Source organism: Venturia canescens, chromosome 7 (genome assembly GCF_019457755.1).
Source record: "Venturia canescens isolate UGA chromosome 7, ASM1945775v1, whole genome shotgun sequence".
NCBI lineage: Eukaryota > Metazoa > Arthropoda > Insecta > Hymenoptera > Ichneumonidae > Venturia > Venturia canescens.
Window position 1 is genome coordinate 16,013,117 of NC_057427.1, and position 274,695 is coordinate 16,287,811.

A 274,695-nucleotide genomic window follows, 5' to 3' on the forward strand; every position below is an offset into this window, starting at 1 on the left:
ACATTTCGGGATTGCGAGGGTGAAAGTTCCACTCAACCGATCCTGGGAGTTGAAACACTGTAGAAATATTGGACTTTCGAGGGCAACCGTGTTTGTGCGATTAAAACTTCTGGCATGAGGTTCGGTTTTTTAACTCCTGTTCAGTTTTGTACCCGATGATCTTGCTCTTTCTCAGATGTCGATATATACTCTGAATGTGACGGAAGGGAGTTTGAGAATGACGAATTTTCAATTTCTACTTAAAATTACATTTTTTCAAAGCTCTGAATATAATAAATTTTCTACCGAGAGCAAAACTTCATGTATTTTTTTTATCAGTCACGTATCCGTAGGGCGCACGCACGTGTACTGCAAAGTCCCATCTCACTAGCTCCACACTCCTGGAACAATCATGTTGAAACTTTTACCCCGTTCCATGAACCGGATACCGCTGCATGGTGATCGAATAACGTCAGTTGCTCTATGTGCATTACGCTACCGGACGGACGATGTATAACCTTTCAGCAACGATTACACTAGGCAAGCATATCTCGGGGGTTTGTACAGTGGATTGAAATGTAAAAAATAATAATTAAATACAGAAAAGTCTGGTAGGAAGGAAAGAAAATCGTCCGCACGAATTTCACGAGTGGATTCTCCATCGAATGAGCTTTTTTTCGGGCATGAAAATTATTGTCTTTATCAACGGGATTCAGGGAAGAAGATCAAGAATAATTCATTTTCGTAACTCTTTCCCTGCTCCTTTGTGGGAATGCATTCAGTGCCTCGCCACAAAAAATGGTTCTTCAATTCTTCGGTATAACTATGAGCAATAATTTTCGAGCACTTTTTCAACTTTTCTACTCTCGACCTTCCCAAGTTTTTCTATAGACCAGTTAATGCTTTTGTTACGGACGTCTTGAGCTCTTTCGTCCTTGCTACGCGTACACAACCGTGGCCTCAGGAGGCGAAGGAACTTGTGTGTGTGTGAGTGAATGAGAAACGGAGACAAACTTGAAATGTACGAAGGAGGAGAGGGCGAAGAGCTTTCGCCTTACCTGAGTTAAGTATAATAATTCTAAAGCTGTATGCACCGAAACAATGAACGAGCATGATCATACTGGGCTCTGCATTGTACTATAAGTTCGTGTTACTCCTGTCTCACAACATCCGACCCAACCATCATTTCGACACTGCATTGCGATACTACTGGGGGGTAATAAACACCATGAATTTGCGCATTCATGAGGTAAATTTAATGCTCAGATGCGTTTTGTATGACGTGCATCTTAACGCTCTGTCATTGGAGCAAATCACTTCCACTTATCAGAGCTTCGACCAGACCTGAGAATTCCATGAGAATTCCATTTGAAAAGTGAATTAATCCATAAAAAAGAGACGAAGATGGGTCTGCGTCGCAGATTTAATGCCGCGATTTTTTGAAGGATAATATTGAGAGTGTCACTGCTGGCCAGGGAGGATCGTAGTAAAGCCCTGAGAATGAAGCATAAGAGTCTGAGAGGATAAAAATTGCTTTGGATTTATTTCGACGTTTAGAGACCCCATTTATGTCGATTGGTTTTTTATACTTGACATTTTCTTGGCCGTTCGGTAACGTTCGCGCATTTGAATGATATATGTATTAACTGAATAGGTCAAATCCACAGTGCGATTCTATATAACCGGCGACGTAATCGATATTATATCCAGCACGTACTTGTACGATAATGTATTGTATCGCGGGCCCTTTTCCTTAATTTCGTTCCGTAGCCATATTGTCCGAAGGGCTTATGCGAATGGAGTATCCTCGCGACAGTATCGATATCGGCTTCGTCCACCTTTCACTATTCTATACAAACTCTGTGTGCGCCGCGGCCTGCGTAAATGAGGGCTTAATTAAGTGTACACATTAATTAAAGTTCGTCACTGCGCTGTTGAACTAGATTATTCGGGCAACTGTTCGTATTACGGACGTCACCTGATAAGCTTAACACAACATTACGTTGAAATATATATATAGCCACTCGCTCTGTGCGCCTCCGGTAAATGCACTGACACACCCGCGCGTCTATACCGAAGCATAAGCGCATATCTCAACTTTTCATGTCGAACGACTTTCGCTGCCTAACGGCGTACACAGAAATCATCGGTGTCTCGTGTCTCGTCTCTATATCCTAGGCATATTTCCGATGCGGGGACAAGAGGGTCGTCCAATGTCCGCTCTACATAATGTACATCCGGGCACCCAGCAGACGCCGTTATTGGATGGGACGAGGACAGAGGTTAAATTTCGATAATGGAAACGGGCGGCAGAAATCCCGGAGGCGCGCCTTCTCAATGAAGCTTCTTTTCTCGCTCTCGCCCTCTTCCTCTGCCCCGCTCTCCGTCATTCTCTCCTGCAGGGATTCTCCGGCTGTGCATGGCTCCTCATTACCACGGCGCATTGATTAACGTTAATTGATTTTAACTTTCGGCGTCTTGGGCCATTCAGGGCGCGCGGTTTCGATAAGAAGAAAAGAGGTAAATTGTCTAGTCCTCGACCTCATTCGGTGCTCTCAGCTTCCCTCGCTTTTGATTAGCCCTTTACCGCGTACAAAGCCCAATGTGATTTCACGAGATAACCTTTTTTCTTATTCTGCTTTTATTTTTTTACTCAACTTCGTTCGAACTGTAAAACTTTTATTTTGTACGGTTAAATTGTCTTTTATAAAACTTAAAGGTTTTCGGTGTTTCATCGAGGTACGCGTCGACCGGGCGAAATTTTTCTTTCAGAATCGCGTTTCTCGTGGCGCGGGGAAAGTCTCACTCGGGCTCATAAGTTTTGTCCGATTTGAAAAAATCGATTTCTAAGCAACTCGATCTGCAAAACATTTTTCATTGAGAAAAATCAAATCCGCCTATAAACTTTTCATCGCAACTATAATTTTATCGATCATGCACAACCGTCCACACCGAACTCACCGTATCACCGCATCGCGCCAAGCGACTCATGCCCCGTCTATCTGATACGTCGAAACAAAAAGTTTCATTTGCATCAGAGCGGTAAACGCTTCTTCGGTATTATGATATCCATCCGCGTAATGCTCGTATTATAAAAGTCCCGGCATAAAAAGAATTCTGAAACAATGATAACGATGAAGGGCACAACGATGCCAAAGGACGATCGAAAATATTCGCGATCAACGATAAAATCCGTTTGGACTGTTACGAAAGTGGTGAAAGAACTTTATGCTCGAAAGTCTTGTATAGATTGAAAAAATAAATAAAAATGTGTGTGTGTGTGTGTTTTTTTTTAAACTCAGCTCTTCTCAAAGGGGACCTATTTAGGGACCATGTTAATGAAAAAAAAACTCAGAGATCGGAGGACACTGTTGATAGTGTCGATATAAAATTTGACAACATTTTGTTGTCCGTTATTGTACGTAATCATAAAGGTTTATTTTTTTATATGAGAATCGAAGCAAGACGAACAACTTTTGTGAGGTTGTTACGATAACATTCCTTTTACGAGAAACGCTCTTTATACCTTAGGGAGAGGCGTCTCGACTCGGAATCTTTTGCTTTGAGATGCAGCTTTATCGCCTGGAGTGAGACATTTTTAGCGAGAAAAAAGGTTACGACAAGAATAAAGAAAGTGAGAGAGCGAGGCGGAGATTAGGGGGTGAGATGGAGACCGAGGGAAAGGACCCACGCTAACAAGACGATCTTAAAGCAGAAAAGCGTTTCCCCAATCATCAGTGAACATCTTTGTCTCGTACTTCTGAGACTGGCTTGTGAATATATTCATGAGACTGAGTGGGAAAGAGCGAGCCAAGTTGAAAGGGGCTGAGAGAGAGAGGGAACGACACTCGCATAGAAAGAGAGTGGGATAGAAATCGTCGAAAAGGCGACGTAGGAAGCTTGAGAGAGAACTCGAGTGGATCCAACGTTGGTTATCGACCGCTTCGTCGAGAACCTGCTGCTGGATTCGTCAGTCGTTTTGTTTGCCGCGCTATTACATGACGAAGCGAAGATTTTTAATTGGGCTACTGCTGCTATGATTAGTGGCTGATAATCAATTGTCAATCATCGTATTTTGTCTCGCAATCGTTTTAACGCTTCGTGCGGATTTCAATTTATTCGATATGAAACTACAGAAGCACCTTAATTCGTTGTAACATTGATAGCAATCTCTGTACTGGAATAATTTCAAATAAAATACTATCATTGATGAAAATAATGGGGAAGAATAATGCCAATTATAATCCTCGATGAATCAAGGTATCGAAATTTAAAGGCCTGACGTCAACAAGCTGCAAATTCAATATCAATTGACCAAGTTCAGACACTCTCCATATCGCAGTATCACAGAAAATAAGTTTCTCGATTGTTGCCTCCGAATAATAACGCTAGTCAATAAAAACAGTGGAGGCATAGCGCGAGCACGTCAAAACATTGAATATTGTGTAAATTTGATAAACTTGCATGTTCTACGAATATATTGCTTATTCTCGAGTTTTCTCAGTTTCCTTTATTTTTTCACAGGAGGTGCTGGCTTGCTGAAGAAGTTGTAGGAACCTCAGTCGCGAAGAGCGAAACTTTGTCGGCAGTACGCTCATGGCTTGTAAACTTTGAGTGTTGGAGCATCGCAGACTTTTAACACGAATGGAGCAGATGAAAGGATGTTGGTACAAGAAAATCGATATCGACGTGTACCGTGCAACGAGATGTTTTTTGGCGCAGCACAAAACTGGGATGGCGCTTCATAATTCTCGTTAAATACGATGAATTCATAGACGGATTCGTGACGTGGAATCGCCCTCGAAAGAACCTCGTCGGCGAGAGCATCTGTGCTCGCAGCTTATGATAAGATTAAAATTTATCTATTTTGAAACGTGGAATCTCGCGTGCGCGTGAGATCTATCGTTCGAATACTCATCCCCCAAAGTGCTCGAGCTTTGAAGAGAAGCGGCCAACGTCGTCGTCTGTACGAGAGATAGAGGAATAACAGCTCCTTATTGACTCGCTTCGTGGCCCTGTCAATGTTGGCGGATGGCTGTTGAACGATGATCTTTTTCTCTCTCTCTCTCTCTCTCTCTCTCTCTCTTAGCGTCGTCGTTCTCAAAACTCTTAGTACAGATAACATATTTGTTTTGTTTGGTTTAGTCGCGGGATACGTCTGTGTGGACAGAGAGACCGGCGAGAGTCTACTTTAACAGGAGACTCGCGGAGAATCGTGAGCAAACACGCGCACGTATCGGCATCTCTAATCTTCGTGCAATAACAACGCTGGCTGCGGTTATTTCGAAAATTATGCCACGAACGGTGTGCATACCGAAGAGGCTTTATTTTTTAAAAAATACTTTCAACATCGCGTACGTGCCGGATTATTATTTCAATGGAATTTCGTTCAAATAGACACACGAGCGCGGACAAAGGTCATGGAAACCTCTATATATTGATTATCTGATGAAACTATTTTACATTTTAAATAAACTAAAACGACTCTCTTTATTGAATGTAAAGAAAGGAGAGGCCGAAGGAGTGGAAGCAGGACGACGTTGGGGAGACGACGCTACTCCTCGCGCACAAGAAGGTGGGGTATCAATATGAGGCGTGGTGCCCCCGCTGCAGAACACTTCGTGAATGCTCTTCCCACACACCTATATAACAACCGACTCGGATTTCGTCCTTAGAATAGAAGCCGTTGCACCGTATATTAATGCAGGACAGAGACACTCACACATGCGAGCACGTGAGAAAATATAGATATAAATCCATGCCACATGGCAAGTACACAATGTTTCCGGCTGTGCGCTCGCGTTAAACGAGTGTGGAGAGAGCAAACTTTTACGTGCTCGCTTACCAATTGTATTATACCATAGTCGCTACATCGAGATACACAGAAGCCCTAAAAACTTTTATTTTTTCAATATTCCCTCGTAAACCCTCCGAGAAGGTAGACGCTTTGGTTCCTCGTTGGTGGTTTTACTCCATTTATCCGATTTTTGAGGAGGCTCAGCGGAGGCTGCTTGCTGCTGCTCGCAGCGAGTTTAAATCGACGATTATTTGAAAACGAGGAAAATTGCTTTCATTTTTTTTTAATAATAATTGCTACTGTTAACGGAGAGCAATATTCGAATGATTTTGTAGGTTTTCTCGGTTTCATGATTCGATATCGCGCGCGAGACTACGAGAAATCCGGCCTCCCATTGACGACGATCGATGCATGAATCTCCACACGGCTAAACGTTCACCCATCCGAGTACTGACCTCAGGCAGCGTTACTTAACCCGGGAGACCACCGAAGCCACACACCAACCACAAACTCATCGCTGTTGGTCAGAAGCCCTATTTACGAACATGCGATGCAGGTCGCGAACGCTTATAGTGCGATGTAGAGTCAAGTTCAGTACCGAAATTCGAAGGGTCGATAACTCGCGTGTCGTTTCCATTTCTCATGCCATTGTTGTGCGATGTGTCCCGTTATTTTACCGTCCGTTTCTACTTTGTTTACACATTTTATCTAATAATGAAATATTACTGTTTATTATCTAAACGATCGTAAAAAATCGTTTATTTTTCCATATAACGAATGAACGGTTCTTACGAAGTTTCTGAAAAAGTACACAATAACGATTAAGTGTATAATGAAAGTTTAGGAAAAAATTCGAGACGATTGTCTTACTGGTAATAAAGATATATTACCTTAAAGATTGAATGAAATTGGTAATGAGCGCTCTGTCTTTTTATCAATACTTTTTTCTTTATCCTTTTTCCTTTGCGCTAATGCGATTTTTTACATAAAAAACTGCAACATTTTCGCCAGGGACGAGTGAAATTCCAGGTTCGATCGGTGATGGATCCCCAATGAATTAATGGCTTATCATTTCGTTCGCCAAAAGATAAGTTGAAAGAATGTATTTACAATTTCAAATTAATAACTCTGACATTAATTTAGAGCGATTGCATCTTTAATAAGAAAGTAAAAAATCGATGAAATCGAGACACCCATAAAATATGATAGTTCGGGCATGATCTACCTTAAGCTTTCTTATTATCCACTGAGGTTTGCGTTTTGGCTCCGGAGTTTGTGAGCAAGCTTTCTAAAGCGAAGAATAAAAGCGGAAAATGGTAGATATGGACGACTCGTCGAGCCTTTCCCAGTCGTATTAGGATTCGCACTCGGGTCCTCACACCGAAAATCGAAGTGAGACGAGGTTCGAGCACAGCGTTGTTACATTAGCAGTCTCGTTTAGAAATTACATTATTCCTGCTACGAGAATGAATCGAGCATATGCGGAGTTGCCATTCCAGTCCGAACAGTAGCAACGACGATACTAATAACAGTAATGAAATTGTCTATTGAATAATGGGGCGGCGAATAGCGAGAGCCCAGGGCAACAAACTCAGCCTAAGGCGCCTCGAGGCATGCCAGCAGCGGGAGCTCGTTTCTTTCGTTCTTAACCGACTGCCCGCGCGTCCCTGTACAAAGAAAATCTGAAAAAAAAACGTTGTTGCGCAGTTTATGAATTGCTGTCGATGCAGAAACCCGGAGCTACGTCGCCAAGCACAGCAAAGCAGTCGGTACGAAATGATCGAAACGACACGAGGCGTGTGTGTACGTCGCCCTACCCGCAACGCTGCCCCCCTCGACTAAGCAACAACTACTTCGTCCTACAATTATATATTAAACGCTTGATATTTTCCTCCGCGCAAACGGAATATTTCAATTGCTCGACCCCCACGGAGCACCCTTTCAATCTCGCTGTCCAACAACGCCACTGCGTTCGCGTTCCCTGACGCTATATCTCATACATAATATCTGCTATCCATCGTTTTACTCGATCATTGAAAAAGCTGAGCGTAAAAAACAAATAAAAGGTTCGGGAAGCATGTCGCATCGTTAGAAGAGAAAAACCACGCACGGTAAGTGCAATGCGGCGTATACTTTTACCACCGATATTGTTTCACTCCCGGGTCCTTGTACACACGTGCGGAGTCACGCTTCTAAAGAAGGTTCGACAAATCTAAGAGAGTGCACGCCATAAAAGCTGCGTAGCACTTTCCGTATTCCAATCATTCGTTGCAATGTCATAACTATTATTTCCTGTACGAGCCTACGAGCTCCAACTCCCTCTGATCAGAGGTCGATAGAAATGAAATATGCGTCGAGCTGGGAGAATGGACGGTGCTTGGAGCACTCGCTATCAGTGGCATCGCGATTGTATCAGCGCGCGTATTAGCGCGGATACAGTGCAATCTCGAAGCAGTATATGACACTGAATCAAAAACTCTTTCTTGCCTTCGAGACTCTCTGTTTAGCGCATACGAAATATATTACCGATGTTATGCGGTGAAGTCTCTGTTTTATGAAAATCTTTCATCAGTCTGAATGACAGCAGAAGATTTTTTTCTACGAGCATACGAAATACAGAGTCGGTATAAATATATTTGTACGATAATAGTGAGAGATGCGAATACGATCGAGTGGAGGATTTTTTCGGAGGCTGAAGTCAACGCAATATTACCAATCCAATACGAAGCCTAAATTCATTCAAGGATCCAGGAATATGGAGGGGATTTTTTTTATTTTTTATCTTGTAAGAAATGAAACTCAAGACGCACAAGAAAGTTGATTCGATATCCGCGTATGAGAAATATTTCTGATAGACGAACATTTTCCGTGCGAGAAGGTCTACATCGAGATGGAATTGCGGGGAGGCTGCGCTGAGAAAAGTCGATTCGTTGCATCGAACAACGAAAATTGTAAGGGAGCGAGCGAGGATGGTTTATTGGTAGATATACAGCGCGCGATGAATGGGAAAAAGGAAAGGAAAGAAGGACTCGGAGTGTGCTGGCAGTTCTCTGATATGTAATACGTTTATATTCGATAGGAACGAGTCGCTCTTCAGCGTGAATCAAGTATTGATTCATGGCCGCGTGTGTATGCCCCGTCCATCTTTATGAATTCTTGGTGTCTAGACCGCCTCGGGCCAATACCAAATCAAGTTAGCCTAATATGGTAAACACAATTTACGCGACGATTCAATAATACAAATTTCGATGAAATTGAAAGGCTCTCTTGAAATATATCTTTTGAACGAAGGCAACTCGTTTTAGGAAGATTTAAACACTGAACATTTCAAACTCACGCTGTACAGAGACTGCTGGGAAAACTCATCTACGATCGCTGCGGTTCGTATTTTCAAGTTATTCCAAAACTTAGGCCACGCTGAGTGAGGCTCCAGCTCGCAGCGACTCTTGTTTAGAAACTTATCAAAGTTGCCTTGTCTGAGCATAGTTCAGCGTGTCGAGGCAGGCGTCGCTCATCAATATATGTCAGGTTAGGAATCGGCTCTGGCAAACCTAGCGGCTTTTGTCCTTTTCTTTGAGCCCTTCTCTCTCGCTCTCGCCTCTTTCTCCTTCCGTCGGCGATTCTCGTCTCTCGACTTGTAAAACGAGAGCGATAAAACGCGTTTTTCAGTTTTTGCTAATGCTCTGTAATGACTGCTATATAGACAAGTTGATCCTCTTTACGCGCTTTTTCTCACCACTATTTTCCTTGGGAAACATTCCGTTAAGAACGAACCCGAGACTCGTGCACCGCAAACGCCTCGGCACGATGCCACAAAAAAATTCCTTTATATACTTGATGATCGCGAGCATAAATAGCATCTCGAATGCGTTCTGTGTTGAATTACCTGATTTTAGGTATCCACGATGTTTTGTACCGACGAAATACCAAACTGCTAAATAAAGTGGATGAAATTTTTTAAATATTTAAAGAAAATTATTTTTTTTTTTTTTTTTCGTTTTCGATTATTATTGGCGCTTCGCACTCTTCCTCGATGACAAAATTTCTTATAACTTTGACGTAGAACAACCTGTACGCGAGGATTATTAAATGATATCGCGCAGAGTAACCGGTTGAGAAGCTTTTCCGTCTTACTACTAAGATACTCTCTCGGTAATACTTGACGAGAATAAACGTAATTTCTATAAATGCCTTATTCTCTGAAACCTTTCAGTAGCGAGGAAGAGAAAACCTGAAGGACACATAAACTTTTGCGATGTTCGCAGAGAGTGGGGATGAGCTCCGCGCCGTGGATGATTGGCCCTCGAGAACAAGTGAAGTGCACCCATTAGCCCCTGCTGTGAGCTATTATATTTCAAAGTTGCCTCGGCTCTTTACACTTTCTTTTTCTCCTCATTCGATAATGAAAATAAAAGTAATACCAATTTCGTACGAAAACCGATAAAAATATTTCAACAAAGTAATCACCGATAATTTTTCACACAAAGCATTAAAATCTAATGTAAACTGACAGTTGCGTTGAAAGAACGAGATGCGAAGGGTGAAAAAAATTTCTAAAAAACCTACACACACAACGAGCAAGTTGGATTCTCACCCAGCGTAGAAAAGCAATCTGAAAAATGATTGTTTCCAGGAGAAATTTACTTCGAAGCAAAAATTCCCCTCCGCTCGACACTTTATGACCAATGTTTAAAACAAAAACAACTATATATAACCAGCTACGGAAACGTGGAAAAAATATTGAATCGTATTTGCCCCAACGAAGTGACTTTTTTACATAATTTACAGTTTTATAAGTACGGTAGAGCGATCTAACTTTTAGCAGCTGTAAGATATATCGCGTCGAGGATGATACCAAGCGCAGAGATTCTTTTTCGCTGGGATATAGCATCGGGCAAGTACACATAGTTTGCTCGGAAACGTGGAAATGATACAAAGCGAATGAGAAATGGCAAAATAAATGAACGGGCGACCTATTGAATCGTTGTGGTGGGGGGTCTCTTGAAACGGCGCACTAACCTTACGGCGTCGTAAGTGGCGACGTTAATATTGAATCCACCTTGTGCTGGCTAGGGCAGGGATAACTTGTCACAGATGAGTGTGTTGGCGTTGGTGGATAACCAGCACTTATGGATGGTCGATCGAATACGTTATTCACCAAAGCGGAGAGAGCTCCGGAGGAGGCTTTATCTTTGTAATGTTTTCAACTCCGCAGTGTGTATCCTCGGTATAAAAGATTTCTCGTGCGAGCGAGGCAGCCCATTAGGGACTATATACACGTCGAAAATATCTCTGATAAAAAGGAACACTCGGGACTAAGACAAAGCCCTGTTAGTCAAGTGTTTTGAGACATTTAATTTATGGTTGAGCGAGATATTGATCTGGTGACTGATCCCACGAGCCCGAAGCCGCAGTCCGAGGCATCTTATTTGTGGTACGTGGTACAAAGTGATATTCGATCATTCGAGTTAGGGATTAGCCTCCTCGCTCTGCTTCCAAGAACCCGCCCATTATCAGGGTTTGATTTTCTACACAAATCTTCAAAATCTCGGTATACAATTCTCAACAACCGGTCACCGGTGCATCGAACCGCATGCCTGGAACAAGGTCCCACGCTCCCTTGGGACAAAACATGATCGAAATGCTCCTTCGTACGTAAAATGTAAAAACAAGCAGTCAACCACGCGATTGCACATAAAGGAGTGCAATAAAAGGCAAGGTTGATCGAAAAGCTGCTGGAAAGCAAACGTTCGTGTGCAGCAAGCATAGAAAACCCGGGCCACACGTACAGCGAATCGTGTGCAGTATTCGAGTCCTTCGTCTCGTGAGAAGGGGGCTTTCACTATGACGATAAGAACGCTCTCGTGCGCGCATTCGCTGGATAGATGTGCGGCTTTCTTATTATATGTAGCCTGCATTCCGAGACTTCGCGAAGCAGAAGCACCTTAACGTACACATGACGAACGGATCTCGCTGCACGTACTGCCGTGTGCTGAAAGACTGATTCATCGAAAGATAATGGGCTTTCACCGATTCTGAATAAATGTTGAGGCTACTATTTGAATAAGAATTGTGTCGCGGGGGAGATAGGAAGCGATATCGGTCGCGTTACAGCGCTCGCTGCTTTACATGCGCGGAGCTTCGTGGCTTGACGCTGCACGTTAGAAAACCTCGTGGAGACCACCGGGTCAAAAAAACCATTCGAGTTTTTAGTTTTTGTTGCATTTCGACAATTGATTCTCCGGAAATCGTGGATTTCGGTGTAACTCTCTTGAAGAGTCTTTGCAGATGTTAACAGCCGGCCATTGTGATTTAGGTGGAAAACACATGCGCATATTCAAACGTACGAACGCATGGGGTATAATAAAAAGCTCTCGTTCATTCCTCCACAGCTCTGTTTGCCGCTTTGGAGAAACCCCGAGCTGTAACTGGAAAATGTGAAAGAAAAGGGATGAAAAAATAAGCGAGCTGACAACATTTACATTATAATACGGAAGCGTAGACACGAACGACTCCCTGGAAATCGAATCAAATTTCAACTGCTAACCGAGAACTTGGTTAATGGGTTTAGGCGAAACTTCGCGAGAACATGTGCGGGAAGGCTAACCACGTAGAGCTCGCCTAACGACTTTTACAATCAAGGAGAGGTAAGAAAAGGCCGTCAAAAGCTGTCCTGGTATAAAAGTTTATGAAACGAACGCTGTCTTTTCTGTTTTGTTTTTAACGAAACGGCGCGAATGTTGAAATTTGAAGAAAAGTTTGTTCGATTGTTTGCTCAAGACTGGAAACAGCATCCGTGCACTTTGATTGTGCGAAGTCGATCCCAAGCAATAAGCTGCTTCCACGACGCGGAACGAGACTCGATCCATACTTTGCTTAGGCGCCGAACTTGACGTGTTTCTTGTACAAATGAAAGGGTGAAAAAATGAATCTCCTTGGGGTAGTTGGAGAAAAATAACATTAAGCCCATATGAATAATGGCGATTTGTCACGAAGTTAAAATTTTGTAAAAGGGGCCAGACGTTTTGAGCATTCGAAGAGGTATGGAATACTTAATGTATAAACCATGACTCAGGGCTTTATAGTGTAGAACGCGAGAGGACCAAAAGCTATGCTACGTATATATAGTGTTCCACAGGTACGCATGAATATGCATGAAAGTCTCGCGACTCTCTCGCTCTCGCCCTCTCTTCATTTCTTTCTCTCAACGCGTCGTCTCTGTTCGACTCACTCCCATTAATATCCTTCGCTCCTTCTGTCTCTGTTTCTCAACGTTTCCTACGTTGTGCGCGATGTGGCGAGCCGAGCGTTGAGATACGAGCGCTATACCGCACTTATTCATGCACCTTTTAATATTTAACCCGACGGTTTACCGGGCGTCTCTTCGCGCCAGTATAATTTTTCTGATATACCCTCGGCGCCATCCTAAAATCTAGAGATCTTTCGTGTTTGCTGCACTGCCTTCTCTCCTCTGCTCCTCCCTATGTGCGTCGTGTGTACCAGTTCTTTTCGCAGTGTCGCAGCTGTGTGATTATATACACACTGTCCAAGAGGGCGAAAGAGGCTGGGAGGGCGAGAGATGGGAGTCTCTGGACCGTCAGTTCGAAAGCAAGGTACGAGGAAAATAATTCACGTTCCCAGGGCGCGTATGACGATCATGTATGCAAGAAAACGAGGCAGCGTGCCCCATCGCGAAAGAGAAAGATAAAGATAAAGAGAGAGAGAGAGAGAGAGAGAGAATTCCGTATCCTGGAGCCTGCCGGTGCTGCTTCTACGGGGATATATTATATGGTGAGCTGCTCCGGTGTTACGGAATAAGCTTTTCCCTCTCCCTCGCTCCCATAAAGTTGCCTGAGTGCACACCCAAGTTAAGGGAACGCTCGGGCTTTCCGGACTTCGTGTAACTCGCACGAATTTTCCTTGTACCAGGGAATACTCATCCTCGTGCACCCCACGCTTTTAAGCACTGGCTTCCTATACAGGGTGTCCCGCGTTCCGATTTTTCCTGGCAACGTGCGACGCGGATCGAGCCAGAGCTGTTAAAGGCACTTTTGCTTTTGGCGGCGCCGCAACTTCACAATTTTCTGTTCGTTAAAGCATCGACGAATAGGGCCAAAATAACAATGACAACGACATTAAATCGCCCGTAGTTCCGGAGAATCGTAATGTCCCGTAGAAGCGATTGACAGACCTTCCCCTTGGGGTCTTCGTGTTTTTTTTAACCGATCATTTATTTTTCTTGGTAGCATCGATTGAATGTCGGGGCGAAGCGAACACGTCGCATTACCGAAGGTCTAACTGGGGTAGTTTTTTTTACGAGGGCTGCTGCCACCAGCAGGCTCCATTGAAATATCCAACGCGGTGCTCAAATCCTGCTAAAATCCTCTTTGATGTCGCTGCATCAATCTCTGCATCGTCATCCACCAGTCAGTGATGAGCAGTCGGAATATTCGGATTTTAACGCTTCCGTAGTCAATCGTGGATGGATAAAGTCCGTGCTGTTTTAGCGATCGGCGAGCGGGCTAATACGGAGCGCTAAAAAGAAGGAGTTCATCCCTCGAAGCGGAGCAGTCCCGAGGTGTGTGGGTAAAACAACGCGTGGAACATTCCCTCCCAGGAGACGCGATCCCTACGGTCAGCGTTTGACGTCAAAGGGTCGTGAATTCGATCCGCAATGAACATCGCGTTCGAGGGCAAAGGGCGGAACCCCTGAAATGTCACGTCATAGAGAACACACTATCGTCGTATGTGCTACTCGCGCTGCGAAGGATAACGCCGCTGTGACAAATTTGAAAAATTGATTTTCACACCGTCACAGTGGTTTCGTCCCTTCGACCATCGACGAGCGCGGCGACGACGACGGCGCGTATTAAAATAACTCTACCGACGAGTTTCTACACGGCCGTTGCAATGCGGCGACGATAAATAGCATGTAATTAAATTAATTGGCCGAGGTAAAAAATACACTTCGGAGCTGCGATTAAACGCCGTAAGCGCGATTGCGTAAATAGTGTAGAAAAAAGGCGACGCTGCGCGATTGAAATCGATGACTGTCGCTTTTATGTTGGCGTCCGCGGATATTTTGAGGCTTTTATTTTTCACGCCTGCGGCTCTCGTCTAGCCAAATGCTGCTCCCACGCGTCATTCTCCTCCTTGCTCATTCTTTCGCATGTCAATGGATTTGCCAACGCGGATGGGTGATGGACCGCAATAAGATTGTTAATACCGTTATTACAACCTCCGAATGATTTATTGACTCAAAGTTCGCCGTTCGATTACTCGTCAAAGCAACCTCGCTCGAAGCTCGCACGGGAAAAGCAGTGGGCGAAATTTACGTGTTACACACTATTTGCGCTCGATCCACGCCGATGGAATTTATCATTGTGCAATGAACGACTCTGAACCAGCTCAATTTCGTTCCCAATGAGTACGCGAATACAAATATTTCTCATGCAAATTTACTGTAGCGAACGAGTGATTTTTTATTGCTATTTTATACAAACAAAACAAATATCCAATGGCTTATGATGTTTGAAAATATGCTCATGCTTCAAAATTTAATTTTAATTACTATATACGCGGAGAGAATGAAATTTTAAATATTACCGTGAGTATAACGATAGTGCGGTGACGAGCCGCGGTTTTCTGGTATTATTATGCGAAAAAAATTGAATTTTCCTATTAATTAAATTATATATTTTTGACACTCGTGCTCGGAAAAGTCGCTTTTTCCATGGTTATAAATTTTTCAGTATAAATTCACAGTTTTCCCAACTTTTATGATTCCAAACGAAAAGTTATTTTTTGTTTACAGACTTTACTTTTCGTTTACAAAAGCTGACTTTATAGTCACGCTTTGAGGTTTGTTTCTCCACAACCGTTCGAAAGTGTTCAAATAAGATGAATGTAGTGAGGGAATATTCATAAACTAAATGTGGTTTTTTGGGGGTGATCTTCTTTTTTTTCCTGTTCATTGCGGGTGTGTTTTTTTTTGGTCTGCTTGCTGTTGTCTTCGTTCGTGACTCTCGTAGAATGAAAAGAAAAACTTTTCTGTATTCATTGTATTTTGTTCATTGAAGAAATAAATTAACGATTGGTTCCTTTTTCAACGTGTCAGCATTACCATTTATTGAATAATATCAAGATCAGAGAATAATCACTCGGATTGATTAACATAAGTCAGCAATCTCCTCCTGAATAACCCAGGTAACTTTATTTACTCAATCACATTAATACAACTACTGACATGAACATATTCTGGATTAAGAATTGTCTGTCGAGCCTTGAGGAGAGTTGATTTCGCTCGTCAGACATTTTTCTTAATATTCAATTAAAAAACCAACCCAATATTTTCATGCAAAAACAGTCTGAGAATTGTGTTCGCTAATGGACTTATTGGCTCCTTGTGCTTTCACATCTTTTCATCGTGCAATTCCGCGTTACTCAAGTAGTCTGGGTAATTTTCGCTCATAAATCTATACCGAGACTTTGTTTCATTTATGAGCCGGCTACTTGAGTGACCAAAATTGAGTCAACCAAACAATTCAACTCACTCATATGCAAATTGCTTTACACAAGCCTTTTCAGAGCTGTCATTCGCTTGTGTAAACGGTTAATTGACCTACAATTATAATGAATGTCTTAACCACTGTTTTTATTCCAGTCTTATTCTATCGGATCGTTATTCTATTTAATTCTGTATTTTTACCGAACCAGGTATCTAACAGAAAGGTATCGCGATAGTTACGTTTTGGCCAATTCGGTGTTGTTATCTTCCTCAATACTTATCTAGCTAAAAACATCGATCATTTTTCTGTGTTGTGTCGATAGAATTTTCGATATCTTTATTGATATAACTAAACCAGAAAAAGAGTATAAACGTTATGTATTCACCGTTAATCGCATTACCAAGGGGAGAAAGAGCTAATGAAAAAAATGTTTTTGTTTTTTGTACCGTTTGAAATACTAAAGAAAAAAAAAACAATTTTTGTAAGACGACAATAAATAATCGTTTCTCAAACATGTGTTTTTAATATTTTCATTTAAATCTCATGTATTTTACTCAATTTTTTCCCGAAGAAGACTTTTCCACACACCAATGTCAAAAAATAGTGTAATTTGCACGAACGAAAAAAGGGAAAAAGGGAAGTTCCAAGTAGGAACTTTTACCGGAGTATTTAGTAAATTTTGACGTCCGAACTGCAATATTTACTGTTACGAAGCTGAAAATTTCGGAAAATCTTTGAAATTTGACAGTGCGTTACAGGAATGAATACTTTTCGTTAACTCGTCTCTGCAGTCAAATACATTCATGGTCAATTTAACAGTGAATTAACTATTACCGTTTAACGAGACGATTCTTTCGAGTTTTGTGAAAATCGATTTTATTGCAGCTTACATAGTAATCGAAAAGCACGATGAAAAATTGAGTCCTTCGAAAAGTTGAACATCGTTTGAGCAGCCGAGTAGTGTCGCGTCCGGGCAATTCATATACCGTGACGATCTGAGAGCAGTTTGTAATGCAAGAACTGCGCCAGGAGAATCGATTGTTTGTCGAATTACGCAACCGCATTGTATAAAATTATCGTGACGAGCGTACCGAGTTTGTAAACTTTCGATACTCGACTTTTCCCCGCATGCATTGTGCGAGCAAGAGGCACGACGCATCGTCGGATCACCGAAGCCAGCAGAGAAATCGGAATTATTGTCGTAACGAAATTCCGCTCATCGTCTACGGTTATTGTTGTCAATTAAACGGCGGTTCGATTGTTTTGGAAACTTTTGAAAATCGATATTCACGCGCATGCGTCGTTTTGCTTGGCTTCGAATCACAAACAAAAGGTATTGTTTCGTCATGTTGGTTAAATCGAAAATTTTGTAGAATTATGCAACGATAGACTGCGTCGTTTTAATTGTATATTATCGACGAGTCCAAGTCACACCGTTGCGCAGAATCCTCCAGATGTGCTTGGGCTGTGAAAATGAAGAATGCGCCTTTTCCACTGGCGCATTGAGGCAACAGAAACAATACATTGTTCGTGATGAACAGCGGATTTTGAGTGTGTTTTCGCGACGTACTGATCAGCTCATCCCCTGAGCCGTTGAACCTGCACATTATTCATATAGAAATTCTTGTTTTAATCAGCCCCCAAACAGCGACTCGAATAATCTCCTGAATTTCGTGATCGCTCAAAACTACACGGTGTTTTATATTTCAAGCGACACATCAAAAGTTTCAGGATTTTTGTAGCAGTTAGCCACGAAGTTCGAAAGATGTGCAGCCCGTATAAATAGTCGGAGAGGCAGAAACAATGGACCAATTTTCAATGTTGCATGCTCGCAGCATTTGCTTAATGAATTGCCGATTAATCTACACATTTGTGCGTCTGTCTTGTTGTGCATTTGTTTGCTTTTAACTAGAGAGCGCAAGAATCAATGAAACTTTGGCAAACTGGATGCGTCTGCGTGTGCCTACTGTGTCGTAATATTCCCCATTAGTGATGTTCAAACAATCCTTCGCCGGCATACACTGCCGCATTGTCATGCGCTACCAATTAACAAACGTATGAGTAAACGTTTAGTCTGGAATGGATTAAAAAATTCCTCAAACAAAAACGATAGAACTTTTTTGGATTGTTTGAATGACGAAAATTTTCACGGAGTTATAGTCGAGCGGAAGAATTCATGCGACAAAAATGATTCGCTATTTTCATAACGTGGAAATTGATCGTCCAGTTTCTTGCCAACGATCGAGAGAGACCGTGCTTTGCCTGGTTTGAGAAATATTTGAAAGTTTATGAAATCGAATCCATTTCATTCGATGTTGTAAAATTGAGCTACACGCGAAGAACGACGTCTTGCGGTATACTACGCGAGGAATCTCTGCGGAAAGGAGAATGGTCTAGCTGCAGGAAAGTGTGGAACGAGGCGTTGGAAAGTGTGTTCCCTGGCTTTATTAACCATCTCGAGAAGCCATGAGGACACGCTTCGAGACTTGAAGGAAATGCGAAGAAGATGGATGCTGCGTTGTCAGCTCGCTGCGCGCATTCGCACATAGGACCCTGCACGTCCTCAAGATTAATATTTGCAGGGAACAAAGAAACTCGTGGACTTGGGATACGAAGCGTTATTTGTTTGACAGTTTCATATTCAGCTCCGAATAGCCGTGAACACGATTTTACTTTATTCTGAAACGTATTAATTCTACGAATCTTTATTTGACGAACAACATTATTCGTCTATTTACTTAAAGTTTGATAACCGCTCGATGCACACGGAGTAAACGAGGCCGAAAATTCTAGAGAAAAGTACCAGGAATATAGTATCTTATTAGGGACTTTACGCACTGGATTGCAGCATTAATTCGAAGAGCAGTAATAATAATCTATCCACCATAGTAAAAAGACAGTAACCATAGTAAAGCGGAGCAAAAAATGTTTTCAGTCACTTCAAATGTTTATATTGCAAAGTATGCCTCGGGCAATCCCGAAAAAAACAATACGTATAGTAAAATCTCACGTGTATTCGATGTAAGTTCGTGTATTCATAGAATTTACTGTGCCGACAGTCAAAATTTGTGATTTACAATACTTGTCAGTAAGTGCTAGTCTGAGACGATGAATAACACTCGAAAACAAAACGAAATATAGTTCTGACGTGCATCACTTTTTGCTATGCACATAAAAAGCTGTTTAGGAAAATTGAAAAAACACCATGCTGTTTGTAATCGGTGGCTCAATACTTTGAAAATTCTCAAAAAATAATAAACTCCTCACTACACAAAACAAATCCATTCTCTCCATGCAAATAAACTTCGCAATAGGAGATTCAGCCAAAATTTTAACGCTAAGAAAGCCTCTCGATTTATTATTGTATTATCCAAATTGCAAATTTGTATGCAGTCGATTACCGAATTGCATCGATCCAACCGCTCTCACACAGGGACCGTTCGAACGCAACGAGACTCGTGCATCGCGTGTATCCGCATTGTGTACTTATTTGTTTGAGCGCTGGGCTGTGTGATATGGACATTGATGTTTTGCCAGGCATATTAGTCTCTGGGTTGCCTATTAAAACGCGTGTTTTCGAACAATTAGATTTACTTCTGCCACACTTCGCGCAATGTTCTCTGTCGAACGTGGGGGAATGGTCACTTGAGCATAATATACGTACATTAGAATTCACGCGTGTATGTGAGAATGTTTCTATAGAATGTTCGACAGCATGCATATATCCGCGCGCGCGCTCATGTTTTTCCACAAAGCAAATGATGGAAAACACGGAGACCAACAAGTCCTCCAATTCGCTTGCTCCCGCTATCACGTCACAACTTATTTGTTTTGCTCTCTAGTCCATTACTCGAAAACGTGTATAGCGTTATTGTACGAGTTCTAACAACTTTGCCACCGCACAGTTCACCTTGGAAAAACACTTCACTACGGCAACGCAAACATACATCGCGATTGAACTTTCAGCGTCTGCTTGCTCATAAATTCCTCCGTGTTCAACCGCGATTCGAAGCTTTTCATATGTTTACGTACACGCGTCGATCATTGGAAGCTTCAAAGTCGAGGGTTGCGAGCTGATATTCATTAGGAGACCGCATATGGATGTCAAAACTCGAGAATGTCACTTGATCTTGTTTCTCTTAATTGGGCATTAGGTCCACAGCTTCCATGATGAGGTCAGTTCTATGGAGTAGTTATCGAAGAGTCTCGCTTGTTGGAATGTATGCACGGAAACTTCTTTCGTGAAATAACATATGCATGGAGCTGAAGACTGAAGGGAAAACAACGGTCAAACGAATGTTCAATAAAAATTCTGTAACTCCTGCTTCTCACTCAAGTTTTTTAAGGGGTTTACTCTTTATTGGACGGACTATTTTTACGAGTTTTTTTTGACGTATATATGAATTAAAAATATGGATATAAAAAGTGTTAGGCCTGAATGATACACTCTTGAAATATACAAAAAATTTTTTTTTGCATTGATTTTACTCGGTTTTTGTACAGGAAAATGGGGGGGAAGACAGGTCCAAGAAAAAAATGGGTGTGCGCTGTTGATAAAATCTCTGGAATGTGGATGATCGGAGAAAAAAATAAAAATGATTTTAGATCCAATAGGTCAACGATTATAGCGCATATCGTACGATTTTTGATTATTTCAAAAATTACAAAATGCCGGCCATTTTTCCAAAAACTATGAAAAAGCACGTTTTTTTCGTCGTTTTTTGCAAAAACAAACTAGCTCCGCTCAACATTTCGAATATAATAGTCGTAAAGAACACGCGGTGAAATTTTGGTAAGGATCGATCGAATATTTATCAGCGAGCCGTCGAAAAACGTAAGTTTGAGAAAAACGCGTTCGAGTGCAGGCGCAGGTACGCGGTACCTGAGCGTGCTCGCAGACAAGCGAGTAAGCGTCGTTCAAAACTATACGCTCAGACTGCTCGAATCTTTTAAACGTGCGTACTTTCGAAAAATGTAATAAAACAAATCGATCTTTTGAATAATCCAAATTAGAGTTTTCCCTTAATCAGCCCCCGCACATATTAACTTTGTGCGGAAACATTTTCGAAGTGGATCGCTCTCGGATTTTGAGACAAAGTTGTTGGAGCGAGGGCGAAAAGTAATTCCCCAGGATCACGCGTGCTTTCGTAGTTGCCAGTACGACTCGTGCTGAAAAAATGAGATTAATAATAGAAAGAAAACAAAAAACAAAAAAAGAACACAACTGACGAAAGAACGGTGGAAAAAAATTGTATGAGGAAAAGAAAGCTTCGTGCCTGCGAGCGATTAGGTATGCATATTCCGCGCAGGAGTACTTAATCATTTCAACGTTACTATGTACCAAAGGGATCGGTTCGCATTACGCCCGCCCGCATAAATAGAGTCACGCCAAGTTTGTACTCTCGACGTATAACTGCGAATGGAAGAGAGAAAAAGAGAAAGAGACGAGAAATAAGCGGTCAGGGGAGGGACAAATATTGAAAGAACGAGAGAAACAATGAACGCCCCGTGGAGAGAACGAAAGCACAGATACTATAATACGAAATTAGGATGTGTACAGTTGCTGCTGAAGCTCCAGATTCGCTTCAGCAACGTACGCGCCTCCGTACTCGTTTCCTGATGCTATTTACGTGCTCCTTCGAGCTCTCTCTCTCTCCGACACAATGCAACGCCACTGTGCATAGATTATTTCCAGAATATGAATGACGATCGTTAAACAAGGTGTCGTCGATTCGGTAAGGGCCCAAGTACGTGGCTGCAGCGAGATATGAATTGAAACTCAACGGCGCGCTCGTGTGCATAGCTCTGAATAACTGCACTTGAGATAAAATATGGCAATGAATGCGGGACGCGTGGAAGAAAATTATGATTTCACGAGCGACTGCGGAACGCACTCGGCGATCAGGCACCGCTTTTTGTAAACATTAGAAAGACAAATCCCCAAAATTCGTCCGATTTATTTGGAGAGGGCCGATGCGGAATAGCTCACTTCCACTGAGCTTGTTGTCCAACGGTTTTGTGGCTTTGCAGCAGGATTTATTCGAGAGCTCGGTACAGCACTTCGACACTTTTTTGTGTTTCCCTCTTACGTGGTGTTACCTCGCGCGTCCGTATTTTTTGTTAAGTGGATGAGGGCGAGTTCAGCAATCGAAGTGGATGAGAATTAACACCATTCGGAGACGCGGGCGGCCCAGGATATATAAAATTGTCCTACCATTGTAAGAGAACGCTGTTGAAATTCACCGGAGTCCTGCTGACGCTGAACGGGAAAGTGATTATTTGCAGTAGTTGACTTTGCAGTGTTTGCGGAATTCAGTAATTGGAAAACGTCGATACGGAAACGCCCACATCGACGAACCGATGAATGCTGTTGGTAAAAAGGCGAGGGCTCGATCGCGCGCGGCCTTTCTTCGATGATTCGACGGAAACACACCGCCGGAAATACTTTCCGGTACATTTAGATGCCCTCGAATCTGTACGAGGAATTAACTACGTAAATAATATCGAATTTCTCCATATTTATCCTGGGAAGCAAACTTACCTAAGAAAGGATTCTGACGTTTTTCGATCAATGGGGACGTCATTTCTCTTCGGGAGAAACCCACTGCTTCATAACCTTTGTCTCTTCCCACTGAAGTGCAATAGAAGAATAAAACTGCTGGTAATAAAAGAAACACGTATTCCATATTCCAATCCGATTTTGCATGACCTCAAACCACCTCGTGAGTTACGCAGTGATTAGAACCGAGGGAGCTTGTCATTCGTGCATGGGAACAAAAAGGTGCGAGAAAGTTTCGGCATGCTCCTCGTAAAAACGGTGCGAAAGAGTCTTTGCCCGTTTTCTTATGACTGATAAAACTTGTAACTTTTTCCAACGACGAGAATAAAACTGCCACCACAGAGTGGGAGAATTACCGACGCCGTTTGTCTCTGCCACATAATTTCTCAAGTTAAATGAACCCAAAGAAAATTTCAATAATTCACGATCGCTGAGAAATTTTAGTTTCGAATTGTATCAAAACACGAAGCTAATTTGGAGCTATAATAACGTGGAAAAATAGCCTGCTGCGAGACGAAGCATTCAATTTCAAATTGAGCCAAAAATGTCTGTTCTGTCCGAGAGGCGAACAGCCCGCCACAATTACGGTGTATTTTTGCATGTTATTTTTGGCAAATATAAAAAGCTACGATCGGGTAGAGCCAAACTGACTGTCAATCCTTCGTATTTTTACATCTGTCTCGTTTCGGATACGTACAAGAATAAAAAATGAATACACACCGTTTTCAAAATTACCACGCAATCGAACGCCGGTGTTCCCTCGCCTGCTGTTGAAGTTCCGCGTTAAATAGTGAAGCTTTTGCATAACGCAGGAGCTAGTCAATCCCCTGGAATCGAGCTTCGCGAATGTAGACGAACTGTCGACTACATTTACGTGCGTGTACTTAAAAAAAAGCGCTGAAAAAGACATTGAAAGTTTCTGGAATGGGCGATGAGAGCGCCGAAATTAAAAGGTGTGAACGGGAAACACTTGTTTATTGAAACGAGTCGTATTATCGATTTTCCTGACTAAGAGCCTGCTTTGGAGAGACGATAAGAGAAGAGACATAGAATGGGCGGAATGAGAAAGCGGGTAGAAAGGGAAAGACGAACTTGGAAGGGGAGTATAAAATTATGCACGAATCTCAGCGACTTTTTCACCTTTTCTATGAAAGGCTTTGCACGGAGAAAAAAAAAGAGTTAATGATCGGTTGAATTATTACGAGAAAGCCTCCAACAAGATGAGAGGAAAATATTTTTTTTTACGCAGGAAAATCCCAATAAACGAAATAAAAACAAGCAGGAATAACGATCCTAATATGATTCGATTAGCCAGGTCACGAAAGCTCTGGAGATATGCTCTGAAACCTGACAAAAAGCAGTGTTATATTTCGAGCAAACGACGTTTCACCCATTTTAGAATACCCCTGAGCATTTTGGACGGACGCAGCGCGGCACAGCGAGCTGTCGATATTCGAATAGCAGGGTATAAACCGAATCGACACGTAAATGTCGTAAGTAAATTTTTTATTTGCGTCGTGAATGCGAATTTCGGTATTTCGTCCACAGACTATTTTTCTCTTAAATATTCTGATCCGCGGACTGGAAAAATCCGGAAAGCATACGATTTGAACGAAGCATCATCGAATTTTGCGTATATATATGGGCGATTGAAAAAATGCGGGCCAAAGATCGTCTATATGAAAGGAGAGTCGAAAATATACGAAGATTAACCCGTGCAGACTGCACTCCCGTTGAGGTCACACACTCACCGCACTGGTGCAAATCTGTACTTGGGCTTTTCAAAACGTTTTTATTTCATCAATGAATGTAAGGAATTAATCTTACAAGGATAATTTTTAGGGGTAGCAATTCCTTAGTAATCGATTACAATCATTTAAAAAATTGAAAAATCAAGTTTTATTATGAAAAAAAATGGCGAAATTGAAGGAATTTTCAAGTTTCAGAAATATTCGCGGGTGAAAATTTGCACCAGTGTCGTGTCCGCGGGCTAAAACTTCAAATCTCAAAAGCCGCGATCAGTTACAAATAAGTTATACTACCTCGAACAAAGTTGATGAATCCATGAACAAATAAATAAAATAAATAAATAAAAAATCAAAAAAAAAAAAAAAACAAAGCTGCTGCATCCGAGTACAAAATATAGAAAGAGGGCGCAGTAAAATTTTCCCTGATTTATCACGAAAGTCATGACACAAATTCGGGCTTTTCCTGCTCTTTAAAATTTCCCTTTCCAGGTCAAGATTAACGACGATAGTCAATTTTGTCAAATGGTTTTGGCCCGTTTATTTATTTTATTATTTCTATGTATACACGATCTATAATATGCTATACCGAGATAAGGCGCCGAGTACAATATACACAACAGAGCGGTATGGTGTGTCTCATGCCGCCGTAATTTACACACCGGGCGATATATACGTATCGTCATTTTCGGGCAAACCTTTGCCTGGGGTAACAGATCGCGATTCAGCTTGTTTATGCGATACTCGAGATAGGGTGGCCTCTTTTGTCCGGGGGTGGCTGCTCTCGACTACGCGTATATACGCGCGCTATTCTGTATGCGTGCTGGTGCTGCCGCTGCCGCCTGATTTTCATCGTATTGCAAGAAGACAAGAGAAAGTGGGCGCCCGAGAGAGCTACACAAAAGGGGAAGAGAAGGAAAGAGATACGGGCAACAATAAATTTATCGCAGGACGATACCTTCGCTCTCTGCCTCACCGTTACTCCCGAAGACCGCCGCCGCCTCGCGTCTCTCTTTTTTTCAACGTATATTTGGACCCACGAGCACAGAATTGGGGTACGATACTACGCCACGTTTTCGACGACACTCGAGCATCTCTCTCTCTCTCTCGCTCTCTTGGCCTCTGCCGCCAAATTCAACTCGCGCGAGTTTTATCGTCGAGATTTTTTGACTATACAGATTGCACACCATAATAAATGTGATGACACATTGCACGGAAGAGTGGATATTTACGGTGGAGGACGAGGCGTGGTAAAACTCGGTGTATACAAGCCCACAGCCCTGGCGACATTTGCGGCTATTATATATAACTGTGTGCATCGCGCGGATGGATGGAAGTCGACAAACTTATTATATCACGGGATCGCCAACGAAATTTTCTCCGGGTTATTAATGGGGAAAAAATAGTTGGGCGAGCCTCGCGCGCGGCGAAGCCCGTGGAACAAAATATCTGCCATTTTCTCTAACATTTTCAATTGCTGCTTTGTAACGAATTTCATTTTCTCGAGAGTCAGATTCACTCGAGTTTTATAAAGCTTAGAAATATTTTAAAACTATTAACAAAAAAGGCTCACTTTTCTTTTTCAATTTAACATATGTTTTGTCGGTTGTATTATTTCGGTGAGCACGCGTGAATGTGGGGAATTTTAAAGCTGAGATTTTTGTCGGTGTCGTCGTCGTCGTTTCCGAAATTCCGAACAGATCTTGTACTCAACGAAGGTTTGTTGCAAGCAGATTTTTTTTATAGTAACCGCTCCTTGGCAGATCCTCGTCGTCACGTTGTCTCGTTGTCATTTTTATTCGTATATGTAAACGAGTTCGAACCGATGTTGAGCTCAAACATTTCTTTCGTATTTTTTCTAAACGATTGTTCAACCGTACACGCCACTTTGGGGGGAAACAATCAGTTCGATTCGAACTTTTTGTTGGGTCGGTCCGTTCCTTATTCGGTGTTTGTTCGATATATTCATCAACGATATTCAACAAATATGTCGGTAACGTTTCAAATTTTTGCTATCCCTTCTCCAAACGGGGTGCTGTCCAATATTTTTCATTTCCGGACTGCGCTCGACCATTCGTGTATTGCGATTCTTGATTATACACAATATTTACATGCACACGGTGCATCGATGCTAAAATATTATTTGCCTTTTTCATATTGCAGCAGGAGAAGCGATGAATTAAAACCGTCCGAGCCCTCGGCTCATTATAAAAGTGGAATTTCGATAATTTCCAAGTTATATTTCGCGAATTTTTATCTTAAAATCCGCAAGTTGGAAAAACCTTTTGCAAAAGCGAAGCACGAGGACGGTTGAATTGCCAGATTCGATGGAGCGCCTTTCGGTTTGTCCGCCCACCGAAAAATTAGCCGCGGTGGTCAGAGCCGCGCTTGCGGTCGCCGACTCATCTCCGCCGTTCTATTTCCATTATTGAGAGGATCCAGCTTGTAAACAGAGAACAAAACGAGATCGGATCCGGAGCCGAAAAAAAATTTGCAGAATTGCTAGCACGCTGTCAGTCCAAGAAGGGCCGATGCCGCATCGCGAATAGGTGGCAGCACCTTCTCGAGTGCGATTCCGTGCGCGAACGAGAGCGTGTACATCGGGAGGAAAGCGAAGTGAAGAGTCACGATCGGAGCGAAAGTCACGAAAGGCGCGGGAGAAGCGTTCGAAGCCCGCATACCTAATATCATTTCCCGGACTTTCCAAATTAAATTCGTCCGATGGACCGAAATTCACATGCTCGAAAAAACAGAAAAATAAGCCGCTCCAACCTCGCGATTATTCCCGATCGCTGCTTGCACAAATCACGCGTTGTCTCGATAATAAAGAAGTTTTTTTAAATCCAACGTTCCGTGGGTTCTCGATGAAAAATGGAGTAAAAGAGCGGAGAGTACAAAATCTATGACACCGAGAAATTACGATTTGACATTAAATCCCCGCGGACGTGAGTCACCTCCGCGATTCGTACTCGAGGTGACGTGCGCTCCTTTCGCAGTGAAATTGTCCGCATAAGCTCAAAAGCGCCTATTAATAGCACGATGTTTCATTCTCTTCTAGTACGTCTAAATTTCGTAGTAACGGCGGAAAGCATCGCGTTTCAACCGGTTGAGTCAGCTGTCCGTAGATCCGGGGATTGCTGGGAGAGTGCGCAGAGCCTCTGAAATCTGATAAAAGTAACCGATCGTTTTTGGATGAATCTGTGCTGGTAGTAAAAGAGAGTTTATGGCGTAGATGTCCGAAGGCTGAAGGCGTGTCGTAGGTGGCATGAAGCGGCTGGTATTGTCGCCGCGACTCCAATTGCTAGTGGGTCTAAGCGCCGGAAAAATGAAGAATCGCTCCGGATTCGTAGTGCGGCGGAGGGGCGCGCATTAGCGAAATGAAATTCCGTTTAGAAGTTCGAGCGAGGCTCTCGCGCGTTGGGAATATTGACAAACGATAATTGGAGCGTGAAACCCGTCGATGGCGACTAATAAGAAAAAAAGATGAAAGCGAGCGGGTGAAAAGTGCGCTCGTACAGGAGCGATTGTAGCGAACCTCAGCGAGTTTATGCGCGCGCGGCCCCACGAGTTCGAATAATACCCGAAAAAGTGCGTATTCGCCTCATTGCGAGCGTCGAGCGCACTGGCAAACGCGCGTGAAATTTGAGCACAAACTATTGATCTTGGAAAGGCAGTTCTCTCCCGCTAATATATGAGGTAGCAAAAAAAGTGTAGCGCGATGTATATTTCTACGCTGGTCTCTCGCAGGCAGGATCTGGCACGTTTAACTTGTATCAAGCGCCTATAGGTTGACCCGCGTAACCTCCACGTCCGCAACAACGTGTGCGGCAGACCGTCGGTGAGCGAGTATCAGCACAGAAAAGGTCGAGAAGAAAGAGGGAGGACGAGAGCGAAAGAGTGAAAGGAAGCGAGCGCGGGAGAGAGCAAAAGGTGCGCAGGTATATAGATGGATGAAAATAAATATACACATATACAAATGCACGATAGAAGAGAGCGAGAGAGCGAGAGAGAGAGAGAGAGAGAGCCAGGACGGAGAAGAGGCGCTCAAGGGAGCAGCGGCCGCGCGGCGGCAGCAGCGGCGGCACTCACAATCGGGTTTTGCACAGGGACCGGGCGCCGCCGCGCGCCGGGAGGGGGGGTTAGGTACGAGGGATGCCAGGGATTCACGTGTTAGGGGCAGTGGGGAGGCTCCGTCGAAGGACCGGCACCACCGCGGGCATACAGCGGGAGGGACCAGGGGAAGCGACAGTGCTTTCGGGGCAGGAGGGGAGTCGCAGCGACGAGGCTTCGGCGTGGTAGGAAAGAGCGAGGAGCTACCCAGGCTTGGAGCCGAGCGTGGTGGGGGGGCCAACGCTCCGTCGCCCCTTCGTTCGTTAGTTTCGCCGCTGACGTTGTCGAGAGCGGATCGAGCCTTGTCTTGTTATTCCCACGCGCATCGTCCTCGCATTTTTCTCACACGATATACGATCTCGCGCGCGCGCGCGCACACACACACACACACACTACGGGGCGAGCGTCGTTTCTCCCTCTCCGGCTGTCGATCCGTGTATATAGGATACGTTTGAATGTAGGACTCGTGAAATCGCACGCAACGCACACACATAATTACACATGCGCGCAGGTACATGTGTAAAACTCGCGAACTTGTAAATCTTACAGAATGTATACGGACGCGCATCATCCACAAGGGTGCATTTGAATTCGTCAAGTTTTCACTGGAATCGTACACTCGCGCCCTCTCTCCGTTGTGATGCCTCGTGATGGATTATTCATTTACCTCAAACTACACCGATAATTCGTGTGCTCTCGGCCCGAGTCGACGGATGGAATATCGCGCTAGAGGCACACCGATGCTCACACGTCCGGGACTCGTGGCCCACTCTATGAGTTCGGGATACTTTTAGTCTCGCTGAAATTATATCGTCGGTGCGAGACACTACGCGCGACGACTCGTAGACGGTTTGTGCGTTCGGATTTACCGCTGCTCCATCTCTTCTTCTCTTTTTTGTCGTCGTTGGTTTTTCCTGCGCGCTTATTCGACACTCGCAGATCGAAAAAGTTAGTGAGAAAGATTCGAGACCGGGTTTTGTGCTGGTGAATGAAATAACTGCGGTCGGCGTGCTGCCAGTTGAGCCTTCCAGTTGTGCTAGTTTTTTTGTTTATCCCTTTAATTCACCTCCTCTCGAACGTGATACGTGAATACCGAGTTCAACCGAGAATGTGAAGCGTACGCGATACTCCGCGCGTTAAGAATCTTATACATATCCTCACTTATGTATATCGCACCGTGTCCTCGGCTCACGGGCTTGGAGGATTTTCCGTGGCAAGCATTACTGGATTATTCGATCTATCGGGCTTGCCCACTCGAAAGTGTTTAAACGTCCACCGGATACCTGCCGACTGGGGCTAAAATCCGAGCAGTTTTATACCCATGTGTGCGAGTGGTGCGACGAAGTATTTTACTTTCAGGTGTGCGTGCGTGCCTTCTTATGCTCACGGCTATACACCGATGCGAGCGATCTCGGCTCGTCCGAGTTTATTCACTCGCCAACGGCTTTTCTAACTACAACTGTGGTGAATCGTGATTTTTTTCCTTTTTTCTCGCCCGCCCTCCCCGCTCCCTCCGCACCCGTTAACGACGACTTTTCGATCTAATCGAGCGTCGATTTCGCGAACGAGTTCGAATGACCTACCAAATAACGACGTCGCACGACCCTCTGAAACGTCTTCATCGCCCTCGTAAATGTGCACCGACTACTACTACTACTACCGATTGTGGATAATACGTGATCGTGCGCTTGATAAATATATCTCCAAATATCATTGTGATAATTTTCTTGTGATCAGTGTGACGCTGCTGGATTATATATCGTTCGGGCTCTGCGATATGTGCCTGCATTTTACCGTCGGATCCGTACTGCCTGTGAGTACCAACGTCATTATTTTTTCTTCCAACTTCTTGGCCTTTTCATCCCAACTTTTATCATCTTTATTTTCTTCTTTATCTCTTAAACCGTCGATGATTTCGTATCGATTTTTTCGATCGGAAAACCCGAAGAATTTTATTCTCGCAAGCCTCTGAAATCTTGCCATCTTCGCGATTGAAGATTCGTCGATTATCCCAGCACTTTTTCTGACAGATTCTTGACACTTGAGACCTTGAAGGAGGAAGACATTTCGATGCCTTCCGACACTCACCATTTTCTCGTTCCTTCGCCGTCAAAATTGAGACAATTTTCACTCGGATCTTTGAATTCGTAAAGATATCGATCGCGCACTCGACTCGGAAAGCTCGACTCGCTAAGGAATAATCGATGACTTTATCGATCCGTTGAAAAGAGTCACCGTTCCAATTGTAATTCAAAGTTAACGAAATCCTCGACGAAAGGGGACTTTGAATTCATGCACCATTGACAGAGCTTTGTTATTTTACTTGAAAAAAAAACGCGTTGAAAAAAATGAATTCCGATCCGTCATCGAATCGGACTGCATCATCGACTTTTTTCTCAACCGACTTAATTGCGGGAAAACTCGCTTGACCTCGCCAACAACGGGGCAAATAGGTGGAAGCGATTCATTCGAGATCTCGTAAAATTTATCGCATTATTCAATCATTCCATTTGACATCGAAGCGCGCTTGGGCCGTTGAGCGTTCGAGAGTGACGCGATAGTTTCTCGTCACACACTCGCTCTGTCGGAGCAAACTCCAATTTTTCAAGCTTCGCTTCGAGGAGCCGTTGAACACAATTCTCTGAGAAATTTCAAATCTTTCCGAAAGCATGAGCGAAAATTGTGAAAGTTGAGAGGAAAAACACATTTTTTCACTCGCCAAATCGGAAACGTCGCGAACTGAAATTGTCTGAAAAAAGACTCAAACGCTCCTCGCGATTCCGTTCACTTGCAAAACTTGCGTTTTGACACTCAATTATTCGTCGGGATCCATTCTCCTCGTGATTCAATAAGTCGGCATCGAAATTATCGAATAATACATTTTATTTATTGCACTCGCATTGTACCGCGCGCTCTTTAAATTCATTCTTTAATTCGACGTTGAGAACATCTAATTGAACATCATATCGCGCGAGGCCGGGTCATGGATCAAACGGTAGTGGGGTAAATCTCGGCGACGAAACGTGATCGGTGAACGTACTCGTTTCTTTCGCCTTCTGTGAGTTTGAGCGAAGCGCATATTTAACCGACAGTCTCTGCTTGTTCGTGTCTTTTGATTTCCTTGAAACAGGAGTCGAGTGTTTTTTGAAGTTGGCACTTTTCGAATCATTCTTCGTGATCGGCTCATCGGTTTTGCGTCGAAGCGAGCGGTAAATATTTTCACTGTTTTACCATTTTTACTCCAAATATGACAAACGTTTGCAATAAGGAAGATTCGCTTCGCGAGATAAATTTTCGTGCGGATGCGAAGAGCACTCTGATCAATTGCGAACGAGGGATTCTTTTTCGAGGATTTCAATGAATAATCGGCTAAAAAAAAACGCGAGAACGCATTTATTATTCGCTCCGTAAATTTCTGCACGCAGCGCGGCTTCGCGAAGTGCATAAAAATGGGGAAAAAAAAAACGACGAAAATGTAATTTCGATCGAGTTTTGTGAGCTTCGATGCAACGCGGAGCTCGAATTTCCACCAATTTGCAAAAAGCTTTCGAAACCGCTCGGCTCCCGCGAGCGATTTTCAGCCGGCCAGAACTTTAATATGGAAGAGACGAAGGGAAAATGGAATTAATCAAGAGTAATGAAAAATTATTACGTCAAAATGGCGCAGCGCTTGATTCGATTAGCGGAGCGAAGCTTCGGAAATTATTGACTGAGATTATTTTGTGTCGAATCGATTTCCCACAAGATAAAACGAGCGCGTTTGAGGAAACAAAAATTTCTCGACAATTTGCGTTAACGTTTTTCGAGAATCCGAACGAACTGGTTGCGCTAGCATCGAGCACAAAGTTTATAAATCAAAGTGCAAATATATCGCGTAGGCTCTGCGCAAAGCCGGCTCAAAACTCACTCGATATAAAAGCATGAATTCGGAAAAGCAGCGAATATAAAAGGAAAAACATATACGCCGACGATAAATTCTACGAACGCGCGCATATTTTAGCGTGTGTATCCGAGGCTGCCAGGATTCCTTCTCCAAGTGTTTTTCTCAAGGGTCTTATCCTCGGGTATTCAAAGGCGCAAGAAGTAGCAAAACAGGGGTCTCATCCCTCGCTGTAATCCAAAAAATATATGCGAGCCAGCCGGCTTATGCGGTGTTACGATATCGTATATACAAACGTCACCCGCCGCGAGAGAACTCTTCTCGATACGTTTTTTTATTTTCCCCTCTCAAAATCTTTCAATTGAATTTCCAACATTTTCGCGTCTCTCCATGTTTCATCAAAATATAACGTCGTTTCCTCCCGGAGCGTTTGATTTTTCAAAGATTTTCTATTGTCTATCACTCCCGCTAATAAAAACTGTGAGAATTTACGAAACCTTCGTTGGAGCGAGGAAGAATAAGGGGAAAATAAAAAATCACAATCACGAATAAAACAATTGCATTCCTCGGTTATTCGGTCGAAAATTTCTGATAAAAAGAACGAATTATTCGCGTACTCGTGACAAACGCGATAAGGAAATCGTCGACCTGATCTTCTTCTTCTTCTTTTTGTCCAGCGAGCGATCTCTGCTGCCGAGATTCCGCGATAATCGCGCAATGCATTTTAATTCCTGTAACACGAGACTTGTTTTTCCACGCTTGACCCTGTTTACCCGGAATGCTGTTTACAAAAACAAAACTGATGATCGCTTTTCCAAACCGATCTCTCGTTGAATATTATAACTGCACTTTGCAACGGCTCTCACGAGCTGTCATTCCATTCGCGTATCGACTAAGTACAGAGTGCGCGATCACGATACTTGAGTTGCTGCGAGTGGATGAGACGAGGGAACACAGAAAAACTCGATGACATTTGCCTCTCTGTTGAGAAAACGAATGAATGACATTACCGAAGTTGCTTGGAGAGCTAGCGAATTCTCATTGATCGCTTTGAAAAGTGATAAGGGTTCTCTCGGTCTACTGCGCGAAAAAAGCTCGAAATTAGAGAAATCCATCAAATGTGACAAGAACATGACAAATTACTAAAGTTATTGAAAAAGTCTCATACCGAAACGTTCTCGTCATCGTTGATAGACGCGCGTCGATAGACGTTTGATTCGAGGGAAATTTATTTTTATCTCGACTCGCACTAGCGTGACTTTCGATTTCGTGGAGATTTATAACGTTTTTTAACTTTTTAAGTATTTTGTCAAACTTTATCGCGAGGGGAGAGTGAAATCATTTCTTCATCGGCGCAGAAATCTCCATGCGTCAAAATATACGTGACGTGATTTTATTATCGATGGCGCAAGTCCAAGGGGATTTTTTTATAAAGTAAATTCACAGCCGAATCTAAAATCCGGTGGTTTTAGTGTTTTCAAAACCATTTCGGAGCTTCCACCGCGCTTTTATGTTAATAAATTTTTAAGCTCGAGCGCTCGCCGGGGATGCGTATAGTAAATGGACTCGTGGATGATGCTCAGAGCGAGAGAGATGAGTGAAAAATGTTATTTTTCAGTAGATCGGGGTCGCGCGCGGGCTTCGCGATCCCAAGTATTGTTTTTATTCAAAATGGCAGACGAAATGTAGGGAGTAAGCTCGCTTGATCCTCCGCAGAGAAAGAGCGACGCGACGAGAGTTATGTGGCAAATGTTGAAGGGGGGGGTCGCGAGGTAGACTAAAAAATGTATTGATTCCGATATGCGCAGATGACTCGACTCCGGAAACTTGGGAGAGAATAACGATTAGCGTGGAAACGATCAAAGAGGCGTTTAATAAAGCGAAAGAGAGTCTCGAGATGATGAAAATATTCGACGTTATCTTCCTCAATTCCCCTCGGTTTAGTGCGCGAGGGAAAACTTTTATATCGACGTTAGATCGCGGGCAAGTTGGATGCGAACAAGTTAGAAACTCGTAAAAAGTATCGTATCGGTGAGGAATTACATCGGAGTGACACATTTGGCTCAAGCTCTGTCGATCTTTGAAAAAACTTTTTTTTTACATTTTTACAATTCTTAATAAGCTTTATTCGAACAGAAAGCATCAAAAGAGGCGCGTTTTGCTGTTTATTTATTTACGATTATGATTGTGTAATTGAGGGAAATTAACGCATTCGCGCGCGTTTTTCGAACGGCAGTTGAATATATTTCGAGATAGAATAGGCTATATAGGGGGCTCGTTGAAAATACTTGGATCGCTCTTTCCCAACGAGTTTATTGTCGACGTGTTATTTGTTAATCCATATTGGATCGAGTCGAATCTTGATGTATTTTATTGGCCGTGTTCGGTCAACTCCTGTTCCCTGCTCGTTCGCCCTCTCTTTTCCTTGTCACGAGCGACAATAAACTCTTGCACATTTGCATCCACATTTATCAGATTAACGAGTGTATATGCGGGTCGAAGCACACACACGAACGCGGCGGGGTTTAGCAAGTGGCTGGATATTTGCACAGACGCGGGCAGCCCGCGATCGATGGAGAAATAATTGAACTACTTTCAACGTAACAAATCTTTGATCGATGCTTCGCGATACTGGCTTTAATTCTCCGAGTGAAACGACCTCCGCTCGAGGAATTCGCTCAAATATTCAAACGAAAAACAAACGTTGATACCGGCTCGTGCAATCGAAATAAATCCATCGGAGGCAATCGTTGTTGGATAGCATGGAAAAGTATTCGCGAAGCTATTCTCACACTCCCGCGCGCATCCAATTATTACGAAAAGTTTCAATTAATCCCCGCGGATTCGCGGATTAAAAACAGCCCGCGTAATCGCAGCAAAACTTTAATTACGTTGTGTATTTAATTACTCTTTTCACCGTGACGATGACGGTAAATAAAAACTTGCAAAGAGTCTTGTTCCACACGGACAATCGAGCTGTTTGCTGCAATACCCAATTACAACTGTTTTCGAATCATTGTTTCATCAACTGCCGAATATGTATTTTCCGAAACGCGTACGAAACACAATACAAGCACGAATTGCAAAGACAGGGGACAGTCGTAGTACCATCGGCTGCTGGGAGCATGCAGCGGCGACACACGTACGACTCTCGTACACATCATCGGCCTTCGGGACAATTCCATCGACACGAGTGTCGCGTTTCTCGCACGAGCCTCGGCCTCGTGCATGAGCAAACACCTGAATTTCGATCACTCACGTACTTTTCGTGCTCATATCATCTATTTTATGCACGTTCTAACCGACGATACGCACATATTTATTTATACCTTCCATATAGATTCTTGAATGAAATGCCGAAGACGTACGTCAAATTACTATTCGATCAATTGAATCAAATGAATAACAATTGATTCATCGAATTACGTGATTTATCCTACTTCACTTGCCAACGTGAATTCAATTTTTGGGGAGACTTTCCACAGTCAGAATAATGTTCTTATTGAAAATATTTGCTTGTCCCAGTAAACGCCTGTCGATGAGTTCAAATTTGGCAACCACATTTCGCCAAGTTTATCACATTTTTTGGGTGGTCAGTTTCTGCCTGGGTGGTTTATGGGCCCGCGTAGATTCACAGGCGGAAAGTCCCGGAATGAGAATCGGGCTCGAAACGACATTGGGAAGCGAAGGAAGGACTCTAATAGCTCGGGTCATTTGTACAAACGCGGTTTGTCAAAACTCTGCTGTGGCAAGTGCGAAAATTGTCGTCTCCGTGCGAAACAAAAATTCGCAGAAAAGCGAGCCAATAAGGTGCGAAATGCGGGGGGGAAGCGACGGGACGACGAAGTCGAGTGTACCAGCAATTCGTAATTCGTTGAACTGAAAATCCGTCGAATCCGTATATATTCGGTGGTGCGAATTTCGAATGAAAAAACGACTAAGTTAAAAGGCTCGAACACCCATCGGAGGCTCATAGAGGGAGCGCGCAGTTGTTTAGTTTAGCCGTTGAAACAAACGTGTCGAACGCGTAATCGGCCCGTGGGTTGATGGAGGATCAAGGTGAGAGCGCGGCACGCATGCACACGCGCTCGCTCGTATATGGGTGTACGCGAGCCACCCCTCTGATAAAGTCAATCCTCTCGTCCTCTGCTCCGAGCCCATACACACGTACACGTATATAATGGTGGAAAAATTACTGCGATTAAGGCGTGCACAGAGCATCCACCTCGGCATTCGCTGCTTTCTCACAACACCTGCGAATTACGGCGCGTAATTGCCCCGCAACGTTCTTCTACCGTCTCTCGAGGCTCTCCAGGTGAGTTTTCTTCTCGCTCGGTCCCCCCTCGTCGTCCCGTTGGCTCTCTCGCTCTCCGCAGTTGTGTATTCCTTTCATGGGAACTCGCGCGGTGGGACCGATTTTATTGTCTAACACCGAGCGAGGGAGAGAGCGCGAGAGCTTCTTGGCTTGTAGGAACGCGCGCCGCCCGCGCCTACCTATATCTGTATATTTACCGAGCAGAGCGATATAATAATCCCCGTGTCGAATCGAAAATTCGCAACTCTCGCGCGCTCGCGTTTCCTCTTTGTTCCCTCGCGAGTTTCGCAGTCCTACCTTGAACTATGTCGGTGCTTGTTGCTACTTTTTCCTCCTCTCCGCGCACCCTCCCTCCCCCGACACACGTGTTGCCCTCTTTTCGCGCACAATATTTATACGAGCGAGTTGACCGGTACGGGGCGCGAGAGCAGTAAAACCCTTCACTGCATTCCTCAACAATTCAATCGCACATGAACATCGTCGCTTGTATATCGTCCAATTTAATCGTTTAATAATATTCGTAAATGTCTAACCCGCGCTGCTCCAGCGCTCAGAAGAAACGGAGCTTTTTGTACCTCGCGCGGGTGTGTCGTTCGTAACTGATCGCCGCTCGAGGGGCCAGCCTCTGTGAAGCTCCGCGCGACGCCCTGCCACGACGCTACAAAACCTCTTTTACCTCTGTACACCCTCAAATCCGCTCTTTCAAGGGAACCCAAGGGGGAGCACTCAATTCCTTTGATTTAAACGCATTTTTCGATTTAATGATAACAAGCGATATACACACTGCGATTTGTGGAGGCTTTTTTCAGTTGTGCAGCGCACAAAGGATTATGACGTTTGATTTATGGAGGCTCGAGAATCATTCAATTTAACCTCGGACACTCTCCGGCATCGGAGGATTTTTTATCGCTCTTTAAATTACGTTTATTCATAAAATATCAAATGTGTATGTGCGCTGCGTCGTTTCTTCGGTTGTTGCTGTTCTCGAGGTACACATTTTCAATGAGAATCATTTGTTCGTACAGTTTTTTTTATCATTGTTCCCTCTCATTAGAAAGCCAGAGAATATCTCTGAGCTCGACTCTCGTTCCACTTTTCATTTAAACTTTTGATGAGGAGTTTCTTGACCGCGTATTTATGTGGCGTTCTTCGTCGGATTGATCCCCCCTGAACAGCGGCATTGTTCGTTCCAACTCTTCTCGCGCGGCCTCGTCAAAATTTCCTTGGAATCCTTTTGTATTTCCGCAATGTTTAGTGAACAACTCGAAATTCGTGCTCACCGATCGAAACAATTTTACTCCTCTCGTAGCCCAGATCGTTATTTCGTATCTTCACTGAGAGAAAAAAATTATTGAATTTGAGAACATGTATTTACTTATTATTAAATCAAAGTATTGTTTCGATTATTTATTTGTTGAACCAGGCGAATCACTGTTGATTTGAAAACATATTTTCATGGATCTATTACTTCAATATATATGTTAAACTCTTATTTAATAATATCAATTAGATGCGTGATAGATTTGATTAAATTTTTTTTATCGTATCAAAAACATTAGATTATTTGAATCTATGAAACGACTTCAGTACGAAATTGCTTTTTTCGAACAAATTATTTTCTTGCAATAAATTCATCACTATTTTGTTTCTAAAAATATTTTTATCAAAATAGATTTGATTAAATTTTTTATTGATTGGATTAATTACATTTATCGCATCAAAAAACATTAGATTATTTGAATCTACAAAACGACTTCAATACGAAATTGCTTTTTTCGCAAAAATTATTTTCTTGCAATGAATTCATCATTATTTTGTTTCTAAAAATATTTTTATTAAAATAATTAATCTCATTATTACTATTAAACGAGAGTTCAATATAATGAAGTGATATAGATCCGTGAAAATGTGTGTTTTCAAATTAACAGTGATTGTCATGGTTCAACAAATAAATAATCGAAATATAATACTTTTCGCAACTTATATAATTCCTTTTTCAGTTTATATATCTAACAATGTCGTGGTAGTCTAGTCGATAGCGTGCGTATACTTAGAAAGACGTAGGTACTATAGGCAGGTATCGAATCCCCATGCAGGTAGGAATTTTTCTTCGATTAAAACGATTTCGGAGATGTACCATAAACTGTGATGACCATTACGGGCAGTGAAAAATAATTTTGCAATTGATAACGTAATATAGTTATAATACATAAACAACATAATATACTTAAAATCATGGTTCATAAAAAGAATAAGTAGTTTCTTCAAAAACATGCATGTTTTGAATGATAAAGTGTTATTGATTTAAACTACATATTACATATAATTGATAAAAAATTGTTAGATTAAAGCAACTACTGTCATTGAAACAAAAATTTATGAAATTGACTGAAATAAATGAACCAAGTAAATATATGAGGGAACCAATCTCTAATATGTTTTGGTGACGATGAAATAAATGATTTTTTCGCTTCAAAACTACATTTTATTGGTTCTAGTAATTTTTTATCTCTGTCTTGTTTTCTGAAAATAAAAGTTGGTCGCTTCCCTATCGCGCTCTGTCATGCACCGATGTCAGCATCGAGACCGCCCATGCGCCGTGCATTAATTCCCGCACTGTCATTAACGCTCCGCGCTTTTTGTTTGTCATATCTCTATCGAATTCTGTCGATCTCATGCCCGAGTGATAGCTGATACGTCGTTCAAACTTGCTCGTTTCGGATGCTCGCACTATTCCGTTCTGTGAGCTTGTCACAGTCCCACCGCGAGGTCATTACGCATTTGTTTGCTTGTTCCCGAGTATTTCACCGTGGAAAGACGCGATGTAAAGGCCCGTGAAAAACGGCACGATTCTTTATACGAAGAGAAACACCAGCACCGACGCTGGGGGCAGTCCTTCAAAATGTTTTCAAGTGCACTCGCCTTCGCTCTTTATAAACTAAATCGTAATCAAGGGACTTGGCGGAGTCCTCAACTTTTCTCGGATGGCGAAACTTTGGCAAGTATTCTTCAACATCGGGAAGCTCTCGTCGCGTCGCGTTCATTGGCCAAGCATTCCCTCTCGCGACGCGTGGGAGCTAAAATAAAAGGGACAAAACGAACCGGCCCCGGTTCGCCAGGGAACGGAATCCGAATATTTTCCAAATTCTTCATCGCGTCCATCGATTTTTCTGCAAAGTGAAAGAAAGGATTGGTAAATTTGTCTCACCAAATGCGATCAACGAGAATGTGTTAAAGTTGCTCAAATCCAGTTTAACTTGAACACACGTAATAGTTTCAACAATTCCATATTTCTTTGGCCACCCGTTATCGTAGTTTTGGGTTGCAACAATTCAATTTTTATTACGCTCAAGTTTGCACGTTCGAGTCCAACGAAATGATGTAAAAAAGCCTCCATAATAATTCCAGTAATTCTCCAAATTTGCAATTGGTAATTTTTCAATCTGCACCGATACTCGATGAAATAAAAACTGGGTGAATTACAAATATGTTTTTGTCGTTTGTGTCGGTCGACTCGAAAGTGGCGCAACGCTCGTTAATTTTTTTGAATTTACCGATCCTTTATTCCAGTGCGATAAAGCTCCTGCATCTGAAAAACCAATGAAAAGATACGATCAACGAGCTTTTTTCCCGAGCTCCTTGAGACTTTTTCGTTTTAAAAAATTCTTTAGAGTTGGCTGCTCCGTAAAAAGCAAACGGAAATAATCTTCGAATGCGCGGTAAAAGAGGAAAGTAGGTACGCATAATTTGAGAAATACGAGTGTGCGAGTACACGAAAGTTATCATCTCCGAGGAGTCGCGCCGGCATGCAATCGTCGGCCAAAGTAGTAACCAGTTGGTGAGGCTAAAGCTTTATTATTTTTATATCCGAATAATTTTTATCTATCGAAGGCGGCTCGCGGGGAGAAAATAACCGGGGAGATATAGAGCCGTGCACAGAGAAGAAACGACTCTGTACAGGTATCAGCATGCATTTGTGTACGATGGCCTATAAGCTGGGTAATTGTCGTGCGTGCAAGCGACGAAGGCCGCAGGGCTCTCGAGGAGCCCGCGCGTCGTGTGAGATCAACAACAAGGTCTGCCGGTTCTGTTTGCTGGTTGTTTCATTAATGGCCGCGTACATACGTATGTGCCCCAATGGGCCGAGCACACCGCTCACATATATCTACTCTGCTTTTATATCGCGCGCCTCGCTCTTTCCATGCGAATATCAAGGTACGCGTGTGAAGGTGCTCCCCGCTCGCGGACGTGTAATAAATGCAGCAGTCAAAGCGACCCGTCGCCCGAGTGACGCTCGGAGAGCAGGCTAATCTTCGTCGCTCAGCTTAATTCGCATCGGGGAAGCGTCCCAAACTACAAACGCTTTGCTGTTCCATTGGAATTAAGTTTTTGCGATACTGACGGGATCAATTGGCTCGCGAACGAGAGTCGCCCTCGCCGCATCGCAATAATTACTTGCTAGCCTTTCTCGCGAGACCTGCGGACGTCGTGCGTAACTCATTCGTCTTACGTGTTACGTTCCTACGCGAGTATCCTTCCGCAATAAATCAATGGAGCTCGAGTCGGGAGAGAATCGTCGTAACAAAAGTGTCAAAATAGTTCTATCGAGTCTGCAGAAAAAGTCACAACCTTTGTTCTCGTAAATATGACTAATATTCTCCTCGACTCGATCTGTTTCAATCCTCCCAGTCTGCTCGTCGTCACTATATGTTCTCCGCAGCAGAGAAAACCTCTTGATCCGTCAACGGTCAACGGTCCATAGGCGATCGAGAAAATTGACGATCTAATCTGATTGCCGCGCGAAGAATCCGGAAATATTTGATTCCGTAGATCAAACTGATGAAGGGCATCGAGTTAAAAAAGGACGTTTTTTCTACGAAGGATTAAAAGTTACGGAGGCTCGGGGGTGAAGCGTCTCGCACACAGGTTTTACGCTCGCGCGCGTGTGTTCGCGCGTGTATTTCGGTGTGCGTATTTGTATGACGAGAGGCCATCTCGCGCATCCTCTCTCGAGGGTATGCTATTATCATAATTGCCGCCAATAACGGCCCATGATTGGCGCACTTCACGCCCTCCGAGTGTTCTTTTTCGGTAGAACCACTCCGCGGAGCGAACGCACCGCGCGTCGCTCTCGGAACTTGCGCTACGTAGAGATGTATGTGCGCGTGTATATATTATAATAAAGCGCACCACCACCGATACGCCTTTGTACGTTCGCTTTTTTCCTCCTCTCTTTCTTTCTGCTCTCTCACTCGCTCTCGTGCTTTTTATTTATATCGTTTTCTCGCCTCTTCGCCGCCCAGTCTGTATGCACGTCGGACTCACGAGGACTATCCCCATTGGGTTTGATAATGCTGCAGCCTGCTGGCGAGGAGATTTCCGATCTTTGGTGTTTTTCTTCTAACTCATCAGGCGATGAGGAAAATGCGGTGTCGCGTCCGGAAAATTCGTCGCGCTTGCATATCACTTATTGTTCCTTTTTTTTCTGTGGTTGATGCGCAGTCTCGCGGGGAATCTGAAGCTCGAAGTTTGATAAGTGATTTGGTCCAAGCTAGTTTTTCAGATTTCTTTTGAAGAGTCGACAACTTTTTAGCGAATAACGGAATTCGTAGGAATTTATTATCGGAAAGGAAAACGGGGATTCGCTTGAACAGGAAATTCTTCTCGATCGAACGGTCTTCCGCGATAACGCAAATCGTACGCGTTTCATTAAAATTCACTCAATTTCCAACTCAAAACAGGTCTCTCGCGTCGAAATAACTTCGTTCACTCTAATTACAACGCACGCAACCGCTTTTTCTCCACCGTCGTTTTTACCCCGATGAAATTTTTTCAACAAATTGTTTAGTGCGATTCGTTGCACGCGAAACTATAAAGGACGCGCTCAAATGATACCGAAAAATGTAATGTGCACCGCGCCACGGAAATAACACATTCCGAGGGAATTATGCCCCTCCCTTGTATACAAATGAATTTTTCCCACAGAATTATATTTTTAATCACGATTATTACTTTGCCAATATATAAAGTTAATTGCTTTACGAGGAAATTTGTATCCCCCCCCCCCCCCAACGAAAGCTGCTTATTATTCTGCTCAGCTTGTGCGTATACGCAGCCCAATAAAATCTCGTGCTCCGGAGATTTCATTTCGTTCTCATATTTAAAAACAACAATTTCAAATTTTCCTCCAATCCGACTGAAAGCCTCTGAAAAAATGGTGCTTTGACAGTCGAGCAAGAAACTTGCAATGAAAATTAGCTTGAGCAACCTTTCGATTTGTCGGATACAAAAAAAGTAGATCAACTCGATTGATCGAAGCTCTATGTGATCGATAGCGACGACCGCGGCGACGAAGCTCCACTCAACAATTCGCTTTCTTGTATTTCCTCTTAATTTTACTTTTATTCAGTCTTATATCCCCGCACGTTTTTCTCTATTTCTCTTGGTATCTTGAAAACTTGGTATTTTCCCATCCTCTCATGGTTTTATGCATTCTTGCAAGCCGATTACGAGCGCTTCAACACACCATCTCGAGCTTGATTGGGAGGTCGGTGTCTGCATCTCTTCTCGTTCGAGAGGAGCAGCGCAGGATGAACGACAGATATATAACGCAGCCCCGCAGGCTGCGGAAGAGTCTCGAACTCGGTGCAGTAGTCAGTTGGCACTCCGGAGCTCCCATGTAGAAAAACTCGGCACAATTAAGGAAACTCGAGAATTTCCAAGTCCTCTGTACACCCGGACGCTGCGTCTCCCGCCTCTAAATTCTCCTCGCTCTCTTTTACCCACTCGAGGCACTTCCCCCTCGCATCTGATGCGTCTCCTTGTGCTCGCTCTGTCTTTAACCTCCGTTCAAGAAAGCTACGTCCACGCGTTCATATCTCTCTTCAAGTGTGTGTGTGTGTGTGTGTTTCTTTTGGCCCACTCATCCGCTGACTCGAGTACGTATGGGTGATTTCGTGCTGCGGAGTGTGCACGTCCTCCCAATTCTTTATTCGCCCCTTTTCAAGTATTATCAAGTAGTGCTTTGACACGGGCCATCCGGTAACCTGGTCACTCGCGTCACTCGACTCGGAATTCGTATAGCTCGGGCGAGGGACACAAAAAATGGGACCCAATACGGTTCTACTCGGTGAGGTTTTACTCAAATTCATTTACACTCGCGAGCAAAGACGGAGAGCAAAACTGTAGAGGAGATATTTTTCTGAATTTTTTCATTCGAGGCGATTTTGACGCGGGTTCACGCGGTGCAGCGGAGACGAGAATTCGGAAGAATTAAAAAGGGAAAAGACGAATGAATCCCCGACGTAGAAAAGCTCGTACAGAGTACGCGGGCGTCTCTATTTCTCTCACATTCTTCTCGAGCTTCCACTCGTTTCTTCGCTTACACACCGCACTTGTCTCACCCCCGGCCCCCTCCCTCGCGCTCAACGCCCATGGGCTACGGAAAACTAGTGTCAAAGTCGAACGCGCTCGCTGTGTGCACCAGAATGTATAACTCTCTTTCCTCTTTGCATTTCGCTCTCCTCCTCTCTGCTCTGCGAATTCACCTTGTTTTCGCGGGATATAAATAAAAAAACAAAGGGGAATCGGGTGGGAGTTGTAACTCGAGCGGGATGGAGGGCACATCGCGTTTCAGTGCCATCTATAGACACAAACGTCTTGCATAATATAAAACGTACGCGAATTCGTATACAACGGTGTATTATTCTTGGGATGCGTGTGTTCCACAATTTCGCCAACTTTTTTCTCACCGCTAATATATTTTCACCGAAGTATTTTCAACGAAGTACGAATTCAGCACTCAACGCGAATGACTCGGTTCGATAAATCTTCCAGCATCCACTCGCGGCTACTCCGTATACGTAATGCGCGTTTCGTGCTCAATCTTTTGTGCTTCTGCATGTTTGCGTATTTTTGTGAAGAAATCGAAGCTCGTGAATTATACGAAGAAGTAACGACGCTGAAGTTTGCAGCGGCGCGTTCGAGTCCGACGAAACGAAGGGAAAAAACTTTTGTAATTCACCAATTTTTTATTTCACGAAGCACCGCGGTGCAGATTGAAAAACTACGAATTGCAAATTCGACAAGGAACAAAATTGGAGAATTTTTGGAATTATTGGAGGCCTTTTTACATCGTTTCGTTGGACTCCAAAACACGTTGCGAACTTCAGCGTCATGAAGAACCAAGTCAGGCGTCGATCTCGTTACCGTTTTTATCGAGTCTGGTTAATCGACTTTCGAACGAAGCCGAAGTCGCATATTAAGGAATTAAATTTTTCATAATCCTCTCACATTAAATGTCGCGTGTCTCGTGCACTTGATGAATAAACGATGCGAAGGATCTCCCCAGTTCTGATAGGAAACGCTTTTTTAGAATCGTAGGGAGTAAAGTTTTTTAAACTCTTGAACGCTCCCGCTGGGAAATCTCTCATATATACACGACCCACGATACAATGATGTTCGTTGCGTGTAGTAGTCCTTAAGCGTTCGAGCCTGCTCGCGATGCTCGATATAACTCACCGGGCGCGAAGCATCATGCCCATTGGCTTTGCCCGCACCCCCTTTTTCATTGATCCTTGCGTTCACGCCGTACATCTGCTCGAATATTTTTTTTTTTTACACCGTCAAACGCCATCTATTGATGAGCGAATAAATCCCCTTCGAAGCTGCCCTTCGTTTTCCGCTTTGAAACCACGCATCGATATCGCGAATGGTTCCCTGCTCTCGGGGCGGCCACCTTCCGAGACCGAATTCTAAACCGGATTAGTGACGGCAATTGAAATCTTTTTGGTGAAAAAAATATTATTGCCGGGGAGCAGCAACCGTGACGGGAGAATGAACATTTCTATGGGGAATAAACACCGAAATAATGAGCGTGACGAATTTTTATGATGGTTCAGGGAGCTTTGTCATTTGCACGAATTCTAACATTCTACGACAAAGTTCATTCGTTTATTTAACGTTTAAATACGACTAAACGATCAACGTTAAAAGCTCATACTTACCATGTTCAATTGGCAATGTCACTGTGGAATTAGCACGAAGCTGCGATTATGAAAGCGTTTTTCTACACGACTATCCCGTCGATAACATTTATATCTGGTAAACTCGACCGAAAAAACTTTATTAGAGGGCTCTCTTTTTCCAATGGGAATTGCCTCGAAATCGCTGTATCGATGCCCTCTAAATGCTCCTCGTTCTCGAACCGGTAGTTTTTATTGATCAGCTTTGTACAATACACGTGCACGTGTGTACAAAGGACGTATATATACACGAATGCCTGAGAAAAAGCCGCGCGCGTTCCTATGCTCGTGTAATCGTTAAAAACTTCATTTAGTGGAAAACGAGAAAATGAGAGAATCATTCGGACGAATTGATAGATTTTTTCAACGACCGGTCACGCAGTTTTACAGGCTTCGTTTCTCGAGCCTGTGACATTTTTGTTTTTTCAAATACTCCCTCCGTCCAGTGACAATATTGGTGTTGAACATTTTGTGCAACTTTAAGGTAGAACTCTTCTCGCGTTTACCAACTGCACATGGAGTTTAGTTTCTGGTTTTCAATTTACATGAAAAAAAAAATGACGATTGTGTACTTTTTATCTTGACAGTTGGTTCATATACCAGTGTTCGTTTCATCGAAAAGTGGCTTTTTTGGCAGTAGTTTATCAATGTTTTTTTTGCGTCTTTTACGCTTTTCCATAAGATCCGATGTAAAAAAATTAATTCAATTTGCTCCAGAAACGGTATGGTCGAACCCGTCAAAATTTCGCGTACAAATAGTTAACGCACATTTTCGAACGTGGCTAAGAATTTGCACGAAAATCCGTCTTTTTTTTGTTTTTATACATGCTACCGTTCGACCTTAAATGGCTTTCTAAGCACTCTAGAAAATCGCTCGTGTCGCGAATTCGGAGTACGAACAAACCGAAATTCTCGATGTGGTTTTCACGAAAATCGAGCGTATAGCGCGATGATGTCGCTGTGGGAAATGTGACAGGGAATTGTGGACGCTCATTAGTTCGAGCATAACGCGCGGGGCAAGACGAGTTATCTACGTGTACCTGGGAGCACCTTGTCATACACATACATTAGAAATGACGCGTAAAAGTAATGAGAAACTCGCTCGATTGTGAAGCGCGGACGACTCGGGCTGGCACGTCCGATTATAGAGTGTGATTCCGACGATAACGCGGGCGCGAGCGAGCAGCCTGCGGAGAATCGATTTTCCCCGTTCCTTGTCATCCTTCACGCCTATTTCTTGGAATCGCTGAATTTCCCATTTTTCTATGTTCTACCATGCGATTTATCAGGCCCTGATCGCTGCGACAGCTCGTGTCAAATGTCTGATTCGTCAACATTATTTGTCACGATTATTTTTCCGCTTCCGTAGCTCTTTGTCTTCGCAATCGGGGGCTTTTTTCTCTCGGTTTCTTCAAAGTGCCCTCAAAGAATAAATTTTATCGACGAACTTTCGCTTTCGAGTCTGAGAATAAACGATTCCGTCGCGAGCGCGTTTACCCTCGGGACAATAATAATGATAAAGAAATTATCATACCGTGGTCAATGGCTCGTGAAACAGTGCGAAGATTTTTGACGAGCCAGAAAGCGATCCTAGAAAAGCTGGACGACGCGTATAGCGCGCCAAATCCAATTTACGTACTCGCACTCCCAACGAAGATTGCTGAACCCGTCAACGCAGACTGTCGCGAGGGACCGATAAAAATGTAATATTCAAATGCATATGCGCTCTGAAAGTGTGCCGAATCATCGTCGCGTAGGCAGTCCTTTTACGTCATATTTTATAACGCATTCGGTGAAAAATATTCTGCAGCATAAAAAAAGTGATCTTTCTCCATGAATTATTCGTAACGGGTTCGCACGTACTTATTACTTACGACGCACTGGACACGACTCATAGCGCATAGACTCGCGGAGCATAAAACAGACGCGAATGTACCCGCGACGAAGGCTCGGTACGTCGGCATCTGCTGGAAAGAGCTCTTCGCTCGTTCACGTAGGAGCAGAGAAAGAGAGCGAGAAGCGTCGCTATAAGGACGCGCGTATTCGTGCGCGTGTATATGCGCCACCAAAAAAGTCAAACACGCCGTCCGTCCGCGCGACCTCCGTTGAGAAATCTCCCCACCATCGTCGTCGTTCCATTCCTTTTGCTGTGCGTAGCCTCCTCACTGCTTTCTCTCGCTGCCTCTCTTGACTCTATATACTTTTCGTACAGCGAGCTACGTTAGATCACCGAGACGAAAGCAGCTGCGTCGCTTCTTTTCAGCTATTTGACGATTTACGTTACACTTCTTCCTTCGCGTCTTGCCAAAAGTTTGAGCGCGTATACTCTCGAGCAAGCACGCTCCAGACACTTGGACAGATGCGTACAATTGATGTTTGTCTCTTCAAGCCGAATGCCGCGTGTCTTTATTTATGCTTTCGTTTTTAATTCAGACTCACTCATTGGCCGTGTTGGTATGTGATCCCACTGCATTAAAAGCGCGCGTGTGACGCTGCGAGTGCTGCCCCTGAAAAATCCACTTCGATCGCATGCACCGTGAAGAATGCAGCGGACACGCGCGCGCTCGTCGTTTTTCAGGGGGAAACAAAAGTTGCCGGGATTACTGAATTCAAATGAGTGGTAAAACAGCAGCTGGCTCTCGGCCGAATTTTCGCTTTATTTATAATCCTAACGATACCGCAATATTTAAAAATCGATCGTGATTCTCTATCGGACTCGATCGCTCTTATTCGATCGTAGTTTCCGTGACCAAGACTCCGCCGTTCAAACACTCGTCGATGTACAAATCGATCTATCGAATCTCACATCACCCCCGCATACGGACTCGCAGCTTTTCCGAGTTTACAACTCCAGAGGGCGCCACTGCTCCCCGCGAGGCGCGGAAACCTCCAGAGGGAGATGCCCGACATCGTCGTCAAGTGCAGTTTCTGTAGCGTAATTTCTATAGCAATCCGAGTCCCACATTCGAATCGGTCTTTGCGCTCAGAAAATCGGTAAAAAGTGTACTTACGTGAGATACACGCTGGGACAGCCTCGACATCGAGCGTTGTACGCACGCGGCGCGCGGTAAAGTACAAGCCCTCGGAACTTGGAGCGCGGACACGCCATTTGCTTATTAGCTATTGGCGCTAATGACACAAGCCGAGTTTGCAACTCGCACGGGGGAACGTTAATGCCGGGGAGCCCGTTTGGCGCATGTTAACACGCACTTTTTTGCGTGTGGATTGTGTGCCGCTGCAACGCACGTGCGTATTGCTCACGCGCGCATGTGTGCTTCGGACGCTCTCTCGCTCTCTGTGTGTTGCAGCCTGAAACAAAAAAAGAAGCTCGCTCCTTCTCTAATAACTGTCTATGCGCCGCATCGACTCGAGAGCCCGTAATTTATGATTGTTTTATTGCCCCTGAGAAAATAAGGAAGTGCCCAATTAAACGAAAAGAGGACGAATATATGAAAGAAATATACATGCCTGTGCTGGCTTCCGACGATTCAGAGAGCCACGAGACGAAGATTTTCAATCTCGTTGCGGAGAGTCAGCGTTGCAGGAAACGCGCTTTCGAAAAACGGCTCTCGAGCTAACTTCGTTTTCGAGTTCCGAGTCCACTTAGCGACATTTTTGTAGGCTCGGGACGTTATACGAGTTGTACGATGGGAGCGAAGAGAAAAGTTGCTACGTCGGACACGAAAATTTGGAGCAAAACGACCCGCAGTCGAGGAAATAACGAAGCGGACGCGTCGGCGCCTCTGCAGTTTTGGTTTTATAAAATCCTCTCGTTGTGTGAATACTCCGAGTTTTCCAGTGGATCAATAATTCAACAACATTCCTGAATTTTTTGAGCTCACACGAACTTTTCACAATTTAAATCACCGCGGGGATACTCCGAAACGCGGAAGCAGCGCCAAGGCCCCTCAGCACAAACTACTAACGAAAGCATTTTTCACAGCTCCCCTTTCGAAAACTTTTCGCCGAAATTACAATCTCGATTTTCACCGATCTCTTCTGGTTTCTGGATCAAGCGAGTACCGGAGAAGTCTCAACGAGTGCATGTGGCTCGTATTTCCCACATAACGGGCTGCCGGTACATCGCGCGTTAATGGGACGAACGTGGCGCGGATAAAGTAGGACTCTGCGCCGATTCTCCCAGGGCATGGCACCGTGGACGTTGAATACCGCCGGAAAATAAGAAACAACGACTTCCGGCCTCGTTTTTGTCAATTCGGTCCTCCCGATTATCGGGATTCAAAAAATCGATGATCCGACCTCCGCGAGGAAGATCATACTTCCTTCGCTTCCTATCAATTTCAAACCACTAACGCGTTTCGAATGCCTGCGATAGACCGTGCAAGAACTTGTGTTACACAGTATAATCGAATACGCGGAGGGAAGTTTTGCGGGAGAAGTTGAAGAGCCTTGGCTCGAGAAGCATCAATAAACTGCTCGTGTGCAAAAGTACAAAGGAATTCCACCGATCAATATTTCGCAGCATTGATAGTAGCATTCGCGATAAAATATGGCAGCTGCGGCACATCGAAAAAAAAAAATAGGTCAAACGTAGCATTGAACAGAACTAAGATATTTGACATTTCTTCATGACACTGAAGTTTGCAACGTTGGAGTCCAACGAAATGAACTGAAAAAACTCTCCAACGATTCCAGCAATTCTCCAATTCTCTTAAATGCTTAATTTGCAATTCGTAGTTTTTCAGTCCTGCACCAACGATTCGTGGAATAAAAAATAGGAGAATCACAAATGTTTTTTTTGTTAATTTCGTTGGACTCGAACGTTGCAAACTTCAGCGTCGTATTTCTTCACGATCTTCAAGTTTCGTGGGAGGCGTCGATGGGACGAAAACTCCCCCGTAAAATCGTAGTAAGAAATGAAAATGTAACACGCACGTTCGTTATATATATGTTGAGTGTGTTGCGTTGAACAAACGTTTTTCTGCTTCGCCATGCAGCCATTTTCTTTCTCAAAGGCTGGCTCGTAGATGTCGCTGGTTCAGTGCCGTGTGCGACGATTGAGTATTTTCTTCGAAAAACCTTTCGCCTCTATAGCCCCCCGGGGCCGAGTGAAATCCTACCTGAAGGACCTTTCCTATTGGAATGTTAAATCCCACAGCAAATCCATACACGCGCTCGATCAAGGCAGCCTCTGTTCAGGTTCGTTGCCTGCAGCCGTTTCCTCCTCCTCCTCTTCTTCGCCTCTTCTGCCTCCCCATTCTTCTCCCCGCCTCCTCTCGCACAATCCCTCCTCTGGATAAGCGGATTTCGAGACCCTCGGTTTCTTGACCCGGGAATGTAGCATCTCTTTCCGTTTCGCTTGCGTCCTGGAGATGCTGCAACCTCAGCATCCTTGGCCCTCTTCCACAGCGTCGTCGCTAATGCATGTCTATAGCATTATTTTCACGGTGCGGCTGAGAGTATGCCACTCGCTCTTAGCGTGCCTTGTGCTGCGTGTTACCTTAACCTGTTGTCGTCGTCGTAGCGTATCCGCACTGTAAAATCGCCTTGTTTCCCTTGCTCGGGAGCAAGCGCAAATCCGAAAACATGGCCAGCCATGAGATTAGGCCCGACACCTTGTCATTGTGTGCTCCTCCCTGGCGGAACGGGGGCTCTAATGCCGAACGTATATAAACGCTTTTTTACGCTAGTTTGTCTAGCGGGGCCCTGGCTTATTACGGCAAATGGGACAGCGAGAGTGTTCCCGATATATACTTTTCCATAATTCGTACCGAAAGTTTTACTCGTAAGCATAGTCGTAAAACCAGATGTATAATGATTTCCGTTTAAGGAGGCTCGGAAGGTCTGCGCGGGAGATGAAAGACCCGGTAAAAACCCACGACGAGGTTAAACGACTCGGTGCGCTTTAACTGTAAACGTTCAAAATACGGAGTTTTTCGTCACAAAGGAACATATTATTATTTGGTGTCATTATGAGACCGTATATATAGCCACAAAAACACAGTTATTCTAAACGATCAAACGAATTCGACGCTGCTTTTCCGGTGGGAAAACCCGCGAACTATTGCCTCAAAGTTTCTAACGTTGAGTTAATTCAATCGCTTCAATTTTAGGTCATTAACTTTTTTATCGTTTGTTTTTTCATATTTACGCACATGGCATGAATATCGTAACGCGTGTCTCAATAATTACGACATCCGCACGACAATCCTGACTCCATACAAACCCCGACTAAACGCGCGGACAATATAAAACCTCATCGAAGCTCTACGACGTACCGTAATTCTTCCTTTCCATATGTTCTCTCAGTACAAAAGACTGTAAACTTGATAATTTATTGAACACACAATTCATAAGCTCGAACGATGCTAGAGACGCGTTGCTGGGAGCACATTGTTTTATTATTAAAAATCCTTTGGAGTTGGAACACTTTCTCTCCGAATATTTCGTTGACATTTTATTTCTAAATATTCAGCGATAAGTAGATTCGTAAACCCTGAGTAACTTCAATGCTTTTTCGAATATTTTATGATGGAAACGCGGCCCATTTGTATTGAAGCAGCGAAAGAAAATAGAATGCTCCTTCGGTGCTGCTGGCTTTCGGTAAATTGCCTTAATACTTTGAATATTAAGCTTTCTCATCCTAGCAGCTTTCATAAATATTATCGTACACTCTCGCTTCGTGCGCAACTCAAGTAATGCCTTTGATGATACAGAAGCTCTTCTTTCCCCTTCTCATTACATCCAGCCGTCTTAATTCACTGTCCTCGCGCGCTCGCAAACAAAGATGTGACGATGCCTTTTTTAATTGGATCTAATAAAGGCCGCTTGATAATGCTAGAGCGCGTTACCGTAGCACGAGAGATGTGTGCGCTCGTGCGTGAGAAAGAAACAAGGCGAGACTCAGCAGCAGAAGGACAAACATTCTCAACCTTGCTGCGATTATTCTCACCCGCTTGAGATCCTGCCATGAAAACCTGTAACGATAAGATTCTTCCTCTCTCGCTCTGCCTCGATTCCCCCCCCTCCACTCTTTTGCATCCACAATACACATTCTGATTTTCCTGTTCTCTCCTCTCCTTTCGTTTTACTTGTTTTGCAAACAATTTGCACGAACGACTCTGTTCTACGCGCGACTGGCGCCGATGACGGAGTCGTAAAATCTCCTGCATTCTCTAGGCTGCGCGAAAAAAAGGGTTTCGCTACACTGACAATGCTATCTCGAGCTCATCGAAATCGATTCATCTTCCATAAAATGTTTTACCAGCGTTTTAGTGACAAAAAATGTATTCATTTATGAAGGCAGTACACCAATTTTTTTTTTTCGAAGGAAACTCGACGGTGAAACTCAATCAGGTGACTTTTATTTTTATTTTTTGAACTTTCACCTTTTTAGATACTTTGCAGCAATCGTTTTCGCTCGGAAGTTTGCAGGAACTTGAACTGTGTAGCTTTTTGGATTCCAGAACTCGAATAGCCCCTCAGGCGAACTATGAAACGTAAGCGCACTTTCATCAATTCTCGCCGCTCTATTTCACACGGACTTCAAGTACGTGGCGGCCAAAGAGTACAAACTCGAAGGATTCGAGCTTTTAAATCTACAATCTGATCGTAAGAGTACACGGAGACAAGAAAATGGTAAGAATTACTATGCCGGGATAGCGTTATAGGGTTCCATATCGCCCATTTTGGAGGTTTTTACCAAAAACGTTGTAACTTTCGTGTCGTTTCCAAATGAAAATTTCTAAATTGGTTATTTTACAGTTGAGCATATATAGGACAATTCCAGCAAGAGCTCGAATACAAGTATCGCCGATCGGCCGAAATGTTTGGAAATTTTCTATGCTATGATAATATATAGGTTAGGGTGATGCGAAAAATCGGTATTTTTTTCCCCGGAGCTCCAACGGAAATCGTTAGTACGTCAAAATAAGTAATTTTCCCAAAATTTCAGATTAAAAAAAATCGCGAAGCAAACATTTTTTGTTTGCTTATTTATCTAAATTATATTATTTAATAAATTTATTAAAATAAATAATTTTAATTCTTCTTGTAATAAAATTAAATTTTTTATTGAAAAAATTATTCAATATCGGTCCACTTCCGATGTGTACATATTTGTTTTGGCATCACACATCAATTTTCATCGAGTTTTCGCTTCACAAAAAATTACCCTATTCTCGCAAGAATTAATAAATACTACGATATAAAACCCTTCTCCTATGGAACCATAGTAGTTTTTACTGGAATTATCTCTCCGCGTATTTGGTACATTAAGAAAAAAAATGTTGGTGGCAGCGCATATTAATAAACTATAGTCATTCAAATAGCCTTCAACGTTGTAAGGAATCTTGGAAACTACCATATAACGATATCCAGATCGTTAAGAAAACTGGTTTCGTTAATATGCACCTCTAAGTGCGGCGAACACTGGGATCACTTGGGGAACAACCAAAACAGCTTTTTTACGGAGAGCGGGTGCACTGGGTCCTCGCCGCTATAACAAAGCAATATTATTCCCAATTGGCGTTGCAGACCGGACCGGGAGACGGGACAATGTTATAAATTTATATTTACTTCGTGTCCTACGGATTTTGCAAAAAATTTGGAAAAAACAAACGCTCCTTTTAAGAAGGGCAATGATCGATGGTGCAAGCATAGAGCCCAAAAAAGCGTTCGAATCTTGTTGGATCGTCAGGCTCCTCTGATTCTATCATCAAATCAATTATTGTTGGGACTTGAAATAGAAATTTCGAAAAGGATTGAATCGAGAAAAATCCCACGGATTTGCGCGACCCGGAATTCTTATCCGGATCAGTTTAATGACTCTCGGCGTGATGGGCAGCAGTACTCAAAGGACGTTTTATGCGTGTTTCTAGTCATTTGAAAAGATGTCATTTAGATCTTGCTAAAAGCGATCTGCCATAAAGGCGAATTCTCGCAAACGCTCGTCCACGAAGCGATCGCGGCCATACACGTCGTATCTCAGATATAAAGTCACGCTGCTCGTACAGTTTTTGCATTCCGTAAAGTGGCACCCGTTGATGCACGTTTATGACACAAGACCGAGCCCGGCATAAAGTTCTGATTTCGGGATTGAGGATGCTGCCGAATATGTCGTGAGTGTGTGCGTGTGTCCTGCAGTTTTGTACGAACCTGTTTTTTCGCCAGATTCATGAAACAGCATCGCCGTAGTGGTGGCCAAAAAAATCGACTTTTTTTCCCTTCGTATCGTTCAGGCATGCACTTTTGGAAATATACTCTCCAAATATAATATGTGGAAAGTCGAAAAATATTCCAAGTTTTTTCCCAACCTGCGAGACACCATTTTTTTTATAGGCGGCAGGATAGTTCGAACTGCAGCTGCCAGAAAACGAGGATGCAGAGCATTCGACCACTCAGTTTCTAACGAGTTTATCAATCATTTAACGCGTACGATTTCTTTCCATTCGAATATATATTCACTTTTCACTCGTCTCCGAGCGTACAATTTATTTAGTTGTCATAGAAATTATCTCATTCCAGAGCGTTCAAAATGCGTTCAAGCACTTCGTCATAATCCATTAGCGTCCGGTCCCCGTAGAAACACATGACAGCGAGGCTGTCAACTGAGTTCTTGGAAATAAACAACGTGAATATATATCGCCGGGGCCACGTTCTTACCCAGATGGTCATTCCCGTAAACCTAAACTCAGAATATCAACTTCGAAGTCGGAAAGTAATTTACTGTTTTTTTATAGGACCCCCTCCGACGAGTTATTAATTATTAAAGTTGGACGAACCAGCGGCATGCTATGACTAGGAGTGCGTCGGTGAGCGCGCGGCGCGTTCGAGTATTGGTGAGCTCCCCATTGTGCGCCCAGCAGCAGTAGGGGTATCGTTCGAAACGCTTGCACGAGTGTGGCTCGCGCGCACCAGGAAAAAAAAACGGGCCGATCGATCGAGCATTTTTCATGTACCACTGAATCGAAAGAGAATCTTAAAAATGTGGAATATTAAGAGAACTCAAGTTATTTGACGACACGTCCAGGGAAAACAAACAAAAAGTGGCAAAAGAGAAAAATTAATTTTTTATGTGAAAACTACTCGAGATGCGGCAGAAATGAGGGGTCAAGCTTGCCGAAAAGTCGAATTCTTTCAACCAGCTTATCTACGATCTTTTGACCGTAACGACCGCTGGAGACGGAAAATCATATATTTTACAGGATAACGAACGGGGGGCGGTGGTGTTGAACGAAACTTATCAATCTCCTGAAAATATTGTTGAGATTCAACATTCTCAAGCCTGAGTAGTTTCGTGTATTTTACTTCTATAGATTCAATCAAATTTGTCAAAGTTTACTTCAGATACGCGATCGTGAGGCTCCCGCATCGCAGGACGCGCGCGATGCTTTCCGGCTATGGAACGACGTCCACGAAAAGTGCTCTGTAGCGTGTCCTGTTGGCTTCCGAATCGATATTTCCGGCGCGATCGGCGACTGATACCGCCGAAAGTTATTAATACGATTGAGTCCATCGTCGCGAAATGTGCGTAACATGAGAATATTTCCGCAGGCACAAAATTATCGTGTACTGCGCCAGCGAGGCAGAAAAACTGGAAATGTGAACGTCGCTAAAGCAGGAGGCGGCGACGTCGAAGCACATTTCGCCTCGTCGACGCGTACAGATCGCGGTTATCCACTGCTAGTCCCTAGCTGGCTCGGGATGTGGTAGTAGAAAGAAAGATGAACGGGCCGAGCGAGGATAGAAACGGAGAGAGATATTGTTCGATCCAATTGCATGCCACGAGCATATTAATCATCGGTGGCCTGACGTGCCCTCGCCCCTCTGTTTTTCGCCTTATTCGCCGCACCCCGCCGCCCCAACACCCGCCGTACACCTCCTCGCTTGGCTAGCATTGTCCCTGCTGCTGCTCGACACGCGTCCGCGAGAACATCGCGCGGTATCTTCATCGCCGATACAACCCCCAACGGAGCCAGAGTGACCCAACATCGCGGCGACCTCTTTCCACTTTGCTGTTGAGGAGGAGGAGATTGCGAGCATGCGTATGCCCGACTCTTTGGACGACGGATGTGCCTCTGGCCTTCTCACTTATATCGGCTTGTGTGTTGTGTTTTTTTCGTAACTCTAGCTCCTGTCAGATGTGCCATATGGAGGTTCTTGTGACTCGATACTGATGCACGCAGGTACGTGATCAGGATTATTTAGGTTTTTTCATCATAGAACCGAGCGGGCCACCCCTTGCGGAATTCTCGTAAAAAAATACCTTGGAAATTAATTTGAAAATGCCACGTAGCTCGAACTCGGGTCCGCTGGGCTGGGGGAGAATCGAGCACGAGATCGAGCAACATACTCGCGGCATACGCTTTATCATTGATCAAAGCCAAGGGGCGATGTCTGGAGGAACGCGAGTGAGGGATCTTCGTTTTAATTCGTTGGTGCCAATCCGTGTAGGCGCATGTACACTCGAGAAGTACAACGCCTTGGCGAAGTATTGATTCGTCGATCACAAAAAAAATGAGGACGCACGTAAAAATACGCGAAATGCTTGATAACGGGGCGCCTCAATGGTTGGGAACGAATCGTACGGTGTTTAGAAAGTCTTTGGATTTTGCTCGTACATTCGTGGCTAATCCAGAGATTAATTATATAGATGACACTGAAGTTTGCAACGTTGGAGTCCAACGAAATGAACTGAAAAAACTCTCCAACGATTCCAGCAATTCTGCAATTCTCTTACCTGCTTAATTTGCAATTCGTAGTTTTTCAGTCTGCACCAACGATTCGTGGAATAAAAAATAGGAGAATCACAAATGTTTTTTTTTGTTGATTTCGTTGGACTCCAACGTTGCAAACTTCAGCGTCGTTTATATAGGGAGGAATTCTTCAACGTTGGTAATCCTCGATTGCGTTGAGCTTCGAGAAAATTGGTCCAATAACACAGTTTTCTTTCGTTCATGACATTTAATCAAACTTGTGACACCGGAACGTTGCTTTGTATGAGAACAAGCTGAAAAATTATACGAATATAGACCGAAAATAATAGGTATTTTCGAGTTCATAACAGTGCTTCGGTTGCCTTTTTGACTCGATAATTTATAAAATCATTGTTGAACTTACTTGACGGTTCAGTTAAGGTAGATCGTGCCCGAAGGATCGAATTTTATTGGTGTCTAAATTCAATCGATTTTTAGACATATCGCTCTAAATTAATGTCAGCGAGTTATCAATTCGAAATTGTAAATACATTTTTTCAACTTATCTTCGCAGATCCATCGCACACTGACTGAACCTGAAATTTCATTCCTCCCTATTGTAAATATTGTAGCTTTTTACGTATAAAATCGCATTAGAGAGCGCAAAGGGTAAACACAAAGGAAAATGGATCAAGAAAAAAGTATTAATTAAAAAGAAAGCTATGACAGGAATGAGCCAAGCCAAGAAGAAACAAAATGCCGAAATAAGTAAATTTGAGGTTATACGAGTGCTCATCATTACCAATTTCGTTCAATCTTTAACTTGATATATTTTTACTACCACCAGTAAGACAATTGTCTCGAATTTTTCCTCAGACCTGCATTATACTTCATTGTTATTGTGTACGTTTTTCATAAACTTCGTATAAGAAGCGTTCATTCGTTCTATGGAAAAATAAACGATTTTTTACGCATAGTCCCTGTAACTCTGTGCAATTTTCTTCATATTTAAAGACATTTATCTCAATAGCCAATAAGACGAACCCTTTAAAATTTGATACGCGTGTCAGTCGACTACCCGTTTAAACTCTGTAAATTTCAAGACTTTCTTAAGAAAATCGTTTCGTGCATAAACTACCTTAACATACTTGACGATTCGGTTTAAAATCCGAAAGGTGAAAATGAATGTTAAACAAGAGATCCATTTCCTCGCCGTCACAATAACTCGAATCAGATAAAACTTTCACTCTTATGTCGTTAGAAATCCTGTTTTCCATGGCTTCATTACAATCGTACTACGAGCTTGATAGAAGTAAAAACAAGAATGAATATCGTCTCCCTTGTACTCTTTATTCATACAAATCCGGATGGCCTTCGCTCGAAGCAGAAGCAAAAGTACTTGAAGCGCGCTCGCACCGGTACTCGCGCAAAAACTGAGTTGCTCTTGCGCAAACGCGTTTCCTGGTTACACAGTCATTGATTGAAGTGACCTCAGCACCGCGAATGACTCTCTCACAAATTCCTGACAGGAACATTCGGATGCTATACTTATATACTGACGCTCGCATACGCGTGTATATATATTCGTCGTCTGCAAAGTTTATGCATGTATAAATACCTTCGTTCTAAACATAAACGTTTGTAAAGTTAAAACAAGTACGTACAAATTGCACATAAAGTTTTGCCTCTAAGTAACTTTCCCGCCTGACGCGCGTCCAAACGTGCTAGTATTCTTAGGGTTTCTTCTCTGACACTTGATATTTAGTTGGGAAAGTGTAAGATAATTCACACCACCTATTTACGTGACAAAAAGACGATCAGGAAAATCAGCAGAAACAATTTCTAGCCTGTGAGGTCGCAAACACACCAACATTTACAAATCACAATGACAAATGCGGTCTGATATTCGTCAGCTTTTAAGGGTTTACTTATATAGAGCTTGGCTCGTACATTTTTTCTCGTCCTCTATTTCTCATACATCGCCATTCTATAAAAGGCTTACACACAGTCCCATAAAACAATCTCGCCGCAGTGAGTTTTGCTCAATCAGTTGGTGAGTATATGCCCAAAATTGGTACGAACGCGATACTTCTGATGTGTTACATCGCGCAGTTGCCTTATTTCTCTAACGATCAACATTCTCACGGGCTATCGCGCGCAGAATTGAGAACTAATTTGCCTCTTTTATTACGAGCCTTAGTGGAACTCGCTAGCACGCAGAGCGCGCTCGCACCGATAAACTGTGCCAATAAGTGTATTTCACTCACAGAAATTTAAGGCGTTGTTTATATGGAAAGAATCAATTACTTGTTCCGCGATGACGAACGTCGTCGTCGGAAAGTCATCGTAGTTTGAGAGACGTAAAAATATTCGGAATCGCCGCGCGTCGATCGGCCCCGAGGCGCATTTTATAAATAACCAACGATCTCACGGCCAATGAATTTCGCAGAAGTTGCAGCGAGACCAGTTCGATACGCGATTACAATACAGAGCTGAAAGCCCGCCATACAGGACGCAGCGCTCCAGCGTACTCTCGCGCAAAAAGAGCGAAAAACACAAAGAGCAGAAGAAACGGTGGGCACTTTCTTGCCATACGCGGGAGTAATGCGCTGGATATATAGTAGCCGCGTGCACATGCGCTGCCGTTTCTCTAGATGCAACGATTAAGAGTGATTCACGATCCATCCGGGGCAGATGGCGGTCGCTTTCCTAATGAGTTGTAATTAATGGTTTAGGTATGCGTCTACAGCGACACGTATACACGCAGTCACACTTTCTCAGAAAACGCCGCTCGCGCCCGCGGCCGCGCTTAACTTTCATAGGTATCTCACTCGCACTTAAACTCGCGGATTCTTCATGAAAGTATCCTCCGCCGATCGCACATGCGCCTGCCCTCTCTCACGTATCGAACTGAGACGTTGCTATTTTTACGGAACAAGACAAATGTATCGAAACTGTGTGTACGCGAGCTCATGCAGTTTAACTGCAAGTGTGAGAAAATAGTAAATTTTCTCGATTGCAATCGTAACTCGGTGTACGTATCCATCCACGTGTGTATAGGCTTTTCACATATTTCCTGTACCTCTTGCAATGACACTTTGTTGTCGATGTTTTATAGCCACTTCGCCGCCCCGCGTTTTATACCTTTATGGGGCTGTTCGTAACCGATTTTCCCTAGTCCACGTTCCGTCGTCGTCGCGGGATCTCCAATTTCGGCTGATTTATTACAAATGCAACACGCAATTGCTCCGTTTACAACGTGACTCTCTTTTCGAACTTGGCGCGAGAAATAAATTGATCGGAATATAAAACCGAGAATATATATAAGTAATCTTGTTTCATTTGCGAATTCCGCCTCGCGATTACTCCCCACACTTTTATGCATTTTATCGGCACAACTTCACTGAGGGGAAACTGGAAAAATTCAGTTAAAACCAAAAGCTTTGGGGCTCCCACAAACACATGGATGAGGAAAAACATTTTCAGAGCGCTCGTAATACAAAATTCACTTTTTTCGTTCACCTCTGGCGCGCTGTACAAATATAAAAACATTGGAAAAAACGCGATTTAAGTCGAAACGTGGATTTTCTGATTTTTCATCAACGAGATAAATCGTGACGCGTGTATACGCGAGTGTTTTTTTTATTAAAGCAACGAAAAAAAATCATCCGATGCAATATGAAAATATTGTACCCAGCGAAACGATTGTTTTTTCGTTCTTCCGTCCCTCCGGGTGCTACGTCGTGCACTGTAAATATGTATATATGAAAGACTCTATAAATGTACGGAATGAGAGGAAAAGCAAACGCAATGAGCGAAGAGCCGAGGCCAGACCGGAGGAGCGTTGTATGACTAAATTATTTTAATTTCATGACCGCGGTGCGCGCCCCGCATTCAAGAGACCGTTTCTTATTCCCGAATCTATTCTTCCGGTATAATTGCAGTTTTAATCTGTGTACCGGGCCGAAAAAGTGAGACGGTTGTTAAGCCCGCACGCCGCTCTTTTGAGCGCTCGCCTCGTCCGCTTTGTCTCTCGTCGCGCGCGCGCGTTTCGCTCCTCTCGCCCTTTCTTCGGCTCTCGTGCGCAAATACCCACGATCCTATGTACTATTCCAAACATATATTTGGTCTGCTAATCTCTTGTAATTGAGAAGTTATATATTGGGGCTCCCGCGTAGAAAGTGAGTTTGGCGCAGTGCAAAACGTGTTTGTATATTTGATGAGAAAAAAATTTAACACCCGAGACGAGGAGAAAAGTTTATTCTGACGAAACGAGACGCCGGATTTAATTGATCCATTGTTTCCTTAGCCAACCGCGCAGTAATGCGCTTTAATACCATTCGGTCGTAAATCGGGAATGTAAAGATAAGAAAAAATAAGTATGTGCTGGAAATCAATAACCGCTGACGTCTTCCGATGCTTCGCGCTCTTTCGAACGTCTCGATACACACAAATGAAATTCCATCGCATTTAATCTCCCGAAGACTTATACCTTTATTGATTTTCGTGGAATTCAACATAACCGCGTGACACAAAGCTACTATATGAATTATCTACGTCGCTGTATAAACCGCGCGCGAGAGATGCCAAGTACGTTACCTTACTCCGCCTTATCTACCGCGCCGCGTCTCTCCACTTTGTAAAAATAGATTAACGCACTGGACCTAGTTATGCTCGCGATAGAGGCATTTCAGTTTATCGTGAGCTCCAGTATTTCATTATTTACAAACAAAAGCACTTTTGTCCATTTCATGGATGTGAGTCGCTTACGAAATTCTCCAATTTAAGCACTTCCAGTGACTCATCGCGAAGATTTCATGAAAAATATATTTTTTTTTCTCCCCATATCTTTTGCGATAAGATGAAAAAAGAGTTTCGCGTTCCAATTTTCGCGCTATAGGCCAGTCTACTCGAAAGTGTGACAACGTTTCCAGTAATTCTACAATTTCGTTCCCTGCCGAATTAGCAATTCGTAGTTTTTCAAGCTGCACCGATACTTGGTGAAATGAAAAATTGGTGAATTACAAACGAATTTGAAAAAGTTGTATTTTTTCGTTCGTTACGTTGGACTCGAACGTTGCCAAGTTCAGAGCGTCGCCTCGAAAGTAGTTCGTCGTCATTTTCATTCCTTTTTCACCCTCTGGATACGTCTGAAAGGATGACGACGAGCCCCCGGTTAATCGTGTGCCGTTTAACCATCGTCTCATGAGTAAGAATCGAAAAAAAGGAACTTTTCCGTCGGGAGATAATAGGAAATAGGAAGAATGATGAGACATGTTTAAGAGTGCAGTTAACAACGAGCAGCACGATGAGCATAAAGAAGAAAAGAAGGGGCGGAGGGATGCTTATGTGAGTTTAGCCAAGAGAAAAAAGGTTGCAGGGGAATATAGACGCTTTCTCTCGCGGTCTGCTGCTTCTTTTAACGATAATCTCCGCGGTGAGATTGAGGTATGTGTTCATCTGCAGGCATGTGGAAGAGTAGCACGGAGAAAAGTGATGTGAGCGCGCGCGCGCGGATGACGTGCTATGGTTGAGACTCGCTAGCTATACACGTTACTTTGCTCTCTTTTTCCGGCATACCTTGCAAAAGCTATTTCTGTCCTCTGGGGTAAAAGTGTTCTGTTAATACGTGAAAAGCGCGCTACGACCCCTGCGTCTATAAGCCGCCACAGATTCGAGCTCACACATGCGCGCTCGCACACAGCGACTCGCGTTTGTGTACGATTATATGCGGGCACGCAGAGCTTTTTCTACTCCGGACAAATCTATGATCAAATATTCATCTTGTTTTATCCCGTCTTTTAATTTTTCCTTCCGCCTCCTACAAACGATCATTCGCTGCTCTGGAATAATCGTCTACAGAGACTCGACGATTGCGAGCATGTTTTCCAATGTCGTTTCGCTACTTGAATTCCTTTTTCAAATCTAAGTTCTCGTCGCTTGAGAATTCGATACTCTAGTCGTTTGCATAAAACCCCTCGAGCTTTTCCTTTACCAAAGTGTTGGGTTTCAAATATTCAAGCCCGCGATCGAGTCGAGACGTAAATGATGGGCGGGGGGGGGGGGGGGGGGGGGGGGGGGAATGTACAAAAGCTCGAGAACTCTTCCACGTCAAGGTATCTCAACTTGAGACTAAATATTAATAACTTAATTGGCCGCGTCCCCGCTCACAACTTTGCTCAATATACACAGCCGAATTGAGACGGGGCACGTATATACGTAGGTCGCGCGATGTTCCGAGTCTCTTCCAACCTCTGGAGCCAAAAGCACTCGGCCATTTGCCACCACGCCGGTGAATCCCAACCACAACAGTCTCGTCCGGCTGACCACAAGCACGCCACTGCGCAGGTCACGCATTTCTCTTTATATACGTTCGATATTGCAGCACATAAAGCTTGATTATACGCGCATACATAGAGAGACCTTCAAGAAGAAATTACGAATTCGTCGAAATTCTGCTGACGCAGGCACAAACTTCAAAGTCAGTTTACTCATCCCCGGACAAACGAAGCGGTTACCAGAGCGGTTTAGGGACGATGGTATCGTCCATAACTGATCATATGCTCCATCACCTCGATGAACTGACGGACAAATCATTCGTATTTTATCACTCGCGCGCGCGACTCGCGAGCAAACCACACTAACGGAGAAAACGAGGCCGAAGATTCTAGAGGGAAGTATACTATAGGAACAACGACGCTAAAGTTTGCTACGTTGGAGTCCAACGAAATTAACAAAAAAAAAACATTTGTGATTCTCCAATTTTTTATTCCACGAATCGTTGGTGCAGACGGGAAAACTAAGAATTGCAAATTAAGCAGGTAAGAGAATTGTAGAATTACTGGAATCGTTGGAGAGTTTTTTCAGTTCATTTCGTTGGACTCCAACGTTGGAAACTTCAGTGTCATTAGGAACATGGTATATCTCGGGACGACGCTGAAGTTTGCAACGTTCGAGTCCAATGAAATGAACGACAAAAACATTTTTTGGAATTGACCCATTTTTTATTTCACGAAGTATCGGTGCAGCTTGAAAAACCACGAATTGCAAATTCGGCAGGAAACGAAATTGGAGAATTACTTCAATTATTGGAAGGTTTTTCACATCATTTCGTTGGACACGAACGTTGCAAATTTCAGCGTAATATCTTGGGGACAGTATATACGTACTCTGGATTGCAGCATTAACTCGAAGAGCAGTAATAAGAATTGTTTTATCCACCATAGTAAAGATACCAAACCCATACCTTTTATTCAAAAGACTCAACAGTCTTTTTCTCTATAAGCATGGTAAAAATCTTTTCAGTCACTTCAAATCTTTATATTGTAAAGAATGCTCGGGCAACCATAAAAAAAAAACCATATGTATGGTAAATTAACTATATTGACAGTGAAAATTTGTGATTCACAATACGTTTCGAATCACACTATACAAAACGAATCCGTTTTTTCCGTGCAGAGTCTCGCCTCCTCAATTTCCGTATCGTAAACAATTAAATAACAAAGCCATGACACCTGGGATTGCGTCGAGTCCGTTTGGACAAGGTGTATGAACAGCTTCATAAGTGCACACCGACATATCTCTCCACAAATTATATCTGTCCCATCGAGCATAACGGATAAACGCGAGCACATATGTGGCCGTCGTTATTAAGACACCTAATTCCTGTACATCCCGAACTATCTATAGCTCCAGTTGTGCTGGCTTGCTGCTAATTGAGAACGTAACAATCGCGACGAATGCGTATGGAGCATCGAACAATCGGATGAATCGATAGGATGATATTCCCCTTTTCATGCTCTCGTGCAACTCTGCGCGCAATTGACCCTTCAGATTGGCGTATGTTGAAATGGGAAAAAAGGAAGGCGAGCACCTCTTTTTGGTATCCTGGGAGTACAAAAATTTCACGTGATAAAAGGCAAGCTCCGAGTTAATTCAGAATTTTGCTTCTCCAGCGGTGCGGAGCGAACTTTAATTTCAGATTATCATCGTATGCACGAGGTGGATAAATCGCGTCCGTGCGGAATTATTCGAATCTGTTGTACCTGCTCCGGAACGATAGCGATCGGACTTTCTTGTACGTTTTCTTTTTTCAAATAGAGAGGCCAAACGCTCTTAAACGGAAAGAAGTTGTACTTCGTATCTAATGCTTTATAAGTACTGAGATTTACGATTTACGTCAAATATTTAAGTCCGCACAGCTTCTAGAACGCGCCTTCTCCCGCCGCGCGTTTCTCCGTGATTTACCATGTTTTTGCATGACTTCCCAAGATGTGTAAACTAACGGGTCCTTCCCCCTTAACGCTGGATGATGCCGGTATATATTATCCGTACAAGGGTCGCGTGCTTCATGAAAATCTGTGCTCTCGCATCGATCTCGCCACCTTTCCTGTATATGTACGCTCCGCTCGCCCCACCCACCGCGCGTTGTATGCAGAACGCGCGGTTTTTGCCCTTTGTATATTCTCCCATCGAGGGCGTTAAAACGACGCGCTGCATTTTGTTTTCAATTCCCCCTGAGTTTTCGCGTGCGTGCAATGAAACGGCGTATTTCTTCTGGTCGTCTCAAATTTGAAGTCTCTACCAGGGAAGGTACGACAAAAATCACAACGAGAATACAAAATTGAATTTCTTAAGGGGGCTCCTGCTTTTAGAGGTCTAAAAAACCGATCGTTTTTCGGAATGTTTTTAGGATGGACGGAAACAACTCGGCATAGCGAACTATAGTTTCAAGGATATATTTCAAAAGTACAAAAACGCATTTTTTTAATGTGAGAAATAATAATTTGCACATGGTTCAGGCGCAATAAAGTCTGATTATTGTCGAAATCTCTCAACTGTGTACAATGTGTGGAGATCGTAATTATTGCCTAAAACGAAAATTCCAATTTTTTTCAAAAATTCCAATATTTTCCTTCCATATGACAATATATAGTTACGATCTCCGCGCATTTTGTGCGCAGCTGAGAAACTTCGAGAATCATATTAGCATTGCTCACATTAAAAAAATATTTTCGTACTTTTGAATAAGTATCCTTGAAACTGCACCGAAAAGTTCGCTATAATTGCGTAAACATTTTGAAAAATATGCCTGATGAGTCATGAACGAACGGTTCAACGAATTTCCATTCCAAGATTCCCACATTGCCTCGACTAAAAAAATAATGTTCCATCGAGGGTTTTCTCTGGAAAAAAATTTTCCAGATACGTGGTCGTAGATTAAAATTACAAAAAATTATATACAATTACGCCGTCGCTATTATCCTCCTTCTCGGTATAACATCGATTAAAAAAAATCAAAATTGCTTGGCCTGTGAAGAACGAAGGAGTTAGTCGGAAATGCCAGTAACATCGGTTTCCACTTACGTTACGATTTTGCGACCTACATCGGACGTACTTATTCCGAAGTGCGCTCTCCGCCCGCCGCCACTGTTGGCTCGAACAGCCCCATTACGATCAAAATAATTGTTTAAAAAAAAAAAGAAAAAAGAAAAAAAAAGTCCGATAAATTTCTATATGTAAGCACCAAATAGGTATTCGAATAATGGTGATACGAGAACCAACTGCGTGACACCCCGCTGAGAAACAAGTCTCGCGGTTTTACCGCAAGAGAGTCGACTTATGTTAAATTCGTGTCACATAACGGTGTACATCGTGTACCTCGGTCGTTCTCACTAAGAACTCCAAAGTTCAGGTCACGCGAGGCGCCCGCGCGCGCGAGAGCAGAGACCTTATCGTTGTAATGTGCGTTCGAGAGCGCGAGAGAGGGTTGCCATTGCACACTTTCATAATTTGCTATTTTATTTGCTGAAAAGCAGTATCTCGAGCATCTGGAACAACAATCATTTAGAATCGCGGGAGGAGATCGTGTGTGAAGCTGGAACGATTCGCGGTCGATCGATTATTTAAATAAAATAAGAAAGTACCACCGAGATTGTTGGACTGCAGAAATTTTGAGTGATCGACGTGGGCTTTATTCTCATTGAATTAAATATCCGAGAAAAAACGACGAAACGAGACTGCGACTTCTGCGTGGATTTCTCTAATGCAAACGCGTCGGGAGCAGTATGGCCGAAAAAATCATGTGGAAACTCACTTTTCACGGTGCACTTGACAAGTTTTTCGAACGATTCGCGAAACGGCGACATTATCTCGGAGAACGGTACGCGTCTGAAGACTCTCTTACTCAGATCGTAAAACGGAAGTTAAAATATCGCGGGACCTCCCTTATTTTCTTCTTTTCATTGTCTCTTTTATCCAGCAGCACGCAAATCTTGAATATTTTAATCAGTTATTATGAGAATGCTTAGAAAAGGTGAAGCAAGTACGGGCTACTGGTAATTATGAGCGCGAACAACCCGCAAACGCGAGCGTGTGCGATGTTATATCGGAATGCTCGGGAGATTCGAAATCTCTTGGAGAGCGAACGAATTCTCTTCTCTTTATCGAGGTCTTACGTCGTGGCTCTCATCAGGTATCAGGGCGGAGAGTCATCGCGAGGAAACTGTTCCCATCTGCGCACGGTATGAGAACGGGGCTGCGTAGAAAATAAAATGCAGAAAACCTTATTACGCTGTTGATTATCGGCGCCGAGCGTGCTGTATTTCTCCAGCTTCACAGATTCATTCTTATAAGGAGATAATAGGAGAACCTCGCGCAACAGACCCGCGGTCACGCGGCTACGTAACGACCGACGCGTATGGAAGGCGCCGATTTAATTTGCTTTCCTGAAAATTCCAGCACAATAATTTTTGATTCTCGCGATTTTCTTGAGACTTGAGCGCAGAAACGATCATTTTATCTCGCCAACGTGGTTTCAAACTCGGCAATTAATCGAGCTAATTCTTCCTCGTTTTCTTTCAAAATATGTTTCAGGCGTAGTTGGAGTCCAAGGCCTCACCATGGAGTGCGGCAAGGGTCGACGGAAAAGCCTCCTCGGTGGCTTGATCCTTGCGTGGCTGTTCATGAATACGTGCATCGTGGCGGCGAGAAACATGGGTAAGTCAATCGAGGAAGATAATATTTTGGGTTAAATCTCCGTCAGGATTTATTCAGCGTGGCATCGAAATACTCAAGGAAACGAAAATTTTTAGGGGAACGGAAGACGAAAAGGTTACTCGCCATCTCTGAAAAGGGTTTTCTCATTCCCGCTGTTTGATAGGGCCCTGGACGTTTTTTACTGCCCTTTCTACGGCTGTTTGAACAATGTCGTACGTGGGCTCTCGCGAAAGTCTTTAAACTGAAGCGCTCTTCTAACCGATTTTTTTCATTTTCGTACCAACCGTCCAATCATTTGAGACTCTGTTCAGTTTTCCTGCGCGCGTTCTCGCCCTCTCCCTTTCTCGTCTTTTTCTCACTAACCTCCGTCGTGTAACGCCAACCTTGGAGTCTCATCTCGCGCTCTCCAAGGGACGCCTCTCGGTAGCTTTTCTTGCCAGTTTTACTTGAAAATTCATAACAGTTACTTACCGTAATTGCCGAAAGAGTGAGGTTGTTAAAGCGAGGGATCTCGTGCAATGAAAATTCAACGAGCAAGTTACAGTTAATCCCTTGGCAATGATGAAAATTCATCAAGCACTTCCGGAGATGATGATCCCCGGAAATGGGATTTACGATGCATTGTGATGGCTTTTCACAGTAGTAGGAACATTCATTAACAAATAATATTGCATTCGAGCTGACATCAGTACAGTGACAAGCCGGGTACGAAGGACCCTCGAAAATTTCAAAAGAATGAAAACTCCCCAGGGAAGAACTTGCTGCGTATATTAAAAACTTATTTTTATCCGCGTATTTCCGATAATGGTGAATCGTAGGATTTTTAGAGGGAAGAATGAAAAAGCTTCCTCGTCGAGATATTCCTCATCATCGATTGTTGAGTACCGTGCGGTGCGCCCGATCTGTGCCAGAGCTCGTTCCGCCGCAACTGCTTTGTTCTCTTTCCCTCTTACACCCACTTTTTCAATTCTATTCCTTCCGCCATTCTCGTTTGTCCAGTCCGCTCGATCCTTCGCGATAAGCTCCATTCCGTGATGCGCGCGTCCCGTGTATTTATATTCGCAAATATTAATATTTCCATGCCATGCGAAAACTTAAATTCCCTTCACAGTAAGCGAAGCGCGTGTTCGTTGTTTTCGTCTATGAATACAAAATTTATTTGCACTCGGGCTGAGACTAGCTCGTGGCGTTATGCGGAAGTTGGATCTTGGAAGTATTTTCTTATCGACTGAAGAAGAGTCGAAGGTTCGAGCACCCTCGACGATGAGTTCATTTTTCACAATATCTCGGTAAACATCAATTCGTTACTTTCTGCGTCACCAACAGACTGTGCGATCCGGAGAACTATGATCGCGAGCTTGCAAGTTTTCCAGGAGTTCCCGGTATCGCGTTTCAAGTTTCGAAACTAAAACTTCTTTGGAGATTATTGGAGCGACGATGATTCAGGAAATATTCATCACGGTAATTCATCAAGGTTTCTTTTTTGACTAATTTTAAACGAGACCATCCTTCTTGATGCCTGAGCCGATTCGGGCACCGCACCCATTAGCATACCGCTATAGCGACTACGGGGCGTCATCCACCGCCCCTCGGTCACGCTATCCCATCGCCCTGCTCCCTGCCCCCTGCCGGCGCGTCCTGCGGGCACTCCTCATTGGCTAACATTAATAATTTAACAACTAATTACCCGCTCGCTCGAGCGGAAATGTGCTCAAGCATTTTTTCCGTATTTAACGAGGAACTTACCCTTTAGAGATTGGATTTCTCGGCTCCGAATACCGAAGCCATCATTCGCCAAAGAAAGAGCTAAGTGCGCGCGTGACAATTCACTCGCGAAAATTTTCCATCCAGTTTCCAAATTTGAATCCTCGAATCCCCGTTCTTTGAAGCGTCGCACAGAAGTACTATGACGAACCGAGAGAAACACAATTGACGAGCGTACACGGAGAGAAAATTTCACTAAAAACTACTATGCTGCCATAGAGAAGTAGGGTTCTATATCGGTAATATTTATTAAGGAAGTTGAGACATTTGAATGAAAGTATGATGTCATCGCTTTTAAACCGATTGCATCTTATAAAGTGAAGTGTAAAAAAAAAATCAGTCAAATTTTCAGACAGTTTAGGAGCGTCGTTGCTGAGAAAAATCAATAACAATTTGGGCCAAAGTCAAGAGACACATTCGGTGATATCTCCGTTAAAAGTGATGCTAAAAATATGAAATTTTTTGGGCAACATGAACAAGGATTGCCGAATAATGTCAATTTTTTTTTTCAAATTTATTAGGAGATTTGCTGAGATTATATTAATAATAATCTGTTTCCCGTGCAGCTTTTTGAGGCTAGGATCGTCACCGTCCGTGTTTTCGACCGAGCTTTCACCAGTTTTTCGTTTTCTTTTCCCCAACTCTTCTTTAAAGTGTATGCAACATTGTCAAACTGTAAATTGGCCTAACTTTTGGGTAAAAAAAATTACTGTACAGCCTCAACTTCCTTCATTCTTATACGAACATACATAATTATTTTTTGTGTGTGAAGCGACTCGATGAAAATTGATGAGTGATGTGTCAAAATAAATACATCGGTACACATGTATATCGGCATGCGCATCGTACAATCGCGAATGAAATTCTCTTATTTACCAGAATAAATTTCTAAACACTTTATTGGCGTTTGATCGATGCTTGTGTTCGAGCTCCTCAAATTTTACTATGTTCAACTGTAAATTTAAATTGTGAAACCAGTACTAAGTATAGCAAAACAACATAACAATTCTACTCGACAGTTCATCATCGAGTCAACATATATTTTACAACGTTGGTTTTACAACTTGGTGAACTGTGTTAGGAAAAAATAGCACAGTTTGAACCTTTGTCGCAGCAAAATACGCAATTTAACCCTACACCTCATGTGCCTTTTTTCATACCCTCAACCTCATGACCGGGGTTCGAACGCACCCCACTTTTTTTCTGCTTATAAATCCGGTCCTACGATGCTAAACTGACTTTATTCTACACCATTTTCTTCGTTTTTTTATAACGAAAAGAATGATGTACGATAAAACTAATTTCAATTGAATTTATATATAAAAAAATCCGTCGATAATCATTCGATAATGTCGCTTGTTGGGACAGGAGCGTAGTTTGAAGTTCGCGTGGGGTGTGCTCACACCCCAGTCATGCGTTCTAGGGTTAAAAATGTTCATTCAGAATTTACTTGGAAATGACAATATTTTTGGCAAAAACTTTCAAAATGGGCGATATATAACCCGCCCATACCATGGCAGTATAGTAATTCTTGCTATTTTTTTCTCTCTGTATATACGAAGCCGGGAGTGGGAATTTACTAAGGGAGAAAAGTTCGCACTTGCATTCGCAGTTCAAAGCGATTTTCACTTGCCAAAGTTCTATAGGAGCACTGGATCAAGAGCCAAAGGAAACTCAATCAATTTGCAAAGTGCATCGAGCTCGATGACTGCAACAAACGTCGGAAAATACACAAGCCCCATGGACCAATATCTGTTGCCAGTTTCCGTATATAGGAGCCACAGGAAAAGGAGGAGAATACGGGTTTAATAGGTGGAGTCGAATAGCGTATGCGCGGTGATATATAGGAAACGTTGGAGGGCGTAGGTAACAGAATCTGCCTCTGCGTCGGTTTATCTCGCGAGATTTAAAAACTCGCGGTTGTGTACTTCGTCAAGCATCTCTCGATGCACGGGAGTTGAATTTGCGCAATCGAAACGCCGCGTACACAAATGCCTGGGGTAAAGCCTGTTCATACATCGACACAAATTCGATGATCGATCCACTGGAGCGACTCGGATCGCCGGAGTGAGTTCAATAATGCCTGAGCCGAAGTTCTAGTCCACATTGACAGTGTGTTACCACCTGCCCGAGGGTGAATGTTTTCCCGTGGTTATTCGCAGTTTCTGTCTATTGGAGCCACCTCGAGAACTTGTTTGTTTGGATTTCGGGATGAACTTTGCGATAAATGAAACAAAGCACGCTGTCAGCTCGAAAGCTTATAACTGAAAGTGCTCACGAGGGAAAATGTGCCACGAGCACCAGCAAAGGAATGTCGATGATTTTAAATACACGAAAGACATCGCGACGAAACATGCACGATCGGTCATCGTCCTCTCACCGGCGGTGTATTTGTCGGAGCAGCCCTGCGCCGCCGTTAAAGTCGCTTCCGCTTAGATGCCTCTGCAAATACCTATGAGAACCCCGGACGACAGTGTGCAGGTCAAACTCACAGAGCACGAGCTAACCCGTAGCGGTAACAATCTGCCCGAGAGCCTAGCCAGTCATGCAGAGCGTACTCACAAGCTCTTTCACGACTAAAGCCCCACACTGAGGTTCGCAATTCTGACTCTTCGAACATAACCCTCCGCTAAGTATCGCTGAGTCTAACTCGTTTACTCGCTAATCGTGCTTTTTTTATTAACCTGCAACTCAGCACACTTACACATACCACCGTTTCCACTCACTACCCTTGACGATTGCAATTCAGCCTCTGCTGTCCTCTCGCGGAATATCGCATGGAAAATAAATTGGCGTGTCACGTTAATGGTGAATCGGGAACGCCGTTGATCCACACCCCCTAATCAGCACAAATCTCCTCGTTCAATGCACTCAAAAGCGTAGCCCAGTTTGCTCCGTAAGAGCTTAAAATTTATTTTACAATAATGTTTGAAAGCTCGAAAACTCTCCAATTTTTAATGTCTCTCTTTTCATCTCAGATAAACGAAAATCCTCCGGAATCGCGTATGGAGACCGTGAAGAAACACGACATGGGATCCTGTGAAGTACTTTTACACCGAATTAACAGTTTTGAAGTTTTCGTAGTTACTCGAAGCTCGATATTTCAGATGAATTTCGGATGGTTTCACATTTAATCTCAATGGTTTTCGTAAATTTACCACACGTTTTTGTCAATCGCAGTACACGCTCGAATTACGTAATTTTCTCTCTGCTCTCATCTTTTGTGTCTTTCTTTGAATGGAGATTCCGAATGAATTCGTATTCCCAGTTCAGACTGATGCCATGACGAAAAGCCATCCGAGGAGAGATTCGCAAGAGAGTTAGCCAGAGATATGTTCACTTTATGATGAATCGCGGTTAAAGCGCTGCATCCATTCATGTCATCCATAGGAGCTTAGATAACATCGAGGCTATTCAAATTTAACCTCGGTACGGAAACACAGCAGTCATAGAACGCTACACAGACGACCGTGTTACGAGGGTGGAACGAGCAAACATGGCACTCGTATAATTATCGTAATCGTGATGTTTTTTTTTTTTTTTTAATTTTCTTTTCCTCAAATACGTGAAAAAAATTAGCTAATTCGATATTTCGAAAATGGGCTTGTTGACGGGTTGAGTATTTGTAAAGAGAATTGTTATTCTGTTGTGCTTACACTGGCTATTTACGTGAGTCTACATTTCGATAACGAATGGCCGTGTTCCTATTTCAACGGCGAGCTTTAACTTTTGTATTCGACGGAAATCTGACTAGGATAATTGGAGAAATTCTATCCATTCGAAAATCGAGAGCTTCATTTGTTTTCGATTTCCTACTATTATTCGAATCTGTGTACTTTTGTAAACCGGTAATAGAATGCTCGTGTTCCGATAGCAAAAGGGAATATTTTCGCGTTGCGTTTAACGTCGCTGATATGGGTTTGATTGGAATAATCCGTTAGATTTTTTTCACCCGGGTCTTTGTTTAATTACGTTTTCGGGGTATTTTTGGATGCTACAATTTTCACAATTCAGTGACTGAAAAGCGCGCAGAGCAATTTCAACTTTGAATTTTCCCGTGCAATGCGTTGAACAAAGCTTCGGAACGTTAATTGAAACTGTTCCAACAGCATATCCGCGACTACGAAACTGCTTTTTTTTTTCAATTTTATCGTGTGCGTTTTTTTAGGAATCGATTTCATATTTATAAGACAACGATCGGTGACGCGCGTTCAACGTGCCGGCTCGCTCGAGACGAGAAATACCGAGAGCTGAGCTCTGTCAAGAGCTTAATGGAAAATCGATTCTGGGCGTCATATCTACACGCAGCCTATTCCCCCGGGCAACGAAACATCGTTTGACGATTCCCTTGAATTCCATCTATTATTGAAATACTCGGGTCATTATCAATGTTTATATATTTACTATTGGGTTATCGAGGATTTAAGGGAAAGACCAAAACACTATATGAGAAAGTCGGTGCGGAAGAGACCCACGATAACGGACGCATAAACGATAAAGTTTTGAATCCCAGGGCGCTGTGCGTATCGTTAGGTTTAGTCTGTACTTTAGGAGCCAACGGCGTTTCAAAAGCGAAGTTGAATTATTGATCGATTGGGCCTGCGCTTGAATTGATAGTCGAACAAAATATTTCGTTGCACACTAACGCGATCGAGGGCTCTCCGAATAATTTTTCATCGTTTTCCCAAATGAGTAAAAACCAGCGGTGTTACATCAGCTTTATTATTTGATCCCTTTTATTATAAAGTAAGGTTGTGAGGCGTGAATTAGCTGTTCATTGTCATCGCTTTTCCGCGAATTCGATTGTGGTTCTTGAAACACGAGCATTGTGGGGCTAAATGGGCTCTTTTGCTCGACTCGATTTCTCGAAAATTCTTCGAATTGGACATTCTTTCAATAGTTATTAATGACTGTTGAATTATTAATCCGGATAAAAATAAATAGAAAATTATGCTATGCAAGAAGATGACGTGCGCGGAGCGCGCGTCTGTGATTCGACTCACCTAGTGAAACACAAAAAATGGGGCTTGTCCAACTCCAGATATTCCGAACAATTGAATTCCTCGAGAACAACAAAAAACGAGGTTGTGAAAAAACAAAATGAGGTCTCGGTTGATCGGCGTGAAAAAATGAATAGTTTTGTGCACAGAGCACACATGCATGATCCTGAGAGCTTTTTCGCTTTTGACGTTATTGACGAGGTTTTGCATGCCTCTATTCTGTGCAAGCACAATTCGAGGAAAATCTCAGGTGCACGAACCACGCGCTTTTTTTCGATAATCACTCGAGCCTAGAGAGAAGCGGGGCACACTCGGTTCGGTTGCTCTACCGAGCAATTTGCATCGCCTCGATTGTGCTGTGTAGATTGAAAAAAAAAGAAGAAAAGAAAATAGAAAGAAAAAAAAATGTGACAGGCAACCAAAAACAAAAGAGAAGCGAAAATAGGGAAAGCGACAATGAGACAACGTCCCTGCAAAACTGGCAACTGAGAACGCCATTGAGAAAAAGGAATATAAAACTAAGGGATAAAAGTTGAACGTCGCATGAAAATGGAAGCTCGAGAAAGCACCAGTCGAATCTACGGAGCAGAAAAAATAGGTCGAATTCCGAAGGAGATACGATGAATGGAGAGAGTGAGAATGCATGAAAATGAGAAAAAAGGCACCAAGTGAAACTGAAATTTTGGGATAATAACGAGTCAGAATGTATCTGCCATGTTTTTCTTTGTGCGTACGTTACTTACAAACTGTTACTTGCGAACTGTCACGAGGTGCATTCGAAACTGTGCAAAATTGTTCGAACGTCTTCCCTCCCTGCTCCACTATATTGCACCAAGTTTTTGTCATCCATTTTATTCTCCGTTCCTCCCAGCGTCATTGATAACAGTCTTCGCAAAAAGTTACCACTGCAATAATAGTGCTAAAGTAATGGCACAAAATGTACAAACAACTTAAAAAATACACGGTTTATAGTATATGCAACCCAATTTCGACGAGGAAACGTTGTGACTTTTCCACACTATTTCTCCTCTCTGCTTCGACCTCATCGTATGAAGATGAAAAACTGAATTTTCGAGGTGCAATTATTCGACATTGAAAGCGGTGTTTTCTGAATTTATAATTGGGGGCAGCTCGACAAACGAGTGTTTTTTTTCCGGACGGGTGAATCGCTCACCTTTCGTAAATTGTAGTCAGTGAAGATACTCGACCGTGCTATTTTTATAATTGATTATTATGGTTTCCTGCTGAACCAGCCTGAGCAGCGATACGATATTGTTTTGTTGTTGAATCCTATTGATAAAGTTTGTCAACATTATTCAGCGGTGAATTAGCACAAATCTTGAAAAATTATTAGGATGACCGTGGTATAACGAATTTCGAACGGAATAAAACATGGGATAATTAATTGCAAAAGGCACCGCCGAATCCCCTTCAATGCGGATTTATACCAGCGTGTGGATTGACATGCTATTTACTGCTGAAATAGTGCATGAATCGTCATCTCCCATTAAATCAGCAATTCTCTCGCATTTGCTCCTTCGCACGATCAGTGAAATGCAACTGACATTTGTGATCGGCTTTGCGGAATGGATATATATTTGCATTTAGATTTTACTCCGACAGGTGAATGACATTACTTTTGAACTATAGTGAGCGATCAATTAAAAACGGTTCAATTGTTTAAGGTTGCTGATTAAAATTTTTGAGGTGAACAGATGTCTATAAAAATGTTTCTATTCGTTGATGAATATTTCCTGAATGTACTGTTTCAAGGAAAACTGAGCTCACGGAACTATTTTGGAGCAATTAAATATCGAAGTTGAGTAAAAATGTCATTTCGTTGCATCGGTTGAATTGAACGAAGTCGTTACCTTCATACTTTTTTGCTTATATCACTCTTATTAAGGAAGTTGAGGCATTGGAATGAAAATGATATCATCGCTTTTAAACCGATTGCATCTTATAAAGTGAAGTGTTAAAAAAAAATCAGTTAAACTTTCAGACAGTTTAGGAGCGTCGTTGCTGAGAAAAATCAATAACAATTTGGGCCAAATAACATGTAACCTTGTGAAAGTCAAGACACATTGCAGTGATATCTCCAATTATGCTAAAAATATGAAATTTTTTGGGCAACATGAGCAACGCTTGCTGAACAATGTCAATTTTTTCAGATTTATTAGGAGATTTGCTGAGATAATAATCTGTTTCCCGTGTTTTTCGTCTTTTTATCCCAACTCTTCTTTAAAGTATATGCAACATTGCCAAACTGTAAACTGGCCTAACTTTTGAAAGGTACGGCTCATCATAACTTTTGGGTAAAAAAATGACTGTACGGCCTCAACTTCCTTAATGATTTCCTTAATTCATTTGAAAAACAACAGTTCGGATCAGGACGATATGGAGAATGATTTTACTGAAAAGAACGCATAGTTTACCGCGACTTGAATGACAAGAAATCACCGAAAATATGTAACTGCATCACGATAATTTCGGGTTAACTGAGATTGCGGCGTAGAAATGCGGCAAACGTTGCAACTACGAGACCAACGGGAGCAATTCCTCGACAGGCAGTCGTTGACATAATAACCTCCAAAAACGCCGGGCGAAACAAGTAACACGTGCACAGAGGCACAGGGCTCACTGCCTCCAACCCAACAGTTGAGTACGAAGAAATAACGCAACGTTGCCAAACTTTGTCTTTGTTTCAACGCAATTTTTAATTACCGAGAATAAATTTTCTATAAATCTTAAGTGATTAAAATGAACATGAATGCATTCACGCACCTGAAAATTTTCGCGTTCTTCGTCTGAATGAATTGCAATCATTCAGTATCAATAAGGTGGCATTATTGACGTCACTCAATGTATTAGCACAAGAGCTTCGTCTCTTACCCCCCCACCCCCTAAAAAGATTTAGCAACAACCTTAAAGTGATTATAATTACATGGGAAATTCAATGAAGAAAACAAAAATTGTTGGATAACAATTATCGTCGTCGCTGAGTGTACAAAAATAGTTGATCATTTAACGGTTAGAGTTTTTTCCGGGATGAAAATGTTCGAAGGAAAAAACTGAAGCCCGTTGAAGGGAGAGTTTTTTCACTTGGTCGAGTACTTGTACGGCATCACCGTCCTCATATAGTTCGCGCAGGAGTCGCAAAAAACGACACGACTCTTCGTCCAGATATCATCATCTACCTTCTGCAGCAGCAGCAGCAGCAGCAGCAGCGAACTCTGATGAAATATATAGGCGAAGCTCGATTGAACCTTGACCAAAAAGATCGAGGACAGAGTTGCGATTTGACGACGATATCTGCTGACTCGGGTGGAATTGATCGGAGGAGAGTGCGAGTCAGCGACGCGAGAGAGGTGGAGCGAGTGCTCTTTCGAGCTCTCCTCATATTCCTCGGGTTCTTCAGCGCTGTAATGGACTCGAGTCTCGAGTCAAGTCTCTTTTTAGCCACTTAGCAGGCGGAGCTCGTAGGATCGGCTGCTCTCGTGCGCTTGTTCATAGTCGCACCGAGAAACGCCCAAGCTCCATCTACCTTAATCGCGAAAGCGGCCTTCTCCGTCGTCTTTACCACCGCGCTCGCGTTGCGGGACGTTTTTTTCCGCTCAACTTGGATTCATCCCTCTTAGCAACCACCTCACTCGCATCCTCTTCTTCTCAAAGGGTGATATCCTTCGTCACGATGGCAACCTTTCCTACAACTCTTATCCTCGACGAGAGACAGCGAAAGGAACGGGCGTCCGGACGAACCCAGTCAGCCTCTTCCTCTCTTTCGAAATCGCTTCTTCACCCTCGTGGCCTCTCGAGCGCTCGACTCGCGTCCCACTCTTCTTCGCTTCATAGAAAAAAAAGTGATCCGCAGCTTGCACAGCTTTTCGCTTCCGAACGCTCAGGACTCGAGGAACGCTTTTCCACTCGGGTGACCTGGCTGTCTCGGCTCCACCGGCGTGTTAGCTGCTCTGCACCCCCGCCTCTTCCCACCTCAGTTTCTTTCCCTCCTCATTCTTTTTCGAGCCGTTAGGCTACATGAATAAATATCAGAATCTCGTGGGATAAGCCCCGTTTTACCTCGAGTTATCTCCCCCCGCATCGATCCTCGTGTATTGAAACGGACGACGTTTTATCTTATGTAACGTCGTACGAGGCAGTAGCCACGATATCTCTTCCCTTTTCATTTACGCCCTTCTCCCATGTACCGCTAGAATTTGTTCCTAGTACGCGAGCTCAATCAGGACACGATCGATAAAAAAACAACTCTGCGGATATTGCTAGAAATTTTGTTTTATTTCCTAGAAATTTGAAACTATTTCAGTTTCCATACAGCCTGCGTTCGTTATTAACTTCTTAATTCTTAACTTATTTTACGAATACTCCCGTCTCACGAATATACCGAACGCCAGCAGTGTTTGCGACGGAATCGTAATTATTTGTCGCTCGCCTGTCAATGATTCAATGCCGATTTATCTAAAACTGATCGATTTACTGTGACACGTGTGTTATCGAAACCTGAAGATTAGTTTTCCTCTCTGCAAGTAGAAATGAATGGCTGTCGAACCTATCGGATATTGGATGACGAACTCACTCTGTCGCATCTTGACTCATCCTGTTCGGAAGCTCGACGCTTATCCAAATCTCTTTAAAAAGTATCATCATCAACGTCGAGTCGCTGCGCAATTGAAAATATCTTTTGATAATTTATTAAAAAGTGTGTACCGGATGTGCGTGTTTCCGAAGCCCCTCGATCCATTAAAACGTCAGCGTCCAATGTCGCACACTCGTTTTCATTGGTAACTCTTTAAACCTTGGTCCAAAAGTCTCGCTGCTCTCTCGGATGCTGTACTGCAGCAACGGCTGCTCCCGATTCCCGATTCGTTGTGTAGACACAGATGTTTACTAGGCTTCGACTCCTCTCATGCCTTCGAGCCTTTCGTGTTTTATAGGGTTCGCCGCCTAGTTTTGTTGGATCGAACCTAACGTCATAAATAATAAAACATTATCCGAAGGTAAGAGTCCACGAATCTATTCCGTTACGTGTCCGTGGGTGTGTTTAGTGCGCGATCGTATTAGAGAGGATACCGATATTTCGATCCATTGACATTTGGTCCCGTTAAGGTTGTCCGTGATCGAGTCCGCAGACACGCTTTGTCCCTTGCATGTTTTCACATGTTCTCACTAATCCGATAAATTCATCGATACACACAAAATATTCGAGTACTGATGTTGAACTAAGTGAGTGAGTGAAAGCAAACATCTTCACGGCCAGGCATCATCGGAGACGCCTGCGCGAATCAGAGCCGGGAACTAATCACTCCATCTCCGCATACACTATTTCGCATTTGTTCTGTACACCCCGTGGCCTAATTTCCTGCAACAATCGCAATGCTTGTTCGAGCACACGAGAAATTTAACGTAAGCAGATGAAGCCTATGGGCCCAGTTGCACGCTGCTTGCCAGAAACAGCGCATAAACACGTGTACATATAACAAAGCTTCATTAGCGTATATGCCTCGTGAAGGTTAGCAAGATACGCAATATACGGTTAGAGAGCAGCAGCATATTCATGTATCTCTCTACCCGGGGTATACGCAACTCTATATATTTATATGCAGATATATCTTTGAGCGTACAATACTATACACGATGCAGGAAACATGTTCCTGTATCCAGTAGCAGGGCATAATAATAATCACAGCGAGCATTGGAGTTTGTACTCCAATGGAACTATTCGTTTATAGTTCCAGCTGATATGATCGTCATGCGATGATGGATACTACGTCAATAAAAGATGCTCGCGAGCAGGTTGCCTAGGGGCGCGTACACATTCATCGAGTTTACGAAGTAATTGCTGACCGAGACCGCAGGGGCATTGAAGAAATGTCGTACAAATGCGCAATAGAAAGCATTTTATTGTAAATGAAAATTAACGTATTTTAGGATTCATCGAACCAAGTGCACTCGATCTCGTTGAGACAAAATTGATATTTCATTATTTTCTACTCGCTCGACCGATCATCGATATTATTCCTCGTTTCAACTGCTTTTTCAATGCCTCGCAGGGGAGAACGAAGTAGTTGGTTCAGTTACGAGGAAGGTTTACGTGCGAATGTGCAGTCGGAGAAAGTGACGACGAGGGATGGAGTTTTGTGCGCATTTATAACTTTCGATATGAAACAAAAGGAGATTTACAGAGTTGGTAGAAAACCTTTTTCGAAAATCACTCTCAACTATCCGCCACACTTATTTCGCATTATCGCTCGTGAGACCCTGAATTGCCACGAAGACGGCTCGCTCTTCTCGTTTCCTCAATAAGTATAACGACGCGGAGCTCTCGATTCCACAACGGCACCGGATTACTTTAATGTCGATGGCTGGATGTAACTATCCCTCAATTTGTACATCCGCTCCGTACTCTCTTGTGACGCATCCCTTTCATCCACTTTTGTTTCACTTTAATCGACTCTCATAATATCCCAACTTATTCTCTTACTCCTTTTTAAATTCTTCCCTCCCCTGCGACAACGAGGGGGATAAACGTGCGCGTTAATGTTGTACGGAAATCAAGCCATGGAGATGCTCGATGTCCTACGAAATAACGTGAAACTTTCAGGGCGAACACGCCCCTCAAAAACGTGATCACAAATCTTGCAGAGCTACGATTATGCAATTCCTGACGAAACACCACGTGGGTGTGCACCGAAGTTGCACATACTGCTATTTTCTAACGTGTTTTTTTTTATTTCTCTTTTGCCGTGAAGAAAGAACCAATCACCGACGATAAGTGGCAAATGAAATCCTCCAAGGATTTTCATCGTCCCACATTATGCGCTCACGTTGCTTGTTTTTTTATTTATTTATCGTACAGTATTTCACGCTCATATTTCCATACACATTTTCTCGTCATTCTCACCGTTCTCCATAAAACCGTTAATACGAAGGAAGCGAAAGAGAGAGTTTGAAAGTGAATACTGCTAATGATACATGTCAGATGGACGTACAGTAAATTTACTATTGCGTGTGCATGTGATGTGCAAGACACAACACCAACGAGGATTGTAACTTTTGCCCTTTCTCGCTCGTGGGTCGTCTTGAAAAACAATAGCTCGACGAGCCATTAAGAATTAACGTCGCTTCAGAGTTCGGCCACTCTTTGCAATAATTTGTCTTGGGTACCAGCCCATTTTGGACGTTACCTCAACACCTTTTTGGGAGGAAATTCCTTTCGGTCGAGTGTCTCATATTTTATTGAGTATTAATTGTTTTTTTTTTTTTTTTTTTTTTTTTTTTATCAGCAATGAAGCATTAGCCAAGAATCGTTGTGCTCATTTTCATTCGATGATCGAACAAAAGTTCGATTGAACAAAGTCATGATTCCTCGATCCGTCGTTGAGGCAACGTTCCATCGAATGCAGAAAAAGCATATTTTCGTAATATTCAACGGAGTGAAAGATTTTTTGAAAAAGCCCAAGCGCATTGTAGCTTCGGTTGAATAGACTCGAAGGTTTTTTTTCAGTAAAAAAAATAAATTGAAATCCGTGGACTCCGGGGATAAATGGGAGTGAAAAAAATTCAGCCTGATCTCGACATGAATAAAGATACAGAATATAGGAAGCGACGAGATCACGCACACTAGCATATCGATCCATTGTGCTTGGACGAATAACTCCAGGAATCCTTATGGATATAACAGCGTGCGGGCACCATACATTTCCATTCCGCCTGCAGTCCCCGGTGCCCGCTGCACCAGTGGAAAAATGTATTTTCCAACAGTAAAAGAATTTATGACGCTCGGACAATAGAGTAGAGCGGGAGCCTCCAGGTTCAAGCTACGTTCCTGATGCTAGAACTTCATCTTTCCTCCAAAGGTGTAAGGTGCGGCCTTCTTCTTCTCCATCCACACACTTCTCTCTGAATCGACTCATACATCCCGTTGTTCCTCTCGCACGTTCTCCAGCAAATCATATAATTATATGATTCCATACCAAATATCGGTAACCTCGGAAAATTTTCTAACACTGTGAAAATCATTATTATTTCATTTTCCTCACAATAAATTAGACGATGGCATTCTTTTTCTCAATTTTTGTCATCTTAATTTCTTTGGTCGCAATTTGTTTTCGTAATGTTTTGTCTTTGTATTTTTTGTGTTTGTCGTTTATCGCGCGTCCAATTATTCTCCTTTTATCATTTTTTTTTGTTCGTACACGTGTTTAACAACTTCTGCATTTATATTTGACACGACGTTTTGGTTCTTGAATCGAAAGTCTTACAATCGTTGATTTCCATGATTTTATAGATCACTGCTCAGAGGGCATAAATTTACTTGTCTCCAACTTTTTAATAGTTTCATTTCCCCCAAAATTTCTTGGGTTGAAGCTCACTATTTATGTTATTTTCTCGAATTATTATCCCAAGAAAAATCGAACTATGCTCGATGCAATTAATAATAATTCAATAATGGGACTACAACCATTGGTATCGAGGGAGAAATCATCAACGTAGATTTGTGGCTACGTGTTCTCCGATACATTTATCATCCCTGTTGAATTCCAATAGCATCGACTCACTCCACTATCGAAAATGTATCTATGATTACCTGGAAACGGTGAGTAAGACAGATTCGAGATTTATAAGCCTGCTGACAGTTTGTTTTTTCCTTTATCGTGAGGTACACGATAGTCTAGAAAAATGTACGGTCAGGTATCGATGTGGTTAGATGGCTTATCGATTGGCTTCGTGAGCCTAATATAGAAATTACTAACTTCCTCGAGACTGCCCACATCTATTGGGTTCTCTTTATTAATATATTTTTGAATGTTGCCATTATACAAGAACGATAAACATTTTCCATCATTCGAGCATCCCGTTATAGAGACTCGTATCTGTTATTGAGTTGCTCTGGCGTGTATCAGCGAGCAGTAAAAGTTCATTGAAGTTGATAGTGTACCCGAAAGTTCAAATGGAAGAATGATTTTGTTGGAATCAGCGAGTGGAAATATTGGGGACATGAGAAGTTGTTGTCACGAGCAAACAAGAGTTGTTTGTTCGTTGAAGTCCATGAAAAAGTGTGTTCCGTGTCACTGGCATCCTCGTTTTCATTGGCTCACTGAAAAAGTCCTTTCAGTCAAACTGAAACCTGTGTGAAGGTACGAAACGTATATGAGATGATAGGGACAAAAAATAGAGAAGAAAAATAATGTTGAAAAGGGATAAACGAGATGGGTAAAAGGCGAGCTTACGCGGAGGTTGGACGTCGAGATTCTGCTTCTGTGTCTCTGTTGATTTTTTCCTATTTTCTTTTTGTTCAACGTTCGGCCTTATCTACTATACGCTCGTAGAGATCGGAGCGTGAGTGAAGCCGCTTTGAAATTCAGCTTGGCGTACGCTTTGTGCTTAACGTGATCGGTCCATTAGACCACAACCCCCTTTAACCAGCCTGTTCTATGAGTAACATTAGACTCTGTCACCATGACCAACCGACGCGGCGGGCTTGTTTTGCACCGTGACAACGGCGCTGCATCGTTTTCTCTCCTGCTGCGCCTTTGCCTTTCGTCCTATCTTCGCGTTTGACCGGTTCAATTATTTCAATGTTTTAAACACCGCCGTCATCTTCCATGCAGTTTCAATGGAGCGTCTTGGAGCCATTTTAAAAGGATGAAGAATTACAACACCGCTCCACAGACATGAGCGAACTTCCAGCGCGCCACGAATTCCATTCGCGCAACAGAATGAAACTTCTCATCGTCGACCGAAGGCGTTTCGCCAAAAATCCCAATTTTTCTACATTTTTATTTCTCCGCGCCCACCAAAACCACTCCGGAATTACCTCGAAATTTAGGGTACAAATTTAGCGTCACGAAAAAAAAAATGCACAATCATAGAAAATATTTACAAAAAACGTGGACTTTAGTTCCAGAATTGCAACCATCTTTTTTCAGCTTTTTGAAATATATCGATGAGATGTGCTGCGCGGAGATTAGAACGAGAACCGGAGACGATACATTTTTTTTTAACGGCCCGCGGCTCGCTCGCATCGGAAGCTCGGCTAATGATATCCGAGCGCTTTTTTTTTAATATTACTTTGCAAGAAACTACGAGTAATACCAAGACGATGAGAATGATGAAATTCGGCTTAGGGCGAATGCCAGTTCACTAACTTTCTCGCGTCGAGTTATAAGCGCGGACTTAGCAAGCCTCATTCATCCCGTCCTCGGACTATGAATAGGTGCTATTTAAAACAACCCCCTTCCCAGTCTCGGAGAGGATCAGAAACATGCAGAATGCACGAGAGCGGTGAATATGCGCGATGCAGCATTCTTAGCAGCAGCCTCGCTGCTTCGCATCTCGTCGACGGGGGCCTTAACGATCCCTTGACTCGAACGATAGACAATGGACGAGCCTGATTTTCGAGCGCAGCAACAGAACTGGACTCGTCAACTTTGACGAAAAATATAATCGAGAATCGACGAACCGAGGCTTCGTTCGAAACGCATTGAAAGAGCAGCAAGATTATTCGGAGGAAAATTCATTTCGAACGAAAGATGAATCACGACCACCGTTTTCAGAACCTGAATTACCAAAATTTGTCTTTTTTCTTTATCCTCTCTCGACTCCCGAGTTCATTCCACCCTCGAATAACCGATCGCTAAATTTTACAGCAAACTGCTATGCGAGCCCGGGTGCGTATGGATAGAGCGAAATCAATTTTACGGCCGCAGGGAAATGAAAAATTCACGCAGACGCGGAACCGTTATTGTTTCAATTCGGAGTTAATGGACCTTGAGGCCTTAATCCTTTGTTCATTTCTTAATCTTCCCATCCCATCGTACCCAGCACTCATCGACAACTGTTCACTCGCTATTAATAGAATATATATTTCTGTTTGACTGACATCTGTACGTGATTAAATGTGGCATTATTGAAACTAATGAGTATTCTCGCACCGTGCATTCTGCCATGGGCTATTATTGTACCCCCCCTTTCACGAGTCTTGCCTATAGTCCGATTGTTAGGTTTTGCTCATTACGTGACGCAGGCATTACGGTTCGAGGAAATCTAATTGAATTCAACAACAAAAATGATTTTTTCACTTTTCATGAAAATATCGATAACATCGAATTCTGCTTCCTGCGAAATCTGCAGGTGCCGAACAATTTTTCATCGTACGCAGTTGACAAGACTCGATACTATAGAACAACGCTAATTTCTATCCTGCAGTTGTGCATTTCTCAACTAATCGCAGCCAATTACTTGTCAATTATAAAAAGAGCCGTGATCGAGCGTTCTTGATGCTACTTTTTTCTGGTTATTGCGATTCGTTTAAGCTGCTGCCTCTGCGCGCGGAATCGGCTTGAAATTTTTAACTGCCGCTACACAATTATGAAGCGCTGTACGTTAGCGTAATCAAGCAATAACGGTATCTGCAAATTTGTTCAGGAAATTGCTTTCCAAAGCCCTCCATTTCCTTTCGTGTTATTTTTGTCGATACGCTCTCGCAGTATTCCATTCACCAGAGATATACGAGTGTTACATGCGCGTTAAAAAAAAGCACGAACCGTTGTTTATCATCGCAGACTGAGATAATAACTTTTATAGAGTCCCGGGGTATAGGTATGTTTACCAAATTGTAATCCCAAGCCGCAAGCTTTATAGTAGAACTGCGCTCTCGGTGGCGAACGGATTGCTCGCCATAAACAATCCTATATTACGCGATACGAACATTTACGTTCTGAAACAGGGGGATAAACAGCGAGAAGCATAAGTCAGAAACGTTGAACGCCGAATGCACTGCGAGCGCTCAGGGTTTGTTAAAAAATCAATCAACTTGAAAATCTCTGAGGACAAAGCGTCTCGGCGTGAAACTCGTTTTTAAGTTCGGTGGATAAACTTCCAGAGTGCACAAATCCATCTGCTGGATAAATTTAAACGTGGGGGAGAGCCCATGCAGTTTTCCTTTTTCACATATAATTCTCGATCTTCGGCTAAAAAAAGGTGCGACGCTGGATTACAGAATTTTGAGGCGCGATTTCTTTTTCGTTTTGGGGACATCATCGAAGGAGTTTAAATCCTGTTGATATACCGAAATCTCATAAACGACTATTGTTAAGTTTGATAAGCTTGTGGTAGGAAAATACGAACTGAAAATCTTGTTCTCAATAAAAAATGCTTATACGCGTGGTAAATTGAAATGTCAGTGAGTTCCGGCAAGTTCGACTGATGAAGAACAAGTGGTTGGAAAGTTTGATAAGAAAGAGAAATAATCCAGTATTTCCGCGGCTAAATCTCAAGTAGCAGGTCGAACAAAGTTTGAGGGAACGCGTTTCCGAGCCGAACGATTACGGCAACTCGGAGAAGCGGTCTCGAATAACCGACCCTCTATCCTACTCAGTTAACTGCGAAAGTTCTCGAGCTCCGTCGACCGATGTCACGCTGAGATCGACCTCGCTTTTTTTTCTTTCCACGCGGTGGGACTCTCGGGGTGATCGGAGCCTCGGAGCCTCAACTTTCTCCTGATCAGATCGTTGTCTTTACGATACCTGTTATCACCGTGTCAAGGGTCATCCGTCGTCTCAATTTTTCTGCCATTCACTTTCGACATGATCCACGCGTCATTTTCTAAGCGTGTACTTTCAATGCTGATCGGTGAAAACTTTAATTGTGAATGCTGTCAGATGAGAAAGGGGAGGACCGTCAATTGGACGTGAGTGGGAGACGATTTTAGCCACTCGAATGTACACAAACTTTGGCGAATTTAGTGAAAAAAAAACACCTGAAAATCTGCAGTCCGGAGTCGTCGTATTCGCGTAAAATCGTAACTCCGCGTGTCGTGTGCTCGTAGAAACAAGAAAATATAAGTTTTCACGCGTTCGAAATATTTACGGGCATATTCACCTGCGATTCAGTGGCCGTTGGTTCGCATGGAAAATTTACGTTTAGCACATTCATCAGTATGGAAGTATAAGAAAAGAACGTACAGCCAATGAGGCCCTTCCTAGCCGGAAGATGAAGAAGGAGTCAAATAAGTTAACATAAAACGAGCGTATATGTACGCGAAGGAACCCAAGTAAAAGAGGTACGAAATACAAAGGATGGGAAAAAGCTAGAGAAAGCCAGTGAATCCGGAATGAGTGTGCGCGAGTGCGGCGAGTCCAGCCAATCTTAGAGGAAGCACGCGCATGATATACTGGCACATGGGGAAATTACTCCGTCACGTAAAATTTCGCTCTGCCCTCGCAAGTTAAAGAGCGTGAGAGAGAGAGAGAGAGAGAGAGAGAGAGAGAGAGAGAGAGAGAGAGAGAGAGAGAGAGAGAGAGAGAGAGAGAGAGAGAGAGAGAGAGAGAGAGAGAGAGCATGCGTCAGAAATGTGAAGAAAAAAGGAAGAAAAGGGACGCGGGGCAGGAGAGCAAAAAAAGGCAAACCTGAAGGAGCACCGAGAAGAAGCCAAGTAGCAAGTGGCATAAGCGAGCAAGCGAACGCACTTTGTTCGCTTACTGGTTATCTATGTTTCAAGTCATAATTAGTAAATGAGAATTATACCAAGCGTTAGCTTCTTAATAAGCCACGCTTAACCTATTTTTTCTCACGATCGGTGCCGCGCTTGGATACTGCTTCTGCACGGGCGTTGTTTTTTTACCGTTTTTTCATAGCAGAATCCCCCGAGGATTGTCCTAATGATATTTAAACCCAAACGTCCAAAAGGGAGATAAATTTTCGGAGACCCGAAGACAATACGTCTCGAAATCCTAATTCCAGAGCTATCGCTACTTCACCAGTGGCCACGACACAGATATATACTCGAACACATCCCTTGGGATTCTCATCAGCAATTTTCTTATCCGTCGCGCTCGAAGATATAAGACTTTTATCGGTCGCACCCACACAGCTCGGATTCCCCCTTTCTCCCCGTCGTCGTTCTCTCTCTCTCTCTCTCCTTGGCTCTCTTCTCCTCCCCCCTCCCCTCTCGCATCTCCTTCGGTTATATCGTTTTTTCGGACTCGTCCGCCAGCTTAAAATGCATATTATAAATATTTCCGAACCCGTTCTCCGAGTCAACTCGGTTATATACGAGGCCTCGCGCGCTTCTCTGCTCGGTTACACGCGGCGGTTGACCGTGAAACGAGGATTACTCCATGGTCACTCGCGCCGTATCTCTTCAAATTATGCTCGTGTTCATGGTGTAACGGATAAGTTGAAGCACATACACTCGCTGTGTGTATATATGTATGTATGCGCGCGAAGCATGAGGCCACATTAGTATCTCGTAGCTCATTGCGACGCGTTACGTTCGCCGTTCCACTGTAACTGCTTTTACGAGCAGGACCTGAGCTATACGAAAGAATGATTTATTTCGTTAAAACTCATAGAATTTCGGCGCTCGCGCTCCCTCGAGCTAGTGCACACCGCGAGTTATGGATGTCTTCCCAAGATGTTAATTTTACCTGTGAACACTCGTGCACCAGAGCACCTTAAACATGCATGTTTTGTTGTACTAAGAGAAGGAAACTATAATTTCGTGCTATTTTTCATGCTCTTGATCATACACCTATAATACGTGTCCATTTTACTCGCACGAACCAATTGCCCACCGTTCTCATATCTACAGCAAAATAGTCTAGCAGCCGCGTTGACTTTCGATGAACTCGCTCAAGTGCCTGGAAATTTTTCAACAGGCCTTCCCTGTACTTCCATCAGACACGATCGTCGACTTACATTCCGAACCGGAATCGCTACTTTCACCAGAAACAATATATATTATATTTCGTTGAATAATCTTTGGCACGAATCCTCTCTTTATTTGACGTTTCAAAAGTCATATTTGAGCGTTTGCTCTTTTTGTATGAAAAATAAGGGCTACTAAACAGCTGATTCGAAAAAACTTTTTGATTTTTTTTCAACAAGAAAATAAATGTTTATTGAAAAACTGTGAACGACATTCATTGGTACACGCACGTTCATGTACTTATTGTGCAATTTTTTTCATCAAAAAATTTCTTAAAACGGCGCAGCTGTATTCCAGTAGCACCTTTTTTTGAGCATCAGTCGCGGTGGACATGACAATTAAAAAACTGTTGATCCGATCCATACCAAATTTGTATCACTTATTTATTATAATAATAGCTTGGGCCTGGACGAAGAATATGAAGAAATTTTGATTTTTAAAAAAATGGCGACAGTTTTACCAAAAAATTCATTTTTGGAGGTGCTAATTTTTCAATTTTCTCATTACAATTTTTTTTCCCAACAAAATACGAAACGCTTCGTCCAGGCCTTGGCTGCTATTATAATAAATAAGTGGTATAAATTTGGTATGGATCGGATTAATAGCTCTTTAGTAATCGTGTCCACCGCAAAGGTATTTGAAAAAAAAAAAAAAAACGATTCTGAGATAATCGCGTTTAAAGATTCAGTATTAGACGACCACGCGCACCGGGCGGTCGGTTGAAACACCCATAGCTACGAATCCAATGCTCCGATCATTATGAAATTCTGGTGAGAATATTCTTCAGAGATTGTACTCGAAGAATATCTAATAAAAAAAATGTCGATTTTTCCGCCCATCACAAGTCTAAGACTCGAAGAAAATGCTCTCTCAAGTGACGTCAAGATAATAGAGCGCTGCAGCAACCTTTGCAGTGTATATTTTTCAACACGAAGAAACCGCGCTCTCTTTCTCTACTCATTTACACAGTGAGCTTTTTTCCAGTCTCGTGCCCTTTTTTAATTCCATTCCGGCGAGCTTCTTTCCTGGTTTCCCATCTTATTTATTTATCTTTTCTTTCTCTTTAGCGCTTTAACTGAATTTCACGCAAGCTTGCTCTCGGATATTCCGCACGGATCGAATATTCTGTAGCTCCACTGGGTGCTCACAGTGAAGATTTTCTGCCTTAATCAACTTACGAGGCATCCGCAAACTCATAACTGATTGAGAGCAACGTAAAAATCTGACCTTATATATATACGCGGTTAAAAAAAGCCGATGGAGAGCACTGGATCGTCCCAACGCTTTTGAGCAGCATTCGGTCCGTAATAACTGAAACATTTTCTTTTCAATGCTCGCCATCAAGATCGCGCGAAGGGTTCCCTCCAGAGTGTTGGGATCGTCGATTCTCGCAGGCTGTGGAAGCAAACCACAAGATTTCTATTGATCTCGGAAAATGTTAGGGCCACAGAAATGCTTACGACGGAGCTGAGAACCGTCCAAACAAACTTGTGTAAAAAGTTGGACGTCGTACCTTAAGCACGGCGTGTTCCGCATGCGACTTCCATTACACCCGGTGGTAAAAAAAAGTCTGGGTTTATTTGTAGCTAGACTTTGCTGCGAGGCTCTAATTCGCAAATATTTATCTACGACGATTCCGCAAATGTATCGACCGTAAAGATCTGAAATGTGAGAAAGAAATGATAAAAAAAAGCGATGACTAAAGAATATATACTGAGGCAAAGGACAGATCGCGCATAAGATCTATGGTGAAGGAATTCTGAAGGCGAGAGATCTCTTCTCTCGAGCAGGGTGCACTCAACGCCGTCCCGAAGAGTGCCGTTTCATGAGGCGAGCATCGCGAATAGAAGCTGCATGCATGTGCCATGAATGCAGGTAGTCGGAGCTCGCTTCGCAGGATGGAAAGAGCCGAGGGAGCGGGGCGGAGGGGGAAGAAGCGAGATAAAAGACGAAGACGGAGAAGAAGGCGAACGGAGAGCGTCTCGAAACAAGCACCGAGCCTGCGGTAAAACCGGTTTCTCGTGTAAGTGAGCTCTCTCTCTCTCTTCCCTTCTTCTTTCTCGTTGCGGCCCCGCGCCGCGTATACGCTCCGTTCGTAGCGATGCAACCTCTAACTCTTCTCTTCTTGTCCTATGGCTCGCTGTACTCGCCTTTCCTGCTTCGTTCCTCTGTTCTCTTCCAATCCTCTCTCGCCGGGCCGCGCTCGCTTTCAGATTCGTTGCTGTACTACTGTTATGCCGAACACACGAGTTTAACAGACCCAGCCAAGTTCGACAGCATTTCGGTTCCCGTGTGCCAGAGAGGTGCGCGGGCTGCTCCGCGCGCAACGACGAAAGGTGCCTGACGAACAAGCGAAATTCTTAGATTTTCCTCAGTTTCTTACTTTCGACGGGATTCCCACAGCGCTCTGTACAACCCAACCAACAAAATATTTCTAGCGAGCACGCGTACCCCGAGGAATCCTCTGCTGGCTTTGCTTAGTCCGAAATATCATCGGCTCGAGTCCAAGCGGCCTCGGCAACGCGTACTCGACCTTTCCGTCGTGCACTTCTTCCCGGAAGAATTTTAAGTCTCTTTTATGAACGGTAAATCATCCGGTTTTGTTACCTTCGTATATACTATACGTACAATCGCGGGAAAGAAATGAACGAAGCATCTGGCACAGCAGACGCAACTGCCGGATCAATAAAGCCTTTTTTTAATGTTTCCTACATCCGAGCGGACCGGGTACGATACTATCCTATCGCACAGACACCCCAACTTTCTCACCTCCGACTCCCAATAACGCGCTAACACAAAAAAATGTTGTCCGATGATTTTAGAGACGAAGCGTGATCGATTTCACTTTTCTACGGCGCGACCTATCGATCGACGTGACACTCGAGTCCATTTCGTGCTTCATTTGAAACTCATCTGGTAGCTACTCGTTGCCGAAAGCCTAACTCATCACCGGATGTCGAAAGATCGTGGGCCCGTAGTCGAGATTTTCACCAAAACATCGGCCGGGACGAAGCTTAGAGAGAAAAATAACGAAACATTGCACCTTGCGATGTCACAAAGCCATAAAGCCATCGGGGCGTCAATGCAATAATAGTGTGATTGCGAAAGAACTAGCAAATGGTTTCGCTGTTCCACTTGAAAAGCTTATCCGCAATAACACACGAGCCAGCATTATTTGTTCACGGAACGTCGTCGCACGGTTTCGAGTGCATTGTATTCGTGTGGCATTATCGAGACCTAAAAGTGTATTATCGAGCTTCAATATCGGTAGAAAATTAGCAAAACAATCGATAGAGTGTCTACATTTGTGATGCTACTTGGAGCCCTAAGACGAATATATATCCAGACACGTACACAGCATCGGCTTCTAGGCACTCGGCAACCATTCCGCAGGCGTAGCATAAACTCTGCATGGAAATTTCGCTCGTTGCGTGACGTACCTCCATTTCCGGCGCAAGTTGTTGGGAGAACCCGCCACTCGAACTAGGCTTGAGAAACTGTAAGGGCAGAAAGAAAATTCCTTCGAGAAAAAAAAAATGGAACGTTACAACGCCGCGTCGTACCAAAAGCCACTCTCTTATCCACTTATTTTATGGACCCGGACAATAAATAATAGCGCCTTCGTTATCTGTGAATCTATATAAAAAAAATAAAAAATAAAAAAAAAAAACAAGAAACATTCCGAAAGTTTTTTCGATCGAACAGGGCATTGGGGTCGCGGAGATATTGTTTGTCGAAGCTACCCGAGGATGGCGCGTGGATCGTTGCGAGAGACCCATTCGCCATATATAGTAACGTTCGACAACTATACCGTGACACCACAATTAATTGCTGTTCGAGTCATGGCTCAATCACCGTGGCGAAAGACTCGGCTTTTTAAACTTCATTTTAAAAACGTTGTCATTCCCGCATTCGAATAGTGTCGGTTATATTAATTTTTATTAGATAACCAATTTGTAAATGCCAATCGACGCGCACTATTAATCAACGCGTTTCAATATTCTTTCGTTCTTCTCATCGTCAGATTTCGTCACGCGGTCAATGTTCATGACGGAAGTATGTTGTAGGACGAAAAAAATAATGTTTACACGAAAATTTAAGACGAATTTTATTTCGAGTTTTCAAGAATTAGCGAACGTCTCGCCACTTTGATTAATTGCATGGACGAAGCGACGAGCAGCACACCGACCGAGAAAAACGATGACCCGAAATTATTCCGTAAATATTTGCTTCCCAGTGTGTCACCGGCGTTGCGACAAAAACATCGAATTTCATCGAATTCATCGAATCGATTCCGTTGACCCGATTCCCTATTCTATTGGAATAAAAGCATCTTTTCTGTCGTAAACAAAAGCGTCGTCCAGCTCCAAGGAAAATGAAAGCGGGGGCACCGCATTTGTTTCGGATGCTTTGTTAAACGCAGCGAATCTCTGTCCCCAGTGCATGAGGAAAGTTGGCAAGTTTTAGGGTAAATTCATTCCCGCAGCGAAGATCGAAGGAAAGCGCTCACTTTCGTATATACATGCATACCCGGTGCTATTCGCTTTCTTGCACAGAAGGTACGTGAATGTTTTACCGGCTGAGCACTCAACATAATGAGATAGTTTTTGACGTCCTGAATAATCCGAGAGTGCTTTGCCAATTTGACACGCGACACGTTCCTCTGCACTGCTAACATTGCTAACTGCAATAACTCAACTTAAACTTATACTAAGAAACTTTTTGAAACGAATCCCTCGAGTTTTTATGAACCGCGCTGCCTTCCAGCATGTTTTTTATGCATCCGAAGTCTAACGTTAGATTTTCTCAGCTAATTTCCCACGTCAATGTCGAATTCGGTAGCAATTTCGTACCGTAAAACCGGCTCTGTGAGGTGAAAAATTAAACACGAAAGCGAAGGAGACCGACTGATATTCGGACAATCGCAAGAAACTTCATACCGCGTTACTACAATCCCACAGCAACAACTCTCCGTATCTTGAGATATCTGTAACAGAGCGAGGGACGCAGAGCGAGCATAGTCCCATCGTACTACATCGCGTGATTATACCAGACGCTTCTCACAGAAAGCCAGGATTAGACGTTAAAGTCGTAACGTGCCTGATTGAATATTCGAAGGGTGTCTCGGTAGGTTAGCCGACTCGCAGAAGCAGGGGATGGAAATTGAATGAGGTTTGTATGGAGAGTTAGCTGATTGCGAGAACTGCACAACGAAGCTCGCAGAGTTTCTGCTGGGCTTTAACCTATCGCAGTACAAGCTCTGCTATGCTTCTCCGCTCGTCGTGTTTGTTCCGCGTTTTAAATGGTGCGAGCTTATAGGACTGATCATATAATAGTGCTGGGGAAAGTGAAACCGATAACGAAACGAATAAAAAGCTGAATGCCAACGAGCATAAATTTTCGTCGTACTTTTGTCAAGCTCACTCTAATTGGAGATGATCCATCGACGTATCCGTCGCTCTCCTGGAGCCCCACTCCTGGCGAAAATGTTATTCAGCCGAGTACTGGCAACGTTGTTCCAATGAAATTTCAACGCCACCGGGAGTTCGAGTGTGTATTAAAATATGAGGAACACTGGGGATAGTCGTAGCTCTTCAAACTGCAGCAACCTCCCTGAAGATTCGATCCGGGCTGCTCTGGTACGAGCTTCCTGCCTTTTTACTCATCATTGTCGATATAAACTAAAATATATAGCCGAAATGAAATTCGTCGTGGCTCTCAAGCGTACGATGATCGGTACTGTGCACAAAAATTTGAGAATAATCGATGATCGAGACGTAGCGTAAAGTGTATGATACGGTACGGCTCATAGGTATTGGCTGAAAATGAATTCCATCGCAATCCATCAAGATTTTATGAGCTATTATGACGAATAAGAGAACGAGGGTTAGGATGTAATTGGCTATATGGATGTAGACAGATAGTGCATCGAGTTACGGTTGGAATATAAGCTGACTGGTATGAGAGTGGGTATCCATGTCGCGGTACTAGCAGCGCAATGCACAAGGTGAGCAGGAAGAAGCGAAAGGAGCAAAGAGTCTCCTCTCGTGAAGAGGAGGAGGAGGAGGAGGAGGCCGGTGGGGGTAAGCTCTTTCACCAAGATGGCCACCTCGCATTCCAAGCAACCGAGTGCTCAAGAACGTTTCAAGACTCCGAGAACTCGTATGGTGAAGAGAGGATGGAAGTAGACGAGGAAAGACAAGAGAAAGCGAACAAGCGCGAAACGATACGGAGACTCTTCAACGCTGTTATATCTTTGATCGCCTCCAGGCTCTCCTTGATCTCTTACGTATTGCGCACACTCCTTGCAATCTTCAGCTCTGTTAGATTCACAAATGGCAAATCAGGATACCCAACGATACATATGCTAGGCTATAGATCCCTGTATATAAGCATCGCGTGTGAGTGTATGCATAACTGTACAACGCCGCGGATAATCAGCAGACGCGTACGTGTGAGCATACCGTTGACCGTTGCCTTTGATTTTCGAGGCGAATATTCGTCAACGTGCTTTTTTCACCTGCTGAGCCTGTTTCGCGAGGAGTCAAAGTTCTTTGGAGAAGGGACATTGAAGAGCTCGGGCTTGGGGTTGTACATTACAAATCAATATTTTCATGATCGACTCGAGAGAACTTTCCACGTGATAAACAAACGATATATTGGTAAAGAAGATTTAGTCGAAGAATGCATTATCCTCGAACGATTCATTTATTCCTAACTTCGCACCGCCTCACCAATTTGCATTTACACTGCTCGCGAAAGGGGATCCCTGAATAATTTACAAACGGAATATTAACTGCGATTAATCTTGCAGCGAAAAATCTTCCGGCTGTTGGACTATTGCAGTCTCGAATGGATATTTAGGCTGTTAGTAGCAATTAGATGGAAATGCACTCGACACCGTCAAATTACACTCGCTGAATAATTAACGAGGGTTTATTGTAACTAGAGCTCCGATTCGTTTTCATAGTGATATCTGATAAAACCGTTCCAATCGCGTTTCCTCACGATCCATGTGAAATTTGCTTAGCCATGGAAAAACTTATGATTGGAAGGTCGTTAATTTTCAAGTACATTGAATACATTCCCCTCGTAAATGTATTCACGTTCAATTGGCAGGTGGTTAAATACCGTTTCCAATAATTTCACAATTCGATTTTCAAATGAACTCCTTCACAAAGCCGTAGTAAGTGCTTTTGGTCCGTTTATTCGACGAATCCAAGCTCACACGACGACTCTCTCATTCCTTCAACTTTTATAACGAATAATAACTTCACTGGTAAAATGCTCGAAAGTCTCGCTGCATAATCGAACCCCATTGTTCATTTAATATTATTATCGATCAACGAGTGCAAATATAACAATAAGATTATCTTATGATACTCGCTGATAAATTCAGGCTTTCGAGTATCACAATCGAGCTCAAATCGCGTCGGAGAGTGTACTCCGGATATACTGGCTTTCGAGAGGATCTCTGATAAAAGAGGGAGCACAGGTGATCGAGGTCTCCGCCGTACGCCTTGAGCCCGCAAAGACTCGATAAAGGTGGTACATCGGCTGTGCGTCATAGGCGCATAGGCTACGTGTACAATGCTAAGATAATAATAAATAAAGCCCAAAGAGCCATTGAAGAATTTGATCTTGGTGATAGAAACACACTGCCAGGCTGCATGCTAAAGTTTCTATAGAAAACTTGACAAATATGTGATAAAAGGGAAAAGAGAAAAAGGGGATTGTGAATAGTTGCTGAAGAAAGGCCCTACAGGGGTCTTCTCTCCGTTGGAGTTTGTGACCAGGCTTTTTGTTCTCCCGCGTGGTGAATCTCAATCAGTTTTATTGTAGCGCCTATTCCGTATACTGCCTTTTGTTTATTTCAGACACTTGTCCAGCCCTTTTCACCTGTCTCTCCTTGCTTTGACATATTATAAATAAAAAAATCAGCACGCTCGATGCGAAATATGATTTAATCTTGAACCGCATCATTGCGCCACCACGCGGTCCCGTCAAAGTCAAAATAATCTTTGCTCAACGCTTAGAACGTTCTGACGTCGAAGCACGTATCGCTTGGCTATTAATTAAAAGTCCAAAATTATGCCCCGAATAAAAAGTCCTTAATGGAAGGTTTTCAGTTTCGGAGGCGACAGGATCTCAATCCAGCCTTGCTCCCAACGTCACGGGAATTCTAACTTCACATCTGTAAATCTCCGAAGCCCTATATTTAACGCTTTGAGTGCTATGGATGTATATAACCGTGCAAAAATTATAGTGGCCATCCAGCTGGATTCTCGAGATTATCCCTTCCCTCTGTGGGTTATAAGAATCTGACCGGACATTCGGCGGATTGACTCTCAACACCGTAACGTCACGGCTGTAAATTCGATTCCAATATAGGTATCCGACTGGATTTCTGATTGTGTCTAGCCTCTGGCCTATCGGATATACTCGAGGAATAGTATAGGATGTGAACAGGATCATGTGGCAAGATCCTATGGGACGAAGAATTGGGATTTTGCTTGGTACGAGGACGTTACGATATCTCTATCAGCTCATATAAAATAGATATCAGATCCAACGGATATATATATATAATCATCAAATAAATCACATCGATATCCAGCATTTACGAATTGAATATTATCAAAAATCTGATAGCATTAGAAGAAAAGAAATAACGAAACTTTGTTCATCGTTCCATTGCGTTTAGTGTTGAATCCGTTCAAAGAAGTTCACGCAAATCTAATGGAAATCGAGAATTCCAACTTTAAGAGTTGAAATTTGGAGAAATGTGAGAAGCGTACAGCGTTGCATATATCCCCGGAATTATTATAGAATCTATCGCCTAGTTGTCGAGAAAACAATTAACGAAAGTAGAAAATAGTTTTTAGATGTCAATGATGTCCTGAGAAAGCCTTGTTACCGCGGTGGAAATCACTTGGGAATGGGAAAGAAAAACACTTGTTCGAGGTTAACGAGTAATAACGTCATAAACGGTGGAAGGTTTGACAACGCCATGAGCCAGCTGGTTTAAGGATATATTGCACAGGCGATACAATGTTGCCATGCTAAACCATGCTAAAAACTTAAAAAAATTCAAAATGATCAGAATTTTATAAAATTTGGTGAACATATTCTTTAGTGCCAAATTTGACAATACAAATTTTTTAAGATTTTTCTTCTGTACAGTTATCGAGTAATTGATCACTAAAGTTCACGTGTATAAGCATAGCGTTTCCATATATATAGGTATACATTCCAGGCATAAGAAATCTGCTTTAATGCGTAATTACTCGATAACTAAACAGAAGAAAATTTTGAAAAAATTTGTGTTTTCGCACTTGATGTTGAAGAACATTATCACCAAATTTCATCAATTTCTAATTATTTCGACTTTTGTATCATTCACCCTTAAAATATAGATACACGTACGCATATAAATAGAAAATGGCTGTTGTCACATTTTGCTTGACGATTTTGCTACGAAAGTATTTTAACCGCTATCATTGTATTAAAAATTTATCAATCTCGACAAACAAGTTAAACATAATTTAAATAATTGCGAGAATAAATTTTAATCGTTTCTCTGATCATCAAAAGAGCAAAAAAGTTGTCGATTCTCTTAAGCAACAGCATTCGCTTAGGCAACAGCATATTCGAGTATGGTGTAAGCACATGCAGCTTCGAAGACTTGAAATAAAAATGATTTTGAGATTAAAGATTCGGAAGTTAAATTGTGGACGGAGAAGTGGGGATGGTAAATTGTGCGAAGGATGTGAAAGAATATCTAAAAGATGGAGATATAGGAGAAGCAGTAAAGGAAGTGGATTGGGAATAGCGCGGAGACCGTTGAAACATGCAATAGCCACAAACTATGCGAATAGATGATTCTCTCTTTTGCTCGATCAACATAGCATCAAAGACAGTTACACACGGTTGCCTTCCACTTTCTCGCTCTTTCTTCCCTACCTCGATTTCTTACCCTCTCGTCCTACCGCCGCGCGCTTTCTATTTTCAAACGAATCCGATTAACCTATTTCGTCTATCACTCACTTGGTTCGATGGATCCTGTGATAGTATGTCCTATTGGTTCCCAGAAACTCGATCTCTGATAATCCTCTGAGAAGCTCGGAAAATTTTCGGTGTATCTCTGTGTGTGTCTAGCGACGAGCAGAGGCCTCGAGTATATATGTTTATTAATCGATTCATATTTGTATATATAGATTCGGAGTAGTCTCCTTGGCAATTATCCATGGGGTAAGATCTGAAAATATTTGCTACATAAAATCGTTCATCCGTGTATACGAGGATAAATAAGACGGAGTTGAACTGCCTTAAAATTGGAGTAAAAACTGATGTCGGAAGAGATGAGGCATTGCCGAATTGAGTGAGATTCAATTACTGTTTCATTCGAGATTGAAAGACTGATCGGGGAAAAAAACAACATCGGATTGAGAGTACTTGACGAAATTAAGGAGAATGACGACGCTCGTGCGGCGACGAGCGCTCGACGATTGCGATGCTTGTAATGCAAAGCTAGATGCCTCTGGGACCAGAAGAATTACAAAGCCCACAGCTCCGTTCATCCGTGAAGTTTCCACTCTGTTGACCATTCCATCCGACCATGTCTCGCCCATGATCATAGGCGCTATGCGCGAGTCCGTATATTCGCCGCGACACCTTCACCTATTTTCTCGATGCAGAGCTTCGGGAGCTCCAGTTTTGGGGAGACGCATTAAATATACAGAGGGAAATACCGAGCAACGGTTTACAATTTTCTTCCTACGACCTCAAAATTCATGTGCAAACGGACCTCAAGTACAAAATGATTTTTTTTCGCGAATACCCCTCAATAATGGTGCAATCACTGTTTTTGCAAAGGAGAAACTCTTTGAATCTCACAAACTGAATAAGAAACGACGCGCATGCTGCTATTTATTCCCCCCACGTAGTACTAGCCCGCGCTGTAACATTTTAAGTTCGTCAGTACAGACAATAGTTGATGAGAACTTTAATACTTTTACACAGATACCTTTTACGGTGTTCCAACACCATCAGCGTTCTTATTATTTCTATTCAATTGCGGGTTCTTGGTATAAAAATTTTTACAAATGTGCGCGATCGCCCTTTCTATTATTGAACAAACGATTGCGTAATCACCGGCAAAACCTTTGGGGCAACTCGTATGAAGACGGATATAAAATGACGAAAAATCAAGCAGAATTTTGCAGAGTTTAGTGAAACCGTTGTTACATAAATTTTGTTGAAATAGCTTAAAACAACCAGAATAGTGACTGCAGGCCTTAAAGGAGCTTTAAAAAATGTTCATTCTTTAGATTCGCTTCGTTCACTGAATTTTTGTATGTAAACGTTCATCCTGGTCGTAAAAAAAGTGGCGAATTTCAGATTTTTTTGCTTTACTTCGATGCAAAATATTTCGTCTCCAGGTCCCGAAAATCCAGTGACTCATTTCCAAGTTATTATGCAACAGGCAACGTCTAATAATTGTCCATGAACGAACATGAAAGAGAAGACGTATTCGAAATGTGATGTGTTCACATTTTGCAAAAAGCACATAATAGAAAGTGAAGAAAAAGAAAATATCAAGAAAAGTGGCAGTTTTGTTCGTGAACCTCGAAGAAGGAAGTCCCTTAAAAAACAAACTATTGTAACTCGCTTGAAATTGAATTTGAAAATGAAAAATTTTGAATTTATTACATTCGTTCCTATTTAATTTGAAGTTAATCATTCGAAAACTACGAATTACGTCGTTGTGTATTAATTCGAAAAAAGTTGTGCTCTCTTTCCATAAAAGCGCGTTCAAAGCTGGCGCGTGATAGCCCGAGGAAACGCTCTGTTTGTTCTGTTTAAACAGCGTAATAGCGTAGAAATTTTGCTTCAATACAATGTGAGCAATGTTTTCGTAACAGTATGAACCAACGATTGAGACAAAAAGTATAAAAATTACATTTCTAAACCGCCGGCGTAGCTCGAGCTTCTGAAGGAAACGAACTCGACAAAACTACAAAAAGTGTATTAAAAATCAAAGATCGCACATTTCCTTTTCTTCAAACCCGCCACATATATAATCACGAGCACGAGCGACGTCGAGTTTCACTCACGTTTAACGTAACTGCAAAACAAAAGAGTTTGAAATCGCGAAACGCGTCTCTAGTCGACGTGGAGCTGCGAGTGGAGAACTTTACTGTGCTGGCATATGGTGTGACAAGCTGCCGATCCAATCAGAATCCTGCGCTCGGTATCACGAAGGTAATAAAGAAGCGCTTTGTAGAAAAACGATCTGCCAAGGCGACCCAGCAGTGACACGTCCAGAAATCCAGCTGTTCTTCTGGCAGAAAACTCTCATGCGAAACGTTGCAAGAATTCGCAGTCGATTTTGGAAAAATCTCAATCGCATTCTGGCCAGAATCAAAAAGCTCAGAATATGAATTTCCATTTTTTTTGTGAAAAGTGAAATGGCTGAAAGTGAAACAGAGGAATGGGCCAAGCCAGGAAGAAACAAAATGCCGAAGTAACCAAATGCGAGGTTACACGAGTGCTCATTACCAATTTCATTAAACACGTTTATCTAATAAATAACCAACAAGACGAACCCTTTGAAATCTCATATCCGTGTCAGTCGACTACCCATTTAAACTCTGTCTAAATTTCAAGACTTTCTTAAGAAAATCGTTTCGTGCTAAAATCAGTTATTTGTAGAATCAGGCGTTTTGTTTTAGCCCAAAAACTTAAGCTCGAGTCTCAAAAGCAAGCGAACCCTAACGGGTTAAGTAGTCCGTACACGTATCTAAAAGTTACACATATGCCGGGCGGCTCGACATCAGGATCAATATGCCGCGAAGTGAGTAAGAGTGTGTGTACACACGTGCATATCGAATGCCCTGTAGACAGGATCTGCGCTCTATACTCAACCAATTACGAACTCTGTAGGATGGGGCGGGAGGAAAGGGGGGAGGGGCTGTGATCATGGACAAGAGAGGTCCGTCGAGAGGTGTGTCGGGAAACACGCGGAAGACGTTATGGCTCCGGTACATGCACGCCGATTCGATCTGGCGCCGCACCTCCGCAGGAACTAATGATTAGACACCTTTACGTACGGATTTCGCTTACCCTTTCGTTCACTTTTTCACAAACTTTTCTCTCGCTCTGCTCCCTCCTCGTTTTCCCATTTCGTGTCATTTATATGCACGTGCATGTGCTCATTGCTCTCTCTCTCTCTCTCTCTCTGCATACTTTGCGGGCATATATAGCGATATGCATTGGAGCTTACTTTGTCTGCGCCAACTGACCAGCGTCGCGACTGGAGCACAATCTCCCTAATTTAAAATCAATATTACGCGATAAAGGATTGCGTGGCTTCTCTGAGTATATAGCCGTGTCGATAACGCTGGATACACTTGGAGCGAGGCTCGTGTGAGAGCTAATGATTAATACATGTTACGTGGGTGCACGCGCACGCACGAACAATTACCGGCCGACGAATTAGAATCACACTCTGTTGCATCGTCGCATCGATTTTTTGAAGAAACGAGGAAATTAAGAACCTTGGGAATAATTATCGTATCTTTCCTCGTTAGATAAAGAAGCTTTGAAAGATTGTGGGATGAGCGATACGTACTGCGGGTCTGGGTGAAGCTTCGACGCCCCGAGGACGAATTATGGGAGTGAGAATCGTCTTCGATTTGAAAACAGCAACACACGCGAAGATCATTCGAAACATTTGTTGCTTGCAGCAAGCGTTCCAGAATGAATTCCACTGGAAAATGTGTTTTTTTTTTGTAGCCTGCAGATGTGCACCATCCTTGAGTGGGTTCACGATCGTTAGAATGTGTACAGACATTCGTGACTATAACCGCACGATTTCGCGTTACGATAATTGACAGTGAGTCTGTTGCATACTTAATGGTGCTAATCGCAGATTACGTTGAAAGTGGGCATTTTTTTCGTTCCACAAGATAAAGAGGGAAAGGGACCGAGAGATTAACACGCAGACATACTACCCGAGCTTAGTGAGGTTTGATCGAAGCAGGGAATGAGTATGAAGGATGGGCGTGCCTGTGACAGAGCCCCTACAACTTCTCTCACCTGCTCTACAGACCGTCGCGTCTGTAGAGCAGAAAGCGAAGGAAGAACGGAGCGCGATGTGGTCAATACAAGCAGATGTGCTCGGAGCCACTATAGGACGCCTTGTAATCAAGCTACGGATGCCGAATTCATCTTTCATTCCCGCACCAGTTCAATGTACACTGGATCATTTTCGTAAGCCTACAAAAATATTCTGATTACGCGACGAATCTCCCTGTCAGACTTCGCAGGAGCACGACGAACGTGAAAAATTCTCAGTGACCAACTGACTTCACGATCTCTCGAGTGGAAAAAGCTCGGAGCTTCTACGGGTATTCAAGTTAATATTGATCGACTTGAAAAACGATTCGAGTGTGCGGGGGTCGATCGGAGTCTGAAATATTGTGTCTTATTTAATTAAGAATCCTCTCAACTCTTCGACTAAATTATTGGGGAAATGAGGACCCTCGAAGAATTAGCAAAGCGCTGATAACTCTCTCGATAATTATAGCGAAGGCTTGAGAATGAAGAAAAAAAGAATCGGATATTGAAGCTGAAAATTCACAAACGGAATATTCCGTCGGTGATGGGCAGTTCTATTTTAAACGTGCCCTCGCAAGGCTTGACGATTACACGATTCGAAGTTTAGACGTCGCATTGTGTTCGCTTACTCGGATATCAATGCAAGTTGAGGAGACACTTTCGAATACGAAATTTACGAGGAGCACGAAAACCAGTGGGATGCAAATCACGAGAACGGTCTTGCTGGTAAAAATGGAGGTGAACGACGCTTTTCAAATGATTCAAAGATCTAAAAGGACGTTCGACTTATGAAACTCCTCGACCTTCGTGCTGTAATGGAATAATTGAATCCGCAAACATTCAGGGTCTCAATGAATCGAAAATTTCTTCATATTTTCTCATTATTTATCGTGCACGCGTCGAGACGAGGAGTTCAAGCCACTTCGATGCGACGCTGGCCACGAAATTTGGGCCACCGAAGCCAAACGATTCGCGTGCAAAGAAATTACGAAACACGCATCACCGTGGCGAACGACTGCAGGCCGAAAAAGCAGCAGCTGAAAATCCGTCCTGATTGACGACCGGAGTTTCATTTAACTAAACTCAGTGATATTATTATCATTATAAATTGGTTAATCGAAGATCGAAATCTCGAGGAGAAATAATGCGTTGCAGATAGCCAATCTCTCGAGAAGGATACTTTCAGGAAATACAATTGAACATTTTCGTATTGTTCGCAGAGCTCGTAAAAATAAACGATTGAAACTTTCTGTACGAATCATTGGGATCGAGCTATCGATGGCACAATGTAGAAAAATATGCTCAAGGACTCGTTTCGTAAAGCCTTCGAAGTAACAAAAAAAAACGACTTTCTAACACCCAAAGATTCACACAAACTGCACGCATGACTCAGCGCAACGTAAAATGAATGGAAAAAAAATTTAATTCCTCGCTGTATTTACGCTAGTCCGATCAGTGACACAATCGCTCACCGATCTCTATCCTCGAATCAGCGTTTCGTATTGTACTTTTTTCTTCCCCCGGATGTTTCAATTGGAAATGTTCGTTCGGTAGATCACGCGTGATATAACGGACGCGGGGCGACTTCCAGATGTTCTTGCAGTTTTACATTGCGTATGCTCGTCAGGATCAAGATCCGAGCTCATGGTTGTGAAAATAAAACTGTCCGGAGCTCTTTAATTTCGGGAGATTCATCAGCCACGCGCCCAAAACCCTGCCTCGAATAAACAAACGTCGATCAAATAAATCTAAAAGTTTGTGATGTAAAGCGTGTAAGTTAAGGAGCTGTGTCCCAACAAATGAAAATAGCATAATTGCAAATTTGTTATTTCCGGGGCAATTGTGCGACACTAAATCGAAGGAAAGTTGAAAATTGGAAAGAATGTTTCGACGTAACAGAGAATCGCACTCGTCGCTCAAGCCGAGTGTCTACTTTAGGCCCTCTGGATCTCGTGCTGGCCACTGACGATTTCCCAGACCATTAAGGATGCAATGTTGACAACAAGACAAGCTTAAATAACGAAAGACGCGGCGAGGAGTATGCAAGTTCGGCATATCTCATGAGCAACGTAGTGCACTTTAAAGAATGCGAATAAACGAGCCGAAACTGTCTGACCGTTTTATTACCGGCTATAGAGATATTATTTGTGGGTGTTTTTTTTCGTAATAACTCTTCGCCCGGACGAAACTTCTTTGATGCGTTTCTTGGTCTTTTTTAAGTCCGGTCGTCCTTCGCGCCTCCTCTCTCTCTCTCTTTCTCCTTCTGGCAGGCGTCGACGGAGAACCACGCAGAAACGAAGAACGCACCCTGAGGGGGTTGAGAGAGAAGGAGGATAGTGTGTATACGCATGTTCGATTTCTTTTCTCTTCACGCGCATTTATCGAGACGGGAATGGTCCAAGTTTGGACGGGGCATCCGTAACTAATGATCCTGATAATCTTGCTCCTCGGCGTAACTTCTCTTTCTCATCCGCGCTCTCTCGCGAAGAGGGTAGCGAAGGTAAATCACGTTCTCGAGGGACCGCAAGCAAACGCGTCTTTCCCTTTCTTAGTACAATTCGTACCGTCACCACCTTTGTGCTTTCGGGTTTGCCATCTCCCTCTCTCTCTCTCTCTCTCTCTCTCTCTCTCTCTCTCTTTCTCTCCGCCCGTCTACGTCCTCCGTACTCTCCTTTTTCCGCGCGCAGTTATGATTCAAACCCACGGATTGCGGTGTCATGAAACGAATCTCCTTTCTCCTTGATTATTTTCCCACTCTTCTCCGGCCAGGCAATGCGAATCGAAAAGCTTGTTATCTCAAATGATTCTTCCTTTTGACTTGCAATCTCTCATTTCTCAATCACTCTCGCACTATCTCATTTTTCATTAACCTCCCCACTCCGACTTTATTAAATGTTTATCGATTCGAAGCGACGCCAGCAGGTTAAACTTCGTTTTTGTAAAACTGTCGCATTGAGAAAGTGCACTTTGACGGATGCTGCAAAAAAATGTTTTTCAAGCTTCACACAAATATCTAAAATTCTTGTGCTCCTTTGAATTGATGGAACGCTGCAAAGTCGCGAAAGAACTTTGTGCGCTTCGCTCTCTCGTCAACTTCCACGACGAAACTCATTTATGTGAAAAGAGCGATTTTTTTTCAATTATAATTACATTGTACATTGTACATAACACGAGTCTTGGGAGAGAAGTTTAATAACGAAGGAACAATGTGCAACTTCATTATCTGCCCGCATTTTTTCTGCATTCCATTTTAATAACTCAAAGGGACCGGATTTTATCAACGCTCCAACGTTTATTGAAAACGAACGCCCGGACATGCTCGCTCTCTAATTGCACCTAATTTTGTCAGACTCCCATTTATCGGAAAATTGGTGAACAAATTGTCCGGGATCGACAAATTTCCTTGCTCGTGAATAAAAACGTTTAAAAATTCAAACTCTCGTAAATAAAGGTTGCGATTCAATCTCAATAAAAATTCAAATCGTTCCGCGTACATTTTCACGATGCCACCGACTCAAACGCGCTCAGTTTGCTTCATTGGACGCTGCAACGTATTCGTACACAAAATATCGCTCTTCATCCAACTCGATGCTTACGATCGTTCCTCTCCCTGCTTAGAATCCAGCCCGTCATTGGATTCGATTCCAACAATGAAACACATCCCAGTTGTAGTAAACCGGATCCCAATGCGGATTTTCTATTGGATTACAAGTTATATCCTACCTGAATCCTAATGTTTCCACAGAGGATTCGCTGCTCCTCGATGCGACGAAAATCCCAAGAGAATCTTACAGAATAGTGAGAAAAAGCGTGGCAGAGAAAACACAGTTCAAATAAATTTATTCGAAATACACGGAGATAATTAAATTTGAAAAATTGACGATGACGAACTGCAATTCATGATATTACGATGTGAAAAAAAAATGAATTTTCTTATACATTTAATAATATATTCATTATTAAAGGTAGGAACTTTTATCGGAGTATGTCTAAAAGTACACGGAGAAAACGAAGCCGAAAATTCTAGAGGGAAGTACTAGGAACATAGTATCTCGGGGACTATACGTACTGGATTGCAGCGTTAATTCGAAGAGCATTACCAGCAGTACTAATAAGAATTATTGTTCTATCCACCATAGTAAAAAGACCAATATACCCATACCTTTTATTCAAAAGACTCAAATAAGAGTATATTTTTCTCTATAAGCATAGTAAAAAATCTTTTCAGTCACTTCAAATGTTTATATTGCACCAAAGTCAAAATTAGTGACTTACAATAAATTTTCACTTATCAGTAAGTGCTAGTCTGACGCGGTGAGTAACGCTCGAAATCAAAACGAAATAAATTTGCATCACTTTTTGCTATCGACACAAAGCTGCTTATAGAATTCAAGGAACGAAAAATGTAAAAAATTCAAAAAATACTATGCTGTTTGTAATCGGTGGCTAAATACTTTGAAAATTATTGAAAAACAATATATTCCTCAGTATAGAAAACGAATTCGTTTTCTTCGTGTATGTCTAAAAGAAATTTCTGGTTAAAGGTGCCGTAATTTTGAAGATAAATTCAATATTTTTTTCAAAATATTACATGAACGTGACCGTGAATTTTACTGCGCTGCACTGTAAAAATTTCCGTACGAATGTTTATGACAAGATGCGGCGATAATAGTAACATAACAGGGGTATTTTGTCGCTACATCGGCCTATTTCCCCATTGTTTTTATATGCTCAGCCCTTTGTTGAAGTGTGTAAATCACCGATTTAGTGTGCTATGAAATTCGGAAGCGAGTGATCGATACCTACATTGGGGCAAAGACAGTTAACCGTGATGCACCGTAAAATTTACTAAACGTTTTGTTAATTTTAGCAGACGTACCGTAAATTTTATTATCTGCAATATTTACTGTTATGAAACTAAAAATTCAGCAAAATATTGAAAATTTTACAGTCCTTTACAGGAATTAATTTTTTACAGTGAATTTTATTCTCTCCGTGTATAAAACGAAATAAATTTATTAAATGTATTCAAGAAAAAACAACAGATCGATATGTTATCGGGTCATAAAAAAAACTGAAACTTTCCAGAAAATATGAAATTTCTTCATAAATTGACGAAATTCCAGGCTCCACTAATTTGGAGTTCGCCATGCTTCACGTGGCGTAATCATCATTAAAAAATTTATTTCCATTGAGTAATCAACGTGCAATTCACAAATAAATGAAAAAATCCGTACAATATTGCATCGTCCTCAATCGTTATTGCCTGAATCGAGTGCACTAAAGATGACAATAAAATAAATTTGCATATTTTATGTTGCAGAACGTTACGACACAGCGTACGAGTGCGAGGGAAAGACATTGCGGATAGAATGTGGCGAGGGAGAACTCATACATCTCATACGTGCGAATTACGGAAGATTTTCGATAACGATATGCAACGAGCATGGCAATACTGACTGGAGTGTCAATTGTATGTCACCCAAGTCGTTCCGGGTTCTCTACAACGTGTAAGTTGATCCTTTTTTCTCTCTTTCTCTTTGTGCACCACTCCTTTTTCAACGTTTATACTATTTTCTGTGAGAGTTGTGCTACCACGTTTATTTTACTTTGCACGGAGAAATATGAACACTCGACAACGACTTATGAGAGTTTCCGTATGAGAAGAGAGAGAGGGAGGGAAGCAGGGAGAGATCCAGAAGGATCTGAGTGAGAAAGAGTATAAACAAAGGCGATAAAAAATGGGAATACTCGACCGGATATCATGCAACATATTGGTCATACGTTCGGGCGTTTGTGCTTCGGATATTGACAAGCGAATGGACAGAAATGGAAGGCGGACTGCTAGTTTCCGTGGCATTTCCTCGCTCGTTGTCGAATGTCGCAGCGAGAAAACAAATATCGTTTCATTACCTTCGGAATATTCCCGATCACTTATCAATTTCCGGATCTCTCGTACTTTGATGTATTGGCACTCGAAATTCGGCACTTTATCGCTTCGAAAAATCGGATAACTGAATCGGTGATTGCGAGTTCCTATTGATTATAGATAAAGGAGACTTTGTTAGACATTCGGACACGCGACGCACTCGTGACAGTCTTTATGCTTTCAGAAGAGCTAATTTATCACTTTAAATACATGGAATATGCTCGCGATAAATTCTCGTGGGTGCCAGTCGCAGCAAAATCTTCTCGGGATATAAAAACGGTTGCGCATATTTAAGTTAAATGCGACGAGCCACAAGGGAGATAAATAAAAATCAATCGACACGATAAAAGGCAGACACTTGGAATTTTTCATACAATCGCACAGGAAAGTACGATAATGTCTCGGAGACTTCATAAAATGCTCAATCCCGATACGTGATCCGGCTTCGCAAGGAGGCAGAACTTTAAGAGGATGGATCAGTCGGTATAGCGCAACCGTGAGTGCGAGAAAGATAGCTGCAAATTTCGAAATCGAAATTCTTTGACACAGTTTGACGTTTAAAAAAAGGCTCTGTCAGTCGATTTTTGCCATCCTTCTGCGTAGGCTGACAGAGCCTTTTTTTTTAATCGGTCAAACCGTCTCAGAGAATTTCAATTTAAAAAATTCCAAGTGAGGTTAGTCGACTGATCCATACTCTTAAAGGCATGAGCTTTGCTCTTCCAGTTCTCGTACCTCGACTCATCCCCTCCTCGTTGATCTTTCTTCTGTTAATAACTGGCATAAAAAACGAACAGAAAATAAAAAAGGAAATGCAGATAGAGTTTGAATAAACTGGAAATATTGCTCCGGAGTCCACGTGAACAGCAGGGTGCTGCGAGAAAAATATTTTTCTGTGACGCAACAAACGTTGTTAGTAGGATTTCAGTAGCCCGAGTTTAAAGCGGGATCGCGTATCGAGTGAGACTGCAGTATTGTAGTTGAAAAAAAATGTTTTTAAATTTGAATGTGTTTCATAGAATTTCGAAAGCTTTGCCCTTTTTTAACTGCGCGTACGAACTTTGTTCCCGTTCAAAGCAAAAAACTATGAATAACCTTTGTTTCGTTATTTGTTTTATTCTCGCTTGGTCCTCCTCCGTCTGTCTGCGCGCCCTTTGAACCGCTCAGATGCAATCAGCAACAGAATTGCAGTATCGTTGCGTCAACATTGCAATTTGGGGATCCCTGCCCGAGCACTCTGAAGTACCTCGAGGCTCACTATCAATGTTTATCCGGTAAGTAAAACGGAAGAGTTAACTGTTTTTTTCACACAATTTATCATTTATCATTTTCACACAATTTATCAAGGAGTGGGACGCTCGTCGTGTCCCACTCCTTGCGAGCCTGTGCCAGAGGACGGCACACTTGTCAATGTTCGTCGTGTTGGGAGCTCGCAAAATTTAATATGCGCAGGACAATCGAAAAGTTTGAAACTCTCCCGGCACACGCGGTGTTCTCGCAAACGGTGATTAAATTCAGTGAAATATTTACAGCTGCAACAACAACGACGACATCAAGACCAAGTCCTCCATGGTTGATTACTTCGCAACCAAGCGTTTGGAGCACCGGCAGCCCCACTGTCAGACCTGTAGCGAGGTTGACAACCCCGCCAACTGCGAAACAACCTCCGGCTATTTCCACCCTTTTACCGCCGATACCAGCCTCTGAAACAAGGTCAGTTTACACAACTAAATATATCAACTTTTCATTCTCTCGATTTTTCTTTTAAACCGGCATTATTAACGTCACATACGACAGCTCGAACGTTCGATGCTTCCGTTCGTCCTTTTTTCTCAAATAAACTTGATCGAATTCAATTTTTTGAGTTCTCGGCCTCCCCCCCCCCGATCTCTGCTAACGCAATGATTTTCACATTTCATCTTTGCGCAGCCCGACCTCGACACCATCTGGTCTCGACAGCGAACTCGTCGACGAAGAACAAAGTATTTATCCTCCGAGCGAACGAGGCCCACCGTCACTTCTTGGCGTACCGGACACCACTCAAACTCCAGTTACCACGACGTTTGTTCCATGGAAAACAAGTCGAAGACCCACAGGTATTTACGAACACGTTACTCCCGTTTTCGGGATAAACGGAACTCGGGTTTCCGGGAACAAAATCCCTTCGAGTTCTGCTTCGTACTCGAGGGAAATCTCTTTGACGCGAAACAATGTTTTTTTTTTTTTTTTTCTAATAATTTGTTTTTATTTGCAATAACACGATTTGTCATCGACTTTTCACAATTTTGGGATTCCGTCTGGGAAGTGTCTATGCAGCTCTAATTTCAGATCAGAATACCGAGAAAAGTCTAATGCAATTTTCGAATCGAATTTAAGCCTGGCGAGTTATTAATCGGTACGGTTGACAGCCCGCTTTCGTTTAAAATCTTGTTAAAACCGCGGTTGATACCAAAATAATGCCTGGGGTCAATGCTACGAAGCATTTTCTATAAAAAAAAGCGCTCGTCGATTTATCCTTCCATCTCGAGTATTTTTGTTTCGAGAGCAGCTTGGATAACGTGATCCGGGAAGGCGATCCGAACTGTTTCCGATCTCTGTTTAATTGGTTTTCAAAAAAGGAGCTACTAAAAGTGTCGGATCGTCGGTCGAAACTTTTCCAAGAAGTTTGATCCCCGACAATAATGCTCCCAGGAATTCTCGCTTGACATCCAATCGTTTGAACGACGTTCACGATGTAAATTCATGAATATTGACTTTTGGATAACGCGTCGGATGTCGAGGCGATTTTCTGCGTTCAATTCGATGCTCCAGCTTGCGAGGCAGCCCCTCGTAATTCAAATTTTTTTCAAATCAATAAGATTGATATGAATCGGTCGTCACGCGCATAATTTGCAGGTTCCACAACGCAGAGTCCTGACACGAGTTCAGGCAATGGCCAATGGAACGAATACAGTAAGCAAATATGCCCCCACGTAGCAGCTCGTAACCTTTACTGGAACGCAACGAGGGCGGGTGACGTTGCTGTGCAAAGTTGTCCGGGAGGTGCGAACGGTTTGGCGCGATGGAGATGCGTAATCAGCGAAGAAGTAGCAAAATGGCATCGGGACGCGCCTGATCTGAGCGAGTGCCGCTCGCTCTGGTTGACCTCGCTCGAGAATCGCGTTATCGAGGGCGATATGATCCTCGGTATAAGCAGCGATTTGTCACAAGTTACGAACAACAGTCGCGTACTGTACGGCGGTGATATGATGATTACAACTAAAATCATAAAAAACATGGCGGAGAAAATGGCACAAGACATAAGGACTTACCAAGACGCGAGGCAGCGTGAAGTTAGCGTCACGGAACTTCTTCAAGGTGTCGTTAGAACGGGAAGCAATTTGTTGGACAAGGCACAAATGGCTTCGTGGAACGATTTGAGTCATCAGGAACAAATGCGAGTCGCCACCTCCCTCCTCATCGGCCTCGAGGAAAACGCTTTTTTACTTGCTGACACGCTGATGCACGAAAAAACAATCGTTCAGGAGGGCAAAAATATACGTGAGTATTATTACGCGCGTGCGATGGTTTTGTGTTGCTATGAAAGATTCTCGAAATGCCAATGAGCTCAAAACTGGCTTTGACTATCGAATGGTCGATAAAAATTTGCAGCACTTGAGCAGCTCTAATTAAACGTGCGAATCAACATTTGTTTTTCTTACTTTTTCCAAATGGTTTCACAGTCATGGAAGTTCGAGTCCTCGAAACCCGCAAGATCGACAGGAGCGTGGAAATTTTTCCAATCGACTTGCTCCAACAACGATGGACCGCCTCGAACGACTACGTCGAACTGACGAGACGTTCCTTACTCGAAAACAGCGACGACGGGATCGTACGCCTCGTATTCATGGCGTTCGATCGCCTCGAAGAAATCCTCCAACCCCAAGACGAGGAACCATCGGTCGTACTAAATGACGAAATACAACCGAGAATAAAAAAGAACACTAGTCGAATACTCAACAGCAAAGTTATTTCAGCCTCTTTGGGAAAAGGGCGACACATCCAGTTATCAGAACCCGTGAGAGTATATTTTCAACACCTCACTGCTGATAATGTTACTAATCCTAGATGCGTTTTCTGGGACTACATCATGAGGTGAATTTATTTGAGTTTTTATTCTCCTGATGAATCAAAATTTTAAATCGAATCGAGACGAGTGAACTCACTCCCCTCCCCCAAAATGTTCCTGTAAAACACAAGAAGCTTTTTCAATATAAAACTTGGATAAAATTTTGCGAGGAAATCTCACAGTGATTGAGCAGTCGAAAATATCAATTCAAGTACTTCGAAGCTTATGAACTTCTCATGAAAGATCTTCCAATGAATCGTAACGATGGTTACGAAACGATGAAATAAGTAATTATGAGGGAGTACAAAAAAATGTGGGTACCCAAAAGTTCCATAAAAAAAAGTTACAGTTGAAAAAAATCTTTTGAAATTTTTATCATTTTTATGAAAGAGTGAATTGTTTTTAAATTTAATTGACAGTCGTTGCAAAGATTATGCGTAAAAAGAAAAACGAAGAAAAATAAATTTTTTTGGCTCTCTGCCTAGATTAGTTCCTAGCTCTGTAATGCTAAGCCTCAAATTAATAACATACTCGTCGAATGTTTTTAAACACAGTGCCTGGTCGGAAGAGGGTTGTCACATAAGCAAAACAAACGACACGCACACCATTTGCGAATGTAATCATCTCACGAATTTCGCTGTGCTGATGGACGTGCACGCCATCAAACTCGACGTGGCACATCGCGTTGCGCTACAAATCATCACGTATATCGGCTGCATCATCTCCGTTGTCTGTCTGGTTCTCGCGATCCTGACGTTCCAACTCTTCCGAGGTCTTAAGGTGAGTCGAATGTGAATCGACTCTCAATTCCCTGGAAAAAATTCATTTCCTTTAATCATATTTTTAGCATATTCTCATCCATCCTAAAAAGTTATTGGGAAGTGCATAAACTTCCAGACAAACGAAAACTCGCTTCCGCAACCATCTTTACTGCAACCCACAGAAAAATTCTTTCCAATCGCTTCACCCTTATTTTATATCATTGACTCTGTTCCTGGACCTTCAAAACTTTAATAATTTTTGTTCACAGTCCGACAGAACAACGATTCATAAAAATCTGTGCGTGTGCTTGCTCATCGCTGAGGTTCTCTTCGTATGCGGCATTGCACAGACCAATCAGAGAATCGTTTGTGGAATAATAGCCGGGCTTCTACATTTCTTTTTTCTGTGCGCCTTTGCATGGATGTTCCTCGAAGGTAAGCACACATCTTGCTTATTAAATCACCAGCTGAATCTCATTTTAGTTTAAAGTCGTTGGTCGATGAAATTTTTTCTTTCAAATCAAGTTTGACGGGTAAAAATTTGAGAATTTTCTTCAGACTCGTTTTCTCGGGTAATCACTCTATCGATACGTCAACTAGGACAACCCCCAAACTCACAATTTTTCTCTTCCCAGGTTTTCAACTGTACGTCATGCTGATTGAAGTTTTCGAAGCTGAAAAGTCCCGTCTGCGATGGTATTATCTGGTTGCTTATGGTGGTCCGTTACTCGTGGTTGCTATTTCATGTATAATCGATCCACTGAGCTACGGCACCGATCAATACTGTTGGCTACGAGCTGACAACTACTTTATCTTCAGTTTCGTGGGACCCGTTATACTCGTTATTTTGGTAAGTTTATATCAGCCATTCGACTCCGTTTCAATCTGGCGTTTGTGAAACTTTTCCCGTGACGTCGATAATGCAGGAATATGGATAAAATGTCGCGATTAATCATTCGTTCGTTTAGCTCCGTCGCGCTGAGTGACTGAAACCAAAAATAGGGAAGGAAATTATAAAAAATAAGCAAAGCCTAGAGAACATAAAATAGAATGAAACAAAATGAATAAGCGCTGAAATTCACGAAATAATGCAAATTTTAAGTTGAGTTTCCCAGAGATAAAACTCCATGAGAATATATTAATGCACGGATGGAATATGACGTACCATAGCGATTTATGGGCCTATTTTTTTGCTGAAGATTATAAAAAAATATGTTTTTCCATTTTCAGGCTAATCTGGTGTTCCTGTCAATGGCAATATACATGATGTGTCGTCACACGAATACAACGGTGTCGATGAAGAGCAAGGAACACTCGAGACTGGCCAGTGCAAAGTAGGCAACTATTTTCTATACTGACTTACGCGTTATATTATTTTTTTTATCGTTTCGAGCAAGTAAAAATTGCTCATTTTTACAATATCATAAAACTCGGGAAAAAAAAAAAGAATTCTCGGGAGCATTGTAAATTATTTCCGAGTCTCCTAGTTTCAGAATAAATCATTCGTGCTTAAACATGTACATTCTTATACGTAGGCTTAACGTGCTTTTCAATATACACTGACAAATGCGAAATTTAATTATTCAACACACTACTATTTATGGTTTTGACATCGATTACTTTCTGTTTTTTTTTTTCACTACATAACTCGACGATTTTGTTTTTTTCTTATTCAACAAGTTTACAGCATTACAATCATTGCTTTGTCTATCGTTGTTAGACTATCTTTGGTTGGAACATTAAAAAACTTTTCATCGTGTCTTTACGAATATTTGTTCAAGTCTCAAGTCTGTTGAAAATTATGGAAACAAAAAGAATTTTTCGTTTACACCGTATGGGCGAGCAAACAAATATTCATTTACTTTGTGCATTGGGAATCGATACATCGATAAAATCGATGGACTTTTTTATAATAATGATGTAGCGCATTGACTGATTTTAAAACATGTCTGATGAGTAAAATCTTTTACCTTGGCACAATTCCAATTATTCAGCGAGGACATAATCAACGCTGAGTGAGTCGATGAATAAAATTTTTTTCTTCATCTGCAACACATTACAAAGGAGATAGACGCAAATTAATTTAATCACTCCCATATTTTGGACGGTTATTGATTTTCTCAATGGCTTTATGACGGTTTTCGTAACTCGATTAGTTTTTTAGCGTGACCTATAGATTTTCAAATTCATTAAAAGAGTGTTGAATTTTTCATGAAACTGACTTATTCAAAAGTGGTTATGTACGTTAAGCATCGCTCGAATAGCAAAATGACAAAAGAAAAAAGAAATTTAAATAAGTATTTGCAATGGTTAAAGAGACAACGACCTAACTGCTGTCTTGTTTCATTTTTTTGTTATTAAATCTTCTACCCACTTCTGTCTACACTATTCTACATTCCTCTGCATGGCGTGGTTGGTTGGTAGTGGAAAGGAAGAAAATGCTCTTCCCAACAAATTGCAAGCGCACTTGTAAGATATTTACTATTTTTATTATCATCAACTTTCATCATTATACATTTATCATGATTATAAGTTAATCACTAATGTCATCTATGACTCATCGTTTCATTTTTTTTCATCATAGTTTTCTTCACACACAAACATTCGTGTCATTGGTACTTTTATTATCAAACGTATTCGAAAACCTACTCAAAACTTGTATTCAAACGTATCAACTGATTCAGAAATTATGCGAGTTCCTTTTTATCGGATAGGGATTGACTTTGAATATCGGACACTTCATTATTCTGCATACTGATTCGATAATGACTATCGAAGTTCACGCCGAAAACTTCAATAAATATTACTTTTGACAGTGCTTTACATTTTTCAATGAAGTATCTTCAATTTGGGTCGAAAATAATTTGAAAAAAAAAAAATCAAAATTCTTAGACACTGAAACGACTGAAACGATAGAAACACAAAAGTAACCTGCAAAAATCGAGCCTCATCACCCACAGTCGAGATTCATGATTCAGGAGAAAAAACTTTAATAAAACTCTTCATGGAAAACTACTGATGAACTCTAACGCACTAACAAACACTATTCGTATGCAGTAAAATTTAATAACACGTAGTCGTAGTCATAATTACTCATTGCTTAGTTAGTTGCGAATGGTAAACAGATTTAACGAGCCATAAATCATAATTTTCTATAGCAACCACATTTTTAAAGAAAACGTTTATTTTTTTTTTTTCATGATTCAAGTGCTATTACGACACAAAATAGACTTGTGATTTTTTTTTTACCAATGAATTTGAATAATTTGACGTCAGTCAGAAACTGTTGAACCTTCCGAAATTCACTGTTCAGTCGAAAAAACTAATTTGCTTTTCCAGATTCACAGTTATGTTTCTAATTAGCATTAAATATACCAAGCGCTAATAGGCTTAGTGGTTTCAAGTACGAAAATGACGTTTTCATTAGAACCATTGAAACCGTACTAATTAATAATATAGTTCATCGGTAGTTCTCAGACAAAACTCTAACATTTGTAAGTGAAACAGCTTATGAATAGCTTCAGAGAGATGAAGGGGTGGAGTCTCGGAAAAAGTTTTCTAATCTCTATAGGATCAATTTCCGGAAAAGCTTTATGGAATTATGGAGATAACGAACAAGTCGCGTAGTTGGGTAGTTGCTCCGTGTACGTACGAGCTATCAAGCCGCACGCACGACGTATATATCAGCATGTATCGCGGCCTCGCGTATTTTGCCAACGAACTCTAATCGTCGTAAAATTAAACAAATAACTTTTTCTCCGAGATGTTTACAATCAACAGACATTACGTGTAGCTGCATGTATTTTCTTTTTCATTTATAGTTTTGCTTAATAGACGACATTCGTGAAAAAAAAGTGAAGTGTAGAAAATATTCAGTCTCTGTTCCTCGGAGTCCATCACTCATCCCGATCATCATTGCTTCCTTTTCTATTTATATAAATTTGAATGAAAATAGATATTTTTTAATCAACAGACGATCAGTGTTTGCACGCAAATCGAGTCCTCGAATATTCTAAACTATCGAATCGGATTTCGAAAGCTGTTTCAAAATTTCATCGGTTTTCTGTCATTTTCTCAAAATGCAAAAAGGACTCTCATTGATTAGCGAATGCTCATCGTATTTACCGACGATGGATCAATGTGTTAAGTTTTTATTTCGTTACCCAGAGCCTGGCTGCGCGGAGCAATTGTACTGGTGTTCCTGCTCGGACTCACGTGGACGTTCGGACTTCTCTACCTGAATCAAGAATCCGTCGCGATGGCTTATATCTTCACCATATTGAATAGCCTCCAAGGACTATTTATATTTGTATTTCATTGCGTACAGAACGAAAAGGTAAGAAACTGTCAATTCTTGAACTCTCTCATGCTTTTCCTATCTATAACACTTTTTCTGCTTCGAAACCCAGTTTACGAAAGAATGATCCTTGACGGTTATTCGAAGTACTTGCTACAAGAAAACTCGACGTTTCTCTTGTCCCTCTCAGCCCGACATCAATCCTGCTTACCTGAAAATTTATTTCTCTTCAAAACTGTTGAATTAGCCCTTTTTTTGGACATGTTAAAAACCGACTCGGTCGGGGATTGGTTCGTCGTTTCTCTCGTTCGGTTTAACAGGTTAGAAAAGAGTATCGTAAATTCATACGGCGACATTCGTGGCTGCCAAAGTGTTTGAGGTGTTCGAAAACAGTGGCTGGAAGCTCCGGAGGTTCGTCCGGTACTAGCGGAGCTGGTGCTGGCACCAACGGTGGCAAGGATTTCACCTCGCACAACACCTCGTCGAATCCATCAGCACCGACGACCGACAGCTCTGGGCTATCGCCTCACACGACCACCAATGTGGGTACACCGCCGAACAATATCAGCAACCTGACTACAGCCGCTAACAATACAAATCTTTCGATAAACGTGAACCTGAACAATTTGTCGCTGAGATCACCCAACGGGGCATTCCAGATGCACATGATGGCACCTAACAACCACAATAGGCATCCCGCCCAGCAAGGTATCCAAACGACGCCTTAATACACCAAACCGAGGAACGCATACTTTTCATTATTATTGAAAAACATTCGATGAATAATTCAATTGTTTTATCGAGAGACCCCTACGTTTTTGTTGATCCCAGCGAGATACTTATAGTCAATGCGTTAACGTCACGTACGTTTTTGTTTTTATGCCCTCGATACATATGGACTCTGCGGTTTTTACAACAGATTCTTTCAAACTTCTGTGGTTTTTTAGGCATTTGTACAACGAACACCATTTTTTGTAGTACTCTTTTCATTGCTCTTGGCAACTTTACATGCGACAAAGAAAAATTTATTTTTTGTTGACCCCAACGCCACAGAGGGATTTGAATTGTTTTTACAATCGTTTCAGGAGCGTCGTGCCTCAATTATCTTTTTGTGATGATCAATCAAATACAGTTCATGTGCAACTTTACGCCCAAACTTTGGTTACCCAGAGCTGCTTCCCAACTGAACCTGTTCAACTAAAGTTTTCGATCTCACCTAATTAACAGTTTTGTTGAAATTTCCGGTAACTCATTCTCTGTCAACGCTCCAACTTTCTACTCAATTTAACGCAATTTCTGCATCCCGAAATTTATTCAAAACTTTCATCGACCACTGAAAAAAAAAATTAAACTCTGAGTATTTCGCTCGTATTAATTGATGCTATGAAAAAGTTTGATGGTTCGAACAAAGGATAACTGAGGCTTCTCAGGACAAAAAAATCGAAATGAAAATCATATTCTCCTTTTGTAAATTAGTATCTTCGCTATGAATGCCCATTGGTCGCTCGCCGCACATAGTCACACGCGTTTTAAAGCTTGTGTCATTTTTATTGATATTTACTGATAAAAATGCTCCATTATCCATCATGGTGATGCCGAAAATATTGAGCCCACAGAATATTGATTCTGATTCAATATTTATAAATACATTCCCTATGGAAGCACTTCCACGTTTGGTAAATCGAGTTGTATAATATTATCGGTGATTTTTATGGTTGTACTCAACGACGTATCATCAATCCAATTTTCTTGCTTTCATTTTACTATGCTTTCTTATTTCGGTTTTTTTGTTCTCTTGAGTTCCGATTTCTAGATTAATACCAGTATTCTCACTGAAAAGTAGCTCGGAATAAATTGCGGCAATCATAATAGCAAATCAAATTCTGTAGAATGTTGCTCAACTTTTCAGTAAATAATAAACTCGGCTAAATTATTAGAATCTTCAGTAACTGGAGAATTTTGTAGAAGTTGTTAGTTCGAGTAAATTTACTGAACCCTCTCAGAGTATTTGGTGTCATGCGACTGTTGCAAATTAGTCCATTGACTCACGAATATTCAATCTGCAAAAAGAATTTCGAGAATGTTTCCTAAATATTTCCATCCAAACGTGATTTCAAGTGAATTTGATACAAAAAAAAGTCTTTTTCCAAAAAAAACTTCCTTCCGTTCGCAGCAAAAAATATGATGATAAAATTTTTGGGATTTTAATTTTAAAGACTAGTAACATTAAATATAAAATGTATAATTGACTGGCGATTCGAGGGTTTCAGTAGCATTCTCAAATCTTTAGTAGTTCGACCATGTACGAAATATTTGAAAGGAGAAAAGTCTTAGAAAGTAAATGAAGGGGCTGCGCGAGAGGTAGACAAAGAATAAATATTGCTGGCAACGGTGTGTTTCAAATGATAAGAAAAAAGCTAAGCGCGGCGTAGAATCAACAGTGAAAATCTTTATAGACTGCAAGCATGCATATAATCTACATATCTCGTATTCTCTACTTGTCAAACACTCTCTGCCCATGATATAATTATTATTTATTTGTATTTTCCATATTCAAATCTCTCTTTGCCTCAATCTTTATACCTCCAAAGCTATTATTAGTTCTTTTAGATACTAAAGCCAAAAAAGCACATTTCAGTATCGCGGCACAATAATTACAAACACGTACTGACTGTTACAAAATTGCACTTGTTTCCAACATGTTGTATCTTCGTATAAGTTTTCACCGTTAAGAAACAGAGAAAAAAACCAACCAACCAACAACAACAAACAGAAAAACGCTGAAAGGTCTCTACTAACAAATTTGGTGCTTTTCTTTCATAATCACTCGTATGCGGGGTTTGGTGTACGCGGCTGTCGGCTACTTTGCTCCGCGATCGGCGCAATAAATATACGCAACATCTGTATGATTTTTATTCCGCAACTCTGGAATTTATCAATCACAGACTGCGCGTATGTTGTAAAAAAAAAAAACAGAAAAAAGAAAAAACAACTCCGGCATTTTGGTATATCGAAAGACGATCTTTTGATGCTATGTCTAAATATCAAGACTTCACGTTCAACGATCAAGAATTATCATTTAGGTGATGGACGGTTGCGCGGTTCGCGGCTCGAAAGATTCGTAGTGTGCGTGGCTTCAGAAACAACTTTACGTCGTGGGCTAAGCATGATGGACACTTGCTTCCTGTGTTATGGTATACTTAACAAACTGTGAGAACAAACAAAAGTAGTTGAGCCATTTAAGTTTCGCCCACGAGTATTTAATTAGTATGTAAAAACACGTTATTTTAACACTTGTTCAGCACGTAACTCCATCCTCCAATCTTGCTCATGTAAACGCAAAAGCGTAGTGCTATATCTGCCAAAACGAAACTCGTTCGCTATTATTGTTCTTTTTTTTTTTAATGCATTACTGAGCGTACGTTTTTTTGTAAAAAAAATGCTTCGCGTCAACACATCTACACAAACCCAACGTAAAATTTGTTTGCATCCAATTTCTCTGAGTATCGAACGCCTCGCGTTTCGAGCTCGAATTAACGTTGATTTCAAGTGAATTCAATTGCTGTGTGAGCAGCGAAACGTAGAAGCTGTTTTGGGCTTGAATTTTGTAAATGGTCGATTTTAATTCTAAAGCCGTTCGAACGGGTTTCATTCCCTCCATAAAAATGAAATTTTGTAAAAATTTGAAAAAAAAAACTGATCCAAATTATTCTCAGCACTAGCTTCCAATGCTAAAAAATCAATCGAAATGAAAAATTGCTACCACAAAGGAACGATGTGGAATAGTAAACATAAAATTCACTCTTCCACTCTCCTTACGGACTGAACAAACAGAACATTTCTAACAACGAATTATCTTGATTGGGGAAAAAAGTAATAAGTAAAAGAGACAGGTGGTTGGTTCACAGTACTTGGTGTCCGGGCGAGGTTGGCCAAGCACGGAGAGACAGTCAGCACCCAATGAATCCTGCACAACGTTGTCAGATGCTCACGCAGTGGCGACACTGCCGCACGCCCGACACGCATACTTCCCATCAGCTTCTAATATCCCTAAATCTGCAACTGCCACTTGGGGACCTATTAACAAAAACCTCATGTGGAAGGTAACTAATCAATGATGATTTCGAAGGCTTGCTGTACTAACGAACTATCGCTGTAACCATAAATCTGCTCTTTCCATCTGTGTTAAACTTCTGTTCTCTGTGATCGTGTAACTGCTGCGATGCCGTGATGCACGCAGATCTCCATTCAACGCTGGTTTACCGCCATTGGGTCATTTCTCGACCCGCGAAAAACTCACCATTTTCGGGTTAAATGGTGCACGATTTTTTCAAACTTCTACCGCAGTGAAACAATCGTTTCTCAACGTCGAGTCAAGGGGTCAAGAGCTCCGTTTCGCATTGTTGAAAAGAGATTTTGAAAAATAGCAGCTCCTTGAAGAGTTACGAGCACGCTAAGTTGCCTGGGTCATTAAGATCCGTAGCAGTGAGCCAGAGTTAAATGCAAAATGTTCTCAAATAAGACCCATTTTGGAGTTACCTTAACCCTAAACCGCTCACTTATGCTTTTCTCACTTTAACCACTGTACTCTGCTTCGTCGGAATATCATTCGAATCTGCTTTACAAAATACGCTCTTAAACGTCGGCATAAAAGTGTCTCTGCTTTCTTCCTGACAAAAGTGCATACTTCCTCAAATGCTGTAAGGTAAAATGCATCGCGTACATTCGCCTTTGGTCTCTGGGATCCCAGCCAAATGCATCTAGAAAGCTCAGCACTTGACCGATGAAAAAATGCAATTTTTCAAAAAATTCATTCACTATTTTGCTACGTGAAGTTAGCCACTCTAGACGAGAAGATCTAAAATACACTCGATGGTCTCACAGAGCAATATGATCTTCAATGATCATCCAATGAATTAGAATTTTATTTTGAAAATACCAAAATTTGAACAGAAATCAATTATACAAGAATAAAACCAGCATTTTCGTAGATTTCTCTGCGAAAACAATCAAGAATTGAGTTAAAATTGTTCAAAATCGTGATTCAAGATACATTTCGCTAAATTCTCAAAATACACGGAGAGAAAATTTCACTAAAAACTACTATGGTACCATAAAAGTAGGGTTCTATATCGGTAATATTTATTAATTCTTACGAACATCGATGCTTGTGTTCGAGCTCCTCAAATTTTACTATGTTCAACTGTAAATTTAAATTGTGAAACCAGTACTAAGTATAGCAAAACAACATAATAATTCTACTTGACAGTTCATCATCGAGTCAACATATATTTTACAACGTTGGTTTTACAACTTGGTGAACTATGTGTTAGGAAAAAATAGCACAGTTTAAACCTTTGTCACAGCAAAATACGCTATTTAAAAATTTTCATTCAGAATTGACTTGGAAATGACAATATTTTTGGTAAAAACCTTCAAAATAGGCGATATAGAACTCCAATACCATGGCAGCATAGTAATTCTTACTATTTTTTTCTCTCCGTGTACGAAAAACGAGATCGAATGAAACTGGGACGAAGCGTGTGTGAAAGATGCTGAAGGAACAGCAATTGTTGTGGTAAATTCTGTGTAGATTATACACAAAAGTGTCAAGAGTATTAACGAGTGCGTTGTTTTTGTTATTTCCACAGAACATTTCTTTTAAGTCTTACTCCCGGGATTCCGGGCACGGTGGTTCGGAGCAGGAGGAATCACCACGTACGCACAATGCATTGACACTGGGGCATGCAGTGAGGACGCGGGAACGTCGAGTTTTGGGCGATGGTACTGAAATGGGTAACGGTCGTTCGACGAGTCGGCGAGCAGCATCGCCGTACAATCATACTTACACGGAGATAAGGGACGGTAGTGTACGAGGCGGAATTTATCAACAGGGTCAAGTGACATATCACCAGAACCATGAGAACAATCACGGGCACGGTTCCCGGATCATCGGGGTCGACGACGATCCGGTTTACGAGGAAATCGAGCGTGGGGGCGAGATGCAAGTTTCGGATTTGTCGGACGAGGACGGTAGACGTCAGAGCGACATGAGTAGACAATCGTCGCGAAGTTACGGGGATCACCGACCCTTGATACCGTATTCACCGGCGAACGATCGAAACCTCATTCATTACGGACAGACCCTCGAGCGCAACATACTTCATTTTGATCCCTCCCAGTGCAGTCCGGCTCAAGAGAGGAGCTTGAACGCGTGCTGGGAAAAATTGCGCAGACAACCAGCCAAGTACGAATTGGGTGAAATCGCTGCAAGAATGCCCGCCAATTACGCAACGTCTCAACCGGACCACACGAGAACAGTCGCCGTTTTAGACGGCCACACAGTCGTGTGCCATCTTCAACCTCAAACCGACATGTACACGGGTAGAGGAATGCCACCGCCCTCGTACAGTGAATGTTAAAAGTCTCCGGTAGCATTTTCCTCGCGATAGACCGAAACCGGGACGGGGAAAGGGGAGGGGGGAGTGCTTCGCGGCCATGTACAAGTTGAAACTAAATATTTCGGTTCTGGTTTGTCAAGCCTCCGGATTTAGCTAGGACTTTCTCCCTCCCTCTCTCTCGGAGCTGAAAAATTCATGTTTCCAGTAACTACGAGCGTTCGTTCGCCATTTACATGGAAAAGGTGTGTGAATGTTGGAGAATAAGAGGGAGGGAGTGTGAAATAGTGAGAAAAAGGTATGTAAGTGTGTAATAAGTTGATGATTAAGACGCTCTCGTCGACGCGTTACGTATGAATGATGATCCGGGTCAATAAGCCCGTATAGATCCTCTCGAAACTATAAGCAAACCGACTAAAAATTCTTGCCGCAATAAACGTCTTTTTTCTTGTATGAAACGCTCAATTTCGTCGAAGGTCCAATCGCGGGATGAAAGATTTTTAAGTTGATATTAAATTATAAGAGATAACGTTGTAGACTAATATTTTCGCGGGTCGAAATTCGAGAGGAACTACTCAAAATGGCGTGTTTGTTTTTTTAGTGGAAGTTGGCGCGTGTAAGCACGCGCTAGCTCGAGTGTACGGAAACGAGAAAGGAATAAACGCATGGACAATTGTGCTACGATGCGCGCGTGACTTTAATTTAGCTAGAATTTGTACCATTCTCGCGTACGTGTAAAATAATCGTTTATTTGAATAACAAACGAAACGAATTACCGCAGGAGTTTGAAATGAAAAAACGAGTCAAAGGGAATTCGTGTGACTGCGAAATAACGTGAATAAACTAAATAAAAATGGATTCGTTAACGAAACAATATCAAGTGGATTTAGGAATGAATGCGCGCACTGAACCCTCGTCGAATCGCATTATCGTATATCAAATTATTCTACGTCGTCTAAAGAGGATCGAATACTCTCAAATATTCATAAGAAATCATTCGCGCCCCCAAAATATCCTCTTGACACTTGTGTACTAAACGCGAAATACCCAAACGCCCAACGCTCTCCAGTTGGCTCAACTAATTTATTTTACAATTACGATTAAATAGAAAGAGAAATCGTGCACTGACCCTCGAAAAACGCAAATTAACGTTACGATTAACCCTACTCTGTTGTGGCCAAGACAACTTTTCTCTTCACAACTCCGCTCCGAATCCTTGAATGCGTCCTTGAAAATCTCTGCTCTTTAAAACACCGTTTCTCTACACGTACTTTCTCATGTTTGGTCCCGCATCGAACTAATGAAAATTGTACGAAATTTTCAATTCTCCTAAATTTTTTTTTAATTATTCGCGATTGCGTGAATTTGTACGAAAATATGCATACAAAATCATTTTGAAAAAAGGGAAAATTGTTATTCGCACAGAATCCAATGAAAAATGTCAAAACTTTAGACACCTTCGTACGAGCAGGCGAAGGGCTGATGGCAAACTTCTGAAATGACGTGTTGGGAAGTAGAAACGTATTTCTGAGCAGTGATTTTAGGAGCAGGACTCTTATGGAATGGATCTGTTGAAAGAAACGTTGTTTCACCCTGTTGTGTCGAAAAATTAAGAGAAAAAAAACAGTTTTGATAAGTAACTGACAATGCGATACTCAAATGCTCAGTTCCCTCATGATTATGTGACGAGTTTCAATTATTTTTTAATCTCCAAATAACAAAAATGAATTTTGTATTTATCTCACGTTTCTCATTCTTCGACCCAATGCTCAGTGGTATACTTCAACGTGATATTCTTCACGAAGACTCCAAGATTTTACTCAAATTCGAAATTTTTATTGTTAATAACAATAAGATTGTCCGTGTGACGAATGAGACGTCACTTCGAATAAATTTCTTCAGTTCGAATGACTGGATCTTCCCCACTTTGGCCTCGAACGATTCATTCAAAGATTTATGAAAGAAGCACACACAGTGGAGTAAACGAAAGCTTGCCAGGGAAGAAATGGCCAATTTTTCGTTGTACGATGGAATGAACGGAAACCCATTAGAAAGCACAAAACCAGTAAACATATCGACACCACCTCTGTGGTATTTAACGAATAAACACGCTTAATCACGTGGAATTGAGTGTCATTTCGGCACAATGTCGTATGTACGATTTCTGAATGCCACTGTTTGTACCATTTTCTTTCCTTTTATATCTACGAAGGATGGATGGTTTTGGTATCACGGTTACGTACAACTTCATCGTCGCTCTTCTGATCGGTGCAACTCCCCCTGACCGCAAACTTGCCTATGCTTACTTGCCGAACGTTTTTTCATCTTCGAAATATTATTTTTTTTATAAACAACAATGAAACTTGTGTGTAAACCTTCGTGCGTGCGTTCTCCTTTATCAATGTTTCTCCGTACTTTTCAAAAGCAAACACCCACTTTAGTCATTATTCCATATTATCACTCATTATTACTATTATTCACGTTGTTGGAATTGGAAGTTTTTTTCTCTCGCTTAGACCCAATTTGTTTAGGGGCTTGCTTCAACGAACGTGCCAAAAAGAAAATTATACGTTCAGCCATGTACTTTCACAAACGAAACACAAACGATTAGTTTCCTCGTGAATTATTTATGAACTTGAGCCTGCACAGCTTCACTCAATACTCATCGTGGCAGTTTTTACTTTTCGCACTTGTCATTTCAGTTCTGTTAATTCTGGCAACCATTCTAAATCATGTTCATATGGATCATCTCACGGTTCTTCATATTCGGTGAAATTGATTTTACACAAGAGTCAATGATTTGGTCATTGAGACGATTATCGTGAGAATTTCATCTCCCATGAAGTTTGAAAATTATTTATTCAAAACTTGAATAATTTCCTATCGAATTTGGCACAATTTCATGTTTTTTTGAGTATTCGAAATCCGATCGCACAACAGTGGCCACAATCGTTTCATTTCACTGCCATGTGCGTCTCCCCTCGACGCCTCTTCGATCGTAACAACCTCCGATAAGCAAAAAAACGCTTCGAAAATTGTATTTTCTCAATTTTTTGTTAGTCATTTGAGATCGTAGAATTCCCATTGCATCACGACTACCTTGAACGTTCGTACCGTCCATATACGAAGCGCCATCCTAATGGAGACTTATTATTAGCGTAGAACAAAAATTGTAAAGAAAAAAAATCACGTATAATTTTAAAAAAAATGAAAAAGACGTTGAAGAAGAATTTGTAGAGCGCGGATGGGGGGTGAATGCGTGCAAATGTTGCGGGGCGCACGCGTGTCAATGTGTGTGTACGCGTGTGTACGAATGCGTTGGAAGTGCGAGCGCGAGACTGATACGCATGGTGAATAATAAATCAATGAGACATTCCGCAATTTGTTCGAAATAAAAAAAAAAAACAAAAAAAAGAAACTCCAAAAAAGAATGGAATTCAAATCCGTAGTTGATAATGTATATGGAAATTATGAATTAAGATACGATAAACGATTCGCGGACGAGAAGAATGAAAAAAAAAAAAAAACAAATCGTATAAAAGATCGCAAAAGCATTATTTCTATGATAAAGGGGGGTCAGAATTGGACGTTAAAAGCGTTTGCGTTATCACGATTAATCGTTATGCTTGGAGCCCCTCTCTCCCCCCCCCCCCCCTTTCCTCTTATTATATTATCTTCGAGAATAACTTATTTCGAAACGAACAAAAAGACGAGAAAGAAAGAAAAACAATTGTAAATAATGTAAATATGGCTTTGTACATGTTGAATACTTATAATGTAAATGGAAAACGACAATTAAGAGCGTAGATATTAAATGTGCGATACTAATACACGATAAAAACAAATTTTTTTTTTGTTTTTTCTGTCTCTTTAGTTTAGTAGAGAAAAAATCGATCAAGTATCGTTGTGAAAGTAGCTAAAGGGAGAATGAAGAGAAAAAAAGTAACGAATGAAAAAGCACTTTTACGACCTCGATTTAAGGAACTTTATTAACAATAAGCAACATTTGCACCGATTATTTGATTTAGGGTAGCATTTTTGGCGGGTCAACCGCGGTGCGGGTTTCATCTGGTCGCTCCGTTTCCTAAAACAGATTGACACATAGACACAAGAGTGAGTCCAATACTCTCATTAATAAAACAATCGCCGCACTGCAGTCAGCCAATCCCGTCACTGTTCCATAAATCGAGATTGTACGCGTGTCGAAAAACTTCAACTGGGAATATTAATTCTTCGGTCTTGACATTAATAGCGATATGTAAATAAATTAATCCATGAAAAATATTGAAAGCGCAAATAAACGAACGAGATTTAAAAAAAAAAAAAAAAGAAAGAAAACAATACGAAGAAACGTTATTAACACTATCTTTGACAATGAGACACCGCACGCGCACGCATGCGGATTATATTGGAAAGCGATGAAAGTTCTAGTGTAGGGATGAAAAAACGACAAAACAAAGCTTTTTTAAACGTCAACAACAACACCAGCGAAAGAGTTTTTTTGGCAAGTACATGATAGACGCAATGTCGCATTCGTTTGCTCCAAGGCCAAAATATGAAACAACTAGAAAAACTGTGAAAATCAAGTGAAAAAAAAAAAAAAGAAAGAAAAGAAAAAAAACGAACAAAACAAATGTATAATGATTCTCGCGCAATTGGATTATCAGGAGAGAAGAAAAAAAATGAAAAGTATACAAAAGCATGTTTTATCCTTAGCCATTTTACCAAGTAATGTCCCTCATCTTAGTCCCACACGAAGAACAAAATACGAGAAAATGATAAAAACGAAAAAAAATAAAAATAAAAACATGGAAAAGAAAAGTAAGACTTACGCCCTAAGAATATGCACTCCTTCTTGTATGACACTCTCTGCGTCTCATGCAATCAGTGTGATAGCAAGTCCCAAATGAAAATTCACGTTATTCAATCAGGCCAAAAAAACATCTCCTTTCCGTTTGTTTTTCCTTTGATTATGTTACGTTCGTTATTTGTTTTTTTTTTTCAATTTTTTTTTCTATTTTAATAATAAAACTGATGAATGAATAGTAATGTCACGGCATAATGGGAGTTTAGCGACGCTCAAAGAAAAAAAAACGCGAAATATATTGTGATATCGATCTCTTGTACTTCGCCGTGCGATTATATACATACGGATATGTATATAATATATAAAATGTTTATACATATATATTTATGTTTCTCAGTAGCGAAAAAACGTTTGGAACACGTAAAAGTATATTGAAAAAGAACTTGTACCGTTCCATATCAGTCGATCGCTTATTTGCTCGTACTGTTCAAATCGCGTAGTGCGATATGTTTATCATGAAACACCGTATTTTTCAACTCGAAAAAGAGCTTCTTTTTCTCATTTTTTATGCTTCTCTAAGACTGTCTATTATGAAAAAAAAACAAAAAAAAACAAAAAAAAACCGAATAAATAAATGTGTACCAATTCTCTGAATATACTATGCTCGTTCTTTCATTATGTTTATTTGTTTTCATTCTCAACAGATCTTCAATTTTTTTTTTCATACGCAACATGTAATCTCACTATACGAAAAGCAAGAACAGTAAGAATGTTAAGTCAAATTTGCAGATGCGAGTACTGAAATCATAACCTACAATTAGCTGAACTCAATAAATGTTTATAGAAAAAGTGGTTTTTCAAGTAGTTTTTCTCAAGTTGAAATTTTTTTTATTCGTGGACGGCATCTCGCCGGTTGTATACAGATGACTGTCGATTCGAGAAACTCTAACATTGACAGGGCCCCAAACTGCGCCAGCTGAATCCAGTACATAAAAAGTGTTTCACCAAAAGTCTTCATAGAAATTCTTAGAATATTTACTATAGAACTCCAAAAACTGTTTGTAATTTTCATTGATATTAGATTACTTCAAAGTAACCATCTTTTAGTTAAAAAATTGTGGTTGTTGCCCAGTATCAAAATGGCTCTTTGGAATGAATCCTGGATTCGTAGCATCACAATATATTTAGCATTTTACATTAGCTGGATTAATTGTCGGCGGTGTAAACGACCTTCCTTCAATCAACTTGAGCTTTTTTCTGGTACCCAATCAAGAAGATCGAGTTGACGTTGAATATCTTCGCACCTGTTATAAAGGTTGGTCAAATCATTTTTTTCCATCTCTATGGTGAGTTTTGAATTTGCTTCGTGTCCTGAAAGACCTAACTGAAGCCAGACAACCGGATTCACATCATGAGACAAGGCCGATGAGGAGGATCGAATATTAAACTCCCAATTGATGTTTTCAACCTGTGATCAAAATACGATTGAAAATGCATTCCGCTACTGACTAAGATATCATTATCATATAACATGTCTGACCTGCAATGGAAAAATAGATTTTTGTTGTAGACACTCGATGAAACTTTTGCCATGTGTTATCCAGGCATTTGTGAAAATCGATACTTTTTCTTCCGATATATTGAAAGAATTTTTCATCAGTGCCTCCATCGCAGATGGTTTGATAATTCCATATGCAGCTTCCAAGTATATCAGTTTAATTGTGTCTAACAATATGGTAAGTGTCTCTTTTTCTATTTCTAAAGTGGCCAGTAATTTTTGTTCTTCTTCGTCACTAAATATTTTGCTATTGGTATTCAATTGCATTGTAATACAAATGTGATTGACCAATGCTCGGAATTTGCCATTGTCCAGTCTATCAATTATCTTCAAGCCAGTTTCTAAACTAAAATATTCGTGATTTAAATCTTTAAAAAATGAAAAAATTAGTCGCGCATTTGTAGAACTTCTTATTGTCAGAACACAAACACTTGATTAAAAACAAACGTAATTCGTAACGTTTTATCAATTTAATGTGTTCAGTTGCCAATCTTATTACACCTACCTTGGAGACATTTTAATCCATTCGGACATTGTTGTAAAATTTTACAAATCATACGGGTGGTACGATACAAGTGTCTTGTCAAAGCTGACAGTTCGGTTTCGAAGGTTATGTTCGTTTTCGTAAACAAACTTACACTAATTATTGATGAACTGTAAACTGTATCGATAGCCGACAAAGGAACTACGCCTATATACTATAATGAAAAAGATAGTAGATAGTCTCGGCGAGAGCCTCAGGAGGCCAGCAGACGACAGGGCTGTCAATGTACTTGTCCCGAACTGCCGAGACTCTACCGAGTCTTGATATCTCGGAAGGTTAAGTCAGTGTTCTCAAGTAGTATTATATTATAGCATAGTATAGTTCAATGCAATCCACTGTACATTTAATGATACAGTTTTCGTTTACTAGCCCCCAAATGGTTATTTATATTTTATGTATAATGAAAATGATTGATATATGATAACAGAAAATTGATTGGTGTAGTAAAAAGTGATTTTTTTCGATTGACAAATGGCTCATACGTGTTGCATTAGGGGATGTCAATTGGCATGGAATCCTCACTCGCTTGTAACATTCCATAGGTATGTAATGTTTTTTTTAAAGATCATGGGTTTGAGGTTATATCAACATGTACGATTGATAATATGTTCCATAACTTTTGTACATAGTGTTTCTGTGTACAGATGATCATGTCCGAAACAAAATTTAAATGCACACAATCGATTCAAATTCAAAAATTCGCAATCGTTTTGGAAAATAAACTGTTGCTCATCAGAAACACTAAATCCAGGCAGATCAAATTATTAATTTAAGCATAACAACCAGACGTAGCTGTTCAGATTGAACCATATGAAAGTAGCATTCAATTAATCAAAATATTGTTGAATCGCTGAAAGTTGAATGTGAAAATAATATCTATTCTAACATTGAGTTAATTAAGGAATTCTTACATCTTAAATACAGTATAAGTGATGAATTGTTAATTTAATAAATGATTTGTTTCTCTAGTTTCCCTCTAAAGAAAGAAAAATTATTGGAGAAGTGGCTTCGTGTTATACCATCTAACACAAAAGTATCAAAACATTCATGGATTTGCAGCAACCATTTTCCATGGAGGTCTATTTCGCTAGTTAATGGAAGAACATACCTGAAGAAAGATTCTGTTCCCACAATCTTTGAACACAATGTACTACTCATTGTATACAGATTATCTTATATTAGTGTTAATTTAAGAATGTAATCTATCAATATAGATCAATATTGGCAAAGGAAAAATTCAACAATACAAAATGCCCATCTAGTACATAGTAACTGAGAATATATTTTTATGCATAGTTCATAAAATTAACTGGCTCTACTACTTTGTCTGCAAAATGTGATTTCTCTTCATGACTAAAAAGGAACAATGCTCTAATCTAAATCTTTGCAATTTCAGGTTATTCAACAATCGAAAGAGAACAGCTATCTAGGAGAAGCTAACATTCAGTATATAACAACTGCATCATAAAGAAGTAAGTTGAATAAGTTCTGCTACATATCAAGAGACACGGTAGCGGCTCGACGCCAAGTATTAAATAAATAATACATCTTCATTCATCTGTAAAATCTAACATGTTTTCAAACAATATGAACATTACAATATCTTAATCTTAATAATTTCGGGTTTTTCAGCAATTAGAAGATAAAAGCTGTCCAAAAGCGGCTAGCATTGAATATGAAACATCTATAATGTATGTACCAGAATTGTTCGTGCATCATGAAGAAGCAAGTTGAATGAATTCTACCCGATAAAAATAGCACTTTTTCAGTCATCTGTGTAATCTTTTTCATGTTTATAAAATTTCGAAAAAGGTTAGTTAACGTTGAAAAGCAATACATGTTTGCAAATAAGAAGAGCACTACAATATCTCGAACTTCACGATTACAGGTTATTCATCAATCAAACGAAGACAAGTATTCAAAAAGAGATAGCATTGAGTATGAAACAGCCATAACGCGTGTACCAGGATTGTTTCTTCATCGGCAAGAGGTGAGTCAGACTGGTTAAATAAGATTCATATATTTATATGTTGTTATTTATATGTTATATGTTGACTAAAGACATTCAATCAAAATCATTCCAAATTAAAATTTAATGTTCGGTATTGATGAAGTATAGTTCTCTACATAGTATTGAAGAAGGTGGAGCTGATGGTATATGTGTTTTAATCGTTTCGATTGATTTTCCTCCATAGTTCTTGAAAAGATTTCATTTTCCTCAAGACTGCATGAGATACTATTTTTCATCAATAAGAAATTTGAAAACAACCAATATCTGAAAGAATAAAAACCATTTTCTTTCAGGCTGCACCAAATAAAGATGTTGCTGTACAAACGATATGGTATCGTACACTTCCATCAGCCGAAGTGGAAAAATTGAGAAAAAAAATTAAAGTACTGCAATCACAACTAAATCGAAAAGAGAAGATAGTCTCAAATGTCCGACAACTACTTTCGCACCTTAAGAGTGAAAGTAAAGATCCAGATCGACTTGAAAAAGCTTTATTGCAACGATTGTCCGGATTCAAATTGGAGCTTTTTCGAAATGAAATCCGTAATAGTGCTGCTCCCTCAAATGCCCGTAGGTATTCTGAAGATATGAGAGAATTTGCATCAACGTTTTATCTCCATTCACCGAAAGCGTACGAGTTCGTCCGGACCAAGTTAAACTTGCCTCATGTAGCAACGTTACGGAAATGGGTAGATACTCAGGGAAAGCAGGATTCGTAGCCAGTGCGTTTGAATATTTGGATAGACAAAATTGTGAGAGAGAGAAAGACAGAGAGAGAGAAGGCTTCAAGACTATGGGTCAGCTGTGAAAAAATTGAATTTATCAATTTACTCTTAGATTTAACAATTGATTTTTATGTATTCTAAGTAGTTTCGCACAATAAAAAAAAATATTAAACACCCAATCATTCATCTTTTCATCCATGGCATGTCAGGAGAATACAGAAATGCTTGTACAGAAACTGCAGCTATTGTCTCCCAAAGGTCTCCCATGATTAAAATATATTAAAGCAAAAGGCGGAAAACCTTCCTCCATCAATAAAGTTCTCTCAAGCCCTTCCAATCATTACAGATTTGTCACTGCAGGATTTCTTTATAAACTATGGCAGGCTGTTATTAACTTCCGACTGCCCGCAGGGCCATAAAGACGGGAGTTATCGATGTTTTCATCATAATTTTTACGAGATTCTTAAATAAAAATATTCAATGTTTTTCAAATAAAAAATTTGTTAAATCCATCTTTCATATTTATGGTTGGTTCTCGCTGTCATTCGATTTTCTGCTGGACTATACGAACAAAGAGAGATTCTATCTCTCTCGTTCCCGATGGCAGATCGAGAGCACGGTCTGTATATTCGTGAAACAAGAGCACACGCTTTCTGTATAGCTATAGCATTATAGCATAAGAAATTTCGACCGATTACAAATTACAAAACTGTGTTCGCTACACCCAGCCAGCTAGGCTACACTTCATTGGTTCGACATTTCGAACGCGATATGCGAGTGTATAAACCATATCGTTGGTGCCTTGGTTGGTGCGTTGTTTATACGACCCTAATGGGCTACAGTTCGACGAGGTGGTCAACCCACCTCGCTTTTCTCTCCAGTCTGCGCATGCCTGTGGTAGACGCATTTGTTATTGTACAGTCCAAGTCCAAACAGAGAATTATTTTCTAATGTACGTTCGTTTCACATTTGAAGTACAATAAAAAATAATTGTTTCATACGGTGAAAGTTGTTTGTTTTGCCGAACGATAAGACAAAATGGTTTGTAAGTGTTGCGTTGTTGGATGTAAGTCAGAATGGAACCCTCTCTCGCCTGTAACTTTTCATAGGTATGCATATGTGGATGTTTATTAAAATAAGTTATGAATGTGAGGTTATGCCGAAATATATGATTCAGTTATTTCAAAATTGATATAAATTATTATTTTCAACGATTTTCAAGTCACCTCCCAACGTTATCTCAATTGCAGTGTAAATGATGATAAATGGTCTGTTTTTCTAGTTTCCCTTGGAAAGACAAGGCATTATGTGAGGAATGGATGCGTATTGTACCATCTAGAACGACGGTTTCAAAACATACCAAGGTTTGCAGCAAACATTTCAAAGAAAATTCTTTCAGCTTGAGTAGCGGAAAGACCTTTTTGAAAAAAAATTCTGTTCCAACAATCTTCCCACACCGTATACTACAAGATGTAAGTAAGAAGTATGGCTATATTTTTTGCTCTTTTTATTCCGTAAACCTGATTATTCTGTATTTACAGATATACTAAATTAAAATGAACAACATAGTATATCAATCTCTATAGTTTCAGATCAATCAGCTGTTAATCAAAAATGGCTCTTCAGAAAACACTAGCTTTGAGTACGAAACAGCTGAAACACATGTACCAGAATGGACTGTACATCATGAAGAAGTAAGCCAAGTTAATTTGAGTATAACTCTGTTCATCTGTAGCATCTAGCATACTTTTGTAAAAATTTCAGAAAAGTAATTCGAATTTGGGAAGCAATTCTTGTTCTCAAATAAAATGAATTATACATTATTTAAATCTTCACAATTACAGGTTATTGAGCAATCGGAAGAAGACAGATATACAGAAGAAGCTGACATTGAGTATGAAACAGCCATAACGCGTGTACCAGGATTGTTTTTCCATCAGCAAGAAGTGAGTTAAACAAAATCCATATATTTATATGTTGACTTTAATCGTTAATATAACATAATTTCATATACTTGAATAGTAATTACATTTAATCACTCTTTTTGCTCAGAATCGTTCCAAATTACATTGAAATGGTTGATTTTGATAAAAAAATGGTATCTTGAAAAATTTCCTAAATTTGAAAATAATCAATATCCGAAAATATAGAAACCATTTTTTTCAGGCTGCACCAAATAAAGATGTTGCTGTACAAACGATATGGTATCGTACACCTCCATCAGCCGAAGTGGAAAAATTGAGAAAAAAAATTAAAGTACTGCAATCACAACTAAATCGAAAAGAGAAGATAGTCTCAAATGTCCGACAACTACTTTCGCACCTTAAGAGTGAAAGTAAAGATCCAGATCGACTTGAAAAAGCTTTATTGCAACGATTGTCCGGATTCAAATTGGAGCTTTTTCGAAATGAAATCCGTAATAGTGCTGCTCCCTCAAATGCCCGTAGGTATTCTGAAGATATGAGAGAATTTGCATCAACGTTTTATCTCCATTCACCGAAAGCGTACGAGTTCGTCCGGACCAAGTTAAACTTGCCTCATGTAGCAACGTTACGGAAATGGGTAGATACTCAGGCAAAGCAAGATTCATAGCCAGTGCGTTTGAGTATTCGGATAGACAAAACTGCGAGAGAGAGAGAGAGAGAGAGAGAAGGCTTCATAGACTATGGGTCAGCTGTGAAAGAATTGAATTTATCAATTCACACTTAAGATTTGGCGATTGATTTTTATGTATTCCAAGTAGTTTTGTATAATAAAAAAAATTACACATCCAATCGTTCATTTTGTCATTCATGGCATGTTAGAAGAAACCAAAAATCGCTCTTTATAGTCACAATAAAAAAATTTCGATGTTGTCGTTATACGTATACGGAAAATAACGCATGATGACACTTCAACAAAAATCAATTATGTTATAAAAATTGCAATCTTAGATACACAAGTTATGTAAAAATGCTTTTGCAGAAACTGAACTATCCGTTCCCAAATATCTCGTATTTGATCGTAAAAGGTGAGTATTTTTAAAATTCACGAAGCAAGGGGCGGTAAACCCTCCTTCAGCTCTCTCAAGATGATAATTGCATAACAGATCTGTCATACAGGATTTCTGGAAGTTTGGAAGAAATTTTGGGAAAAGTTTGGAAGAATAAAAAATCATAAACTATCGATCAATCATTTCAGTTTAGCGGTCAAAATCCAACAGTAAATTTTGAAAAGTTGACAAAGACATCATGGCGTCCTCTTCGCTCTTATAGCTTTCTGCACTGAGGGCGATTTCTTTCTTCTCACATTTTTTAAGATAAATCTTTTTCATCTAAGGAAAACATTTATTTTTTTTAAATTCTTTCAATTCGAAATGAGTATATGAAGTAAGAGAAATGAATATATGAGTAAATGAAGGAAAAAAAATTGTTCAGTGTAAGAATCGAACCCGAGATTTCTAGCTGGGGTGCACTGATCCACGACACTACCATGAAACTGTAAAATATTAATCACAAAATCTATATTTAAATTGTGAATCAACACTTACTGTTTAAATTTAAATAATCTTAATGGAATTAATTCGGACATATTGAAGTCTCTTTTTATAAGCTTCAAAGTATTATGTCAAACATTTTTGGCTTGATCTGATAAAAAAAAAAAACATCAAAACAATGAGGGCTCGAACTCCCGACGACCCGATCCCATACGACTCGCGGGGAAACACTGCAATGACCGGTGACGTCACATTGCGAATGTCAGGCCGCCAAACGACGGATTGGTGGCAGATTTGTCTTCAAGCCGCCCGCCGTGGCCGCCCGTAAGAACTACTGGACTTCTATGTACGTTGAATTCCTTGGTTTCACACAGAACACAGAAGTCACAGGGCATTTGAGTATTTGAGTTTCAATTTCACGTTGTATTGGTTCGTGGCACAGCCACATAAATTTTAAGCATTTGATTTAACACAAAAAAAATAGCCGCTACTTAATATTTTAATTATATGGTACTAATATCCACCAAACGAGCACTGAAAAATATAAATATGAAAAAATGAGAAAAGTTCACGTTATCCGGTCAAAAGTATGGATATGCGTTTGACCTCATTCGCCAAAAATAAGCAGACATAGACTACGTTTACACGGCCCTCTTATTCCGGTTTAGTTATATCAATTTAGATATACAAAATGCATATTTGTCAATATATATAAATATACCCGTCTGTATCTAGAGTCGCGGCAGCGACTCTGAGACAAGTACATTTATAAGATATGACGAGTTGCTGCCAGAGACTCTTTACCGGAGCGATAGCGTTTCCAATTGTTTTCGAAAATTTTCAAAATTTGTTATACAAAACCGGAATAAGAGGGCCGTGTAAACGTAGTTATATATTGCAAACTTGATCGACGCGCCACTGGCGTATGGCGCATGGCGCAAGTGTTCTCCGAGTTCAAAGAGTGTGTTGTTGTGTGAGTGTGTCATATTTTTTCTTTGTTTTACAGTGGTTTTACATAACAAGAGAAAAAAGAAACGAAAGAAAAATATTCCGATGATAGCGAGAGTTTATGTATTCTGCTCGGCGATAGAAGGTAACTTTCTCGCTTGAACTATTTGCTTCTTTCGTCGCGGAGATTCGAAGCAAATCGTGTGTAAAAGTCGTTGGATTGAATGTTATGATTTCGGGAAGATGTTCAATCCTTTCGGTTGCTCGTTATGTCTCCGAAATTTTTAAATGTTACGGCAACAATAACGGTGCTGGTATCATTTGTTCAGATTCGTTTTTTCAAACGATAAACAGACGACAGGTTGAACGGTAAGACAAAAAATTTAATCAGAGCACGTCAGACGTATGCTTGTTTATCGATGTGTCGTATATATTGTATTTATACATACACTTTCATTGTATTTGTGTATATAATATCGATAAAAATGTAATCGAGGTTGTTAAAAACGCTTCTGATATTCGGAAATACCTACAAATTGACAGATCGCCGCGAAATATAATGATAAATATCAGCTCGAGAGCCATGGCTTCAAGTTCAAGTGACAGCTCTCAATGTTCCAAGCAAAATAAACTCGCTCTTGAAAAATCGCCTTATTTATTGCAACACGCGAGCAATCCTGTCCAATGGTATCCATGGGGCGACGAAGCTCTGGAAAAAGCACGCAGGGAAGACAAATTAATATTCCTCTCTGTTGGCTATTCCACCTGTCACTGGTGTCACGTCATGGAAAAAGAATCATTTGAAAATCCTGACACCGCTGAAATCATGAATCGTTACTTCATTAATATCAAAGTTGACAGAGAGGAGAGACCGGACATTGACAAAATTTACATGACTTTTATTCAGGTAGACTTTAAACCCAATTGTTTGCTATCAATATCGTTTGTTTTATAAATAATTATAAATAATTTTGTTTGAGATACAATATACCACCTTTGTATTCTATTTATCAATTGCAGATCATATTTCTTTTTCTCTCCATCTAGACTATTTCAGGGCACGGTGGCTGGCCCATGAATGTCTTTCTCACTCCGGATTTAGTCCCTATCACAGGTGGTACCTATTTTCCTCCTAGCGACAAATATGGTCAGCCTGGTTTTGAGAAGGTTTTAATCACCGTTGCTCACCAGGTATAACACTTTTTTGCCATTCGTTTTCTTCACCTTGACTCTAAAAATTTGCCTTCTCAGTGGCTGGAAAATAAAAAGGATTTGCTTCAATCTGGGTCCAAGATTTTGGAGGTTTTGAAAAGATCTGCAACTTCCAAAAAGAGTTCTTCGGTAAGCAATAACGATGTATACACGCATATATATTTTCTTTCTATTACCAAATTAAACGTTATCCTGGTAAAGGATATTTGTTTCTATTTGTTTCTATTTGGTATGTGGAATGAATCTGTATCGTTAGGGGATCACAGTTTTTGTATTAGTTCCATGTGGTGCAGTTGAATAATCGTTTTTGTTTTTTTTTTTCCAACAGGAAAATGATGTGCCTTCGGTCAATTGTGGTAAAACGTGCGTCGAACAGCTTTCGCAAAGCTACGACCGAGAATTCGGAGGCTTTTCAGAAGCTCCGAAATTTCCTCAACCAGTTAATTTAAACTTATTGTTTCACGAATATTCGCGCGATCCGACCAGCGAATTGGGAAAAAAGTGTCTGGAAATGTGTCTTCATACGTTGACAAAAATGGCGAATGGTGGTATTCACGACCACGTTGGACAGGTGAATGAAGAATAAGTTCCAAATAAGCACTGAGCAAAGCTTTTTTTAATATTTACCGAATTCATAAGGAAGTTAAATTGTATAATGTGCCACAGGGCTTTTCAAGATATTCAGTAGATGACAAATGGCATGTACCACATTTCGAAAAAATGCTCTATGATCAAGGACAACTGTTGCGATCGTATGCCGACGCTTTTCTCGCAACGAAAGATCAATTTTACGCAGATATTCTCGATGACATTGTGACTTACGTGACTCGTGATTTGCGACATCCGGTATAAATTTCTACTTCAATAACAAAAATCTTTATTTCTTTTTGTCACTGATGAATCTTTTTCGTTACATTAACTTTCAATTATCATTTGAAATATTTAGGAAGGCGGTTTTTACAGCGCTGAAGACGCTGATTCCTTGCCCACAAAAAACTCGAAATCTAAAAAAGAAGGTGCATTTTACGTTTGGACTCATGACGAAATTCAGAAGGTCCTCAATGAAAAAGTACCGCATGTGAAAATACTGAGTGACTTATTTTCTCATCACTATCACGTTCAGAAAGAAGGAAATGTTGAAAAGCGTCAGGTGAATTGAAATATTATGTCCGATATCGTTTAGTTCGAAAATAATTGACCTCTTTCAAAGATCCAATTCTACTTTGGAGTGATTTTAATTTTCGGGTTTAAAAATATTTTCCTCAGGACCCGCACGGTGAACTAACAGGACAAAATGTGTTAATCGTTTACGGAAGTGTCGATGAAACAGCACATGCTTTTGGACTGAACACTGAAGAAACAAATGAATATTTGAAAGAAGCTCGTGCGCTACTGTTCAAGGCACGATCCTTGAGACCCCGGCCCCATTTAGACAGCAAAATCGTTACAGCATGGAACGGTAAACGAGTGAACAAATAGAAAAATTATACTCCCATTAAAATCATAAGACAATTATTAAAATTATTCTTTTTTATTGTTGCATCTACAGTTTAATACAAACCTTAACAATGATAATTGCAGGTCTCATTATCAGTGGTTTAGCACGTGCTGGGTCTGTTACAAAAAATAAAAAATACGTGAGTTATGCCGAAGATGCAGCTAAATTTGTCGAACGTTATCTATTCGATAAAACAAAAAAAGTTCTACTCAGGAGTTGTTACAGAGGAGAAAAGGACGCGATAATTCAGCCGTAAGATACGCGACAGCAAATTTTCTTTCAATCAACAAAATGTAGATATTCATGTACCAGCGTTTTTAATTCTCGATTTTCATTTTTGCTTTCTTATTTTCAGAGCGACACCGATCGAAGGATTCCACGTGGACTATGCTTTCCTTGTGAGCGGTCTTCTTGATCTATACGAAGCGAGTCTGAACGATCATTGGCTGGAATTTGCTCAGCAGCTTCAGGATATTCAAGACAAATTGTTTTGGGATTGTGAGAACGGAGGCTATTTCAGTACAACTCTGCAAGATAGTTCGGTTATTCTGCGATTGAAAGATGGTGCGTAGATCGCCATTAGATTTTTCTATATTGAAAAATGACAAATAGTAAGAAAAGTTCAACTTGGAGAGAGATTTTCAGAAAAACATTTTAGCTCTCTCAACAGGACTGTTCGATAAATTCTCATATTCCGATTTCTGTTTTTGAACGCATCTAATACAAATCGCAGATAGCGACGGAGCCGAACCATCGAGTAACTCCGTAGCGTGCAGTAATTTATTGCGGCTTTCATCTTTTTTTGATCGACCAGATTATAAAGAAAAAGCGGGTGCGCTGCTCGCATCTTTTTATCGATTAATCACACGAATTCCAGCAGCGGTGCCAGAATTGGTTTCGGCTCTTTTGCACTATCACGACTCAACGACTCAGGTAACAAACAAAACTCAAATGTTTATTATTGCTTCAGAATAATATAATTGTGATTTTAGTTTTTCGAACCACGAAGGTTCTAATACAAAAATTGATCATTCGATTTAAACCTTTGGCTGCATGCAGACTCAGTTTGATTTTCCAACACCTTCTGGATCCAACGTACTCTTTGAATCTTTAACGAATTTTTCAAGTACTCGCAACCGTAACAAAAATATCGCGAGTATATTTAAACAGTGTCGTATCTTATGTAAAATTGTTATTCAAAAGTCATTCGGTACCAAATCAACCTCGAATGCGAGTGTGAAGGTGTGCGTTCATAAAGTCGATAAAACAATAGTCGAGTCTTAGCATAATTGTTATCAATTTTTATCAATTTACAGTTTAGTATTTTGATTTTTGGTGCATAAAAATTTTTTGTTCACAGATATTTATTGCAGGTAAAAAAGACTCTAGGGAAACTGAGGAAATGGTGAATGTAGTTCGGGAACGATTGATACCGGCAAAGTCTCTTCTTCTCGTTGATCCATACAACCATAATTGTATAGTATATCAAAAAAACGAGATAGCAAGTAAAATGAGTGCCAGGGAGGGCCAAGCGACTGCTTACGTTTGTCGACATCACGCATGTTCTCTTCCGGTCTCGGATCCGAGTCAACTCGCCGAATTGTTGGACTCGCGAGAATAAATCTCTTTGTTTTCTTACGATTATGATTCTTGGGTAATTCAGTGTATACGAATTTGCTGAAATGCATTATAAATTACAAAATTTTCAGTAACAATAAGCTACGTCAAAACAAATCGCATTGAAGTGGAAGCAGTAATTTAGAGGACAAACGAATTGTGATTTTTAGGGAGAATAGATCAATTTTGTGCCTGTGAATTCCAATTGATAATGCTGTGGAAGAATTTTGCATCCCTGTCTGAACAAATTGGAAGATTATTACAAATACGTCAAACCCAGTAACTGTATGATGACAATTATTATACACTTTGAATTTCAAATTTAAAGGGAATATCGTTGGAAACGATTTTGTAATTACTATGCGGAGTGATGAAACAATTGACGAGTTCATGCGTTCGTTGAATTGACAAAAAACTCCACTCTTTTTCTATACTATAATAAAATATTTTATCAGAAAAATTAATTTTTTCCGGTTTTTTTAAATTTATTTATAATCTATACCTGCATCCAAATACCCAACAAATTCCAACTTTTCACTAATTTTGGAACTGTTGACACAAATAAATGTAGCGAGTGAAGTACCCAATTTAGAGTTTCAAAATAAGATGTGGAATTTTTACGAAAAATCAAGTGTGATTACTGTATTTTCATTTTTTTCCAAAGGTTGATAATGGGACGTTATTGAGAAAGGTCTCTCAAAAAATGTTAATTTAATTTCTCTTTTTTGTGAGGTTTGGTGGAAAAAAAAACAATGTAAATTGTAGAGACGTTTCGCGCTGTCAGCTAATCTTTTGATGGATCGTACCAATAAAGCACTCACTTCAACTGTCTCTCTCGGAACGCCCAATTGGCGTTTCATTATTATAGTAGAAATTCAGTAGCTCATACGACGATGTTTTTTTTTACCATGTACCAAAAACAATTGTGGATAATTTTCGAGTGGGGGAGATGTTTCATAGGTTAGAATCCCCGTTTACGATGCTCCAGCTGTTCAAACCCCCCCCCCCCCCCCCTTCTTTCGCTGTAGTTGTCGCCAGTACGCCAGTATTCTCGAATTGTGCAAAATGTGCCAAAAACGTTTCATCTAAAATTCCAACGATTCCAACGATGTTTAAACACGCTTATACTTATGGTGGAAGCGGGTCTTTCGAGCTCGTAAGACGACCAATTGAAGTGTTGTAAACGATGTATAAAAAAAGAAAAATCCTTAAAAACATGTATGTAAACGCACACGCCATTCGGGTCTGACGACAATCGCTGAGACATTCGCGTGATTGAATCGTGTGTGAGATAGTTCGGTAGGAGACGCAACCTGATGGGGATGATGCGAAGATTTCTCCGGATGTTATTGCAATTAGTTCGAGAAGTCTCAGTGAACATATGTATACGTAATGAGAGATTAACGACTGGTAAAAAATAAAGAAATCCAACTGCCGTGCAGTATCTCGAATGAAAAATACGTGAATGATTTTAAAAAAATATTCGCGTGATATCACCGTAAAAATATACAGTAGTAATTGAAAGCAAAAATCTCCGGGTTCCGGTCTCGAATCTCGAACATCGTAAACTACTTTCACCGTTATTTCTATTTTTATTTCTCTATTTTTATGAGCGTGCAACTTATAATATGTTTATAAAGAAAACATTAGTGCTCGAGAAACAATGAGATGAGACGTTTCTGTTATATTTAAGGAATGTTTGTTATTATAGTTGGAGTAAATAAAAGATTATCAATGCTTTAAGAAGATTCCAGAGGTAAGGTTTCCCTCAATTTTTATTCGCTCGTATGATCGTAAATATAATTAACTCCGTTTCGTCGACTTTTTTTTTGGCTTCCTTTCGACGACATTCAACAAATACGAATTCAAATTTCAAGGAAATTTTCAAAGCTAATTATCATTATGTAGTTCATGGATCTTTAACAATATTCCAGAAATAATTCAATATTACTCCAATTTCCCTTAGATGGAAGATCAACGATGGAAGATTCTCTGCACACATTAATTCTCAAACAAAAATATGTGACATCAAATTGGACCTAAGAGAGTTATGAGAGTCAATTATGTCAGATCCATCCACTTCGGTTATCATTCAGAACGGTAGTACCGACGATAAAGTGAAAATGGTCAAAACAAAGTGGGAAAACTTTGAAAATTGGCTGCATTGCATCTGTATTGTCACTTTCGATCTTGAACTTGGTCAAGCTGTAGAGGTAAATATCAGATGAAATTTCTTCATATGTTCATTGGAAAAATACAGTTTCTTCTGAAAATGCATCAACATGGAACATTGGTAGGGGAAAATATTCAACAATGTTGCCGGTCATGCTTTGTGGATATTTAACCCTCATTACGCGTTAAGGAAAAGCATAAAAACATGAGTATGGTTTCAACAATAAAAGAATGCTCATAATTCAATACTTTATCAGAAAAAAATATATTTTTTCTTTGTCACAAGTCATTTCATATTGAGAATTTTTTTAAAATAATTGTGGAAATGTTACAGTTTTTGCAAGAAGTGTAAAATTTTTCAATTCCCACTACGAATATATATATTGGAATGTAGAATCTTCATGAAAGATCTGAAATTTATAAAAAGGATCCCTTCCATATTTAGAAACTAATCGCACAGCGCTATGTGAAATGAATGCTTTAAATTTCCTCGCAATTTCATAAAAATACTTTCTCTTGACATAACTGCTTCAAACGGATGAACTGTCAACAGCGCATTAATATAGATTCGAATACTTATAATGACTCATTTCAGGCAATTTTTCCAAGTCACACGAAGCTTTCCGAACAAGAACGATCGAATGTCTGTTATTTGGCATTTCCGGACTCGAATTCGGGTTGTATGGGGGACACGCAATATCATGTTAGAATAAGACAAAACAAACAGTCTATAAAAACTTTTCAAGCCCTGAAAGAATATGATAGAAAATCCCCCACGTTTCTGCAATCTGACAAAGATTATTATTGGGGGTACGTCTACTTTCGTCAAGTGAAGGATAAAACTTTACCTAGAGGTTATTTTCAGAAGGTAATACTAACAATAAAGTACTTGCACGCAAATGGCACTTTGTGAGAACAAAATAAAGATATAAACTTTTATAAATTTCAGAGTGTTGTCATCATTTCAAAATTACCTTTCGTCAATCTATTTGGTGAAGTATGCGCTCTTCTCGCACCTGAATTTTTTGATTCCGGACCAAAAGTGATGGAAGTCGCGGTTCAGGAAATTGATCAATGGCCTCCGCCGGTTCCCGGACAAACAATTCATTTACCACTCATTGGAACTTTATTTCAGGTTTGTAAAATTTATGAATTTTTTTTCCATTCGAAATTTGTAGCAATCGATTGATATATCTTTTTATTTCTATTCATATAAATTGTGTACATTCCGTTTCAGACTTACATTCCAAACAAAAATTATAAAAAAAACATACCTTCCGTTAGCGCTTTGGATCACGTCACTAATAAACGAACTTTACGTCGTTTAATTCTCACATCGCCTTATGAGAGCGATATGTTTCAAAATTTAGGCAGCGTCGTTTCACACGTTCATCTTCTCTGGGAGCTCGTCTTACTAAGTGAACCGATCGTCGTAATGGCTAGTTCGCCGACAACGTGCGCTGAAATGGTGCAGGCATTGGTCGCGTAAGTGAGCCACATGGTATTTTTATTGTTCGTACCGAACGATTTACCGGATCGAAATAAAGTTGAGAGAGATTGATAGTTTTTATACTTTTTCAAGGAATGTGTGAAAGTCTTTGCATTATAAGCATTATAAAAGTTTCCAGTAAAGTTTTTTGCTTTGTCGGTGAAAGCTTAAAAGACTTGCTGCACTAAATACGAAATGAAAATTCAAAAAATAGATTTCGTTCTTCTCAGAGAATTAAAGTCTGACAAAAAATATTATGAAATACTGTGTATCAATGAGTTATGAGTGAATTTTCTTTCAGAACAATCGCACCGCTAAAGTATTGTTCTGATTATCGTCCTTATTTCACAATTCACGATTCCGAATTTAAAGAATATACGACCGACGCTCCCAGTCCACCTGCAGTAATTCTCGGCGTAACAAATCCATTTTTTGCGAAAACACTCCAAAGATGGCCCCATATCATAAGAATAAGCGAAGGTACAAACGCAGGTAAGTTCTCGAAAATTCTGTCAATTATTTTCACAATTCACAAATTGAATATCAATGAATCTATTTCAACTCGTAATTGATATCGCAGAGGGACAAAAATACAGAATAAAGAGAGGAGAAAATTTGAAGATTCTCGATTCGAAGCCTGGCGTTTATACGCAGTATAAACCATTTTTGCAAAAGGACAAAGCAATTTTGAAAAAATTATTGCGCGGCACTCAAACTAAAAGACCCAGGGAAGTTCAAACGGCCATGTTGAAGCGTCACTTGATCGAACTTACGGAGAGCTTCATGATTCCACTGGAACGATACGTCGCCAGCTTAATGCCTTTGCAGAAAAACATATCCCCTTTTAAGGTGAACTTGACGTCTTCAGTTTCTTCTTATGTTCCATCGTTCTTACAAGAATATTCCGCACCGATTCAACCCGGCTCTGAACCTTCACTTCTCTGATTTTGCCTACAATCTTTTTAGCGCTTTTGTTCAAGCGTTCAAAATTTTTCATAGATTTTTCGGGCGCGATCTCATTTACTGATAATTTTGTTTGAAAAAATGTCATGAAAATCTCGCTTCTTATATAAAAGCTTTCAAGCGTTGAGCCAAAGTGGGCGCAGATGCTTTCCTTATGGAAAAAGCTTTTTTAACTGAAAAAATATATATATATATAAAGATCTGGGCTTTCCGTATTGTTGAAAGGTGTTAAAAAAAAATATATCAACTTTAGTGGCTGGAAGGAACGAGTCATTTACAAAACTTACGGACATATTTTTAGGAAAAAACTCAACTTGATCCACGGTGTTAATTAGTCATGTGTTCTCGTAAATTTCACCTCAACTTCACATTTGAACTCAACTTAGTTGCAAAATGAGAAATTGAAGAGTGATATGGGTATGTAACATGAGAAGTAGTACAAAACTACTATAAAAAGTTACGATCAGAGAGGTGAAGAGTCAGACTCCGGTGTTGAATCGGTGTGGAATGCCTCATATATTCATATGGGCAGGTCCATTACTTTTCGACCGCAGTCTGCACGCTTGGATCAGCGATTTGGCTGCCGATTTTTCCTCGAAATGTAAAGTATAAAAAAAAAACGATTTTCAAACTTCTACTTTTGAGAAAAAAAAGAATTTTTCACTCCAAACGAAAATCCGGTTGAATTCTTGAACTCTTCTTAAATTACTATGTTTACGAAATTTCCCGCATTTTTTAAACGCGGCCGTAACAATCATTTTTCACGTAGACGACTTTAATACGGCTCTAATTTTTTATCTAGGTATATTCTATAACTGAATGCACGAATATTTATATATTATCACGTTCCTTTTAATACTCAGCCTCTCAAAGCTACTTGATTTCTGAAAAATTGCTGTTTTCAAACAGCTGGGAATTTCGTTTACTTCAATGGAATGGCTTGAAATTTTCAAGGAATGTATCTCATTCTATACCTTAACAACACTGGAAATTCTTAGAATCGGTTTTAGCTGGTTAGTGAATTGTACATTTTCGAAATGTTCCAGTTTCACACATCCTACGTTTTTTTATGTTTTTATTTCAACTTGATGCAAAATTAGAGTAAATTCATTACGTGCAATTAAAAAAGTCATTGGTTACGCCATAAACGTGAAAAAAAAAAAAATACGGGAAACTGGAACATTTCAAAAATTTACAGCTCACTAACCAGCTAAAATCTATTCTGAAAATTTCCAGTGTTGTTTAGGTATAGAATGAGGTCCATTCTCTGAAAATTTCAAGCTATTCCATTGAGATAGAAAAAATTGTCAGCTGTTTGACAACAGCAATTTTTCAGAAATCGAGTAGCTTTGAGAGGCTATGTCTTAAAAGTTACGTGGTAATATATAAATATTCGTGTATGCAGTTATAGAATATGCCTAGATAAAAAATTAGAACCGTATTAAAGGCGTCTACGTGAAAAATTATTGCAACGGCCGCGTTTAAAAAATCGGAAAATTTTGCAAAAATAGTAATTTAAAAAAAGAGTGCTAATTCGACCGGATTTTTGTTTGGAGTGAAAACTATTTCTTCTCAAAAGTAGAAGGCTCAAGAAGAAAAATGTCGCTTCATACTTTAGTCTTTAAATCGCATAGAGTTCGCATTAAAAAATCATGGAAATGACTAAAAAAATGACTTCTTAAGAATTTCAAAAAATTCTACAGTGGTGAAAATTTCATGAATGGACTTCAAATTTGTGAAATCATCTTATTTTATAACCTACTTTTTGGGAAAAAATCGGCAGCCATATCGTTGACCCAAGCATGCAGGCTGCGGTCGAAAAGTAATGGATTTGCCCCTATATGTATAATGTTCGTAGTAATTTATTATTTTCTGAATGGCATGACTTTCAAGGCAACGCCAATTCCTCAATTATTCAATCCGGATGATTTCTTGGCGACTCTAAGCACGTCGGGGCCCCAATTAACAACAGGGATCAAAGGCGACTGGATCGGATTGTACCGAAGGTTCTTCAGGTCACCAAATTTCTCCGGATGGTTCCAGTCTCGTTACACCGAACTCACGCAAAAACTGCAAGCCATACAACTGGAAGCGCTTTCACAAGCAGTAAGAATATTTATTCAAATTTTATACGAAATGCTGAGAATTATCAAAAAATGATAAAAGATAAAAAAACAAAACCAATAAATATGAACGCGACTCGGATTTTCACTCGAAGAATGCTTGAAAACTCTTACATCGATTAAGGTTAATGATGACGCAATAAGTATAGATTAAATAGTGAGAAAACATTTTCAGGATTTGAAAACATGGGTACAGGACAAGCAAGAAGTGGAAGTAGTCGACATGATTTTGAGAATACGTCAAAAATTAGAGAAAAGCTACGACGAAAATGTGCCGATCACGAATTCCGTGCGCGAAATGTTGTGCGAAAGGATAAACGATATAACGAGGACACTGCCCGAAGATCTGAAGATAATACTGAGCCAAGAATCTTGACGTTGCCCATTATCCGAATAGCTCTTAATTAATATTAGTCAGAGAGAAAATTGCTCCAAAGGTTTTTCGACGCAGTTCGTCGTGATCCTTAATTTCGTTTCTTCGAATACTCGTTAAGGCTTCATTATGTTGCTCATTAACCATTATTAGAAGCTACGTAAAATAAGTAAATTTAAAAGAAGCCTCGTCAATTGTAAGAACGTCCATCTTACACATGATTATAGGTACAGTCATAATTTCTTTTATTTTCAATCTTAGCATACCCATTACATTCAACGTACGATTGATATACTAATTATTATTGTCATCATCATCATCATCATCATCATCATCATCATCATTATATATACATATATATTTTTTATTCATTTTGACGGCGACCGTCGACTCGTAATTATTTTGCAGAATCTACGACAATATTCGTAATCTCATTATTATATACGCATGCATTACTTTATACCATGAATAAAAATGAGGCGAAAAAAACGAAACGATGAGATAAGTCATGAAATATTGACATCAGAAATGTGAACGCTGATGAGATTAATGTTATTAAAATCTATTTTAATAGTAAATTTTGGGCATTTGTTTTTTTCTTCCATTCAACGAAAAATCTTAAATTGAATATTATGCATAAGCTTGTAACTGTAACTGAAATTTCATCAAAAGATCTGAATTGGAGAAGATAATTATCAAGTTGACGAAGTCAGAATTTATGAAAAAGGTTGGTGATAAAGCAACAACTGATAACATTAATTGTGCACAAAAAACGAAACTTTCTATGAACAATTAAGATCGACGATTTCTATCTTTGGTAATTATAGTGTTGAAAGCGCGCCGAAAATAGACTGTAAAATCAGTTGGAAACCAGGTCATGTTTCGAACTGCTCACACTTGCAACCTGAACAAGATAAAGAGATGCGGGACTCTTATAGCAAGTTTTATGATACTTCATGGGATTCGGTGGTGAGAACCATAATGGTGCACGAGATTCTTTGACTATATCGCGAAACGTCCTGTAAAATTTAAGATAATTTAGAATGAGTTAAAAATTGAGTAAAACTCGATACAATGATATTTTTTCGATTGTTGCGTTATAGTTTTCTTTTCAAATTGAATTTGGCGGCAAAAAAAGTTATTTGGAGAAAAATTTCGTTGTTTCAAAAGAGCTTTTGACTTAGAATCAAAGATGGCGCAATTGCGGCGGGATAGCTCACGTGGCCCACGTGCTGCAAGTTTATTCGAATCCACACGGTCGATCCATATAACACGAGGAGGTGAGAGACGTTGGAAGCTCGATAGCCCGCTCGCCCCGTGTTTCTCCTTTCCCTCCTTGTCGCCCTCTCTATCGCTTAGTTCCGCTGATGGCCTAGTAAGGTCAGGGTTTGTAGTTTGCCGGGCGCAAGAGAGGGATGAGGCACTGGCAAACCCATCAGTTGTCCCTGATACGTGGCGACGGACTGGGTCACAGAGTCGCGAGTCAAAACGTTCTATCGCCACGTGCTTGCCCTCGGCTCTAGAAAAAAAATGTTTAAATCATTATTCTCCAACTGATAAATAAATTGAAGAAAAAAAAACTTCATCTTAATCGATGCACAAATTTTTGGTAAAAGTTCGATCTACGATTTAAAAAATTCATCTTCCCCATTCATCGAGGTGTTAATTTTTCAATTTTGTGCGAATCACATTCGAATGATGCAACTGTTGGTGGTCTGCACAGCTGTTCAAATGTTTCGTTCGTCAAATCTGAATAAAATGCGCAATAATGTTAGAAAATTAGATTCTCTCGATCGTTATTAGGATGAGAGAGTATAAGATCTGAAATAAGACGAAATTGAAGGAGAATTCGTCCTTGAGGCAATAACAAAGCGGGGCAAAACGTAAAGCGTCTACTAGGCTCATCGATAAATCATAATCGTTCGGTCGAGTCAATAAGCAGCGGTTCGTTCCCACCGATTCGAGATAAGGTATTTTATAATATCTCAACATTTTTCAACCAAGATTTCTTTCGACGGTTGTCAATCATATCCAACGATAATCGAACCTCTTATATCTTCTGTTTCGCAAACGAACTGTTTTTGTTTATCTGGTTCATCACGCTGTCGTACACCAGTAGATGATAATAGCCAACATCGGTACAAGAAGAGGATCGAGTGAAAATAAATAAAGAGTGTTTTGTGTTTTTTCATTAAAATATAAAAAAAAATAAATGATCACGTGGAAAGTTCTAACGATTAATTCCATCGACCGTTGTTGCTTCAACGACTAATTCAATGTGAAAGAATCGCGATGTCTTTGTTTACACATTTATTTTTACGAGCTAAGCCGAGGAACATGATAATAGTGATTTGCACGTGGACTGGCGCCATTAGAAAATAATATTCAGTAATGCTACATTTTGAGTTTAGGCCGAAGTATCTGTAACGGACTGTCCAACAATATGTGTTGAAAGCCTGAGCAAAGTAGAGGACGGGAAAAGAGGGAGAATGATAAGAGATGTGGTCGATCAACCACAATTATATCTATATTTATAGTCAAAGGCGGGTTAGAGGCGGCATTTCAAGTATTAAACGGACCAGGCATCACGTCGCAGCTCGTGGCTGACGATGAGGATATATAGTTTGCCCAGTTGGTTGACTCTATTTATCTATATCTATTGGCTCTATATATATAGCGATATTTAAAACGAAATAATGTATCCTCGGAATCCCCTCTCATTCATTCTCTACCCCACAATTCTCGCTCTCTCTCTCTCTCTCTTTCCCTCTCTCTTTCTCTGTATTCTCGCTGTATTCTCATCAGAATGGAAGTAATATTGGTTTATTTTTATTTAGTTTATATTGTTTAATTTAAGTTTTGTTTAGACAAAGTTTGTGTTTTCTAATTGCCCACAGCACTGGCTAGGACACAAAGAATAAAGTCAAGTCAAGTCAAGTCACAAAGAATCTTTCTCTCTCTCTCCCTTTCTCTCTCTCTTTCTGTTTCGTTCTTCCTCGATGTTCGTGGTCCTGTTCTGTTCTTTTTTTTTCCTTCTCTTTTCCATGCGGTCCTTGTGTGTTTATTCATCAAAGAACCATCAGTTCACGTTCCACCCTATCAACGGCCGGTTCGTGTCCTCAACTCTTTCTCTTTCTATAAACAGACTTTGTTTTCTTTTGTATTTTTCGCTTACAATCTTCGTCAAAGAAATTCACTTGATTTGGTCAGACGATTTTTATCGTGTCGTCTCTCATTTGGAAAACCATTTTCACAACTCCATCGCCTCTCCACGTGTTTTTTATTCTCGTAAACATAAATCTTTTTAATATACAAATTTCTAACGGTGGGGGTTTCGGCAACTTATTTTTGTGTACCGTGAACGCGAGTGAAATAAGATTGTCACATGAATCTACGATAAATAATACTCGGCGCTATGAAGACCACGTGTGTTTGAATCACATTTTTTCTGTTATGTTACAACGCCATACTTGATCAAATCTCGTCTCAGTTTCGTTCTCCCTTTTTTGAATATAGACACTTGCTTGATCTTTACATTTTGATTGCCTGATCTTTACATTCGCATGTGTATCGCGTCATGATGAGTGAATTTTTATTCTCAACTATTTTTATTTATCGAATCCGAAAGTAAATGCTAAAAAATAAAACCGAATAAGAAACTGATTTTTCATTCGAACGGAGAAAAATAATTTGTCTGAAAATGAATTGAATTTTCACAAATTATTGGGAATAATTAATATTGAAAGTACGCAGATGGAGGCTCGGAAGAGAAGAAGCGCAAGTTAAAACTATACGCACTTTGAACCTTTATGGTTTTTCTTATTTCGACTATTCTTGATAAGGAGGAAACATGTCATAAATTTATTGCCTCCCTACCCTCTGTCGAGCAATCACTGACACGAGCGGTTTCCGCATTTTTTTGTATTGTTGAACCTTGTGACTTGAGCATTTCATATGGGGTTCTTTTATGTGACGATAACGTGACGATAAGTAGCGAAGTAGATAAGTAGCGTAGTGAAGGGCGTAAGAAAAAGAAGCGTGTAAGAAGAGAGTGTAAGGTCACTGACCCGAGTATATTGACGATTTTATCGACGAATATTAGTGTTTTCCTGTGTAAAAAATAAAATTGCAAATCACGTTTTTTCCTACGTTCTCGTATCGTTTTAGGGCCTGGCTGTCGTTGAACCGGGAATAACATTGCAGCGGTGAAAGAAAATCATGACGATCGACGGGAGCGCCGATTCGAGCGTCGATTCAAGTGCGATCAGTCGTTTACGCGATGACCAAGTTTGCTCGATGAAAAATACGGAAAAAAGTTACGAGCCTCCGGCTCCAAAAGGGGGAGAGGAGAATCAATTTTTGACCAACGTTCAACATTCGAAAATATCTATTTTACCAGAAAAATATAAATCCTCTAAAACGAGTCTTCCGCCCGACGATGACTCCAACGATTTCGACAGTAAAAAAAATACCGATTCACAAGAAAATTCAGACACCGACGAACATTCGCCACCTGATGGAGGAATTCGCGCCTGGATGATCATGCTCGGCAGCTTTATGATCAATGGCATTTTGTTTAGCGTTATTAATACTTACTCCCTCATTTACGTTGAATTACAAAAACGATTGGAGGAATCCGGCGAAACTGAAGCTTCTTCCAAAGCCGGTGAGTTTTGTTTTTTCATTTAAACTTTATTCTCGCCAACGACAAACGGCATTTTTTTCGTAAATGATTTAAAAAAAAAAAACATGAAATAATTTCAAAAGTACTCTGCTCAAAACGTTACGTAATAAATTCCTTGCCGATGTAAGAATTCAAAATTCGAACGTTCAATAACTTTATTTATGAAACGTTCATAAAAAATTTCTTTGAAAACGTTGTACTTGGAGGAACTTGTTTGTTTGTTTTTTTTTTTTTTTTTTTCATTCAGCCAATTGCGAAGTTTCCAAGATGGGAAAGATTCCATATGTTTTCGTAATATCGTATATGTGTGTGCTTTTTGGAAAAATTCATAAAAAATCCAACAAGTTTCGCGTTGACAAATTTAAAGTTTTATTGACAAAGTGAAAATTGAGATCGCGTTACATACGATTCCTGTAAATACGTTGAAGGAGGGTGTAACTGGATAACGCGTCTGGCGGTTGAAATTTGAGAATCGCTGTGAATAAGGAATAATACGTATTGATATATATTGGGAAAGAAAACCGCATATAAACGAAAAGGAGTGTATCACGCGTATATCGGAATATTTAAAAAATAAAAATATTACGAATTTGAAGGATGAAAAATATTCTTTGTTTTGTTTAATCTCAGAAGTTTCAGAAAAGCTTTTTTTTCATTACGTCAATCGAATCTATTGTTTTGATAAACCGAGGCTAATAATATCGCCACTTCGTTGCCACGTTGACTTTGACATTAGTCTGTATTAAGCCGTAGGCACCGCACTGGTGCAAATTTGCACCCACAAAAATTTCAAGCGTCCAGATCTTCAGAACTCCTTTCTTCAATTTGGCCATGTTTCTCTAATAAAAATGTATTTTTCATTTTCTTCAATGATTTTACTCGATTAATATGCAATTGATGCCCCTAAAAAGCCTCGTAAGATTAATTCCATACATTCGTGGATGAAATAAAAACTTTTTAAAAGTCGAAGTGCAAATTTGCACCAATGTATTGAGTGCGTGATCTCAAAAAAAGTTTGGTGTTTACGGGTTAATCATATAAGCCGCAATAACTTTTGTAAACCACAATTAGGGCCTTTTTTTAGAATATTATAATTAAGGAGGGTGGATTGCGACGATACTATGTTGCCATGCTAAACCATGTTAAAAATATTAAGAATTTGAAAATTATAAGAATTTCATAAAATTTGGTAAATGTATTCTTTAAAAATATATAAGACAATATACATTTTTTTAGATTTTTCTACCACAGCTCTGGAGCAATTGAACACTAAAGTTCACGTGTATAAGCATAGAGTTTACATTACATAATATATACAGTTATACATCTCGTGCATAAGAAGTTCGATTTAAGATAACTCCTGTACACTGCATGTTAGTCAAATGAGTGCTAAATTTTCAAAATACTTTTAGACCAAGTTCAACGTACCGATTAAACTTATTTGTTAGTATATATGTATTCAAGCATATTTTATTAACGTGAAAAAATATTAAAAATGATAGTTTTGCAAAACTATCAACTGATTGATGCAAATTTCCATGATGACACATTTTCACAGGTATTTTTCAAAAAATTATCTGTATTTTTTACCGATTTTATTACACCAAGTCTCATTTTGTTCCTCAACTGATCCTCTACGAATTCACCACGTAGATTTTCCTTTAAACTCATCCCTTCAGAAATTATGAATGAAAAAGTTTTTTCAATTAATGGACAGTGAAACAGCTGCAACAGTGAAACGATCAAGTTAAAAAAACAACTACGTGGCGGATTCATAGAGGACCAGTTAACGAACAAAATGAGACTTGTTGCGATAAAATCGATCAAAAAACGCAGATAATTCTTTGAAAAATACCAGTGAAAATGTGTCAGCGTGGAAATTTGCATCTATTAGTTGATGGTTTTGCAAAACTAGCGTTTTTAATATTTTTACATCTTAATAAGATATGCTGTAATACAAATCCACTAACAATACATTTAATCGGTACGTTAAACTTGATCTAAAAGCGTTTTGAAAATTTAGCACTCATTTGACTAGCATGCAGTACAGAAGTTACCTTAAGGTATAACTGGATGGACAGGCTCAACCAAAAATTATATCTTGATCGGAATTTCCGTACTTCGTGATGCAATAAAAATCTGAAAAAATTCAACAACATTTGGAAAGTTATGAACAACAATTATCAATAATAATATTGCCCAAAAGTTAATAATGAATTGTTTAAACAATTAATTATTCAATAATTTTGCGGTGACCTATTGTTTTTTTTTACGAATCGAATGTGCGCATTTTTTTGAATGCTCATGATTTTTTTCAGAATTTTCATGGATTTTTGAAATTCCCTTTATTAAATTTTTTAAGTGGCTCTATTTGTACATTTTTGATCCACTAACCTTGAGACTTTTCAAAACTGATGGTAAATATGTCTTCTAAAACATATCCAAAATTCAAATTTTTTAAAATTTTTTTCAAAATTTTTTCAAAAAATTTCAAAAATTTACGAAAATTCTGAAAAAATTCATGAGCATTCGGAGAAATACACACATTTGATTCGTAAAAAAAAACAATAGGTCACCACAAAATTATTAAATAATTAATTGTTTAAACAATTTGTTATTATCTTTTGGGCAATAATATTATTGATAATTGTTGTTCATAGCTTTCCAAATGTTGTTGAATTTTTTCAGATTTTTATTGCGTCACGAAGTACGGAAATTCCAATAATCAGATATAATTTTTGGTCGAGCCTATCCATCCAGTTTTACCTTAACGCTCAATTATTCGATAACCACGTGGTAAAAAAAATTGAAAAAAATTGTAGTTGTATACTTGATGCCAAAGAATGTAATCACCAAATTTTATAAAATTCTGATTATTTTGATTTCGTGATCCACCCTTCTTAAGGAAGATGATATTTCATTTGAATTATTTAATAAGACTGAGTTGTAAGCGTTAAGTAAGCGTTAAGCACTGTTGAATTTAATCTTATCATTGGATAGATGAATTTCAAATCCTTCGGTTGGCTTACAACTTGAGTACAAAAGCGGTATCACGTGACTGGATTGAGTGACGAAACGCTTTTTATGTGACCAGCGAATTTGTCTCAACGAAAGTCCTTGAAGACTCAGTGTTGTGATACAATTGATAGAGACGATTTGAGATTAACGAGCGACAATAGACAGTCCTAAAATTGCTGCGACGTCATTGCAACCATTTCTAAACGCCGCCCTGATTCCCCCTACATTTTTTTTCTCTTTGATGATCAAAGACCAATTACGCAGAAGCACGAAGCCGCGAACTAACGATGCGTATACTTAACAATTCGATGAAACAATTAATTTGACGAATTGGGTCATCGATCGTGACGTTACGATAGTCATCGAGCCACTGGACCAAATCCCTTTGTTAATTTCCCCAATATAATTGCTGCATTTCATTTTCAAAATAAACAATTTTCTAATCAACTTTTTTTTTCTCTATTTCTCGTTTTTTATTACATTTTTCATGATTAATTACTTGATGTTATAAATGGAACAACGATTAGACGGGTCATTGAACAATTCGAAGAGTTAATGCCCCGCCTCGGTTAGTTTAAATTAATACGAACCTTCGCTCTTTTTTTCTCCATCTCTCCTCCCTTCGTCTCATTCACTATCTCTCTGGGAATGAATTAATCGTCAATTACACAGGCATTAGTCCTAACAGGGGTTAAGTGACGTCACGCATCTCCTTCAACTCATATTTGCCGAGTGTATGACATTTTACTCTTCTCTCTTTCTCTCTCTCTCTCTCTCTCCCACACACATTCTCGTTAATGCTCACCCTTTGATACTGTACTTCGGTGCAATCTCAACATTACGACGAAGAAGCTACCGATTTACATCCTCCATTTTTCATATTCCCAAGAATCTGGCTGCATACGAGCTAAAGAAATAAGATGAGGGAACAAGAGAGAAATAAAAATATGCCTGCTTGGGTATCACCGTTACACGCAAGGATCGAGTTTCAAAACGTATCGTGTTTCAAAGACTCGTTGAAAATATGTGTGTCCATATGCGTTCGTGAGTAAGAGCGAGGGAGAGACGAAAGAGGTGTCGAAGCATCGAAAAAGCCTTTTGTCCCTTAACGAAAATTAATTCGTCGTCACACTAGTTATATATTTTGTATGGAAAATAAGTAAATCGCCAACTGTACGAATTAAATAAACACGACTACGGAGATGGTTTTACCAGGTTCTTTGTTTTTCTTTCGATCTATTTTTTTTCACTTAGTTTTTAAGCCATCCAGTTAAGACCGGCGCGTACTGTGTCGGCTCGCATCGCATTTTGTGAATCGGTTCCATGCATTTTTAATGAAAGAGCGCACACTAGCTGACGGGCAGAAACGCAGCCCGTCGTAGTGTGCGACAAATCCAGGCAGCACGTGTTTCTAGTACACACCTCTCTTTCTCGCCCACCATAAGATAAAAAGAGACACACGATTCTACCAAATAAGGGCAGAAGAATAATTCTCTCGACGATCCAAAAGTGAATAACAAAACAGAGAATTTCATTCTCAATGCAATGCGATGCGGTGCGGCCTCCTGGTCCGTCTCTAGTGCGCGCTGTCAGATTTTTCAAGTACTTTGCGATCCAGCTCGTTCCGTCTGTAGGGTGCGCCGGCCTTTAATGTCCTTCAATTAAGAATGCACAAGCGCGCGTGCTGTTTTTATTAGGTGACCCTTTAATTTTATAATACATCTTACAAACCAAGCTTTATATTTTATGCATGCAAAATTTAAAGATCCCTTATCGACTGATTGGTTGAAATATTAACTGTCGGCAAGTACAGAATTTAACATTTCGCTTATAGCCACTTGGTGGCCTCTTCGACTCAACGTTTCATATGCTTCTAAATCAGATGTCAAAGATTAAAATCATCAAATATATGAATTGAATCGAGGGGATTCTGAGCGGTACGTTAAAAAAGGTCGTCCGTATTATAAATATTGAGTCAAAGACTATAAATGGTTACAGAATATTGGAATTTTGTAGGCCCATAAAAAAATGTGGCAAGGTCGTTTGTCATGCACGCAGCTCAACCTAAATTATTATTGTCAATGGAAGTGGCGGCCGTACTTTTTGGGGTTATGTTCTTAATTTTTTCATATCAATTTTTACGGTTTATTAGAATTACCACAGGGATCTTCATTTTCATTCTCAGTTGTTTTATTCCTAGAAATTGTCCACGTTAACGACAATCACTGAAGCTGCTCGAGTCAATTGTCTCTCTTGCAATCGATGCTTCCGCGTACGCTGCGAGATGAATTCATCGATCACTCCTATATTTTATGCAATCATTGCCTCAATGATTTCGTAATAAAACTTATTTAAACCTCACTGCGAACGAATGTTTGATAGAAAAACATTCACAACGTTTCAACTGTTATGCTGGAAATTTGATAAAATATCTTTATGTTCTCGAGTATTATAAAACAACGTCAATTGCAAAGAGTCAATAAACGATAATAAACGAGAAGGTTTGGTTTATCAAAATAAGAGTGATTTTATTTCAATTCTAGGGTATGGATCAGCCGCACGAGTACAGGAGAAATAACTGTATGAATAATTATAAGCGAAAATTTTGTGGCACCACTCGATCAATCTGAATCAAAGATTCGAATAACAATTTCCCTCGGTTTTGAATAACTATGACCAATATCGTTGCTCCGAAAAATCTCCGGTGGACGAAAGTCCTTTTTCTCATCAGCAACGTCACATCAACGCATTTATAATCTTATACCAATTACATAAACATCTTTGTTCTTCAGAAAAAAACACGAAAATGTCACTTTCGAAAACTCGATACGAAATGAAGTATTAAGTAGAATTGAGTGAAAGGTAGACAATAGAAATTTATTAGAAAGATAGTGATGAAGATGAGTGTCTCATAATTATTTACAGCTTTGGTCGGCTCGCTGACGATAGGCACAACTTTTTTTTTGTCCCCCGTCGCGGGAATATTGACCGACAAATTCGGCATTCAATTGACTACTTTTTTGGGCGGAGCTTTCGCGTTTGGTGGAATGTTATTGGCCTCCCTGTTTTCTCACAAGGCAAGTTTCGGATTCAAATGAATTTTCATCGATTTATATGTCAGATAAACTGATTACCGGCGTTAATTAATTAATTATTGTTGATGCATGGAACCGATCGGCAGGTGGAAATTCTGTACCTGACTTACGGAGTGATGTACGGATTCGGGGCGAGTTTGGCTTACACACCGAGTTTGGTTATCCTCGGGCATTATTTCAAGCGATACCTTGGCCTGGTGAACGGGATCGTCACAGCTGGAAGTTCAGTTTTTACCATTATAATGCCTTACATAATTGAGCCGTTGCTCAAACGTTTTGGTCTCGTGGGTACTCTCAGAAGTTTGGCGATCCTCACTTCGGTCGTAATGGCTTGTGCTGTCCTCTTCAAACCCGTGCCTCGTAAGTTCATTTCCAGTCTCGAAAATGTCTTTTTTTCCCTACGATATAAGGATACTTGGTATAAGTAAATACATTAAAAAAAAAAAAAAAAAAAAAACGGCAACAGGAAGATTTTTCAACACAAGCTAGTTACAAAAAAATTTTCCAATATCAATTTGCAACAGTTAAAAAAGCCGCTGAAGTTCGACAAATCGAGGCGAAGAAAGTAGATTTTTGTTTGAAGCTTAAAGAAGTCGTGAATGTTTCAATTTGGAAAAAGAAAAAATACGTCGTCTGGGCCAGTGCAATTCCTCTCGCTCTATTCGGGTAAGTCTCAATTGAAACGATTGATGAAAGAACAAAATAATCTAAGAAACAACCGTTTTTCTGAATAAATGTATAACTTGATAAAATTCTTATCGATTTTGGCAGATATTTCGTGCCCTACGTTCACATAGGAAAATTCGTTGCCATTACGTTCAAGGATGCCGATAAAAAATTGCCGGTCATGTGTATTGGCATTACTTCCGGTATTGGACGACTCGTGTTCGGCTACATCGCTGACTTGCCCCGGGTCAATAGAATTTTGCTGCAACAGGTGAATGATCGAGTAGAGATAAATAATTTGAGCATTGAATTTACAGCGTCCGATTAACCGTTGACGCTTTGAAAACGATTCTTCCAATTTAAAACGAGAATTCATTTTCCGGCAGATTTCGTTCGTTAGTATCGGCATTTTGACAATGCTGTTACCGGTAACTCCTACTTTCGGTTTATTGCTCCTGATTGCCCTTTGTATGGGCCTTTTCGACGGATGTTTCATATCGCTTTTGGGTCCAATCGCATTCGATATTTGTGGCCAGAAAGGCGCTACTCAAGCCATTGGCTTTTTGCTGGGAATGTGCTCAATACCATTGACCGTAGGCCCGCCAATAGCAGGTCGTCTTTTCGATCGAACAGGTAAAGCACCGCGCAAGTTAATCCAAATTCCACCCTTCAGTATAATTAACATCCAAAAAAATAGTTATTTCTGTAAATTTCATTTATAATACGATTGAATAACTAGTTTCGATGTTTAGCCTACTTTATTTTGAAAATCTTATCGGAATGATTATTTCCTCAGGATCTTACGAATTGCCTTTCATACTGGCTGGACTTCCGCCGATAGTCGGCGCTTTGGCAATGTTTCTAGTCAGGTGTGTCAAAGACGAGAAAAAAGCGAACGGAGATCTCCAGGGAAATCTGCAAAATGGTTCGTCCAAATGTATTGATAATTATTAAAAATATTTTTTTTTCAATGTTCACGTTAAATGCACAAATTTACCATAAATTTATAACAAAAAAAAAGTAGCGAGACAAAAATTCGATTCGATGGTATGAAATGAATGAGTTTCGAGTAGTTTCAGGAAAAACAATTCCAACTCGAATCAGATACAGTAATTACGGATGATTTTCGAATTTTTCCGTTTGATTTTTTAGTTATTGTTACGAATCGGGACTCCAGCTTAAAATCCAGCTACAATTGTTTTGTTTTTCTTACCCAAGATTTATCCAAGATCTTGTTTTGAGCTGTAAAATTGTTAGACATTGTAGTAGTATCTGTGAAAGTTGATTGTACACTATTGGGTGGTGGTTGAAACGTGTATTTCTTAGGGGATGATGGTGTCGGTGAGAGCATTAAATCGTCGGTAATGGAAATTGGTGTATCGGTACAACAGGAAGGTAGGTCGGCAAAGGAAACATTGCCGTGTAGACTGCTTAATGCGCCTGCGAGAATTTCGAGCTGTTATTATCTTCAGAGTTTTTCTTCTTGCACGAAATACGATCAGTCACGTTTTTTCACACGAGCCGAGAAGTTTACGAAAGTTCACGGACCCGGGGATAACTCCGAGAGTGCTCCACTTCTCATTGGATTAAACAGGAGGCCTGAATTCACGAGAACGTACAATTTCAACGGGAGCCCGGCATCCTCGCTACTTTTAACTTATTGACGATTTTTCAAGCTTATTCATAAGAAACAAACTGACAATACTTTTTTCTTTGACACACGTGTAGAAGCTTCTTTTAACATTGCACATTTTTTAGAACAAGCTTGCGATGTAATAATTTTACTGATTTGGCTGTGAATGAAAAAAAAAGAATAAATTTTCTCTTTCTCTCTCTCTCTCTCTTCCTCTGTTTATCCTTTTTGATTTTTGTTAATCCTACATCTCTATCTTCTTCTTTGTTTTTTCACTGGCTTCTTTTTCGTGTGTGTGTGTGTGCGCGCGCGCGCGCGCGCGCGCGTGTGTGTGTGTGTGTGTGTGTGTGTGTGTGTGTGTGTGTGTGTGTGTGTGTGTGTGTGTGTGGATCGAAATGTTCGTCGGTAGGCATGAATTATGATTCCAGTGTGAATACTTTTAATAAATCGTCCTTTTCCTCAGTACATGATTCTTATATATATATATATATATATATTTTTTTTTTTCTTAATTTTATTTGTGTAATTTCAGAAGGACGAGAGCTGGAAAATTTATGCAACAATGGCAACGCTATAGTGAACGCGTAGGAATTAGCAGGGATGAAGAATGAGAAAAAAACTGGTTGATAAGAGAAATTTTACATAGTCTGTGACATCAACTGTCATTTTCTCAAGCTCTCTGAATTGTTTTATTACTTGAACTCCCACCGTTTTTCCTACGCTCAAGTTTGGAACACGCGGAATTCATGAGAAATTTCGCACAGATGTTTCGTAAGGTTTTAAAACATCTCGCAGCCGCGCAACCACAATTTAGGAACGTTCAAATATTGTTAAGCAAATTTTTAAGTTATAGTTAAGTTTTAGTTAAGCGATTTTCTTTATGAAACGTAGTTTGATTTTTTTTACAGATTAAACTTTAGGATCAAATATAGGAGACCTTAGCGTGATCTCAACTTACGGGTGAAAATTGGAGTTGAAGAGAAATTCATTTTTCTATAGTTTCAGATTGAGGTTTCAATATTTCGTATACAAATTTTCAAACTCATTTGTTAAACTTGATATTCAGTTGAATTGAGAATAACTCAAGTTTGATAGATGAACCATGTTTAAACGTCGTTTTATTTACGTTTACAAGCATTTATCAGCTTTTTTTGAAGTATACGTTTTTACATAATAACATGAAATTACCACTGGCTCTGGATACCGCAGTATTTTCCAACAGTCATCAAGGACAAGTTCACGTATCCTCTTTTGGGGGTGGACTGAATTTGGTATTGTTTTCAATGTTCGAGTTATTTTGACAAAACTACATATTCAAATAAGGATTCCCACTTTTTCCGGGTATTCCGGGTCGCCAGTATTATAATTGACGGGCTAAAAAACTATCTAACGTTGGATTATTCAGAGAAAAAAATTCTATATTGAATTACACGAAGTTGCGTTAACCGAATTATTGTATATAATATTAATTAGATTGAAGAAGAAGACAGAAGAAGAAATGTTTCAGATACAGGAAAAATGAAAAAAACTGAGCATTTTTGCAATAATCAAATGTATATTACTTGATAGATAATTTTTAGCAGTTCAACATGTTGAGATATCCTCAAAATTCTATCAATAAGCCGGAGAAAAGATTTAAAAATTTGGCGTTGGCCAAAAATTTCAAAAAGGTAAATTTTAATCGAAGTCATTAACCAGGTTAGTATTCGTTGTTAACGTCAATTACTCATTCCGATGGCATATGGAATTCATCACCAGCAGGACACAAGATTTCATTTTTCGAGGGAGAGTAATAATATAAGATCGCTCATCAGAAATAGTAAAAACGCATAGTAATAAATAAACGGGAAATTGACAATTTTCGGGGCAATTCGTGTACGTACCATTGAAGTACTTAAATCAAAAAAAAGATTGTAAGTAGTCAGAGGTTACAAACTCGATGTATTTTGTTATTCTTGTAAACTGTATTAAATGCTAAAACAACTATTATATACGTTATAAATATAATTATTTTTAAAAAAATGTTATTATACCAACGCTTAATTTTAAACCTAGACCTTCCATGTGGAGGAACAAGCATGAAAAAAGATCTTAATGTATTTCAAATAACGCGCAAATATTTCTTATGTTTGGGAAAACGTGGAATTTTAAAACACCGCGTTGTGTGCAGCACTATTTTTCAACACGCTGCTTTTTAAGGTTGTACAAGCGGGATGCAGTTGAAAATCTTTCACCATATTTTTTTATCGGAACTATCACGGTTATTGATACCATCGATATCACCGGGAATAAGAATCGCACGGTGCTAGACGTTTGAAAAACGAAATTGAGGCTGAATAAACAAGCTGACCGATGCTTGAATTTATTTGAGTTGAAAAGATTTTTCCCAGTCCGTGCAGAAACGATAATCGGCAATGCCCCGAGATTTTCAAAGTCGTATAAAGCTTCAAAATGCCTTTTTTTAAAAAATCTTGACACGTGAATATTTTGCACTGAGATTCAGCCATCCAAATATTTATTTTTTTTCAATAGTGTCAATAGTACAACACTAGCAAAAAAGTTAGCATATTTTTTAAATAATAAAAAATATGTTCAAGCTGAATTAATTGCGGGAAATATTTTATTCCGTGTCTTTTACACGATTCGGTAGTAAACTGCGAAAAAATATAAAAAATCGAGAGGGCTGTTTTTAGATAGCACTACAAAAGAAATCCAAGATTTCTTTTGTATACCTGTGAAATTTCTCGATCCCTTTTCGACTATTTGGTTGAAATATTAACAGTCGAAAAGTACAGAAATTAACATGTTGTTTATGGCCACAATCACTTATTGGCCTCTTCAACCATCTTCAACTAAAAATTTAATGTATTTCTAAATTAGATGTCAAAGAGTAAAACCATTATTTGTATAAATTGAATCGCGCGGAATCTAATGGTACGCAAAAAAAAGGGGGGTCAACGGCCATGTGAATTATAAATATTGAGTTGAAGACGACAAATAATTACAGAATCTTGAAATTTGCAGGCTCATACGTCACTTGTAATATATAACGCAACCTATGTCATATTGTCAGTGGAAGTGACATCTGTACTTTTTATGGTTATATTTTATTTTAGGGTGATATCTGATCTAATCTGTCAACTGACAACGTTGTCAAACGTTGCCTTTTCACAATGTACTATCGAATCATGTGAAGAAAGACTCTCAATGAAATATGTTCTGCAATGAACTCAACTTAACCCTTAGTGTGTACACCTTCACAGCGAGACATTTCGTGCACATGGGGTCACTTTGACCCCAGGTCATTTTTGACATCGAATATCTCGGTAACTATGTGCTTTTCGGAATAAAAGGTTTAGTCACTTTTTGCAGTGAATCGATCCAACTTTAAGGCTGCAAAATCGGATTTCCAAAAAAATCTTTTTTCATTGTTGAAAAACGTGCTCAAAGTTGATAGTGCGCGTAAAAAGCACTTCTTCGGTTAAACCTCTCGTAAAAAATTAAATTTTGAGTTTTGAAAAAAATCCTTACACAGTTTTACAGTCCATGCTTTAAGGGAAAAATAGTCCACTTTGCAACCGTTCCAAAAAGTGTATTTATTTTGGAGTATAAAGTGGCTATGCTCCCTACTTTTAGAGAAAGGTTGTTGCTAAATCTTTTGAGAGGGTGGGGGTAAGGGACGGAACTCCTATGCTTATGCATTGAGTAACGTCAGCAATGCCAACTTATAGATAATAAATGATTACTTTTAATTCAGATGAACAATGCGAAAATTTTCAACTCTGTGAATGATAATATTGATTATAATTCAGAAATACGTTCATTTTAATCACCCAAAGTTGATAGAAAATTTATTCTCGATGATTGAAAATTGCGTTGAAATACCAATAAAGTTTGGCAACGTTGTGTGATTTCTTCATATTCAGCTGTTGGATTGGATGCAGTGAGACCTATATGCCTCTGTGTTTTCGTGTCATTTTTTTCGTCCGGCGTTTTTGGAGGTTATCATGTCAACGACTGCGGTAAACGAAAATGATGGAGAACAAATTCAAAAAAACCTCAAACTCATCGATGGAATGGTCGATTTGTCAGTTCTCGCGTTTATAAGCATCGCACTATGCTCATTAAAGCTGGAAAAAAACGAAAAGTGATTTGTGACGAGAATGTCAAAAGTTTCGAATCAATTGATGTCGAGGGTCGTCGCATTGTAAAAGTGTGAATCATGAATCTGTCACGGAATTGCTCCCGTTAGTGTCGTAGTTGCAATGTTGCCGCATTTCTACACGGCAGTCTCAGTTAACCCGATATGATCGTGATGCAGTCACATATTTTCGGCGATTTTTTGTTATTTTAGTCGGTAAACTATCTGTTCTTTTCAATAAAATCATTCTATATATCGTCCTCATCTGAACTGTCGTTTTTCAAATGAATTTCTTCATTAATACGAGTGATATAAGCAAAAAAGTGTGAAGGCAACGACTCTGTCCCATTCAACAGATGTAATGAAATTACATTTTTGCTCAACTTCAACCTTTAATCTCTCCGAAATTAGTTCGGTAACCTCAGTTTTCCTTGAAACAGTGTATTCAGGAAATATGTATCAACAAATGGGAAAATTTTCATCAATATCTATTCATCTCAGGGGGGTTTTACTTATGAGATGCTCATCTGTAAATGCTATTCATGTGAGAAAAAAATTTTGGGGTCAACCTGACCCCAGATGCACACCAAGGGTTAAATTAAAAAAATTAAGATAGCGCTTTTTTACTAATATTCTGTTATATATGAATGACCGAGGTAATTCCTTTAAAAAAATATGGAAGACTATCAACTGAGTAGTACGACGGGTACGTACTTCCTTGACATTAATTAACTGACAATAACGTTGCACGTAGTCCCCTTAAAAAGTACACAGCTGTGCACAAGCAGATGCCGTAACAATTTGTCGTCTTTGATTCAATATTTCTAATTGAGATAGCCGTTGGCCCGTCGAATCGCATTGACATTTGATTTTAAAATATATGAAATTGCGTGAGTTGGAGGGATCGGTAAGTCATTGCGGACACAAACGTGGCGTTAAGTTGTACATTCTTTGTCTGTTAATATCTCATCCAAGCAGTCGATGAAGGGTCCTGGAAATTCATAAGAATAAAATTTAGAGCTTGGACTGCTGCGCGCAATATAAAAAAATTAGAGTGCCATCGGATTAAATCTCTTCAGCGGCCATATTAAGGACGTTCACAAGTAAATCGATTTTCTATAGATTTTCTTAAAATTTAGATGACACACTATTTATAGCTTCTTTAATGTACTTGCAAAATTTTGAAGACCATGCCCGTACTAAAGTGGAGATATTCGTTGTTGAAGTTGGGAAATTTAACATGCAAGGTATAAGCAAATCATGAGTTTGAGAGACATTCTAATTAATAGCAGTCACAATTTTCTATAGTATTTGATAAAAAAAATGCATCATGATAGATATTGATATTAGGAATAAAATATAAAAAAATAGAGATGCTCAGCCGTGTCGTTCATACGTAGTAACGATTCAAAGCTATAAATTTGACGATTTTGCGAGCGTGATTTTGCCACGGCATGAAAGGGATGACGCCGTTGTGTAGCGGCAACACTGCCGGGCAACGATACGTAAGGGCAAGGGGGAGGGACTTCACGCGCATGCACACTGACAGGAATTTATTTTCATCATATTCAACGGTTTATCTCGTAAAGAATTGTCAATTTAAGCATTTATGGCTACACATTTTAGCTCTCATTTTTGGAGACTTTTTGGGAATGACACTTTTTTTATAAAAAAAAGTTGTTCATACATATGAATGTTCAATTTAGCATTCGAGATTATAAATATTAAAATGAGATATGAAAAATTATCAACAATAACAAATAAATTAATTTATACAAAATGGAATACTATTGAAAGTACGTAGCAGGCAAGCAAGGTTGCCAGATTTCCGCATCGCTCTAAGGATATTTGTATTAGTGTATATTTATAGGCTGCGCCAGAGCCTTATTTGTATTAGTGCCGTGCTAAAAGTTTCGAAGTAGGGAGAGGAGGGGCGCGCGCTACACAGTGATAGTTGAACTAAGCCGAGAGAATACGGAAATTTTGTCTTCGATTATCAGTCGTGAACGTCCTTAAGATGTGCAATAATATTCACAATCATGACATATATTCAACTGTTTTCGCGTGTATTTTATCAGACCTTTGAGAAAATATTGGAAAAAGGTTTACGAGTCAAAGTTAAAAAAAACATTGAAAACACACCGGCCGCGGAAAATGGGTAAGTAAAATGTGGATCTTCTTCTTGTTCTCTTCTCTTCTCTTTGGCTGTCTTGGGCTGTCTTCTCAATAGCGGTTCGCAACGGGCAACGTTTTGATCTCGGATCCCAATAACGTAAACACAACTGGTGGCGCCACCACCGCGCATTACCGGCACTGCTACAGGGTGAAGAAAACATGCGAGAGCAGCGCTACCGGTAAATACGAAGGTGGGCGGTCAAATAAAATGTGAGATATATAAGCCATGGGCGGTGTTTATTTTTGTACTGAAAACGTAGCATTACGGAACGAGAAGCTTTGGTGTTCTCCACCCGGCGGCAAGCAGATTCGTGGATACGTGAGAACTTAAACCATCACACATGAGACAAATATACTATATACGCGCGTGCACTGTAACTCGTAGCTATTCTCGAGGCTCTATATAAACTCGTCAAAGGGGTGGAGGATCGAAAAGGGGAGGAAAGAGGGGTCACGCGGTACTTTAACGAAACGCGAGAAGTAAAAGAGGATGAGGAACAGTGGATGACTCGCGGAAGAGCCCGCGCTTTAGTTAGTATCGAGTGAGCTTTCGCACGAGCATGACGGAAGAAGAAGGGTGCGCGCTATCATCTTCTACGTCTATTTCATATTGTGAGTCGCTCTACTCGCGACGTGTTCGTTCAACATCGTAATTCATCGGGACTGGCGGGAACAACGTGTTCGATTCACATGCAATGAAAAAAAGTCAAAGTTTTTAAGAAATCGAAAAAGGGCATGAGTTTTTGTTGTTTAAAAATTCCAAGTTACTTGCGTAGAAAATAAACGTTCCAAATAAATAATTCGTGAAGGAACAGATTTCGTGAAAAAAACATGCTCATGGTTAATTGGTGTTCAGCGCAAATAGTCGCGTTCGCCAATACGTCCGAAGGCATTTTATAAATGTGGGATATAGAAGTCGCGTGCAAGATGCACCCTTGACTCAGTTCGGGCTCGATGATTAAACGGGACGTTACACACTTTTATCACTGATTTTGCACTTGGTGCTCCGAATGTCCGCATTTGCTTTATTTGCGCGCCAATCGGTGTGAATGACATTGGAAAAAATGACAGTTTGGAATCGACTATTTTTTCCTAGAGTCTAAACGTGTTTCTCCGTGTTATTTTTATACGAGAACGAAAGAAGATCGGAAGTTATGGATAGTTGGTGGAATCCACGGACTCTTCCACGGATTGGCCAACCGAACCAGAGCGGTGCTTTCCGTTTAACGAAAAATCTCGAAACAATTGCGTTCGACAAATAATCAAGCGTTTTGATCCGAGTGAAACTCATTATTTATTCCGGGGAATAATATTTATCTAACATATCGAGATGATGATCGAGTGATGGTGCGAATTTTGCCATTTCGTTTGTGATCGTAAAACGTGATGAGCAGTAAGCCCTCGTTGCCCAATCTTCGAGGGAATACTGCCCGTAAAAGCACGGCAGCAATACAGCTCGGTTCATCGAGCAGCGAAAACACTGATAAAAGTGTTGCGGTACCCAAGATCAAGAAGGAAGTACCCGAGGACGAGATAAAAGTAACGATTCTTCTTACGTTCGATATATTATTTGGACTTGTGAGCAATTTCATGAAATCATTCGCGCGAGCAATTATCGTATTTGGCAAAGACCCGGAGCGCATTTTTGAGTATATTCAAATATAAGTCTGTCAAACGGAACTCGCGCAACGGCGGTGCAAGTCCAAGTGCTGAGAAATGGTCGCGCGACGATTGATACAGTCAAACGTCAACAGTAGCAAAAGCTCCGCCCACGTTCTTTCGACAAAACCCGCGCATTTCCGCATTATGTAAGATTATACTGTAACGGGCCGTGTCTGTAACGATGAATAACGCGTTGCGATAACTAATCGAATTAGCGATCGAGGCGAAAGCAGGAAACGATCATAGCGTACAGGAGGCACTCCCATCGACACTGGAGAAAAAAAAAATACGTGTAAAAAGTACATAGAAACAAGAACGAGACAAAAGCGCAGCCAAATCAATTTTCGCAATTATTTTCAAATATACGAATTTATTTGTGTGCTGCGAAACCCCGAAATGGAGTTGAATTTACTTTGGTTCCTTTCAATTAAATGTAACAGAGAAAATTACCAAAACATTCAGAGAAACCATTCAAAAAACCATTTCGGATACTCAATACACGAATATTATTTTTAAAGTAAAACGAAACGTAATATACAATGTGCGATTTTGCCTGCCAATTTTCATATATTGATCCGATGATTATATACTATTATTTGTTTTCATTAAAATGCTGGATACACAGTTTCCATGCAGTCAACAAAAGAGCATATGTTTGACGTCTATACAATGAACATTTTTTTGTGCAGAATGATTTTAATCGTGCATCAAGTTTTAAAAGCTAGTATTCAGCACACAAATCAATAAGGGATAATATTCCATTGAAGTGACGTTGAAAAATCGTTGGAGCGACCACATAAAAATATGTTGGAGGCACAGCTATAAGAGAAATTAACGATTGGAATTATCCAAAGATTTATGAAGAATCAATAAAGTTATTGGCAATCAATGAATTTTGTTATTTCGTGTCTGACTCGTAACTTGCCACAACTACTTGTCGCGTTTTACATTCACCGTTCTCATCGCTACGTTCAACGATTAGTTAAGATATTTGAGACAAAAAATTTATTTGATACATTATAATTTCGTGTATTTTACCGAATTCGTTTCCATCTTTAAATCTCACCAAACGCACTTATGAAATTTATTATAAATACACGAACGTTCAGCAAAACGACAAAAGCAAAATATTAGTGACGTTGCGTGTAACTCGGTCTTCCGAATTGCAGTTTGGTCTACGATTTTTATGGGAATATGGAAATGTAACGGGCAAGAAGAGTGTCCATTCGGATCGAATCGTCCTGTACTTACGTGCGAATATGTATATACATACACAAGTGGAAACGGAGCGGGAGACGAAGGAGCGCCCAGGTCTCGCGTTACTCTCCTTCGCCTGATTTATTCGGAATCATAATAGGCTGAAACACGACACCGTCGACTCTCTATCTCTCTCTCTCTCTCTCCCTCCCTCTCCCTCCCTCTCATCATTATACCTTTTGCCTTGTATGCTCACCTGAGCGGGTTCAATTTCTGTGTATACGCGATCCGCCTGGGTTTCGCAAGATACATATATAAATATATTTGTTCGTATATCTATACGGGTCCGCGCTATTGGTCCGCGTGGATCATGCATTATCCGCGTTTATAACATGGATATACTATATCCACGATACGTCCATTATAATATAGGACGTTCAATTCTAAATCGACTGAAACGCGAATTAACAAAAAATGAAACGATTTCAGTCCAATCCGCGATGAAATTATTTTTTGGCATTATTCTGCGTCGCATATTTTGCATTTGCGATTTAATGTTCCGAGCGCTATTTATTTTGAGCATGTTTCAAAATAACATATGGACGGTAAGATATCGGTGAGATATTTACACGGAATTACTCGTGGGTTATGTACTGCATGGTGCGGCTGAGAGGGGAATTTTGGTACAGAGCTCAAACAGCCTTACGAAAATCCGCATGCACTTTTTCGAATTGTTAACTCATTTTGTAATGCTCCTTTGTTATAAAGAAAATAAATATTAATTTCATTATTTTGCCGCGTCAGAACAAAATGGACGTTTTTTTTTTACTACCATTTTTCAGTATATGGGAGCAGATAAAAGTGCTGAACAATAAATGTTCATTGAGGAGTTCATATACTAAAAAAAGTACATTTCAACGAGCAATTACGTCGATGAGATAGAATCGACGCTGCCGAGAAGGTATTACGAACTTTAGTACGTTCCGAAATAGCTCAAAAGAAGTCGACTCCGGTTGCATTTCAACGTAGAAACTGCTTCTCAGTTTTCCCAACTTTTTCTTCTTCCTATTCGATCTTTTCACTTTTTCGCTTCTCAATTATACTTTCTCAACAAGAAATTCCGGACTGGAAAGTTAATAATTTTTCCCCACAGATTTTTCAGCCTCGTACACAAACTCGCTCCCTAAAATTCTTCATTTCCATACACGTGTTTACACAAATTAAGGGCGGAAATTGTACAAAAAATGTTGTTTTTCTGAAACATTTTCTCTCAGTAAAGTGTCGGAAAAAATTATGACCTTGGTTCGAGTCGCAAAATGAAGCTCAATTATTATCCCTTTAGACTCATCCGTTTCTAAACTTCGTTAACGAACCCGTTAAATAAACTGGTAATCGTGGTCGTTCATCTGAGTGAATCGTATTCCGAAATATCTCAATCAAAACTGTATATAATATTATACGTACGTTGAGCAAATCTTTCGTTCGCCAATAATTCCGATTAGTCCGCATCCGCACCGACTTATTCGATAAAAAACAATTACAAACGTAAAAAAAGGCTGGAACGAAGTTTGTCCCGAGTGCATACGGAAATAGATAGGAAAGAGCTGCGAAAAACCAAACGACGGATAATAAAAAAATATGAAAAATGTAACGCAGAATGCTAATATTTATATAAATGCCAAGTGTTTCGTTTGATATTTATTGGGGAAAAAGGCTCGTCGCATCTGCTAATTGATGTCAAGTATCTCTGATGCGTGTCAGAGTTTCTTATCAATCGATTAATCAGTCGCGTACGTTTTGGCATTTGATCGGGATACGTATACGCACTTGCCTTGAGCCAGCTGGCTCCATTACCGATCCCACCGGATCCGACAGATACTTGTGACGAATGAGGGAGAAGAAAGAGTATGAAAGCGAGTATAATAGTAACACAAGGCGGAGGATACGAATCGGTAAATATCTTTCGTCATTCGAAATGGACGGTTGGTGACCGTGGGTGTAAATTTAGATTGATTTGAAAAGACGCGCGACAGGTCGACGTGCAAATTCTGAAACGTAAACGGATTATTAGTTTGCTTGGAAAAAAATGAAATTTCCTCAGATATATAAGGGAAAACACGAACGTTTCCAAACGGAGAAGTAATTAATTCGGATGAGCTCGTAACGAACCTGAAAGTTGGATTCATCCGTCAAAAAACAAAAAAACAAAGAAAAAGTTTGGTCTTTCACAGTACAAGTCATTGTGCAAGTACGAACTTTTCGTGAGAGTGTTGTACGAGGTTAATCGCGAAATAACTCGGTGTGCAGGCACGTTTGTTTTTCAGCCCTCCCCTCCTCCGTCGTTTAATTCCTTTTTTCCCCTCTGCCTCTTCCCACCACTGTTTTTTCAACTTGTGCATCGTAAAAGTAAATTTAAACTGCAACGCGGAGTGTGTCTATATGCAGAGACAAGGGTGGGCTCGCTCGTGTGTGTAACACGGATAAGAAAAGTTTGTTGGCCGTACAACGTTGGTTGTTGCGCGTACCGGGGCAGAGAAAGAGGGCGGGTGGAACGGGGCGATTCAACGTAAAATTGAGTAGGTAGACAATTTGGCGGCACGATAATCTACCTTTTGAGCAAGGGCCGAGGAGCCGGGCAGCCTCGAAGGATCGGATGCGAGCTTTGTGCAGCTAAACTTTTACTCCCCTAACTCCCCTACATTATGTGCCATATAAAGGCCATATATAACATTTCGCTCTATATCTGTATATGAGCTTTCATACAAGTGCGTATGTATATATATATGTATGTGTTATGTATAGGAAAACACGTTGCGAAGTCGCAATGCAGCCAACGAGAATTCAAAGTTTCGGCAGAAATGGAGTTTTAGTTTTGCCGAGGGGAGGCTATGGCGATGTATGAGCTCGAGTCCGAAAACACCAAGAAGCGAATGCAAAAGAGTTCACTTTCACGCTCGTGCACCAATGTGCTGCGATAAAAATCTTCGCGCTGATCTTCGATGTTTCATTTTTATAACTGCGTATGAGTGCAGTTTGTTCAAACGAAAAATTCTTTCCCATGCATCCAATCGTTTTCCGATTTGTAGAGAAATTAAGAAAATACGTGGAAAGCGATTGAGCTACTGAGAAGGAGAAACGCGCGAAGATGCTAAAGTCGTTGAGGCTTGAAAAGCCTCACGGATTTAGAGTGAAATGTATATGCAGCGGTTGTCCTCCACGTATACGTAAGAGCTCAATTGAGCTGAATATCCGCAGGATTTTCATAAGCGTGAGGCCAGTCATCATACTTTCTCAGGTTTCATTAATGTAAATAGTGTTCGACTTTGTATCATAGAAAAACGAAGAGCGATTCTTACACTTGTTACGTTACGCGTATATATTCATAAATGCATAAGGTTAATCGTCGAATTATGCATGCGTGCAACGAGGCCTCATGGGAAAACACACCTGTAAGCCAGACAACTCAGGTTGTGAGGGTGTGTAGCGCCCTCCGTGGTTCACCGTTCGCAATCGTTTGTACTTTGGTATGACCCTGCTATTACAAAAAAAAAAGCAATTGATTCATTTGGTAATTATAGTTTGAAACGATATCGAAACCTAATGAATAATGCTCCGAATATTCGAAAAGTATAACCAGTTTAAAGGATTCCGGTTTACTTTCGAAAGCTGATAACAGAATTTCGAGCTGAAATTTGTTACACAGCGTCGTTTTTATATAAGATGACTCCTCTTCAAAGAATTTTTGGCGCACACGGTGCATGAATATTTTTCAAGACATCGAATTTCAATAGTCATTCTTCAGCATTAAAGACTATATAGTGTCGTTTCACCACGCGTCGAATATCTTTACCTTGAGCTGTTCTTCCAAAAGAGACACTTCCTTTCGAAAACCCAACATTTGCGCAAAGAGGGGCTTGAAACAAGATCACACATAAAATTGTAACTGTTGAAAATGATATTTTTTCACTTGAATCATCATTTTTGTGCGCGGAGATAATGGTTTTGAACACTTCTTTTCGTAAAACTAATTACTAAAAATTCTAAAAAGTTTGGGTTTTTAGGTTAAAATTAAAAATACCGTATTCAAAGGTATCACATATTTGTTTTATAATTTTAGAATATTCGATACTCCGTGAGTACTTTGAAGCCCGTCATCAAAATGCTAGCTGCAAACCTCGACTTTTGGGATTATGACCTAGAAAACCGTCTACTTTCGGCGCGAAACGCCGACAAAATAGAACGATTTAAAATTTTTACGAAAAACAATTCTAGAAACCACCATTCTCTGTATCTATATATACTAGGGGGCTTAAAAAAATCGAATTTGATTTTTTTTTCTTTTGTGGGCCGAAGAGGACTGTTAGTACATGTAAAAAAGTGACTTTCTCAAAATTTGAGATTAAAAAAAATATATTTAGTAGTCCCTCAAACGACTTCTCTATGTTTTTTCCTATTTTGAGGAAAATCATCATGGAAAAATTCTAAAAAAGTCATGAAACGTTATGCGAATATAAAATGCAGTTTCTTTCTTGAATGTGAGAGAGTAGGGCAAAGTGGAACAGCCGGGCAACGCGGAACCCCCCCGTCCCGAAAATTTGGACCATGTTTTTCCATTGGAAATCTGCGAAATTTTGTTATTCGGCTGAGATAATGCTTCAAAATCTTAAAATTGAAAAAAAAAATCTTTTTTTGAAAATTGATTTTTTTTACAATCAATAAATTGACCCATCAGCTCAACAGCCGTGAAATAGTTATTATCGTTGAAAATATGAATATTTCCAAAATATGTGATATTTATACAATTTTATCTCGTTTACGATAATTTCATGGTACTCTTAAAAGAACGTGGAGCAAATTGGACAAAGAACGTGGACATCATGAAAAAAATCAATTTTCAAAAAAATATTTTTTTTATCAATTTTGAGATTTTGAAGCACGATCTCAGCCGAGAAATTTCGCAGATTTCCAATGGAAAAACATGGTCACATAAATTTTCGGGGTAGGGGGGGGGGGATTCCGCTTTGCCTGGGTGTTCCACTTTGCCCTACTCTCTTCTATTCAAGAAAGAAAGTGCATTTTATGTTCGTATAACGTTTCATGACTTTTTTAGAATTTTTCCATGATGATTTTCCTCAAAATAGGAAAAAACATAGAAAAGTCGTTTGAGGGACCGCTAAATATATTTTTTTTAATCTCAAATTTTGGGAAAGTCACTTTTTTACATGTACTAACAACTCTCTTTGGCCCACAAATAAAAAAAAATCGATTTTTTTCGAAGCACCCTAGTATATACATTATAGTGATTACAAAATAATCGATTTTGTCTTTCGAAGTTGCAAGCGATTGTGTTAATACTTCATGAAAAAGTAATTCCCTGAAAATTCGGGTCTTCTAAAAAACTTTCTAGAGTTGGCATTTTTTTTTCGGTTTTAGTGAAAAATCATAAGAAAATATTGATTTTTCGGTATCCCAGCAAAATAGTTAGCACGCAGTCGAGAATTGATTTCCTCAAAATTGAAGGTTGTAAAAAAATGTAGTGGTCGTTTCAACGGCTTTTCTAATTTTTTTTTTTTTGATTTCTCGTAAACACGTTGATATAAAAAAAATGATTTTCTTTGTGTCACGATATAATATACTAGCATTTAATGAAAAGATTGTTATGCCATAATAATATTAACCGTAAATTATGACATTGAAATATGGTTTTGTTTGTGTTGCAACTATAAAATATTAGTACCAAGTGAAAAAGGAACATTTACGAAATGCGCGAAAAATCCTTTGGAGAAAAGTCTGGTCATATTATCAAAGCAAAGCTGTGTACTACAAAATTTCAGCACGAAATTCGCCTTCGGAAGTACATCTCCAATTTTTTTGCTGTTACAAAAATAATAGCCATTCCACATGTGTATACAGATTTCATGTCGATTAATCACTTGTTGATATTGCGTAATTAAAAAATAATCGAGTCGACAGAATAAGGAATAGAGAAGGAGAATTATTTTATCGAGGCGAACAGGACGTGTTTGTATAAAAAAATGGCGGCACACGTAAATCAGTAATCCAAGAGGTTGTAAATGATCCTTCGAGCAACAGCTCTATATACGCACATGATAACGTATATATGTATTATATATATATAGCTCGCTGATTATAGAAAGATACAACGTATTCATGTCCGAGGATCGCGGCACTTTCGAGCAAGAAATCTATACCCATCTTGTTGCATTATGTACGAAGACACGAGTATATTTGAACACACGTGCAGCCAGACGGACACACGCGTCAACGTGCGTGTATATACGAGGTCGAGACGTTTTTTTCATGTCGTTTGATAAACAACGAAATTTTATACTACGGGCCACCTTGCGCGCACACCGTCATTTTCCACCTGACCTCACTCTTTGTGACCAGCATAAAGTGCACGTGTAAAATAAAAAACGTAAACAATATTATATATGTTGTATTTTATATGATAGGAATGACGGATGGGAGAAAAAAATGAAGGGAAGAAAAGTCTTTTCTTTTACATTTTGTTATATTCGTCTTCTGATACGAGGGAACGAATAATTTTTGAATCTCATGAACCGAAAAACTCGAAGATCCTTCTGCTGGTTTTTGAGGATAGTGAGTTGACGAGAATTAAAGCCGCGGCTTTGACTTTTGCCCATATAATTCCAAGTTCATTCGCAGAGCCGGGTGCGTATTTGCATCTTAAACAGCACAACCGATAATTCGAACCGGCCTTGCTTATAACTGACTTTTTCTCATGCGTATAATAATGAAAGAGATATCGCGTTACACTGCCGATAGACCCGGTGTAAGATTACAAACGTATACACACGCGGGCGCGCGCGCGCACACGCACTGGTACGAAAACGAAAAGGAAGAAACCACGCGACGAGAAAAAGAAATCCAACGCCCCCATGCAAGCCTTTCTTTGACTATTTCATCTGTTTCATCTTTTCCTTTATCGCGCACAAATATCGATAAAAATCAAAGTTCAAATTCAAAGCGCCTCCATACCGCCGAAAATGTTATCGACCGGAAATCCTTTCTCCGTGTTACGGAACACCGCGACCTCTATCGGCGCGACAATGAAGAATAGCTGTTCCTTGTACTTCCTTGGGAGACCGTCTTGACGCTAGTTTTTCAATTCTCGGGAAATGCTCCGACAAGCTGAGATCGGGATTCATTTTTCTACTATTTCAAGCTACATCGGACGCCTTCGTCAACTCGGTCTCGATTGCGAGTAACTAAACACCTTATCGCATATAGAATTACTGACTGACGCGAGAACCGATCCTGCCACGATAGTCAAATGTGCGATCGAAGATGGAATAATTGATGCAAAACTAAACGACCGACGCTCCGATCAACCGGCTCAAATCGGAACTTAAAAACAATTTCGAGTTTAAAAATATACTGCACTAAATTTTTTTTACGTCTTTTCACCTTCGTTGTGAACAGGTCGGAGCACAATTTTATTTCTAACTTTTCGAAGGACTTGCAAATGTTTCAGCCTCTCTTTCTTCTTTTTTTTTATGGCCGAATTTGCCTATTCCCTTTAGCAAGCTCATCGTATAATTATATACTCGAGTTTGAAAACACTCTGAGATTTAGAAGATAAAGTGTAACAAAAGTGTCGAGAGGAACGGATATCGCGTCTGCTGGTATTTCGTTGCTTGTAACTCGGGAGAAATTAACTCGATATACGTTTTTCTTTAGCAACGTGTGCAATGTGACTCTCGTTACAAGCTCCCGCTCGCTGTGCCCGTGAAACATAAAGAGGCGATGACATCCGAGCGTTGTTTCAACATTCGAAACTCATGAGAACGTGTCGCGGACATTGTTTCCAACAATATTTTTCGGACGAGTCATTTAACAGAGGAGTCGAATTGAGAGGATTGCGGGAGCTCGGGAAAACCGAAGAAAAAATCACAACGATTCGTAAAATGCAAGGAAAAATTCTACGATCCCAAATCACGATAATATTTTCAGAAGGTCATCGAAACATTGAAAAACTGCTAGTGTTTATCGAACAAAAACTGTGCCAAATATGTTAAAACCTTCTCAACTTTGCTCGCGGGAACAATTGCATTTTCTTCCGAAGACTTAAACAATGTTATTCTCATTAAATTTATATCGCAATGTAAGATCAATACAAAAATACATTTTCATTCAAATAGACTTGAATTGTAAAAATCGTAATATCGTAAAAATCGATTCAAAAATCCTCTTTCAGAGCAAATGCTATCAAAAACGTTGACTCCGTCGGTTTAACAAAGCAACAGTCCATGAAAATGATCTTTCGTGTATATTCGATAAATTTACATGAAAGAATTATACATTGCTTCTATTTCTTTTTCACTCTATATTGCCTATTCAGCCACGATCTTTCTCGATTCAGAGGCTGAAGCGTAACTGAGACTGGTCGACTAATGGATTGATCCAAAGGGTCATTCGATATCCCCGATATCCACACCATGTACGCACAGAGAGAGAGAGAGAGAGGTGGGAGAGGGGAGAAATGCGCATATACAGTGTGATATATTAACGTGATCGTAAAAACATTTTGAACCTGTTTCCTCTTTTACTCAAAACTCTTGTGCATCGCGCCGTGAATTCTATAAAAAGCATGGAATAATGGAACGTCGCACTATGACGAGATACCAGTAAGACGGATGATCGTCACAATAATGGATTCATCTATACATTCTGATCGCCAAAATTTCTAAATGTATATAGGGGAGTATGGGGCAAAGTGGCCCACTTAAAGTAATTCTATCGCTTCAGTCTAGTCATACCACTGCTAATAGTTAAGACTTATAGCAATTAATATTATTGACATATGGAAAAAAATTATTTCTTATATATACGTAAAATTTTCCATATGTAATCCTTTAAATGAATGTTCGTATTGAATTATAAAAATTTAAAAAAAGTTAGTCCAACGATTCACGTAGTATCCCCAGATTTACGTTTGGCAACACTGGTTCTCTCCGTCTTTTTCTACTCCACCACTCGTGAGTGTTTAACCTCTTTTCTGCTGATCTGTCAAATTGAGGTTAGGACTACACTCAGCTGATGCCTTACTGTCATGTCTCTTTATCATAGTGAGTCGTAGGAAATCCATTGCCGGAAGTTGAAATTAAACTTAATATTCCGTAAAAAATAGGCCGATAAGGGCAACTTTTTTTGGGAGTATTAGATTACTACAAGTGTTAAGTATATGAATTGGAGTTTTTTTCCGGAATTTTATGGATTTCTAGGCAAATATACCCTTTTGTAGCAACCGGAAGTTAGGTTTTTGTATGCTGTTTTGAAATTCCTTCACGAAAACCACCAATTTTAATAATTAATTTCTCTGAAATTAGATCGATAACCGACCCTAAAATTTGACACAGCCCTTTATTAAAGGTTTAAGTACAGCATAAAATTTTTTTTTTTAATCTTATGAACTAAGCCTGGCGATAGAATTACCTTAAGGAATTTAACGAGTTTTGTCGGATAGCACATGGTCATTTACTTATTTTTATGTCCCAAAAATCATTCCACCTCCTTATTTCTCGAATTTTGGAAAAAAAAAATTTTGGGGCAAAGTGGCCACCCCCTCAAATGCAGTGAAAATCGATAATTGTTACTTCTTATTAAATAGATGTTGTAATTGACTGTTCCCGCATGGAACATTGAAGGCTGCTATAAACCGAAAAGACACGAGGCATAGTAGGGACCCTCCTTCGATGGGATGAAAAAAACATTAGTCGGACTACTTCGATAAATTTTGCCATTACCTGTTGCAAAACCCCGTTCTTATCGGGCAAATCGTGGGAAAACCGCCATTATCACGAGTCCGTCGTATCGCGCAAATCTAGTGAGTAAGAAAAAAGAGATCATCGTAAAAGAAAAATTCTTGTCATCGGCAGACATTGCTTATATTTTCTGCGATCAACTTTATTCGCATTCCTCTGAAGACTGGATTCGCTGCGAAACATATATGCCTAAAATGGGCGCACATGTTGTGTGCAGATGTTGATGAAGATGAAGTCCGTTATAAGTGCGATTTTTGCCAATCAAAATAAAATAGACATTTATCAGTAATTCGCAAAATGATTCTCACCCTTTGCCTCAAATAGCTATCAAATTCTCAGAAAACAGAATTCTCACTGATCCTGTGCCCCAGAAATCGGAATTCCGTGAGTGGCCACTTTACCCCAGAATTCAAAAACGCCCCAAAAAAGTGGGTGGCCACTTTGCCCCATGTGGCCACTTTGCCCCATGTTCCCCTATAGGGTACTATGGGGCAAAATGAACACTTAAGTATTTAAGCAAGTTTCATTTATGAGTATATGGTCTTTCAACTATTTTTGAGTCCCAAAATTGATGTCCAGTCCTTGTTTCTCGAATTTCGTAAAAAAAAAAATTTTTGGGGCAAAACGGACAGAGCCCCTCAGAGGCATAGGAATCGAAAAACCGACATTTGTCGAAATACAGCGATTTTCCAAATAGAATGGCAACTCAGCAATATAACGAAAAGAACGGGACCATTTGGACGCCCCCATACCTTGAAATGTAAGAAAGATAAATGAGCCAAATCTTAAAATCGCATTTGGTTCATGTTTTTGGGCCATGCAAAAAATCAACTCTGGGTCCATCGTGCTGGGGTATATTTGGTGTTCGCACTATATTGGAGTTCCACAATCGATTTGCAGTCCTAGTTCCGGGAATTTCAACAAAAAAATTTTTCGCTATGCTTAAAAAAAAAAAAATTTTTCTTCACTCTTACCCTTTCAGATTTTAATATTAGTTGAAAAAAATATCGTGTTAAAAAATCAGACCTCTAACTAATTTCTTAGAGGTCACTAATCTCACTTAAATTTCCCATTTAATTAACATGGAGAAATTTTGCTTTTCGGCAAAAGTGAAAAACTCGTAAACGAGTCAATATTTTTGCGATTTACGCATAACACCTTGAAGCTGATTCTTTACGCTTTCTAAAACCCTATACGATAGATCATAATTATTAATTATATAACAGGCCACCTGAAAATTGAATTTTTTTTACTGGTAATGAATTACGCATTTTTTTGGTTTTTTTTTCTACTCAATTGAATTATTTTACATGGTTAATTTAAAGACATGCGTAAGTAAGTAATTGTAAAGACATTATGAGAGATCATAAACTAAAATACCGCTATTTTGAATGTTTAGTAATTGTGCAGATTGGTTACTTTTTTGAAAATCGATGCGAGAATTGTTTTTCTGGCATGAACAGCTTCGATTAGTCAGCATTAATGAAATTTGATTAAACCATCTGATTAAATATCGTGGTTCAGGTTCGTTTTGTTTTCGTTGTAGGAATATGCGGCTACTGCAATGAGCGAACTTCTTGGTTGGTACGGGTACGAAAAGGTCGACAGCGGTTGCACGAGAGGCTTAAATTTGGACCACTTTGGAAAGACGGTTAATTCACGTCGTCATAGCGCTCACAATCGTCGTCGAGAAATCATAACACCGTTGAACGTGAATGATGCTGCGACCACATCATCGACGTCGCCGAACGATCGGTCGAAAGGCTCGTTGAGATCGCCGATCTCATGTCGCGCATCGAGATCCTCGCCTACCGCTGGATCCCTCGGCTCGACCAAAGATAACGGCAGCCTCGGAGGAGGACATCGCCCGTCCTCACGCTCTTCGTCCTTACAGACTGGACCCGGAAGCCCCCGGGTACTCGACAACAGCGACTCTGCTTCGGACACTGCTGGTACAGGGATACATATTTCTTTTCTATCGCGCGTAAACCAAATTCACCGCGGTTATCATTTTACGAGTCATTTTGCCATGACTTTTTTCATTACTCGATCCAAATATTTCTAAGTTTGTTATAATATGCGTGATTAAAATACTTGATTTTATCCTTTTTAAACACGATACCCGCTAAATGTAGCGCTATTTCAATCGAATTTTTCCCGAATTTCGAAGCAAAAATTCGGCAAAACATTCGAGCGTCGCGTCGACGTACCAGAAGGAATATATGATTCGTTAGAAGCCCAATGAAAATAAATTTTCAGTAATGAAATAAGAAACGGGTGGTGTACAAGCAAGCATAACAATAAGTTTAATTCTCGAACATCTCGGGTGAACTGTAAATACGTACGTAAATTGATATCTCGTTCGTCCTTGTGTTCCTGCGAGCACAAGTATAATTGAGAAACCCGAGAATCCGCGAGCACCGGAGAGAGGGAGCGGGAAGAGTATCTCGTTAGAGATGAAAACGCGGTCATCGAAGTACTCGCGGTTTCGTATCCTATCGATGCCGAATATATATCCCGTTTCCGGTTGTGTATAAATGCGATTATCCGAATCGTCAATCGGCATAATCAAAAAGATATTTTGGTTCAATATGGTCTCGTTAGTACGGAGTACGAAATAGCCACCAGCCACCTCATGCTTTATTTTTTGTGATTAAATCGTTCGGTATGGTTTTCTCAATATCTAGAGACGCTGCGGCGTCTTGATGCCAAGTACTAAAAAAAAAAAAATTTTGTAGGCAGAGCAAGTCAAAATGGGCCGTGTATTTTTTTGTTTACAGGGAAAAATTTTGGTTTATTTACGTCTCCTCGTACACCTTGAAATTCGAACTTTGTTCTCGGTTGGCAAAGTCACAGCCTCTTCCCTCGTTTTGCACGGAAGCTGAGGCCTTACGTAAGACGAGATCAGTTTTGGCCAACTTGGAACATTTCTTGTCTCGACGATGCGTCTTTACATCTTGATATATTTATTATCCTGAGAACCTCCAAGTGCTCAATTAGAACTTGCTATATCTTCCGTGTACACGCCATTTTCCTTTCGGTTTTGTAATTTGAGTGGCATTCTCCGTTCGTTCCTATTCGTCCCGAAACCTCCGCTTCATCTTCATCTCCTTCGTCACTCGCTTCGGTTCGACACTCCTCGCATTTCTCTTTGGGCTTGAAACACGAAGCGTCTTCGACAACGTCGGAACTGCCTATTACACTTGTGTTATGGAGAAACAAAATGCATTCTGTCATTTTGTAATCAACGAATAACAACAACCAACACAAAATATAAATTGGTGAAAAGTTGGCTCACGTACATGCGATCTATTTTTTAATCAAAATCTCTACAATCGGAAATGAACATTTTTCAAACGCCCAGCAACTTCTACTAAATTTCAATCAACTCTTTTCCCAAATTTTCTCCGCATATAGTGATACAATTTGCATGCATGTTTTACGATACATTGATCACTCTATGCAGCTCCATTGAAATGGTCAAATATCTTGAACATTAATTCCGTTAGCCAAGTGGGTGCGACATGGTCGGAAATAAACGCGTGGATCACAGCGACTGTTTGTTAGATACGATGAAAGGAAAAATAATGATGAACGCAGGAAGGAAACAAAAAGAATCTTTCATCGAGCTATAGCATCACTTCAGCGAGATGAGTCGAACATCCCTAACAATGATCACACGATGAATGAGGCGAGATCACAAGAAGTATTTTGACCGTAGATATATTTTCAAGGCATTTGCCTACTTGTGCGTCCGCACTCACTTCTATTTATAAACGTTGTAGCTCCGTTCACGAAATTAGTCCTATTCTCACTTTCCTGTGCGAGCTTCAAATTCATATTAAACAAATATATTCATCATCGAACATAGATTTTCTATAGTACAAGAAAATCCAAGAATATAAAACATTCTCACAATGAGATATTTTGTTCGCAGAAAAGAGTATTTCGGTGCGTATGTACTGCTCGTTTCCAGTAGGGAGCACTAAAATCAGAAGCAATACCTCTCCTTCTCCCTCTCTCTCTCGAAAAAGGAAAAGAGAGATGGCTAAGCAGGAATAGCGCACCGTAATCCGATACGAAGAACTTACTATGCCGAGAATAAATTATCTGTGAATATCGGTGTTGAGCTTTACAGTATTTTTTTCCACGTTTATTTTCTTCTTCATTCTAATATTCGTTCACTTATCTCCGCTCTTCAGTTCTTCCGGTAAAAATGCCAAGAATTTAACGAGGTTATGAAACGTCAATGTGTAAAAAGTGAGAAGCGTAGAGAATATTTCTCTCTCTCTCTCTCTCTCTCTCTCTCTGTTCTACTCCTTTCTCTTAGGGCCGTACCGCAGCGTATTCACCTCTAGGGAGGCTATGAAATTCGTACGTTCTTCGAGGAGGTTTTAGAAGGAGAATCGTCAAACGAAACGAGAATTCGCACCCAAAGTTCGTCACACGCTTATATTTAGAAAACGCGCTCACACGAGGTACGTACTCGAGGCTCCTAATACACACACAACGAGATGGGAACAGATAAGCGAGAGAGAGAGAGAGGGAGAGAGAGAAATCAAATTTTTTAGAGCGCAGGTACGAGCCTAGGGGAAAAGGAGAGAATAAATAAAACTCGAGGAAAAGATGCATCGTTTTAAAGCTCGTAATCCAACGCCGTTTCTCCCCTTTGACAAAACTCTCCCTCTTTTATTTAGTACCAGAGCGGTGGACGACACCTTTGAAAATCTATCGGTACGCGTATTATTTCGCCAGGATACGGACTCGAGCCGTCCTGATAGAGCTCTCTAATTCTATTCCCTCGACACAGTTCACTGGATCAAGCCTCCTCTCTAGCTCGCGTTCTCGCTCTCGCAACTTCTCACCTCTTTTAACAAATTCTAGTCATCCGTTCCAGCGGTTCCAGCGAACTCCTCTTTACAATGTTGAATAAACCGCCCTCTTCTACAACCCCTTCTTTATACGTGTACACTCAGAATTCGAGGGAGAATGACATTGTGATGGAGAGGAAGGGGGCTTGAAACCGTAGTAGCTCCTGTTACGAAATGGTTCGGATAAGCAAAAGGTGAAGGGCTGTATGGATTTAGCAGTCAAAATGTGACATGTTCCGATGTCCACTAGTCCACTTTTTCCACCTAATGTTTCAATCGAAACAGAAAAAAATTTATGGCTACGTCACATTTGAAACATCAAAACGCCTCATGTTTTTGAACATCTGTACCATTCTAATGATAAATATATCTAAAGTCGCAGCAGCAACTCTGGGACAAGTACATTTGTTATGTTATGACGAGTCGCTGCCAGAGAGACTTTACCGGAGCGATAGCGTTTCCAATTGTTTTCGAAAATTTTCAAAATTTGTTATCAAACTACCCGTTTACAAGTTTCCCAATTGAACTAAGTGGAATAAGCGGAATAACAAGCAGGATTCACTGTTGCCACGCGCCCTCTCGTAATCATTCTTCGTACTTAACGTTTAAATGGAACGCGAAATGATGTTTCGCTACATACGTTATTAGATATAGGGGAGACTGAGACAAAACGGCATACCTAAGGAAATATTGAACTTTTCTGGAGTTTGAAAAGCTCCGTCTATTTTTTACTCCCAAAAGCAAAGAAATGTATTGAAATTTGTTCTGTTAAAAGAAAAAAAAAAAATTGCAGGGCAAAACAGGACACCCTTGAAAAATTGGTGAAATTTTTTTTTTTATTATCATTTTAATTCAATGCACCTTCGGTGCATTTTTCACGCTTAATTGAGTGCGTTCGAATTACCGCTGTAATAACAAAGACTGCCGAGGTTCGTTTTGTAAAAATTTGTATTCTTCACCTACTGAATCATGGATTCAGTGTCTAAGTTGTGCGGACTGGGCACATGATTCGTGTGCAGATGATGGTCTGCAAAAATAAGAGAACATGGGGCAAAGTGGCCACTCGGGGCAAAGTGAACTTTTCTGAAATTTTCAATTTTGAGGCAAAGTAGACTTTTTCAAAATTGAAGATTAACCCTAATCACTCACACTTCTTTAGGAACATTTTTCGACATACGACATTGTGTTGCACAGTGTTGCACAATATTCTACAGTGTCGCTTGCTGGAAAACGTTAGAACTACACAAAACAAATGGGGTCGTTTAGACCCCCAAGTGAGTGATTAGGGTTAAAATAAATTTTCAAAATTTTTTTTCCAAACTCAGGATGTGTTTTCTTCAACATTTTCCATAGTTTTAATGAGTCATTGAATAACAAATTCAAAATAATGACCAAATAACATAGACACTATACAATGAAAAACTTGGGTATTTCTTTATATTTTGTGAATCTTTTAGGCTTGAGAAACTGAGATGCTTGCTTCATTCATATCAATTTGATATTAATTGCATTTATAACTAATATCATCATCCACGATACCTGTGCACGAGATGAGCCCACTTTTAACATGACGTGCAGAGGATTCAATCTTCGATCGATTTCGAATAAGTTCCTCACAAAAAATATAGGATATGTCTGGCAAAGAAAATTTAGCGACTTTCGCAGCTTTTTTCTTCTTGCCACCTAATTCGACCGGATATGACAGCCAGAATTCGAGCGTAGCCCTAAACAGTTCTCGGAATAAGCTTTGTTTTCATACGTACCCGTGTGTTAAAATTTTACAATGATAATGCGGGCTGAACTGATGTTCTTTTTTCGTTAAAATAGAACGTTAATAAACAAAAAAAATTCAATGACATTCAAAATAAATGAAAAAATGGGCCACAGTAACAAGAAAAAACTGCTCTATTTTTTTTCGAGGGTTAGTCCACTTTGCCCCATTATATTTTTTGACAGGATATGAAAAATCACAGAAAAAAAATTTTTGAACACAGCAGTAGTTGACAGCACTTATCCGACGCATCTAGCTTTATTACTTATTAGAGTATCAAAAGAAGGTCCTGTAGCTCAATTTTAAAAGGTAGCTCAAGTCATTTTTGTGTTTTTTTTGCTATTTTCTTAAAAAAAGGGGTCTTTGTCGGAAATTAATGATATATTGTATAAATCATTGTATGTCATTTTACGATATCTTGGGGGTCATTGCAAGTGATTCTTTTGCGAAAAACGGTCCCAAAATTTTTAGTGAGTTTGGAAAACTATCGATGTGCGAGCGGTATCGTTCGGTGGGTCTGAAATATCTTCCTTATTTTGTCATTTGATTTTCTTATCTCCTCTTCGTGGTTTTTTTTTCAGATTCTTAAAGAAAAATTTGACTTTCCCTCTCCTTAAAATTGATCATGGTATCATTTTTTATTGACAATAATGCATAAAAAAATTTGGGAGTATTTTTCGCATAAAGATAACTTTTAAATATTTACCCCAAAAACAATTTACACATTGAAAGATGTTCCGAACCCACCCAACCACTTCTACACTACTGACCAAAAGTATGGAATCACTCGACAACAATTCGAGCCGCACTAAAAGTTTGATAACTTTTTGAAAAATCAAGATATTTGAATTTAGCAAACGGCGTTTTGAAGAGGACAAATTTTTCTTCATATCCCTCTTTCCAGATATTTTTTATGATTTTTTTTGGATTTGGTACGCTATTTTGAAAGTGACTGTTTTCCGGTGTTTTTTTGTCTGTTTAAAACTGGATGCATGACTTATGAAAATTTTTCCCATTAATTTTCTTTATGACAACCTTAAAGCGACGAGCAATAGCTTCAATTTCGTTTTTGACAAAGTTTTGTACGATTTTTTTTCGCAGAGTTATCGCATATTTACCTGAAAAAGACCACTTTTTCATAAATATGGCTAAACCCGAAGATTTCGAAACTTAAATGAAATTTTCAAGAGGGAAAAATTTGCAGAAGATCGTTCTGAATCGACTGGAATTTTATCAGATATTGCAAAATAACATGCAGTGATTTATATTACCAATTTCGGACAAAAACCCTATTTTTTCTTTATAAAATTTGCGAAAAAAAACACAAAAATAGCCTATGCCACCTTTTAAAATTGAGCTACAGAGTCTTCTTTTGATGAATTTTTTTCTTTCATGCGAACTTTCAAGAGACGATAAATGATAAAACAAAAATCGCTTTCTTTGGGACAGTCTTTTGCTTATGGTATCCACTTTGTCCCACGTTCCCCTATATCTGCGGTTATTGTCATAGACAGTGATGAAAAAATACATAAATATCTGTACAAATACCTTTTCACTTTGAAAATGATATAAAAAAGGGAATTTTGAAAAAATAACATTGAAAAATCGATTTTTTATCCAAAATGAAAAATTGAAAAAAAAACATGATTTAGAAAAAAAAGTTTTTTCTTCATTTTCGGACAAATATAAAAATTGAAAAAGAAAAGTTGAAAAAATTTCCCTAATTTTTGGGGTATCCTGTTTCGCTCCGGTCTCCTCTACTCGATGATTTTATATGAAAAACTATTCGTCGAATCGATCATTAAAATTGCTGGCTTTCATCATTTTCGATTCAAGCAAAGGATTGAATAAAATTTGGAATGAAATATCGATATGCTGGTTTTTTATTCCAACATTCTTTTGTCCAAAAAGTAATGTTATTTCTATACGAAAAGTAAACTTCGTTGTAAAATAGGTTGCAGTAAGCGTCGTGCAAAAAGACAAAGCGTCGCACGAACAAAACTTAATTAAAAGCATGTTTATCGAAGTTATCTATATACATTTGAATAAAAAAAAAGGTTATAGAAAAAATGAGCTAGGTCTTTTCCAAAGGATCGAAACACAAGTAAAGGTGAAATATTAAATTGTAGATGGTGCAACGAACTGTTCGTGGTGTGGTCGAGCCAGTGGAACCTGGGAACCGGGGAATGGCTCACTCTCGTTCACCCTGACAGGTGAAAACTCGGGACGGTTCTGCAGCGAGGCTTGTTTCGCCGCAGGAAGACGAGCGGCCTTCAAGAGAGCGAGAACCTGTGATTGGTGCAAGCACGTTCGTCATTCAGTTAGCTACGTTGATTTCCAGGCAAGTGAATCCTTTTTCATACTTCTAAAATACTCTCACATCAGAGTTGAAATGAAAATAACAATACTTATGATAAATTCAATTGGTTGAATGTAATTCATGAGAAGAATGGATTTCAGGATGGCGAGAGTCAACTGCAATTTTGCAGTGACAAGTGTTTGAACCAATACAAAATGAATATCTTTTGTCGGGAGACCCAAGCCCATTTGGGACTCCACAATGTCCCAACGTTGCCATGGTCCTCGAGTAATCCATCGACTTGTGCAGCAGGTCTGATAACCCCGGAATTATGGTTACGGGATTGTCGTTCACCACCACCGAGTCCGGATGAGGAGAATGTGATTGTAGACGGTGACGAAGACGATGGAGATGAGGAGGATGAAGGGGAGATCGGGAAAATCGAAAAAACGCGGTCTTCCATCCAAGCCGTCCAAGGTTGTCCGATCGGTGAGCCACGAATTTTGACATCGGGGCTGTCGTCGCTCGATAGAAGCATTCACGAGTCTAAATTCGGCTCGATAACGCCGAAAATGTTGGAAGAATCGGAAGAGAAGAAAGAAGCTGAAGCTCACGACGAAAGACTGCGATTCGAAATGAACGAAGCTATAAAAGAGTCCCTACTCGAGGAAGAGCACAGATGCCGCGCTCTCAAACTCGAGCAAACCAGCAGAAACAGCAGTCACGAACCAACAAGGTCGAGTGACTTGCCCGAGATCGATAATCCATCGATCAGCCCGTTGAACAATGACTCCATCGTAGAACAGGTTGAAAAGCGTAAAGAAACCGTTTTACTTCTCAAAGACGTGAATAAATTACTCGCGAGTAACCCGACTCGCGGTCATCCGAAGCAACGAAGAATTTCAAGATCACCGCCGTGGCATCCACCGGAACATTTGCGCCCATCCTCATCCATCAATTCCACCGACACTAGGTACCATTCGCGTTTTACTTCAGCGTCTTCGCGACCGCTTCCTCGTCAGCGTCCTCTTCATCGACCGAGCAACACCAATCCAATGTCCTTTCATTCTGTCGCGTCTGAAATTCATCAAAAGCATAACGATGCCACGTCAACGCTACTGCCACCCGTAACCATCCTCGTTCCTTATCCCATTCCCATTCCCATTCCTATTCCAATTCCTATACCGATTCCTCCGTTTGGTAAATTCTTCTGTGATTATCAGGCAGACCGGAAAAACTCTACATCCACGAGGCCAACGGATCCTGGAACACTGCCAGAGGACCTATCGCAACGTCGTAACAAAATTGAAGTCCATGACGTAATTGAAAAATCCGATCTTATCTCAACGTCCCAAAAATTTTCATCGAGCAGAAATTCACCAGAACCCAGTTGTTCTTCTCGCAACACCGATAATCAACGCGATTTCATTTCACTTGACAAATCCAGCCTCGAAACGATGAACGCCTCGAGACCTCTCAGAAAACGCAGACGTATCAATGAAAACGGCACCGGAGACACGGAAATTCATGTTGACAAACGAAGGACGAAGTTTGTGCCCGTTTGACCATTTTTTTGGTCTCCCATCCGTCCCCCCACTTTCTTTTATCGTTGCTCTTCGAAATGGTGCTACATTGTATATTTCTAGTTTTTTTTTCTCATTCTGTTCGTTATTGTTAAGCTTCGACGAAGAACAATCAGAACCGTAAATGTCAATCGAACCCGCTGAAACAAAAAGGGTGCAAATGTGTTTAGGTCGTACGTGCAAATCAAATTTTTAGGATTATACAATGTTTTACTATGAATAATAGATAAATATTCGTCTCTCGCTTTTCTTCAACGCCTTTTCATATTCATCCTCAAAGTCCCAAGTACTTTTTTAAAATCAAAATCACCGATATTTCGGCGCTGTAAATCCTACTAGACTACCTTCAAAATAAGCGAAACATAATTTTGAGCGATCTGGCTGTCGCACTCTTCTGCTCAGATGCAGTATCAGAAATCTCTTCTAGGATCGCTGCATACAAATTTTTTCAATTCACGAAGGAAACGTGATCCGATTAAAACAAATGATTAAATGTACTCTTCGCCATATAAGCACAACGACAAAAATTGATTATGCCATAATTATATGAAATTAACTTTGTCCATTGCATACATGGTGTAGAAATTTCGGTGAAATATGTTCCATCCGTTTCTTTCAGTCTCGATGCATCGAAATTATTAAAGAATCCTTGTATACAAACGGATAATGTGAAAAAACCATTTTTAAACGTTCGAGATTTGGATTGATCGGGGAAAGGTCATGCTCGTCGTGTTTGTGTATGAAAAAATATATATTTTTTATTTCGCTTTCGTTAAAAATTCCTTTGTTCTCTCTCTCGTTTGCTCCCTCTCTCTTTCTCTTTCTTTCTTTCATCACCGTCTTAAAATTTTTAACGCCGCGGACGCAGTATTTACAAATTCATTGATTGTAAATATCCCACAATGAAATTGTTCCGTCTTTCCCAGCTGCGGCCATCAAACCTTTACTGTTGTAAGCCTCGATTTTACCATGGTAATATGCAATGTCGTGAATCGATCCTTTGTGCTGATCCAGCACTACGAGAGGTCGAAGACTCTTCCACGAAAATATACGTAGACGTCCATCCCATCCTCCGACCGCAAACACTTTGGAATCAGATCGTGAGCCAATGACCGATGTACCAGGATTTTTTATTGTTATTTGACGGCTCAGCGCGAGAGCTTGGACTTTGCTCATCTCAAATATCTGAAATTAGGCATTCAACTTATTTTTTTCATTGAATAAAAACTAATGTTCAACGATAAATAGAAGCATGAAATCCATCTGCAAAATTGCTCTCAAGTTTTTTTTATCCTCTATATATGTTTGTTACTATCGAAGTCTACGACCCAAGAAAAATGTTTTTTTCATTGCACTCGAGAAAATTGTGAAAAAATAACGTTAATTTAATTGAAACCACCAATTTTTGCCAGGTCAAAGTAACGCTAATGGAATTTTCTACGATTAAGTAGAAAAAACGGTGAGAATCGGACCTCCAATTTATCGCTCGGACTTCCGATGACTCCTCTCATCCAGTAGTCATCAAAATTGATAGCCATCGGGCATTCGTTGATTTTCAACCACCCAACGACTCGTCTTTCTCTCAAATCCCACAAACCCGTGTGCCCGCTCTCGTACGAAGCAAGTACGTAATTCCTCTCAAAACAATTGATGGGTTTGATCGCCATTACTTGGCCTAATTTCGGCTGATCCTCAAATAAGGAACTGTCCAATTCGTAGACAATGTCAAGACTCTTCAGAGACAGAGCACCAATTACAGAATTTTTGAGAGGTACGAGTACAAGATCATGATCCTGATGTTGAAATCTATATATATATGTATAAAAAAAATATCGGTAAATATTCGGAATAAGGTCTTCACTTTCGATTTCAGTCATTTTGGAATATGTTGTTCTGAACATTGGCCCGAATAATTTGACATATAATTATATAGGGCACTCTGTAATAGTTTCTGAGATATCGCATCTTACACTGTTTTATTAACGCGCAGTCAAACGAACGAGTATAAACTCGTGCATGCAAATATTGCACAATATTATTCAACGTGTATAGGGGTAGTGTTGAAACATTGCGCAATGATTGAACAAGCTTAAATTTAAGGTGTCCCATACATCTTAAATTCAATTTCCAGAAAATTTCCAGAAAATAATACTAGGAGGGGGGGTTTGTTTGGGTTTGAATTCTAAAGAAGTTCAATACTGTTTTTTTATGACATTGAATGTTTAAAGAATTAAAACTCTGATCACCCCTTTGATCACAGTAGTGAGCGAGAGTCACCAGAATACACGATTTGTGCTTGCATGCACATTAGATATATATATATATCATCCCCTACACAAAAACTCTTATATCTTTGAAACTATGAACAAGCACCCTATATATTTATATGTCAAATTAGTTCAGACCATGTTCAGAATAATATTATTCAAAATGATTAAAATCGGAGGTGAACACCTTATTCCAAATATTTACCAAAACATCTATTGAATTGCAATATTTTTTACTGTCCGATGAACAAACTGAACGAGTTTATCATTTTATTCTACCTTTCTGACAATATTCTTATGGAAAAAGAATTTCAAAATGTGTACTATGCACAATCTTTTAAATTTTTATTATATTCTTACCTGCAAAAACCACAATAAGTGGTTTCGGTAGTTTGGTCCAGTGTCCAGTGCGATCCATCCGCGCTCCAGATATCAATTGCACCGCCTTTTCTCTGTGCAACAAGACGTTCATCATTCACGCTCAAAGAGAGACAAGGATCTTTTTTGTCTTCAAGTTTCAATGCTTCACGATTTTTCTGTGGAACGATAATCGAACAATACTCAGTTGTGGAAATGACAATGTATTCACAAGAAAATATGATTTTTATAATGAAAATAAAATCTTGCAATAATCCATGCATACTAAAAGCAGTCATACAACATTCAAATTGCATATGAAACACGCAAATTTCGTTTTACTTTCAATGTGTGATTTATTCTATGGAAATAAATAAATGTATCTTTCAATATTGTCAATATTTTTAAATGCAAAAAACAAATATTCCCATTTCTGACCTTAAGATCCCAAATATGAATATCTCCATTTTCGGTGCCTGCATAAAGATGTTCGATGTATGGAGTAATTTTAAAGGTGAGGCTGTGAACAGGCCCGTTATTGCCTCGAAGAATGTAAATCGGATCGGGTGGAAGAATTGCCATGTTTTTTGAAACTCGTAAACGTTCGTTATTACCAATAAAAAAGGAATGAATGATAGCAAAAAAGGCGGGAGGCACACGAGACGTCGAGGTTCGCTATGAAAAATAAAAGCATTGTCATTTTTTACAAAAGCCACTGTTGGAACGATAAGTTTTTTTTAGTATTTTTGCATGCAAGTTGTTTTGTCGAGTTACCTACATTCAGCTGTTATTTGGACTGTAACTACATATTGTCGTAAGAACCTCCCGTCTTTAGTGCATCACCAATAAACGATGCAATGACAATGGAGCATGGATGGAGACTGAACGACGACGCACCAAGCACCAACGTGAACGTGAAATGTGAGCCAGATAATCGATTGAATTTTTCACCCACCCAATAGTTCTATATCATATATATTTACGCTTACGTCCAACACACGAATCACACTACTGTGCGTTTGCATTTGTATTGAATTCTACTCTTACTTCCCATTCGCTGACACGCTGCGTTAGGGACCGTGCGTGAGCTATAGAGAGCAGCACTACAATCGATGAGCGCGCTCTCTCGTGTCTGAATACGCAATTTTTCTGATGATTTTGACTGCATATCATTGAAAATAATTAATTTTTCGGAAAAAAATAATGATTAAAGTAATCAAATACGGTTTTTGTCCGATCAACAATGATCGCATTCAAAATCAAAATGACGTAAAAGGAAAAAACTGTTTGAATCGAATGACGTTTTAAATGTCGTTGAAACAGAAAGTTTAGTGGATGAGTTGAATGTTTAACCTTTCTGATCCATTTTGTCCGTTTTTCATTTTTCTATAGAGAATGGACTGTGTCCTCTGGGAAATAATAAAATTTTACTGATACTTCAACGTCTCGGGGTCGAAATTGTGCATTAGAGCACTCTCGAATACAACAATATTTTCTCGATCGAGACATGATAAAAAATAATAATTTTATTTTGTTAAATAATGCGAAAAGTAATAATTCTCATATGCGCCTGCTTCAAATTGCACCTAGGAAGTTTTGAAATTGGCCGCATAGTGACACTGTAGACGCTGCGCACGGTCCCTATAGCCGGAAACGCACCTCCGTGAACTTGGCCAACCGATTCTGGATTCTTGACTTTTTTTTAATGCTATCGTTATGGCCTCTGCATACTGCGCGCGATGAGCGATGAGCGACGAGCGATAGCCAATGAGAGCTCTACTTCTCTTTTCATAGTTTCTTTTCTTTTTAATTTTTTATAGCGCGCAGTATGCAGAGGTCATTAGTCGGCCATCTGTCGGTGTTTGTGGGATCAAAATTAACGTCTGTCGGAAATTACTTAATTAGAAAAATTAAAAACAAAAATCGGTGTGAAGTTAGCCAATTTTTTTTCAATTTTGAGGTATCATAATTTCTCAAAAGTCTAATCGAAGCGTAATCGTTTGTCGGTCACAAATTTCAAGATAAAATATTTGTCGGATGGCTGTTCATTAAAAAAATATGACAAAAATCATTTTTTGCCCTGTTAGCTGACTTTTCCAAATTGCAAGTAATACGAGTGTATTAGAGTTGTAATACGAGTGTAATACGATTAATACGAGTGTAATACAAGTAATACGAATTGCAAGTAAGTCTTGCAATAATATTGCAAGACTACCATAAATTATTGTGCTTTTTGAGTATTCCAAGAATTCGTGCGCTCGCAGCGCGTGGTATTCTCGCGTCACTTCATGTGATCGCAGCGCGTCGCACAGTTCGCGTTGTACTTACTTGTTGAGGTTGTTGTGGGGTCTAGCCGCCGGGGGTGAAGTAAGAGGGGGGCGCCCCATGCTTACACATGGGGCCGACTGATTGTTACCAACTATCACTATGAAATAATCGACATAATTAATATATGGTTTTGGACAGTTTTTTTCACGTCTAATAATAAAAAAATGCATTTTTAACAAATTGACGATCTTAGGAAATATTCTTATTAATTTATAAAATTATTTTTGATAATTTTTTATACCTCAATTTGCGTCATACGAATTGGCAACGGCGCAAATCACGTTATGCGATAGCGGTCAGATTGGCGGTAGTGTCGCCGAGCTTTAGAGCCTTTAGAGTACGCATCCCATACATAACCTCAAAATCACCAAAACTTTCAAAATCAACATCAACACTTGTCAACGGAAACCCTTGTACAGGGTTACCGATTGTGAGTATAGGTAAAGTAGGGAGTGTCCGTGCCGTCTACGTTGTTGCCGTGTTCCACGGCGTAATATTTTGCGTACTCGATTTTACAGCGAATTCTCGATTAAAAACTTGAACAACTCTAAAACGGTGCTGTAAATTCTAATTTCGGAAATGCTACAAGATAATCTGATATTTCATCAAACCGTACCAATTTTTTCAGCTCTGTGGTAGCATTTTTTTAGGAAATATATCTAAAAAACTGAAAATGGTCGGAAAACTGAAAAATGGTCATGTAAAACGCGCATTAAACACTTTGACTTTCCGAATTTTTTTCTTAAGAACGGTACTGTGAATCGCCTTCAAATTGCACAGAGCGTTCAGCGAAGGGGTCATAATCACACAGAAAAAAATTCAGCTTGGTGGTAGCATTTTGAGCTGGCTCCATAACAACCTTAAACAAGCGCCGCTCTACGAGTAAATTTCGTGCGACGTACTGCGGGATAGCGCTGCTGTGCGACAGTGCAAAATACAGAAATTTTCTTGATGATTTTTATAAAATTCAGTACTCGAAGGTTTTTGGTTTTGCTCATTAGAAATTGAAATTAAAAATTCGGAAACTCCAATTCTGCGATATAATATGGTAGACAAAATACATCAAGTTTTTTTTGATGATTATGAAACTGGGTACTTAAAAGTTTTTCGGGTAACTAACTACGAATCTGAATCTCAAATAAAAAATGTGGATTAAAACAGAATTACAAGACCGTACATTCAATATTCTTAACATTCCAATAGGTATTAAAAGAAAATTTTATGGCGGTGGAAAAATTTCCTAGAATATTTATCCGTAAAATATATCTTGAGCTCACGTCAGTCCTGAAAGGTTGAATCGAAAAATTTAATTCACATGACTTGCTAAAAAGGACATTTACACAAGCGTAGATTTATTTTTCTCATCTAAGTCATGGTATGGACCGGATAGCTGGTTTAATCAACTTCAATTTGCTTTTTTTAAAACTTCGCTAGGACCATTTTTTGCTGAGATGTTGAACTTTGAATCAAGAAGGACTTTTTTGTCTTTGATCGACGATATCTCGGCAACCAATGGTCGCACAGGAAATTCAAGGGCAGTTCTGAAAACTGGAATGAATGTCCTACAAGGTTCCGTTGCGAGATCTTGAAGACGATTTTTTTCTTCCATCCTTGACGTGCTTTTAAAAAGCAGGAAAAAAGGTAATTTATGGTTTTCCAGAAAGTTAATAGCCAAATTTCAAATAATCATGAAATGACTGATGTTGAGTATGCCATTTACAAGTCAATATACCCCCAAAAACCCTGCGAAGTTACATTTCGATCTAACCAATCGTTTCCTCGTTGCAACCGGTCAAACATTTAAAAAAATGTAAGGGTCACGTTTTTTACGTTAAACGAGTCATGACAAAAATGAATAATAAAAAATTTCTAAATTTTTTCCACAAATAAATTTCAAATATACAAAAAAAAATTTCCGAAAGTTTTTGATTGAAAATTGATTTCTTTTCTTAAGACTTCCAACATTGAGGGCTTCTGAAAAACCATAAATTACCTTTTTTTCCTGTTTTTTAAATGCACGACAAGGATGGAAGAAAAAATTCGTCTTCAAGATCGCAACGGAACCTTGTAGGACATTCATTCCAGTTTTCAGAACTGCCCTTGAATTTCCTGTGCGACCATTGGTTTCCGAGATATCGTCGATCAAAGACAAAAGAGTCCTTCTTGATTCAAAGTTCAACATCTCAGCAAAAAATGGTCCTACCGAAGTTTTAAAAAAAGTAAATTAAAGCTGAATAAACCAGCTATCCGGTCCATATCATGACTTAGATGAGAAAAATAAATCTACACTTGTGGAATTGAAAAAATAGCATAAAAATTTGCAAATTTTTTTCTCGCACTTTTTTTCAAAATTGCGTAGAACATGTAGCTCTGTATTTTTTTCGCCATAAGATCTTGAAATTAGAAACTTGAAGCTTCAAAATGCGTTTTTTTAGACCTCGATACGACCATTTTTCACTGAAATACAACATTTTGAAAAATCACTAAAAATTGGGAAAAATCTTTTGACCCTTCAATTTTTTTCGTTAGTGCAGTATGGAAGACATTATTTGATCTGTAAATTGAATACTAATATACAATAGCCTCGGAAAGAAGGAAAAAAAATTGACACATAAGCCAGATTTAAAAAGTCCATGTTTCTCCAATCATGCAGAAAAGTTGATATTTAAATAAAAGTTCTTGCTTACAGGCGTGTCTTCTTCTTACTGGACATAGCTACGGCTTTGCGTAGATTTTTTTTTATCATTTAGAACCATTTTGTGGGGCGGCGCGATCAATTTTTTTTTTACCCATATTAAGAGCCACCCTAGTGTATATATCATGAACCTTGTTCAGATTCAAAAGATTGATGAATTTAAACAAGGTTCAATTCCAGCTACATATTTCCAGATTATTATTTACAAATACATCAGTTTCTACTGATTCAGAATCTTTTTCCATATATCAATTGTTCTCCGTATCATTCTACATCAAAATTGTCCATCCGGATTGATATAAAACAAATTGTATTCTTAACCCTGTTGAGTACTATTATATACATTAAATTTGATAAATGGGTAATGTCAACTTTTTTCTGAATAGGTCTCACTTCAATTTAGATATACGTAAGGAGGAAAAGTCTTACTTTCGTTCAGGCAGTGTTGCCAACTCCTACGGACCGCCCCCCCCCCCCCCCAAAATCCATCTGAAATCCCCCTAAAAACCCCTATTTTTGAAGAAGCGCTATATTCCTTCGTAACATTGAATATTGCTTAAAATTATACTTTTAAATAAAAATAAACATTTTTATAATGAATTTTCTTATAATAATCTAAAAAATATTCCTGTAATGAAAATTTAATGAAAATATCGGAAAATAAAAACATTGAACAAAAAACATTTAGTGAGAATTAAATTATCATTTAATTTACACCATGTAATTTTCACAATGGAATAAATATGTAATATTACTCATTTATTTTTCAGTATCGTTTTTTTTTTTTTTTTATTAATTTATTCAAGATCATGATCTATTGTAACAAAGGAAACATTGCTTTTACATTCGTCGTTTCATAGGCTCGAAAAAACACATCACAAGAAAGATATACCGTTGCAGTTTGGTTGGTTTATTTCTTAAATCACGAATGGCAATATTATTTAATTAGGGTTTGATACTTAATGTCTCTTGGAGTAGCCCAATTGGTTCGAATCTTGCCACCTGACGTCGAGCTGGAGGCTGCACCCGGCCGGGGATTGAATGCGAAGATAATCTGTCACGCCCAGAGTCCGACGGTGGCAAATATTCCGATGATTCGGTCTACTCTCCGTGATAATCAAAAACCAACTGAAATAGGAGCGATCGATAAGGATCTCCGTACGCCCGGAAATCCCCCCCTACTCTCGCTCGCGGTCCCGAGCGCGACATTTAAATTTCGCTCGCTCATTACATTATCCCCCTTCTTTTAGAGAGGGTGAATACAACCGGAAGTAAAAGAACGATATTTATGAGATCCATCCACGCTACAACCATTCATACTGACGCCATCCCACTAAGGATCTTGTCCTAACAAAATATTTAGACCCACACATACCGAATATCAACATACCAAGGAGGCGAGTCAAGTCATATAATACATTACTCTAGTGACACAACACACGTCGAAGGAAGAGCAATCCGTGCATGGATTGACCTCTGTACACTAGAATGAAGAGAAATATGAAAAAGTAACATCTCAAGATTTATCTCTGTAGAGTCAATTACAGGTTTTACAAAGAAGCATTATTTATTATCAGAATCATTGTTATGGGCAATCAACACGTCATTTCGGGGATGATATTTTCGCAAACTCGTCCTGTTATATGTTCCGAGAATTTTATTAGTATTTGGATATCCAAGAACGAACGCGTTTGGGCCAATGACATTGACTATTTCATAGGGCCCCTCGTAGAGATGAAAAAATTTATGGGTCACCCGATCGGAGTTACTGGAAAGGTGTGGTACTCGCAACAAAATAAGATCACGAACGTATAAATTCAGGCCCGATTTCGTCTTTTGTTGCCTGAGTCGCGATTCAAAACTTTTACGGAGACGTTCTTGTGCGAACACGATCCGTCGTTCGTGAGGAGTGGTTCGCTCAATCGGGAAAGAAATTACCTCAGATATCTTATCCTGCGCGGTGGTACCATAATGCAATTCATAAGGAATACAGCCCGTACTCGCATGAGTCGTATAATTAAGGAGTTTTTCGATTCGGGGAACAAATCGTGCCCACTTGGTGTGCTGCTCAGCGCAAAACGTACGGAAAAATCTACCTAATTCGCGCATAATCCGCTCGGTTGGGTTGGACTGAGGATGGCGTATAGAAGAGTGGATAACCCGAATGGTGGATCTCTCTAATTCCGTTTTCCAGGCGGCGGATGTGAATTGGGAACCATTGTCGGCAAGAATTCGTTTTGGCTTTCCAATATTAGGGATATAATCATCAAAAAGTTTCTTTAAGACAACACGCGTAGTTGCTCTCTTGATAGGATATAACCGAACTAATTTTGAAAAGGCATCGAGAACGACGAAAATATATTGGACCCCGCCAGATGACTTAGGTAACGGGCCGTAAAAGTCTACCGTGACCAAATCATGGGGCGCATCCGATTTGACGAAACAATATTCCCCTTCAACAGAGCGATTCAAATATTTGACTCTTTGACACAAATCACACGTTAAGACGTGACGTTTTACGTCTCGTGTCATTCCTTTCCAATAGAAGAATCGTTTGAGGTGACATAAGGTTTTAAAGACACCCACGTGGCCAAGTCTACTATGCTCACACTGAATGAGACGATCTTGTATGGATTTGGGGACGATAATCGACCAGTTCTGACACGTGGATCTTCGATGAAACCAGATGTCTTTATATTTGATATACGTTTCCGGGTCCAAATTCAATGATTGTTCCTCTAAATCGTGAATTGCGGGATCACTTTGCTGAAGGGCGCTTAAATTCTTCAGATTTTTTCTCAATATCGGGTCCACATCAAGATTACAAATCAAATAAAGCGCATCAGCCGAGCGATTTTCTTCCGGATTGAAATCGCACAATTGGAGCGCCGAGATCAAAATTGTATCTGGATCGTCCTGATAAAATTTTCCGTTCGGATTACGGCTGAAGAAATCAGCTACTTCATTATCTTTTCCTTTACAGTGGCAAATTTGAAATTCGTATTCTTGTAAATACAACGACCATCGGGTTAAACGCGCAGTCTGAAATTGAGTTTCTCGAAGAAAAAGTAGACTTTTATGATTGGTAATTATCTCAAACGGCTGGCCCACCAGATAAACCCTGAATTTTTGGACCGAATAAACCACAGCTAACAACTCCTTTTCGGTTGTAGTGTAATTTATTTCGGCAGTATTCAAGCATCGGCTGGCAAGGGAAATGATACGATGATTATTCTCATCATCTATCTGATAAAGAATACCACAAATTCCTCGATCTGACGCATCGGTCTGAACTTTAAACGGGCGATCAGTAAAATAATGTAAAAGCTCAACACAACCCACGAAATTGTTTTTCAATGTTTGAAATGCTTGTGAATGCTCGGCGGTCCAATTCCAAGAAGTGTCGCCCCTCAACAAGGATCGAAACGGATCAACATACTTTGCATGGCACACACTAAATCGACGATAGTAATTGCATAACCCCAAAAATTTTTGAACTTACTATGAGGTACGTCGAAATTGCTAATAATATCAAGCTTAGTAGGATCCGGTACAATACCCTGAGACGTAAGAACGAATCCCAGGAAAGGAACCGAGGATTGACACAGTAACATTTTATTTAACTTCAACGTGAAATTATGTTTAAGTAGTTTTTTGAACACACGTTCGAGATGAGATAAATGCTCGTCAAAGTTCACCGATGTAATCAGTAGATCATCAATATATGTAGTGACAAAATCGTTAAATTCATCCCCCATTGCAATAGTCAGAGCCCGAATGAAGGCGCTACCTGCGGTTTTTAGTCCGAAAGGAACACGGCGAAATTGGTAGAGCGTACTCCCGTGCAAGAACGCGGTAAAATGACGACTTTCAGAAGCGAGCGGTATTTGCCAATACCCACAAGTAAGATCTACTGTTGACATTATTTTTCGACCACGGTGTTTTTGCATTAATTCCTCAATGTGGGGAGGAGACTCATTATCCCCCTCTATGGCGTCATTCAAATAACGGGCGTCCAGACATACCCTCACACGGCCATCATTTTTCTTCACTATTCTAAGCGGGTTACAGTACGGACTCACGGATCTTTCAATAACTCCTGCTTCTAGCATAAGTTTTATTTCGCGATCAACCGCATCTCGTAACGCGATTGGAACCGGATAAGAACGGCGAATAAATGGGTTTGATTTTAGCGGTTTAATGTAATGTTGGTACACTGACACACAGCCGGGTTTATCCGAAAACAAAGATTTATATTTTCCGATCAATTCGAGAATCTTTTGACTCTCAGTCGGTACGAGACATGTTAGCTTACGCGCGACTGAGTCAAGATCTTCGGAAACCCTTTTCTCCTCACTTGATAATTCTCTAGCAATTGGGGCTACCATATTATTACACACGATACCTTCTCTGTCATTAATCAGAGGAACACTATTCGTTTGACTATTGTTCTTTTTACATACTTCACCAATTTGTTTAAGTGGAGTTTCTTTCGACAAATGACCCCACCCATTTGACGTATTCTTATCTATCGAAACATTTTTATTTTTTGAACTACATATTTTTTTTATGGTCATATCTGCCAACGGTGCTGTGGCGGCCACGCTCGCCGATTCCAGTTGGACATTCGAAATTTCTTTATTTTTTATCTCATCGTTTCGCTGGTATTCGTTTCCACTCAACATCCGTATTAACCTGATATCAATACTATTGCCGATAATCACCGACACAAGCCTCTCTACCGGATTTGTATCAAACGAAACCATGATCCGACTAAGCGCAACTCCGTTAATATATATTTCTTTCGTATCATAAAAAATTCGCGCCGCGTGTCGATCCAACCAATCATTCCCTAATATAATATCCGACGATAAATATGGTATTACTAAAAAGATCTCTAAGAAGGTATAATTATCAATTTTTACCGGGGACCTGATTTGTCGTTTTACTGATGTCTTCTTTTGCGTCACTGCGGTCGTAACATAAATGTTGCTCACCGGCATTTCCATTAACGTACCACTTGCTACGAGCTTCTTATAAAAATCTTCCGAAATACATGTCACCTGACTTCCGGTATCAATTAATGCTTTTACCTCAAAATTTCTAATTTGTATTGGCAATCGCGGGCAAGGAGGGATACTAACATTTGGCTGATACGGTCGCGCTATATTTCCGATAACTTCATCGTTAAGGCCCTCTACAAAATCATAAAATCGTTGACACGACACTGGACCCTTTTGAGCCATGTCCTGATTTAGTTTAAAGACGATGTGATATTTTTCGTCATATTCTGTCTATTTTTCTGATTGGTGTGTTGAAAATTTTGGGGTTGATTACTAGTAAGATTTGGTGGCGGAAATCGGACGTCCGGGAGGCCATTCATATTTTGATGATAGTATGAATTATACCCGTAATTATTTTGATAATTCGGTTGAAGTTGTTGAGGTGCATTATAATGTTGACCATTACGATTATACGATCGAGTATTTTTCTTTTTCGCTTGGTTTTGGCCTTCCTGTAGCCCGATTCGACTAATGTTGTCGGTCGTATTATTCTGCTTATAAGTTGCGGTTTGATTGCTATTATTTTTCCAATCACGATTTCTATCGAACTCACTCTCTCGATTGACAGTATCCAATTGGGTGAGTGTTTGTGCTACACGATTTGTGTCCCCATAATCAACAGCTACTAATGCGGTTTGGATTTTTATAGGGAATTGTTGAATAATCTTGAAATTTATTTCATAGTCAGATAATGGAGGTTGAAAATGTTTTGAGTCTTGAATTTGCTTGAAAAAATACGATTGTAGCGAGCCCTCCTTCCACCTATATCGACGCGCATTCCATTGATCCTTCAAGCGCACTTGAACCGGGATCGAATAAAATTCTTTATAAAATTCTGATTTGAAGTTCTCGAAATTCGTGAATTCTATTTTTGTTGATATTGTACCACACCTTTACGCGATCTTCAATCAAGCTTTCTATAACAAGCATTTGGTGCTCCGGACGAACGTTCTTAAATTTTAAATACCGATCAATATCTTCAATAAATTCACGCGGATTATCTTCTTCACAAAATTTGGGCGGTTTTGTATTGATGTGTAAATATTGTAGATGATTTACCAAACCGTTGACGAGTTGATCTCCCATACCAATGTTTTGATGAATTTCAGCATTTCTATTATTCGGAGGAGAATCTTGATTATTCGGCCTCAGCGTGCTTCGTAGTTCGCTCTGGCTCCGTTCCAATTCTCTCCTCTCTTCCATGAGTTTTCTCCGCTCTTCTCTCAACTGCTCCAACAGCTCATTTACTTCCTCACGGATTCCCTCGTTCTCCGGCATGGTATCAATATTTCTATTACAATTGAATATACTATTAGAATCGTTACTTTGAATTATTTGAGTCGCCACTTGTTTCTGATCCGCTCTTAATCTCTTACGGCAAGGCGATTCTCCCAGTGGGACACCTCGTTTAATGGACGCTCGAGTGAGCTTCGGCTGAACAACAATTTTTTCTGTTCTATTCGCGTTAAGAGATGTACGAATATTTTTCTGTACAGCGACAACACTTTTTTTCCACGCGACGACATAAGCTGTATTAGCTCGTGCCACTAGTTGGGCGCCATTTGTAATTTTACTCATTTATTTTTCAGTATCTTTTTTTTTTTTTTTTATTAATTTATTCAAGATCATGATCTATTGTAACAAAGGAAACATTGCTTTTACATTCGTCGTTTCATAGGCTCGAAAAAACACATCACAAGAAAGATATACCGTTGCAGTTTGGTTGGTTTATTTCTTAAATCACGAATGACAATATTATTTAATTAGGGTTTGATACTTAATGTCTCTTGGAGTAGCCCAATTGGTTCGAATCTTGCCACCTGACGTCGAGCTGGAGGCTGCACCCGGCCGGGGATTGAATGCAAAGATAATCTGTCATGCCCAGAGTCCGACGGTGGCAAATATTCCGATGATTCGGTCTACTCTCCGTGATAATCAAAAACCAACTGAAATAGGAGCGATCGATAAGGATCTCTGTACGCCCGGAGATCCCCCCTACTCTCGCTCGCGGTCCCGAGCGCGACATTTAAATTTCGCTTGCTCATTACAAATACAAATAGTGAAAAATGTTATTTATAATAACAAATTAATAAGAGAACAATTGACATTTTATTGTAAGAATTTTTTTCCCGCGTCTTCATATTTCGCCAATGTAGTTATCGAATATTTCGTCGACAACATCGACTGAATCACATTGTTTCTGAGTATTGTTTGCATTTTTGAAATCGTACATACTAACGTTGAACATTTCGAGCATACGGGCAGAAGGAACAAATTTGACACAAGATCCGGATTGTCTTTGTAAAGTGAACCGTACCATCATAATACTTTGCAGTACTTCAAGAGACAGCTTATTTCGTAATTTATTTTTAATTACGTTGTATGTCGAAAAAGCGCGTTCGACACTTGCATTTGAAATCGGAAGTGTAAGTAGAGCCATTGAAAATTTGGCAATGTTTTCAAATCGCTTTTGACCAGCAGAATCATAATCTACAAAAACGTCTGAATAAAATTCAACGGAATTAACTGTATTTGACCACGATTTATTTTGCAATTGATTCCATTCTGACTCTGTCTCATTCTTATTGCCGTATAAGTGAGTGCGTTGGAATTTTGCAATAATACCTGTTAAACTGGGTTTCATTCGTGATAATGCGATTTTAGGATGAAGATCGGCCATCGTCTTTAGGATAGATAAGTTGTCCGGCAATCTTTTTTGAATCTCTTGAGCCAAAGTACAGAGAAATTTTTTGCACCTTTCTTTAACATCCAATAATTCTGTTGGTTCAATATCTTAAGCAATGACGTGAAACTCGTAGCCAAAATACATTGCTGAAGTATGCATTAAACAAGATTGAAAATCGAAATTGATCAATTCACTGTCAGTTAATTTCTGCAAGCTCGATGGTACAACGAGCTTTTGCAGTAAGTTTTTGAACATCAAAAAAAGATCCTCAAGTAATTTCGTAGGTTCTACGTAATCACTTTGAAAAAGCAAATTTAATTGCGTTACACTTTTCAGTTCGTATTTTAAAAAAATAAGAAAAGCTTTGTAGGGTAACCTTATCATGATGTTGTATAACTGAGCAGCCATGTGACAATTGTCTTCTGATTTTGCAATTGAAAATAAGAATTGCAATTCTTCCCACTGATTTAAGATGGTATCGATAGCCTCGGATCAAGCAAGCCAACGAGTTCCGCTAAGACCCTGAATTTTATTCGGTTTTCCATTACCATTAATTGTTTCGTACAAAAGCTTATATTTTTCTAACCGTTTGGGGCTGTAAGAAAACCAATTATGCGTTTCTCGAACCAAAAATTCTAATGGACGAGGCAACATTTCCGATGCTTTTTCAGCGCACAAATGAAGTGAGTGACAAACACATGGCATAACGATTAGGTCATCTATTTCACGCTTAAACAAAGCTGTAACTGAGTTGTGTTTTCCAACCATCACACTCGCTCCATCAACGCCAATGCCGACCATATTTTCAACTTTTAAACCATCTTGTTCTAATTGAAGTTTAATGGCATTATGCACACTTTTTGCATCGGCATCGATTAATTTGATTAACCGATAAAACGTTGTAACCACTTCTCGTTTCTCGAAAGAGAAAAATCGCAACATGATACACAACACCTTCTGCGTTGAAAGATCAGTACTCTCGTCGATTATGAGTGAGTATGGACCGTCGCCAATTTCTTGGATAAGTTCTTGGAGCATACAAGGCCCGAGGACGTTCTTGATCAACATCGGACATTTAGTGCGATGGAGTTTCAAATTCGAAATTATATGTGACGAAGGGTCCAGCTGCGTCAGAAGGTCGATCATGTGATTCACAGTCTGCAGTGAACTATGTTCTGCAATAAATGCAGCAATTTTCAATTCGGTGATCTTCGTTGCTTCTGTCAGAACTGGCTCAAATGTTGAAGTCAACGGTTCGAATGTCTTTGCTGATTTGTCCAAGGATACAGCTTTTTTATGTTTTTCTGTCTTTGCGTGGTTCATCAAATCCTTTTTGTGAGCTTTCAACGATATTCGACAATATTTGCAGACCGCAGAACATGTATCAGTTGGATCAGGCCCTAGCCAACCTATAATGTAAACCACAAGACATTTAATAATAATAATAAATTATGATATTTATCAATATCAATTGCGAAAGTCTATATAAACATTAACAAATGTTTAAAATAGTTAGTCGGACCATCACAAATAAAGAAGAATTAAAACAGTGCATACTTGAAGAAATATTAAAACATTAGGTGAAAACACATTGGAGGAAACATTAAAAGTATTAGAGGAATCGAAGGAGTACGAGTGTCTATATACTCATGAAAAATTGTAGGAAACTAAGCAAGACGAGGAGGTGAAAATGGAATCAAATTGAGGTTAACTACCTGGAATGAAAAGGAAAAAAGAAACCAGTGAAACTACCACCAAATGAAGCTCTTAATCAAACACATTCTACGAACCGAACCAGAACACACTGGTTCACATAACTTAAATTACCTTTTTCAGGAAAAAACTTTGAAAACCTCGGTTGATCTGCAAGCTTTGAAGAAATCCCTGTGTAGTAAACATTCATCTCATAGATTAAACTAACCGAATTGGAACAATCATTATTTTGAGTTTATTATGTTTAATAATCTTGTAAACGTAAAAACTGAATCTATTTTCATTCGATCCTCGTTTTTCACTTTCAACTTCCACGTATCTTTATATGTATCTTTACATACAACCGTTTTGTCGTTCGGACAGAGCGTAATAATTAAACATAATATTTAATAGAAAAAATTGAGAATGAATATATATTTTATTCGAATTTAGAAAATGCATGTTAACTAACCTTGAAGCGCTGAATCGGTCTCCCAACACTTTACATATTTTTGCAGATATTTTTTGTTTTTTTCTTTTGGCATGCTGTAATGAATTTGAATATAAGTTTGAATTATTAATACGTTTATTTTTTCGCTGATACTTCAAAAAACGAAAATGACTTACTTTGCAATCCGAGAAGGTACGCGAGCGAGCAGAATCAAGAGACTCGGGCCGTGTTCCGATATTGACTGTGACTGTGAGTACTGCGAGTATTTGCTTTGGTATTCGCTCCGTGCGCGTAAACATACTACTTTGAAAGTGAGCGTGTGTCGTGTATACGTATTCCTCCAAAAACGCCGGAGTCCCCTTTATGGTGGCGCTGGCAGTATGCATGAACACACTAATACTATTAGTGCAGTAGTATTAGATTTTTGGCTCCGCCCACGCGCACAGAGCGAATAGAGATGGTGCAGATTTGATAGAGGGCAGGTCGAAAGTACTCGTGGCGCCTCTAATGTCATAATTTATAAGTTTTTGGGGTAGCACTTTCAATACTTTGATTGAAATATAATCATAATAATTGAATATATATATATATATATATATATATATATAATAATACAATAATGATAAAAGATCCCCAAAAACTTTCACTTTTCACCACTAGTGGCGCGGTAGTCTACTTGTACCATCCCTATCAAGAGACGCGGTAGCGGCTCGACGCCAAGTATTAAAAGGAAAATCAGCAGCGCGTAAAGAAAAAGCCAGCGCGAGCCCTGCCGCACTCTTATATACGCGAATATGCCGATTTTTGACGTCACAGAGTTTTCAAACGGCGCTTGCGGACAAACCATATTATTAAAAAATCTAAAAATTGGTGAGAATTTTTTTTCGATTTTTCCCTTTCCATTGGTCTTTGTTGGAAGTAAATCCATTCAGCCGTTCCCGAGATATGTCTCTTTAAAGAATTGAGACCGAACGCTTTACGATAAATTTCATTTCTTAGAGACAGAGAGGCGTAAGTTGAGCATGTTTACGTTCGGACTTACGGCCTTTGCAGGCCTGGTATACATTTCTCGGCTCTCCTGTCACACAGTACGCTAAACGCGGCTACCCCCTCTCTTGCGCATCGCCGAGCGAGAGAGACAGAGAATGTGCGGACAGCGGGGGCAATACCAGCTCCTGGCTTACGCATAACTCGTATTATTATATAATATATATTTTATTTATTAATAAATAATAAAATATATTATAATAAATATTTTATTATAATTAATGTATAATACAATATATATATTATATTATACAATATATAATATAATATAATAATAGTATAATAAAATGAAAAAATATAATAATAAAAAGAAAATTAAATAATAAATAATAAAAATAAAAAAATATAAAATCCTGGTCGACGCCGCTGGATTTTTCGAGTATGTCTAGGTCGACGACCCTATAGTATTTTATGTCCGGATATATTCCTCCATGGCTTTCGTCGTTTAGGTATGTTTTTTCATGGTTTTCGAGGTTTGGGTCGACGGCTCCTTAGTTTTCGATGTCCAGGTATGTTTCTCCATGGTTTTCGTGGTCTCGGATAATTCCTCCATGGATTTCGATGTCTAGGTATATTCCTCCATGGTTTCTGATGTGAGAGTGTATTTCTCCATAGTTTTTAATGTCCAAGTGTATTTCTCTATTATTCTTGATGTCTAGGTATATTCCTCCATGGCTTTCACGTTTGAGGTCGACGGCTCCACAGTTTTCGATATCCAGGTATATTTCTCCATGGTTTTCGTGGTCTAAGTATGTTTCTTCATGGTTTTCGCGGTTGAGGTCGACGGCTCCACAGTTTTCGATGTCTAAGGTATGTTTCTCCATGGTTTTCGTGGTCTAGGATAATTTCTCCATGGGTTTCGATGTCTAGGTATATTCCTCCATGGTTTCTGATGTCCAGGTGTATTTCTCCATAGTTTCGGATATCCAGATATATTTCTCCATAGTTTTTAACGCCTAGGTATATTCCTCCATGGTTTTGAATGTCCACGTGAATTTCTCCATATTTCTTGATATCTAGATATATTCCTCCATGGTTTTCGTGGACTAGGCATGTTGCTTTATGGTTTTCGCGGTCGAGGGCGACGGCTCCACAGTTTTCGATGTCCGAGTATGTTTCTCCATGGTTTTCGTGGTCTAGGATAATTCCTCCATGGGTTTTGCTGTCTAGGTATATTCCTCCATGGTTTTCAATGTCTAGTTATGTTTCTTCATGGTTTGCGTGGTCCAGGTATATTCCTCCGTGGTTTTCGTGGTCCAGGTATATTCCTCCGTGGTTTTCGATGTATGGATAAGTTTTTCCATGGTTTTCGTGGTCTAAGTAGATTCCTTCATGGTTTTCGCAGTCGAGGTCGACGGCTCTACAGTTTTCGATGTCCAGGTAGTTTCTCTAGACATGTTCCTTCATGGTTTTCGATGTATGGATATGTTTCTCCATGGTTTTCGTGGTCTAGATAGATTCCTCCAAGGTTTTCGTGGTCTAGGTATGTTTCTTCATAGTTTTCGCAGTCGAGGTCAACGGCTCCACAGTTTTTGATGTCCAGGTATGTTTCTCTCGGGTTTTCGTGGTCTAGGATAATTCCTCCATGGATTTCGATGTCTAGGTATGTTCCTCCATGGTTTTCTATGTCTAGACATGTTTCTCCATGGTTTTCGTGGTCCAGGTATATTCCTCCATGATTTTCGATGTAAAGATATATTTCTCCATGGTTTTCGTGGTCTAGGTAGATTCCTTCATGGTTTTCGTGGTCTAGGTATGTTTCTTCATGGTTTTCGCTGTCGAGGTCGACGACTCCACAGTTTTTGATGTCCAGGTATGTTTCTCTCGGGTTTTCGTGGACTAGGATAATTCCTCCATGGATTTCGATGTCTAGGTATGTTCCTCCATGGTTTTCTATGTCTAGACATGTTTCTTCATGGTTTTCGTGGTCCAGGTATATTCCTCCATTATTTTCGATGTAAAGATATATTTCTCCATGGTTTTCGTGGTCTAGGTAGATTCCTTCATGGTTTTCGTGGTCTAGGTATGTTTCTTCATGGTTTTCGCTGTCGAGGTCGACGACTCCACAGTTTTTGAGGTCCAGGTATGTTTCTCTCGGGTTTTCGTGGTCTAGGATAATTCCTCCATAGGTTTCGATGTCTAGGTATATTCCTCCATGGTTTTCAATGTCTAGACATGTTTCTTCATGGTTTTCGTGGTCCAGGTATATTCCTCCGTGGTTTTCGATGTATGGATATGTTTCTCCATGGTTTTCGTGGTCTAGGTAGATTCCTCTATGGTTTCGTGGTCTAGGTATGTTTCTTCATGGTTTTCGCAGTTGAGGTCGACGGCTCTACAGTTTTCCATGTCCAGGTATGTTTCTCTCGGGTTTTCGTGGTCTAAGATAATTCCTCCATGGTTTTCGATGTCTAGGTATGTTCCTCCATGGTTTTCGTGGTCCAGGTATATTCCTCCATGGTTTTCGTGATCTAGGTAGATTCCTTCATGGTTTTCGTGGTCTAGGTATGTTTCTTCGTGGTTTTCGCAGTCGAGGACGACGACTCCACAGTTTTTGATGTCCAGGTATGTTTCTCTCGGGTTTTCGGGGTCTAGGATAATTCCTCTATAGGTTTCGATGTCTAGGTATATTCCTCCACGGTTTTCAATATCTAGGCATGTTCCATCATGGTTTCCGTGGTTCAGGTATATTTCTTCATGGTTTTCGATGTTTGGATATGTTTCTCTATGGTTTTCGTGGTCTAGGTAGATTCCTCCATGGTTTTCGATGTCTACGTGGACAGCTTCATACTGTTCGTTTGCGGGGTATGCTTCTCCTTCGCTTTCGTCGGCTAAGTATGTTTCTACATAGTTTTCGATGTCCAGGTGTATTATTCCATCATTTTTTTTTATGTCTAGGTATGTCCCTCCATGGTTTTCGTTTTTTTTTCATGGTTTTAGTTCGCGAGGTCGCCGGCTTCATAGTTATCGATGTCTAGGTATGTTTCTCGATATTTTTCGTGGTCTAGGTTGACGGCTCAACAGTTTTCGATGGCTAGGTCTGTATTTACATAGTTTTTGTTCTCTAGGTATATTGTTCCATCATTTCCGTGATCTAGGTCGATGGCTCTATAACTTTCGATGTCTAGGTATGTGTTCACAGAGTTTTCAATATCTAGATATATTCCTCCATGGTTTCGGATGTCCAGGTATATTTCTCCATAGTTTTCAATGTCTAGGTATGTTCCTTCATGATTTTCGTGGTCCAGGTATATTCCGCCATGGTTTTTGATGCTAAGTCAACAATTCCATACTTTTTGATGTCTGGATATGTTTCTCCATGGTTTTCATGGTCTAGGTCGTCGGCTCTATTGTTTTCGATGGCTACGTCGACAGCTTTATGGTTTTCGATGGCTAGGAATATTTCTTCATGGCTTTCGCCGTCTCGGTATGTTTTTCCATGCTTTTCGAGGTCTAGATCAACGGCTCGGCAGTTTTCAATGTCCAGGTATGTTTTCCCATTGTTTTCGTGGACTAGATCGACGACTTCATAGTTTTCACCCTCCCGGTCGATAACTTCATAGTTTCCGATGTTGAGGTGAATTTGTCTATGGTTTCCGGTATGAAGGTCAACGGCTCCATAGTTTCCGATGGTGCAGTCAGTTTTTCTAAGGATGACTACGTTGACGACCGCATGGTTTTCGATGTCTAGATTGACGACTGCATGGTTTTCGATATCTTGGTCGATGGCTCTATTGTTTTCGATGTCTAGGTTGGCGACTATAGGGTTTTCGACGTCTAGGTGGATGCCTTCATATTTTTCAATATATATTCGACAATTTTATATTTTCCGATATTTAAGTTTGCAATATATTTCCTCATAGTTATCGATATCTAGATCGGCGATTTAACAGTCTGCATTGAGAAAGCATGTTCTGACGTTATAGAAGACCATGAAAAAATATCACTGGACACAAATAACTATAAAGCTGTCGTCTTAGATATTAAATAGCATGGAAACGTTTCTTTGGACATTGCAAACCATTGACAGTATCCATGTCAACATGGAATCCATTGAAAGAGAAGAAGTAGAAGAAGATAGTTTCATAAATCAATTTTCCAAATAAACAAATGGAGCTTTCCAAAAAAAGGAATAGAAAATGAAAATATCATCCCATTGCATAGGAATTTCCCAATCTTTCATTAGAAAATTCGATATGCTGAATGGATAATCAAAATCGTCATCATTATTGCTTGTAAAAGGTTTCAACTCACATGAACATAACCGCACAGTTTTCGTCCATCTACATAGAAAAATTGGCTGTGTCGATTGCTTTTGCCACATAGAGAAAAGTACTCAACTTGAAACAAATCGTTTTAAAAATTTTCGTCGAAGACGAGGAATGTATTTTTTTTCTTAAGTAAATATTGTCACGCCTCTAAAAAATAAGTGAAATCAGAAAATAAAATAATTGACAAAGTAAAAAAAGAACGCCAATTATTAAAAGGTCGCGACCGTAGTTTCCAATAATTTTCGATATTTGCATTATCAATAAAAAACTTCAAAATATAAAAAAAAATGAGATCGTTTTCTGAAGTTGACAAATACAGTGAATGAAATACGATTCCTATATAGTTGTCACGCTTCGCAAAAAGAAGTGAAATCAGTAAATATTAAAACTTCAAAAAGTAAAAAAGGCACGCCAAGTATTAAAAGGTCGTGACCGTTGTTTTAAATGATTTTCTATATTCGCATTTTCAATAAATAAATTAAAAAAAATGAAAGCCACCACGAAATACAACGATCAGCTAGAAAATCATACGAAGCGCGATGTTGGTACCAGTCAAGTGAATAAGCCAACGATACCGGTAAACCGAATATTTTCAGCGCAATAGTTGTAATGTGATAAGGATAAATCTGTATAATAACGGGGATATTTATGTTGATAGTATTCAAGTAACGGAGCACAAGAAACACAACGTCATACTAGAAAAAAGGATAACGCTGAAGTGTCAAAAATAACGTATCAAGGCCTTGAAACACGAAAACCAGTGGCAATTGAAAAGGGATCGAGACGACTTAATAACGCTCCGCGAATTCCTCTAACGAATGCAGCAATCTGGAACAACGGCAACATTGAGAAAAGTAACAAGAGAGACAATGTTGGAACTAATCAACAAAATCAGTCAACGAAATTGGTAAGAATATTTTTTTACACACACTTAAAATGGGGAGTAATGATGAATTCAAATAGTAACTTTAACAACTTGTATTGATAAACAGGTGGCAAAGAGCGGAAAAGAAATACACAACCAAAAAAAAGGAAAGAATCCGACCGAGAGGTGTTGGAAGATTATGAAAAAGATATACATGAAAGGCCTAAAAGACCAAAAGGGCTGTCGGAACCGGTGAATAGAAGGGTGCAGCAAAAAAACTTGAAGGACCGGGGTAGAATACAGTTTATCGAAAAACAAAGTCAGGTAATAATAACTAATTTCTATTTGATGTATAAGTAACTATTTCTAACTGAAAGCGTTACCAGGAAAGATCTCATAGCAATTTATATATTTTTTTATTATTTGTAATGTTATCAAAAAACATTTGTAGTCACACAGGGAGAATAATAGTATTGATGATACTACCGGAGAACATAACAAAAATCGAGTGGAAGAAAGAGTGCCCACGACCTCGCGTTACTCATGGAACGAGAGAGAAAAGATAAAAAATGCAGTAATGAGTGTATAAATACAACAGAACGCATAACTATGTAATTGACGTGAGAATTAATGTTTATGTTTTTTTCCAAATGCAACAAATTAATAGGTGAAGATTATACGTAATATCGGTAACTTTTGGATGAGAAAGGTGAAAATATTGGAAAAAATGTTGGATATAGATGATGATGATGAAGCAGACTTGGAAATATTCAATATCACGTTAGATGATGAAATCGAGGAAGTCGAAATAATTCCTGGATGGTTAATTAACCGGAAAATATTTGTCAACGCGGGATCTGCTTCAAACATGAACAAAAGACTAAATACCTTGATGTCAGCTTTGTGGAGCAAAGATGAGATGGACAAATTAGTCGTTAAAAAGAGGAGAAAACGTGATCATGGGAAACGTGAAATAACTACAATGGAAATTAAAAAGTTGATGTGTAAGTTATTAATCATTTTTTTTGTGTATTTGACGTGCTTCTAAATAGCCGACGCATTTTATCGTAATCATTGATGTAGAAAAAAAACTATACTGCAGTAGGAAGTATTTTACAATCTATATTACAAGAACCGACTGTTTATAAGCGAAGTTAATTTTTTTCTTCTATTCAAATGTTTAAGGAAGCTTGGTCGCGTAGGGCCGGGTTCTGTGGGTGCATGAACGGGGCACCCCGTTTTTTTTTAAATGCGCATATTTGCATTACCACAATGCATTATAAAACGATTATTAATCATTTAAAACAGAAATAATCAGTCACACATCAATCAAAATAGAACAGAAAAAAGGTACAGTTTGACGTTACGATCCTGCTCACAAAAAAGTGGGAACGTCGAAATATAGAGAAAATAATTCAACAGCTGAAAATGACTTGATTTCATACAGAAATACTCAACGATCTATTACGATTTTTTTTCGGTCTCATTACCTGTGATATATAACATTATTTATTATTGTTGAATTGTTGAAAAATAAGTATATAAATTGTGTGTTAATCGTTAAAACTTGACGTTTTTATACAATTAATTCGTTTTTTAACCTCTATGTACGCGTATACACACGCCCGGACGTGCGTGTGTTTTTCACAAATTCCAGGTTAGACAGTCGATGCTTCAAATATCGCGCATGCGCTTCAGCGCTGTGCTGAACATCTGATTTCTGCGACGTTGCGGAATCGTCTCACCGTCACGAAACATCCCAGAACATCGAGTTTGTAGACATTTTAACAGTCAATATCTTTTTAGATAGGTCGATAACTCCAAACTTTTTTGATATATTCTGAATCCTTACGATTTGGAGAACAATACTCTATTTTTTTGTTTATTTCTGTTGCGTAAGTGCATATATATTCCTTAGGACACGCGTTTTGAGAGTGACTCTTCCATAAGACCCGTGTTAAAAATCCTAACTTTCACTATTTTTTTCGTTCTTAAATGGTCGATGACCCCATCTGAAATTTTGCACATGTCATTATTGATAATCTAACTATGAGATATTAAAAAATTATTTTTTTCTATTGCGCAGGCATTTGCGACCGAGCCTCCTTAATAAACAGATGCCTGTATCAAGCTGCAATCCATAAAAGAACTCCCGATGGAAGGAGTGGACTCCATCGTCAATATAAGAGCGATGATTTCGAACAAATTAAAAAACGACCGCTATAATAATAACCGCGCAAAAAAAAAAGCTACGAAGAAGGCACGAAAAAATGGAGCGGCTGCATCTAATCATTCCGGCGACGAAGACGACGATGATATCCAAGACGACGATGCCGACGGCGACGACAGCGGCGGCAACAACGTTGATACCGACGACAACAGCGATGACGATGACCTAAACATCGACGATGACGACAACAACGTCGATGTTTACGACTATAATAGCGACAACGACAACTGAAACGTTGACGTCATCAACGCCAATAATTAATTTAATTTTTCTCCATCTCGCATAATCAGTAAACAACATCGCAGAAAGCCAAGCATTTACCGGTAGAATGAACGGAATCAGTAGATTAATATAATGATAGATAAGAAGATGTATTTGAATCAAAAGACTGAATTTTAGATATAGCTAAAGATTGGTATGTCTGTGTTGTGATTACAATTTTCAATACATTATGTCGCGTAAAAAATTTTTTTTCAGTCAAAATGTTTTATACGACATTGAAGTGCAATTAAATGCAATGTAAGAAGCGACAAACAAATATCTAGCAAAAACGGTACTCGTTTTTGAAACGCGTACACTAAATGAATCTATATCTATTTAATTTTGTTAATAAAAAATCGCTATATATGAGTAGACAATTACAGAATGGAAGGAAACAAAAAGTGTTATGGAGTTTTTACGCTAAACACAAATGTAATAGATCAATTAGTGCATACTTTGTGGACAATAACAAAATGTTACAAGCGGGTTGAGGTTTCGGAGGATAAATTGTAAGAGTGTGATTATTTTATACATTTAGCAAACAAACGTATTGTGCCAAAATTTTTGCTGTGATACAGAAATCGTCGAATTCGAATAAAAACTTTATTGATACAAATCCCCTTCTAAAAAGTTGGTAAAATAAAATACACATTGACTCCTCTCCCTTAAATCGCGGAACCGAAAATGAAATGAGAATCTATAATCGCTTTGAGGACCATGTGCCCTGCGATCCGAAAGATTTTGTTCTTGCCTAATATAGTATTTCAATCGTAATTTCTATCAATCACATGATCATTGATAATCAACCAACGGGGCTCGTGTAAAAGCTATACGACCCGAGAACTCTGTTTGAAACGACTAGTCAGCGGGGTTGGTGGAAAAGCGATAGGACCCGAGAACTCTGGTCGAAACGACCAGCTAGCGGAGCTGGTGAAAAAGCGATACGACTCGAGAACTCTGGTCGAAACGACCAACTCGCGGGGCTGGTGAAAAAGCGATACGACTCGAGAACTTTGGTCGAAACGACCAACTCGCGGGGCTGGTGAAAAAGCGATACGACTCGAGAACTCTGGTCGAAACGACCAGCTAGCGGGGCTGGTGAAAAAGCGATACGACTCGAGAACTCTGGTCGAAACGACCAGCTAGCGGGGCTGGTGAAAAAGCGATACGACTCGAGAACTCTGGTCGAAACGACCAACTCGCGGGGCTGGTGAAAAAGCGATACGACTCGAGAACTCTGGTCGAAACGACCAACTCGCGGGGCTGGTGAAAAAGCAATACGACTCGAGAACTCTGGTCGAAACGACCAGCTAGCGGGGCTGGTGAAAAAGCGATACGACTCGAGAACTCTGGTCGAAACGACCAACTCGCGGGGCTGGTGAAAAAGCGATACGACTCGAGAACTCTGGTCGAAACGACCAACTCGCGGGGCTGGTGAAAAAGCGATACGACTCGAGAACTCTGGTCGAAACGACCAGCTAGCGGGGCTGGTGAAAAAGCGATACGACTCGAGAACTCTGGTCGAAACGACCAGCTAGCGGGGCTGGTGAAAAAGCGATACGACTCGAGAACTCTGGTCGAAACGACCAACTCGCGGGGCTGGTGAAAAAGCGATACGACTCGAGAACTCTGGTCGAAACGACCAACTCGCGGGGCTGGTGAAAAAGCAATACGACTCGAGAACTCTGGTCGAAACGACCAGCTAGCGGGGCTGGTGAAAAAGCGATACGACTCGAGAACTCTGGTCGAAACGACCAACTCGCGGGGCTGGTGAAAAAGCGATACGACTCGAGAACTCTGGTCGAAACGACCAACTCGCGGGGCTGGTGAAAAAGCAATACGACTCGAGAACTCTGGTCGAAACGACCAGCTAGCGGGGCTGGTGAAAAAGCGATACGACTCGAGAACTCTGGTCGAAACGACCAACTCGCGGGGCTGGTGAAAAAGCGATACGACTCGAGAACTCTGGTCGAAACGACCAACTCGCGGGGCTGGTGAAAAAGCAATACGACTCGAGAACTCTGGTCGAAACGACCAGCTAGCGGGGCTGGTGAAAAAGCGATACGACTCGAGAACTCTGGTCGAAACGACCAACTCGCGGGGCTGGTGAAAAAGCGATACGACTCGAGAACTCTGGTCGAAACGACCGGCTGATCGGTCGTTACGACTAAGAGTTTTCTGTTGCTACTGCTAATGAGCCCTTAATCGTAACGATCGTTGTAATACGGTAGAAAAAAGTACAAATACGACCGAGATTTCGGTCGTAGAATCCGCTAGGGATACATGTCATTCTATAAGTTTTGTTATCAAAATTTGTGTTTGCATACCGCATTCCTAAGATACGACTTTTCATATCATCAGCAAAATAAGCATTCAAAGGCTTTCTGGAAAAGTTTCCAAATTTATCACTCGACAGACCTAATGGGAAAAGAATAACTACACACTATACCAAGACCAGATTTTTTTTTGAAAAACTGATTTACAAAATTTGCAATTCAAGATCATGGTTAGATACCTCTCGAATCATGTTACCACAATCATCATAAAGGAGTAGAAAATCATAGGACACATATTAGGGAACGAATTAATAATATGAATCGATCCACTGCAAACTGATGGGGTGAAAACAAGGATTGGAGAGAGCAGAGCCAAACTGAATATCAAGCTAAATATGGGGATGTTTAAAAATAATGACGACACAAGAAATAAATTAGAAAACATTTATTCAATTAAAGTTTCTAATATCATTCTAACAGTTGCGTGTATTTTTGTTCTATTTATTCGTATATATAACCTATTATGATATATAACCACGCCACTGACAATTTATTCGCACTGGACAATATTTCTCGTACTCTGGTTTAATTGAAGGATTATTTCAGTTAACACTTATTTCCAATCGAACGAAATAATGAAATCTTGAAAAGTTTCGTTGACATATGCATCGCGCATTTTTTATATTCTTTTTCACACATCACAGACTACATTTACGCGGCCGCTTTGATACCGGTTTAATATATCACAAATAACAAAATAAATAGTAACATGCACTTCTTTAGATGACGAAAATTATTTTTTTATTGATCCCGCACGCACTTCGTAATGTCGAAACTCTGTTCATACGATCAAAAACTGACACATGGTTTGTACATATTATATGTATATCGATCGAATTTATGACTGCTGGTACCAGCTGTGCTGCGCCGTGTGCTACGTTCTGAAGTTGACGTCAGATTTCCAATCATCAGCAACTAATTTCAACAACCAATCACAACGTCTAAAAATGGATGTCGTCAGATCCAACCAATCAGAAACTCGAGAGCATCAAAGTGCCTTTGATGGTGTTTATAAATACAGACGCATGAATTCTTGAATGTGTTGATAACTTTTGCATAATCTTAAGCCCGTACAAAGTTTTTTCTCAGCAATTACGCCACTGATCATGCTGATTTTGGGTGGAATCGAAAGAGAATTTATTAATTAATCTTCAGTTCAATTTTCAAAGCCTCAGATGACTCATAACTTCGGTAATTCAAAAAAATCACTTGCCAATTTTACCCCTACCACGGCGAATCGTTTTATTCAGAGAAAGTATACTTGGCGAGAGCCTCGGGCCAGCAGACGACAGGGCTGTCAATGTACTTGTCCCGAGACTCTACCGAGTCTCTTGAGGCGAGATCCTCGGGCCAGCAGACGACAGGGCTGTCAATGTACTTGTCCCGAGACTCTACCGAGTCTCTTGATATCGCTACCGGAAAGAATAGCTATGTCTGAAAAGTGCCTTACAAAATTTTTCCATATTCGAAAATCAAACACATCTAATGGTTGTATTTGTCCTGTTGTTTCTATTGGAATAATTTCTAATACAATTTTTTTATGAAGAAGAGTTACTTCATTAACTATCCCTGGACAGTGTCTACTTCAAGAGTCGATCAAGAGCGCACTGCTGTCACCAACATTCGGAAAATAGATTTCTGTTAGCCACTCTTTGAAATGATCTGTCGAAAAAACGAAATATTTAGTATGATTTGGTTTGCTGTATTTAATTTGCCGCCCGAATATATAACTTGAATAGTTCGTATCTGATGTTAACTTTCCCGATTTTGATGCCGAAACAAAAACGTTTCTGGGTTTAAACAACGTTTTTTCTACACGTGGGCCAAAGTCACCACCGATTTCTTTTTATACAAGATATAACGGTGAAAGTAATTTTTCATCGGCCGATATCATTGGTTGAATTGTATATGAATGGGTTGTCGAAGATATGGATTGAACAACCCATTCAATCTCTTTTGATCCTTGGTTTGCAAGAGTGCGACCGGAATGCATTTCAAATTGGAATCCACTTTGGTCCGAATCGTAAACGTTTTCCAGACCAATGTCGTTGATAACAGATTTAACGTTATTTATAAACTCTTCTGCCGTTTTTGGAAGATTTTTTGAGTCTTCTAAAGTTTTCCTGGTAATAAATTTTGTAATTTTTCGAGACGTTATGCGATGTGCTCTTTTGAACTTATTAACCCAATTTTTTGATGCTTTGAATCGTGCATCGGAATTCATGAAATCTCTATGTGCGGTCAAAGCCGATCGTTGTAAATCAATATTATGTATGATCTTGCCTCATTCAGTTGCTTCAATGAAGTGATTTAAAGTATATTGAGATATTTCATTCAATTTTTCTTTATAAGTCCCACCTTTATTTATTTGATGAGCCCAACGCTTTAATTGTGTTTTAGAAATTACTTTTCTAAAACGATATGCCACCGTACGAATATTTAAATTTTTTGTTTTTCCACTTCTCCAATACTCCACAGCTTTCTTCTTGTAATCAAATGAGAGTTCATCTTCATTTTTTGTACAATGAGATCCATCTGCTTCATCGGATGAAATTGAATCCCATTCCAATTCACTATCTTCTGCACTTTCAGGCTATGGTGTTTGAATTGTTCTTGAAAGTGTAGAGTTTCGTCTTCTTCAATTTCGATTCCCGTGTATTCGTTTATGCTTTCAATTAAAAACTCTTTAATGGTATTGGCTAATTTCATTTCACTTTCATTCACCGATGTTTCGGGCTAATTCTTCGTCATAAAATAAGTCGACAAAATATGTATGACATTCATTGGACTGATATGCATTTTTAAAAAAGTTCATAGTATTCAATACGTACTCAACAATGCACACCTATGATCAGAGAACTTTAGTGAACGGGAACCGCTTTAAAACTAATTTAAATGTGACAACAATGAGATTATATAGAGTCTTATCTTTTACCGATATATTACTGTTTAACACAATAGATAGGATATCATAGAAAAATAAAACGTATTTTAAGAAACCCACCTCACAGTTTGATGAAAATATGTTATCAGTTGAAATTGATAAAAAAATTTGCGTTTGAAAAAATTGACTCCTTTTAATGAGCGCTTGTATCGGAAAAAAAACCAATGTAGATTGATATGATTGAATTTCGAATCGGAATAATTAGGTTTACCATGAAAAAGTAGAGAAAAATGTACAAAAAAAACACGTTTTTTTATAAAAATAAAATGAATATAAAAAGCTATACAATTAATAATTATATATTATTGCAAAGCATTGAAAAATGAATAAATTTGCCATTTAAACTTTTGCCGTATCTATTTTAGTTACGGAGATATCAACGAAAAACGAAAAAACGACCGATTTTGAGGAATTAATTTCACCCCTTAAATATCCGAGTGGGCAGCTAATTTTTTGTGAGGGTTTATACTTTGATGTGAACTACAAAATGTAATTTTTTCAACCCAGGTTGTGGGGGTACACTAAGGTGACTTTCCTTGTGAGACTCAATCGACGGTTATCTCTAGACTAAAAGCTGCAAAAAGACGAGGTAAAAAATACTATGACCGTAAACTGAATACAAAGAATTTCAAGGTAGGACAATATGTCTACTTACTCAAAGAACCGAGAACTAACAAGTTTGATGATCACTATATTGGTCCCTTTTTTAATAAATCAAATTTTCAGAGATAGCAATGTTGAACTGCAAATCAGTCAAACTAAAACTAGGATAGTTGATATGGATAAATTAAAACATGCATTTCTCAGATTGGATGACGAAGATTAATAATGAAACTGGATTTTAAATCTTAATTACGTAATAATCTTACTTTCAAGACGCTTTGATTAAGCCTTCTGTAGATTTTAATTGATTCGCGAAATAAGATTGTTATAGTTTACTATTAACATAACCTGAAAAATAATTGGAAACCAGATCTATTTACCATAATATTGATTCCTTTACAATAATTAACCGTGCTTTTGAAAAATTTCACTGAGTTCTTGTACTGAAAAATTATAAGTATACAACACCCCTTGTTTATCACTTTCGTTATCACTTCTTAGTCTACGATGTTTATCCTACGATTCCACCATATCACTACACCACGGCGACCACACGCGTAAACCTATGAACATAAAAGTTGTTTCATTGAAACATCTTGTTCAATAAGGGGGAAGGTGTGACGAATGCGTAATTTGTCACCAGAGTGCGCTGATTTCTGCGCTAAGAACCGCGAATTTGCGAATTTCGTACTTTAGCATTTCATACTGATTTGATAATTTGATCATTGAAATGTTAATAAATGAGAGGAACGTGACGGACTTGGGTGACTAATATATAAGTTTAGCATAAACAATAACCGCTAGTCGATAAGAAATATGAACGTACTGACTAACTCATTCTTATAGTTTACATTATAATAATCTCCATACGTTGAAATGTATCGAAATAAGGCTTTCTTTGATTTCTTATGTAAATATTTTTAATATCCCAATACGATACTTTTACCCACTTTCATTTTATAAACATTAGGCTAGGACATATCCTTCGTCACTCTTATGCTAAGGACCTAGAATAATAAGGGCATTGTGTGGTTGCGAAGCGAGGGTGTGAAACCGAAGCGTGGGTCGCGAGACCCCAGAATTGAATGAGTGGGAGGATGAAAACCAGCGTGATTGGTCCGCGTATGAGCGGAGCGTACGGAGTCTGCGCATGAGAATCAAAAAGATTTGTGAGACTAAAAGTCGAACGGAATAGAATTAGAGAGAACATTGTTGTCAGCCGAAGAGTCAAGATTCATATTTTCGTCAATATATTCATCAAACATTTAAATCTTTGTCTTGAGTTATTGAAGAGAAATTCGCAAGGCGAGTTTCAACTCCTTATCAATCGAACCCACCCAAAACTAAATCATTCGAAATAATAGTTACTATAATTCCCGCTCGGAGCGTTACACTGGCCGGTAATAATATATAGTGCAATACAGATCGTACGATCGTACGGAGTTAAATACGAAAGGAATAGAAAGAAATTGAGATAAATTTTGTTTGAAAAATATTCATTTTAATGATATGCCTGTTTGTTTTCATAGTATATACAAAGTTTTGCTTCGTTATTATTTTATAAAATATATATTATTATACATTAATATGCGTCATCGTTTTAGAAATTTGTTGGTTATTTTTTTCCCTGTTCATTGTGTGTTTTTTTTTGTCGTACAGAATATGACTGTTTTTTTTTTTAAATTGATTATTTTTTACCTGGTCAGAATTCATGCGGGTACAATAATGCTGCATTCTAGTCATCAAAAATATTTGAATGATTTGAAATATTATATCCTGAGAATGCAAACTGCATGGGAAAGATATTTGTTTTGCATAGACTTCTTCTAGAACTTCGTCGAATTCATTGGGAGATTGACAATGTTTTTGAAACGATTCTTCCAGGAATAAAACTAATTGATATAGTTTTTTGTTTGGATGAGCCCAGGTACCCCGTTGTTGCCAAATACTCAAAACCGCTTCTGGAAGAATATTACTGTTCTCATCAAAAGAGCCTATCAATGCATTCTTGCATTGCAAACATTTGATAGAATTGCAAATTCGTTTCGTCAAGTCTGTCATGTAGCAATACATAACACAGTCAGTGACTGCTGGCATATTATAAGAATGCTCTGTTATGTGCACAATATCGTCAAGCTCCCAATCATCATGCTGGATAATATTCTGTAGTTTTCCTTTTATTACGTGTGCTTGGATTTTGGAGTCATTAGGATTTTTATAGATCGTTTTGAGATCGGTAAGAGTCAGCAAAGGCTCAGTAGATTTTGAGTTAATTGCTGAACAATTACCCGTCCCGATTTCAAAACGCTATAAATGGATAGGACCTTGTATATGTTCAGAAACGTCGGGGTTGAAGGATGATCATTGGGACCACCAGCCTGTCTCACAGTCCCAAAAAACTTCTGTCGGAACAAATTCAAACACAAACAGACATGCGTGAAATTAAATAAAATCACTGAAGGTTGAACGTTGTGATCACACTATTATAAAATTGGCAAAAAATGAACATTGACCCTGTTAATCTCTTTGTAAACAAACCTCCAATACATTTTAATTTTTGCGTCCTGTCAACACGTATGGAAAATTGCAGTGCTGAGTGAGATATCGTACAAGATTCAGTGTCGACTGCAATGTTACACGGAGTCCCTCAGCGGTTTGTTTCGTTAGAAAAAGATCCTTGGATAAATGTCCTTTATCAACTTGTTCTTCCCAAGTGTCGAGCTTCTGTAGGGCTACTTCAATTTTCTATAAAAATGTTAAATGGATTATTGTAACTGTTCGGACGCGTACAATTATACCGATGATAATCGCGAATTTTACTCACTTTAAAGTCGATGTTGCCAGGCTGAACTCCATCGAGTAACTGTTTTCGATTGAGCGCGTCAAAAGTGTCATACATCCACTCACAAAAACCTGTTGTAGCCTCACAACTGCGTAATTCTGGCACAAATCTTTCGAAAAATCGAAGGGGGATATTACGATATCTGTGGCCCCAAGTTTTAGCCATGTAGTCTTCATATTTGGCCCGAAATAAGACTTTTTTCAAGAGTACTTTCAACCCCCTGTCTCACCCTCTTAAAGGCCGAATTTCGATTTTTGTCACTCTTGAAAAAAGTCTTATTTTGGGCCAAATATAAAGATACATAGTCAAAACTTGGGGCCACAGATATCGTAATACTGCCAATCGAAGCTCTCCTGCGACTGATTTGCTGAAAACCTGTATGGGTAAGTGTTACTGTAATAAATTACGATGGAACGACACTCCCACTTGCAGAGATTTTATTTTTTCCCGTGCAAGTCGTTTCGCTCATAGCACTGTACGATACTTCGTCCGTAAAGTTGACAATACCCGATTTTGATTTTTCATTCGGACGATCTTTTCTTTTTGCATATCTATCCCAGTTTGTTGAAATCGACGTCGAGTTTTTCGCAGAGCGTTGTTCGTCGCATTACAACGCGTGCACATTTTCAAATTTTTCAGGAGCAAGATGCAATCTGTGTGACGCAAAGTTCCAGCATTATCTTTGATTAATGATCTAGTGTTCAAATCAATTTCCAATATTCCTGATCCCGCCGGCTGTGTTACACCACGACACACATTGAAACGGTGAATCATTAATAATAATTCTTCCAAATCTTCGATGTTGCTTATGTGGCGAGGCATGTTAAAATTACTGAGAGCAAGCAACTGACCAAATACCCTTATGTCTATTGACATGTCTTCTTTGATCATGACATTCTTTGATGACAGCATTTGGAAAGAACCGTTCACTGCGACAGTCTCATTGATGTAATAAAATAGCAATTTTATGCCTGCGCAACTTGATTCATATTTTGGCCACCCTGGAGAAAGATTTATAAAGGCTTTCTGAAGTTCAGAGAAATTCAGGCTGCCTCTCTTCTTTGAAATCTTCGCTGTAGCTGGAGAAAATATTTCCTGCTTCGGAATTGAATTATTCTGATGAATGTGCTCTGCGTCAGGTACATCTGGAAAAACATTCTTGTTATGTAAAATTGTACATTCATTATGTCATTTTGTAGCAAAAGATTCTTTCCTTTTAATGAGAGAGATTCTGCTTCGCTCCCAATTATATAATTATATTATCAGTCTCTGCCGCAGAAACAAAATTCTCAGCATTCACCAACAGTTGATCACATTGTGATTGTTCAGTTTCCTCAACCCATGAGAAAACTGATGGAATGCAGCCATTTTTCAAACGAGGGACTTTGTATTTCCCCTGAAATGTTTGAAATTACATTTTTATTTAAAAATCGTAATTTTGAAAGAAAATAAACTTAACAGAAAGACGGTCGTCAGCACCATAACAGTAAACAATTTACCATACCATTCCAATAATTTTTCCATCCGGACTCAGATATTCGCGCTGTCATACGATTTCATCACTCCGAAAATGTTTTCCGCACACTGCACTACCAGTTTTGATAAAATTCTCGTTTCGTCGCACAGCACTTTTCCATAATTTTTCACTTTCCACGTCCTTTGGAATTGAAAAAAAGCACACTTTTTCCGGATTCGTCAGATACCCTGAGGTACTGCCAGGAACGATGCACTTCGGCATATAATCAACCGAAAAAAACACAATCATCTTTTTAAGATAGAGAAAACCGTAATCAAAGTCGAGAACAATCAAAAACAAATTAAAAAATTCGTATTCAGCGAATACTTCAAAAAAACGGGACGTTTGTTTACAAACACATGAGGGTCAAGAAAAAAATGGAGTAATTCGCGTTAAGTTTGGAGTGCGCATGCGTGAAGCCTATAGGCCAGATGATTAGTAGCGCTGCGAAGTGGCCAATAAAGTGTTATGTCCCGAGAGGGAGGATTAGATGGGGACGCACAGTCGCCGATTTAGAGAGGCGGGGTGTACTCTTGAGTACCGCTGCCGGTGAGTCTTCCTTGGGACTAGTGCGGCGCCCGAGGACACACGTTATATTTTCAGGTATACGTGACCTTTGTGTGGAGGTTGTACTCGCGAATTGGAAGGGTTTTCCAAATCTGAAGCGGTGTTGAAGGCTTCTCAAATAAGTGCTGGTCTCAATATTTTGTTTACTACAAAATATACCGATGAGTTTATTGATAGACTTATACACTTATTTACACTGTTAGAGTCGGTAAAATTATTACTTGTATGAGTTAGCGATTTGACTGACGAGTTTAAGTTTATGAGATTGGGCTTCAGTCTTAATGTTGTGAAGGTTCGCTGCTAACTGACTTAAAAACTAGAGTCTTTTTGACTTGGTCGGAGTTAGAGAATGAGATGCATCTTGGGGGTTGGATGCTGTAGAGGGGATTTTTTCTATAAGGTTTTTCAGTTTGGATTGGTTAATAGGTGGTAAAGTGGGTGTTCTGACTTGGTGATTGGATTTGAATATGAGGGAGACTTTTCCGGAGATATGATTGGAGGAAAAATCGCGCGAGATTTTCTCAGAATTAGGGAAAGTGTGTTGAGCGGGGTTTCTAAGATCTGCACGTGTTCCACTTGAATATGGAGCGTGCGTTTTCGGGACTCGTGAGAAACATAACTTTCGAAACGCAGATGTGGAGTTTTCGTGTGAGTTTGGAAAATGTTAGGCAGGCAATACTTGGAGATAAGGACTGTTTATTATTTCCGGTACTGGTCCTGTAATTTTAGTGGCGACTGAGAGTCGCGGAGCGTCTGGGGTGCACATGCGTTTCGAAGAGTTTGGGAAAATGGAAAGTTGAAGAAAAAAAGGCATGCGAGAGCGTCCAGAGTCTTACAGGATGTATCGGTTTACGATCCCTGTATTGTTCTGGGGTGGTTTAGATTCTTTGGAATATGTTTTATGTCTAAATATACTATCGAATATCGAATATAGACTATGTATCGACAGTAGTAAGGCTATACCAGTTCTAACTCAGGGATCTCAGGGGGGAGCGGGGACGGGGGAGCGCGGGGACCGTTGCGGGGCTGCATGGTATGTGGAGGGGGAAGGTTCTCGGACAGCGGGGGTGCGGCGGCACTTTGATGACAAAAGATTGCCGCACTTCTCGAATGACTGATTTATGTTTCCGGTGTGATCATCAGATTGCATTGGACGGAATTTTCTTTTGAAAAAGTGACCTGCTCTTTTCGAAAATGATCTCAATTATCGGACCAAAGCACTACTCTAATGACAAATTTATGTGTCCTACATATTTTTGCATTCCTGAGATGGTGCCAGTTTCCATGAGATTTCTTTTTCAAAATGCCCCTCCCCCGACTTTTCACTTGAGACTTGTATCTTTGAAAAAATATATTGTTATTCCGAGAATTGCACGTCACACGACGTCTAATGATAAATGTCCAGTGTTACATATCTCTACATTCCTGAGACGGCGCAAGATCCGACGAGATTTCTTTTTCAAAATGCACCTGCCCTTTCCCGAACTTTTGACTTGAGAGTTGTTTGAATGTTTTCCGAGAAAAAAAAAATTTTCACATCGAACGCTTATTCTGAAAGTAAACGTCGCGATGGAAAGGTGTGCTAGTATGTATGCTATCCATCCAGCAAAAGATCCATCGACATTAACGGAAAATGAACTTGAGTCATTGCCGAAGGCTTTGCTTTTAAAATACTATAGTAATTCTATTCCTACGTTATGGGATCGTTTACCCAAGTATTTGTAGTGTGATGCTGATGTGCAATCATATCAATTGTGTTTCGATCATTTCAATCAACCCTGGGTGCGAACTCATGTTGATTCAGCTAAACCCAGACGTAGAAATTGTGAAAAGTGCTCGATTATGGAACGACTTGTAAACATCTATGGGACTTTACGGATAAAAAATCCCTGTGAAATGACATCGGAGGAGCTCCAAATTATATCTCCAACCATCTTCAAGGAATACTTTGGTGAATATACAGATATTTTGTGGGATCGTTTACCGGAATATTACAAATCCGATAGTGAGATTGCATTATTACGTCGTTGCGTTGAACATTGGAATGTATCATCGATGGACGATCATATTGACGGTCCGGCTCCGCAACGTCGAAATTGTAGGAAATGCTGTGAACGTGTTTAAACAAGTTTAGAATGCACGTGTTCATAACGTCGGCGGAATCAAAGAGCCTGTACAGAAAAAAGGACCACCGAAGGAGATTGCATCGATTCCAATATAGATCACGTTTGAACCTGTTTGAAAGCGTGTGGAAGGGGATGGTTCAGTTTTGGGGTAGGGATAGATGGAAAAACTACAAATAGCAGAGTCCAGAAGAAAAAAGCATCACTTCACGTCTTCGTAAAGTTGAGTCAAGACTTGCTCTTTAAAGAAAATCTCAAAAAACTATATCCATAATGGAGTTCTCCGCCATCAACAATATCATCGCAAAGTCAGAGTATCTCCCTGCCAAGAAGCTGAAAGAACTCCAAGTCAACGAAGAATATCGCGTCTCGGACGTGAGGACAGCAAATACCAAATGGGGAAAAAGATACGTCGCCGAAATCGGGAATGAATTCACCGTATTCCTGCCACCGCGAGTTGTCAAGGCATTCGATCAGAATCCAGCGGTATTCGAGAAACTTCTGGAAACACCGATGAAATGTATGTTGAAGGAGGAGGAGGAGGAGGAATATTGTATAAATAAAATTACACATTTATGAAAAAATTGTTTTGTTTATTCCAAGATCCCTCTATTACATAATGCATGATATACGTATAACCAGCTTTGCAAAGATTTTACATTCTTCGTTGCACAATTAAATTTCGATTCGTTGATGTGGTGGTGATGGTCGCATTTCGATGGACTTTTCGGCAGTTTTTTCAACGATGGGCAGTCCAAAGTTTCCAAATCGACAATCTCCGTTGACAGATCCAAAAAGTTCGTCAGCCATAAAGACTTTTCGCCGCCTTTTACGAAGATGGTATGAGCGCCGCGTAAGATAGTTTGAATTATTCCTCTTGCAGCATCGTATGGTATTACACCAAAATCCCATGACAATCCATGAAAATTACGTTCCAGCCATTTGTTTGTCGTTTTATACTTTGTCGGCAGAGAATCCCATGCATACGGTGGTGCGAAGAAAAGTGTGAGAGGTTCAGCATTCTTCACGTCCGCACGAATGATTGAAATTTCTTTGAGTATAAACTCATTGATGGGTCCTTTGAAGCCTTGTAGATCGATGACAAAATCCATGATGACTGTTGGCCGAAGAAGTTGATGGTACGGTTTTATACCAATTTTCTCACCCCACCACTCACAGGATTGTATTCAACGATGCGATCGTGTAGAATAAGGCAGTATGCGCATGTTTGTGCTGGAATATTTGTGCTTGTTTCAAATTCGAGGCGCACATCAACAGGTCCAGACTTGAGAGAATCGTTCTGCTTCGAGCAGTCAATCACAATGAGAGGTGCAAATTTGAGAAAATCCGCTTTTGTAAGCCATGGTTCGGCCTCCTTATTGTAGTACATCGGTTGAAAGTTTGTATACATATCGTAGAGTACTGCATACTGATTTTGTTCTATATTCAAATTCATATTACCATAAGGATAACATTGTGAATTCAAGTATAATTTTACATCAGTAACGTTGCAATGATCAAAATTACTCGCATTTTGCCTCTTATTATTCTTTCGTCCTGTTTGGAATGCCAGGATCACATATCGAGGTTTTTCCAGCTGCGTTGATGTCTTGACTGACCACACGTGTTTCGATGTCGCCGGTGACATTGGATATTCATACAATTCCCACGTACGAAAACTCATTGGAATTGGGGTATCTTTGGCGATGAATTTCAGCAATTGAATTTTCCGTTTATCCGCCACGGTGACGTATGGAACGAGCCATTCAATTTTCCGTAGTGTAATTTTATAATCTTCAGCGGCTGGTTGAACTATGGCATTATCATCGGAACGTGATCTAGTCAAAATCAATTCGTGCTTTGCATTCATCACCATTTTTCGATAATCTTCAGCAAATCCCAGCAGCATGTTCAGTGGTATGCATACGTCAAAGTTGCCTGCTACGTCTACAATTTGTTTAGTCTCCTCAACATCGAGCCAACCGGTGTTCTCAAGCATTGCACTTCTCGCCGACGAATGAGATGTATATCCTTTGATGAGAGATGTGATTCCCACATTTTTATTACGATCGATTTCAACTGCGTTAAGTTCATAACGCACCTCCTCGAATAAATGACAAATGGCATTGTTGACGAGGCTCGTTACAGCTAACGCTGCACCATCCGCCTTTGTCAGTTTGCCGCAAATGTGAATTGAACTTTTACTCGGTAGAATTGATAAATCTTGATGCTGGATTGAAATACGTATTTCATCACTATTGTTGTATGTTGACGATGCGTATGGTTGATGAGCATGAACCTCATAATGTATGATGGATTCGTCAAACATGACGGGTGACTGGATGTTTACGATTTCTTCCTCCATTGCAGGCAGCAGATGTACAACGAGCAAAGCAGATAATTTCTCACACGCGAACTCCACGAATTTTGAGACCCAAACTCTTCAATAGCAGAAGGTTTTGAGGTGTTAGCTCTTTGAGCGTTGATCGACGACTGCTTTCGCGATCCCATGTTGGCTTATTAATATTGCCAATACGATGATTGTAAATTATGCCCATTGAGATTTTATATGAAGTCTTATGGTGATGACTTCACCGCGGAAATTGATCAAATCTCCGTCTTGATCGACAATACGAAGCTGTATATTGTCAATGCGACGAGTTGTGATTGGTAGATAAATGACGCTCGACGGTACTTCGATGATTTTATAGCCGGCCGGTACAGATGGGAAAAATTCGTGAATTGTGTGAACTTTTCGCCCGTTGATGTATGCACCAGTGGTTATGTTACACTCGACTCGAATGGCGTTCACTTTGAGAATGGATACGGGTAGATCGGACACATGTCTTTTATTGGGCTCCAATCGACGCGACGTAAAACCCAGCAAAGGTCCAATCGAATTTTTGGATGTAAAATCAATCGATTGATTACACTCAATTTCACTGTGTAGCGTATAATTATTCGGCTTAAGCTGAATTTGTATGTTTTTAGATGCCAACTCAGTTTTCAAATATTTTTCAATATCTTCAATTTCATAGCTGCCCGTTGGAATGGTCACCACATGATTTCCAACGTGAAATTCATTGCAACCAATGTCGATATTTGGAATCGAATTGAATGTGAGCAGCTCGACGAGTCCAAGAGTATAATTTTTGTCGGGCGATAGTTCGATGGGTGGAAAAAATTGTGCCTCGAGTATGGAGGATGATCCAGTAGTGGTGATCGTCAAACTATCATCCATGATGCTCACAGATTTAGAACTAAACACGCAGCTCCATAGTCCTCATTTATATAGTGCATAATTGTCTCGTCGATTTAGTTGTCCACACAAAAATTTCAAGCATAAATGCCCGCATATTATTGTATCGTATTCCTGATACTTTTTATAATTATATTTCACGCTACCAACATTGAAGTATCTCATGAGTTCGGGTGGAGGTGGGAGATTACCGAAGCTGTCAAAGTATGTGACTCGTTGACCATTCTTTTTATATGCAACCCAGTGTGTCCCAGGGCCCACATTTTCATCCAAATTCACGATTGCTGATTCTTGCTTGTGTGGTCCATTTTCAGGCAAAGTGTCACGCATGAAAACTCCACGAAAGTTACGAATTTTCATGGCTCTCGCATACTTTAGCAGATCGATGTCGGTGAGTGGTTGATGTGGTAGCGTGATTATACGTTTTTTGTCCCGAGGTAAAGACCCAAACCCTGTTTGTATGGTTTCAGATGTAAACCTTTACCCAAAGCGATGGCCTCGAGTGTTCGGTTGTGACGTTTACTTTCCTCCAATTCCTTTTTAGCCGCTTGAGCAGCATTTACAGCTTTGACTATTGCAGCACTTCCACCAGACAGTGCACCAACGGCGCTAAGGCCGGCAAAGATGGGTACGAGGAAGGGCAATAAACCGCCGATTTTGCGAGGTACAGGTAGAACCCGAGGCGTGCGTACTTTAACACCTTTAACACTGGCACGCGCACCTTTCAATGCTGACATGACGATTTCACGGGGGTCACCACTACGAACCATGGCTTTCTTTGCAGCACTGATGATCTTTTTCAGGCAAACACTTTTTTTGGTTTTTTTCGTCACTCCGTTCATACCTAGACCAAATTTCTTTTTCGCCTTCATAATATTTGTCACGGCCCAAGCACTTGCTCTTTCACCAAGACTTGCGTCTTTCGAGGTTACACGTTGCCAGGCTTGTTCAGCCAAAATTTTATCCGCCAGATGTCGTGCTTCCAAGTTTTCACGATTTTTCGAATATGCGATATCGTGTTCTTTACACGCAGCGTCCAGCGCGTTTATACCAGGATCACCACGAGCAAGACGTTTGATCAATTTCGTACCGGGTCCACAATATTGATATCCCGGTAGATGTAGTTCCACGGGGAGATTGTTGATTATACTGTTTACCAAACCTTTACCAGGTTTATCATGTACAATCATCACTCTGCAGTGGTTACAACTCGACTGACTATTCCAACATTATAAAGTTGCATTTATATGATTTTTTCAATCAGTCGCACGCGAGATGAAGTCGAAGAAACAAGTTTCGAGCGGTCAACTCCCCATAATAAATTTCGATGAATTTATTGTTGGAGCGGGTAGTGTGAAGAAGCGTCATGGAAACTTACTACCTAACAGCATTCGAGCCGTATTTTGTGGCCCCTCGAATTGTGGAAAAACGAATGCCTTACTCACGCTCCTAATACATCCAAATGGTTTGAGATTTGAGAATATATATCTATACTCGAAATCTTTGAAGCAGCCTAAATACCGATTGCTCGAGCAAATGCTTAAACCTGTGGAAGGAGTGGAATTTTTTCAATTTAACGAGCATGAACAAGTTGTGGCACCTAGTGAAGCTCGCCCAAACTCCATATTCATCTTTGACGATATAGCGTGTGAGAAACAGGACAACGTGAGAGCATTTTTTTCCATGGGAAGACACGAGATTGTGGATAGTTTTTATCTCTGTCAGACGTATACTCGTATTCCGAAACATCTCGTGAGAGACAATGCAAATTTTATAGTGCTATTCAAACAAGATGATATGAACCTCAAGCATGTATATAATGATCATGTCAATACGGATATGACTTATGCAAGTTTCAAAAAAATGTGTGTCAAGTGTTGGAAATCGGACAAGTATGGATTCATTACGATTGACAAGGACAGTGAGTTGAATGCTGGAAGATATAGAAGGGGATTTGATTCTTTCCTCACTGTCGATGATGATGATGATGATGATGATAAATAATTGTTCCCCTGGATTTTACAAGACAGTCTAAAGTCTGACTTACTCGTGTCAACATGAAGCGCAAAGAACTTTTAAAGGAGACGGCTGTATTGAGTGAACTTGCCAAGGCGAGTGATGCAATCAGACGAAAACATCGAATGTTGAAAAGTGGACGTGATAGTGCTCAGCAGAAAATGCAAGATGTGTTTAAACCGATTGTTGAACCATTAGAAGAACTAGTTTCATATACGAAAAAACCTAAAATTAACAATGAACGTGTAAATGTTAAAAAGGAGGAAGAGGAGGAGGAGGAGGAGAAGGAGGAAGAGTCTCCAAATTTTGGAGAAAATAGCATGAAGCAAGATATTTCTTTCAAAGATGATATTTGGCATGATGCAATTACTGATGAGAATGTCGGTGTACCCTTAACTAAAAATAGTGATAATGATATTCATGAAGATAATAATGATGATGATGAGGACGATGATAACTTGGAATCATCTGGAGATGTTGATAATTTGATACGTGAATATCTGGGCTTACTGCGTAGTAATAACAAAACAAGATTAGATGGCGTGTATGGAGTACGAAATCTCGCTCAAAACAGATTAATGATTGGTGATTCACCAATTCATTTCGAACTCGATCATATAGTGGTTGGAGATGAAAAGTATCCCAAAAGTATTGGCTTGGTGGAACTGTTGTTTAAAAAAGAGCCCGAACTCAAATATCTAACACCAAATGACTTGGAGAAATATCAGAACATTATCATCACAACGAATGCTCATAAAAAATTTTATAAACGTACGGGTGCGGTACGTCAGGATAAAAATAGTAAATTTAAAAATTATATATCCCAAATGCTCGGTAGCAACGATAAGAAAGGTGGTACTCTGCCTCAGTATAAGGTAGCACGAAAGCATACCTCTGTCGACTATGTTCATTGGGATGATCCAAATGAGCTGGTAGATCGTCTTCGCTTATTGCTCGCATCGCAAGCTGCTGGAAATTCATCACATTCGAATGAAATTATATCGATTATCGAGGAGTTGTGTGAAGCTGAAATCATTTATTAACATGTGATGGCTTGCTTTCATCCACATTGCCAACATGAGCGTCGATGTGTTTGGATGAAAGTTGAGTAGACGTGGTGCAGGTCCTCCGGGTAAACCAGGTGCTGGATTCAAAATTACATCGGACGGTCATTACGACTTGGAACGAAAACGACTGAGCAACGTTGGTGAGCCAGTAAATGCTCGAGATGTTGTAACACTCGGTGCATTCAGCAAACACATTCATTCTATAACTCATAGTGTGACTCATACAACGAATCAAAAGTGTGAATCGAATGTGGCGGCTGCAGAAAAGCGTGTGAGAACCGAGCTCGCCCATCTCCGTGAAGAAATTGATAATATAAAGAAAGAAATCTCAGAACTTCATGATGATATGAAGTTTTTACGAGATCATCTAATGATAAGTCAGTGAAAAATCCTCCAGACTCTTATCTTCTGCAATTGATGAGGACCGTGGGGGGAGAAGAAAAAATGAGTGAAAAGAAGCTTGCGGTGGTTGAAGAACTGCATAAGCCAGCTCGGCGGAATTATCCACGTCGACATGTGGATATACGCGGCCTGGATGAGACTTGGCAAGCTGATCTTGTAGATATGTCTGCATATGCACAACACAACTCCAACCATAAATTTCTCCTCACCGTCATCGATATATTCTCCAAATTCGCCTGGGCCGTACCGTTGAAGAGTAAAAGTGGAAAAGATGTGAGTGCTGCAATGGAGACGATTCTCAGCAAAGGGCGCATACCGAAAAATCTTCACGTCGATCAAGGAATAGTATATTACACACCTAGGGAGGGAAAATAGACTACTTCAAACCGCGGGCAGAATTGTCACCCGAGCCGAAGGCGAGGGTGATAAGCACGATAAGCGAGGGTGCTTATCACCCTCGCCTTCGGCTCGGGTGACAATTCTGCCCGCGGTTTGAGGTGGTCTAATTTCACTCCCGTGGAGTGTATACGATTTTTCTGTCCGACGCAGGCGGAATGCGGCAACTTCGGCCCGCGCAGCGGGCCGAAAGTTGCCACTTTCCGCCCGGAGGGCTGAAAAAGAATTTTATAATACTGACTTTAAGGCTTTGATGAAAAAGTATAATATACACTTGTATTCTACATTTAGTAATTTGAAAGCATCAATTTGTGAGCGCTTCAATCGTACACTTAAGAATAAAATGTGGATTCAATTTAGTTTTCGCGGAAACTGGAAATGGATCGGTATTCTCGATACATTAATTATAAAATATAATGATACATTACATCGTACGATAAAAATGAAACCGAAAGATGTGAACACTGCGAATGAAAAACGCCTGTTGCGTAATGTATACAATAGATCAGAAGTTGGAAACCAAGCAAAATTTAAAATCGGTGATAAAGTACGCATAAGTAAATTTAAGAATGTATTCGAAAAAGGTTATACACCAAACTGGACAACGGAAATATTTACAATATATCGAGTTAGAAAAACTAATCCAGTTACTTATAATATAAAAGATCATCAAGATGAACCCATCGCAGGTAGTTTCTATGAGCAAGAGCTGCTTCGAGCAAAATATCCCGACATATATCTTATTGAAAAAGTATTGAAGAAACGTGGTAGTCAGTTGTTCGTAAAATGGCTAGGTTTCGACAAAACACACAATAGTTGGATAAGTAAAAATGATTTGTAAACAATAAAGATGGAAAATTCAAAAGTCTGAGTGATTTTTACGACCTTTCCCCAACTCCGCATGAAAAGCAGATTAAAGAAAAAGAATGACAGATTTTCACAAAAAATTTTTATTTTACATAAATTACTACATATATTTACAAATTTACAAGTTTTTGAGGAAAAGTCCTCTCGCACAAATTTTTTTTTATTTCATATCAATGTTGAGAACAAGTTCTCACTCTCACAATTTTTTTTTTCGCATTCAATGTACAAATATTCTCGCAATCTCTAACATTCACAAGCACACATTCGTATTTACAATGATCTATGCCTCCATAGCTTCTGGAAATTCGGGAATATTGTAATGGCCCCATGGTAACGTGTCTACCGTTCCAGGTATAACATATCGCTTGTCATCGTGTGGACTTAGAGCAATTTTTGTCTCCGTGATGGTATAGACATTGTGTAATGTCGAGCGAATTGAAGATTGAGAATGCTTCATTTCGATTTGCTCATTGAGACATTTCACGTAATCTTCGAATGTTATGGTCCTCGCCACAACATTACTTTTTACTCCTTTTGCTTTTTTAACATCGTTCTCACCCTCAACTCGCGTCGCATACATCTTCGATCTAAGTCCAACGAATTCGGTCATTATGGCCCCATTGTTCTCATCTTTCATGAGACCCGGGACCTTTTTGTTGACTAGCGGTATACCATAAACGTTGTCATGGGGATAGTCAATGGTGTCATATTTGTCGAGATTACATTTCATGTCCTCGTACACATCTTCACATTCAATGTGGTAAATTAAACTATCAGTATCCGTATACATGACTTTACATTTATTTTGATACGACGGCATCATGAACTCGTGATGGAATTCATATAAACAAGTTTTTGAAATATCTAAAATAGACATGCCAACATATATCGGTTTATTGAATTTGACTTGTAGATTTCGCAACTCTACAGCGATTAAATTTTCCGCAAAAATACTTCGACTGTGAAAGTTAGGTTTAGCAATCATAGCCTCTGCTCCGTATCGACCTGCCCATTCCGTTAACAGTTTAACTTGGACGTGACTACGAACATCCTCCATGGTTTTTCCAAACACGGCATTATTCATTAATTTGAACAGATTTTTTTCAAAATCATTTTTCGCACGTGTACGAAACTGTGTATTCAAATCAATGTATGTTTTGAGCCAGGAAGATTGCTTAAACTTCAAGACTCTATGAATTTTAGTGATTGTCAAACCATGTTTCAAACACTGCTGCAATGCACGATAGTGGATGACATATCGTTTTTTCGCATTCACCGTGGCAAGAAGCTTCTCTTGCTTCGCGCCCGGAGGTTTGTCATGCGTTGGACAAAATGGCAAATCACTATGTGCATCGTGCAAGTGTTTCGGATATTCCAGATCAACCTCAAGAATATAGCCAATTTCAGATTCAAATGGATGAGACTCGATGTTGAAGTTGGCAAGGTCTTCAATCCATTCGAAATCTGCATACGGCAGTGGTTGACTCATTGCCCAACCATACAAATTGTTCACATCAAAATACATCAAGTATGACGATGGAATAGATGGGTCATACGAGTTCATGTACTTGTTATTGGCACGGGCATGTCTTTTGGAGCATTGACTAAGACCACCTCGGATACCTCTCTCCACAAACAATACCATGTCGATGTCTGTGAGCAATTCAAACTTTACTTTTGTATATTTCATCATGGCATCCCAGGTATATCCGGGGAGAGTGTAGTAAAACGCAGGGTCAAGACCATAACTTTTCAGGCAAGTATCGCAAAAATTCTCAAAGACATCGGCTAATAGTAATACGTCAGTCTTCAAGTATAAATCGCTGTATTCGCCGAGCGTTCGCGTTGAAAATCGTTCCCACACATTTTTCGCATGTGCATACTCCTTCTCGGAAACTGTTGAATCAGTTAAAGAGCTGTAAAATGCTTCCCGCGGTGGAAGCTCCGTTTCATCCAACTTTTCGAAACTGTCAATATACTCGTACGGGAAGACACCTTTCCGTGTTAATAAATGAAAATGGTCTACATCTTGGAATTGCGACTTTAACGTCGCGAGTTTATCTACAGTTAAAAAGGATGCTAATTTGTCTAGGCTCGTATTGAGAAATCTGAGCGAGTCAATGAAACGCAATTTTATATTTTTCCGCGTGTCTTTGCCTGTTTGAACCGTTTTCGAGAAGGAGATGTACTTTTCTTTTGTTATTGGGAGCAAGTCGATTTTCCCCGCGAACGCAGTTGCTACTTCTTTAATTATAAAATGTGCATCATAACCGGATAAATTGTGGAAAACTATTGGCATGAAAAACGAATTCTGATAGTTTAAATTACAATTTGAATGAGCCGGACCTCTGAATTGCCCTGTCAGGTGGCAATGATCGCGAACACGCTCGTCACCCTCGACAAAAGGTTTCTCACAAATATGGCACTCTTTTTGTTCCCGAAATTTCCTCCACTCTTGCGGAGACAATTCTTTCATCGGAACGTTCGTAAGAAGAATCTTTTCTACGCGCAAAGCTAATTGTTCAAGTTCTTCTACGAACCATTCCACGCAGTCCTCACCTCGGCGTTCGTGGTATCCCGAAAGCGAATCATCGTAGGAGCACTTTACATAATATCCAACGCTGAAGACGCGATGATGTTGGCTCTTATTTTTCTCCCTTTCTTCAGAGCTGGTCTTCTCCAAGATGCATTCGAGGTCGGCGTATACCACGAACGGGAGACGCTCCTTCCGATTGGCATTGGTAAACTCCAACCATTTGTCGTTCTCAGCTGGTAGTCGAACGGCACAATCGTTGATAACGCCACAATCCACCTCATGGAACTGCAGCTTATCAATGGTTGGGAAGTAATGAAGGCATCTATAACAATAAAAAATTTCAAATATTTACAGTATATTATCATAATCGTAAAGAAATGTATACAGTTGTATATTAAAAATACTTACCGATCACAGATGTATTTCTTGTGCCCATCAGAATTGAGCTGTGAGTTGACGAGCCGGGATAAATTCTTGATCCACGCGAAGTGTCCAATTCCACATCCCGACACGTCTTCGATGTAAAGCAAGTTGAAGTGTCGCTCTTTCTTCTCCTTGCTCACGCGGACTGGTAGAATGACTTCCTCCTTCTCGCTATAGACATTGATTGAGAGATTATTCATCTTCTCAAATTTCCCAATCTGGTCCAACGTCATAGGGAAGTTGATGCCTTGGAAGTTGAATATCGTTGAATAATGCGGGTAAGAGGATGTGCGATCGCTGTTTTTTTCTGCTGGATAAAGTGCAGCAGTCATAGCCCATCCAAAACACGCATTATCCGCCGATTTCACATTTACCACCGCTCTTTTCAACTGTATACGTTTCGCCAATGAAACGTGACATCCCGCCCGCAAAGCGTTGTACTTGTTGATGTTCACAGTTGAATTTGTTATTGATGTTAATGTCCAGCCACTGTCACTCTCCTGGAACTCCTCGAGCGATCTCAGAGTCGGCTCCACGACTCGCTTCCGATACCACTCACTCAAGTCCGATGTTGTGAAAAGTTCAACATTTCCCGTGTTGACACTTTTATTTGCCCGCTTATCGCCCACGGTAAACTCTCCGTTAAACGAAGTGTTCACTTTTATACTATTATATTTGCAAATATGAGCCTGCACTTGTTCTTCAACAAGCTCATACGCATCCAATAGAAACTTTCGTGGGTCGATATGATCACGATTAATCACAGCACCGGTTGACAAGCGATTTTCAAATGCGCTGTCAATTTCACGCCATGTTAATCCATGATCATTTAATCCTCCGCCCCAATGTATGAAGCGTTGGCGTGTTGCCTGCTTCAAACATTCGAGACGCAAGATTTGCGAAGTGACCGAGTGGTGATATCCCAGTCACGGTCGTTTCCATCGAACTTGCTCCTCCAGCGATTCGATGAGGGTATCACACTGGTGTTCTCACACCAAAAATTGCTCCAACGTCCGCAGGAGAGTTGCTTGCATACGCAGCAATTGCTCGGTAGCGATGTCGACGGTGAGAGACATGATGCGCTGAACGAAATTTTACTCGAAATGTAACTGTTACGTCGTCTCAACAGAGTCTGAACCTTCCTCAAAATTGTTTCATTTTATATACGCGTTTTTTCGTTTCTGAGGTGGGGATGAGTAGGAGGGAGGAAAAATCTTGAGTTTTCTGGAAACTCGAATGTGGTACCCAGGTTCTAATCGAGGAAGTGCGGTTGACTTCAAAAATCCCTTCTTGCGCCTTTTGAGAAATGCCTCTGCAGGTTAAAAATGTGCAACACCGGACACATAAATCTGTCATTGAGCGAGTGCATCTCTGTAAAGATTTCTAGTCCAATGTGAACATTTTTTTTTTCTCGGAAAACATTCTTCTAAACATCTCTCAAGTCAAAAGTTGGAGGGAAGGGCAGGTGCATTTTTAAAGAAATCTCATCACCATCTCACGAATGTAAAAATATGTAATATGGGACACATAAATTTCTCATTAGGGGTCTCCGTCACGGATTCCAATAATTGAGAGCACTTTTCTTCTCAACTGACTTTTCTTAAAACTCCGCAGGAAACATAAATCAGTCATTCGAGGGGGGGGGGGGCATCCACGAGTTCTTTTTATTCCTGAAAATATACTTTGTCTGTGCAATGCCGCAAACAGGACCGCTGCATCCCCTCTCCCCCTCTTTGTTACCCTGAGAACCGCCACACACCATGCAGCCTCCGCAATGCGCTTCCCCGTTGTCGCACTCCCCCTAAGAGCCCATCGGTTAAAACTGGTTTTGAAAACAGAAATCTTGTCGGAACTTGCACCACCTCAAGAATACAAAAAAATGTAACACAAAACACATAAATTTGTCATTAGTGTGACATGCAAACATCGTAGGTCACGGAGTCCGATAATTGAGATCATCTTTGGAAAGAGCACAAAATTTCGTCCAATACAATCTGATACCGGAAACATAAATCAGTCATTGGTGGGTGCGGTGAAAAAAAACCTTTGTCCCAAATTTTTTGTCTCTTCAAAGTGCCGCCGCACCCCCGCTGTCCGAGAACCTTCCCCCTCCACATACCATGCAGCCCCGCAACGGTCCCCGCGCTCCCCCGTCCCCGCTCCCCCCTGAGATCCCTGAGTTAGAACTGGTATAGTCTTACTACTATCGACGAATGATGATGACGATTTGAAAATGTAAAACGAAAAAGTGAGGGGCGTCCAGCTTGATACTGGGAAGTAACAAAAGAAACTAAAAAGACGGGACAAGACGCGAAATATTCATCGTAAGGGCTATTTCAGACCTAACGGAGCGCAGCGGCGTGCACAGGAGCGCACTTGGTCGCGAGCATCCGCGCGCATTCCAGCGCACCCGCGAACATCCGCGCGTATTCCAGCGCATCTGCGGACATCCGCGCAAACCTTCACGTGCTCGCACGTATCTGGACGCGTCCGTGCGTGTTTGCACGCGTCCTTCGACTTCAGTGTTCGAGCAAAGCTCGTGGATGCGCTGGAATACGCGCGGATGCTCGCGACCAAGTGCGCTCCTATGCGCGCCGCTGCGCTCCGTCAGGTCTGAAATAGCCCTAATAGGAATAGTACCCAGTGTCAGGGGGCTGCGTCCGACTAACAATATGCATTAAAAATGTCAAGAATCCAGAACTGGTCGGCCAAGTTCACGGAGGTCGGAAACACTGAACTTTTCTGAGGTCTGCTACACACGGTCAATAATATTGCGCAATATAGGTGATTGCACAATATTATTGAACGTGTAGATGTAGTATTGAAACATTGCGCAATCATTGAACAGAAGTTTGAGCTATCTTAAATTTATAGCGCACTACACACCATACAAACTTATTGTGCAATATTACTGTGCAATATTATTAACCGTGTGTGGCGGGCCTGATAATACTGGAACTTCATCTATGGCTGGTTTCTTCATATCTCCCGATAGCCAAAGTTATCCGTCGGATAATTTCAACTTCGCTTTTTTCACTGCTCGCAACACCTCTGTATAGTTAGCAGGTAAAATTGGTATTTCTGAATTTCAAAATTGATTGACCGTATTGGGATCTGACAAAATTCGTGAGACATCTGGTGCCAAATTTTGAACTACAACCGGGGTGCAACATGGACAACTAACACACGCACAAGTCACTTGAAGATGTGACACATACATGTACGTTGCACCCCGGTATGCGCCATTTTTAGTTTGGCCACGCCCCCATGTCGGATCCCAATAATTAGCAGAAATGGGTCAATATTTCAAATCCTGATCATAGGAATCTTTAGGGTGTAATTTAGGCAAAATTAGGTAATTATTGAAAACTAGATAGATCGTTGATTAGCTTCAATTAAGCGAAAATTTTAAATCGTGTAATTAGCAAAAGCGCAGGCTGGAGAATCAACACCACTGAGAAACAACTTCAGGCCGTACGCTATGATACGTGACTACGGTAAGTACTAGTGATAGATGAGGGGTACATTCTACTTGGACGCTGACAGCGTTAATAGCGCTATTTTGCATTCGACTTGGCGTTGTAAACGCTACTACAAGCGTTTTTTAATCGCACCAAGTCGAACATGACGTGAACGCAACCAGCGTCACCGCGTTCACTTCAAATCGAACACGTTTTAGCGTTATTAGCGTTAGTAATGCTATTGACGCTGTCAGCGTCCAAGTAGAATGTACCCGAGATGCTATGTTGTTGGTTGTAAATGTGTGTGACACAAAGTGCATTACAAAAATGATTCGGAATTTGCCGAGTCAATATTGTCGAATCCAGACTTCAGTGAGCATAAAATTTAGAAACCTTGGCCATAAAAGGTTTCACTCTGAATTGCTCAGGACTTGTTATTGTTACAGATACCAATGAGTATTCTGAACGGCTACAAGGCGAGTAGGCCTATGTTCTTGCTGATTCACTACATATGGAATGAATTCAAGCCATTGGTATGTACGGTTGTCTGTTGACGTCCCAGGACATGACGTATAAACTATTTGCGTGGAGGCTGATGCAACTCGTCTCCTGGACTGGTTTTCTCATTTTGCATCAATCATAGATCCGAGGGACTATCCAGCAGGCTCTCAAAGATCAAGAGACGCGGTAGCGGCTTGACGCCAAGTATTAAAAGGAAAAACTGCAGCGCAAAAGAAAAGCCAGCGCGAGCCCTGCCGCTACTCTTATATACGCGAATATGCCGGTTTTATGACGTCACAGAATTTTCAAACGGCTCTCACAAACAAACCATTTTATGAAAGAACCTGAAAATTGGTGATGATTTTTTTTCGATTTTTCCCTTCCCATTGGTCTTTGTTGCAAGTAAATCCGTCCAGTCGATCCTGAGATATGTATCGTTAGTGATTTAAAATCCATCATTTCGGGAACTTTAATTTCTTAGAGACAGACGGGCATAAGTTAAGCATGTTTATATTTGGACTTACGTCCTTTGCACGATTTCTTACGTTTTGTCACGCGCTACGTCACGAACTACGCTGAACGCGGCTACCCCCTCTCCTTGTGCGTCGCCGAGCGAGACAGACAGAGAATGTGCGCACAGCGGGGGCAATACCAGCTCCTGATTTGCGCATAACATATGTATATATTTATATAATATATATTTTATTTATTGATATTAATTAATAATAAAATATTATTATAATAAATATTTTATTATAATTGATATTTAATATAATATATATATTATATTATACAATATATAATATAAAATAATAATAATATAATAAAATAAAAAAATATAATAATAAAAATAAAAAAATATAAAATCCTAGTTGACGCCGCTGCATTTTTTGAGGATGTCTAGGGCGATAGCTCATGGGTTTTGGAGGACTAGGTTTTAGGTACATTCTATCGCGATTTTCGATTTCTAGGTCGATGACCCCACAGTTTTTTATGTCCAGATATATTCCTCCATGGTTTTCGTGGTCTCGGATAATTCCTCCATGGATTTCGATGTCTAGGTATATTCCTCCATGGTTTCTGATGTGCGAGTGAATTTCCCCATAGTTTTTAATATCCACGTTGTAACGTAACGCTTTTGCTGACCTGGCCTGAACGCCGCCACGCGTCGGTTCGAGCTACCTAATTTTAAAAGGAGCAGGTATGAAAGAAACGTGAGAATGCGGAATTTCGATTTTGAAGAATTAACAATTCCGATTTATTCAATTTTGATTGATTTTACAGGATCTTTGGTTTTTTTGATTTATTATTGTGATTGTGTTCGCCAATTAGGGGAAATTCGATTGCGCTCGCCTGTTGTCGAATGGATCAATTTTTAATTTACGCGTTTTTCGCTCGCTTATAAAAATAGTAGTTTCGATAATTCAAAAGTGTTTCGATTTTATACAATAAAAGAGTTTTATTAATTTGACGCAATATAACCTCAAATTCGTACCGCGGCCTTTTGAATTATTTAAAATTTACAAGATTTACAAAATTTACAGAAATCTCGGTTTTGTGTGACTCGGACTCGATTAATTTCAACTTTGAATTTAAAAAGAGAATTTACAGAATTTACAAATTAATTTACAAACAAAATCATCCCTGATTTTAGCAAGCAAAAGAATAATAAAAAAAATAAGTTCAGTTAAGGAACAAACCCCAGGCTATGAGATAGAAACGTCGCCGAATTCCTCCGAGAGTCTGAGCATTTGGAAGGTTAAGGTAACTTGCCGTCCACGTGTTATGGGATCGAGACGTCGCAGAATCGCTCCGAGAATCCAGGCATCCAGGAAAAATTGGGATAGGTTAGATTGCTTGCTAAAATCAGGAAGAATGTTTGAGGTCAGCCTTTTTGTTCCGATTCAGAATTTTGAGGAAGGACTGCCTGCCGAATGAGTCGCGTAGCGCTCTTATACCCGTGTCCCCACCATAAAATTATCAAACGCCGAATTTTTGGTTTTCGGATCGGTTCTACGCATCTTTTCGTAACAGGACTCGCGATTGGCTCGTTGCCATGATTCGCGCTCTACTGTTGGTCGAGCGGACTAACGTACGATGCGCGGACTACCGCTTTTTATGTTTTTCCGCTTATTGCGATTTTCAACAACGAAAACTTCAATTTGATCAGTTAATATTTATTTTCTTCTTCAATTTGGTATTGTTACTTCATTTAATATGATTTGAATAATTACAATCGATAAAAGTCACGTACGAGTCCTATAGCCCATTAACGCTCTGCTCGCGCATGCGTCGCAGTTGATTTTTACATTTTTCATTTGTGATTAGATTTTATGTTATCAATTTGACTCATGATCATTTTTCTTCGATTCATTATAATTTTCCGCTTCATTTGAGCCTAGTTACAATATTTTACGAAATCGCGTTGAATTTTAATTAACAAAAGAGAAAAATATGATAGTTCGAGTTTTTAATACGCGGCGCCGCTAGTTTCGTGCTCCGCCGCTTGTATCGGGCCTTTGTATTACCCTCCAGTACGGCCGCCGCCGGCCAGCAGTGACGCGTCTCACCGGTCGTTGTACGCGCTCGGTCAAAAACAACGCGCCGCGTCGCGATGTTTTTCAAGGTTAGGTTCGGGTTCGAGTCGATTCGCGTCGTTCAGGAGGGCGTTACGTCACAATATATTTCCGTGTCTGACATTTCTATTATGTGCATGAAATAATGGGTTGGAACGCTGTCAGTGTCCAAGTTGACCTAACATCGTGACCATGGATGACACCTATATATATTGTGATCGTGATCGTGATGTGAAAGCTCACTGATTTTAGTGCGCAGTTACTGTGTTAGTGGTATTTTAATTCAATAATCAATTAATAATCATACATTTTTTATATACTAAAGATATCGTGAGCATGATGTTGTGTTAGTGGTGTTTTAAACTCAAATTCGAATTTTATTTTTTTGAGAAGTGCCGGTGAGAATGCGGATGTGAAATTGTACTTAGGTCGACGGGTTCATGGTTTCCGATGTCTATGTCGACGGCTTCATGGTTTTCGATGTCTAGGTATATTTCTCCATGGTTTTCGACGTTTAGGTATATTTCTCCATGGTTTTTGATGTCTAGGTATATTTCTCCATGGTTTTCGATGTCTAGGTATATTTCTCCACGGTTTTCAATGACTAGGTCATTGTTTGGAGGGGAATGACTTTTTTCATCGAGTGGGGTCATCTTGACAGCATGCATTATTGAAAATCTGCAAGCGTACACATAGAAATGAATAAACATAATAAATGCCCATATGAAAAAAAGAATGTTCATTTCAGATTTTTTTTTACAATCTGGGAAATGTTGGCGGTGTCCTTGAACAACCTTCATAAAATGCTGCAATTGTTCCTCATAATTCATTAAACAATGATTATATCGTTCTATTGACGAAATACTACACTCTGCAACACCGATCACCACCCTCAGATTTGTAAAAAAATTCCACATTCTCTTTATATCTTTGTGGTTAGATCACAGTGAAATATCGACTCCCAGGAAGTCGCGGGGTACATGAAAGTTTTGAAAAATGTCAGCGAATCTTTAGATACAAACTCATTTAAATCCTTCCTTAAACTTTTTTCTAATAAACCAGAACAAAGCAAAGTCAACCGAAGCGAACACGTAAAGTGAAATGGAGTGAAGTAAGCAATAAGTCTTTCCGTTCCGCCGATACCATAGGACCTACATTTACGGTGTAGCTCCAGGCGATTTTTTTAATAATAAAAAAAATTATTTGAAAGAGAATTAAACAATTCTAACGTCTTTTAGAATCTCCATCCATAGAAAACATTACAAAGTATTTCCAAATAATAAACTATTTACATAACGATAAATTCGATGAAAATAGCCATTCGCCTTCAAACAATGAGTTCGGAAAGCAGAAAATTATTAATTTCCGACAATCTGAATTTTTTTTGAGATAATTTCGATGAGAATGACGTGATTTTTAAAAAAGTTCTTGCAATGTATTCTGATGAATCTAACAGCTTCGCTGGAAAAGTAGCAAAAGTTAACAATCTACTATCGGTTCAACTTTGACAGTGAATAACTGTCGAAAGAGAATATATATCACGAAATGATAAGAGATCTTTTTTATAGAGCGTTCGATTTCCTACAAAAACCTGTTTTGGGAATGATCCGACATGGACCAGTCTGCAGGTTGCAAAATTCTAAAGTCGCCAGTGATGTGCTCCCCGGGTTATTTACATGGGAAATGGGGAAAATCGCGATGAGCGACCTCTAAAAAATATTTTAAAGGGCTGAAATTTGGACAAGCGTCATATTTTATGATGCTGGAACAATTGAAGGATGTTCTTTGAAGACAAAAAACAATTTTTTTATTGACACACCCTAATGTCTGTAAATCAACAAATATGGGGCCGTCGATCTAGACATCGAAAACCATACAGAAATATACCTGCACATCAAAAACTATGGGACTGCCGACTTAGACATTGAAAACCGTAGAGTTTACCTGGACATCAAAAGATCTGGAGCCGTCAACCTAGATAGCGAAAACTATGAAGAAATATACCTGGACATCGAAAACCATAAAAAATATACGTACAATGGAGTTGTCGGCCTAGACATCGAAAACCGTACAGAAATATACCTAGACATCAAAAACTATGGAGCCGTCGACCTAGACGTCCAGAACCGTAGAAAAATGTATCTAGACATCGAGAACTATCAAGCCGTCGACCGAAACCATGAAAACCATGGAGCCGCCGACCTAGACATCAAAAACTTTGCAGCCGTCGACCTGGATAACGAAAACTATGGGGAAATATACCTGGTCATCGAAAACTATGAAACCGTCGTCCTGGATAGCAGAAACTATAAACAAATATACCTAGACATCAAAACCTATGGAGCCCTTAACCTAGATAGCAAAAGATATGAAAAAATTTACCTAGGCATCGAAAACTATGAAGCTGTCGACCTAGACATCAGAAACTGTAGAGAAATATACCTAGACATCGAAAGTTATGGAGCTGTTAACCTAGATAGCGAAAACTATGGGGAAATATACCTAGACATCGAAAATTATGGAGCCGTCGACCTACATGTCGTAAACCACGTAAAAATATACCTAGCCATAAAAAACTATGGAGTCGACCTAGACGTTGAAAACTATGGAGAAATGTACCTAGACATCGAAAACCAAGGAAAAATATACCTAGACATTGAAAACTATGGAGCCGTCGACCTAGATAGTGAAATCTGGAGCCGTCGACGTAGACAGGAAGTAGAAACGTCGTCCTGGGCATCGAAAAACATGAAGTCGTCAACCTAGGCAACAGAAGCCATGTAGTTGTCGATCTGGGCATAAAAAATCACTATTAAGTCGACCTGGATTTTGACTACCACAAACCGTCGACCTCGTCAGTGAAATTTGAAAAGTTAACATGGACCACGAAATTTCGGACCCTGAGAAAATTCGTATATTTTCACAATCATCCTATGATAAATCTATTACCATTCGAAGTACGAAATAAAAAGCAATTCGCATTTCAATTCAATGTAAATATTATTTCCTATTTTCGTGCTGAAAAAACTGGAGCCTGAAAAACATGGGTTATGTTATTTTACACTCGAATACGAATACTTTTTTATTTGAATGTGCTGTTTCTTTGTGGGCCATGTAATTAAACTCTGTTGGTTGATATAACCAACTGCGCATACACGAACTGTCATTCTAATAGTTGAAACTATCAAACTAAGAGTAGGACTTCAAATTCGAGATTTCAAAGCGACCAATCACAACACGAATAAAGAGGCAACAATAGATTCGATATTTCGATATATTCGATACATTTGGCCCATGAACTTTTTATTAGAGGACTAGGGTATATTAGCGCGCGCTGAAACGCGCGTATAGGGGTTTATTAGCGCTGCTGCGCCCAAGGAAAGCTTATAACCACTCGCGTATACACCACTGCCAAATTGATAGTAAACATGAAACTGACAGCAAGACTCCGAATTTGAAAGCCCCAGCATCCAATCACAGTACGAATAGAGCGACAACAATGCCCCTCGTTGGTGACCAACTTCGGACGTTACTCACCAACTTTTTAGAAGGGGATAAAAAATGTATGATTATTAAATGATTATTGAATTGAAATACCACTAACACAGTAACTGCGCACTAAAATCAGTGAGCTTTCACATCACGATCACGATCACAATATATATAGGTGTCATCCATGGTCACGATGTTAGGTCACGATGTTAGGTCAACTTGGACACTGACAGCGTTCCAACCTCATTATTTCATGCACATAATAGAAATGTCAGACACGGAAATATATAGGTATACAAAATATGTTTGGAACCAGATATCCCTAGTTCTTGAAACAAATAAACATCAAAAATGTGTGCGAAAAAATGCACAATTTTCTGATTAAATTTAAAAAATAATAATTAATATCTTTCGAATGCGTTAAGGAAGTTGAGGCTGTACAGTCATTTTTTTTACCCAAAAGTTATGACCTGTACCTTTCAAAAGTTAGGCCAGTTTACAGTTTGGCAATGTTGCATACACTTTAAAGAAAAGATGGGGGAAAAAGACGAAAAACTGGTGAAAGCTCAATCGAAAAAAAACGAATGGTGACGATCCTAGCCTCAAAAAACTGCACGGGAAACAGATTATTATTAATATAATCTCAGCACATCTCTTAATAAATCTGAAAAAAAATTGACATTATTCAGCAAGCCTTGCTCATGTTGCCCAAAAAATTTCATATTTTTAGCATAATTTTTAACGGAGATATCACTGAATGTCTCTTGACTTCCATAAGATTATATGTTATTTGGCCCAAATTGTTATTGATTGTTCTTAGCAACGACGCTCCTAAACTGTCTGAAAATTTAACTGATTTTTTTTTACACTTCACTTTATAAGATGCAATCTGTTTAAAAGCGGTGACATCATTTTCATTCTAATGCCTCAACTTCCTTAAGCTACAAAGTTGCAAGAGGTCGCAATCAATCGAAAAAAAATAAATAAAAAATACGTCAAGTTGAAATATCCTATGAAATTCTGTGATTATTTTTTTATTGAAGAAAGAAATTTTCGAAACAAGTAAAAAAGCGATGGCTCCTGTAAAGAGTCTCTGGCAGCGACGTCAAAATGTACTTGTCTTTGAGTCACTACCGCGACTCTAGACGATGAGTCCTCGGAGCTTACGGAATCAAATGAATCCTCGTATCATATCGAAAAAATGATTATTCCGACATGGAAGAATTTCCACTGGTGCTTTCAGCCTCTCAGTGGGATCGAATAAAGCCTGATGAGACCTGTAAACAACTTAAAAAAAGATTACATCCCCGAATATGGATAAATGTTATTACGAGAGCACTTTAGAACGCATATCGATTTCCATGTGCCTTCGGAGGCAAATGGTCTTATGTTCGCACAAAAAACATTATTGACGGAAATGAAAATGTTTTAGAAGACACTTGTGAAGATTTCTATTTGTCATTTGAGGGTTACTGTTTATCGAAAAAATGGAAGAAAAAAATATTTGGTTTTGGGAACCAAAAACTGGTCGATGGGAAAGTCCATTTAATCATTAAAACCCAGGACACTCGCGACTCTTATCACGAAGATACAAAAAGACCATTGAATTTACCTGAAAGGAGAACAATCGGACGTGAATTGAAACGAAGAAGGGCCGCAGGATTGAGACAGCAACAACTAGCAAATCATATGGAATTTGGAGAGAACGAACCTCCATGGGTACAAAAATCTAACGTTTATAGACAAGCGAAAATGGAAATGAACAGGGAAGAACTGGTAATCAAATCTGGAGAGAAAAATAGCATTCTGAGCAGTATTCAAAGTTTGCTTCAAAATGTTCGATATGGAAATACTATCCGTGACCTTGGAGGAAAAAAATTTCACACTTTTTATTGCAGCCCTGAATAAATTTTTGTGGAAAAAGAGTATTACCGAATTACCAAAAAAAATCAAAAGTTTGTCTCGATGCTACCGGCGGGGTTGTGAAAAAGTTTGAAATATTTCCAGGAAGAAAAACTGGCAACATATTTCTTTATACTGTGACCATCAATTTCGAGAATAAAACTCTTCCAGTTTATCAAATGTCTGAAAAATATCACGCGGGATGTATTAGATATTGGCTCGATGAATGGGTACGAAAATGTGGAGCAACCATACCAGCAGAAGCTGTTGCTGATCAGGGGACAGCTTTGTTATTGGTTATGTATCAGTCGTTTAATAATGGTATGACCTTGAAGGTGTACGTCGATCTTATCTTTCAATGGGCAAAAGATGGACATGTTGAATCTCAACCATTCAACACAATCATAAGAATCGATGTGGCGCACCAAATGGCAGCTGTTGTCCGGTGGAAATGTCTGACAGATTTACATCATCACGTCGTCAAAGCATTTTTAATTCGTGCCTTCGCATTGTAGATTGATAGCCAATCAATCTCCGAGTTTGAAATCATTTTTGTCCTTACCTGCACTGTTGCTCTGCACTCGGATCAAAGTGACACGATCATAGTATCTGGAGAATCCATTTCAGTACTCACAACTGGAAATATCAGGAAATAGCATAAACATCGAAAAAGAGGTTGAGATCGCTTTGGGTGAAATAAATGACGAATCCAATAAAAATATTACAGCTGTTTACTGGTGGATCAAACAACTTATATCCAAAGCTACTGGCGACAATTAAAAAAAACGAAAAATGTAAGGATCCGAATGCTTTTTACTATCCTAGCTTCGTTGATTCACTTGAAAAAGTGAATCAACCTTCCCTATCTGGAGCCCTGCTTGTCTTCCTGGAAAGCAAGATCATGCTTCAACAGCAACCCAAGAAGCATATTTTTCTGAATTGAAACACAGAGTCTTCGAGAGTATAACATTGCCCTGCTCAGCACCCAGATTCTTGAAAGAGCGCATCGACGACTTAAATTCTGGTCCTAATGAAGTTACCGTGAAATTGAAACACTTCAATCACAATCACCAAACATCAGTACTTGAGCCAATACCGCAATCTCCGCTTAAGCTAAATGAACACATCAACTTACCATTTAAAAATCGAAACGTGAGCATAACACGTATAATAAATGACCCGGATCTTGATAGCAATGAATAATGGAGAGGTCTTAAAAATGAAAGTTTTTCCGAACACGCTTATGAAATCGATTACGAAGACGATAATAATATGGAATGTTCATTGATTGTGGCTTCATCAATATCCCAGGAGCCACAGATTCTTCTTTCGACATCTCTAAGAGATCACGATTATAGCAAAAAATCAATAGATAATGAAGAACCGTTTGCGAACCCGTTCGAGTCCCGCCTACAAGATTCGAATAGAATTTCTGAAAACAAAAAAGATAAAAAAAGGTTTTATTTCAAGTCGTGTCCATCAATACAATTCGTTAACGACAGGCTTGATATCGGAGGGAAACGTGGTTTTCTTCTTCAAAATGGATCCAAATTAAGCATCAAGAAAATCAAAAAGGGCAAGAAAAATATTGCTGTTGATCTCCAAAATACTTGCGGGTTTGACGCGATTATCAATGTGTTGCAATTTGGTGCGCTTTACGATTCAGAGTACAATCTACTGATACAATCATCAAATAACGCAGCTCTGAAGTTTGTTCGCAAATTTATGAAGACGGGTCCAACTAAAGAAATATTGCATGAACGCATTGAATTGCTGAATGAGTTTTATCAACTCGTGAGAAACCCTGAAGCTCCTTCGATTGCACCATTGAGATTGGACGCAGAAGATACTATTACTACTATTGGCCAAAATCTTTTTTCGCTGCATGAACCTAGTGAGACAAGTGCAAGAATTCAGGGGAATGCAATAACGAGAGCTGTATATTATCGTTACCGTCAAATATTCCGTACTTCGGATTGAATTTAGGGAAAATTCACAGGCATGGTATTGCAGGATTTCAAGATGCCGTCATTTTTCATTCGCAGTATTTCAATGTCAAGTGTCGCAAAAAAAAACTGTCCTGGGACAGTGACAGAAACGATTCATCCAAATTTTCAAATCTTAATCGATTTGGATGCCAGACGGTCGAGTAAAGAAACACACGGTTTAAAGTGTTCGCTGGAAGAGTTTCTCTTTATCCTCCAGTTTGGTAAAACGTATCGGTATGTCCAATAATAAATAGCATTAAGTACGATAAAATAATAAAATTTATTGATATAATTTTTTTGATAAAATACAAAATGTAATTCTTCATTTCCAGCTTGTTGGCCGTCATTGAAAGGATACCGGGGCACTTTATCGGATACTGCAGAAAATCATCAGGTCGGTGGTTACGGTGTGATGACACGGAGACCACAATTACTTCATGTGAACAAACTCGCGTTGTTACTCCGATAGGAGCAATATATATAATTCATAAATGAATTATTAAGATCCTCGGCTTTTTCATAAGATTCAATTGCTTGACTTGATCGCCCGTCCCGCAATTCAATTGAAGTCCACGGTTTTCGTATCTGTTAGCACTTATTTGTGCAAGTACTGGTGAGCAGGTCATACAACACAGTATCACGATATCCAATGTTTCATAATGTCATTATCCCAAACAAAGATTACATTGATGAGATGAATTCCCTCGAAACAAAACAAAAAAAAACGAATTGAAAAAACGATTGACAGTTCTTGTTTCGATACAGCTTAAAAGGAGGTCGTAGCGGTTCCTCGTGGTCAATTGACCGTATAGAATTTTTTTTTTTTAACTGCGAATTTCCGATACGATGGTGTCCAAGAAATTATATTTTTTATATATCCCCAATATAACGTTAACAATCCTGAGCCATCAGGTGATATTTTAAGAAATTACACATTTTCAATCACTCAATCGAACTACTCGTCGTCAGCTGGTTGTGGTCTATGAATTTTTCATGCAGCGTCTGGCAACGCTGCATACTGGCAGTGTAAACATAACCTCGTTAAACATAACCTCTTTTGACAACGATCAATTTTATGTCATGGAGGAGACACACAATATTCGTGCAGAACATGAAAGAGATAAAGGAAGATTTATTTTGAAAAAAAAGAAAGTGTTGGCGAGAAAATGTCTTGGCGTCAAGAAAGAAACAGAGAATCAACGAAACAACGCGCGATGACGCATACATTTTCAGAGGTAGACTTGTCTTTGAGCCACAGTGCCTCGGAGAAATGTTGTGGTGTCATCAGTGCAATCTTCCACTTTCCTTGCGAGACACCCAAAGTGAAGAATTTATCGGTCTTGCAGCAGTATTCAAAATTCGTTGTAACAATTGCAATTGTGAAATAAAAGTGCAAAGTTGTAAAAATCGAGTCAGTGCGTCCGGCCACCCGATTTTCGATGTGAATTTGAAGCTTACAGTGGGTAAGGAAAATTATCTCTTTTGATAAATAATTTACAAAAATTTTAATACTTGTTTATAAGAAAAAATGAAGGGCATAAATTGTAATCTATCTTGGTTTGCTATTTTGTAGCTCTCTTGGATGCTGGTGTTGGAGAGGCACAAATCAATATTATTCTATCGGCGCTAAATATTCTAATAATTAGCAAGTCGTTACTTAAATGATATGAGCGTCTTGTGGGCGTTGAGATTGAATCTCTTGCTAGAGAAAGTTGCATAGAGAGCATCCGACGGTGCATGGCAAACACGTGGTACGGGCCGTTCTTACAATAGTATGACAGGTACAATTTCGCATTAATTGTATGATATTTCATTGAAACAGCACAGTCTACATTTTCGAATGATTCTTTCAGCTCATGGTTCACTGATCGGATATCATACTGGCATTAGGTAGGGTGTAGATTGTCCGAAAAAACACTAGGGCTCGAGAACCTAGCCTAACGTTAGAGCTTAGTTGCAAATGCTAAGCAGAGATGTCACCACGGTCGTTTTTGTCGGTAAAAACAGTCAGTCAGCAGGGGTTCTCAACTTTGTTGATAATTGAATACAGCACTCAATTTCGCGGTTAGTTTTTCAGTCCGGAAACCGTTTTAAAAATAGTGAATGTAGAAAATTTAAGAAATAAAGAAATAAATAAATTTAAGAAAATGAGAAAACTGATGAATGATGAATGAAAAATGAGATGGCATGGAACGCTATCTGAATCAATCGAGAAGCAGCTTATCATGTGTAGTAATATTTATTCGAAAACTGGTTCTCAATGCTGTTGATGATTAATTCAATACGATACAAGAAAAATTCATTTGCATTCAAATAACAACTGTGGATAACCAATCTCACGAGGATTCACTCTGGAAATATTTTTCTCATCGTTTATCTTTTGCCATAACTTAAAAAATAGCACCGCTAACTTAAAAAATAGACATATTTGTATGTATAGAGTTGAACATTCTATTTCAATTCGATTTAATTAATATCGAAATTTCGTTACGAGATGCACAGAGAAATTGTACCCACTTATATAGCGATATTTTTGTCAATTTTTAGTAACCATAATAGTGACAGAGAACATTTCAAAAACGGCAGTTTCATGATTTCTTTAACAAATTTACTCACTTTTCGCTAGTTTTATAAAAAAAAGGAAAAATCAATTACAGCATAAACGAAATTTTCTATTTTTTCAATGAATTTTGGAAAGAAAAAAAGTCATTCAACTCCTGCAATATGTCAGATTTTGAAAAGCCACAAAATTTCTCACTCGTAACTTATGTACTTTGAACTTTTTTGTGCACAGAATAATTTTCTAAGAAATATATATTTTTTCGTGTACGTTTTGGTTTGTACTGTTGTTGTTTTTAGAGAGAATACTTCTTAGGATATTTGACTAGCAACATGACTATTCTGTACGATGACATTTGAACGTTTCTCCAATTTTTTTTTAAATCCGAGCGGAGAAAAAAATGGTCGCATTAGAGAAGAAAAACACTTTGTCTCTATTAATATTCTTAATGGCATTTGGCATAAACAATTGCACATATGAGGAATAATAACTTCCATGCATAAAGGGCCATCACGTTTTCGTAACGTCCATCTTATCCTGATCCTTATCACCCGGACTAATATTCGTTCACTGGTTCAATCATTCTGTCGGTATCCTGCTGCATATTTTGTCTGGAGTCGGAATCTGTTTCAGGTTGTTAAAAAGAAAAAAATATTTTCTTATTTTGAGCCATATTGTTAAAATTGGGAGTAATATTGAATTCCTGTCAATACATTCTGTCGTACAAATGAAATTTGAAAAAACTCACCACACTCCCCGCCGACCGTTTGATCAGCGACCTCTTCCAAAAAAACCCTATAACGCCGTACCCGTTCCTCTTTGTTGCAGAGGGATAACTCGCCCAGTCGTTCCCACGCTTTTTCCAACAACGCGTCCTTATTTTTTGTTGCAGCGCACCGCTTCCGATGAGGATTATTCCCCTGTTTTAATGTCAAAAAGTCCAGGTAAGATGACTGCACCAATCGCTTCAGTGCCACTGTAATTAACAATTAAAATAAGTTTTTCCAACGTAATAAAAATTTTCGTGTTCAATGAACATACTTTCTTATATACACACGATTTATCTGTTATATTCTCTAAAAACACTAAAAAAAACTATCAGATTTTCGAGAAGATAATAAAATGAATAGTCGCCGATAAATTTTCCAATTTCGGGCTTCAATGACGCTGCGGACTTCAGTGTGCGGTTCCAACGCTCCAGTGGATTGTTGGTCCGTATTGTATTTCTGTAAACGGAAAACGAAGCTGGGCCTTTTGTGAGGATCCAAAAGCGTTTGTAATAGGCACATAGATCCTCAAAAATTCCCGCAAGATCGGAATTTTTCGCCAAATCCATACTCAACATTTCAAATGCCTCCTCAATAAACGGAGGCGGCAAGAGGCTGAGATTCATGAGATGTCGCTGAAATCTGTATGCCTCTTCTAGATGTTGTGGAAAGCGACTTTTGATTTTTGAAAAACAAGATGTCCGTTGGCATCTTCGAACGATAGCCTGTGAAATTAATTTTCTACATGATTGTTTTATACATTTGTGATCGTTCAATTTTTTTATTTCAACAAATAATTCTATCAAATTCAAAGAAAGTGTATTATATTACTTGATTATGATGAAACCAACAACCCTTTGTATTTGCTTCCGGGAAAACTTTCGCTATTGCTTTTTGCAACGGTGTCTCGAAATCGGCCATCACCATTTTCGGTCTCAAAAACGGCGTTAGTTTCAAGACAATGCATTCCAACACCGCCGTATATGCTTCTTCGGTTTTCTTGCCCATTACCGAGAACGCAATCGGGAAATACTGGAAAAAAATTTAAAAACTATATACAACCTCTATTTATCAATATATGCTGCGATCCTATCTAAAGATTATTTAGAGATTATCGTCATGAACAAACTTATTGTATCGAGAAAACAAATTTATTCGAATCGCATATGCAACGATACACACCTGCCCGTCATATTCCACCATGAGAGTAAAGAATTGATTCGCTCCTTTAATGTTCGGAACGGCATCGAAGGTGCAGTCTACAAATGCATACTGGACATTCGTAAAATTCGCTGCAAATAATGGGCAGCCCATCACGATGTGTACTTCAATTTCAACTTCTCCAGAGTGGTTAGGGCGCTGTCCCCTCCGGATTTGTACACCGAACGCTTCGATCTCGTGCGTTGTTTCTTCAATATTTTCGTTTTGCACATTTGCAAATGAAAGTTTAAACTTTAACTCCTCTGTCCACACTCCACTCTGCAACCATTCAGCGAGCTGGAATATATTTCTTGGGAGAATAGGGTGGAGGCCTTTTCGCCAATTGCTCATCAACCATTTCATTCGTTCGAATCCCTCGAACTGAGCCCCGATATGATGTTTGAAATCAAATAAAAGTGTTCAGTGTTAATATAATGAAAGAAAAACTTAAGGAGGATTTATTGGCTGTTCACCATTATATTTGAACATCTAAAAGATAACTGAAAGTAGGTTCAGTGTATCTTCCGCTGCACCTGCAAGCGCGAGAAGGATATTTGCAAATTTCATAGTTCAAATTTTCTTCGTCATTCGTCCTATTGAGAAATACATCTTTAGTTCATATTTTTCTCTAGTAATGCGTGAGTTGTATCTTTTTTTGGTCAAACCGTGTAAAGGGATGTTCCAGTTGCCTTTGGTGTCCGATATAAATATACCTTTTTGATTATTTTAACGTTTTAACTTTTCATTTCCTTGACAAATTATCTCACAATAAAGATTTTGATTTTGTAGGTATCTTTTTTTACTTGATTTCAGTGCAGCATTTTGAAGCTTGCATTTTTAATGCGGACTATGCGCGCGCGGCTGGAAGAAAATCCCTCCATGCGCATGTCTCCTTCTGCTGCAGTCAGCTGTCCGGCACTCGATCCAACATCCAACAATCAACTTAGCCTATAAATCTGTGAGCCGCGCATCACGTTGCATACAGTACAACTTATTTAATCAAAAGAAAAGAGGTATGCTTAATAACAAATTTACTTACCTAGGAAAAAAGGTTGGGACAAGTACATTGATGGTCCCTTGTTTCTGGATGACTTAGAAAAAATATTCAAAACCAGGAAAAAATTATATAGATGTAAAAAACGAAAAATTAAAAAGTTAAAAAAAATTCAACAAAAATAAGAAACAATCAAAAAAATTCTATAACGGAAAATAAAAAATTTTCAAAAAAATTCATAAATATTGAACACATTGAAAAATGTACTATCCAAGTTTCATGCAGTATAATAATGTATGATATCAATTGGAGGCCAAGTTTTTATTGATAATTTGGAATATTTACCGAACAAATCGGAAACTTTGATTGAGAAATTGACGTTTTATGCATAAGAGCCACTAATCATTCATAATAATTATTTTCGAGAAAAAAGAATTTCGTGAAAAAAAAATGAGTGTTGAGAATCCTCGTCGGGCTCAGAACGTTTCATCGAAATTACTAAAAAATTAATGGAAATAAAAAATCGTAGAATCTTTCTTTCGAATAATAAGAACGATGTCAACCCATTTTTTTAAACCAGAACATATAAAAATCGTTAAAAATTCACATGAAAGTCATTCGTTACTTCAAGAAGGTACAGACTTTGAAAAATCGATTCCCCTCCGACTTTCAGGATCCCCCGGTATTATTTACAACACTCAACTTCGATTGGATCGGTACAAATTATGTTCAAATACGTCTTAAACGTACTTGTCCGGCCCATCACTTTTTATTCAAATTGCTCATTCGAAAAAATAAAAAACGAAGTTAATCCATGTGTTAATATAAAGGAACAGTAATTCCCGAGAAAATAATTTTCCTTCGAATTACAGGAATCGCTCTTGTCGAAATGAAATGACAATCCAAGACGAAGTTGATTAATCTATTTATATTATATGGAGTCATAATTCACAACAAAATCATTTTTCTCCAAATTCCAGGAACCGAGCGTGTCGTACTCGACTCGTGATATTTATCAAAATGTGTACGTAACTATCGAAAAAAAACATTGCATGGCTGAGTAGGTTCGAAAATTTCTTGTAATGCGACTTATTATTTATCATTTTCATTGGTTTCTACCGAATGATATGTTCTCGCTGAAGGAAATGAGAAGTGGAAATTGCTATTATTGCAATACGAACTCGAGAACAATCAAGTTCAAATTACTTGGAGGTATTATTTTTATTTCTATCTATTTTATTATATTTGCGATCATAGAAGAGCCCTGATTTTTTTTCGAATGAGCAATTTGAATAAAAAGTGATGGGCCGGACAAGTACGTTTAAGACGTATTTGAACATAATTTGTACCGATCCAATCGAAGTTGAATGTTGTAAATAATACCGGGGGATCCTGAAAGTCGGAGGGGAATCGATTTTTCAAAGTCTGTACCTTCTTGAAGTAACGAATGACTTTCGTGTGAATTTTTAACGATTTTTATATGTTCTGGTTAAAAAAAATGGGTTGACATCGTTCTTATTATTCGAAAGAAAGATTCTACGATTTTTTATTTCCATTAATTTTTTAGTAATTTCGATGAAACGTTCTGAGCCCGACGAGGATTCTCAACACTCATTTTTTTTTTCACGAAATTCTTTTTTCTCGAAAATAATTATTATGAATGATTAGTGGCTCTTATGCATAAAACGTCAATTTCTCAATCAAAGTTTCCGATTTGTTCGGTAAATATTCCAAATTATCAATAAAAACTTGGCCTCCAATTGATATCATACATTTTTATACTGCATGAAACTTGGATAGTACATTTTTCAATGTGTTCAATATTTATGAATTTTTTTGAAAATTTTTTATTTTCCGTTATAGAATTTTTTTGATTGTTTCTTATTTTTGTTGAATTTTTTTGAACTTTTTAATTTTTCGTTTTTTACATCTATAGAATTTTTTCCTGGTTTTGAATATTAGTTATATATAAGAACTTTACTTTAAATCGAATTCATACATCTCGCACTGTTTTCTCCGAAATTTTATTATTTAGATCGCTGTTGCTACTCGTTTGCTCATACCATCAAAAACTGACAGATATGGCTGTACAATATATTGGGTGGTACAGATTAGGATGGTTCAAAAAAATCGACTATTTTTATTTCTTCAAAGCCCGAGGTCCAATTATTGCAGTGAGGTGAAAAATGATGCCTGACAAAATTTGAGCTCTTAAAAAAATTTTTTAGAGGTCGCTCATCGCGATTTTCTATTTTTCATTTAAATAACACGGGGAAGATGTTACTAGTTGCTTTTGAATTTCATTCCTCGGCAACGGATGAGTGTACGACACGCCCAAGGTGGTTTTTTGTAGGGATTTGAACGCTCTATAAAAAAAGTCTCTTATCGTTTTACGCTAAACCTACTCCTACAAAAGTTATTCAACGTCAAAATTGGCTTTGAAGAAAATTTCGACATTTTTTCACTTTTCCGGCGAAACTATCGACCTTGTCACAAAACGCTGTGGAAACTTTTTCGGAAATCATGTGATTTAGTATAATAGCGTGTTCTTAGATTATTACAAAATTTAATAATTTATAATAATATTACATTACGAGGTTATTCTTAGAGGAAAACTGCAATTTCCGTTGAGTGAATCGTTATATTATCAAAAAAAGTTCGAAGTTTCATTGACTCATTAAGTAATGCTTATTGTTGGTGAAAATTCCAAAATGCATCGGATTGTTCCACCTTCCATTTATAATTTCTTTTGGGGCATTCATTTTTTATTTTAGGAATGCAATATAAATACAGATTCAAAGTTATTCGAATTAAAAATTGGAAAAATTGAGTGGAAATGATGTTTGGAATAATGGTTCATAGCCCTTACTGTAGAGCTATCCAATATTCCAAACATTATTTCCACTCAATTATATTAGACGTTTCAATTTATACTTTCAAATAACATTAAATCTGAATTTATATTGCATTCTTCAGAAAAAAAAATTAATGCCCCAAATAAATTATAAATGGACGGTGGAAAAATCCGATGCATTTTGGAATTTTCACTAAAAATAAGCATTACCTAATGACTCAATGAAACTTGGCACTTTTTTTGTTAATATAACGATTCACTCAACGGAAATTGCAGTTTTCCTCTAAGAATAACCTCGTAATGTAATATTATTATAAATTATTCAATTTTGTAATAATCTAAGAACATGCTATTATACTAAATCACATGATTTCCGAAAAAGTTTCCACAGCGTTTTGTGACAAGGTCGATAGTTTCGCCGGAAAAGTGAAAAAATGTCGAAATATTCTTCAAAGCCAATTTTGACGTTGAGTAACTTTTGTAGAAGTAGGTTTAGCGTAAAACGATAAGAGACTTTTTTTATAGAGCGTTCAAATCCCTACAAAAAACCACCTTGGGCGTGTCGTACACTCATCCGTTGCCGAGGAATAAAATTCAAAAGCAACTAGTAACGTCTTCCCCGTGTTATTTAAATGAAAAATAGAAAATCGCGATGAGCGACCTCTAAAAAATTTTTTTAAGGGCTCAAATTTTGTCAGGCATCATTTTTCACCTCACTGCAATAATTGGACCCCGGGCTTTGAAGAAATAAAAATAGTCGATTTTTTTGAACCACCTTAATCTAGATATGTATTGTACATTCATAGAGTCATGCTTTGAAACGATGATTAGGCTCGAAAGTAGGTTATTTTTCGGTTGTATTTTCGAAGAATAATATTTGAGAAACTCGGAGAGTTTCGATCACACCATTGACATTTTTCACATCGAAGTTACTAGGACGTCCAGTTTTCGTAATATTATGACACCACACTATCATTTAAAATAAATAAATAATAAAATAATAGATATGATATGCACTTCACTAGACGACGAACTATTATTTTAATTCATACCGAGTTTCATTCATTTTCGTTATGTTGAAACTGCGTTTGTTTATTAACCCTTCGAGTACACACCTCAGCCCAGTTCCGGGAAGTACACACGGGGTCCAGCGACCCCCATCGATTTTTAAACGCTCACTGTGAGGAGACTATTAATTCAATTTAGATTTAACAAAAACCAAAATACAGTTTAAACTGTCTAGAATGCGATAGGATCGAATCAAAAGCGTATAACGAAGCTCAAGGTTGTCAAAATTGCACGGAAATGGGTGAAGTCGTGAAAAATGCACTTTCATACCAAAAAAATCATAACTCCGTTAGTTTTTTGAATAATTGGGTAAAATTTTGGTAATTATGCAGTTTGATTACTTTTCCGAAAATCAACGAAAGAAATTTTTTTTTAGCATGGACGGCTTCGATTAGTTACCATTGATGATATTTCGTCGGGGGAGGCTAACATTTTCCATAAAAACCATGTGTTTGAGGTTTTGAAGTTATTGGAAAAATATGATGAAATATGGTATATTTGAATATTTTTGAGTTCACAACACGACAGAGCGCGCGGGCGCGCGCGCACACACACACACACACACACACACACACACCAAAGGTATTCTAAACCCGCCCAGCAATACCACACAAGCATCAAAAATGCTCTGAATACACCCACCGATTTCGCATAAACATCGCATATGTGTATCCGGAACAACTTTTGATGTGTGTGCGAAATCGTCGTATTGGTTCAGAACACTTTCGATGTGTGTGTGGAATCGTTGGGTGGGTTTAGAACACTTTCGATGTGTGGGTGTGGTTTCGCTGGGCGGGTTTAGAGCAACTTTGGTGTGTGTGTGTGTGTGTGTGTGTGTGTGTGTGTGTGTCCACCTGTCCTAATGTGAACTCCTAAATAGCCTGATATACGCCAAATCCCCGCATTTTTCCAACAACTTCAAAACTCCATAACTCATGGTTTTTATGGAAAATGTTAGCCTCCCCGGACGAAATATCACTTACTATAGTCCAATCGATAACTTCGAGAAGAAGAAAAAAAAATTCCATTGATTTTCGGAAAAGTAGCCAAACTGCATAATTACCAAAATTTTCAGGAAAGTCCCGGTACATATATAGTAGTTACATAAAAAAATGATGCAATATTGAGTGTTTCAAAAGAGATATTTATTTGCAAGTACGAACATGAGGTATTTTGAAGTGGAAAAATATTCTTTGGTTTATTGACATACATATATACACGTACAAAAACATGTTTTTCTTAATGTCAACGAATGCATATGCATTTCTATTTTCAATTCAACATTTATTCCATACCCCCACATTCGAGGCATAGTGGTATTCTGTGCTCATCGCATATGGACCTGTAACAGGAGGGGCACATTTGTCTCGTTTTTCGGTCTCTCTTCCGTGGGCATAATCTACAGCGAATTTTTTTATCTAATGGTCTTATTCCTTCTGATCGTGTCATTTGGTGGTCGCTTCCAAGAATTCCACCAATTGCAGATTTTATATTGAGACGCAATGATGGAGCTTCCAATCGCTCTTTCAGATATGGTCGAACAAGATGTTGAATGATTTCATCCAAAGATTCACATGCCGACATAATCTCGTGGTCGTTCCCACGGTTTATGACACTGCATTTGTGTAAAATGCGAGCATTTACCATGGCTTGATCTAGCATCCCGAAAAAAAACGGAGTGGCCATCTCCGCATCCCTCTTGCTGTCGTATACGAATGACATAATTGGTCGAAAGTATCTGTTCCACCTTTAGTTATATTATAATGCAGCACGATATCAGGCTTCCCATCAGTTATGTTAGTTGTTCGTAAATGTGAGGACGCCAGCAAGACGACCTTATATTTTTTCGGAGAAAAAGATAGTAGCGTCAAATCCGATGTGAACGCAAACTTTGCGGACGGTGGTTTTTTGTCGGCAACTAAAAATTCAACTGGGACTTCTCTTTTATTTTTTCGCATGGTACCGGTGATTTCCATACTGTACGGTGGTTCCAACATATTTGTCAACAGTGGTATGGATGTGAACCAATTATCGCACGTGACTGATCGTCTCGTTTGATGAATTGGTTTTGTGACTTCTCGAAAAAAATCCTCGGTTGTTTTAGTCGGACCGTTTCCAATCTTCCCAAGGTAAGGAATCCCATAGATCTGTCGAATCAAACATTTTATTGTTACTATTATCGGATAATACAAATAAATTCGCTATAACTTGATAATTCAAAAAGAATAAAAACTCACCAGATATGAGGTTCGGGCATCATTTAGCGTGATTATTTTCATCCCATATCTGTCTGGTTTGGATTTTATAAACATTCGGAATCGACATTTTCCCCGGAAGCTCAGTAATTGTTCGTCGACAGTGCAATATTTACTCGGCTTGTAGTAACGACTACAATTGCCAATAAATAAGTCCCAAAGTTTGCGTATCGGAGCTAATCTATCCATCGGTTCTCGAGATGATTTGACATCGAAACGCAGACATTTTGCGATGAAAGTGAATCGTGCTCTAGACATAACGCAGCGAAAGAACGTTGTACCGTTTATCTTGTTCCATAAATGCTCAGTGGCTACATTATTGGATTTCCACTGCCCGGAATAATACAGAAGCTCAATGAATGCCGAAATTTCAATTACATCTGTGTGGTGATGATATGTTTGTAACTGTTGACTGTTGGAAATCATCGTGAGGCAAACTTCTTCAATTTTGGCATTCGTACAGTCTACGATTATTTTGAACATTTCATCGTTGAAAAGAAGTTTCCAGAGCTCTTCAATTTTATGTTTATGGAAAGCTTCACGCTGAGGCGCAGGTATGATAACCTCAGCAGCAGCATTTCGATCTGATAAATGTTAATAATTCAATATTTACAATCTCTGACGCTTCTCTCTCTCTCTCTCTTATAAAAGTCTAACAGCGAACTAGACAATTTACTGAAGATACCTAAATACTTTGGAAAGATATTTTTCATACGTGAATGCCGAGATCCCCATTTTGTATGCCACTTGAATCCATTTTTCCCCCTCAAAATGGCCGTTGGTCGACCTCGAGCACGTGATTGTAGAATGCACCCATTGTTTGTCGAATTTTCTTGTTCGTCGTCATCGATTTCGGAGTTTGTCGATTCCTCATAGTCACTGTTATGTGATTCCTCCGATTGAATATCTTCCTCGGACTCCGAGGAATTATCACCAAAGTTTTCTATTTCCTCACAACGATCGGCGTATGAGGGACCGTGGTTTTGCCGAAGATTATACACCATCTGCACACATATTTCGGAGTAATAAAATCGAAGCAGAAAAAATCGGAGGAAATAAATTAGAATAAAAAAAAATCCGAGGAAAAAACCAGAATAAAAAAAAATCGGAGCGAAAAATAAGTTGAAACAAAAAAATTTCAAGTATTTTTATGATTGTACTTACCTCATATACAATCGATCCTAGTCGAAAATCGAAAAAAAAATCGCACTTTTCACAAAAAAACTTACCCGAAATACACACAAGGGGTCCAGTGGCCCCCGGCAAAAAAACTTTGTTGAATATTCCACTGCCAAATACAACCTAATGCTTTGGGTCTTATTTCTTTGTTTCAAACTTGAAGGTGACCGTTTGGCCTATAACTGAGAGTGGGGGGAACTCAGACTGTAGAGTCTAACTGTTTCATGCGCGGCTCGGAAGTTGGCGCTGGGGGCCACTGGACCCCGAGTGTACTTGAAGGGTTAATTATATACCGCACTTCGTTATGTCCGAAATAACGTTTGTTATAAATATATAAATATAAACTTTCGTAGAGTCTGAACGTAGTCGGTCAGCTAGAGTGCTAAACGTTAGGCCCGCTACACACGGTCAATAATATTGCGCAATATAGGTGATTGCACAATATTATTGAACGTGTAGATGTAGTATTGAAATATTGCGCAATTGCAATCATTGAATAGAAGTATGAGCGATCTTAAATTTATGGCCCGCTACACACCATACAAACTTATTGTACAATATTCTTGTGCACCATTATATTATTGACTGTGTGTAGCGGGCCTTATAGAGTTTGAACGTGGTCGGTGAGCTGGATTGAGCCGAGATCGGAGAGCCAATCAGAATGCATTGAGACACAACTCTACTACCACTAACCTACGTCGAAGGCGTATACGTATACGTCAAATCTGTGATGTGTTAGTAACTTTTGCATAATCTTGAGCCCGTGCAAAGTTTTTTCTCAGCAAATACGCCACCGAGCACGCTGATTTTGGACTCATTCGACAGAGAACTTCTTAATTAGCTAAAAGTTCAATTTTCAAAGCCGTATATAACTCATGAGCTTCGCAATTAAAGAAAATCACATGTCAATTTTACCCTCACCACCGCGAATCACCGGGACAATGTACTTGTCCCGAGACTCTACCGAGTCTCTTGATTTAGTTGTATTCATGGTATTTGGGAACTTTATTTATTATTTAGTATGGTAGCATGCGTCATTCTGCTAGATAAAAAAAAAGGCGAATGTTGATTGAAACAAATTTTGTATTTTTCAGCATTGTTCTTTCCATATAACGGCCAATGTTGTTCCGGGGCTTGTTTGCTAGCCATCACCGTGATGAATCCTCTACCTAAAGTAAGTTCGAAACCCAACTACTATTGTTTTTATATATATAAATATCGTTGCCAGGACTGCGATATTCCTATACTTCTCTCCAAAGCGAGAAAACATGAATGTTTTTTCAAGATTAGTAATGCTAATTGACTCAATCTTGTCAATAATCATTACTAATAAACCTATATGTTGAAAGAATTTTCAAAAAAATTTGCTTTTTTGTTTTAGACAATTCTGGAACCATACACGATAATCTACCAAACAGTTCTTTCGTGTTAGACAGCACTGGCTCTTATTCTTGGAGCATGCTGAAAGGAATTGAACAACGTGGGTCTGGACCAATGAAACATTGAATAATGAAAAGAGGTTGGTGATTTTTGCTACATTTTGTTTGGTATATATATTCAGACATAAAAGTGCGGCAGGGCTGATGCTTTTCCTTCCAATACTTGGGCTTTGGCGTTTCGTTGGTGTAGGTTGAAGAACTAAGAATTGCGAATTGTGCGGGGAACAAAATTAGAGAATCACTGGAATTATTGGAGAGTTTTTTTAGATCATTTCATTTGAGTTTGTCAAGGTAAACTTCAGCGTCATGACATGACAATGATTTATACTTCCTTAAAATATTTCCAAATAAAAAACTTTTTTTTAAACACATATATATAACTGATATAGTTTTTAATGTAAAAAAAGTCGATATGAAAAAATGTGTGCAGTTACACTAACCTGTTGGCTACTTCATCGTAAATTTCCTTCAGAGTGTTAGTCCGAGTCCTCGTAGCCATGAATAATTCTTCCCGGAACAATGCTTTTTCATAAGCAAATGGGTCGGTTTGACACAATTGGTTGTGGCCCTCCGTAATTTTGAAAGAATTCTTTGTATTATTATAAATCATTCTTCCAGGGCAGCCTTTTGGGTGCGATTTACATCGAAGATAGCTGTGATTAGATGAAATTTTATTCACGATCAGTCATTCATAATTCTAGAGAAATTATCGAAAAACACGTGATTGAAAAAAAATTATCTTTAATGAAGATATTTTTGCAGCTTGCTGAAAATTATTTTATAGTTAATGGTTATTAAGTTATCGAAATTACAATATCTCTTCGCCTTTTCTATTTTTATATGTCCGCGAGAGATGATAAGAGTGTCCCTCAATGATCGTCTGAGTCGTTTTATACGGATTTCTGACAGTTTTGGGTTCGGTTTGTGGGATATCGTTCATCGTCGTGTTTTCTTTTTTCAATATTTTTTTAAACGAACTATTTTCACTATTGATTTGAACAACTATTGATTAAACGAACTATTTTCACTATTGATTTGAACACACTTTTTTCGATATGAAATGTTACAACAGCCTCGGAAGGAAAAGAAACATGAGAACAAAGGGGTGCACACGTTTTCGTAAACAGATTTCGTAAACAACAAAGTAGCGCGAACGACAATGACCTCAACGCCCTTCCGAAGTCTTTCGATTGTTTTATGATGAATGCTAAAAAACTATTTCAGTCGTTGTTTTGAATCCATAGATTTGTTTTAAGTATTTCCTCTTTTTTCAAATTTTTTAATAAACTGTGACAATTTTTACAAAAATCAGAAAATTTACTTGTTTTTCGGTATGAAGATTTCACATTTAATTTTACTGATCATTAATTAAATTGAATATTAATGAAATTAAATGAATTAAAACGATGATAAATCAAAATAAAATTGAATAATTCGAGAGAGCGCTAAGGGTGTATTGGCGCTACATCGTTTTTCAAATCTTCACTCGTGTGCCTCCCGTTGTTTTTTGGACTAATCCCACCTGCTGATCCTGATGATTTAGTTTCTTTTTTATTCAGGAAATTGATCCCAGTTATTAGTGAGAACTGGTTGACAACTTGAATCAGTGTTGAATATTTTATTTTACGAATGCAGAATTTTTTTTTAGAAGTAAAATAGAATCATGCATGATTAAAAATACAACTTTGTATTATGAAATTAAATTACATTTTAATCAATTGGGACAACTTATTTTCATTTTTACAGCGGTACTGAAGCAGTTCGTGCAATTGGCTTATCTTAACTTCCTCACGCTGTACAAGGAACCAACCTTCATTGTAAGCAATGATGCCGTGGTGAATATCCGCTTTGGGACAGTAGATTGTTGAATTACGGAGATTACGACGTGCTATGATTTTTTACTCTTGAATTTGCAATGGTACATTGAAGAATACTGATTCGACGGATTCAGGTAGTTATTTTCATGCATATTAAGCTTTTTTTTAAATTTATATAATAATTGAAGAACGCAAAATGAAAAAGAGAATTGGTGGAAAGTTACTAAAGGACCGAATAAAATACATTTACAGATTCGGTGGAGTCCCATAACTTATTTTAATTGTTATTCACAGCGCCCAATGCATCCGTCCAATAGTCATCCTGGTAATGAAGAGATTATAAACCGAGTCAATAGTTTTACAACATGACAAAACGACCATCGTTGCAACCAAACCATTTTTGAGAAACGTCACGTGCTGCTAGACTTACAAAACCTCATTAATTGTCAACGAACAAATAAGCAACGAATTACCGTACGCATCGAGTACACCGACAGAATGATTGAACCAGTGAACGAATATTAGTCCGGGTGATAAGGATCAGGATAAGATGGACGTTACGAAAACGTGATGGCCCTTTATGCATGGAGGTTATTATTCCTCATATGTGCAATTGTTTATGCCAAATGCCATTAAGAATATTAATAGAGACAAAGTGTTTTTCTTCTCTAATGCGACCATTTTTTTCTCCGCTCGGATTTAAAAAAAAATTGGAGAAACGTTCAAATGTCATCGTACAGAATAG

General features: G+C 39.7%; 12 protein-coding genes and 3 long non-coding RNA genes across 39 annotated transcripts; 8 read left to right on the forward strand and 7 right to left on the reverse strand.

Annotated features, from left to right (window-relative positions):
* The first annotated feature begins 28,981 nt into the window (after nucleotides 1–28,981).
* Nucleotides 28,982–130,000, forward strand: LOC122414222 (latrophilin Cirl-like). 7 transcript variants are annotated; one of them, XM_043425275.1, is made up of 18 exons: nucleotides 28,982–30,511; nucleotides 68,449–68,571; nucleotides 109,505–109,691; nucleotides 111,275–111,381; nucleotides 111,640–111,820; nucleotides 112,037–112,203; nucleotides 113,003–113,647; nucleotides 113,830–114,241; nucleotides 114,770–114,995; nucleotides 115,246–115,411; nucleotides 115,612–115,826; nucleotides 116,207–116,310; nucleotides 116,971–116,991; nucleotides 117,401–117,445; nucleotides 119,144–119,312; nucleotides 119,594–119,815; nucleotides 123,167–123,376; nucleotides 124,925–130,000. In XM_043425275.1, the coding sequence occupies exons 2-18, from the start codon at nucleotides 68,475–68,477 to the stop codon at nucleotides 125,693–125,695; spliced, it is 3,945 nt and encodes a 1,314-aa protein (XP_043281210.1). In that variant the 5' UTR covers nucleotides 28,982–30,511; nucleotides 68,449–68,474; the 3' UTR covers nucleotides 125,696–130,000. The 7 variants fall into 7 exon arrangements, with proteins under 7 accessions (XP_043281210.1, XP_043281211.1, XP_043281216.1 ...); XM_043425276.1 differs by having other exon boundaries at nucleotides 123,182–123,376; XM_043425281.1 differs by lacking the exon at nucleotides 123,167–123,376.
* LOC122414226 (uncharacterized) lies at nucleotides 114,906–118,731 on the reverse strand. 3 transcript variants are annotated; one of them, XR_006261720.1, is made up of 4 exons: nucleotides 118,226–118,731; nucleotides 116,947–117,022; nucleotides 115,595–115,962; nucleotides 114,906–115,026 (listed from the first exon to the last, which is right to left on the reverse strand). It is a non-coding gene; the product is annotated as an uncharacterized lncRNA (long non-coding RNA). The 3 variants fall into 3 exon arrangements; XR_006261719.1 differs by lacking the exon at nucleotides 118,226–118,731 and adding an exon at nucleotides 117,908–118,073; XR_006261721.1 differs by lacking the exons at nucleotides 116,947–117,022; nucleotides 118,226–118,731 and adding an exon at nucleotides 116,142–116,275.
* Nucleotides 130,001–131,349: 1,349 nt separating the features above from the next.
* On the reverse strand, nucleotides 131,350–132,682 carry Vlet (Valette). 4 transcript variants are annotated; one of them, XM_043425285.1, is made up of 4 exons: nucleotides 132,542–132,676; nucleotides 132,019–132,404; nucleotides 131,783–131,946; nucleotides 131,350–131,454 (listed from the first exon to the last, which is right to left on the reverse strand). In XM_043425285.1, the coding sequence occupies exons 1-4, from the start codon at nucleotides 132,591–132,593 to the stop codon at nucleotides 131,424–131,426; spliced, it is 633 nt and encodes a 210-aa protein (XP_043281220.1). In that variant the 5' UTR covers nucleotides 132,594–132,676; the 3' UTR covers nucleotides 131,350–131,423. The 4 variants fall into 4 exon arrangements, with proteins under 4 accessions (XP_043281220.1, XP_043281221.1, XP_043281219.1 ...); XM_043425286.1 differs by having other exon boundaries at nucleotides 131,350–131,946; nucleotides 132,019–132,382; nucleotides 132,542–132,682; XM_043425284.1 differs by having other exon boundaries at nucleotides 131,350–131,946; nucleotides 132,019–132,377; nucleotides 132,542–132,677.
* A 52-nt stretch (nucleotides 132,683–132,734) lies between these two features.
* On the forward strand, nucleotides 132,735–138,090 carry LOC122414223 (THAP domain-containing protein 1-like). Its single transcript, XM_043425282.1, has 11 exons — nucleotides 132,735–132,860; nucleotides 133,075–133,122; nucleotides 133,550–133,727; nucleotides 133,977–134,052; nucleotides 134,213–134,392; nucleotides 134,469–134,570; nucleotides 134,885–136,425; nucleotides 136,599–136,788; nucleotides 136,903–137,010; nucleotides 137,161–137,262; nucleotides 137,483–138,090. Exons 7-11 carry the CDS (start codon nucleotides 136,355–136,357, stop codon nucleotides 137,906–137,908), a joined length of 897 nt encoding a protein of 298 aa, XP_043281217.1. The 5' UTR covers nucleotides 132,735–132,860; nucleotides 133,075–133,122; nucleotides 133,550–133,727; nucleotides 133,977–134,052; nucleotides 134,213–134,392; nucleotides 134,469–134,570; nucleotides 134,885–136,354; the 3' UTR covers nucleotides 137,909–138,090.
* Nucleotides 138,091–139,735: 1,645 nt separating this feature from the next.
* Nucleotides 139,736–144,530, forward strand: LOC122414235 (spermatogenesis-associated protein 20). The gene is made up of 12 exons (XM_043425308.1): nucleotides 139,736–140,108; nucleotides 140,283–140,646; nucleotides 140,787–140,930; nucleotides 140,991–141,080; nucleotides 141,280–141,522; nucleotides 141,618–141,797; nucleotides 141,898–142,101; nucleotides 142,218–142,410; nucleotides 142,533–142,701; nucleotides 142,805–143,013; nucleotides 143,183–143,382; nucleotides 143,810–144,530. The coding sequence occupies exons 1-12, from the start codon at nucleotides 139,969–139,971 to the stop codon at nucleotides 144,068–144,070; spliced, it is 2,397 nt and encodes a 798-aa protein (XP_043281243.1). The 5' UTR covers nucleotides 139,736–139,968; the 3' UTR covers nucleotides 144,071–144,530.
* Nucleotides 144,531–145,092: 562 nt separating this feature from the next.
* On the forward strand, nucleotides 145,093–151,764 carry LOC122414238 (protein DENND6A). The gene is made up of 9 exons (XM_043425316.1): nucleotides 145,093–145,822; nucleotides 146,033–146,279; nucleotides 146,834–147,106; nucleotides 147,188–147,373; nucleotides 147,476–147,723; nucleotides 148,029–148,219; nucleotides 148,308–148,576; nucleotides 150,584–150,796; nucleotides 150,989–151,764. The coding sequence occupies exons 2-9, from the start codon at nucleotides 146,130–146,132 to the stop codon at nucleotides 151,187–151,189; spliced, it is 1,731 nt and encodes a 576-aa protein (XP_043281251.1). The 5' UTR covers nucleotides 145,093–145,822; nucleotides 146,033–146,129; the 3' UTR covers nucleotides 151,190–151,764.
* Nucleotides 151,765–152,642: 878 nt separating this feature from the next.
* kar (monocarboxylate transporter 10-like protein kar) lies at nucleotides 152,643–166,271 on the forward strand. Of its 6 annotated transcripts, none has more exons than XM_043425314.1 (10): nucleotides 152,643–153,156; nucleotides 155,354–155,852; nucleotides 161,814–161,965; nucleotides 162,070–162,343; nucleotides 162,508–162,649; nucleotides 162,755–162,920; nucleotides 163,036–163,282; nucleotides 163,446–163,574; nucleotides 163,976–164,044; nucleotides 164,152–164,484. In XM_043425314.1, exons 2-10 carry the CDS (start codon nucleotides 155,405–155,407, stop codon nucleotides 164,205–164,207), a joined length of 1,683 nt encoding a protein of 560 aa, XP_043281249.1. In that variant the 5' UTR covers nucleotides 152,643–153,156; nucleotides 155,354–155,404; the 3' UTR covers nucleotides 164,208–164,484. The 6 variants fall into 6 exon arrangements, with proteins under 6 accessions (XP_043281249.1, XP_043281248.1, XP_043281245.1 ...); XM_043425313.1 differs by lacking the exon at nucleotides 164,152–164,484 and adding an exon at nucleotides 164,815–166,271 and having other exon boundaries at nucleotides 152,644–153,156; XM_043425310.1 differs by having other exon boundaries at nucleotides 152,645–153,156; nucleotides 163,976–164,484.
* A 4,803-nt stretch (nucleotides 166,272–171,074) lies between these two features.
* On the forward strand, nucleotides 171,075–194,039 carry Sobp (Sine oculis-binding protein). Of its 7 annotated transcripts, none has more exons than XM_043423077.1 (5): nucleotides 171,075–172,137; nucleotides 184,813–185,218; nucleotides 192,038–192,249; nucleotides 192,369–193,180; nucleotides 193,431–193,667. In XM_043423077.1, the coding sequence occupies exons 1-5, from the start codon at nucleotides 171,985–171,987 to the stop codon at nucleotides 193,528–193,530; spliced, it is 1,683 nt and encodes a 560-aa protein (XP_043279012.1). In that variant the 5' UTR covers nucleotides 171,075–171,984; the 3' UTR covers nucleotides 193,531–193,667. The 7 variants fall into 7 exon arrangements, with proteins under 7 accessions (XP_043279012.1, XP_043279005.1, XP_043279009.1 ...); XM_043423073.1 differs by adding an exon at nucleotides 181,865–181,968 and having other exon boundaries at nucleotides 171,999–172,137; nucleotides 192,369–194,039; XM_043423070.1 differs by having other exon boundaries at nucleotides 171,099–172,137; nucleotides 192,369–194,039.
* Nucleotides 185,084–188,909, reverse strand: LOC122413014 (uncharacterized). Its single transcript, XR_006261473.1, has 3 exons — nucleotides 186,069–188,909; nucleotides 185,612–185,981; nucleotides 185,084–185,212 (listed from the first exon to the last, which is right to left on the reverse strand). It is a non-coding gene; the product is annotated as an uncharacterized lncRNA (long non-coding RNA).
* Nucleotides 194,040–194,522: 483 nt separating the features above from the next.
* On the reverse strand, nucleotides 194,523–197,371 carry LOC122413013 (guanine nucleotide-binding protein subunit beta-like protein 1). 2 transcript variants are annotated; one of them, XM_043423079.1, is made up of 5 exons: nucleotides 197,189–197,371; nucleotides 196,853–197,089; nucleotides 196,418–196,593; nucleotides 195,263–195,596; nucleotides 194,523–194,975 (listed from the first exon to the last, which is right to left on the reverse strand). In XM_043423079.1, the coding sequence occupies exons 2-5, from the start codon at nucleotides 196,994–196,996 to the stop codon at nucleotides 194,670–194,672; spliced, it is 960 nt and encodes a 319-aa protein (XP_043279014.1). In that variant the 5' UTR covers nucleotides 196,997–197,089; nucleotides 197,189–197,371; the 3' UTR covers nucleotides 194,523–194,669. The 2 variants fall into 2 exon arrangements, with proteins under 2 accessions (XP_043279014.1, XP_043279013.1); XM_043423078.1 differs by having other exon boundaries at nucleotides 197,193–197,370.
* A 12,998-nt stretch (nucleotides 197,372–210,369) lies between these two features.
* LOC122413592 (uncharacterized) lies at nucleotides 210,370–211,723 on the reverse strand. Its single transcript, XM_043424033.1, has 4 exons — nucleotides 211,506–211,723; nucleotides 211,351–211,424; nucleotides 211,014–211,056; nucleotides 210,370–210,595 (listed from the first exon to the last, which is right to left on the reverse strand). The coding sequence occupies exons 1-4, from the start codon at nucleotides 211,713–211,715 to the stop codon at nucleotides 210,587–210,589; spliced, it is 336 nt and encodes a 111-aa protein (XP_043279968.1). The 5' UTR covers nucleotides 211,716–211,723; the 3' UTR covers nucleotides 210,370–210,586.
* A 5,385-nt stretch (nucleotides 211,724–217,108) lies between these two features.
* On the forward strand, nucleotides 217,109–220,616 carry LOC122412932 (histone chaperone rtt106-like). Of its 2 annotated transcripts, none has more exons than XR_006261458.1 (6): nucleotides 217,109–217,221; nucleotides 217,303–217,551; nucleotides 217,637–217,833; nucleotides 217,961–218,120; nucleotides 218,250–218,513; nucleotides 219,627–220,616. XR_006261458.1 is itself a non-coding variant. In XM_043422925.1 (6 exons), exons 5-6 carry the CDS (start codon nucleotides 218,210–218,212, stop codon nucleotides 219,968–219,970), a joined length of 648 nt encoding a protein of 215 aa, XP_043278860.1. In that variant the 5' UTR covers nucleotides 217,109–217,221; nucleotides 217,303–217,551; nucleotides 217,637–217,833; nucleotides 217,961–218,083; nucleotides 218,177–218,209; the 3' UTR covers nucleotides 219,971–220,616. The 2 variants fall into 2 exon arrangements, 1 of the variants encoding a protein (XP_043278860.1); XM_043422925.1 differs by having other exon boundaries at nucleotides 217,961–218,083; nucleotides 218,177–218,513.
* An 8,574-nt stretch (nucleotides 220,617–229,190) lies between these two features.
* LOC122413200 (uncharacterized) lies at nucleotides 229,191–244,571 on the reverse strand. The gene is made up of 3 exons (XM_043423371.1): nucleotides 243,883–244,571; nucleotides 243,243–243,796; nucleotides 229,191–229,870 (listed from the first exon to the last, which is right to left on the reverse strand). Exons 1-3 carry the CDS (start codon nucleotides 244,227–244,229, stop codon nucleotides 229,191–229,193), a joined length of 1,581 nt encoding a protein of 526 aa, XP_043279306.1. The 5' UTR covers nucleotides 244,230–244,571.
* A 15,481-nt stretch (nucleotides 244,572–260,052) lies between these two features.
* Nucleotides 260,053–262,695, reverse strand: LOC122413201 (uncharacterized). Its single transcript, XM_043423372.1, has 5 exons — nucleotides 262,327–262,695; nucleotides 261,976–262,176; nucleotides 261,512–261,869; nucleotides 261,126–261,353; nucleotides 260,053–261,001 (listed from the first exon to the last, which is right to left on the reverse strand). The coding sequence occupies exons 1-5, from the start codon at nucleotides 262,693–262,695 to the stop codon at nucleotides 260,934–260,936; spliced, it is 1,224 nt and encodes a 407-aa protein (XP_043279307.1). The 3' UTR covers nucleotides 260,053–260,933.
* Nucleotides 262,696–263,276: 581 nt separating this feature from the next.
* On the forward strand, nucleotides 263,277–274,078 carry LOC122413730 (uncharacterized). Its single transcript, XR_006261610.1, has 4 exons — nucleotides 263,277–263,357; nucleotides 271,789–271,868; nucleotides 272,076–272,213; nucleotides 273,880–274,078. It is a non-coding gene; the product is annotated as an uncharacterized lncRNA (long non-coding RNA).
* Nucleotides 274,079–274,695: the final 617 nt, after the last annotated feature.

Bases quoted from the DNA above. Each gene is read 5' to 3' on its own strand.
- LOC122414222 (XM_043425275.1), top strand. From the start codon at position 68,475: ATGGAGTGCGGCAAGGGTCGACGGAAAAGCCTCCTCGGTGGCTTGATC. The intron at 114,996-115,245 runs GTGAGTCGAATG...TTTTGTTCACAG, and splicing joins AACTCTTCCGAGGTCTTAAG to TCCGACAGAACAACGATTCA. The intron at 119,313-119,593 runs GTAAGAAACTGT...TCGGTTTAACAG, and splicing joins ATTGCGTACAGAACGAAAAG to GTTAGAAAAGAGTATCGTAA.
- Vlet (XM_043425283.1), bottom strand. From the start codon at position 132,593: ATGATTTGTAAAATTTTACAACAATGTCCGAATGGATTAAAATGTCTC. The intron at 132,405-132,541 runs GTAGGTGTAATA...CATTTTTTAAAG, and splicing joins TGGATTAAAATGTCTCCAAG to ATTTAAATCACGAATATTTT. The intron at 131,947-132,018 runs GTCAGACATGTT...TTTTGATCACAG, and splicing joins AATCTATTTTTCCATTGCAG to GTTGAAAACATCAATTGGGA.
- LOC122414223 (XM_043425282.1), top strand. From the start codon at position 136,355: ATGGTTTGTAAGTGTTGCGTTGTTGGATGTAAGTCAGAATGGAACCCT. The intron at 136,789-136,902 runs GTAAGTAAGAAG...CAATCTCTATAG, and splicing joins CACACCGTATACTACAAGAT to TTTCAGATCAATCAGCTGTT. The intron at 137,263-137,482 runs GTGAGTTAAACA...CATTTTTTTCAG, and splicing joins TGTTTTTCCATCAGCAAGAA to GCTGCACCAAATAAAGATGT.
- LOC122414235 (XM_043425308.1), top strand. From the start codon at position 139,969: ATGATTTCGGGAAGATGTTCAATCCTTTCGGTTGCTCGTTATGTCTCC. The intron at 141,798-141,897 runs GTATAAATTTCT...TGAAATATTTAG, and splicing joins CTCGTGATTTGCGACATCCG to GAAGGCGGTTTTTACAGCGC. The intron at 143,014-143,182 runs GTGCGTAGATCG...TACAAATCGCAG, and splicing joins TATTCTGCGATTGAAAGATG to ATAGCGACGGAGCCGAACCA.
- LOC122414238 (XM_043425316.1), top strand. From the start codon at position 146,130: ATGTCAGATCCATCCACTTCGGTTATCATTCAGAACGGTAGTACCGAC. The intron at 148,220-148,307 runs GTAAGTTCTCGA...TTGATATCGCAG, and splicing joins AAGCGAAGGTACAAACGCAG to AGGGACAAAAATACAGAATA. The intron at 150,797-150,988 runs GTAAGAATATTT...AAACATTTTCAG, and splicing joins TGGAAGCGCTTTCACAAGCA to GATTTGAAAACATGGGTACA.
- kar (XM_043425310.1), top strand. From the start codon at position 155,405: ATGACGATCGACGGGAGCGCCGATTCGAGCGTCGATTCAAGTGCGATC. The intron at 155,853-161,813 runs GTGAGTTTTGTT...AATTATTTACAG, and splicing joins TGAAGCTTCTTCCAAAGCCG to CTTTGGTCGGCTCGCTGACG. The intron at 162,921-163,035 runs GTGAATGATCGA...ATTTTCCGGCAG, and splicing joins ATAGAATTTTGCTGCAACAG to ATTTCGTTCGTTAGTATCGG.
- Sobp (XM_043423070.1), top strand. From the start codon at position 171,985: ATGAGCAGTAAGCCCTCGTTGCCCAATCTTCGAGGGAATACTGCCCGT. The intron at 185,219-192,037 runs GTACAGGGATAC...ATTAAATTGTAG, and splicing joins CTCTGCTTCGGACACTGCTG to ATGGTGCAACGAACTGTTCG. The intron at 192,250-192,368 runs GCAAGTGAATCC...AATGGATTTCAG, and splicing joins TTAGCTACGTTGATTTCCAG to GATGGCGAGAGTCAACTGCA.
- LOC122413013 (XM_043423079.1), bottom strand. From the start codon at position 196,996: ATGGCAATTCTTCCACCCGATCCGATTTACATTCTTCGAGGCAATAAC. The intron at 195,597-196,417 runs GTAAGAATATAA...ATATATATATAG, and splicing joins ACTTATTGTGGTTTTTGCAG to ATTTCAACATCAGGATCATG. The intron at 194,976-195,262 runs GTCCGATTCTCA...GCCTAATTTCAG, and splicing joins GTCCGAGCGATAAATTGGAG to ATATTTGAGATGAGCAAAGT.
- LOC122413592 (XM_043424033.1), bottom strand. From the start codon at position 211,715: ATGCATACTGCCAGCGCCACCATAAAGGGGACTCCGGCGTTTTTGGAG. The intron at 211,425-211,505 runs GTAAGTCATTTT...AATTCATTACAG, and splicing joins GTACCTTCTCGGATTGCAAA to CATGCCAAAAGAAAAAAACA. The intron at 211,057-211,350 runs GTTAGTTAACAT...ATTTCTTCAAAG, and splicing joins GACCGATTCAGCGCTTCAAG to CTTGCAGATCAACCGAGGTT.
- LOC122412932 (XM_043422925.1), top strand. From the start codon at position 218,210: ATGAGAAAGGTGAAAATATTGGAAAAAATGTTGGATATAGATGATGAT. The intron at 218,514-219,626 runs GTAAGTTATTAA...CTTAATAAACAG, and splicing joins GGAAATTAAAAAGTTGATGT to ATGCCTGTATCAAGCTGCAA.
- LOC122413200 (XM_043423371.1), bottom strand. From the start codon at position 244,229: ATGACTGCTGCACTTTATCCAGCAGAAAAAAACAGCGATCGCACATCC. The intron at 243,797-243,882 runs GTAAGTATTTTT...TTATTGTTATAG, and splicing joins AAGAAATACATCTGTGATCG to ATGCCTTCATTACTTCCCAA. The intron at 229,871-243,242 runs TTTTCATGCCAA...ATGTTTTTCCAG, and splicing joins TTTAAACTATCAGAATTCGT to ATGTACCTGACGCAGAGCAC.
- LOC122413201 (XM_043423372.1), bottom strand. From the start codon at position 262,695: ATGAGCAATTGGCGAAAAGGCCTCCACCCTATTCTCCCAAGAAATATA. The intron at 261,354-261,511 runs GCGACTATTCAT...TGTTAATTACAG, and splicing joins CGAAATTGGAAAATTTATCG to TGGCACTGAAGCGATTGGTG. The intron at 261,002-261,125 runs GTGAGTTTTTTC...AACCTGAAACAG, and splicing joins AACGGTCGGCGGGGAGTGTG to ATTCCGACTCCAGACAAAAT.